The sequence below is a fragment of the Anolis carolinensis genome, chromosome 5 (assembly GCF_035594765.1).
Source record: "Anolis carolinensis isolate JA03-04 chromosome 5, rAnoCar3.1.pri, whole genome shotgun sequence".
Taxonomy (NCBI): Eukaryota; Metazoa; Chordata; class Lepidosauria; order Squamata; family Dactyloidae; genus Anolis; species Anolis carolinensis.
This window is the reverse complement of record NC_085845.1, coordinates 50,500,044-50,788,401: the sequence shown is the minus strand read 5'-3', so window position 1 is coordinate 50,788,401 and position 288,358 is coordinate 50,500,044. Positions and strand designations below refer to the sequence as shown.

The following is a 288,358-nucleotide window of genomic DNA, read 5'->3' as shown; positions in this document are numbered from 1 at the left end:
CATGGAAAAATTACAGTTCTTTCTGAATTACTAAACGGAGATTTGGGGAATTATCCAAAAATTTACTTTCCCAGTTCTGGTCATGATTTAAGGTAATTTCAGTGGAGGTAAATTCAGCTAACTTTCCACCAACCAGTAAGTTCAACTATTAATTGTGCCAGTTTTGACTTTCAAAGCCCTTCATAACTTAGCATCAAGATTTTTCAATGATCCCCATATATCTAATTATTCATTAAAGCAATAGTTCCCAACCTTTTTTGAGCAGGGACCACTGTGACCAGGGACCACTTTCCAACATTAGTACCAAAAGGGTTACAAATCAATTTTTGGTCAACTTTAGATTTGGTTTGGTTATTTGGGGTGCTGATTCAGAAAATTGCATTGGATAGACGGCATCAGCTCTAGTTTCTGATACAGAACACATGCCATCTGCTCACCATCTGCTCACCCACAGAAAACCATATTTAATAATCTAGAGGTGATGTGGTTTATCCAATGTGATTTTCTGAATTAGCACCCCAAATGACCCCAAGTACAGGCCTAAAAATGAAGACACCAAGGTGTCCCTGCATCCAGGTACCACATGGAATAGCTCCACTCAGGGAGAGGGAGGAGAAGAAGCAACAGTCAGGAGGCTCGCTGTCACACCTTTTGTGGGTAGTCAGCCTCTCCCCTCCCAACATCATCATTGCCTCAGCACTATAAGAGGATTTTGTAAGACCAGTCACTCTAGTTGCAACTGTGTAGTAATTGTGAGACTGTGGACCACAGTTTAGTTCTTGAGGACCACTGGTGGTCCATGAACCGTAGGTTGGGAACCACTGCCTTAAAGTATATAGTGGAGGATTTTCTGTGTGCTTTTGCAATCTGCAGTATGGCAGGCATATTACTTAGGTAAGCTAAGAAAATGTCTTCTCATTGGGTATAACTGGACTTGTGAATGTGCTAAAGATTCACCTGATACAGGTGCCAGGTACAGGTTTTGCTTTTCTGTGCTGTTTCACTTGCTTATTGCTTTGTGCTGCTTTTGGGATCTTGCACCCTTTTAGTCTGTTATGCGTGTTTGTTTTATTCCTATTTTAACTGTTACTGCCATTTGTTTCATAAGCAGGTGGAATGAAATTTAGGACAGCAATATATTAACCATGTAGATGTGTTCCTGAACTTTACTTTACAGAAACTTTGGTACAGAGGTCGAAGTAACAAGGAAAGAAGAGAGATAGGTTTCCACATACATACACCCAAAGAAACACAGCAGTGCAATGTTTTTCATCAACTTTTTATTCAAAACTAACATTTTATACATAGGAGTTGAAACAATCAGATCAGGTAAACCATGCATAGGTTAAAAAAAATTAATATTCTAGATTCAACTTCATCTAGAGGTTGCTTGAAAACTTCTTGCATCTCATTTTTCTTTCAGTAACCTCTGCTTTTCTTATGACTTCCATATCAGTACCAAGACCTACAGAGCTGTTTTTCAACATGCCAGGGTAGAGTAGAATCCCATTCTTTCCCAGATTTTTTTTTTGCATTGTTTACTACATTCCCATTGCTGGAATCAACACTGAGAGTCTGTCTTTCTCATCACCATTCTCTCAGCACCAATGCAGCAAAACAAGTTCCAATTAGATTAAAAACAAGAAAAGTAAGATTGGGCTCCTGTAGAAAGGCTTTGTTAAAAAACAATTCTCTGCCAGAAGCTTTGTTAATTGAGGTATATACCTGTGTGCGTGTACACATACGTATAATAAAGAATTTAACCCAATGTGTTTTTAATTATCTCAGAGTTGTTCCACTGTTTCCCCTCGTCAGATGTGTGTGTATTTATACTTATTCAAGGTCCCTTTGGTGTACTTTTAGCTTCATAAAGAGAAACTCTCCCACAAAAGTCCATATGTTTGCACAAGTACATTCCTGAATTGGAACTCTCCTAATCATGTTATGTCTATATAATCGGCCAAACACTTCTATAACGTTCTGGAATGTTCATAAAAATGAAATGTAGTGGAGCACTCTGCTAAAGAATGTGAAGAAATACTATATATAATGTGGCCAAATTGAAAGGTCAGGTTGTATTGAGCAGCCTTAAAAAGAATCCAGAAACAGGAGGTGCTAAACATTGATGGAGCAATGAGATTGAAGGGGTCCAAGTGTAAAGCAGGAGAGAGTAGCTGGAGGAAGTCCTCTTGAGTTGTTAGTGGACTTCAGGAAATATATGTAGAAAGGGAGAAGCTCGAAGAAAGTAAGACAGAGGAGGCATGGGCTGGAGGGCGTTTGGTAATGATGTCTTTTGAAAAGAAGGAAAAGAAAGTAATAGAGAACAGAACCATCAGCAGGAGTAAAGAAGTGGAAAAGCACATGGAGGCTGCATCTGTATTGTAGAATTAATGCAGTTTGATACCACTACAACTCCCATGGTTCAATATGATGGAAGCCTGGGACTTGCAGCTTGATAAGGCACCAGGTCTCTTTGACAGAGAAAGCTAAAATCTTTTAAAACGATAACTCTTATGATTCCATATCACTGAGCCATGGGAGTTATGAGGAGCGTCTTAAAAAACTGGGTATGTTTAGCCTGCAGAAGGGAAGGTTGGGATCAGACATGATAGCCATGTATAAATGTGTGAAAGGATGTCATAAGGAAGAGGGAGCAGGCTTGGTTTATGCTGCCCTAGAAACTACCCTGTTTCCCCAAAAATAAGACAGTGTCTTATATTAATTTTTGCTCCCAAAGATGCGCTAGGTCTTATTTTCAGGGGATGTCTTATTTTTCCATTAAGAAGAATTCACATTTATTGTTGAACCAAAAAAAATAATGAAAATTTATTATATAGTGTACAGTAGTTGTCATCACAAACCAGCATAACCAAACTGTGAATTCTTTCAAGAATTTCTAGATTATATTTTATTGCTATACTGTTTTAAATTTCTGTTCGTATGTAAATGTATGTTGTTGGGCTTGTCCCTGTGTAAGCTGCCCTGAGTGCCTTCTGGGAGATGGAGGTGGGATACAAGAATAAAGCTATTATATTATTATTATTATTATTATTATTATTAATTTCTTGTTACTACCTTTATTTCCATGTACAACAAACAATTTACTGATCCTGCATGCTTCCAAACAAAAACTTTGCTAGGTCTTACTTTCAGGGGAGGCCTTATATTTAGCAATTCAGCAAAACCTCTACTAGGTCTTATTTTCTGGGGATGTCTTATTTTCAGGGTAACAGGCTAGGACTCGGAGTAATGGGTTCAAATTACAGGAAAGGAGATTCCACCTGAACATTAGAAAGAACTTCCTGACTGCAAGAGCTGTTCAGCAGTGGAACTCTCTGTTTCAAAGTGTAGTGGAAGCTCCTTCCCTGGAAGCTTTTAAACAAAGGCTGGATGGCCATCTGTCAAGGGTATTTTGATTGTGCCTTTCCTTCATGGCAGGGGGTTGGACTAGATGTCCCACATGGTCCCTTCCAGCTCTATTATTCTATGATTCTGTGATCCTATGAAGTTGTGTCAAACTGCAGTAATCTCTACAGTGTAGATGCCCCTGCATTTAGCCTGTTGATTTACATTACCAATAAGCAGCTAGTACATGTTAACTACTATAGGGATTGGGCTCACATTCAAGAAAAATTACCATAAATGTGTTAAATTGCATAGAGCATTTTTTTTTACATTTGAAGATTATAGCTTTAGTTTGAATATTCCATTCAACGTGAGAATGTGTTCAGATGAATACATTCTCAAATGTGATGTAGCTTTCCAGCCAAATGAAAAAGTCAACATGAGTTATTGGGATTATAGAAATCAAAGTACTTTTTTAACAGTAGAGATATGTATCACTGTTCATTAATTAAAGTTTAAGGCAGTCTCAGTTCTGCCTTTTTCATTGCAAAAAGAAATATATTTTTTTCATTTCATGACCACTTCAAAAATTAAACAATATCTTTTGTATTATATATAGGAGTATCCTTAGAAAAATTGTTGGCTCACTTCTTCAGGGTTCCTTTGATGGGAAAAGTCATTGTTTTTCCATCTCCATAAAGTATTTGTTAAAAAAAAAAACGCTTTATGTGCTTAGATAAAAGGTCTACTGAATTCTATCAAAAAGAATGAAAAAGACTTATTCCAGGAACTACAGGCTAAGCTGAATTCCCAAAAGCCAAATGATTTTAAAGGCCCTAAAACTCAGTGCTGGTACAGCTTAAATCGTAAAGGTATGTGTAATATCTCTCTTTTTAAAAAATGAGATTTACCACTGGGAATACCCAATTCAGAAATTGTGAGTGGAACCGTTACAAATGTGTAGTCTACAGTTACAGTAGGTTGTCCACTTTTGTGCAGCTTAGGGGTGGAAGTCAACCCTAGAGTTTCCTGTAGAGAACATATTAATCAAATTTGCCAGTAATAAATTCACAAAGGCAAAAACCCACAAATATGTAGGGCCAATGTTACAATTGGTATGTATTAAACTGCCTAGTTTAGGGTTTAAGTAGGGACTATGAAAATCTACCAAACTCCATTTGCTCGTAAACAAACAGCCTCTGAGGCCCCATTTATACTGCCATATAATGCAGTTTCAGGCCCCTTCTACACTGCCATATAATCCAGAATACCAAAGCAGATAATCCATGAACTGCATTATCTGAGGGTACTTCCAGACTGCCCTCAAATCCAAACCAAAATGGGTTTTTAAAACCCACTTCGATGTGGATTTGAGTACACCCGCCCCCCCCCCCCCAAAAAAACCAGGCTTATCCGGGAAGGTGTCTACATGCCATCCCAGTAACAATAGAGATGGCATGCAGCTCCCCCCCCCCCACAAAGCCCCCAAAACAATCCCCCAAAAAGAAAAAAAAACCTTACCTGGCTACCATTATCTTCCTCCTCGCACCCTCCTGACACAAGGAAATGGCACACCACAAGACCGGTTTTTTTTTTGGGGGGGGGGGGGAGGGAACTGACATTTATATGGCAGTGTAGACTCAGAAAATCCAATTCAAAGCAGATAATGTGGATGATCTACTTTGATAATATGGATTATATGGCAATGTAGAAGGGGTCTGAGAAGCCTATGCCTAATATTCCCACTCCCCTTGTATAAGTGATCTCCAGAATAAAGCAGATTTGCAACAAGGGTCTTTTTTCTGCCTCTTGTACTAGCAATTACTCACAAGAGGTGATGGAAATGTCAGATAGCCCATCAACATGGGAATGGACTCTTATGATTCCCATCACCTGTTTACTGGTAAGTGAGGAATCCACTGCCTAATATAATGGTCATACAGGAGTCTGCTGCTAATTTGCAACAAAATATTGTAACATTTTATAACCCATCACAGATCTTCTCCCGATTGGGGTTCTAAAATCAAGTCCCTCACAAGGATATGCAATATCTGTGCTGACCAGTTATCTTGAAGGAAGGACAAATCAGCCTATGCTAGCTGCACAATGCATGGAGCTTATTCGGGTTAATGCGGGTCAAGGCAAAAAGCCACAGGTTGTGCTGAATTCCCCATGAGAAGCTGGAACAAACTGAGACTTTGGACTGCAACTGTTTGCAGGCCATCCCATTTTCCCCAATCTCAGGCACTCACTGTCTCCTTCTGTTCTTGCTGTAGTGCCTGCCAGCTGGAATGCAAAGTCAATTGGAGAAGGAGAGGGAAAGAAAGATGCAATTCCTCCTCTTTCCCCTCTTGTGTCAATCTGGGTGAGCTCCCGCTGCTATCCCCGGCTTCTGCCAAACTAGCAGATTAAAAACATGCAAATGTGAGTAGATAGATAGGTACCGCTCCAGTGGGAAGGTAATGGCACTCCATACGGTCATATCTCCCACATGATCTTGGAGGTGTCTATGGACAACACCAACTTTTTGCCTTAGAAATGGAGATGAACACCAATTCCCAGAGTAGGGTACAACTAGACTTAATGTCAGGGGAAAACCTTTACCTTTCCCTTTTCTATCTATCTGTCTGTCTGTCTATCTATCTATCTATCTATCTATCTATCTATCTATCTATCTATCTATCTAACTATCTATTCATCCATCCATACATACATATATATAGAGAGAGAGACACCCACCTACCCCCCTCCTCCCATGTCTGTGGGACTGTTATCTGCAGTGCCATTTAGCCATATCCAACAAAATATATACTCTCTGCTTTTGCTAGAACTTCACCATAACTCGGTGGCATTCGTAGACCAGAAGTACTTAATTTTATTCACTATTGACCTAAGTTTCACATATCCACGTGAAGTCCAATAATGTATCCCCCATGGATATGGGAATCAAACTGTAATCTCCAAACTATGCAAATTAGGCATAGCTTTAAAGCTCATTGCATGTTTCCAATGCATCCCATGCAATCTGTCTGGCCTTAGTTAAGAAGTACCTCATTTACAGTAAGTCAGATTTATATTTTGGCAAGGAAAGAGCGAGTCTGAATATATAAATAGAAAGCTGCACTGTAAAATGGGATCTTAAGACCAGCAAGAACAAGGAACACAGGTTTGCTCAAATGAACTCTTCAAGATCAAAGCTGCTTAGCATTACTTCTGAACTCTCCCAAGGTATATAATTGGGGCCGAGATGCTTATCAAGCATGGTCTCCAAATTATTTTAAAGCTTTATCTTCTGCTGAAGGTCCTTAATGATATGAGCAAGTTGCACAGTTACATTTGCACAGCATGAATTGGAAGCTCTATAGCAGAACAAAAAACAAACAAACATGGGATCTGTCAACACACAGCCTACCAGTTATTACATTCCAGAAATTATTTGGAAAGGAACGATTGCATTATGCAAACTAATGCCAGTTACTCTTGGCCTTGACCCATATCATTTTTTAAAATAAAATATTATCTTAGTTGTGTTTAGTTTAGATTCATTTGAACATCTTCAGACTTGGGGGGTAGGATGGGCTACAATTGTTGAATGGAGAATAGTTCCAATGGTTTTCTTTGTGGCTGCTCTGAGCCATTATTTCCATTCCAGCTTGACAGAAGTTCTGGATGCTTTTCCTAACTCAGGCAATGAAGTATTTCTGACAGGTAGAAAAGCAGAAGTTGCATTAAAAAGAATGAGTTTTAAAAGTTTGGCAGCTGACCCAGTAATCAAGACTTGTTAAGTCTGGCATGTGTCCATGCAGGTGTTTATGATCCAAGCTGCACAAAGGCATATTCATAGGAGTAACTGCTTGAGCCTGATAAAGTTACTTTTTGGGTTTATGTGGGATTGTGAGAAGAAAGGTCTGAAAAAGTAACTTTCCAAAACTCTGATAATCAATGGCAGCTGCTGGCTCCTATGTCTGTAGAGCAGCAATTCCAGGCTAGTTTTTAGCCTGAACTTTAAACTGGCTGTTGAATGTGCTCAACCTATTTCAGAATAAAATTCTACAATTAGATAGATCTTTTAAAAATGGACGAAAACCCAGAATGGATTTATCACCCCTCTGACATGAGATTTACTTTCCACTCTGCTGGTAACCAGCAGAGTAGAAGGTAACTCCTGTAGTTTTTTTAATCAGAAAGTACTTAATGATGCATTTTAGTGTTTGAATTGTTTTTAACAAGTTTTAAAAACATTTGTTCTTATGGGAGCTCCTGGTGGTGCAGTGGATTAAACCGCTGAGCTGCTGAACTTGCTGACCCAAAGATCGGTGGTTTGAAACCAGGGAGTGGGGTGAGCTCCTGCCTTTAGTCCCAGCTTCTGCCAACCTAGCAGTTTGAAAACATGCAAATGTGAGTAGATCAATAGGTACCGCTCAGGCAGGAAGGTAACGGCGTTCCATGTAGTCATGCCGGCCACATGACCTTGGAGGTGTCTACAGACAACACTGGCTCTTCAGCTTAGAAATGGATATGTGCACCAACCCCAGAGTTGGACACGACTAAACTTAATGTCAGGAGAGAAACGTTACCTTTACCTGTTCTAATGAGATTTTAAGTAAATTGTTTTTATAACTTTAATATTTAATTCTATTTGAATATTTATATTTTGTCCTTTTTTTAAATTGTATCGTTGCTAAGGTTATGCTCCGTTTTGTGTCTTAGGGCCTTTCTACACAGTAGAAAATGCAGAGGGAACCAGAGTTTAAACCTCTGATTCCCTGCACATTTGTTGCTCACACAGGGGGTCAAAACCTCACTTTTTTGGCACAAAGCTGTCCAGACAAGCACCCATGCTGAACCAGCATCAACATGAATGGGCATGGTCACCCAGTCCTGTGCTCTCCCTCGCTCCTTTTTAGGCTTTAAAGTGTTTTTAAAGGCTCCTTACCAAGCCTGAAAGTTTCTAAGGGCAGCAAATTGTGTTCGACAGAGTTCTGGAGAAGGGAGGAGGGAGTTCCCCTGCTAGAGCTCTGCACATCATTTAGATGCAAAACTGAGCCCCTAAAAGCCTCCAGGGTTGATAAGGAGCATTTTTTCCAGGTCTATTTTGGTTTAATGTGCATTACCACCAGGCATTGTTTGGATGCCTCATTGTAATGTGCCCACTACATCTCATTTGAGTGAATAGAATAGAATAGAATAGAATAGAATAGCTTTATTGCCATTGTGCTATTGCACAATGAAATTAATGACCTTGTCACATGGTCACCGGAATCGCCTTGCATCATCAAGGGACGTGGGAAACCCAGCAACCCACGCCTTGCATCACCTGGCTTCAGATATGACTGATCCAATGGGGGGAAGCATGGACCTTGCAGCTTCCCTCCATTGCTTCTAATGGCAACAGGGGAAGTTTCTCGTGTTGCCGCAGTGGCGGCATGTGGCGGCTTCACCCTACATTACCCACGGAGCCATGCCAGCATCATTTGATGGTGTAAACCCTGCTTTGTCCCAAATTAATTAAATACCCCATTAGATGTGGGCCTTCCATGGATGTGAGGACACATTTACAGGTAGTCCTGGGACTACGTGGAACTACCCGGGGGTGTGTCCCCACTTGCCATTTCACTTCTTTGGGCTTCCAAAGCCCAGAGGAGCGAGATGGTGCCCACCCCCTCCCCAACCTCCTTTCCAAAAAGCCTTAAAAACTTAAATAATATTACCAGGCCATCATTACAGTGGTCCTTCCATCTTCCTCACATGTAAAAATGATGCACCAGGAGACGGGGGAGGGGGGTGACAATTAAAATTGCTCCTGTCTACCCCTGGGTCTCCTGGTGTGTCATTTTTACGCACCAGGAAGACAGAAGGAAAACGTAATGGTGGCTTGGTAAGTTTTTAGGGCTTTTTGGGGGTGGCATGGGGATTTAAAACCATGCCAAAGTGGGTTTCTTTAACCCACTTCGGCATGGGTTTGAGCCCTGTCTGGAAATGCCCATACAAGCTGCAAAACTGGTTTGCACTCAATACTTCAATAAGAGAGAGAAGAGGAGGAAGAAAAATGCTGCACTTCCTACTAAACTCAGGGCCCTTCTACACATGCATTATAATCCAAGTAAAACTGGGTTGAAAGGATGTTTAACCAAAATGTGAGAGAAATCAGGAGGAATCGGGTTAAAGGTGGGAAAAATGTTTTTAAAAGCTGTCATTTAAATCCAATTTCTGTGTAAACCTGCAGGCATGGGAAACATGTATAATTCCCCCCCCCCCGGTCTGGACTCATTCCTGCCCCCCATTTCCCTCTCAGTTTACCGAGGAAGCCTTCCATGCACACCTGAAGCCTTTGCCTCTCTTCCTCCTCCATGGAAGAACCAACAGGAGCCTTGAAGGAAAAATCCCCCCTTCCCTACCCAAAGCCATCCTTTTGCTCTTACAAGGGAATGGGGGAGGGAGGAAGGTAGGTTTCGGACCTTGTCAGAGTCTTCTCCCAGAAAGTATAGGGCAGGGAGGGGGAGGCTGGCAGTGCCAATGCCCACCCCTGCTAATCTTGGATGAATAGGGGTGATTGTCTAGACACCACATCTGCAAAATAATGGGGTTTAGGCCAGCGTTGTGTCCTCCATCCCAAGACTAATTGGGATTTAAAAATCCCAACACCTCTTGGATTTTCGGCCTGTCTGGAAGGACCCTCAGGCAAAAGCATGCTGCTGCATCCTCTCCTACTTTGGTCATTAATAGCTTTCTCCCACTTGTACACACTGATATAGTCTGGCTACACATATCCAGGTTTTAATTTGTGAAATGTTGGCAAGTATTAAACTAGGACTGCCAAACTGGATATGAGACAGGACTTCTGTAGCTTTAATCTTTACCAGATCTTAGAGCAGAGGAAGGCAATATCCATATATATGTATTTATTTCATATCCAGCCTTTCTCTTAAGAACAGTGGTTTATAGCATAGTGTTCCGTCCCCCAGGACGATGGTTTGCCTTACCTATTGGTCGTTTGTTTGTTTTCCCTCCTTTACATTTTGTTTCAGCCTCTGGCTGCAAAAGCCCAGGAAAAGTGGCTTGGAGTCTGCAAGAGCTGGCTGCAGTTTTCTTTGCAATGATTGGTCAAAGAGTACAACATCTTAGGACCGCCCTTTTTTACCAGGGTCTAGTCTCCATTTTGGAGCCTCATTTTGGCTATAGTCTTCCAACGTGCTGCAGCTGTGCAAAGCTAACTGGGACAAATCATCCTCAAAACCAGGCCAATCTAAGCCTATCCAAATTAGATAAGTATTGAATTATACTGATCTGGAATAGGAAATCTAGTTAGAGGAGCAGGGTTATTCCGTCGCTTCTAGAACTAATCTTTGCTGTAAAGATAGGGAAGGAAAGAGTTTCTCCTTCTAATATAGACAGCGTGATTAGGGTATAGTGGTTTTATAATCACCTTTGCCTTCTGGAACCAGGGATAATTCTGTAACTAAAACCTATAGAAATTTGATTCATTTTCTGTAACTTTAAGATCTGTGCCAGGTTTACAACCTTGTATGAATAAACATCCTTTTTTTTTGAAGTTTTCCAGACTCAGTCGTTCAATATTTTTAGGACAGCTTATAGGGATTTGCAGTTCGCCCGGATAAAGGACGGCACGTTTCAGCTTTATAGTTTTTTTATTGTCTGGCGGACGGCACAGTTTTGAGGGCGATCAGCGGTTTTTCCGCTTGAGCTAGCCTGCACGGCCATAGAGACTTTGATTTTGTTGGTCTGTTGCAGTGAAGCTTGCTGCCAGGCCGATAGGCAAGTGAGAGAGTGGGGCTCCATTCCTTCAGCCTCTGCAGTATCCTGCTCTTCAGCTCGCGTGTGTGCGAGTAGCCCCGCGGCTGCTTCTGCAATTGCACGGCTGTGCAAAACCCAGCAATCTACCCTGAGCTCCTTCGGCGGCAGGCATCGAGCCGCGTAGCTCCAGCAGTAGTCTTTGGGCTCACACGGAGGTGGTGAGTCCAGAAGCACCAGGCCGGGACCCAGATAAGCCTGGCAACTCCGAAAGAAAGTTCTGGCTGAGTCTTCACAGTGGCTAGGATCTCGGCCGGGACAGTCGCCTGGCGGTGGTGACCTGCATCATCGTCCGGCAGTGGTGACCTGCCTCATCGTCCTGCGGTGGTGACCTGCCTCATCGTCCTGCGGTGGTGACCCGTTTCATCGACCTGCGGTGGTGACCTGTTTCATCGACCTGCGGCGGTGACCTGTCTCATCGTCCTGCGGTGGTGACCTCCCTTCACAGCGGGGAGGAGACGTCTCTTCTCTCCTCCTTTCCAAAGCCAGCCTCGGTGCTCCTTCGGCGGCAGGCCTCGAGCCGCAGAGCACGAGGTGCTTGAAAATTTGGCAAAGTCGCCATTTTGGCAGTTTACGTCACTCGGGCAAGGGAGGTATCAAGTGGCAAGTTGCTGTCAGTTGGCATTTTGCAGCTTGCCCACCAAAGTCTGGCGCCAAAGGTCACAATCTTTGTAAAGTATAGTTACTTAGTGATATATATTGCTATGGTTAAGTGCTGTGCATTGTATTATATATTGCATTTGCTTTTATTGTAAATTTACTTGCAGGTATATTGCATTTGCCTTTGTTGTAAATTTACTTGCTACTAAGAATATATAATGTCTATGCAATTTCAAGATGATACAAATGGTATATCTCCTTCTGAGGCTGAAATTAGGAATGAAAGGCCCCAAAGGATAAAGCGCCCTTCAGCCAAGATGCTAGCCCATCTAATAGATGAAAAGGAGCTCCTCCATGTGAGGTTAGGTTCGGCATGGGAGCGCATTGTAACATTAATGGGCAGAATAGAGAGCTTGGGTATTACAAGGGTGCCATCCATATTACAGACAGACCTTGAAGAGACCTTCGGTCTTTGGAGGGGTTTGGTGTCTAAGATAGTCCAGGTCCTCGAGCGCATTAACGCCAAGGATTCAGAGTTAGAAATAGTGAGTGTTTTAGCTGACACTAATGAGAAAGAAAATAGGGTGAGGGCAATCCTAGCTTCCTTATGCAGCCATGAGAACAATCTTTTAAAATCACCTGCTGTGGCACTTAGTCTTAAGTCCAACCGCTCTAGCCAGGTATCTAAACTAAGGGAGCGTGCATCGTCTAAACACAGCCACTCTAGCAAGTCTTCTGCTGCTGGGAGTGCCATCTCTTCCCTAGCTGCCTTGCACATTAAGGAGGCTGCACGTCTGGAGCTGCAGAGTAAAGTGGCGGGGGCGGAGGCTGATGCTAAGGCAGCTGATCTCACCCTTCCCTTTAAAGAAGAAGAGCAACGACTGCAAATAGAACAGGCCCATAGACAAAGCGAAATGCAAATAGAACAGGCTCGTATAGAGATGCTTAGAATAAAGATGGATGCCGCAGCCAAAAGGGTAAGGGCTGAGACTTTGGCCAAAGCCCTAATTGAGCCACTCACAGAAGAAAATGTAAGCCAGTTACCAATACAGGATCCTTCTGCCAAAGTGTTTGCGCACCTCGGCAGCATGAACAGCCAGTTTTCGAATGAGGAACAGGAAGACTTCTCTCCCTACCCAGAGCAGGGCCCCAAAGTCGCCTTTGAGTTTCCTGCAGAGCAGAGCGTCATAGCGGGGAGCTCACCCTTGCTCGAGCTACCTGTGCCTCCTGCTAAAACCCTAGGTCAGTCAATCAGGGCCTCAAGGCCGAGTGCTAATTGGCCCCTACAGACAGCTGCACAGGGAGCCATCGATTCGTCAGCGGTCGATGTCATCCCTCCAAGAGGCCAAAGGTTGACGCAAGGTGCACGGTGGGAGTCCACTCCACAACAGCAAACTCCTCACTTGTTCCCTTCGACGCCAGAGTCCCAGCTTGTCTCCATCATCAGAAGCCCCAGAAGAGATCTTAAGGACAAGGGTGTCGAAACGTTTTCGGACAAGCCTGAGGAATTTCTTCTCTGGAAGGCCACCTTCCAGAGAGCAATCAGAGACTTAAAGTTATTGCCTGAGGAAGAACTGACTCTTCTGGCTGCATGGTTGGGCCCAGCCTCATCCTCACAAGTTAAGAAGATCTACGCAGCCCACGTAGCCGATCCCGACAAAGCCCTGGAAAAGGCCTGGGCCAGGTTGCAGCAGAGGTATGGGGCCAGCACAGAGATTGAAGCATCTCTTATGGACAAGCTCCAAAGGTTCCCAGCTTTAAAACTCAAAGACTTCAAACTCTTGTGGGACCTCAGCGATCTCCTTACGGAATTAGAGTCGGCCAAGGAGAATCCAGAAATGCCCGGTTTGAGGTGCCTCGATCAGCACCTGTCCCAGAGGCAGATCTTGACCAAGCTGCCCTTCACTTTGCAAGAACGCTGGGGACAGGAGGTCTTCAACTACAAGGAGGCCCACTCCCAGGCATACCCTCCATTTTCTCATTTGGTCCAGTTCATCACCAGGGCGGCCAGAGAAAGGAATGATCCACAGACGGGCCTCCCCACCTTATACCAAGGGACCCAGCCAGAGAAGGCACCTAAAGTGGAGAAAAAACCATCCAGAGAGGCCAAAAGACCGGTTAGTGTTAAGGCCGTTGAAACTCAGCACAGGGCCAACGAATCCAAGTCAGAGGTGAAGGAGGTGCTCTGCCCCATTCACCAAAAGCCTCACAGTTTAGCCAACTGCCGGGAATTTGGCAAGAAGCCTTATAAAGAAAGACAACAGATTGTTCAGAAGCTGGGCATATGTTTTAGGTGCTGTGGAGCAACTCTTCACTTTGCATCCAACTGCAAAGAGGACGTCAAATGCGCAAGGTGTAACAGCCTTAAGCATTGCACCGCGATGCACAACTCTGACGCTGTCTCCCACGCCAAAGGGGACACGTTTTCCAAAGAAGGGTCATCTACTGAAGCCACCAACATGCAGGCCGCGTCACGGATGCAGGAGGATGCTCCATCGGTCGCCTGCACTGAACTATGCTCTGACGTGCACCAGTTCAGAGTCTGCCATCCCATCTGCCTAGCAGATGTATATCCAGCCAGAAGACCTTGGCTTAAAAAGAGACTTTACGTGGCTTTGGATTCACAAAGCGACGCCTCCCTGGCGACTCCAGAGTTCTTCCAACTGTTTGACATAAAAACCCAGACGGTTGACTACACCATGTCCACCTGTGTAGGGAAAAAGAAGTTGCAGGGTCGCATAGCATCCGGCTTTGTTGTCTCCTCTTGTGACCAGAAGAGACTGTTCGAGTTACCAGACCTCATAGAGTGTTCCTCTATTCCCCGGAACAAAAGGCAGATTGTCACCAGAGAAGTCGTGGAAGCCCATCCTCACTTGCGAAGGCTGAAGAACGCCTTACCTGCTTTCCGTCCAGATGTGGACATTGCCCTTCTACTTGGTGCGGACTGCCCGAACTTGTTCTATGTGAACGACCAAGTTAAGGGACCTCCAGGGGCGCCCATTGCTCAGCTGCTACCACTAGGCTGGACAGTTACAGGCCCGGTGTGCATAAATAGGATGCACCCTCCATCGTCGGTGGGCACTCGTCATGCGCACGTGCTTCAAGGCAGCCGCCCCACACTAATGCATAGCTGTTTGAGTCATATCTCGGTCTATTGTCAGGGGATAACACCAGAGTATTCTTCCATCTTTGAAGTCTCCGAAAGGGATGAAACTACAGCGCTTTCCAAAGATGAACAGAGGTTTTTAGAGATCATGAACTCTCAAGTTTCCCGGAGTCCAGAGGGAAATTGGATAGCCCCTCTGCCTTTTAAAGCAGAAAAACCCACTTTGCCAAACAACAGGCATGTGACAGAAAAAAGACTCTGGTCACTGAAGAAGATAGGATGGGATCAAGAGCTGACCCCATCGGTGAAAGCAGCTTGGGCAAATTGGACTTCTCAAGCTGAAGGACTGGAAACCATCACAGTTCCCAGACAATTTGTTCCCTGCAAGGCGATGATAGAACCCACCACAGAACTTCACATCTTCTGTGATGCATCGGAACGAGCCATAGCAGCTGTGGGATACATGCGGCAAAGGGACAAGAATGACTGCCACGTTGGGTTCATCATGGCAAAAGCCAAAATAGCTCCTATGGGAACTTCAATACCCCGGCTGGAATTGTGTGCAGCAGTTCTTGCTGTCCAGCTCTGGCGCATCATCCAGCAAGAGATAGGAGACTTGTTTCAAGATGTCCATTTCCACACGGACAGTACAGTTGTGCTTGGTTACATCAACAACACAACCAAAAGATTCAAAGTGTACGTAGCAAATAGAATTAACAACATTCTATCTAGCTCCACACCTAGCCAGTGGCATCATGTTGCCACAAATGACAACCCAGCCGACATCGCTTCTAGAGGAGCATCAGCTCAACGAGTTTTAAGATCCAGTTGGTTGATGGGTCCCCGATGTTTAGCGGATGTCTACTTCCCGTTGGTCTTTTCACCTTCGGAAAGCATAGAATTACCAGAGTCTGTTCCAGAAATAACAGCCTGCAAGACCACCACTGCAATCAAGACAGGCCAAAGATCTTACCTGGAACTACACTGCTTTGAGCATTTTTCAGAGTGGCGCAGTCTTCAGAGAGCAGTTGCTAGGCGCATACATCACTTAGTCTGCAAAGATAGTCAGCCTTTGCAAGTTCAGGACATGTTGAAGGCTAAGGGAGTAATACTCAGGTCAGTTCAGAGGCATGAGTTTAGTCTAGAAATAGCCAGGTTAGAACAAGGGCTTAACACCCCCAGCCGGAGTTTCTTGCGTGAGCTGAACCCATTTCTGGATAAAGAGGGCATTTTAAGAGTGGGAGGGAGGTTAGCTAAGGCTAAACTCAAAGTGTGTATAAAGAACCCTATCATTGTACCCCCCAATAGCCATATTGCTTTGTTGTTGGTTCGTCACTACCATGAGAAAATTCACCATCAAGGTAGAACTCTGACTGAGGCGACCCTTAGAAATGAAGGCCTGTGGGTGGTAAATGCTAAAAGTTTGATCAGCAGTGTTATTTTTAAGTGTGTCAAATGTCGGCGACTCAGACGTAACAGTCAGAGTCAGCTGATGGCTGAGTTACCTCAGGACAGGACTTTGACAGACCCCCCTTTTCCCACGTGGGAATTAATGTGTTTGGTCCTTGGGAAATTGTTACCAGAAAAACCAGGGGTGGTGTTGTAAATAATAAAAGATGGGCGGTTTTGTTTACTTGTTTGTCAAAACGAACTGTCTATATTGAGGATGTAGAGGGAATGGACACTTCATCATTCATAAATGCCTTGAAAAAGTTTATAGCCCTCAGAGGGCCAATTAAGTCAATTTGGTCAGACTGTGGCACCAACTTTGCATGTGCAGACCTTAGCCAACCACTTCTGGAAGAGGTGGAAGGCCGAATACTTAAGCCAGCTTCCAACCAGAAGACTCTGGCAAACCCCAAAGGACAATGTCAAGGTGGGAAACCTTGTGTTGCTAAAGGACAAAGACTTGCCCCGCTGTACCTGGCCTATGGGCATTATACTAAAGACCTTTCCTTGCCCTGACGGTAAGGTTAGAAAAGTTCAGGTAAAGACTCATAGTAAGGACAAAATGTCTGTCCTAGACAGATCAATCAGCAATCTCGTGTTGCTTGTCCAAAGTGTGTAAGTTTTATACTGTTTTATTGTTGTGTATACAAAGGTGTTTGTATGTTTTTGAGTGGTAAATTCCCACATCCTGGGAATTTAAGCGGGGAGTGTTCCGTCCCCCAGGACGATGGTTTGCCTTACCTATTGGTCGTTTGTTTGTTTTCCCTCCTTTACATTTTGTTTCAGCCTCTGGCTGCAAAAGCCCAGGAAAAGTGGCTTGGAGTCTGCAAGAGCTGGCTGCAGTTTTCTTTGCAATGATTGGTCAAAGAGTACAACATCTTAGGACCGCCCTTTTTTACCAGGGTCTAGTCTCCATTTTGGAGCCTCATTTTGGCTATAGTCTTCCAACGTGCTGCAGCTGTGCAAAGCTAACTGGGACAAATCATCCTCAAAACCAGGCCAATCTAAGCCTATCCAAATTAGATAAGTATTGAATTATACTGATCTGGAATAGGAAATCTAGTTAGAGGAGCAGGGTTATTCCGTCACTTCTAGAACTAATCTTTGCTGTAAAGATAGGGAAGGAAAGAGTTTCTCCTTCTAATATAGACAGCGTGATTAGGGTATAGTGGTTTTATAATCACCTTTGCCTTCTGGAACCAGGGATAATTCTGTAACTAAAACCTATAGAAATTTGATTCATTTTCTGTAACTTTAAGATCTGTGCCAGGTTTACAACCTTGTATGAATAAACATCCTTTTTTTTGAAGTTTTCCAGACTCAGTCGTTCAATATTTTTAGGACAGCTTATAGGGATTTGCAGTTCGCCCGGATAAAGGACGGCACGTTTCAGCTTTATAGTTTTTTTATTGTCTGGCGGACGGCACACATAGATTAAAACAGAATACAACAGAAATCAATCTTATTATTAGAAACAATTGTAAACAAACTTTGTCAGTTTTAAAAAAACACTAAACACATTTAGAATGTAACAAATGAGTTGGCAAAGTGCAGCATCCTCCATTTTTAAAATAATGTGATGAAGGGGCCAATAGAGCACTTCATCACATTCATTTGCAGCGTCCTAGGACGCTTTCACCCCAGTTGAGCCATGGAACCCTCAACTGGGGCACAATCATTCCACGATGCTGCGCCGGGAACATGGGAGACTTCCATTGCAAACCACTGTGCCAACATGGGGGTGAGGGGAGTCGCATGGCAATGCTTCCCCATGTGTGATTGAAAAGTGGTTCTGTGTGCGAGGCAGAGTACCAGGATTGCCTGGCTGCCCCACCAATTCATCACAGAGGCTAGTGAATTGCCCCACGGGACTACATCCATGTGATGAGGTCCAAAGTCTAATGTGAAAAGGAGTTACACAGCTAGGGAGCAGCCACTAAATACACCCTTTCTCGTATCCCCATCCAAACAGTCTAATCATTCATGAGTATGTATGGCTCACTGTAGGTTGGGCTGACCATTCAATGTGAAGCATGTTTAAAGTAGTTTGTTAATGGCAGACGTCTGAATTCAAATCTTGAATAAACTACATTGGGGTGCACTTTTTCCAAGGGGCTATGGCTCTCATTATCCCCTGTATGAGCATGCTTGGGCTTTGAGATCTTCCAGAGTACTCTTTTTCCCTATGCCACCCTTAGAGATAAATGTGGCAAAGATTCAGAAAAAGTATTCTCTGTGGAAGATCCCAAACATAGAAATGTTCTATCAAGATAGGATCAGTTGTCCCTCAATCTGTTGACCTTCTGTCAGCAAGCAAATGTTTTCTAATTCAAGTAAATTCTGGAAAGTTAATGGTTTCTCTAGAGGTGGCTAATTTAAATACAACTCAGGATAGCCATTTCTAGGCCACTGCAGTGACTGCCCAGGTTCTCATGTTTTTTTCCCCCCTTTCCATTCTTGCCTATTTTATTTACTAGCTAACCTATAGAATACCCAGATAACAAACACAAATGACCTCAGTAACCACAGTGGCAAAATTTATTTAGGGAGTCCTTAGTACTATGGCTGAAGAGAAAGAAGGAGAAAGAGAAAGGAGGTAAATAATTGTTTCACTTGGTCTCTCTGTGTTTATTTATTTTGGACTTATTGCACTACACTTCAAATGAAAAGTTTATGAGGCTAATAAAATTCCCGACATTCTCAGACATGGGTTGTGGTGTTTATATATTAGGCAGAATACAACGGTGTGTTTATGAGAAGAATCCAAGCACTTTACAGTGATTCAAGTGATTTAGCACATGTTTTTTAAAAGTTTAAATGCTGACTATAGGTATGGTAGATTTGCTGTTCTCATCAATTTAAGCCACTATAGCCAACAGAGAGAGATGATAGGAGTAGAATTTTTATAAAGTATTTATTTAGACTTCTATTTCCTTGATTCCAAACATAATTACCACAATAGTTACATTTTACAGAAATAACCCTTTGCTCTCCTATTTCTTGAAATAATAATTATAATTTACTTTTTAAAAAATCACTTAAATCTTAAAGGCTTGTGTTACACACAGTACTCTTTTCCCATTCAGACCCCATCATTTCAATACTCACAACAGAGCCCAAGACAGACAGAAAATCCCACACTTAGTCCTCCTTCACCATTTTTGTCCTTGTAGCCCCCTCCCATTACAAATGAAACTGAAATGTGGGAAGTCAGTTCTAGGTTTAAACATATGATGCAATTAATTTAAAGTATCTTACTACTTGTAACAATTAAACATCTGAATTGTCTTCCAGCTATGTAAAAAGCATCTTCTCCTCCAAAATGAGACTGGTCCCACCTACACTGCCATATCATAGCATTATATGGTCAGCATAGACTTAACTGCCCAGACAGTACCTTTATCCCAGGAGCTTCCACAGCAAAATGGAGGATGGCCAATGCCGTTCCCTCAAAACACGAGAGGAAGTGCTACAAACAGCAAAAAGAAAAAAGAAAGAAAAGAAAAAAAACACGAGATTTTCAGGTGTGTGAATATCCCGATTCTAGGCTGAAAATCCACATTTTCAAATGTCTGTATGTTCCAGCAATCTGAAAATATGGGATTTTTATCTGGGGTTGTTCCCATGTTTTAGATGTTTGTTCCTGACTCGTCGGTTCATAAAAAGAAGGTGACAATTGAGTAGAAGGCAAAAACTTTGTTCTGGCAAGAGGATCTTTTGTCCTTCACCTGTTTAATGAAGTTTGTGGCAGAAAAACAAAGTTTTTATTTGGAACAAGTACTTTCACAGCAAGTAGCACACAGTGAAACATGAATAGACACTTTTAACCTAGAAACATCACCCTGCTGTTCCATGTCAAAAGTACATGACAAAACCCATCTAGACAGATGGCCAGGTAGCCTCTAAAAAGTGTTAATAATGACAAAGTTCTGTTCCTGGCTTGAGAATGTGTGTTCCTGATTGGATTGTGTAGTGCTGGCTTGGACAGAAGTGGTCCTACCCCATTAACTTTGTTTGTGTGGCGGAAACTTCATTAAAAATGTCAAGGGCAAAGTTTCTCTGGCCAGTACAAAGAACAGAACTTTTGCAGCGATTCATATATCCGCATATATGCATCATGAGGTTGTTTTTTTTTAAAAAAAATGCTAAAATTTCCGGTGGATGTCCTGTGGCAGCCATCTTGGGAGCCTCTAAATCCCGTAACAAAGCATCAAGTGTGGATGACAGAGACAGACATCCCAGGACCAACAGGTCTGTTTGTGGACCCAGGAGTTTTTGCCCCTCACTAAAACCTGTGATTTGGTGCTGTCTGAAAGCACCCTCATAATGCAGTTGAACTGCATTGAACTATATTATATGAGTGTACTACACTGACCATATCAGTGTAGTATGAGACTGCATTAAATGACAATTTAGATGGGGCTGGTGATTCAGCACTAGCATTTCTGTATTTCCTCTCAACCCACAAAGGCTGCTAGCGTAATGAACAAATAAAAGCCAATTAGAACAATGTGAAGATTAAAACATCTTAAAAACACATTAAAATACAGGCAGTCCTCAACTAACAAACATCTGACTTACAAATCACTCACATTTAAGAATGGGGGTGGTGGTGAGATAACAGGAAGTGAGAGAAATCTACTCCTAGGAGCATTTCCCCCCGGTTGGCAAAACAGCATCAGAGGGTGTGTAAGGCCCTCTAACATTACAGAACATTTGTCTTAGAACATTTGTCTTAGAAAGTACATGGATAGGAAGATTAGCATTGAATCTGAGGAATTCCTTTTATTTATTCATTTAAAAATTGGGAAAGGTTTGATATTTTTACTAATAGGCGATATGAAAATGTAGGAAATACAGGGCACAGTCTCCTGAGATATCTTTCTATAAAAGCCGATTGATGTAACCCAGTTTTCTTTCATTTTGGGAAACTACCAGGAGAACATCTTGATGGGCCATGCCCACACACATTTCTGTCCTATGAGGTTCTCACGAAGATTCGGTGCATTTGGTTCCAAGACAAAATTCCATGGTAAACTAAGTATGTGTACTTTTATTTGAAGTTAGATTTATTACCAGAGATGGATGGCTTTTCACAATATGACACTTAAATCCTGGAGGGTCTGAACCACTTCTCTGTTTCCTAGAAGCAAATATTAGAATATGACCCTTCCAAGTGGTCTGGAGGGCAACCAAAAATGTTGGTTTATCAAAAACTGAAATGTTGCATTTGTTCAGGTTTATATTGTGTGCTGCTAGCTACATGAAGCACATATTAGTAAGTAGATCTAGATATCTGAGTTGTAGATTTTCAAGGTTCAACATGTTAGTAAACAATTCTCTGGGTGTCTTGGCAGAGAGATAAAATTCAGGATGGGCAGCAGTAAAGAGGGAGAAAGTTAGATTTCAACTATGATTTGGCTTAAAATTCTGGTTACCCATTTCCATCCACTTTTAGTTTAGAGCTAAACTGGCACAAAGATTCAAGATACCTTGCACTTATCAAGACGGAAAGGGGATTGGGAAGAGAGTTGTTAGGTGCATTCGATTAGACTGTGCATGCCATTTAGAGCAAAACAAGGAGGTGATCACCAACCCAATGTAATTGTGGATAAAACATTATGTTTAGAAGATTAGGCAGTACAGTGTTCCCTCCCTACTTTGCGGTTCGCTTTTCATTCCCTCACTACTTTGTGGGTTTTTTGTGAGAGGTGTGCATGTGCAAAAGGTGCCAGTTTCCCTTTTGTGCATGTGCCCTCCCTCTCATCAGTGTCCAGCCGGGCCACTCTGGATGCCAACGAGAGGAAGGTGCATGCAGAAAAGGGAAACTAGCAGGCGCCAGAGAGAAAGAAGCACAGGAAGAAGGCTTGCAAAGGGGAGAAAAGTCACTTAACTACTAATATAATGTGTAAATATTGAAATAAATATAGTGCCCCTACTTCACAGAATTTCACATATTGCGGGTGGTCCTGGAACGTAACCCTCACGATAAGTGAGAGAACACTATAATGTTCAGCTTGATACAATTTTACAATAACTTTGACCAGATCCCCATTTTTTTCAGGATTATAACTTCAGGAACCCTGTCCTATAACCCATGGCATTTCCAACTATAGATGACAAGAAATGTGTTACAGATCTTTGTAATTAAGGACTCAAACAAGTTATTTATAAACAAAATATTTTCTCCCCAATTCAACTCCCCATCCTCATATTAGATGGTGGAAAACACAACTCAAACTAAATTAAAAGAAATGATGCATGTTATTAATTTGAATCACAATACAATGTCTTACAGTGCATCCTATACATGTCTACTCCAAAGTACCCTCTGAGTTCAGTGTAAACCTGTGCTGACATTCTGTGCACACTTTCCCAGAAATTAGACCCAGTGAACTAAGCACATTTTTAGTAGGTACAGAGCCGGTCCAACAATGAGGCGAATTAAGCGGTTGCTTCAGGTGCAAAACATACGGGGGCGCAGTCAAGACTGCTTTTTGTGTTGATTTGTTGTAAAACATGATGTTTTGGTGCTTAATTTGTAAAATCTTATTGTAATTTGATGTTTAATAGGCTTTTCCTTAATCCCTCCTTATTATCCAACATTTTCGCTTATCCAACGCTTTTATTTTTCAGTGATTGGTTTGTGGGGGGGGGGGAGGCACCAAAATTCTGTTCGCCTACACTTGAAAAATACCTAGGGCCGGCTCTGAGTAGGCATGTATAGATTTTCAGTATTTCAGATATCCATGCAACTGTCCTGTAAAGCTGCCCTCTATTTTTTAATATAGAAGGGTGGGAAAGTGATGTTCTTTATAGTACCTAGAGCTCAGTTAATATTGGAATCCAGATTCTCAAAGTCTCAAAGAGCAACACATTTATTTTGTTAACGTGAAAAAAGCCCCGGGAAATTGAAGCCTAGCAACCCTGATTTTATCCCAAAACAAATAAGGGGGGAAATAATACACAGTGGTGTTATTTCGCTTTCTAAATATCTACCTTGTAAACAAAACATGACATAAATCTTGCAAAAAAAAAAAAAAGGAAGCACTAAAGTTTAAAATCTAAGAAGAATCAAACAAAGTGCTCGGTTTTTCCTTAGAGCATTTAAGCTTTCAAAATCTGGTTAGAAGAGTAGTACTTTTCTATGACAGAAATCATAGCAACCTTTCCTACTGCTGCCTTGACCTCACAAATCCTCTTTGCCAACTGTTGTAGCTATAGTAACTAACTAATCTCATTGATTACAATCAAAGCAGTTGTAATTGGAATCTGCAAGGAATTAATTTCATTGCATCATTTTGTCATTCTTTTTACTATTTGGTCAGGACTGGGAAAACAATGAAGTTATTACTCAGCATCAATGACACAGTGTTGCTTAAAATAACCTATCTGAAAAACAACCTTGAGGACACTGAGACACTTGAGTACAATGAGACCCCCCCCCCCCAGTGATTGCTCCTAGGATATGACATTTCTTCCTGTGGAAAGGTTCATTTGACCCCTCTCTCCTTTCTTTCACTGAGAGTTTTGGTTTATACTTAGAGGGCCCTTCTACAAGCATCTAAAGTGTGGAAGTTATTTATTTATTTACAGCATTTATATTCCGCCCTTCTCACCCCGAAGGGAACTCGGAGCAGATCACATTACACATATAGGCAAACATTCAATGCCTTTTAACATAGAACAAAGACAAGACAAACATAGGCTCCGAGCGGGCCTCAAACTCATGACCTCCTGGTCATAGTGATTCATTGCAGTGATTCATTGCATCTGCTCTCCAGCCTGCGCCACAGCCCGAGCCTAAGTTATGGGGCCAAAATGGGGTGGTGGCTAAATGACACTTGCGGTACACTTCTATCTTGATTCTGACCGGAAAATGTGCATATTTGTATCATTGTACTTGTGAAAAACACATGATTTCCTTCCCTCCCCCTGTGGAGATTTCTCCAGCTCGTGTAAAAGCCCAAAAAACAGATTAGTTGATTGGACTGTCAAACAATCGCACAGGTGGCTCAAGGGAAGCACAAGTTGAAAGCAATTACAATTCTCTGAAACTCTTTATTTTTAACTTTATAATATTAAACAGAGTTTAAATTAACAATTGGGGTAAGAGAGATCTGGCAGAAGTTTTTTTAAAAAATCATTATGCTCTGGACCTCATATGTGCACATGCAAATCTGCTTATATTTATATTTAGATATTCGCATGTGTGCATATACAGTCAAGTGCATAACTGAGTGATTTTTTTTAAAAAAAAAATCTGCTGGATGTCCCTCATCCACTCTCCATCTTGTTCCAATATACAGGAAGCCTGTGAGGATGGTGAGGGACCCAATCCGAGTACTAACAGGTCTCTGTGAGGACCTGCAGTCAGGTCCAGGGATTTTACCACCTCCCACTTAAAAACCGGATTTTGGCTCTGTCTGGATGCACCCTAAGTAGAAAATAGAGCTTTTAATGGAGGTTCTGTTTGCACTGTAATCTAATGTAGTTTGAAACTGCATTATATGAGCCCGCCCTTGGTTTTATTGTTCTTTTGATCTTGTTTAATGTAGTATATATTTTCTTTTATTGTGTTGTTTAATGTGCTATGATTTGTTGTTCTACTATATTTTGTTATATTGTATTGTTCTGGGCATGGCCCCATGTAAACCGCCCCGAGTCCCAATTGGGGAGATGGTGGCGGGGTATAAATAAAGTTTATTATTATTATTATTACACTAACCATATAATCCAGTTTCAATCTGCTTTACATTTCAGTTGTAGATGGGATAGAAATGGTGTTTTATCAGTTTTTATCTTCTTTTTATTGTGCTTTAATTGTTTGTTATATTGTTTTAACCTTTTGCTTTTTAATTGAATTGTCATTTAATTATTTTAAAACCTTATTTGAATATTTTTAAAACTATTTTAAATGCTTACAAGCCACCTTGGATCCTGTTTTAAGGTGAAAGACAGGATATCAAAGAAAGAACTATGTGCATAAATACATTTGTATATAAATGTTTTGAAAATATGAATTCTTAAAAGAGAAGATCAACAGAAAGACCACAACTGAATTCAGAGATGTGCTACAATCCTGTACTGACAGTAAGTTCCTTTTAACTACGGAAAATATACTTATGAGTAGATATATAGAGGACTGCAGTGCAAAGCATGTTCCAAACCCTGTAATTTTGACAGGGCGCACGCATGTCTAATTCCATCCTGCTTCGAGACCAAAAGTGAACATATGTCCTTTACTTAATAGTGGAGCAATTTAAGAAGACACTGTGATTACAAGGCTAGGAAATTGCAAATCAATCTGCTTCTCATCTTGCTTTTGTGACTCCATAAATCTGTTCATTGGCACTCTCTTTAGCTTTCATTGGTTTCAATAAAAATGTTTAGCTTCCTCTTGGCCTGATGTGATGCCACTTCATTATAAATTTGGCCATCTGATGATATTCCAGAAATTCCTTGGGCTAACGGAGTTTCTCAAAATTGTAATCCAAGCACATTTAATCATTTCAAACAATTGTGCTGTACCTTTTCTTGTTAATTTATTACACAACAATACTTTGCCAGAAACATTGCTTCCATTTATTTCTCTTTCTCAGCCAGTCACTCTATATAAAATTACACACCTACTCACTCCCCAGATAAATAGCAACATTACTTTTTCTGACTAGCACCACTAGTCATGCTGGCCGGAGGGTTCTGGGAATTGTAGTTTCAAAAAAGACTTTTCCAAGGTCTTACTTTTACACATGTGGATTGCCTCAAAAAAATTTCCCTACTGCACACATTTTTTTAAAAATTCAATCAGGATTTAAGCAAGCAAGCCACACACACACACACACACACACATCACCTTAATACACTGAGAAATTTCCCAGTCGCAGGACACTTCCGCCTCTTTTCAAGCATGGAGAGGCACTGAGTTCATCACATGAGTGAAACTACTTCTGGCCATCATGCATAGCCCTCCTTGGTTGAAAAGCGCAGAAGTGTCCCGAAAAGAGGGAACTCTGGCAATCGATCTCATCACATTCATAGGATACTTCAGCCTCTTTTCGAGCATGGAGAGGCATGGAGCTCATCACATGTTCCAGGGTTGAAAAGAGGCAGAAATGTCCTGAAAGGAGGGAACTCTGAACGTCTTGTCGCACTTTATTTCCATGGTTCCAACTGAAAAACAGGTGGGATGGGACCATCAGTTTCCTGTCCTGTTTCATTACCCAACCATCAGCAGTCTCTTGTATCATATGGGGTTTGGTGCAGGAAAATATGATCCCATGGAAAAATTGTTTAACCTGGATCACTGTCTCTTGTATCATATGGGGTCTGATACAAAACAACATGATCCCATGGAAAGAAGTGGTTTTAATCTGGATCACTGTCTCTTGTATCCTATGGGGTTTGGGGTAGAACAATTTTATCCCATGGAAAGAAGTGGTATTAAACTGGTGTCAGTCTCCTTTAATGTAAGGGGCTCTAGGCAGGGCAAGAGATCTCTTAGTTTTTGGATATTGTTGTTTCTCCTGATTAAAAAAGTGATACTGACCTTGCGATGAATATAAGATTAATGTATTGCCAGCTCTTAAGTTTCCACGTATGAGTGTGATGGGGAGGCAGAACTCGAAACAAAACTGCTGACAACATAGGAGGGGCAAACCTCTATGCTAAAAGGGTGGTTTAAAAAAAATGCTGAAACTATGCAATTCTGTGAAAAATAATAATTCAGAGAAGTAGAATAATGCAGGAAGCCAGGGTTACAAGGCTTGGTGAAAGTTTGATCACAGATTGATGAATCACTATAATTGCATTATTGAAGAAAAGTGCAGTGTCAGTATGTATTCATTACCTACACTAATGCAACTGTAGCAGAATAGCGAGTTGGTGTGATAAAGTCCTTAGAAGCAATTTTCACACCTGAAAGTTATTTTTAAAGTTTTGTGTCTTTCACAGAAATACCAACAGGCAGGAGGCTTGTTTCTGCTCCTGTGTTATAGTGTTATAGTTTCCCCCTGTGTATAGATAGGGGATCTCACTCCATCCCATTCTTCTTTATTATAATTAGGCTTGGGTCCGAATCAGATTGAACAAAAATGATTTTTAATATTTAGCAGTCCATTTCGTATAATTTCTGAAAACAGAACGGGGAGGAGGGAACCGAAAAATTGAGCAAAACAGATTATATTGGTTGCTAAAGATGATGGAGTTAAGTCTGCAATATACAGGGGTCTTCTGCGGGTCTCCTGGAGAACATGGGATTATTGAAGCGTATTTTTCTCCCTCCCCTGGCAGCAGCAGCATCCGTCCATTTCTTTTTGGAACATTTCCTAGACTCCTCCTCAAAAGAGATCCCACCTAGGAACTCGCTTCCCAGCAACAGCTGAATGGGGTGGGCATTGAAAAGTCTCTGAGTTCCTCTCAGAGCATGATGGGAGTTGAAGTTTTTTTTCTCTGTGTTTATTTATCAGCCAATAAAAAGTCTGGTTGTGTCCATGCTCTGATTGGCTAAGAATGGACACAACCAGAACTGGCGATTACAATTCCCAGAATCATCTCTTGCAGTTTGTCTTATCTTTAGAAATGTTATGGTAAAATTTTAAAATATTTCTAAAAAATCAGTAGATTGGTGAATTGTTTTAAACTTGGCAGGCCTGCAGTTGTAAATGGGGTCTAGAACTGACATAGGTTTCATGCAGATAGGCCTTACAATGACTGAAGATTGAACCTTTAAAATTTCCCATTGTAGCCAATGGGCTGAATCTTTGCCGAATGAACACCCCTCCCGATTTGAGTAACTCCTAGTAAATAAAATGAGGGGATAGCTGAAAATGGACCCCAAAATGGCATGCTTCCAGGTAAAAGTGTATGTGTTTTAAACTTCCTTTAAAAGCCAATAACTGCTATCACTTTATTTTTATTGTTGTCACACAAAGGGGGTTTGGATTGTGCATATAGATACACACAATTGCTGCATGAGCACTTCTGTGTGTATTATATGCAACTCCAAGCTCTACTGAGCTTGGATAGCAGTCCTCTTTCATGTTGATAGGGATGCAGTTCATCTCCTCCAACATTTCACAATCTTCAGATTGTGGTCAAAGGTATTAATGAGAAAAGCCACCCAATTTTTTAAAAGACTACAGCAATTTGCTTTTGCTTGTGGCTACTGGGAAAGATAAGATTCCTCCCTCTCCTCTCCTCTCTGTATCAAACTAACTTTACATTTTGAATTCAATTTACACCAATGCAAGAGAGTGGAGAATGGAGTTAGAAACCTTGTTGGATCAAGGATTATCTCAAATGTTGGAGGAATAATATATAAGATAATTGGGAGAACATTTGCACTATTGGAAGAAGTGTTACAAAATCTATTACTTGGGAATCATGACACTTCCTTCCAAAAGGCTTTCACTATTAACTTGCCAAGTTATCTCAAGAATGGCAAAAAGGTTATCCTGAGAAGATGATGTCTCTTCTTGTACAGAGCATTTGAATTAACAACTAAAACAGTTCCATGTTTCCAGCATAGTTTTAAATTAAAATAAACCTTTCAACCATACAGACAAAGATCTAGCCGAAAGTACAAATCACTCAAGAATTTATTCTGTATGCGTTTGCACATTTAAATAAAAATGAAAATGTCCATATTTGGCCAGTTTCGTACCATCTGCAGATGCCTAACCCCTTCCCCTCTCCTTTTCAGAACAATGAGGGCTTTGTTCGGGGCAGTCTAAAGAAAATAAACATTGAAAACTTGCTAAAATCAGTAAAATCATGTTTCCAAATGTTCTTCTGTCTAATAAACCAGACCTCCATTGTTTTAATGGTTGAATGTACATCACTATGGAATCATATAGGAAATGGTTAGTGAAAAATAATCTGTATAAGTTATTAAGAATACCAATATTTTCTGCCTGTGATTTAATTATATTTTTTGTTTTAACACTTTTCTTTATGTAAATTTCTTTGAACCACTGGTCTGAAAAATGGGGTATAATCAGATATATTCTGAGCATATATTTAGTGCCATGGCAGAGAAAGTAACAGGAAACAAATGTTCAGTGACACTTTTAATTTTAATCCTTCCCTCCTTCCCTCTCTTTTTCAGATGGGTTGTTTCCAAAGACACAAAACAGAATTGTTTTGGATGTGTTTTCATATATTGGCTTGCTGCATTGCTTAAACTTGTCTTTAATTAGACTCTGATTTAATTGGTTCAAAAACCTGTTGACAAAATGTAAGTTCACAGTAGCAACATAACATAATGTGCTTTTAGCTCCAGTTGAAATTATGCTTTTGTGACCTTTATGATGCCAATTTTTTCTGGTTGGCTCTGCGATTATTACAGAATACGCTATTATGAAACTTGTCAGTTCTGAATTCTCATGCATTTAAGCACTTACCAGTATAACTCTATTTTATCCTGTATCTCTAAGCACGAATTTACATCTAACTTACATCCAGGAAGTATTAATGTACATCTCAAATATTACATTTCTATTTATTATGTCTACAAACAGGGTCTGAAACAGATAACTATTATTGTTTTTTATTTATTCCCTGCTTTTTTCCAGCAAATGGAACTCAAGACAGAAGAACTCAGAAAAATATATTGAATATATTAAAATTGTGTGCGTGTTTATCCAATAAAGGCTACAACATGGCTTGATGGATCTGGCCCAAATCTGTCACACATGCCCTTCATTCTCCTTTTGGACCGAGAACAGAGGGAAAGGAAAAGAACAAAGTGGGTTTGCTGTGGCTAGGTGAAGTGGCCCTCTGTCATGTGACAGGGAAAAGAGGGAGTGCAGTTGATTGGCTATTGCTAGGTGACATGTATGTGAGGGGAGGGAGGGAAAGAAGGGAGAAGAAAGAAAATGGAAGAAAAAGAAGAAAAAGGAAAGGGAAATGGTATGGAAGAAGGAAGGAAAAGAAAGAGAAAGGAAGAAAAAGAAGAGAGAAGGAAAAGAGGGAGGGGAAGAAAGAAAAAGGTGGGAAGGAAGAGAAAGGAAAGGGGAAAGGGTATGAGGGGAGGGGAGGAAAAAAGAGAAAGAAGGGAAAGGAAAGGAAGGGAAGAAAGAAGGAATGAAGGAAGAGAGAGGCAGAATAGAGAAGTGTATGAGTGAAAGCAAGAGAAGAAGGAAAGGAGATGAGGGAGAGAGAGAGAGAGGAGGAGGAGGAGGAGGAGGAGGAGGATTGTGAGGGAAATGGAGAAAGAAAAGAGCCAGAAAGAGAACCTATCTCCAATTGCCAGAGCATTGCCATGGGGACTATGGACTTCTTCACACGAGGCAAAATAGTGCCATTTTACCACTTTTATCTGTAGTAGTGGAGGAGGAAAGTGTAATTTGCACTTTACTTCCCTTTTCTCCATATGATGGGAGAAAGGGTGGCGGGGCATCATTCGTCACCACTGGTCTTGCTGTGTCAAAGATCTCCAGAAATTCTTTTACAGATTCTATGCGTATCTCCCTGGCTTCTTCTAAGAGACTGTTGATACGTTGCAGACTACAGAAAATGTCTATATCTAATCCTTGTAATGTTCTGCTAAGCTGAAGGGATGGTGACAGAAGCTTTCTTAGAATGAGTATGGTTACTACATATTCAGCACTTAGAACAGCTAAAAGAAGGTGTCCATCTTGGGAAGAAGTCTCACTGTTGTATAGAGGACACTCTTGTAGTTCTTCAAGTGTTCTCACCACCACACTGTACAGTTCAACAAAACCCAACGGGTTTCACAAAGCAGTAACAGGTTTGTTGTTTTTGATTCAGGGAAACAGTATTTTATATTTTTCTTCAACAGTTCCAGTTTGATGATGATGCTCTGAAGAAATTGTACAAAGATAATATTGTTCCTTGGTGGTTTCTGACAGGTGGAATGCTGCAAGTCTTTGCTAAGGCTAGATTTAGTGAATGAGTACTACAGTGGATGTGAACTGCCATTGGATACTTCTGTGATATAGTTGCCTGTGCACCACTAATATGACCACTAATATTAGTAGCTCCATCATCACTTGGCCACACAAGTATTAAAAGTTCAACCCAATTTTTCCAGTATTTTCAAAATAATGTCTGCAAGTCCTCCACCTTCATATCACTTATGTTCACAAAGCCTATAAAGTCTTCTCATATTCCTGCAGCTTCAACATCAACGTACCTTATCAAGAGAGAGACATCCAAAGTTTCATCGGCCAAAACAGAGAAACACTGTCATGCATTGCATCTTTTAACAATTTTTGGACTATCCTGTTCTGGAGGAACTCTAATTTTTTGCTTCTCATAGACATAGCATGAGGATTTGGTTAACCAGTTAAAATGTATTAGTAAACCAGGTTTTTTAAATCTGAAAAATGTTGAGGCGGGGGGGGGGCATGAATATGTAATCCTCTCCCCTGGCTGAAGGCTTGGGTGGGGGTGTTGAATTCACCCACCTGTCTGTAAGATTGGTGGCATTTGACTTGAAAGCAATACATGTAAAAAGGTCTCTCAGGGTCTCAGGAGATGCCTTGCATCACTAGGCTGCATCAATAGGAGTGTAACATCCAGATCATAGAATCATAGAATAGTAGAGTTGGAAGAGACCTCATGGGCCATCTAGTCCAACCCCCCGCTAAGAAGCAGGAAATCGCATTCAAAGCACCCCCGACAGATGGCCATCCAGCCTCTGCTTAAAAGCTTCCAAAGAAGGAGCCTCCACCACAATCTGGGGGAGAGAGTTCCACTGCCGAACAGCCCTCACAGTGAGGAAGTTCTTCCTGATGTTCAGGTGGAATCTCCTTTCCTGTAGTTTGAAGCCATTGTTCCGTGTCCTAGTCTGCAGGGTAGCAGAAAACAAGCTTGCTCCCTCCTCCCTATGACTTCCCCTCACGTATTTGTACATGGCTATCATGTCTCCTCTCAGCCTTCTCTTCTGCAGGCTAAACATGCTCAGCTCTTTAAGCCTCTCTTCACAGGGCTTGTTCTCCAGACCCTTAATCATTTTAGTCACCCTCCTCTGGACGATTTCCAGCTTGTCAACATCTCCCTTCAACTGCGGTGCCCAAAATTGGACACAGTATTCCAGGTGTGGTCTGACCAAGGCAGAATAGAGGGGGAGCATGACTTCCCTGGATCTAGACGCTATTCCCCTATTGATGCAGGCCAAAATCCCATTGGTTTTTTTAGCTGCCGCATCACATTGTAGGCTCATGTTTAACTTGTTGTCCACGAGGACTCCAAGGTCTTTTTCGCACACACTGCTGTCAAGCCAGGTGTCCCCCATTCTGTATCTTTGATTTCCATTTTTTCTGCCGAAGTGAAGTATCTTGCATTTGTCCCTGTTGAACTTCATTTTGTTAGTTTCGGCCCATCTCTCTAGTCTGTCAAGATCGTTTTGAATTCTGCTCCTGTCTTCTGGAGTGTTAGCTATCCCTCCCAGTTTGGTGTCATCTGCAAACTTGATGATCGTGCCTTCTAACCCTTCGTCTAAGTCATTAATAAAGATGTTGAACAGAACCGGGCCCAGGACAGAACCCTGCGGCACTCCACTTGTCACTTCTTTCCATGATGAAGACGATGCATTGGTGAGCACCCTTTGGGTTCGTTCGCTTAGCCAATTACAGATCCACCTAACCGTAGTTTTGTCTAGCCCACATTTAACTAGTTTGTTTGCCAGAAGGTCGTGGGGGACTTTGTCGAAGGCCTTACTGAAATCCAGGTAGGCTACATCCACAGCATTCCCTGTATCGACCCAACTCGTAACTCTATCGAAAAAGATCAAGGGAAATAATAACGTTGCACCTCAGAGTGTGGTGGAATCTCCTTCTACTGAGACTTTTAAACAGAGACTGGATGGCCATCTGTCAGGAGTACTTTGTGCTTTTCCTGCATAGCAGGGGGTTGGACTAGATGGCCTATGTGGTCTCTTCCAACTCTATGATTCTATTATTCTAATATTTTCTACTCTAGAAGTAGACCTACTGGTCATGTTGGTCTTGGTGATGATGCACTGGCTACTAAAACTATGGTGCTCCTAGAAGAAGGAGGTTTATCTACTGCTGATCCCAAATGTAGGATGCCAATATAACCTGAGGCACAGAAGCTTGACGTTCAAAAGTACCAAGTTGTGCCAACTAATGGGTGGGAGACCCTGAACATCACCCCACCACTGCCTGGTTACAGATAGCTTTAGAATGACATTATAGTCCTTTCTCCAAAAAAGTCAGTTTCTAACTTCTGTTTCTAACTTTCTAGTCTCCATTCCAATCACCACTCTTTTCTAAATAAAGCACGAGTAACTCGATTTTGTCACATGTGTAATACCATTTCAAAGAAAAAGCAAAACAGAACATTGACTCTAAATGTGTTGGGCTGGTGTCCAGCACTGAGTTTGAACAAAGCTATATTTCTATATATTTTTTTGAATTTATGAAATGGTGCCCATTTTCTAAATACTTAAGCTACCATAAAATCTTCTGTGGTGCTTTATCATTTTTCCATGATTAAGATTGTTATTTCTTGATTATAAAGGCAGGATAATCAAGTGCAGAATTTGGCTATATAACCACACTGAATAGAAAACTGGGCACATGCCCATGGTCTTGGGTAACTCTGAACCTAGTTTGCCTATAAAAAGAAGTCTGATGTTTACCATGGGAAATGATTTCAATTAGTTAGGAGGAACACAAAGACTACAGAATTGAAGCATTACCAAATGTTCTGAGAGCAGTAATTGTACTAACAAGTAACATGGCATTACAAAACTAATAATAAAGTCACAAGTACTGAAGGCATGTCTGTACTTATTTTATTTTATTTTCTCTTTGTATCTTTCTTTCTTTCTGTTTTTCATTGGATAAATAAATAATCTGATAAATGAGCAAGCATGCCTTATTCATTTTATGCCAAAAACTGGATAACGTACAGCTTAAGAAATTAGATAAAGATGTTTGACATTTCTTATATATAATAATCATGAAATACCAAGTGCTACATCCTATACGTACTACAATTTGCAAAGGGATATCATTTCACTGTTAATATCATTTTAATTAATAACTTTTAGATTAACATGATTTTGAAGGTTTTTTTCTCCCATAATAGTTCTCTTTTTCTGTCATTTTAATCATGACACAACTGAATGTTGTTTTAGAAAAAATATAAAGATTATTTAGGGGCCCTGGCCTTTATGCACTATGGATCAAAAGGGGGGAAAAAACCCCTACTGGGATCTGCGTGCATCATCCGAAAATACATCACACAGTCCTAAACACTTGGGAAGTGTTGGACTTGTGATTTTGTGATACGAAATCCAGCATATCTATCTTATTTGTTATGTCATACTTTGTTGTTGTGTCAATAATAATAATAATAATAATAATAATAATAATAATAATAATAAACTTTATTTATATACCGCCCTATCTCCTCAAGGGACTCAGAGTGGTTTCCAACATTCCAACATAGTTAGTTAAAAATACAGCAATTAAAACATTAGACACAAAACAGATGTGCATAAACAGATAATCATAAAAACACATAACCCACAATTTAAAACCTAATAACAGAACTCCATCAATGCATCCGAATACAGTGGCCAGGATTTAGTGTTAAAGTGGCCAACTATACAGTGCCAGGTATTCCAGGTATTCCAATACAGGGTAGGCAAGGGTGGATAAAAAGCTAAACAAGGGCATAGCTGAAGGGTCTAAAGGGCTTTATTGAAAAATCTGCTTAAACCACCAGGTTTTCAACTCTTTACGGAACTGGAGTAGAGTAGAGTCTTGCCCAATCTCTCTAGGAAGGGCTTTCCAGAGCCGGGGGGGCACCATTGAGAAGGCCTCTCACTTGTCCCCACCAATCGTGCCTGAGATAGTGGAGGGAGCGAGAGGAGGGCCTCTCCAGAGGATCTGAAGGCTCGCGCCAGTTCATAGGGGAAGATTTGATCACGAAGAGGATTTCTGGGAGTTGAAGGCCAAAACATCTGGGGACCCATAGGTTGAGAACCACTGGTGTAGATGCATCCAAAAATCTTGCAATGTGTTGAACAGCAGAACATAATTTACCTATATGAGCTGAGGCTATCCAAAAGACATTCTGTGACCCACTACATATTATCTGATAGTAGATCATGTTTTTTAAAAATGTGTATCGAGAACTACTTCTTCTCACTGTTCATAATATGGAGAAAGATTGAAAAGGATCCCCCACAAAAAAAAACCTGGCACAAAATCATTTTTTTCCTAGAACTGGCCTTTAAGGGAAAGAGAAAAATGCTGAAACCTTATTCATTCTTTATTTCAGCCTAATCTTTCAGAAACAATAACTTTGAAATGGAATAGCTGGAAATGGAAAATATGAAACTCACTACCCTCCCTTTTCATTCAATGGATGATTAATTGCTCTGTGTGAAAAGTAAGACCGGGTAAGTGGGAGGAAAAAACCACTTCTGGAAACTGCAGAAAGACTGGGACATTGGGGAAAAATCTTTATTCATTTTACATTCTGTCATTATATTTGCCAAACCACAACTAATGGGATTTTTTTTAAAAACTCACATAGAATCTGTCATTTGAATCTTGACCCATATCAGCTGATTATCCAAATTTGCTAAGATAAATGTAATTGTACGTATATTATATGTAAATGTAATATAATATATAGATACTATAAACATAATCATTTAGCAAAAACATTCATCTTTAAAAATGAAGCATTTAGGAATAACCTTCTTGAGCTTTTATGTCACCTTTTGCTTTAGACTTTACAAATTTATTTACATATTGTGGAAGTAGCAGTACAGCTGATGTCTGAGGCATTCTGTTAAAACCACAAAAATTCAATGACTTATAAATCCAAGATGATTTGTCCTATCAGTATGAAATTGAGTATGAACGCTCTCTTGGGTGAAGGAAGCTGTTGATGTTTCTGAGAAATCAGATGAGAACCATCTGAGTTCTAGAAGTTTAAAAGTGCATGCAGAAATATGGCTGCCTTCCATGAGCACGCCACTTTTATATTTTACTAGTTTGGGTACCCGTTGATTCCTGGGTTATTTGAAAAGACCCTTGTTTGTGTTTGGATGTGAGGTAAAATTAGTTTGGTCATATGTTACACTATGTCTTAGAAAAACACCCAGTCTTTGCTTTTGTTTTTTTAAAGAATGCTCCCATTAGGAAACGCATAAGGATGTGGGTGAACTATAGTTACCAAAAACCTTGGGTCGACCCTCCCAAAACTCTGCCAGTATTCACAATTGGTCATGTTGGGTCTGTGTGCCAAGTTTGGTCCAAATCTGTCACTTGCTAGGTTCAGTGTTCTCAATACAGGTGAACTTTAACTCTCTGGTCTACAGTCATGGCCAATCACCCGCAAAGCCTGCTAGTATTCACAGTTGGCCATGTTGGGTCTGTGTGCCTAGTTTGGTCCAGATCTGTCACTTGCTGGGTTCAGTGTTCTCTGAATACAGGTGAACAGGCCTGTAGCGAGGGGGTGGTTTTAGGGGTTCAACCCCCCCCCCCAATTTTTCAGATTATAAAAAAAATCTGGTTTACTCATGAATTTTAACTGGTTAACCAAATCCCCATGCTAAGTCTATGAGATGCAAAACATTAAGAGTCCCTCCAGGCACTATCTCAAGCAGATATTGACAGGTTTGTAGCGTGGAGGGGTGCGTGCTAGGGGTTCAAACCCCCCCCCCCCGAAATTTTCAAAACCCCTCCCGAAATTTTTTTCTGGCTACGGCCCTGCAGGTGAACTATAACTCCTGAATGCCAAGATCAATCACCCCCAATCCCTGCCAGTATGCACACTTGGTCATGTTGGGTCTGTGTGTCAAATTAGTTCTACGTCCATCGTTGGTGGGGTTCAGAGTGCTCTTAGATTTCAGGTGGACTATAAATCCCAGTCCCTACAACCCTTATAAATCATGGTGAATTTGCATGGGTCATGCAAATGGCAAGAAAAAGGAACACTGGGATGTGCTCACTGTAACCTGCAATGTCCTGGGAGGGAGGGACTTGATGGCTCCTCAGCAGTGGGAACTATAGCCTGTTTGTAGAGGCCAGAGGCTGTTTGTGTGAGTGGACACCTATGCCACATACACAGATACACATTTTCACTTTTATTATGTGTATAGATTTATGGTAGAATGGGAATTTGAAGCTATAAGATACATATTTAGAACCTCTTGCTTTCATGTGCCTTTCCTTTCATTTCTGAAAATCTACTGTGTCATTTTAGTATGATAATATTTTATTATTGGTGGTAGAAGATCTTATGCTCACTTTTTTACTTTTATATAAGCATTAACAATTGTTGCTATTAACTGCCACCAAGTTGACTTTGACTTACTGTGTTCTTATGAATGAGCAATTTCCAAGTCCCTCTATCATCAACCATCCTGTTCAGGTCTTGCAGACTCAGAGCTATGAGTATCTTAATGGAATATATCCATATGGGATGTGATCTTTCCTACTACATTACCAGGCATTATTATCTGCTCTAGTGAGTCATGGCTTCTCATGATATGACCAAAGTTCAACAGCCTCCATTTAGTCAATACAGGAAGGGCTGATGCAGCCCTTCCGGTGGGCCGGGCGGGCATTCTGGAGCCCACGCTGGGCCTTTTGGAGACTGCGCCGGGCACTCCGGAGCCCGCATCGGGCCTTCCAGTGGGCTGGGCAGCCCGAAGAAGGCCCGCAAGGCCCGAAGAAGGGGGTGGGGGTGGCACCATCCTCCTGGGGGCCTCACTGTGCCCCAGGATGATTGCACAACAGGTGACCGCCTAAATGGCCTCACCGGTGGACCGCCTCTGCCCACAAGCCAGCAGAGACTTAGGGTTCTTCCAGAAATGCCCTATGTCCCAGGATTTGATCTCAGGTTTTCTGTTTATTCCAGATTATCTGACAGTGCAAATTTATATAATCCAGTTTAAAGCAGAAAATCTGGGATCAGATTTTGGGATATAGGACCTGTCTGGAAGGTCCCTAAGACATGTCACTTTGTTGCCACTAATACAATTGGATGGTTAGGTGCCATTAGGTAATAGGTCTGAACTCCATGAAGTCTGTAAAATTTACTTCCTAGTAGATTGGGCAAGTACATAAACTTTAGGTTCTTCAGAACTCCTCTGAGATTTAGTAGTATAAAATGGAAGGGGTCAAAGAAGAAATAGCAAAGTCAAAAATCTTGTCTTCAGTGTTATGGTCAAGAAATCTATAATGTAGACTCAGTCCCAATTAAATTTTCAGAATCAATTAATCACTGATAGATATTTCACATATCAATTAACACCTGATAATTATACCCTTAAATTTAAAGCATGACATAATGAACTACTTTTGAGTAAATATAAATTGCAGGCACAGAAGGGCTCTAGAGTCCTGATCCAGATAGCTCACTTTCATTTACTTTAGAGCAAAAAGCAAAATGACATAGCTACTAATTATGCCTTTAGATAAAGCAATGTATATTTTGACCCTGTGCAAGCTGAGCACTTGTGAAATAAGCTTGTAAATCTTACTTTTAGGACTGTCACTCCCAGAATTCTCCAGGCAGCATGACCAGTCCTGTTGTGAGAATAGTATACCAGTGTGTAAAATCTTGCACCCCAGAAAAATTTGCAGGACCCTTTTGGGCACTGAAAATAAACTCCGACTTTGAAGGGAAATATTTCTGATGATTTGCCATGTTCCAAATGAAATAAGCAAGGCAGCAGCAGAAAAGAGCAAACAAAAAAGCAAAAAGAATGTTCAGTGTTTTTGTAAAAAGTGTCTTGGCACAGAGAATAGCTAGCTGTGATTAAGCCAAACCACCAAATGCATTTCTCATACGTCCCAAAGTGGCCATCAGTCTGAAGAGACATGGTCCCATTACACTATTGCTATTGTTTTAAATCAGCATGCATACTGTGGATTAAGTAGCATTCTAGCCAAGAATTCTAGTTTACTAGCTTTGCCTTGTTGAAACACAGCTGCAATGAATGTAAATGTATATATACACACACATATTATTTGTAATAAAATTGCTCTGGATTTCACCTTGAGAACACCTTATTGTGGCATTTCCAGCAACATCTTACTTTCACTCAAGCTGATGGAAAATTGAAATCAAAGATACAGTAGAGTCTCACTTATCCAACATAAATGGGCCAGCAGGACCTTGGATAAGCAAAAATGTTGGATAATAAGAAGAGATTAAGGAAAAGCCTATTAAACATCGAATTACGTTATGATTTTACAAATTAAGGACCAAAACATCATGTTTTACAACAAATCAACAGAAAAAGCAGTTCAATACACAGTAACGTTATGTAGCAATTACTGTATTTACTAATTTTGCACCAAAACATCACAATGTATTGAAAAATTAGCTACAAAAACACTGACTACTAAAAGGCAGACTGCATTGGATAATCCAGAATGTTGAATAAGTGAATGTTGGATAAGTGAGACTCTACTGTAAATCCAAAAATATCAGGGAAACAAACAAAAGTAATACTTAAATTAAACTATAGCATTAAAACCACTTTAAAAATCATTAAGATGAAAAATAAAAGCATGGAGTCAGGGAGTTCTAAAGCCTTGGCACAGCAACTGAGAAAGTCCTCACCTTATTCAATTACATTTCACTATATTGCCACAATATATACCAGAATTCATGCGGTTCACAAAGTCCATTACAGAAACAGATTCCCATTGTCTATTATGAGAAAGGGAAATATATGTGAATGTGTGAATGTGTATGTAGTAAGCATAATTCCAATTAGATGCAGTATCACTTTCCTACTCACGGAGTCAACATGTTCTCTTAGCATAATTAGATGACATTCCCACCAAATGGGACTTACATATGAATAGACATGACAAGATAGGGTTGACCTGTTGCCATGTTTTGATTTATTGGTAAATTATTAGCAGAATCAGTATCACTATCATTATTTGGTGATTATAAGTACCGGTTGAGTATCCGTTATTCAAAATATGTGAGACAAAAAATGTTTGGAATTTTGGGGGGTAGGATTTTGGAATATTTGCATATACAAAATGAAATATCTTGGATATCCATGCCTCCTGCCATTCCACAGATCCTCCTATCTCTCTCCAAACTCACCTCTGTCTGCAGCCTCACATCTCATTTATTCACTGCATGTGTTATGTATGAGACATGAGCTGGGAGAAAGAGATCATTGCATCTCTTGCCAGCATTTCAACTTTTATGTTTCTCTTCACTTTCTCTGGTAAACAAGCTTCTACCTTGTGAATGAACAAGTAGGAGTGCTGCTGCAGCCACCTAGGACATGGAAGAGGGCAACGAAAAGCAAAAAGTTTCAGATTTTGGAATATTTCAGATTTCCAAATAAGGAATGCTCAACCTGTACCATGATTTTGATTATGGCGGTTACTGTGTGTGTGGGTCAAAGATGAGTAAGGATTCTAAAACCTGACCATAAAAAGGAGAAGAAAATGTGGCCTGATCAATGAGTGGCACAAACCCATTAAAAACAGAGTTCAGAAAACCTCCCTTTTCCCCAGTTTATTTGGAAGGGCCGGGCTAGCATAGTGGGTTATAGAAGATCCTGTCAACTCGAAAGTTGGCAGTTCAAGCCCGGGTCAAGGTGAGTTCCCGCCATCAGCCCAGCTTCTGCTCACCTAGCAGTTTGAAAACAACAATGTAAATAGATAAACAGGTACTGCTTTGGTGAGGAGGTAAAAGACACCCTGAAAAACATGGCAGCAAAAATCTGACCAGGAAAAATGTCCATGGACAATAGGCTCCTCAATATGGAAAATGAAACAGCACCTCCCCATGGCTGAATTGAGCACAGCCGGATGCCAGAGATGAAAAGAGGGAAGTCTTGCCTCTCTTTGTGTAATGTCTATCTCTGTCAATTGTATAACGGCATTGAATATTTACCATATATGTACTTGTAATCCACTCTGAGTGCCCATGGGGAGATGGAGCAGAGTATATTATTATTATTATTATTATTATTATTATTATTATTATTATTATTATTATTATTATTATTACTACTACTACTACTATTATTTGTTTGAACTAGAACTCTATGTGTTTAAATCAGTATTTTGGAAAGGGTTAAAATCAGAGGTATGAAAGATTTGGGTGGCTTTCCTCTTCAAAGCAGAGCTTGGAATATTTTCTTTAGCTGGATTTGTATTCTTAAAACTGGTGTTTGCAGTAGTGTCAAAAATTCAACTTTTTCTACTCAATGTAATGCTGGGAAGATTTGATTTCTTACCAGAGAAATATTGATTAGGCTTTATTTTATGTGAATTGTGTACTATGAGTAACATTGTGGATGCTTAATGTAAAATAATTGATGCTTACTGGTACTACATTAAGCATCACCGGGGCTGTCCCTGTGACTTTACTTTGCCTTTGAAATCCCAAGATCTGAATTGTTTCTGGTGTGATGCCTAGGGCACTTTTGGCCCGGGACCCTGTGCCCTTTCCTGACCAGGATGAAGAAGATTTTGGTTTTTTCCCAAGTCAGCAAGATTCAACACCATTCCAGATGCCTCATGCTGACATCTCCAAGCCAGAGCCAATTAAGAATGCCCTTGAGACGATGCCGACTCTCCCAGATTCTCCGGAAAGTTTAGTGTTTGATCGTAGGTCATTTGTAAACACAGTCAGATCAAACAGACAAAGCCTCCGGAGAAGCGCCAGATTAGCGGAGCGTGGTGACTATGGCTAAGCCCAGTTCTCTTGGGAAGAATTGGAGAGTTAGACACCTGGTGCAGTAGCTGTAACAAGCTCAGTTCTCTTGGGAAGTTTTAGGAAGTCAGGCACCTGGTCTGAGGGAGCTTATGAACTTCAATAAAAGTGTTGTGTTGAGAACTTTACTTCTCACGGAGAAACATCATCGTCTCCAGCTCCTGGATTCCAAGCGGCCTGACGGTGCGCTTACTTTTGAGTAGACCGGGTGCCGATCTACTTTCTTGCCAAGTTTGGACTGCGTTTTCAGCTCCTGAATGTCTAATTCATGCCTTGCCCTGAAATCCTTTTTTGGACATTAATTCTAGGGAACTCTTCTTGCTACTTGCTCTTTTCCCCACTTAAGACTCAAGCAGAGTTTGAGTGTGTTTCGGTTTCTGGATTTTGAACTCTAATACTGGACATAAGACTTATACTTATTGGACTAAATTTGATCTTTCCTGGGAGGTCAATTGTTTCTTCAACTTTGCTGCTTATTTCTTTTGAGAACTTCATTTGCTTTAATAAAGATATTATATTGTTATTGGTCTTTGTGTTGGTTTTCAGTGCTCCAGCTGCCTAGGGCGTAACATCTGGCCTTTTTTTCCTTTAGTTCTTTCATTATTGAAATGTCTCCACTGAGGGCACATCCAGACAGCCCCTAAAGTGCATACTGTTAGATCCCAGCCAGCCATGGCACCAGGGCCTGCAGTGATTCAGGACATGAACTTTGACACAGATGATTTTGAGGACTGTACGAACATTTTCCCCTCTACAGAGAGGCCTCTGCAGCTGTAGGTGCCTGAAGAGATTGACTTTAGAGACTCACTAATTGTGATGTCTCATGGGTCTCAGAGTTCTGATCCTAGCGCCATCATGGATAATGATGACGAAAACATGGGTTTTCTGCCGTCTCAGCAGGAGACGGATTTCTTCCAGATGCCTGTTGTTGACAATTCTAACCAGGACCTCATTAAAATGGACCTTGAACAAGTTTTTCCCAGTGCCTCTCCTCCCTTTGCGAGAAGAGAATCCTATGTCGGGGCCAGAAAGAACTATCAAGGAGAAGCCTCAGATTAGCAGCCAAACAAGACGTTAATTAGCTAAGTTTCTCCTGGGAATTTGCAGGGAGGAACACAGCTGCAGGAAGATGTGTTTCGCTTCTCTTTCCCTTGGGAAAGGAAGCTCTGGACACCTGCTTTGCAGGAAGATTGAAGCTCTTAAAAGTTACCCACACAGGGGAATCCGTGCGGAGTCAACAGATCAGCTTCAGGAATAACTTCGGTTCCAGCCTAGTGTGGACTGCGTTTTAAGTCTGCAACTTCAGTTCCCCTGCCTTGCCTTGCCTTGCCTTGCCTTGCCTTCCCTTGTCAAGTTTTCATGGACTATCTCGTCTTGTTTCCAGCCTTGGATTTTGTCTCAAGTATCTAGCCTTGTCTCCAGTTCTTGCTTTGGACTTACTTTGAACCTTAGAAACATTTTGGACGTTTCCCCACTCTACGGCTTGAAAGTAGAGTGTGTTTCGGTTTTGGGATTACAACTTTGAACTCTAATATAATATATTGGACAAAATATTTCTGGACTATATTTGACCTTCTTTGGAAGGTCTATTGCTGGACTACATTTCATACTTGTTTTTATTCTACTATAATATTTCCTTAATAAAGATATTAGATTATAATTGGTCTCCGTGTTTGGTTCTTAGTGCTCCGCTGCCTGGGCGTGACACTAATTGGGGAGGATTCTTCTACTCCTTCCTCACTGATAGAGCCAGATGTTGTTGAGACACCTGAGAATGTGAGTTTTAACCGTAGAGATTTTGTGACCAGAGAGCGAAGTGCAAATCAGGGGGTCCGCCGGAGCCAGAGATTAGCGAACAGATGGGATAATGGTTAGTGTTCCCATGAGAAAATTCTGGGAGTTCATACTCCCTAATTGTGGACATTCTGAAATCTGTTAAAAGTGTTTCTCCCAGTAGTTTTCTTGCGGTGTCAACCTTGCTTTTCCTTGAGAGAGGATTCCAGTCTCCAGTTCCTGTTTGTTTCCATGCCAAGTTTTCAGTTCCAGTCAGGCTGTTGCCATGCCGCGACTCTCGAGTAGACCTGGACTTCAATCTAGTTGTTTCCTTGTTCCTGATTCAAGATTCATTTCAGCCTTGTTACCTTGCTACCTTGGATTACTACAAAGCATTTCTAGTAGACCTGAACTTTCTTATTGCAAGTCTGTTATGCTGACTCAATCTTTGTACAATCTATCTTCCTTAGAGAGAGCTACTGAGTTCTCATTGTGGATTATAATATTGGACCTTTTCCTTTACCCATTTGGAACTGTCATTGACTTTCTTAAAAGAACTATTCCTTACTCAAACTCTATACCTAATTTCCTTTGGATATATAATTGCATTAATAAAGATATTGTGTGTTATATTGACTCCTGTCTGGTTTCCGAGTGCTCATGCTGCCTTGGGGTGCAACACGTACCCTCCCGCGTTTCTCCTTGGGGTATCCAGATGACATATCAGGGGAAAATGAATGCTTCAGCACAAAGCAGGAAATCTGTTTTGTGCCAAGGTCATATGTCTGCTGGAAAGCCCCAGGTCTTTCAGAAGACCCATGCCTTTCCAAGTGCGGGCAGCTGTGTAGATGGGACTGGGGATTGGTGCCCATCTACACATCTGTCTCAAGTTTCTTGGCCTCTTGGAGCCCAAGAAACTCGAGACAGCCTCCATCCCTCTCAAAACCCCCCATAAAACCCTTTAAAAATAAAAGAACTTACATGGCCGCCATTAAAGTGCTACCAGAGCTCTCCTGGCGTATAGGAATGACATGGCAGGAGAAGGGGTGAGGAGAAAAATCACTCCTGGAGGGGTGGACTAGAACCCAGGAACAATTGCATTTTTAAAACGCAATTGCTCCCAAATTAAAGGGCTGTGTAGAACTGCCCTGAGAAACACTAAAATACATTCAGCCTTTGAACTGGATAAATAAATAAATGTCCAGCCTTTAGTCTCAACAACATATTTTCTTGCCTCAGTCAGCCTTTGGCTTATCACTGCTATATGTATCAGTCTTTGAAGACCATTACTATAGTTGATTTAATCATTTAAATCTAACTCTCCATTAACATGCTTTTTATTTAAAATTATATCTTTTGTTTAATATGGAAAGCAAGCAACACAAAAATGATACATTCTTATGTTTATCCAGACACTATCCAGCAATGTCCCTCCTTCTGATGGAAAGAACTCCTTCTGACAAAATAAAGTAGCTCCTTCAAGCAGCCAGTTTGAGTACAATGAAAGAGCAATACATTATCAGTCATTTGATATATTACTATTATTAGTATATTTTTACTGTCAGAGAGGGAGAGAAATGACTCTGGAATTTTCTACCTCAGATGCCAAAATAACTTGGCCAATGTGGTCATTCAACTTTTGAGAAAGGGTTTAAAATTTTCTGCACATGTCAGAAACTTATTGAAAATTTTATCTATCCTAGAAATGTATTGTTTTGTTCTTTGTTCTGACCTCCTTCTCCCTCTAACTCAGGTCTAAGCTGAAGCAAGCAAGGTATAGAATTATATTTCACGGTCTTGCCTAGACGCACAATTAGAAAAGATTTTTCATGATATGACTACACAATCTTTTTTAAAAAATCTCAGTTATTGGAAGGTTGACAACAATTACACATTCCAAATTAGTGCACAGACCTTAATGCATGCCAGGACAATTAGCAGACATTTTAAATGCCCATTGGGCCTATTTTGACTTTAATGTTCAATCTTTCAGACACAATATTGCCAAGTGTAGTGATTGTTTTTCTGGTGCCTTTTACTGCTGTTGCTCCAGCTTTCTTATAAAAGCTAAAGATTTAGATATATTTTAGTGCATGTACATGATGCCTTTTTTCCATCATGCAATTCATGGAAGCAATATGATGAGAAATTTCTTAGGGAGTCCAATGAGAAAGATTTCCGATCTACAAATGCATATCCCGGAGTCAGCTTCTTCTTGATAACAACAACAACAACTTTATTTCTTACCCACCTCTCCTTGAGGTGGGTTACAACATTGCTAAAAGCACATAATCATCATTGAAAAACATTCTATAAAATACACATATTAAAACATATTTCTAAAAATACATATTAAAATACACAGAACAAGGATTAAACATAAGACACAAGTTTAACATTTGTGATAAAAACTGGCTAGATAAAATGGCTCAATCCACAAGACAAGAGACTCCTGTAAATTGCAGCAGCAGTTTCTTCATAAGTGGGAGGTTCGGCTTGCAGTTTTCACGATCCCTACATAACCCCTAATATAGGGGACTCAGAGAGACCATGAACTTCACTCAATCCCCACTTACCAATGAAGCAGTTGTTTGATGTTCCTAACCTCCTTCACATGAGAAATGCCTTGCATGAGAGAAAATTATGACAAAGAACTTGATTCTACTTCTCACAATGAAGATGACTCTTGGGAGGCTGAAAGAACTTAAGTCAGCTGCTTCTCAATCCACAGGGAAAGAGGCTTTTGTCAAATGCAGGAGCTGCTTCCTAGTAAATTGGGACTGGAAAGTTGGGCTGGCAGTTACTACATAGCTGCATAACTACAGTAGTTATGCATTCATACCTGATCAGTGTTTTTTTCTCCTTTCAGCCATATCACTTGTTCCCTTAGAACACAGAGTCCATTTTGTAGGACTACTTTTTGACAAGGCATAATTATACTCACCGGTTCCACTGTTCTGTGTCTTTATTCCTCCCAACTATTTCTAGTTCATTTTTCTGGAAATCTTGGGATCCAATTTACAGATGTCAGAAACTGTAAAAATAAAAAATAAAATAAAGCATGTACCATGAGGTAAAGCTACTCCTTGTGTCCAGATCCTATAGTAGCCAGGACCATAAATATGTAAAACTGCAATAATCTTACACTGTTTCCCTGCTAAGGCCTACCCCAGTTTCTTTCTATTGTGATCTTTGGTGTCCTGTCAGTTACCTGGATATAGATCATAATGATGATAACTCTACCCATTATTTAATATACACAATTATACAATAGGATGGCGGGGAAAGAGGAAGAGAAATTAGATCAAAAAGAAGACGGAAGAAGAGGAATCAGTAAAAAGAGGATTAAAATCTCCATGACTTTAATCCTGTTTTTAGTCCCAGCTCTAGTAGGCCCATTGAATTTAGCAAATGTTCATTAGTGTTGACTTCTCATTCAACAATTGATTAAATAGGCCAAAACTGTATGGAACTAACAAGTAAAATTCAGGTAGTTGTGTTCAAACATGGTCTGAATTTCTAAAAAAGCTTATCTTGGATGTGCCACCTTACCTGTATTTCTTTGTTTCTATTCATTGCCTGATTTATAAGAACCATCATTCCTACAACTTCCAGGAAGCAATCATTGGTGACTGAAGAGATCATGAGATATGATTTATGCAGACACGCTTAACTATTGTTAATATCCAGGAGAAGCAGCTTTCTGCCTGGGAGAATAAACAGCTGAGATATTCTTTGTTGACCCTTAAATGCATTCCAACATATTTTTAAAGGTATGATACAAGGGTATTTAATTGTATCTATGCAATTATCCTAATATGATAAACATATGTATTTAATTTTATAGCAATAGTGGGGGTGGGAGAAAAAAGAATTATATTAGCTTTAAATATAAAACAGTGCCACTTTACTGTCCAGAAACAAGCAACTAAATTTAATGTTGCCTGAAATTATGTTTCAAAACATATTTTGAAGAAATGCTTGAAAATGTACAAAATACATCTGGTTTAACCAATGGGGCCAGAAGTATAACATCGTCTCTCTATATTTTATATGCATATGGGACCTATAAGGAAAAAAGTATAACAATATGGAGGACTGACTTCTGAACTTTCCATGGTGGAGAAATGTGGGGCTCCACAAGTGCAAGAGGACACTTCACTTCTCTTTTTTCAGCCATATTAGCTGCAAGACAAAAAAAGTAATTTTTTCAGCCTCAGGAGCTTCTCATACTATACCATGCATTGATACCCAATGTATAAGCAGCAGAAACTGGAGTTTTATCAATATGAGTGTGTTCTGCTACATTGGGCATATTTATTCAAGATAGAATGTCTGCCTTCAGAATTGTGCTAAAGGATCTAGAAATTCCTAGAGGAGTTCACTATGTTAACAAAAAGACATTTTAAAACATTATACTTACTTAAATTTATATAGTAGTAATAGACAAGAAGCACAATAAAAATAGTTGGGTTGTTTTTTTTTGCAGTGTTTCACTTTCGCAGGGGTCCTGTGCCTCTAAACCTGGTGAATGACTGTACCTTCTTTGCCCACTCTGTCTGCTGGCTGTTAAAGAAGATATCATTTTACCATAAGACTACATGGTCTTATTGTATGCAGAGCAGTTATGGTTCCGTAACCTTCTTCTTTCTAAGCTATTTTCCCAATTGAGGGGTTAGCATCGTGACTGTATCCTTAGCTTGGCAGCACACATGTTTTTTCTTGATGGTGTCTATCTTTTCTTAGGGGCCATGGCTAGCACAGCAGGTTAAACCGCAAGTTACAAAAGAATTTGCCGACCAGAAGGTTAACAGTTCAAGCCGCGGGCAGGGTGAGCTCCTACCATCAGCCTAACTTCTGCCTACCTAGCAGTTCGAAAACAGCAATGTGAGTAGATGAATGGGTACCTCTTTAGCGGGGAGGTAAAAGGCGCCCCTGAAGAATATGCCAACATTTCGATTGACAGGCTCCTCGGCATGGAAGAATGGAACAAGAGCACTTCCCCATGGCCAAGTCGAGCACAACCAGATGCCAGAAATGAAAGAGGGAAACCTGCTTCTGTTTATGTACTGTCCGTCTCTGTCAATTGTATAATGGCACTGAATGTTTACTATATATATATATATATATATATATATATATATATATATATATAATCTGTAATCTGCTCTGAGTCTCCTCAGAGAGACAGAGCAGAATATAAATAAAGTATTATTATTATTATTATTATTATTATTATTATTATTATTATTATTATTAGGTCATTCACATGATCATCATCCTGCAATCTCCAAATGTAGTGCTGTTTGTGCTACTTATGTTGGTTCTTTTCTCATGACATGGCCGTACCACCATAGTCTTGCTTCCTGCATTTTCTTGCTTATCGCTTTTATGGATCTTTATATGGATCCGTAACTCCAGGTTACAAATTTGTAACTACAATACTGAATGCCAGCATTCATCTCTAGGTTATTAAATGACACCAATGTGTGGGTATGTTTCCAAAAACATATGTGCTGGCACTACTTCCTCTCAGAGCTTTGGACTACCATTTCCAAAATTGTACAGCCAGCACAAACAGATCCATAACTGGGAGCTATAATCCCAATTTCCCCCCAAAGTATTGGCAACTGGGTCCTTGACAAATAAATGTAAATAGTAGTGAGGATCACAGCAGCAGGATTTGTAAGAAGGCTTTTTTCTGGTTTAGCAGGTGTCTTTTGTGAAAATTAAAGGTGTGCAGAAAAGCAGGAGAGGGGAAGGAATAAATGCTCGCTTTGAAATCCTTTTTGGGAAGACAATGGAAGAAAGAATTAAAAGAATGTTTGTCCTAAGTGGAAATGATTTGGAAATTCCATCTGTGAAATATATGGGCATTATTTCCGTCTGCAATTTTCTCATGTAATTTTCTCATGAGCCAGACCTCCTCTTCCCTTTGAGATCAATATCTAAAGAAAAAATCTGAAGCCATAGCACAGCTCAATACCCAAAATACTTAAAGCACAGAAGAACATCTACTATCAAAAGTGTCTATGATTCTGTTCTCTAACTTTGCTGAATTTAGATTTATGTTTATGATGCATTAAAATCTCTTGCATGCACAAAAATTCAGTGCCTTATAGTAACAGATGTTTTAATAGTATGACATTCGTTAAATGAAATATATTCTTACCCAAATCCACTACACATCATGACAATAACTCAGCTCAGCACCAGAGCTAGACAGCAGGGAAATTAAGAAAGAAGGAGAACTAAATTCACTCTGCATGGAAAGATCAATGTTAAAACTCAAAATAGATTTAGAGTTTACTGAACTGTAAGAATTTCACATCCTTACCTAACAGTTATCCAACGGCTATTGTCAGCAGCCAGCTATCCTGTCTCTGAGCCAAGTAGGTCTTTATAGTAACACAGGACTTTAGGGAGTTTACATCTGCCTAGAACAATGGTTTTCAGCCTTTGTCCTTCCAGATGTTGTGAACTCTAGCTCCCAGAAGATTCAGCCAACTTGGAAAATGATTAAGATTGAGAACCACAGACCTAGAAACTGGCAACACTGAAGGCTCAGCTAAAGATGAAGTGCAAATATGTGTGATGGAATATAGATATAAAGAAAAATGCTTTATACTAAGGTAAAACCTTGATTTCTATCAACCAGTATTGTCAGTTCTGACTAGCACTGACTCTCCAGGACTGCTTTCTAGTCCTAGCTGGAGAGGTCTTGTAGTTCCTGGTGGGTCACACATGTAAGTATTTTCAAGTTTTTGAAATCAGATATAATCAAATGTATTTTAGGTGAGATGTAAAATCATAGAGTTGGAAGAGACTTCATGGGCCATCCAATCCAACTTCCTGCCAAGAAGCAGAAAATCGCATTCAAAGCACCACCTAGCTTCTGTTTAAAAGCCTCCAAAGGAGACTCCACAACATTAAACTCTGATCTGCCTTTTTCCATTCTCTTCTGTTTGCACCTTTTTAAAGAAAAAAAGAGTGCAGCAGGAGGGAATTCCTAGGAGCAAAGTAACAAAAATGTATTTGACACTTAATTTGTTGTTGGACTGATCTATCTGCCCATTTTATAATAGCCCCATTCTTGAGGTGTTGCCAATGTTATATTGCACTTTTGTCCATTTCAACTGTGAAATTACCTTCCCCATTTCGGCCCATTTCGGCACATTCTGCACTTTGCCTGGGTTCTATGAATTAGTCTCCTGTGTTAATATCGTATGTTTTATGTCGATTTTTATTATTGTTTTTACTGTAATTGATGTTTTTATTGGACAATTGTTTTATTGCTGTGTTTTGATATTTGATTGTTTTATCGGGCAAGGCCCCAGGTAAGCCGCCCCGAGTCCCTTCGGGGAGATGGGGCAGGGTATAAAAATAAAGTTATTATTATTATTATTATTATTATTATTATTATTATTATTATTATTATCTCTATTTCATATTTCTTTTGCCCCAATTGTTTCCCTCTGCTTCTAGAGCAGCATTTTTCAATCTAGGGGTCAGGACCCCTGAGAGGGTTGCAAGGGAGTGTCAGAGGGGTTGCCAAAGACCACCAGAAAACACATATTTCCAATGGTCTTAGGAACCCCTTTGGCAGAGAAGGCTGGAGATCTCTCCGCCTGTCGATCTCTTCCTTTTTGGAAACAGATGGCAAATCCTCCCACCAAAAGTATTCAGATTTGGGTGTATCAGGTACTTATGCTTATGCTATACTTATCAGGTGAATGAAAATACATCCTGCATATCAGATATTTACATTATGATCCATAACAGTAGCAAAAATTACAGTTATGAAGTAGCAACGAAAATAATTTTATGGTTGGGGGTCACCACAATATGAGGAACTGAATCAAGGGGGTCACAGCATTAGGAGGATTGAGAACCACTGTTCTAGAGTATCAGATCAAAACATATATTTGGAGTTTTCTGGGAGAAAAATGAGGTGCCCTTTGATGGTGTTTTAGAGTACCACAAAAGTCTGCGCATTACATGATCATAGCACTTCATTTCCACTTTAAATATCATGGCTCCTTGTTATATATTCCTGGGATTTGTAGGTTGTGGAAGCTCTAGAACTCTCTGGTAGAGGATTCTAAATACCTCAAAAAAGATACTCCAGAATTTTATAAGATATTGCCATGCCAGTTAATGCAGGATCATAACACTGTAATTGTATAATGGGTAAAAGACCTAATGAATGAGGAAAACATTAAATATCACATCGCCCCAGATCCATCCTATATTAACATTTGAAACACAGGGCTTATGGCACGTTCCCAAGATGATAAAAGGTAAAGGTAAAGGTTTCCCCTGACGTTAAGTCCAGTCATGTCTGACTCTGGGGGTTGGTGCTCATCTCCATTTCTAGGCCGAAGAGCCGGCATTGTCCGTAGACACCTCGAAGGTCATGTGGCCGGCATGACTGCATGGAGCGCCGTTACCTTTCCACTGGAGCGGTACCTATTGATCTACTCACATTGGCATGTTTTCGAACTGCTAGGTTGGCAGAAGCTGGAGCAACAGCAGGTGATTTGAACCTGATACCTTTTGGTCTGCAAGTTCAGCAACTCAGTGCTTTAACACACTTCGCCACTGGAGTTCCACACAGGGAACTTGTCTTCTCTGGAAAAGAGCAGGGCTTCTGCATAAGAAAACGCATGTGCAACACTGGGATTGTGAAACATGGGAAGAATCCTGCAGAAGAGTCTTCATTTTCTCTTGTAGCAGAGAGAAAACTACTCTATAATTAATCGTCTCACCATTAAATTAATGAATGGTTCAATAAAATAAGGATTTCAATTCCTTGTACAAATATTCCTACACTCTATTAGGTCACAATATTGAATTGAACTTCAGATACTGGATAGGTAACTGTTTTAGTCCAGGAGCCACTTTTCTGCTTTTTTAAAGTGCTGCCAGGTTGCCAAAATCCACCCCGCAAAATCAGTTGAGGCTGGATGATTGTTTCTGGATTTGAAGAAAAGGTTCTTATGTTAAATGGTGGAGCAGCTGTACAATCAATTTGAAAGATGAATTGTTACTCATTGGAATTCCAAGAGTGGCAATTCATAATTTTTTTGCTAAAAGGGAGTGTTTGAGAGAGAAGCTGGTTGGGAGTATTCTGAAGAACTGTGAGCCTCCCTGAAGAGCTTCGTTGTTTCTCAGTGCTGCCCTTTGCCCAACTTTGCCTTAGAAACTGGCAAGAGCTAACTGGATGATACAGATAGTGTGGTTGAGGTGATTATGGAAGGCTCATTTCACTCCATCAAGAACCTTTAGAATGAAAAGGAAAGGGTCAGTTTACTTTCCAGGAACCTCTTAGTTTATGAAAGAAACACACATCTCACTGATTTTTCCATTATGTTTCCAACTAGACTTTCTTTCCTTTCACTCCATATAGCTGAATGCTGACTCAGTGGAGAGAATCTGGGAGGTTATAGAAACAAGGATTTAGTCTGACAATCTGTAACAATGTGGCTAATATTCTTCTGCTGCCAATAATCAAGTCTCTGGTAACATTTAAATCTCCCCTCCTCTTTCATTTGCTAAACAGATTTTATTCTTCTCAGGGGGTTTTAAGGAGGTTTTTTTTTCTAAAGCTCTAACTTGCAACCTCTTATTCTCTAGCATTATTGAGATGAGGATGATGATGATGATGATGATGATGATGATGATGATGATTTTCCTGAGGGGGAGTTAAAGAGAAATCTCTTCTTTCACATCTGTCTGCCCTAAGTCTTCTACGAGCCTACCTGACTTTTAAGGTCTTCAGGGGTGGTCTTTCCCTTCTTCCTTACACCACTCCAGATAAGTATAGCGAGAAAGACTTCTTAGGGCCCTTCCACACTTTACTAAATGCTGGGAGGAACTGGGATATTAAATCCCACTTCCTCCTAGGATTTAGTCCCCACCCTCAACCCAAACCCCAGGCTTTCCCTACCAGAAGGAATTTGGCCCAGGAGGGCATCCAGCCCACCATTCCCCCCCCCCAAAAAAATTATATGAGGGGCATGACCCCAGTGCAGGCCCCTCTGGAGAGCTCTCCTTAAGCACAAAATTGATGCATCAGATGGTAGGGGAGAGGAGGGATTTCTCCGGCAGGCCCCTTGGGTAAGCTTTGTAGGGTAAATTGGGGACTGTGAGGAGAGAGGGTGGGTGCTATCCCATTCCTTCAGGCACTTTTAGCTCAAAGAACTAGGATCACTGTGGGGATTGACCCCCAGGATTTTGAAAGCACCCTAACAGATCAAGACCTTTCAGTAAGGTCCAGATCTGTCGAAGTGTCAAATTAGTCCACAGTAAACTGGAAAATCCCAGTTTACTCTTGATTAATCTGGATTTACTTAAGGCATCATTTGGACACCTCAGGTAAACGCGTTAGCCATCATGGTCTTTAGGGCCTGTGTAGAAGGGCTCCTAGTGGCTGCTCCCAAACTGTGGGATTTCTTCCTCCTAATTTTGCCAAGAAAATACTGTGATAGTTTCACCTTAGATTGCCAAAACTTGAAAATGACTTGAAAGCACACAAGCAGTGGCAACAACACCTGTTATGTCTTTTCAACTCCAGGGATGTATTGTATGTGTTTTTAAGAACTGCTTTTAATTTCCATTTTATCTAGTGTTCTGTTTTGCAGAAATTGCATTATATTTTAATAACAGAAACACTGCAATAATAAGGAAAAAAGAATACAAACAAAAAAGAAAAATCTGTCCTATTTTGTCTTTCAAGAACAACCTTAAGACACTGTGGTAAGTAAATGAAAACTGCTTTATTGCAACAAAACATAAAATACAGTACACTCAGTGAAATAATGCAAAAGAAAGCCAGGAAGTCTTACTTCAGACAAAGAAACAGGCATAAATCTAAATGCAGACTTGGAGCAGGCACACAGAGAGTGAAGGCATTAGAGTCATTTTGTTACCAGCAAGAGCTGGCTGCACCTGCATCTGCTTTTATAGCCCTGGGTCCCCACACAGTTGGTAAGGCAGTTCCTAATTACTCAGCTGCATTTGTGGCAGCTAATTTGGCTGAATGACGTCTCTGCTCTGTTTCCTTTTGCCTCTCCTGGAATGAGGGTACTAGCAAAGTCTCCTCCTCAGACTCCAACTCACCCTCAAATTCATGAACACTTTCCTGCTCCCCTTCCTCTTCTGAAGAAGAGGAATCCCTGACAAAATCCAAATGCCAAAGAAGACAACCACTACTCTATTCCAACCCCCCCCCACCACACACACACCCCATACACATCTAAAACAAATTTCAAAATGACTTCCTGCCCCCAAATACATCAAATACATTTATATATAATTAATATGCATGGGTGAATTCATCGGAATTGTCGTTAATCAGAATAAAGTCATATATATTTTGGGTTCCGAATGGAGTTCTGACGTGGTTTGGTCCTTCAGAATTAACCTTACAATTTGAAGCATTGGAGCCCGTTTATTTAATGGCCTTGGATAACCTTCGGATCTACAAGATAGCATTTTTAATTCAACCAAACTTTGTTTTAGGGAGGAGCAGCCTAGCCAGGGCTTGCTGATTATTATAATACAGTAGAGTCTTGGCAGAAAGAGAAGAGCATTTTCTCTCCAGTGGCTGGTGGCTAGCATTGGGCTTAATATCAGCCCTATAGGAAGAAACCTACTCTTGAACATTTTCCCTCCTGGTTAGAAGTGGGCTAAGCCTCATAGGAAGAAACCCACTCCTGAGCATTTTCCCTCCTGGTTAGAAGTGGGCTAAGCCTCATAGGAAGAAACCCACTCCTGAGTATTTTCCCTGCTCGCTAGCAGTGGCTCATTTTAAGACAGCATGGTGTAGTGTAGTGGTTTGCGAGTTAGACTATGATTGTGGCTTTTTTTTTTTTTTTTTTTAATTTTTTTTTATTGTTGTTTTGTCATCTTATCCCACTCCCACCCCCCCACCCTCCCCTCCTTGTACATACACTTTATACAACAAACTACAGAAGTTACATTTGAAATATCAATCTCAATCTTAATTTTTCCACTCCACATCTTAGTACATTCTCTAAATAGTTCTTAACTGGTTCCCACATCCCCTTGATTATTGCAATATTTTCAATTTTATCTATATTATTCCATTTGCAATTTGTGATTTCTACATTTAACATATCAATTATATACTTATACCAATTCGTCAGAGTCCATTTTGTTTTATCTTTCCAACCGCTCACTAAAACAATTTGTGCACATGCTATTAATTTGTCAATCATTTTTTCTTTTTGTATATTCTTCACTTCTGTTATCCTTGCATGTAGTACATTTCTATTAACTATTACTATTTGTAGATTTAGCATTCTATTGATTTCTCCTTCAATCATTCTCCAGTATTCTTGCACCCGATCGCACTCCCATATCATATGATTGAACACCCCTCTTTGTTCACAACCGTGCCAACACCTATCTTTCATCCCTGGTAAAAACCGTGAAAGTTGTGCAGGAGTTCTGTACCATTTTTGTAACATTTTCCTTCTTGCTTCCCTTAATACATTGTACTTTTCTTTTGCTATATTACTTATTTCCCTTTGTATATCTTCCCTCTCAATTTCCATGTCCATTCTCCATGTTTGGAAAATTTCCTCTACTATTTCTTCTTTTACCGTTATAATTTGTTCATACAGATCTCCTGCCACCTTCTTTTCCTCTCTCAAACATTTCCTAATCGCCTTCTCAAATGGACTGTCCTGTTCTCTAATTTTTTCTCTCAATCTAAAAATTTCCTGTCTTATAGCCCAGCTTTGAATCCAATTGGATTCAAAGCTGGACTATGATTGTGGCTTGATTCCCACTCAGCCATGGAAACCCACTGGGTGATCTTGAGCAAGTCACACACTCTCAGCCCCAGAAAACCCAATGAAACAAGAAATAACACTTTCAAACCAGGGACAGATTTCCTTATTCAGGGGCTGATAGCCATCTGCCAGGAGTGATTTGATGGTGTGCTATGATTTCTGTTACTGGGTGATAAATGTCATTTCCTAATTGGTTCTCCCATACAAACATGGCAAAACTTTATTACACTGCCAAAACATTTTCTCTAAATAGCACATTACGGTTGTTGAGTCTCTCTCCACAAATTTAACAAAGTTTCAGCCACAAAAAATAAAGTTTCTGAAGTAGAACAATGACTTTCAAAGTAAAGACAACCCAATGAAACAGGAAACAACACTTTCAAACAAGGAACAGATTTTTGTTATTATTTTAAAAAATTAATAAAAACTTTGAAAATTCACCAAAAATCCGAGGATAAGTCAAACGTTCTTAGATTTGGTGAGCTAACAGTGGTCAATGTGTTCTACCACTGTAGCAAGTTTCATTAGGATAGCTCAAAAATGAGAGAGAGAGAAGCCCCTCAAGTTTCCTCATTGACAATAATGTTTTTCTTCATGCACATGCACATCCATTAACAAGGTACTTATGAAGATTCGGAAGTTTTGGAAAGTTTTGAACTTTTTGCCCTCAAAATTCGGAAATGACTGTAGAAACAAAGCGCCAGAGCCCCCTACTTTCGAAGAGAGTTTAGAACCATTTTTTTCTTGGATCGCACATGCCCAATAACTAAACTTCTCATTGATATTTAACTACTAATTAAATGTCTGCTTAATAATCAAACAATAACAAACTATCAAATCCCAGTAGTGTGATTATCCTTTCTTTCTCCTTTATGTAAGATAAAAAAATTCCCTACATTAAAAATGTTTTAATATGCTTTTTATTTGTTTTAATTAATAGAATTCTTTATTTAACAGCTTTTAAAAAACTTTTCAATTGAATACATTTTAGCAGTATTTTGCTTCAATTTGTATTAACCGCTTAGGTCCCATACCAGAAGAAAGGCAAGATAAACTAGCAGGTCATATGTCAGCGCCCGGAATCCTGGGGCAATTGTTGGGGTCTCACTGCTCAAAGCTTAGGGAAACTACTTTTTAAAGAACTTCTTGTTATTCACCCAAATCAACTTTGACTTGTGGCAATCCTATGAATGAGAGAGACCTCCAGGAGTCCCAGTTATCTGCTGTTCTGCTTGCAAACTCAGGGCTGTGGCTTCCTTGAACCAATCCACTTGTGTTGCAGTCATCCTCTTTTCCTATTGCTTTCCATTATCATTTTTTGCAGTGATTGATGTTGCCTCATGATATTTCCAAAGTACAACAATCTCTGTTTAGTCATCTTAGCTTTTAATGAGAGCTCAGGCCTCATTTTTTTCTGGAACTCGTTCATTTGTCTGACTGCCCATAGACCTCTCATCCAGTCTTACATTTCAATGGCAGTGATTCTCTATCAGTTTTCTTCACTGTCCAACTTCTACACTCATACAAAGAAATCAGAAATATAATGGCCTAGAATTCTGAGGTTGCAATCCAAAAGGGAAAAAAATCCACACACATACCTTTCTCAAACTAGATTGAGAAATTAAATTAAAAAAATAAAGTTATATGGTGCAACAGTGGAAAATCTGCAAACCCACACACTACTCAGGAAAGTGCTGCCATAGCGAAATCAACCATTGCAAGGTGAAGTGAATATATTGTTTGGGTCCTAATCCACAGCAGGGAGATAATTAATACATATACAGATTTTTAAGTTTGTCCACAGTTAAATTTGATCTACACTCCTAAACAGAGATTTGATCCAAGCCGAACAGTGCCAAAATCTCGAGTCTTCCACATTTGGAGCCGTGGAAAATATCCAAATAAAACAGCTCTGCTAATTTGAACTTCCTTATAAACCCCTACATAGGGGCCTGAAATTACACTATAAATATTCGAGCATTCCCTTCACCTTGATAGGAAAGTATAGGCATAAAAATATTGCCTACATCGCACCCACAATCCAAGTCAACAACTTCTTAAGGTGATGGGGAGCTTTGGAAGGGTAATTTTGAAAACCAAACACTATGTTGCCTGAAGCTTTTTTGTATCACACCACTTTCTTGTATCTACTTATTGGTATGCTGTATTAAATCAACAGAGAACAACTTCTGAGTCTCCAGATGTTGATGAGCTACAATTCCTATTTGCTGTAGTCACCAAAGCAAGGGAACATCTGAACAGACCACTTAATATGGACTGAAGGTATCAAATAATGTGGAGTTAATGATGCATTTTATGAAACTGTAATTAACGCTGAAAGATTGGCGGTTCGAATCCAGGGAGCGGAGTGAGCTCCCACTGTTAGCCCCAGCTTCTGCCAACCTAGCAGTTCAAAAACAGGCAAATGTGAGTAAATCAATAGGTACTGCTCCGGCAGGAAGGTAACGGTGCTCCATGCAGTCACGCCAGCCATATGACCTACAAGGTGTCTATGGACAATGCCGGCTCTTCGGATTAGAAATTGAGTTGAGACTTAATGTCAGGGGAAAACCTTTACCTTTACTAGTTAATGCTTAGTGTTTCATTATTGATGGCATCATCCGAGCCTGCCTCTCAATGCATCAGAAGGAATTATCACTAGGTCTCAGCTTTTGACCCTAAAACCTCAGGCCCTAGGGTAGTCCTGACCTGGCTATCCTATCAATGATGTATACATTTGGAATATGAAGACTGTATGCTCTACATGTGGTTTGCAGCTTATTCTTACCCACAGCTATAAGCATCCTGTCTAATTGACTAAATCTGATGGTTGTAAAACAAAATTTAAATATTCCCATTGGATCCAGATTCTTTTTAAAATTAGACAAAAACAAAATTAGAAGCGCATGATTTTGTAATGTATAAAACATAAACCAGTCAATGCTTGCCAAATAATCAGCTTCATATTCTAGATTTCCTTTGCTTGCTTCCAACATTCTCAACCCCCATTAATTCCCTTCTTCTAGGTAACAAGAAAGCATTTAATACTATAAATCATAGAATACAACATTCAGCAACGCTAGATTCTCTGTGTGTTTTCTTTATCAGAAAGACCCCAGATTAGTCACATTTAAATTAACTTTGGAGTTAGAGCAACACAAAATGCTGTGTATAAAAACAAGCTTGATATTTATTGGCAAAATAAGTTACATTTTCATTGTGTTTATTGTTTTCAATGATTTTATACTCTTTTTATATTCAACGGCACTTCTGTTTGGTATAGTTCTCATCACATAATTGTGTAATCACTATAATTATAATTGCACTACTAATATAATGTAATGTACTGGCAATGCAGACTTATAATAGTTCACTCACCAGTTACTTTTTTGGAGCATAGGTTGGGATTGAAAGGATTTTTTTTGGTGAAAGAATTGCTTTTGTCAGTGGAACTTTTTTTGTGTGTCAGGAGAGACTTGAAAAACTGCAAGTCATTTCTGGTGTGGGAGAATTGGCCGTCTGCAAGGACGTTGCCCAGGGGATGCCCAGATGTTTGATGTTTTATCATCCTTGTGGGAGGCTTCTCTCATGTCCCCACATGGGAAGCTGGAGCTGACAAAAGGATCTCATCCTCACTCTCCCTGGGTTGGATTTGAACCGGCAACTTTCAGGTCAGCAACCCAACCTTCAAATCAGCAGTCTGTCAGCAGAAAGGTTTAACCCATTGTGCCACCGGGGCTCCACGTCAGTGGAACTGGGAAGGAACAATTCCCCCTGCACTCTATTGCCTCACTCCTGTACCTTCCAAACTTTTCTGGTAGGTTGGGAAGAAAGGGAAAGAAAGTTATGCCATGCTCCTAGCGTGACACTGGATTTCGGATTTAGGTTGAAATGTTGTATAAACTTACATGGCAGTAAGAGTGAGTCTACACTGGCCCACTTAAGTTGGGGGCAGCCCAGAGTTAATATGATGGAATCCAGATGCACCAGACTAAACTTTCTGCAGTGTTGCATTGACATCCAGCCTAGCTAGATTCCAGACCTTGGCCCCTGTAGATTCCAGACCTTGTTATCCCTGTTGCCACCATTGCTCCTTGCCAGCCACGGAGCTCTACACAAGTGCCTGGCCATCGGCTATTGCATCTGTGATGTTATAACAAGGTGCCCACACAGCCAGCAAGGAGTGGGAATATCGACCCCCTCCTTTTTGCTGTTCATGCAGGTACCCCATTCTTACACAATGGATAGGTGATGACATGGAGCTCCATGGCCAGCAAGAGTGGTAGCAACACAGGGACAAGCCTTTCCCCTACGCTGTTCTTCATAGAGAAAGGGTGATGGCACAGTATCCATCTGGACAGAGGATCAAATCAAACTAGATCTGATCCAGTTGTCCAACCAGGATACTCTGGAGTTTCCAGAAAAATCTGGAGGATCTGCCAACTTTGCCCTTAATAAGACAAAATCATGTTAAGGCAAGAAAATCTGGAATACTCACCAGACGTCATTGTGCATCCTGAAATAGCCAGTGCAGTCCACTTTTTCTTGTTCATGTAGACTTGTCCTAAATCTCATGAAATGACATTTGAATTATATTTTAAGAAACATGCATAGGAGTATGTTTTGAAAGTCCTTTAGAAAAAGAAATTTTATTGTACAAAAAGCAGATCAATGTTTAACTTTCCACTAAAATCACACCCAACTTTTCAATATGTAGCTTTGGCCCAGTCTTTTCAGCATCACTCTCAAGGCATATTATTGGGTTAAGTTGGAGATTTACCATTATACTCTCCATTTCCATTTTTTTTTTCATGAGAGTGAGTCAATGTCCTGGTGTTATTTGAACTACATATATTTTAGATTTAATGCACAGCATTTCTTCACCTCACCTAGGCCTTTTAATTTCTTCTCATAAATTATGCATTATTATCTAATTAGTTTGGTTATTTTAGCCAAGTTTATGAGCAGGTGATGTGGCCAATTTGTTACATAGCCATAAAGCTATTCCCTTTTTATTGTTGTAAAAGTTTTTCCAATGCATGCCTTAATTCCATGGGCTTGAGACATACTTTCCCAGGTTAATGCAGTATTATTAAGAAATTGATTAGTATAATAAAAGCTGGAGACATACATACAGTAAATTATCTAATTTTATATTCTTTCCTACATTTTGGCAGCATTATCCTAATTTTCATTCCCATCCGACACTATAACTGTACTAATTTAAAAAAATCACGTGAGGCACCTAAATCAAGTCCGGATATAAGGAAACAAGTTAAATGAGGTCTTAATGTTGCCCAGGGACCTGCCAAAACAATTTTTAGACTCCATTATTCCTCAGCACACTATAAAAATAACTTCACAAAGTACAGCTACAGCATACTATTTCATTACGCTACCTTATTTCTCAATTTGTGCCAATGACAGCTGAGAAAGAGCTCATTTTGCTGGCCATAACTAAGAACATTCATGTCCCTAGTCTAGCAATGTGATTCATGAGCGAGACCCCTGGATCACTTCCAAGATTTGCCAAGCAGTTAAGCAAAAACAACAGTGTCAATCATGGGGGGGGGGGGGCTTTGGTTTTGTCTTAAAGCACATGTTTTGCATGCAAATGATCTCAGGTAGATCTGGGAAAGACTCCAGCGGGAAATATATAGCAGCAACCAGTCAGTCAATATGGAACATGGGTATGCTTGTGGCTCTCCAAATGTTGTTTGATTAGAAGTCCCATAATCCATCACCATTGGTTTTACTAGAGAGGGCTGATGGGAATAGCTGCCCAACAATATCTGGAGGGCCATAATTTCCAACCCTTGGGTTAAATAATGCTCATCTAGATAAACCTGTGGTCTCACCACCCAAGGCAATTTCTGCACTCCTACCTATTCAGTTGCTTCATGCAAGTAGCTCTAAATGCAGTTCTTAAATAATAACAAAAAATTATAAAGCATGTGACAAGGAGCTCTAATAAGTTTAGAAATGACTGTTGTCTAAGCAATCCATCTTCAACCTTAGCTGAGAGAAAATATTGAGAATGAACAGTGGGAGATTATTGGAGTTATATATACTCACAAAGCTTCAGCTGAACCCAGATGGGTGCTGGCTCCCTTTCCAAATTCCAGAAGCAGGAGTTCCTTCATATGTTGCCAGATAAGAAGCCATGATATAATGTCAATGGAGACAGAAATGGCAATATCGGCTCATCCCACACTTGTTTCACTGGCAAGTTTATACATGATAAGCAGTTATATACATATAAGCAGTTATTAAATTATAGTTGGCCAACTGCATGTTGTAAGGTGTCTACAATATTTCTGTGGGTTTATTGTATTTTCGTAGGCTGGAGCGCAATGAGCAATGATATGGAAAACTATTATGTCATTTTAGCTCAAAAGCAGTACTATTCATTTTTCATGATTTCATGCTGTATAACTCCTACTATCTTAGCCTGGAGAATGCATTCATTTTTTTTCTTTAGTTAGGTAGAAAAATGTTGCCTGTGACAACATGAGACCATGAAGCCTTCAAAGAACAGCCCTCACATTAAAAAATCTGGTCTAGTTTTCTAGTGATTATTCATGCAAAACTACCCAAAACATGGCAGTTTCATACATCAAATGCAGAGGCCTCAGTACCTCCAAAATGATTTTTAAAAATCTCAAATCAGGTATAAATAAAAAAAATCTGAAAAATTACATAAGGGAATTTCTGGTACAGTCAGAAGGCAGGGGTGGTGTGTGAAGAAGTCCAAAAATAGGACCTTCACTCTCTGCACAGTTGGCCACCCCAAGCCCTGCAGTTATGAAGTCAATGATATAAAATTTATATTGATCTATCAATGAAAGACATGAGCCCCCTTACCTCAATGGGGAAACCTGAAGAATATGTGTAACGCCTTCCCACAGGTCAATTGTATTAGTTTCCTGCATCAAAACCAACAAAGAATCTTGTGGTATTTTAAAAATTGATACATTTTTATTTGGCACACATTTTTTATGAGTAAACAGTCTCCTTCATCAGATGTGGTATGGTGCCTCTATGAAACCATGCCAAATAAAATGTAAAACTTGGTTGTCTTTTACCAATTCATCACATGGGACTTTTTTCGCATTCTGGGATGCTTCCCCACCAGTTCAGCAATGAATGAGCATGCTGCCAATCACACGATGTAATTGGACTTCCAACAGAGGCCCAGCCCACAATCAGAGTGGAAGCATCATTGAAAGCTTCCCTCCAAACACAGGAGCTGGCCCATGATATGCTGGCTTCCCCGTGTAATGGAGGAAGTGGTACCATGTCAAAGTGGTGTGTGGGGTGACAGAGTTGGCCCCCATTACCTGCCGTTTCGCCATGGAGGCTGGCGAAACGACATGGGTGTCTGTTCATGTCCCATGCAGTGAAGTCCTTGGAGTCCATGAGATTCTTTTGTTGTATATTCTAAGGACACATTTATCCCATTTTTTTTGCATCTAGTCACAACTTTCTTATCTAGCTTCAAATCTAACTGTTAAGTTTGTTGTCACCAAACAACAACTTGAAGAAAACCTATTTCTATTTCTATTCTGGCTGTTGATTAAAGATCTTTTAACCAATAGTTGCAATATTTCTGGGTATTTAATTGAATTTGTGTTTTAGCATTATAACATTTTTGCTGGTTTGTATAAGTACCATTTCAAAATCTATGGCTTCTCTGTCATAACCGACATCCATTAATGGAAGCAGACTTCACCTAATTCTTCAGAGAAGTATCTTAATAGTAAAAACTGTTCAATAGTGGAACTCCTTTCTCTAGGAGTTGAAGGTCTCCTCTAACTAGAGGTTAGATGGCCCTATGTCAGGGATGTTTTGGTTTTATTCTATTCTGGAGTGTGCACCAAACAGGGCTTTCAGCTTCCACAGGAGTCGCAGTGGCACAATGGGTTAAACCCTTGTGCCAGCTGAACTGCTGACCTGGTTGTGTTGCTGACCTGAAGCTTGCCAGTTTGAATCCACAAGATGGGATGAGCTCCCTTCTTTCAGCTCTGGCTTGCAGGAACCTGAGAGAAGCCTCCCAGCTAACACATCTAAGCGTTTCCTGGGCAACGTCTCTGTAGACGGCCAATTCTCTCACACCAGAAGTGACTTGCAGTATGTTCTCAAGTCACTTCTGACACACTAAAAAAAGTCCATGATTCCTCTGATTCTATGATTCTCTAACCTTTGTTCCTGAGGAAGGACTTAACATCTCCTATTATTGTACAGTAGGGAAATCTATTTCTAATTTTACTTCATCTTAAGTCTAGAAATTCAACACACATTGATATTCTACATTTCCTTTTGTTCCTCCATTACTTCACTAAAGAACTCTCTGGAATAGGGATAGAAACAGATGTCTCCTAAAGATACAGTATCATCCTAATGTAAAGTACAGGCCTAGTTCTTATAATACTGAAACCCTGAAACGTACAGTATAGTGGCCTGGTTTACTTTAGTTCTTCATCATTGTTTCAGAGCATTTTGGAATAATTGTTTCAAGCAGCTTGTATATACACCAGCCTTCTTTTTGATTATGTATGTTGTTTTAGCAATGTTTACATTAAATAATGAAGCAATCTAGAAACCACTCACTCATTAGAAATGGGACTACTTGTAAGTGCTTTTTAGACCACAGCCAAGTCTGCAGAAGACATATTTCTCTGTTCAAATCTAAACTACACTTAATCCTGGTAAATTAATAGACAGGGAAAGAAATGGTTTCTAAGGCAATGGAAATATTTAATGGTAATCATAACATGCACTTGCATTCTTGAAGATGAGAAACAAAGCACTGGCAAAAATGAATGGATTATATTAATGGCAGTAATAGTGGAATGGAAATATGGAATGGTGTATAGATGGATACCACTCACAAGAAGGTATACCCCTAGCTGAGATCACCCAGTCTGTGATACCATAAAATTAAACAAAATATGCCAATGAAATCATACAGATTAAAAACAGATGAGTATTGCAAGATGCTAAAAAAAAACAACAACAACTCATACAATGCATAAAATGGAAGGCCAGGCTCAATTCTCACAAAACAAAAGCTATCCTAATAAGGGTAAATTAGATACATACATAATATTAGATGGAGACTGAGTTTTGATTAGAACTTCTTTAAAAAGCAGAGGTACTGTAGTACAAAAATAGACAAAGACCTATCCCACATTGATTGATTTGAAAATAGAACTGTCAAAATCATACTGGTGACTTTTTCAGTCAATCATCCAGTGAAGGTAAGTGACAGAAGATAAAGAATAAAAGGCAGCACTTCTCTACACTGTGCTCCTTTAAACTATAGAATTCATTTCCAGAAGCTTCCCATCTGAATGGCTTTAAAGTGGGGTAAGGCTAATTCATGCAGGATGCTTCTCTCTGTTGTTATTAGCCCTTAAACTTGCATGTTACTTCTAGTGTCAGAGGAAAAGGCTTTTCTACACAGCAGTTGATGAAGAAAGTTGCTATTGGGATCATTTGCATTGCCAGATTAAAAACTGGAGAGGGATCTTTTAACAGTTGGGTAAAAGAGCGAGTTTCAGCAGGCATTGTTTGTTGCATGTCAAGCAAGGCTTCCTGAAATTCTCTCTTCTACACAAATATTAGAAGTTCAAGTGCCTTTTCCAGTATTCAGCCTGGCAAGCCTATGGTCATGTGCTGTACAACTCACTTCACATAGGCATTGTTTGTGTTTTATCAGATTCAACTTTATCAGATTCAATCAGGTTCACTTTTCGCTCCCTCACTGTTTTGCGGATTTTCAATAAAAATTAATGTAACCATTTATTGCTGTATTTTCACTGTTTTGCAGGTTTTTGTGGTATTCAAAGGGTTTTGGAAGGGGGGAAAGGGAGAAATAAAAGGGAGAGGGGGAGAGTAGGGAAGGGTGGAAATAAAAAAGGGTTATTTAGCTTCCATTTTTCTTCTGGTGTATTGTATATTGTAACTGCTAAAATAAAGTACAGACTGAATTGTAGTAAGTGGTCTGTGGTTTGTTCTCCTCCACACATAGAATAAATATAGTGTCCCTACTTCACAGATTTTCACTTATTGCGGGTGGTCCTGGAATGTAAGCCCCGTGATAAGTGAGGGAACACTGTATCACAACTCTGAATAACTATTAGTACAATGTAAATGTTTATAATCATGCTATAGATAGGCAAAGGATAGGTTTAAAATATACATGAATCAGGACAAATGAAAACTGCTGTGCACAATAAAAACGAATTAAGTAGTGTATGCCCCAAATTAAGGGCATACGCCATGGCAATAGACGCCGCAAAGAAGTTTTTCTTTGTGGCTAATATTGGGTCCGCAAGGAACCGTCCGGCAAAGCTGTTTTGAGTAGTCAGAGGGTCATTAAATCCCGTCTACCAAGACAGGATCCCTGACCACTTGGTAGCTCACTGTGAAGCATTTGCTCAGTTCTTTGCGGACAAGGTCACTCTGATCTGCTCCGGTTTGGACACCATGTTAACTGCAATCTCTGAGGATGTAATACGAGCACCTGCTTGTCCGGTTTTAATTGATTCATTTCAGTTAGTGCAGCTTGCGGATGTGGACAAGATCCTTGGATAGGCAAGAGCAACCACATGCATCCTAAACCCCTCCCCATCCTGGCTAATAAAGCAGGCCAGAGGAGGTTTGGCAGAGTGGGTGAAGGTGGTGGTTAATGGCTCTTTACAGGAAGGCAAGATTCCAGCCAGCTTAAAACAAGCTGTAATAAAATAGCTGTTGAAAAAAAAACATCACTGGATCCCACTTAATTCATCAACTTTCAACCGGTTTCCAATCTCCCCTTTTTGGGCAAAGTCCTGAAACGTGTGGTGGCCCTGCAACTCCAGGTGTTCTTGGAAGACACTGATTATCTAGACCCAGCACAGTCTGGCTTTAGGCTGGGACAAGGAACTGAAACACCACAATCACCTTAGTGGATGATCTACACCAACAGCCTTCGATACCGTAGACCACGGTATCCTTCTGGCATACCTTGTAGGAATGGGTCTTGGAGGTACTGTGGCTCCAGTCCTTCTTGGAGGGCAGTTTCCAGAATTTGTTGTTGGGGGACACCTGCTTGGCCGTTGTCCTGTGGGGTTCTGCAGGGTTCAATACTGTTTCCCATGTTGTTTAACATCTACATGAAGTCTTTGGGAGAGATCATCCTGAATTTTGGAGTTTGATTCATCTGTATGCAGATGACGTTCAACTCTATCACTCCTTTCCACTTGCTACTAAGGAGGTTGTTCAGGTCCTGAACCAGTGCTTGGCAGCTGTAATGGTCTGGATGAAAGTGAACAAATTGAAATTGAATCCAGACAAGACAGAGTCAGTCACAAGGCTGAGTAGGGCATAGGGTACAGTCTGTGTTTCACAGGGTTACACTCCCCCTGAAGACACAGGTTCACAGCTTGGGAGTTCTCCTGGACTCATTGCTGAGCCTGGAACCCCAGATTTCGGTGGTGCCGGTTGCGCCCGTACATTGGGAAGTTAGACTTGGCCATGGTAGACCACACTCTGGTTACATTCTGAATAGACTACCACTCCAGTGAGCAATCTGGCTGCAGCCCATTGGACCATTTGAAGTTTCTGAACAGTCTTCAAAGGCAACCCTACGCAGAGCGCATACGTGGGGTTGCCTTTGAAGACTGTTCAGAAGCTTCCAATGGTGCAATGGGCTGCAGCCAGATTGCTCACTGGAGTGGTATACAGGGAGCATACAACCCCCTGTTACATCAGCTCCACTGGCTGCCAGTCTGCTACCAGGCACAATTCAAAGTGTTGGCTTTAGCCTATAAAGCCCTAAATGATTCTGACTCAGTCAAAGAATTGGTCCAAATCATATCCTGCTATTTTTGAAAAAAAATGTTCTGTTACTTGAGAGCAGAGAAGTGATAAGCTTCAAAGCTCCAATGGGTTGGTCCACACAATCAGAGTAGATTTACTAAAGTCAATGGGATTTAAAATACTTAATCTCAGTGTATAGTATTAACTTCATATTATCCCATTTTGGCTGGAATAGTTTTGATTGCCTCTAATTAGAAATCTGTTCTCCAAAATGAAATTTTCCTTCATCCAGTTTAAAGCACTAAAGAATGAAGCACTAAAAATTTCTGCAACCTTGAACTCTTCCATTTGCCATGTTCACATTCTCTGGATGTCTAAACTCTACTTTAAAATTCTTGGCTGAAGTTTTAGAAGTTACTGCAATAGCAGAAATTTGGGAATGGAAGGAATATTTCATTAGGCACAGAATTTGTATATGGGACAATTCCCAAATAGCAATCCCCACTCTTTACATTTTGGTAAAGCTGTCTTTCATCAACAAAGGATAGATTATTGGAATACACATTAGATAATCAAGAATGGCATAAATATCTCTGAAAGAAAATCTGCCCAGATGATGGACAAAGAGGAAAGCCTTGTCATATATAGATGGTGCTTGGTGCTGAGTGATTAATGTGAAACTGGGGATCAAATAGATGTATGTATCTGGGTAATGTTGAGTTGAAAGATCCCCTAATAACTTTTCACCAAGTTACCGTATCTAGTTAAGTGAAAAATATTATAATCTTCAGCAGCAGATACACTTCCACCATCTTTAATCTCCCAGAAAAGTCAAGCAAATGTGAAGCAAACTGAAGGCAAACAAGAGATGTATCCTTTGTACCAAGCCCTGCACAACTCTTTCCAAATATGAAGGGAAAAAAACTTAATAAACTAGGTAAACCAAAGCACCAACAGCTATGTGTATTTATTCCCAATGAAACCGAGGAGGCTAAATGGATTCCAGTTCAATCTTATCTGGCTTGTGAGCTTGCAATCAGAGGCAGACAGAGAAAGTGATTTTCACTGAGATCACTCTGCCATCAGGCCTCAGAAATTCAATCCCGAAGACTGATAGAGTGTCCCGGCCAATTTTTACTGCTATAACTTTGGCTATAATGTCTCTTATTACCATGACTTTGCCAAGAGTGCTAACAAGAGGCTAAAGAAAGCTAGTGTGCTGGGTATTGAAATAACAGGCCTGCTCAGGAGTGTTACTTGAAACGCTGCTCCCAGCAAACCTGGGCTGGAAAAATCTTGGTTGTCTCAGGGGAGATGCTGAGGTCTGCTCTTTTACTGAGCTTGTCATCACTACATCTCAGTGGCGTCACTGAGTTTTCCATCATTAAGTCCGGATTCATGAGCACCTGGTCACCTGTTGGGGAGCATTAATGGCAGCTGTGGTGCAAATGTTGTTTCTTTTAGATGATAGAAATGAAAAGATTTTTTTCTTGTAAATATTAGTTTTTCTTTTGCACCTAGTAGCTCTCAAAAGATACAGTTGTTGACCAGGGGCTTTAAACAAGTCTTATCATTACTATATGACGCAGCAAATTCTTGATCCAATTGAGATTGCTTTGGCATCAACTGCTGGGACAGATTTAGACTTTTGCAAAAACAGCCCAGCAATATTCCTTTTTTCAATGTCTGAACACTGTGGTCCTTTGGAAAATCTATCTGCTTGTTTCATTTCAGCTACTTCCATTCCTGCTGCCATTTCTTCAACAGCATTGAGATTAAATTCACTTGAAATCCCTAGCTATATGTGTTGATGAGTGTTATTCTCAACATTATACAGCTGCTTGAGTTTTTTAGTCTGCATTAAAGAAAGCAAATGCGACTCAATGTTTTTCAAGGTGGGCAGCTTTCATTACAATAGTAATTAGGTTGGTTTGTTGTTGTGTGCCTTCGGGTGCATCTACACTTTGGAATTAATGCAGTTTTGAAATCGAGCAAGGGGTTGAGCATAGTAAGATCTGGACCATGGATAGCGAGACCCAATGCGCGGATGCCGAGATCCATTAAGCAGATAACGGTACCAGCAGCATGCTTCCTGTGGAGCTGTGTCCAGCGAAACTTAAAGCTAAAACCCAATGTTCCCCAATCAAAGAAATCTCACCAGTTGAAATAGAAGCCACCGAGGTATTTTGTTCAATCTGGCCAAAAAGGATGCCAGCCAGCAGTATGCTGCTCAAACAAGCTAACATGTTTTATACAAAACAGACATTTTTATATGGTACAGTCTTTTGTTTTTCGCATGCATACCCAGCTGGGGCTGGTTTTGCACTGATTGGCAGTTTTGATGTCATGGCCAGCTGGTAGGATTCCTCTGTGTGGCGGGACTGAGGCACCTGCCATCCAATCAGGGAGTGTTCCCCACTTCCAATGCAGATTACTGCTCTCCAATGGCTGACAGGGGGCAGGTTGACCTGGGAGACAAAATACTACATAGTTTCATGAGTAGATTACCATGTCCCATCCTTGGGATGAACAAAGAGAGATAATTTGGTCCCATGGGTTTTTATGGTCAGTATAATTGTGTCATGAGTCCTCAGCAAATGAATCTAACGCCTTCGGTGCTAGTGTCCATTATGTCCCATACCAGTATATTGTATAAGATAAGAGGATTATGGAGTCCATTCCTGGGAAAGGGGAAATGGCATTGTGAATAAACGGTGCAGGGCCTCCTGGCGTGCTGGAGAAGTGCCAGGTGGTTAGTGTTCTTCTTTATATCCATATGGCTGTACAATGGGTGGTCAGCCCGGCTTATAGATCCTGTTGTCCCATGCACATTAGGGTTTATGGTGTGATCGAGGTGACCCCCCCCCCCCAGGACTTTGTAAAAGATAGTTCAAAAATCAAGACTTTATGTTCTATATTCCATATATTTATAGTAGAAGGTGATTGAGATTTTTTACTGGAGTTTACTGTGACTCTCTGCACAAAAGGTGTTTGACCTTTTAGCCTGAGGCAAGAGATAACAACTTCATGAATTGTAAAATCATGCTGCTAAAACTCCACTTTTATGAATTTCCATGCTGGGTTCTCCAGATGTTATGAACTTCGTTCTTATCAAATATTTTCAATTGTTTATATCATTCATGATTCCCCTTTATGAAATGTAACTCACTTTTATGAATTCTCCCTTATTTCCATGAAATCTATCTATCTGCCTATATGTATTTGTACTCTTTGGAATCCCCGGAAAATATGTATTTTTCCCAGCATGGTTTATATTCCAACTTTATTTTATTTTTCATTTTATTTCATATAATTGTCAAATCATGAAATCAAATAGGAAATATTTTGAACTCAACCTGAACCCCAGAACTTATCCCATTTCCTATGACCCAGGCTTCCCTTCCCAAAAACAAAAGGATAATCTGCCACCGCTAAACCCAATCAAATTCAAATTGCATGGACAACATAGGGCTTGAGTCGCCGAATTCGGAGTGTTGACCTAAAGGTGATTCGCCCCAAGGCAAACATTGTCATATCTCACCCAAAGGAAAATCCAGGACACCTCAGGAAGGCGCCCTGCAGAGCCTGTCAATATGGCTCATCACCACCCATCTTTGCTTCCACCTCTGACACCCCAAGGCATATCTAAAATCTGTATACGTGACAGAAACCCGGACACCCTTGATTGCTGCCATTAATAAATTAATCACCCTTTAGAAATCGGTCTAGCAGGACTTAATCCGATAGTTCCTGCCCTGTCACCTCATTGTTTCAACAACTCCCGCCTTCTCTTTCCTGATTGGCCCGAGTAGAGACAAAAGGCAGCTTCCTATTGGGCCAACGGAGCAAGGCGGGAAACGAAAGCCCGCCTCGTTCAACCTTCTAGCCTATCAACGATCAGATGGGCGGGGGAGCAGGGTGGGAAATTCAAAGGGCTGTCAGACTGAAATTTTGTATAAATATGGCTTTATTTTGATTGTATGGTACCCTAGTAGACCGAATGATCGCTACTAGAGTCCTCTTCAGCTGAATTGCTCAATAAAGACTCCTTGGCGGATTTTCCTTCAACTTTGGCGGACCTTCTTCATTTCGGCTTCAGGTTGTATTGCGGCTCATATTTTCCTATTGGCTCCGCCAAGGTCCGTTCTCTCAGGACCGGATCGGGTCTCTCCTTAAGAGCCCCGATCCCCTAAAACGCGGTCGACAACAATGGGAATCAATAGGGATCGATTGATTCCAGAGATGATGGGTGATTGAGTCCATTGCTGTTAGGTGATAACCAGGAAAACCGCTGGAGAGAATTCCAGGTTCAAGAAGTGTCAGTGAAAGGTTACCTGAGTCTTGATTCTGTGGCTTGATCTCCAAAAGTTTTATATGAAACTCAAAATATTACATTATACACATATAGTGGGTCCGCAGATACCAGGGACTCCTAAACGTGGGAACCAGGGTACCCACGGGGGCGAGGGGTGACTTGGGGGTGGTTGGAGAGGGGAAAGAAGGAAAGGAGCCTCGCTCTGAGTGCTGTGGGGACTATGGGGCCAAGCAATTACCGGGGCTGGCTACCAGGGATGGGAAGGAGAGAAAAAAACACAGGAGGCAAAGAGTCAGAAAATAAGGATAACACACCAAAGTGTATATTTTTGAAAGAGGCTGCTACTTTGTAATAGAGGGGGGAGATAGAATGTATCCAGAGCTCTTGGTAGCTGCTGCTCAGCTCCTGGATTCCTTTGTCCACATTCCTGATCAGCTGGGCTCCGGGCTCCCGCTCTGCGCACATCTCTCCACCACGGTTCCAATTATATATTACTAGCTCTGCCCGGCTATGTGTTGCTGTGGCATAGTCCTAAGTGGGGTATTTTCCATGGCATTCAAGGTAGCCTAGAGAGGATTCCCCTAGGTATGAAGCAGCCAGGCTTTGAAGATGCATGGTCACTCCTTGGAAAGTAATGAGTAATGTGGCCAAATTTGCTGTGATTTGGCCCAGTGGTTTTGTTGTTAACTCGGTCCTAATGTAAATTACATTTATATATATATATAGGTAAAGGTACAGGTTTTCCCCTGATGTTAAGTCCAGTCGTGACCTACGCTGGGGGTTGGTGCTCATCTCCATTTCTAAGCCAAAGAGCCGGTGTTGTCCATAGACACCTCCAAGGTCATGTGGCCGGCATGACTGCATGGAGCATCGTTACCTTCCCGCCAGAGTGGGATCTACTGATCTACTCACATTTGCATGTTTTCGAACTGCTAGGTTGGCAGGAGCTGGGGCCAACAGCGGGCGCTCATTCCGCTCCCGGGATTTGAACCTGGGACCTTTTGGTCTGCAAATTCAGCAGCTCAGCGTTTTAATGCACTGTGCCAGCAGGGGCCCCTCAGATAGATAGATAGATAGATAGATAGATAGATAGATAGATAGATAGATAGATAGATAGACAGACCGGGGGGGGGGGGGGGTCACGCTCAACCTAAGTTTGACATCACTTTAATTGCCATAGCTTAATGCCAGAGAATCATGTAAGTTGTAGTTTGGTGAGTCACCATCACTCTTTGGCAGAAAAGGCTAAAGATCTTGTAAAACTACAACGCCCAGGATCCTTCAACATTGAGCCATAGCAATTAAAGTGGTGTCAAATTGCATTAATTCTACAGTGTACATCCCTCGAGTCACTTCTGATTTATAGTGACCCTAAGAAGACCCTATTATGAGGTTTTCTTGGCAATATTTGCTCTTTTTTGCCTTCTTCTGAGGCTGAGAACTGCCCAATGGGTTCCCTTGGCTGACTGTGGATTCGCACCCCAGCCACTATATACACTGTCATATAAAATCCAGATTACCTGCTTTGAACTCGATTATATGACTTTACACTGCCATATAATCCAGTTCAAGGTAGATAATCGGGATTTTATATGGCAGTGTACATTGGGCCCAAGTTTCCAGTCATAGTCCAGCACTCAAAACACTATATCACAGTGGCTTCCTTCAGCTTGTTAGGCACTATCAAATATAAGTTTAGCAAACATGCCTGATCTTTCATCATCTAATAGAGGAAAGCAGTTTGTCTTCTAGTCAGTTTGATGGCAAAAACTTGTTTGTAAATGCCTCTGAGCAAAGGAAGAGTTAAACTGAGGGAGAAGAAGAAGAGAGAGAAAATGATTGGGAACTAGATTTCATTTTTTCCTCGATTTTAATCCTGCATCCTTCCCCCCTCCCCTTCCTTTTCCTTCCTTTAGACACATTGTGTTTTTTATTTACTACAGGAATCCACAGCCAGAGTTTTGCAGATGGAATGCATAATTGAACATTACATTTGGTTCTTGGGAAATATACCATAAAATTAATATTTAAACCATATTCCCATATAGCCACTGAGAAAGCAATCAGAATAATGCTTTTCCCTCAAGCAATTTGTGTACAATCTGTAGAAAATTTTCCAGGCACTAAAGCGGAAAGACTTCATATTAGCCCCAAAGATGGGGGGAAGTGTCTCATGCACCAACAATATTACCTTACACTTATTTTGCATTGGCAACCACATGGGCCAGAAACCAACTTGAACAGAACATAAAAGGAAAAATGAGAACAAAGCTTCCAGACCAATGGTGTAATGGTTAATGTTGAACTACAGGTCCTCAATCACAATGTTTCCCTTAACCATTCCCTGCCCAACACACACAAAACAAATACATTGTTTCAGTGACTATTGATAGTTTACTTATATTTTCTCATCTGTGGAAGTGAGCACTCATCAAAAGTGGAGGTATTGTTGAAGGCTTTCTTGGCCAGAATCACTGGGTTGCTGTGAGTTTTCCGGGATGTATGGCCATATTCCAGAAGCATTCACTCATGACATTTCACCCACATCTATGGCAGGCACCCTCAGATGTTGCGAGGTCTGTTGGAAACTAGGCAAGTGGGGTTTATAAATCTGTAGAATGTCCAGAGTGGGAAAAAGAACTCTTATCTGTTTGAGGCAAGTGTGGATGTTGCAATTGGCCACCTTGATTAGCACTGAATGGCCTTTCAGCTTCAAAGCCTGGCTGCTTCCTGCCTGGGGGAATCCTTTGTTGGGAGGGGTTAGCTGGCCCTGACTGTTTCCTGCTGGAATTCTCCTGTTTTCTGAGTGTTGCTCAGCAACACTCTATGGTCCACATGTTCCAGAAGTGGACCACAGAATTGTAGTGGAGGAACTAGAGATTTCTAGAAAGAATATTTCAATCAAATCTTCAAATAATCAAAACTGCAAAAGTTAAACACTTAAATGTGGATGGCCAAACACACATGCAATAAATAGTTGTGTTAAAGGTAGACTTATAAGAAGTTTGTGCCAAGCACCTTAAAATGTCTAGATTCTGTTAGGGTTTAGTGCAGTCCTAACTAACTTAGATTCAGAACTCCATTAAAAAAATAACACCATAGGAGCTGTCATAGTAGATGACAGAAATTCAAATGTTATCATTATCCCACTGCATTCCTACAGAGCTGATGAGCCACAGCCACAGCTGTCTCTGTATGATTTTATATTTCTTGAAGATTTCTTTTTTTAAAAAAAAAAAACGTTTTCACAAGTCTAAGCTCCGTGCACAGAGCTAGTAATAACACTCGGGTGAGTCATTCATATAATTTATGGCAGGTCACTGTGACTGCTTCTAAAACTTTGCAGCCATGACCAATAATTAAAACAGAAGCTTATGAGATGACCTTCTAGACAAAGACTTTACAGCATTCTTCAGCCTGAATCATTAGCATGGTTTTCTAAGGAAATATGAAATATTCTGGGAGGGAAATATGAATAATGAAATAATTTAGAAGCTAGGGAAAATTTAACAAACTTTGGCATGTTTTTTGAAATTAAAAAATATACACATGGAGACTGATTGTGCTGTTTACAATGGCATTTTCTGTAATATGCAAGCCAAAAGTTTTGGTCAAGATTATCACTGCTGTTAGTTTCTAAAAGTTTGAATTTTCCTCAAAGGCATTTAGAACTAGCACAGTATCTCTGCACAGAAGAGCTGCACTTACTAGTACAGCCTTTTTTTTATCATGGCTGTACATACTAAATTTTCAGCATTTAAATAAAACATATACCTAGGACCATAGTAGAAAAAGAAATGGCTGCATCAGAGAACAGTGGGAAAGGCCTTTGCACAGTTAAAGCTTGTGCGCCAGCTGCGATCGTACCTCAAAAAGCCTGATTTGGCCAAAGTGGTCCATGCCTTACATCTTGACTGGATTACTACAATGCACTCTATGTGGAGCTACCTTTGAAGATGGCTCAGAAACTGCAACTGGTGCAAAAATCAGCAGCCAGGCTACTAACTGGAGCTAGCTATAGGAAGCACATGATGCCCCTACTAAAGCAGCTCCATTGGCTCCCAATAAGTTTCTGGACCTAATTCAAAGTGCAGGTTATTACCTTCAAAGCCCTAAATGTTTCTGGTCCTGCCTATCTTCGTGACCCTACCCCCCCCCCCCCAATGAACCGGTGTGGGCTCTAAGTTCTGCCAGGGAGGCCCTCCTCTCGGTCCCACCACCGTCTCAAGCACAGTTAGTGGGGATGAGGAAGAGGGCCTTCTCGGTGGTGCCCCCCCCCCCCAACTTTGGAATGCCCTTCCTAGGGAGATTAGGCAAGCCCCTACACAGTCCTCTTTCCATAGGGACCTGAAGACCTGGCTATTCTAGCAAGCTTTTGAGAACACCTAGTCCCTAGCTGATCTATGAATTTATTATGCAGCCTTGCACTTTATCCCATACCCTCATCCCATGGTTACAGCTTTGCACTTATTCCTATTCACTTGCCCTATTGTTTACAGCCTGGCCAAGTTTACATTGCCACTGACGGATGAGTGCTGTTTTATTCTGAGTTTTATGTTGTTGTTTACATGTGTATAAACCTCAGTAAAATGGCACTCATCCGTCAGTAGCGATAACTAATGTAAACATGGCATAGTGGGTTAAACCGCTGAGCTGCTGAACTTGCTGACCAAAAGGTCAGTGGTTCCAATCTGGGGAGCGGGGGTGAGCTCCTGCTGTTAGCCCTGGCTTATGCCAACCTAGCAGTTCGAAAACATGCAAATGTGAATAGATCAATAGGTACAGCTCCGGCGGGAAGGTAACAGTGCTCTATGCAGTCATGCCAACCACATGACCTTGGAGGTGTCTATGGACAACACCGGCTCTTCGGCTTAGAAATGGAAATGAGCACCAACCTCCCAGAGTCGGACATGACTAGAATCAATGTCAGGGGAAAACCTTCACCTTTACCTTGCATGTTTATATGTTTTATTCAACTGTATCTTATATTGTATTTTATTTCCTATACTACTTTTTAGGCACCTTGTGCCTTGTGTAAGTCACCCGAGTCCCTTCTGGTAGATGGTGGCAGGATGTAAAATACAATAATATTATATTATTATAAGGGGAGCAAAAGATAGAGGCTTCGATCTTGGTGGGAAGGGTGAATTCATTCTGGATATTGGTCCAATTTTAACAGAGCTATCTAAGGTGTTGGAACTAGAGTAAAATGCCTCCACTCTCCACTAGGTAAAGGATTGTGGAATCCTTGACAACTGTGTGGAGAATCCATTACAAGCCCATTTTGTAACATTTACATTAAAATCAAAATGCTAAAGTGCATGCAATTAGATCAGCAATTTTTCTTCAGATTCATTCTTCCTCTTTCTCTGAGCAAAAGGGGAGCAGACAAACTGCATCCCTGTCCCCCACTGTTCTCTAGAGAAACAGAGATTCCTATTTAGGTCTTTGAAATGGTCTGATCTGTCATTTTGCTTCTGTTATATACATTTCACAGCTTATAAATCAAAATGAAATTATCCCTAGCCCACAGTTTACCCTTTTTGAACTGAATGGAAAATGTTGCATTTGTTTTAGCAAATACATGTCTGAAGTACATGTGTCAAGGGCTTTACAATCTTCAGATTGTGTATTGCTGGGAAAGTTTAAAGCAACTTCTTATCATTTCACAGGGGCAGTTTTTTTTAAGGACCTCTTTGTATTCTGTATTTCAGGCTACATGGGACCTTGTCACCTTGAAAGATCTAGTTGACAAGCTCCCTTGGCCTGATTTCTGTTTCATGCCCTTTAAGATTCCAGAAATGAAAACAAGGACATATAAGGTCAAACAATATCGGAGTATCAAGATGACAGAAGTTATTAATGAGGAATAATACACAAGCTATGAGGAGCTGCAGCAGTTTGTTTTTTTCCTGAGCCTACTGGGAAGGGTAATATTCCAACCTCTCTTCTCCTCTCCTCCCGGCTGAGTACAAATTACTTTTTTACTTTGAATGCAATTTGGGAGTTCATTGAGGACAATGCAGGAAAGAAACTGAAAAAGTGGGATGAAGAGCATTATTTGATAAATTGGAACAGTTTAATAATAATGATAACTTTATTTTTGTATCTCTCTGAAGGGACTCTGGGCGGCTTTCGTGGGGATGAGCCCAATCAATATAGTTAAAATATGAACATACTGTGATCGAGGTGAACACCCTCCCCCCCAGGACTTTGTAAAAGATAGTTCAAAAATCAAGACTTTATGTTCTATATTCCATATTTATAGTAGAAGGTGATTGAGACTTTTTACTGGAGTTTACTGTGGATTATCCCTGCACTCTGAGGCAAGAGATAACAACTTCATGAATTGTAAAATCATGCTGCTAAAACTCCACTTTTATGAATTTCCATGCTGGGTTCTCCAGATGTTATGAACTTCGTTCTTATCAAATATTTTCAATTGTTTATATCATTCATGATTCCCCTTTAGGCAATGTAACTCACTTTTATGGATTCTCCCTTATTTCCATGAAATCTATCTGTCTGCCTATATGTATTTGTACTCTTTGGGATCCCCGGAAAATATGTATTTTTCCCAGCAGGGTTTATATTCCAACTTTATTTTATTTTTCATTTTATTTCATATAATTGCCAAGTCATGAAATCAAATAGGAAATATTTTGAACTCAACCTGAACCCCAGAACCTATCCCATTTCCTATGACCCAGGCTTCCCTTCCCAAAAACAAAAGGATAATCTGCCACCGCTAAACCCAATCAAATTCAGATTGCATGGACAATATAGGGCTTGAGTCGCCGAATTCGGAGTGTTGACCTAAAGGTGATTCGCCCCAAGGCAAACATTGTCATATCTCACCCAAAGGAAAAACCAGGACACCTCAGGAAGGCGCCCTGCAGAGCCTGTCAATATGACTCATCACCACCCATCTTTGCTTCCACCTCTGACACCCCAAGGCATATCTAAAATCTGTATACGTGACAGAAACCCGGACATCCTTGATTGCTGCCATTAATCCCTTTAGAAATTGGTCTAGCAGGAATTAATCCGATAGTTCCTGCCCTGTCACTTCATTGTTTCAATAACTCCCGCCTTCTCCTTCCTGATTGGCCCGAGTAGAGACAAAAGGCAGCTTCCTATTGGGCCAACGGAGCAAGGCGGGAAACGAAAGCCCGCCTCGTTCAACCTTCTAGCCTATCAACGATCAGGTGGGCGGGGGAGCAGGGCGGGAAATTCAAAGGGCTGTCAGACTGAAATTTTTGTATAAATATGGCTTTATTTTGATTATGTGGTACCCTAGTAGACTGAATGATCGCTACTAGAGTCCTCTTCAGCTGAATTGCTCAATAAAGACTCCTTGGCGGATTTTCCTTCAACTTTGGCGGACCTTCTTCATTTCGGCTTCAGGTTGTATTGCGGCTCATATTTTCCTATTGGCTCCGCCAAGGTCCGTTCTCTCAGGACCGGATCGGGTCTCTCCTTAAGAGCCCCGATCCCCTAAAATGCGGTCGACAACAATACTAAGTACATAGACAATAGCAGTTAGGGGCAGAAACAGATCAGAAATATGGCACCATACTCTCTTTGTCCAAACCAGTACTGCACCTGCAGTTGCAAAAATTGTCAGTTTGATACATTGGTAAATGCCCTTATCCATGTTCTTTTCCCTTGCGTACACTAACCCTCTCTAATCAACTCCAAGATGTATCACCAGTTGTGAAGAGAGCTAAGAATAGTACCTTCTTGCTGTGCCAAAGGTCTCCAGGCAGGTGATACGGAGATAGTTTTGGCCTGCAATTCTCTACCTGCCTCCTGATCTTGGCGGTTTTCACTTGTATTTCTCCCCAGGCTCAAGGCAACCTGAAACAGTCAAACAACGGCTCTATTTAAAGCACTGCAGCCATTGTTGCAGCGCTCTCAAAGAATCAGAATACAATCTTATTTTCCAGATCTGCTTTATGTCTACAGATAGATTAACAAAGCAAATGTGGTTTCATAATTCTTTGTAAGACTAAAGTTTTGGGTCATTTAAAAAAACTCATGGACGTGCTTTAACGGTGACTGACATGCTGATTAAAGAAAAGGAGGGTATTGTTCAGTATTGTGGAATTTAAACCATCACCTGGCACATACATTTGAAATGCACATCTAGGAAGAATTAAAGATTAGTTATCATTTCAGTCCGATGAAAGAAGATCTATATTTCTATTTTAGACTCGTAACTATCAGGGGAATTGCTCTTGCCAGCCCTCTGAAAAAATAATCTTTCAGAATTCTTGCAAACCCACTGTGTTATGATTTCATCTCATGAAATACAACACCTTTGCATTAAACCACATAAAATCAAATCCTACTGGATCTCATCCAGGTTCAGAGAATAAACAGCTATAGTGGTGATGCCTTGAACAGTAAAAGCTGGCCCATTGTCATATGGCAGGCACCCATTAAGAGAGGGAGGTCTGCTTGCAGGCAATTCACTGCGCTCTGACAAAAGTTATATTGTAGAAGTAATGAACTCCTCACATAATAGATCTAGCAAATGCTTCAACAAAGAAGAAACTTTCCCAACACGTCAGTACATATTTCTTGCTAGCGATTCCTCATATGCGTGAGCATGCATGTGCGTACACACACAGCATAGACATTTCAAGATGTTACTTTTTGGCCTGCAACTACTAGTGGGTATGTTAGCTGGAAGGTTGTAGTTCAAAAGATAACTTTGCCATACACAAACACAATGTTCCATATACCTAAAATCATAGATTCATAGTCGGAAGAGACCACAAGGGCCATCCATCAAATAGCTGGTGTTCTTGGTTAAAGGGTATAGCCAATGAATGTAGAAAAATTATCATTTATAAATTATGGGACCTATTGTATCAAAAGCATACTTTAATGTTACAGTTAGCAACTGAAGAAGCTGCAATCTTCCCCTTAATTATTCCAAACTAGGAGCAGAAGGTTAAGCCCTTGTGCAAGCTAGACTGATGACCTGAAGGTTGGGTTGCTGACCTGAAGGTTGCCGGTTTGAATTCAACCCAGGGAGAGTGTGGATGAGCTCCCTCTATCAGTTCCAGCTCCATGCAGGGATGTGAGAGAAGCCTCTCACAAGGATGGTAAAAACATCAAAACATCAGGGCGTCCCCTGGACAATGTCTTTGCAGACGGCCAGTTCTCTCACACCAGAATTGACTTGCAGTTTCTCAAGTCACTCCTGACACACACAAAAAGTTGAGATATGACGCAGCATCCAGTGCATCCTCTGCTTTCAGACAATATTTCTCAGGTGCAACTATATTAATGGCTAACATGGGGTGGGGGAGAGGCCAAAACTGAATACAATACAAGAGCTTGTGAATTAGATTTTCCATGGATTTTCCCCTAAGTGCCTTCCTGGAGAGATGATGATGATGATGATGATGATGATGATGATGATGATGATGATGATGATGATGATGATGATGATGATGATATAACATCAACAATAACATCAACAACATTTTATTTGTATTCCCCAAGGGAGCTCAGATTACAGAATGTAAACACAGGCAAACATTCAATGCCTTGTTAGAATGAAATACAATGAAACACAAATGCACAGACAAAGGCAAAGGCTTCTCCTTTCATTTCCGGCTCTGGAGGCGATGCTCTTCTCCAACTCTAGGGGAGGTGCTCATCTTCGTTTCCAAGCCAAGGAGCCTGCATTGCTCATAGACACCTCCTGGTCATGTGTCTGGCATGACTGTATGGAGCGTCTTTTTGCCTTCCCACTGAAGTAGTACCTATTGATCTACTCACATATGCATGTTTTTGAACTGCTAGGTTGGTAGGAGCTAGGGCTAAAAGCAGGAGCTTACCCAGTCCCGCAGATTCAAACTGCCAACCTTCAGGTCAACAGTTCAACAGCACACGGGTTTAACCCATTGCACCACCATGGCCCCATGCAGTAATTCCATCTTAAGCAAAGAATAATGTATTCATAGAGTTGGAAGAGATTACTTACTTACAAGAATATACAACTGAATAAATGGACAACCTTGAAAATCATTGAAGAAACCTTCAAAGCCTATTCAAAAACTGCCCATAACATGTGAGGAGTTTTGAGCAGTGCATTCCAAAAATGTTACATGTGGCAAGCAGCTGGTTTAGAGGATTGAGGGGTAAGAAAAGTGAATTACACTGTCTCCAAATGTGGAGGAGTATCTTTCTATGGATGTTTTTAAGCAGAAACTAGATAGCCATAAGTCAGAAATGCTTTGATTGTGTGTTCCTACATGGCAGAGGGTTGAATTGGATGGTCCCTGTGGTCTCTTAAAACTTTTGTGTTCTATTATTCTATGATTCTATGAGATTATTAATGGATTACTAGTCTTTTCACATTACATATAGACAAAATCTGGCAGAAGACCAGATTTAGTTAAATTTAGTTCTCATAAAGTCATAGTCTCAGAAGGTGATATTTGGTCACGTAAGTGGAAAGTATTGAACTTGAAGTCATCCATGAAGGTGTTCATTGATCACAAATCTTCATGGACAAACTGTTGCCTGGCCTAGAAGACAGATGGTGGCAATGAAAACTCTCAAAAACATCCCTCACAGCAAATTGGGAGTAAGGGAGCATTCAAACAATACACAAAGGGAAGAGTAAGATGGCAGATGGACATGCCAATTTAATCACATTGCCACTCCTCAACTTTATTTATTTATTTACAGTATTTAGATTCCGCCCTTCTCACCCCTAAGGGGACTCAGGGCGGATCACATTGCACATATAAGGCAAACATTCAATGCCATAACATAGAACAGAGACAGAGACAGACGCAGGTACAGGCGGTCCTCGAACTCATGACCTCTTGGTCAGAGTGATTTGTTGCAGCTGGCTGCTAACCAGCCTGTGCCACAGCCTGGCCTATAAGCATCTCCATGGTGTTGTAAGAGATCATCTAACTGTAACCCCACATAGAATTTTCCAAGGGTTAATACACAATCATCATGTCTTAAGAACAGAATCAATGTATCACTTTCTTGTTATGTATACTGTACACAGCAGATTTGCTTATTACAAGAATTCATTTAGCACATTTTCATTTACATGTGAAGATCTTGAAATACTATAAAATCATTCTGGAGGACCTGGAAAATGTCTAGAGCAGTGTTTTCTCTAGGACTTGAGTGTTATTCTGTGGTCAGTTTCAGATGCGTGTTCCACTCAAAGTTGGTCACAGGATTGAACTGGAGGCCTAGAAAAAACACTAGGTCCTCCAAAGAAATTCTGTGGCATGTTTTAGCCAGAAGTCTAAGACATTGTTCATTTCAAGTAAGAAAAACAGGGCTCCAGACTATTTTATGCTAAGAGTCCTGGGTTTTCAAGTTTAGGCATAGAAGTTTTTTCTCTTCATAAATAACAACAGAGAAAGGGAAAATAGAAAAATACCAGACTCATGCATATTTGTATGGGTTGTGCATGAAAATTACATATGTTGCATAAGAAAATCTTTACAGTTTTAATCTCTTGCCTAGGAATGTATTCCCCTCACACCAAAATAACGTTCTTGCTTTTTGGAATGTGTATAAACCAGCTGGACACAGCAAAAGGAAAGGACAGCAATTCAGATAAACTTAACTACAACCCGAGAGGAAGCAGGTTTCAGTCTCCATTCCCTAACACAAACCTGGCTTTCCCCGGGGGATGGCATCCAGCCACCTCCCAGCTCCCCCCCTAGCCCCCCCCCCTCAAAACTTACTCAAGGTGTCTCTAGGAGCCCAAAGAACCGGGACAGCTGTGGGGATTGTGGAACCAGTCCCAGGAGTCAATTCCCACAAGCCCAGAACCTGCAAAGATTCCTTAAAGATAGCTTAAGGTCCAGATATTTTCAGGTGTCAAATTAATGCAGAGTAAACTTGGGAAACCCAGTTTACTCGTCATTAATCCGGTTTTACCTGAGGTGTTGTTTGGATGCCTGAGGTAAACACATTACCTATCATGGACTTTAGGGCATGTGTATTAGAGTCCTTAGAGATAAATCAACTGTATTCAACTTAGAATGTTAATTTTCAGTACCATCATACTTCTTATGCCTTAAATGTTGCTAAGAATGAGTGATTTTATTTAGACTTGAGCCCAAATCAATTTGAACTAAAATGATTTGTAGTATTTCTCAGCCAATAAAAAGCGTGGTGGTGTCCATGCTCTAATTGTCTGAGAATTGACACAACCAGTGGCTACAATTCCCAAAATCCTCTCTTGCAATTTGTTTTATTTTTAAAAATGTTATGGTTAAATCTTAAAATAATTCTAAAAAATTAGTAGATTGATGAATTGTTTTGAAACTTGGCAGGCCAGCAGTTGTAAATGGGGTCTAAAACTATGATGGGTTTCATGCAGATAGGCCTTAAAATGGCTGAGGATTGAGCCTTAAAGTCAATGGGCCGTATCTTGGCCAAATGAAAATGGCAAAATCCCTCCCCTTTCAAGTAACTTCCTGGTAAACAAAATGAGGGGTCAACCAACAATGGACCCCAAAATGGCATGCCTTTTGACCAAATTGCACACTTCTAAAACAATCGCTTTCCTATTAGGTCACAGAAGGCATGATAAAATTGATGTAAAGTGGCTATTTGATGGTGGTGGTACCATAATCCCTTCTGTCTGGCTGCTTTTATAGGCATAGGCAATATTACAGTAATCTAGAACCATCAACTGAGGCATAATAAGATATACAGTATGACTCCCATATTTGTGGGAAGGTTGTACTGTAGGTAAGATTTTCGAGAACTTTACGATGTTGGGAGGGTTGTACTGTAGTTAAGATTTTTACGACGTTCACCAAGACTCTTTCTGAATATTTCGTTATTCTCCGTGGTCTTGCTAATGGCTAGTTGCTTTCTCAGTTTTTTAAATGAGATTTTGGTATTTCTTGGAGGTTCCAAAACTCACAAGAACTACCCAAACTCAAATGTGGCTTCTTTTTCACAAACACAAAGCCAACATTTCCACAAATGCATAGGAATGCAAGATAGTTGCATCTTTTCTTTTGAAATAAACGGGGCAGCTAATTACATAGAGCTCTGGATAAAAGATCTAATGTATATAAACCTTTATCATAGATACCTATTAGAGATTTAATTCCCTAATCCTTGCATTGTATTCAGTTTTGTAAGGATTTGTGGGAGAAACAGGTTAAAATCATCTCTCCATGTGAACCACAGTCCCAAACTTCATTCAAGGGCATCCTCCAGTTACTCTTTAGGGAAACAAATGAAATATTTTCTACACTTTTACACACTCGATGTTATATCTAGTTTGGTCCTTGTGTTTTTAGTAAACTTTTTTTCTTTCTGGGAAAAGGAATAACTCCCACCTCATCATTTCAATTATTTCTTTGAGTAATCTAAAGACCCTGTTCTATCGAAAAGTGACTGAGGAGTTCCCACATCAATGTCTTTAGATAGTCTGGAGAGCAACACACCCATATAGAAAATAAAGAGTGAATTAAAAAACCAAGCAAAAATTATATTTGTACACAAGCGCCACCAAGAGGTCATTCTCTCCTCTCTCTTTATTAATCTTTCTTTTCTTTCTCTAAAGACAATGGCAGAAAGAACTGACACAATTTATATATCTATATCTATGCTGTTATACCCCCGCCACACACACACACACACTGAAAAAATGCATGATTGTTTATGAGTAGCAGTTTATCAGAAATATATTCCTTTGTAGTCAAAGGAGGAGGGCAAAATTATGTCCCCCTTGGGTTGCTGTGAGTTTTCCGGGCTGTATAGCCATGTTCCAGAAGCATTCTCTTCTGATGTTTCACCCTCATCTATGGCAGGCATCCTCAGACGTTGTGAGGTCTGTTAGAAACTAGGCAAGTGGGGTTTATATATCTGGAATGTTCAGGGTATTTTCTTTCACCAAATTTCTCACATTGCAAACAATGAGACACTAAAAACTTTTCACAACTCGATCGCTTATAGTTTCAGTTTTTGTTTTCCTTTGATAAATTTGTTTGTCCCTTTCCTCTGAATGCCCGTTTATTTATAAATGTTCAACAGAAGCATTAATGTACTGCAATATGTGACATTTCTGACTGAAGGAAAATGTCAGGAGGGCAAAAATTTTATTTAGAGGTCAATTTCCCCTCCCAACTCTACCTTAGTTTGTGTAGGTATTTGCCGAAAATACTTGCTACTTTTAGCCATTTTTATTTACAGCCTTTACATTCAATTTAAATCCTACCTTTCACCCATGAATGAGATTTAAAGTGGCTGAACAAGGGTACATATTATTAGCTATGCTGGATAGTGCTTCTGAGAAGTGTATTTCAACAACATTTAGAAGATCTTATAAGTCCCATCATTGAGCTAAAAGCAACTGTTACTATCAATTAATGGGACTTGTTAGGATAAGACTTGTAGAAGTCCCATTGATTCAGTGAACCAACTGTAGTTGCATTTGGATATACAGTAGAGTCTCACTTATACAGTACATAAATAGGCCGGCAAAATGTTGGATAAGCGAAAATGTTGGATAATAAAGAGAGATAAATGAAAAATTTATTAAATGTCAAATTACATTATGATTTTACAAACTGAGCACCAAAACATCATGTTTTACAACAAATCGACAGAAAAAGCAGTTCAATACATGGTAACATTATACAGTAATTACTGTATTTATGAATTTAGCACCAAAACATCTCAAATAATTGAAAACATTGACTACAAAAACATCGAATCCTAATAATTTGATTACAAATAAAAGTAGAATTCCATAAAATAAACTTACAGTAACGACATTGTTGGAAGTTAAATCCGTAAAAAGTTCAGTCCTGTGAAAATTTGTTTAAAATCTGTGTTCCTTGCCTGCCTAGAGAAACAGCTGTGGATCCATGCGGGAAGCAGACTGTTTTGGATAATACAGAACATTGGATGAGCGAAAGTTGGATAAGCAAGACTCTATTGTAACTACAAATAAAGCACTACAAATATAAAGCACAATTTAAAAGCACACTTCTCGATCTGTGTTCGTTTCTACAAGCTCAGTTATTTACAGGGTGATACAACTAGGTTCATGCATAATACAACGCAACATTATCTCTTTTAAATTTTCCCTCTGCTAAATCAAGGGCCTATTCCTGACTAACAAATCCCAATTGTCCAATGAGACTTTGCTTTCTCTTCTCCCTGCCCTGATTTTATCATGGCGGAAGAGACTTGTCAAATCCTTTGCTACTATCTAGATCACCTAGTCAAAACAATCTAGGTCTTGAAATTTCAGGGGCGAAGCCTGAGGTCTTGTGATGCCACAAGAGGCAGACCCCAGTGATGTTAGAAGAGTATGATGTTAGAAGGGCAGCCCTGATAAACATGATATATTAAGAGTCAATGGAAGTTTCACAGAATATGCCCTTCAATCAAAAATACCAAGTCTAAGTTCACATCTACACTGACCATTTAATTGAGGTTTTGATGCACCAGAGAGGTTGACTCCAACCAGCTCCAGGATCCACAGGATTTACAGATTCATGGCCATGGATGATCACCAGAGCATCTGTCCCTTAACTGGTTTATCCTATACAGTATATAAAATTCTATGTTAGTATTCCAAGGTATCTTCTACTGCCTTTCTTTTCTCATGAGGTTACTTAATAGATCTATGATGGTGTAAATACTGGTAACACTACACTGGCTTCCATAGTTATGCAACCAATTGTGCAAAGGGTGTAAGCAACAGTTGACTAGCTTCCCAGCCACAAAGTAAAAACTATGAGGGAAAGCTATTTGTGTATGTTTTTTAATGATTGGCTGCATCAGGACTGCACATACAAAAACTATGAGAAAATGCAATTGTGTCTGAACCATTTTTATGCTGGTATATTGACCCAACAGGACTCTGGCATACAGACACATATATGTACGCATTTATGCATACAAGTCTCATAATCATAACTAAGTAGCAATCACAAATACACAGTGCGTACTGATTAGTTAATGTAAGAATTTTTATTATACTAACCCATTATCCCACTGAGTCTCATTAGCATAGATGGTGGATACATTCCAGGCTGAGCACCTTTGATATCACACCTCTCTTCATAAAGCCCAGTTGCACTGACTTGTCATTCAGTGGTCCCACAATCGTACTTCTGCACACCCTTGTAACTTCCAACTTCCTGCACTACTGCAGTTCTTTTTGTATACTACTACTAGTAGTAGTAGTACTAATTGTATTGCCAGAATGCTGGCACAGAAACAGGAGGATCCAATTACACCAAGTCTTTGAGCAGTCAAAGGGAGCTCAAAATACTTGAGCAATACCTGTATTAGGAACATCCTAACCAGTGTGCACAGCAGTCATTCAAAGATGTGCATTTTTTTTCTGATAAGCACTGAAGCACATTATTTAACTGATCTGGAGTGAAATGAATGTGGTATTCCTCAGGATATTTTACATCCAGATATGCACGCTGGTATGAAACGCCCGTGATAGTCCCGCCTTAGAGTTGCCATAAGTCGGAAATGAATAGAAGGCACACCACCACCACCACCATCATCATCATTAACATCACTGCCCTGCACAAATTTGAGAAAATACCAGTTGTGAAGAAGATTTCATCAGAGGGAGAAATAAATAAAAACATCTTGTACCTGCTAGAGAGAGAGGACAAGAAGGAAAAGAGGGCTAAGCTGGCATAAAGAGACTTTGTGAAAATTGCCCCTTTTGCTTTGTTAATATTTATTTATCATGTCAGAAGTGAATTGAGAATACAGTTATAATGTCTAGAAAAATCACAAACCAAATTTTAAAAACTTGGCATTATACTAAATTTCTTTGACCAGAAGCTGGCCACTTTGAGTGCCTCTGGTGTCACTGTAAGAAGGTCCTCCCTTGTGCATGTGGTAGGGCTCAGACTGCATTGTAGTAAGTGGTCTGTGGTTTGCTCTTCTCCACATTCACATGTCATGAATGCCACTTTGTAGCCCCATTTCTTAAGGTTAGCTCATGGTGCCAGAAGTGACTTGCAACATGCTTTGTTAATGGAGATATGGAAGTACGTCTGGGAGGGGAAAAAAGCAATGTGAATGTCACTCCATCCTGCCAGATACAGCCAAGCACAGCTGGAATATGCCAAAGGCTTTCCAATGTTGTAGGTAGGATTCTCCTGCTAACATTTTTGATTATGGAAATGGTGCAAAGAACTTGTAATTTCTTTTGCATTCAGTGGTCATTATAGCTCAGGAACTAGTGGTCTTTTGTGCATTCAAAAGAGTTGTATTTAACATGCCAAACATATAAGCAATTGGAAAAGTGCTGCACAAAAATCTAAAACAAAAACAGACATTTTTCAATTATTCTGAAAGTGGTGAGTGTGGGGGAAAAACAGCATTTTACCAATTGTTTTAATAGCCCTAAAATACAGGCTATAGTGTTTTAATTGCTTTCATACACTGATCTATATTTTAAAGGGACAATAAAGCTAACATTCCAGAGATTAGGGCCGCAAAGTTTAACTAAGAGGCACTTTGCATGCATATAATTCTCTTCCCACTACACACAGAATGGGTGAGTAGCTGCAATCAACTTTTTCTGTTCCAAACAAAGGGGGCTTATGTTTCTTTAAACTCTAAAATCTATTTTCCTCTGGTTCCCACAGAAAATTTAAACAAACAAATCTGATTGTTCTTTCCTTTGAATTGTTTCAGTCCAAGGACTTTCACATAAGAGCTAGTGGGTGATCTCCCAGGTATCTGCAAGACCCATTGAGACTTTTGTCCTTATCTACTTGCTACTCTCAGATCCCTGTCACAGAGTGACAGATTACAAAAGGCACAAGAAGAACGAAACCACAATTATTTGACCCGTAATTGGTGTATATGTTCATTCTGCGCTGATGCTCGCCATATGAGTTTCTGCTGCATTAACACAAGCTAAAGCTTGTGGCTGGTTTGAGGAAACTGTAAAACCTTCAGGAAATGCCTTTCATTTTATTCATGTGCAATACCTTTAATTTGATTAAAGTAATAAAATAACCTTAGCTAGCTTTTCCATATGTAAAGAGTGGCCAATTACTTTGCCAGAAGCGGTTTTTTTAAAAGATGCAGGAGGGGGAACACCAGAAAAGAGGTAACACTCAGAGTATGGGATTCTGGATTTATCATAACATCCATAATATATCCTATGATTAGGCTGTATTATGAAATATAGCCAATTGGAGCCAGTTAACTTATTTGAATGCTTGATTCTGCCACACGATCTTTGCTGAGGTTGCAAATATTGAGGATTTTGTGAAAAAAATGTCTTGAACTGTTCTGAGGTGAGAAAAGTTAAGGGTTAGGGCTCATGTTAAGGGTTAAGGGTTAGGGTTAGAGCCTCTCATTGAACATTGAGAAAACCAAAGTGCTTTTTCAGCAGTCACCAGCCAATCCCTCTGCAATGCCAGAAACACAGCTTAATGGTGTAATGTTAGAAAATGTTGACCATTTCCGCTACCTTGGCAGCCACCTCTCCACAAAAATCAACATTGACTTTGAAATACAACACAGCCTGAGCTCTGCGAGTGCAGCATTTTTCCGAATGAAGCAGAGAGTGTTTGAAGATCAGGACATCTGTAGGGATACTAAGGTGCTTTTTTATAAAAAAAAATTTATTTACAGTATTTATATTCCGCCCTTCTCACCCCGAAGGGGACTCAGGGCGGATCACATTATGTACATATAGGGCTAAACATTCAATGCCCATAAACACATCTAACCAAGACAGAGACAACAGACAGACAGACGCAGAGGCAATTTAACCTTCTCCTGAGGGGATGTTCGATTTTGGCCACAGGGGAGAGCAGCTGCTTCATCATCCACTCTGATGGCACTTCCTCACTTCCTCATTCCAACATTGTAACTTAGTTAAACTTGCCTCCCCACTTTTATAAGTGGTACCTTATTTCCTACTTGATAAATGCAACTATCTTTTGGGTTGCTAGGTCAGCAACGAGCAGGGGCTATATTTTATTTTTAATTGATGGGTGCTCACCCCGCCACGGGCTGGCCTCGAACTCATGACCTCATGGTCAGAGTGATTTATTGCAGCAGCTGTTTACCAGCCTGCGCCACAGCCCGACAATATAAAGCTATTGTCCTCCTAAACCTGTTATATGCCTGTGAAACATGCACTGTCTACAGTCATTGCACTGGAATGATTCGATCAGCGCCTCCGAAAAAATCTTTGAAATCTCTTGGGAAGACAAGCAGACAAATGTCAGCATGCTGGAAGAAGCAAAGACCAACAGCATTGCAGCAATGCTCCTATGCGATCAACTCGGCTGGATTGGCCACATTGTCCAAATGCCTGACCACCATCTCCCAAAGCACTTACTATACTCCCAACTCAAGAATGGAAAACAGAATGTTGGTGGACAGGAAAAGAGATTTAAAGACTGGCTTAAAGCTAACCTTAAAAACTGTGGCATAGACACCGAGAACTGTGAAACCCTGGCCCTTGAGCATTCTAGCTCGAGGTCAGCTGTGACCAGCAGTGCTGTGGAATTTGAAAAGGCATGAATGGCGAGCAAAAGAAAGAAACATGCCAAGAGGAAGGCACGTCAAACCAATCCTGACCAGGACCGCCTTCCATCTGGAAATGGATGCCCTCATTGTGGAAGAACATGCAGGTCAAGAATAGGGCTCTACAGTCACTTACGTATCCACCACCAAGACACTACACTTAGAAGGCCATCATACTCGGACAACAAGGGATCGCCCAAGTAAGTAAGAACTCATGAAAAAAATGAAAACGAAAAAGTCTGTGGAACCCTTAAATAAGAGTGAGGACACCAAGAAACTGAGGGTTGTTGGGAGTTACCATCTGAATTCCCGAAAAGCTACACATTTCCTAACCCTATACTATATTATTGGGAGACATGGGCTATATTGCATATTTGGAGTGGCATTTCTTATTGTCCCAGTGCACAGCTACAATAATAGAAGAATTTAGCAGAAATACCCAGTTCCAGGATCTGCAGTATCCATGGTTTCATGGCCATGGAGGAACTGGGTTTTCTTTTCAACTTCCCTTGCCCTAATGCATGTGTGTGGATCACTGGAACACCCACTCATAAATAAGTTTTGGATTAAGTATGTTGATGCACATTACAGTCTCTATTTAGGAGTACCTCCAACTTTGCTTATCCCAGTTTAAAGCTCTTAATGTGTGTTGCTGCACATGTTCATGGTATCTATCATCTAAACACTACATTCTCAAGATGCCTTCAAATTGCATTAAGTGGACAGTGTAGATGTGCCCAATGTATCCTTACTGATGCTATTTATATTCCACCATATCCCACCTTAAGAGCAAACAGCCAGATTGGGAAAGGGAGGTCCATTCAGCTTCTGATCAGAGCACAAGAAAGAAAATGTTTCCCACCCCTCTCACCAGCAAGGAAGGCTGTGTGACCATCAGAAGCAGGGCCTTTTGTCCTTATCACAGCCTTGCTAGAAACATCCTCTTGTGCCCTGATTAGATGCTGAACAAAGCTTCTTCACCGGGATATATGCTATCGTTTTGGGAGGTCTAACTAGGAAGTTTCAGAATGGGTATTAACTGCATTGATCTGGTAGGATCAGTTGACAATGCAGTTGACAATGTAGGCTGATATAATCCAGTTCAATGCAGTTAATCCACATTCTTAAATTGGATTATAGGGCAGTGAAGATCCATCCTTAAAATGTTATGTATCTATAGCTGGTCTACTATTGGCACAAATCTCTAACTGTTCAAATAAAGTTTTTAATTAACTGCAGCATTCGAAACATAGGGACTGAAGTAAAAATTCATCTGAGAGGACATAATTCTTATGGAGGGATATTACTCTCATCAACACTCCTTTCATAGCTACAACCTTCTCAATTGTTACTCCATGAAAATAAGTTTCCAGTGCTTTTTTCACCCCTTAATGTTGGATATATGTCCACCACGGGGAAAAAGCAAAAACACTTCCTGTGAAAAACCAAAAAAGACAAAAATCTGTTTGACATCATAAACACTTTCTTCTTGTGAAGAACAAGAAGTCTGTTGTACTCCAGGCCTGGAAACACCTATGACCACTGCAGCACACAAGAGTCCAGGAATATAAGCAAACAGTTTATTGTAAAACACATAAAAAACATATAAAAAAACAGGAATAAGAAAGGAAGATATATAATCCAAAAAGGTTTAGCAACAGGTGATAACCAAACAATAATCCAAATGTCTCATAAAGTTCCAGAGGTGACAAGGTCCATGAACAGCCAGAAATTACAGGTACAACATAAGTCCACACGCAAAAAGGTATAATTAGTAAAACTTGAATAGGAGTACATGAACAGGAACATGAAAACTTTGAGGATTAAAATCCAAAACCAAGGCTTGACTTGAACCAAAAACAAGAGAACTCAGGCTTAGCTTCTCACTCTAATGCAGTGTTGCCTGAACTGACTTTAAGGTAAACAACTACAGTAGTTGTTTAATAGCCACCTACAAAAGCATTACATCTCCCATGAACTTTCCCCCCAATTTTCTCATGTAATCCCTCAGCCTAGCATAATCTATTTTGGGCTTTTTACGAAATTACAAGTGTAATTACAGGTGGTTTCTCCTGGGAACCCTCCTTATGACTCAGCTCTTCACTCAATTCCTTATCTGCTGTTACTACTTGCACTTTCCGAGCCAGTTTTCTCACAGAGAGAAACATCATTTCCCAGATCTAAATTTCCCAGACTTGTGCCCTCTTCACTTTGTGCCACAGGAAATCCCACAATCATCTCTAAATCATCAGTGAAACCATCAGCCTCTGGCTGATCTACAACAAAATCTGTGCAAACAATTGTGAAAGTGAGTTGCATCCGCTGTATCAGACAAAAATACTTGGAGTTCCATTGATTGCTAGGTAGCAGTGTTAAAGTTTTGAAAGAGAAAGCAACATGTGCAGTGTATCCTGTTCTATGTTCCTCAAACTAGCCTGATGCCCACAAGTCAGTAAATCAATGCTCACATCTGATGAAGGAACAGCAATTCTTTTCTGAATATGTCAGGGGCTGATACTTTTGTGTCCACTGGTTATTCACCCCCCCCCTCCCTCTCTCTCTCATTAGAAATTCACAGCAGACTATCTTTATTTTCTGAAGGATGCAACCAGCTGCCATATGTAAATTATGTTCGTGTAATATGTTAATTCAACTGTAGAGTCTCTGATTTCTATTTGACTTTGAAGAGATTTTAATGGATTTCAAGTATCATAGGCTGCAATCCCACATACTTCTACCAGTGAGTAATTCCGGCTGACCCCGGACATGTATAGATCTGCACTATTAATGGCTTGAGCTGCCCTAAAGACCTAAACATGTCTTAATGCTTATGCTGCTTTAAGGGTTTAAGGTGGCTTAACCACATATGTCACCTTTATGAATTTATAGCAGCTTAAGAGATTACGGGCCCTTGTAAAGTAATAATAGGGTAGCTTTAAAATTATTATGTTGTGAGGCTTTCTTCTGTTCTCTGTCTGACTTAAAATTATCCTAGTAAATTAAATTTGAAATCACAGGTCAATATAGCAAAGGGCTTATGGTCTCATATAGTATGCATACCATTCTTTTAATATTCAAGAAATTGAAAATGAAAGGAACAAAAGGAAAGGGGAAAGAGGAAAGGCATTTCCATGAACATATATTTTATTCAAGAACTCCAAACAGAAAACTTGTGTGACTGTTGTGGCTGTTGTTCTCATTTTGTTGTGCATGTGTTTTGGGCTCCTCTCCAAGATTTTCATTGAAAAAAAAATGCAAATTCCACAGCTTGCCTCTGCCACCACTGGCGTTTTTCTATTGACTTTACTCGCTTATCTGATGGCAATAAATTTCCACTAGAGTGGAACACCAACTAAGCCAATGACCCCTGTTACCCAAGCCCAGCAGACAATGGTGAGGGGTCCTTGCAGACACTCCAGCAAATTCCAAGCCTCATTTGTGCACATTTTCATTCCGCAGTTTGGACTGTGTGCAATTAGAGAGAGTCTCTGTTTAAAGGGACCTCATGGGGTCGCAACAGATCACTGGAGCAATAAATTACTGGCTCTTCAGAAGCAGAGGGAGCGTGGAAATTTTGGGAGGGGGAAGGAAGAAGGGAAGAGTGAGGTGAAAGGCTAAATGCAGTTGAACCAAACATAAGTATTTGACTCTTGGATAAAGGGCTTGCCTATGGATGGCTATTCCAGAGGTGGCAAAGCATGATTGCTTACATGGCTTACATTTAGGAACTGAGCAGTAGCCATCTCAGTAAAACTCTACCTAAGAAATGATCTGTAATGTTTTGTCCTTAAACCAAAGTAAAGAATACTGTTACCCAAGTGTGTTTAAAAGTGAACGTAGAGAGATCTTCATCGCCTGTGGAAGGAAAGGACATTCACGGGTTAAAAGTTAACTTGTACACACCTTAAGCCACACTATCTTCCCTTTTGTTCCAAATCATTTAATTCATTTCTCTACCCACAAGCTAGTTCACGTAAGACTTTTTTTGGTCTAAATGTGTGTAGCAGAGCTTAGAGAAGAACTGTAACTGCCACAATCCACCAGGCTATTGTCCGTAACAGTAGTGGCTGGGTGAGTCTAAGAATTGTCTAAAAAAATAAATAGAACTTTAGCCAAAAACGTTCACCAGACTCTGTGAGTATGTGCAACCAGCTTCCAACCTAGAGGCCATTTTCATAGATCAGTGGTTCCCAACCTGTGGGACCGCCATTGGTTCCCAAGAACTAAAATATAGTCTGTGGCCTACACCGTTGCAACGAGAGCGGTTGGTCTCTCGAAACCCTCTTATAGTGCCAAGGCAATGGGGATGTCAGGAGGGAAGAGGTTGACTACCCACAAAAGGCACAACAACAAGCCTCCTGACTGCTGCTTTTTTCTCCCCCTGAGAGGAGCTGTTTCATGTGGTGCCTGGAAGTGGGGACACCTTGGTGTCTTTGTTTTTAGGCCTGTTCCCGGAGTTATTTGGGGTGCTGATTCAGAAAATTGTATTGGATAGACCACACCAGTTCTATGTTATTAAGTATAGTTTTCTGTGAGCAAGCAGATAGCGACTACTGGATGGCATGTGTTCTGTATCAGAAACTAGAGCTAATGTGGTCTATCCAATGCAATTTTCAGAATCTGAACACCAAATAACCAAACCAAATCTAAAGTTGACCAAAAACTGATTCATAACCCTTTTGGTACTAATGTTGGAGAGTGATCCCTGGTTAAAAAAAACAACACCATTGTCATAAATGGAGCCCTGAGCCCTGAAGAGACTGACCCAGATCTTCCAAATTCAACTCAAGATTGTTTTGATGGCTCTTAATACTGGAAGCATATGCCTGAAAAACAACCCTAATGTTTTGTTTTGGGAGGCAGTGGAGAGATAAAGGACAAGGCATATTGCTGAATTTCATATTTCATGGGATGTACATACAAATTCTGATGGCATATTAGTTACCACTTTCAGGATAGTATTAGGCTTCTCAACAGAATCTTTTGTTTGACACACAGCACATTAAAAGCCAAAAATCCAAATAATAAACCATATAAATGCCATATATATACTGAATACTCCTGATTAGTCTAAACCCATTAAACACATTATTTAGCATTGAAACATTGTGTATGTAATTTCCATTGATCTGATAGAATCTATTTGGGACCAGTTACAGGATTTAGAATAATAAAAACCAAACTAAAACCACCAGTAAAGAATTAAAACCTGTGAAATTTTCAACAAAAGAGATGTAGAAATCTTTCTTTAAAAAGTCTTCATCCCCCAACGTACCATAAGATTGTATTTTAGTGGGGAGCATCCTAAAGAATGGATGCCAGCATAGACTAACACTTGCCTTGTCATTTTGTGGAGACACCTGAAGAAGAGACTTTGGTTATGAAGTTTGTGTTTGTGGGAAAGACGAGGAACACATTCAGATAAGGACTGGCATTCTGTCAACAGCATAGACAGGCATAACTCATGCTGTACATGCAACATGAATTATCCCAACATGACACAAGAGTTAAATTATGCTGACAGCAGCTAAAGTAGAATTGCACATACAGTAAAATTGTGCATGGCATTTGCACATTGCAATTGTGAATAGATCTGTGTAGCTGTTTATTGTGAAATGTAGTTGTGCATTATGGTTACTCATTGCAAAATATCACCCAGCCATTGATGTGTTGCGCTTTGTTGCCATTCTGCATAGGTAATGTGTAATGTTCCTAAAGCGCATCTCTGTATGTGGATAGTTATGATATGTTGGATGAGGGATTGTATCCTGTGAATGTCAGCTCTATTCTCAAATTGGAATATCTTGCATTTTCACTTTTTAAAAAGACAATACAAACTTGTAAAACCAAGAACCATGATAGAACAATTGATTTCCAATGGCTAATGGGGATCAAAGTCCACAGTGGACAATACCTATAATAGAGAACCAATCCAAATGCCCTTGAATAGTGAGCACTTTGTCAACTTTCTGTCTCTATTACAAGCATCTCCTTTTATGTTTAACATGTAACTTGATAAAGAAATTTGGAAACATGAAAGTTTACTCACTGTTTTGCAACATTTTGATTGGTCCAGTTGAAAGTATTGCTCTACTGTTTCCGGTAACTACAATCCTAGTGGTGCTCTTTTGAGCGGGCCCAGAATTTCATGAGCAGGAATGAGACCACTTTTTAGGAATTATGTGAAAAAAGGTTTTCCTAATTGAAAAAGAAAGTAAGGAAAATATCATCCACACGTTTTCCCTTCTAAAAAGGGAGTACTATGCAAACCTGAAGAGAAATTCCTTTCCTGTTCACAAAGGGGTTAAATGAATCCCAGAGCCTCTTTGGACAAGGAAAGAAGTGCTCTTGAAGATGAAGTGGCATCTAGTGTGTTAAATGCATGGGAAAATGCAGCCGAGGGCCATAAATATCTCATTAGTTTCATTCCCAATTAAGCGTGAAACAGTGGCTGTTTATTGGAGTGAACGTGTGCAGCAAAAGGGGACTGGGACAGGTCAGGCCATGGAGAAGACTGAAAGCAGGAAGGACTTGTTTGGGAAGGGATCCTTTGGCAAAGACCTTCTTTCCATTCACAATAACTCCCCTCCCCTTTGTTTACCTCTTCTGTGTGGTATCCATATTTCCCTGTGGGCTTATATCTTTTCCTACATAATGGCAACCTCTACCACATCCCAGCTCTCCTCTTTCTTTCATATGCTCCATAAATTGTTTAGTTCTTTATTTATCGTGTCAAAAATGAATTGAGAATACAGCTATAATGTACAGAAAAACCACACACAAGTTAAAGACTTGGAATTATGCTAAATTTCCTTTGACCAGAAGCTGGCCACTTGGAGTGCCTCTGGTGTTGCTGTAAGAAGGTCCTCCCTTGTGCATGTGCCAGGGCTCAGATTGCATTGTAGTAGGTGGTCGTTGGTTTGCTCTTCTCTACACTCGCTTATCGTGGACTCCACTTTGTAGCCCCATTTCTTAAGGTTAGCTTGGCATCTCGTGGTGCCAAGTCGCCCAGTCTTCTGTGTGCCCATAATGTCTTACATGATTTTCTCTTCCCTCCCTATACACACACACACATACCATATAACCACTACATTCACATGGAAAGAAGAACAAGACAACAGTCTTAACATGAGAGCCAGTGCAATTGAGCATTTAATATGAGATCTCTGACTGCCTTGGCACTAGTCACTACTGTGTCTTTGTAAAAATGTCTTGAGATATACAAATTGAAATTGATGTGGCAGAGAGGGAGTTGCTGATAGATATTTAAAACTGATTTGTATGTATAACTGTAAAAATGTTCAATGGAAATGATCAACATAAGCTATTGCTGTTATGAATCTCTTTTCCCCATGAGGATAGTGAAGTAAGGAAAGGGGGATGAACGGACATACAGATTGTCTATTTTGTCAGCCACTACAATTATGGATTACTTGCTAATATGGAAAATGGTAATACCTAAATTCCACTGGCCAAAATCCTATGTATTTTTCAGTGTAGCAGAAAAAGTATAGGTTTTTATTGTCTTCTCTCAGCCATGACCAACCCTACCCTAGAAGTCATTGTGTTGCTACTATAGTCCTCACATAGCCATTCAATGGCCAGTGAAGCTCAGAAGGGAACTGAAGAAATATCATCTGCTGAGACCTCAGCAAGACACCAACAACTTTTTGGTGGATAATGTCAGCAGTTAACAGTTGACTTTTGGAACATAGCCCAAAACATTTCTAAATCTTAACCCCACTCTTCACCAACTGCTGAGTGGTTGTGGAAACTATAGTAATGAAACACTGAGGAGACGGGAAGAGGAATCATTGTGCTACTCAGTAGTCTAGCATATCAACTAGCACTCTATTTGTATAAACAGAAAATAAGCAACATTAATGGTCTCCCCCTGCAGTTGCTAAACTTCTTTTCAGTTGCTGTCTAGCCAGGTGGCATATATCTATATTGCTCCTATGCTTTAAAAACCTCAGTGCAGAAACCCCATTCAAAGTGAAATTAGACCCTCATCCAAAAAGTTATCCCATTCTTAACCTTATTTCATAGGGTGGGGAGAGAAAATCTTGAAACCATCCTAAGAAAGCAGGGGTTGTGAAATCCTTTACAAGCAGTTGTAATTTGATATTGAGTTTTCTCTGTACCTCTATAAATGGGCAGACCTGTTAGAGGGCAGATGCCCTAAACTTGACCCTTAGCTTGGTCTGCTGCTAAACAAGGAATGTCTCATCTCCCTAACCTCTCCTAAATTATGGGGCAACAGGGTTGAAGGAGAAAAACAGAGGGTGATTGAGATGTAAAACCGAACCAGTATCCTGCTTGACTCTAAGACAGAATATTGAATAAAGAGTTTGACAAGAAGTCAGGGCAACTTGAAATTTGCTGATTCTGTCATGTAATCAAATCAACCTTATACATGGCATGCCCATTTATATATTTAGATACACACATCAAAATATGTTTTTCATTATGTGAGTATACAGGAAAATATATCATCTGATGCACATGTTATATACATTCATATTAATTGCTTGTACTGATAAACAGAAGGTTCAACTCTGTTTAACTTCATCATTCTCAATATAATTCTTACTTATTAACTTACTTACTTAGGTGATCCCTCATTGTCCGAGTATGATGGCCTTCCAAGTGTAGTGTTTTGGTGGTGGGTACGTAGGTGATGAGCCCTATTCTTAACCCACATGTTCTTCCACAGTGAAGACATCGGTTTCCAGGTGGAAGGCGGTCCTGATCAGGGTTGGCTTGATGCGCCTTCCTCGTGTCTGTGATGCCTCATGGGTTTTGTAGTCCCGCTCCTAGTGTCCCTGTGGCAGATGAGGATGAAAACATGGGGTTTTCTCTGGATCAACAACAGCCGGAATCCTTCCAGATGCCTGATGTTGATGTTCTTGCCCAAAAACCAATTAACACAGACCTTGAGCAGCTTTCACCTCCCTTCGCTAGGAGACAGTCCTTTGCTGCAGACAGGGGAGTGAAAGAGCGGGTTCGCAGGAGCTTAAGAATTGCAGCCAATCAAGACACTGATTAGCCATGTTTCCCCTGGGAAAATCCAGGGAGTCTCACATCTGGACAGTTGGGTTTCATTTCTTGTTCTCTAGGGAAAGAGAACGCTGGACACCTGTTTGGCGGGAGAACGAGATCCAGTTAAAGGTGCCTGGCACGGTTGATTCCGTGCGGAGACAACAGAGCAGCTTCAGGAGTGAAATCGTGTTCCAGCCTTGTGTGGACTTCGCAAAGTCCGCAAATCCAGTTTCCTTGCCTTGCTTATTCAAGTATTTCAAGAATTGCCTTGCCTTGTTCTTAGTCACGGACCTTGTTCCTAGAATCAAGTTTTTGTTCCAGCCTTGTTGTGGATTTTACCTTGGACCTTGAAAGACCCTGGACAATTCCCCACACTATTGCTTGGCAATAGTGTGTGTTTTGGTTATTTGGATTTTATCTTTGGACTCTAATATCATTTATTGGACAAACTGTTTCTGGACTATATTTGACCTTATTTGAAAGGTCTGCTTCTGGACTATATTTTTTACTTGCTTTTATCATTCTTATATATTTCCTTAATAAAGATATTAGATAGTTTATTGGCCTCCGTGTATGGTTCTTGGTGCTCTGCTGCCTTGAGTGTGACAGTGTCACGTTTCTCCCTTTCACCCTCCATTCATGCCTCTTCAAATTTCACAGCACTGTTGGTCACAGCTGACCTCCAGCTAGAGTGCACAAGGGCCAGGGCTTCCCAGTACTATGCCACAGTTTTTAAAGTTGGCTTTAAGCCCTTTCTTGTCCATCTCCTTTCTTGTCCATCAACATTCTATTTTCCATTCTTGAATTGGGAGTATAGTAACTGCTTTGGGAGACATGATTGGGCATTTGGACAACATGGACATTCCAGCAGAGTTGATGGCATAGGAGCATTGCTTCATTGCTAGTGGTCTTTGCTTCTTCCAGCACACTGACATTTGTCTGCCTGTCTTCCCAAGAGATTTGCAGGATTCTTTTGGAGGAATTGCTGATTGCATCATTCCATGAGTTGAGTGTGACGTCTGTAGACAGTCCACGTTTTGCAGCCATATAACCGGTTTGGGAGGACAATAGCTTGATAAACAAGCACTTTGGTATCCATACAAATGTCCCAATCATCAAACACTCTCTGCTTCATCTGGACAAATGTTGTACTCATAGAGCTCAGGTGGTGTTGCATTTCAGTGTCAATGTCAACTTTTGTGGAGAGGTGGCTGCCAAGGTAGTGGAAATGGTCAACATTTTCTAAGATTACACCATTAAGCTGTATTTCTGGCATTGCAGAGGAATTGCCTGGTGCCTGCTGGAAGATCACTGGTTTTCTTGATGTTCAGTGAGAAGCCAAACTTCCTGAATGCTTCTGCAAAGGTGTTTAGAGTGGCTGGTAGGTCTTCTTCTGAATGCGTTATCATCAGCATAGTTCGGTTACCCTTTAACATCACCACACTGCCACACCATATTCACAAGTGCTGTGATTAATGATGAATAAATCATGGTATGTGAAGGTGGAAATATATAATAATAATATTATAGCAAAAAAAATTAGGAATCAATACTATGAATCTTCCATAAGTAATAATTCCATATGAATCTGAATCCTGTTATTAATCCTAGCTACAGTAGATCTATTGGATCAGCTGAATTTATCTACACATTGACCCACCATTGATTCAAAGTGTCAACTCCAGTTGAAACAAATCAACTAGATTCAAGCCATGCTTCTCTGGATGGTGCATTAACTATTTGTCTGTCACTTCAGTTTACTATTTTATGCACTATGATGCAGAACCAGGCACCCATGCATTTCTCATTGCACAATGGGGCAATGCAGGGAGATCCACAGTTTGCAAGTGCACAATGTTGATATCTCGAAAAAAGGTAGTGTAGTGTAGCCCAAACATTATGAAATTATATAAGGACAGATTTCCATTCTAATATGGCACAAATATGGTAGTGGTCCCGACTCCCTAGCATTTATGGGGGGGGGGGGACCCATGGTCCTTGAGATTATATATCTCATGAGGCCCTATTTTATCTACTGTAAAAGACAATCAAGTTCCTCATCATACTGAATTCCAAAAGTCATAGGTATAAAGGATGGAATCCTTTGAGGACTTAACATATGAATAAACAACCAGCTGTGCAAATAGTTGGGACTTTTACTGGTTTATACAAGGGGATCTACCTATCAATCTGCAGAAATCTTGGGAAGATGTTCAACCTACTCACTCTGCCTCCCCCATTCCCACCCCACATTCCTGCAGGGATGAGTGAAAAAGCAACTGGAAGGGATGGGCTCTTAGCTGCTTTTTCATAGAAGTAACCATCTCTGTTTGCTCATTCAGGGCTAGCCCTAAGACAGGCCTGGCCAGTGCCGGATTTACCATTGTGAAGCACAGGGCCCCATTGGCTAGAGGGGAGCATCTTTCTGCCAAAAAGTTATTCTTATGATGGATTTTGCTTATGTGGTGCAATTTTAAATTTGAAGGCGTTCTGTTTCTGAGTGATTTTAAACATAGCAATAGAGTTGATAGTCTATGGTGGTGTGCCACAAAGCAGACACTCTAGGCTAATGATGGGCAACCTTTTGCGCTTGGTGGGTCAAAATTCACCAAAAAAAAACCTAGCATGACTTGGGTGGTGTGTCACTTCGAGTGCTAATCAAGGTGATTAATTACAACATTCACACTTGCCTCCAGCAGAAAAGAGTTCTTTCTCCCACTCTGGACCTTCCGAAGATATATAAACCTCACTAGCCTAGTTTCCAATATACCTCACAACCTCCGAGGATGCCTGTTATAGATGTGGGCGAAACGTCAGGAGAGAATGCTTCTGGAACATGGCCCATACAGCCCGGAAAACTCAAAGCAGCAATCAACCCATTGAGGAGACTTCCTCTGAAAAACTTTGCTGAACAAGACGAACAAAAAGAATCCCAAACTCCCTCTCTTTGCCCCCTCCCACCCCACGGGAGAGGGGTGGCCAATCCCAGCCGCTTGGTTGCCAAGAGTCCCCGCCCCCTCCCCCGCCCCGATTTGCATTGGAAGAGCGAGAGAGAGAGAAAAGTGGGCAGAGAAGAGGGAGGCTGCGGCGAGGTGCGCAACGCGGGAGGGCTGCGGAGTTGGCTTGGCTTGGTTGGGCTTCGTTTTGGAGGAGCCGTAGCCACTAGCCACGTTTCCCTCTTCCCTCCCAAGCAAGCAAGCAAGAGCCTGACCGCCGGCGTGCGGCTGTGCTTCCTTCCAGGATGGAGCGGGGCATCCTCTGGCTGCTCTGCCTTTTGGGGCTGCTGTGCGCGCCTTGCATCGGCTCCGCGCGCGGGCTCTTCCTCTTCGGCCAGCCCGAGTTCGCCGCCGCCTCCTCCTCCTCCTCGTCCTCCTCGTCGTCGTCCTACAAGCGCTCCAACTGCAAGCCCATCCCGGCCTCGCTGCTGCTCTGCCGGGGGATCGAGTACCCCAACATGCGGCTGCCCAACCTGCTGGGCCACGAGACGCTGCAGGAGGTGCTGGAGCAGGCGGGCGCCTGGATCCCGCTGGTGCAGAAGCAGTGCCACCGCGACACGCGCAAGTTCCTCTGCTCGCTCTTCGCGCCCGTCTGCATCGACGACCTGGACGAGACCATCCAGCCCTGCCACTCCCTCTGCCAGCAGGTCAAGGAGAGCTGCGCGCCCGTCATGTCCGCCTTCGGCTTCCCCTGGCCCGACATGCTGGACTGCGGGCGCTTCCCCCAGGACAACGACCTCTGCATCCCGCCCGCCAGCGGGGACCACGTCCTGCCCACGCCCCGCGAAGGTAAGCCCGTCCGCTCGCTCCCTCGCCGCCTTGGGATGCGTCGACACCAGGCAGGGGCACACTTTGCCCTCCAGGTAAGAATTGTGGGAGTTGAAGCTCAAAACACCTGGAGGGCCGAAGTTTAGACACTGTGGGAGTGAGACAGTTGGACCGCTCCTGAACTGCTTTGGCTCCATGTCATGGCATCGAGGTGCCTAGAGTCTGTTCTCCTTTAGCCTTTTCTGACAAAGATATCTGTACACCATCCAAAAGGCTGTTAGGAATTGTGAGAGTTGAAGTCCAAACACCTGGAGGTCCGAAATTTGCCCATGACTGGTCTACATTGTGGGAGTGAGATAGTTAGACCTCTCCTGGACTGCTCTGGCTCCATATCGTGGTGCCTGGGGTCTGTTCGCCTTTAGCCTTTTCTGACAAAGGATATGTGTACACCCTCCGGTAGGCTGTTAGGAATTGTAGGAGTTGAAATCCAAACACCTGGAGGGCCAAAGTTTGCCCATACCTGGTCTACACTGTAGGAGTGAGACAGTTGGACTGCTCCTGAACCGCTCTGGCTCCATGCCACTGCATCGTGGTGCCTAGAGTCTGTTCTCCTTTAGCCTTTTCTGACAAAGCAGGTATGTACACCATCTGGTAGGCTGTTAGGAATTGTAGGAGTTGAAATCCAAACACCTGGAGGGCCAAAGTTTGCCCATACCTGGTCTACACTGTGGGAGTGAGACAATTGGACCACTCCTGAACTTCTCTGGCTCCATGCCACTGCATCGTGGTGCCTAGAGTCTGTTCTCCTTTAGCCTTTTCTGACAAAGCAGGTATGTACACCATCCGGTAGGCTGTTAGGAATTGTGCAAGTTTAAGTCCAAAACACCTGGAGGGCCAAAGTTTGCACATGCCAGGTCTACACTGAATGCAGTAGGACACAACTTGGACTTTGCCAAAGGAAAGCTCCCGCCATTCCTTAGCATTGATCCATGCCAGTTAAAGTAGTGCTCAACTGCATGCATCCTGCAATACTGATGCCAGATTACTAACTGAAGCTCCATACAGGGAGAGAACCACTCCCATGATACGCAGCTCCACTGGCTGCTGGTCCATTTCCAAACTAAGTGCTGGCCATTACGTATAAAGCCCTAAACCAGTGGTTCTCAACCTGGGGTCCCCAGATGTTTTGGGCCTACAACTCCCAGAAATCCTAGCCTAAGCGGTTCAAGTCCAGGCTATTTGTCAAATCACATCTCCCTATATGGGGACATGAGAGAAGCCTCTCAGCAGGATGGTAACACATCTAGGAGTCCCCAGGGCAATGTCTCAGTACACAGCCAATACTCTCACACCAGAAGCGACTTTCAGTATGTTCTCAATTCGCTTTTGACACTGTTAAAAAATCTCCCTATATAGACCATCTCGTGTGCTTCAGTCAGTGGAGGAGGCCCTGCTCTCAATCCCACCCCCGTCACAAGCGTGGTTGGTGGGAACGAGAGGGGGGGTCTCAGTGATCACCCCCACCTTTGGAACTCCCTCTTTAAAGATATCCCCCACTGTCCTCTCCTTCAAAAAATAGTTGAAAACATATATGTGTACCTTAGTGTACAGAGAGGAGGAGGATTAATATAACTATCACCTTATAGCTACTAAAGTCCATGTTGAATTAATACCGCACACCCTCTGCAGCTTGGTCATTTTAAATGGTCCAGGGATATGCAGTATGCAATAATGTTCCTATTGGTTTAACTGTTATCTCGAAATTTATTGTTACTATGTTATCTGAAATTTTATTGTATTAAGTATGTTGTTATTATGTTTTGTTTTTTTATATTAAGTGATGTAGTTTTGTGCCATGTGTAAGTCGCCTTGAGTCCCCTTTGGGGTGGGAAAGGCAGGGTAGAAATGGGGCAAATAAATAAATAAAAGTTGTGGCATTGAATATTTGCCATTTTATATGTATGTAAATTGCCCTGAGTCCCTCTGCGGGGAGAGGGGGTCTAGAAATAAAGTTTGTTATTGTTGTTATTGTTGATGCAGTCAGTGAGGACTTGTGTGGCTAAGCCAGAGCTTTCCAAACATTTCATGTTAATGACATCCTTTGTTAGACATGCATCATCACGCAACACAGTAATTCAGTTTTATTAGCAAACCAGCCCCTTATAAGAAATAATGGACATTTACATATACAGGCAGTCCCCAAGTTGCGAACAAGATAGGTTCTGTAGGTCTGGTCTTAAGTTCAATTTGCATGTAAGTTGGAACAGGTACATTTTATGGTAACTCCAGCTATATGTGTGTGTGTGTGTGTGTGTGTGTGTATGTACACACACACACACACTCATGTATGCTTTGGGTAGCATAGGGAAAGGTTTCCATCCCTGTGGTGTTTGTTTTGCTGTCTGCCCCTGGTTTTTTTGTTTGTTTTTTATCGTGTCATAAGCAACTCGAGAACATATTGCAAGTCGCTTCTGGTGTGAGAAAATTGGCCATCTACAGACATGTTGCCCAGGGGACGCCCAGATAAATTACTATCCTGCTGGGAAGCTTCTCTCATATTCCCACAAGCTAGAGCTGACACACGGGAGCTCACCCCATCTCATGGATTTTAATCAGCAACCTTCAGGTCAGCAACCCTACATTTAGGTCAACAGTCCAGCTGGCACAAGAGTTTAACGCACTGCGTCACCATGGCTCCTTTCAGAAGATTTCACCTCACTTTCTATCCCTGTGAAAATTGGGTTTTGAAAAATGTGGCTTATTGTGGAAAGAAGGATCGGTGATAAAGCTTCAGTAGAGACACCTTTTCCCCAGGAGTGTATTTTCCTTCCTAGGGGTAGATTTTTCTCACTTCCTATTGTCTCGCCTCATTCTTGAAGCCCCCGGTGGCGCAATGGGTTAAACCCTTGTGCCGGAAAGACTGCTGATGGAAAGGTTGGCAGTTTGAATCTGGGGAGTGGGGTAAGCTCCCATCTGTTAGCTCTAGCTCCCCATGTGGGGACATGAGAGAAGCTTCCCACAGATGGTAAAACATCAAACATCTGGGCATCCCCTGGGCAACATCCTTGCAGACGGCCAATTCTCTCACATCAGAAGGGACTTACAGTTTCTCAAGTCACTTCTGACACGAAAAAACCCATTCTTAACTACAGGTCATTTGTAAATCGGACATTTGTAACTTGGGAGCTGCCTGTATTGTAATAAGAAAATGTCGGAGAACACACAGATGGTTGGACTAGGTGGCCCATGATGTCTCTTCCTATCTCATTGAAACTTTTCATTTATATATTTTTTAAATATATGATGTATTGCTTGTTTTGTATAGACTCTGAAGTGTTTCATTCCATTCTCGCGACACACCTACGCATGGCAGCTGACACACTAATGTGCTCCGACACATATTTTGGAAATCTCTGCCATTCACTGTGGAATGAATATGGTTTGACATCGCTTGAAGTGCTGTGACTCTGTGCAATGGCATCGTGGTCGTTGTTGTCTTGCAAGTTGTTTAGCCTTCTCTGACCAAGGGTGCATCTATACTGAATGCAGTTGGACACCATTTGGACTGCCGTAGCATCAAACCCCTAGTTGCACTAGTTCTCATGGAGTGCATCTCTACTCTCAAATTTATGCTCCTTGACTATATTTGAACTCAGTATGAATTGTAGTCATGCAGGTTTTTAGACTTGCATAACTGCCAAAGAGTGCTGGTAAGGACCAAACTACAACAGCCCCAATTCCGTAGCAGTTCAAGTGGTGTCTAAGTGCATCCATTCTACTGTGTAGATGCACCCTTTGTCAGAAAAGGCTAAAGAACTTGCAAGGCTGCAACTTTCATGATTCAATAGCATTGACTTCTGGCAGCTCTAGGAGTGTTAAACTACATTCATACAGTGCCAGTGCTCCCCAGGTTCTTCTAGACTTCTGTGACCACATCTATACTATAGAATTAATGCAGTTTGACCCTACTTGAACTTGAACATGCTACGGAGTCCTGGGAATTCTACCTTTACAAGTTCTTGAGCCTTCTCTGACAAAGGTGCATCTACACTTTGGAATGAATGCAGTTGGATACCACTTGAACCAACATAACATTGAGCCCCAGGTTCTACTAGTTCTTAGGGATTGCATCTATAGACCATAGAATGAATGCAGTTTGACTATACTTGAACTGTTATGGCTCCGTCCTATGGAATCATGGAAGTCTGGAAATGACAAAGTCTTTAGTCTTCTTGACAAAGAGTCTTGGTACCTCACCAAATGACAGCGCCCACAGTTGCACAGCATTGAACCATGTAAGTTAAAGTAGTGTCAGACGGCATGAATTCTACTACAGAGATGCACTTGCCGAGGACTAGAGCAACCTGCGGTGCTTCTACAGTGTGGAATTAATGCATTTTGATACCATAACTGCCATGTCTCAATGATACAAATTCTTTGGTAGAGAAGGTGAAAAAACTTGTGAAACTTCAACGCCCATGATGCCTAGGCATTGAGCAGTTCAAGGGGTGTCACACTGCATGAATTGTAAACTGACAATGTACTACAGGTTTCACTAGTCCTCCATGAGTGCAGCTATATTATAGAATTAATGCAGTTTGACTATACTTGAACAGACATGGCTCAATGCAATGGAATCCTGGGAGTTGTAGTTTTACAAGCCTATTTTCCCAAAGAATAATGGTGCCTCATCAAATAACAGCTAACAGGATTCCAGAGCAAAGGTTGTGGAAGTTCCAAGTGGTGTGAAACTGGAGTATATCTACATAGTAGAATGCATGCAGTTTGATACCACTTGAACTGCCCTATCTCATTGCTATGGAATCTGGGAGTTGAGGTTTGGTGAAGCACCAGCATTCTTAGGCAGAAAAGACTAAAGACCTTGTAAAATGACAATGCTCCTGATTCCATAACATTGTGCTTTGGAAGTTAAAGTGTTAAACTGCATGGATTCTATAGAATAGATGTACTCTGTAATGACTTGTACATCTACACTGTGGAATTAATGCAATTTTATGCTATGGCTCAGTGCTAAGGAATCCTGGGAGTTGTAGTTTACTAGGTCTTTAGCCTTCTCTGCCAACTACTGCTGGTACCTCATCAAACTACAATTCCCAGGATTCCATAGCATTGAGCCATGGCAGTTAGTCATGTCCAACTGCATTAATTCTGAAGTGTAGGTGTACTCCTGGTCATTTGGATTCAAATCCTCATGAAGTCCTGGTTCTGGTCCCATTGAAGCCCCACCCCACAGGTAGTTTTAAGGAAGAGCTACACAATAGCAAATACTGGAATGGATGTCTTATTTGGCATATTAGCACCCCTGTGTGTACCTGTGCCTTCAAGTTGCTGATTGGTTTATGCCAGGCATGGGCAAACTTTGGCCCTCCAGGTGTTTTGGACTTCAACTCCCATAATTCCAAACAGTTAGGAATTGTGGGAGTTGAAGTCCAAAACACCTGAAGGGCCAAAGATTGCCCATGCCTGGTTTATGCCATGGATACCTTCAAGTGGGTACTTACGCTGATATGTCACAACAAAACAAAACATCCAGTGGCACCTTTAATAGATTTATAACAAAGCCATTCATGGCATTTGGTTATTTTACAACCTTCTTCCCTCCACCAAAAAAGTAGTTTGAACATGTGACACACTGAGTTTTCATAAATTTTGAAAAACAATGCAAACCTAAATGTAGGGAGTTGAAATGAATTCAATAAGTCTTGGCAATGCAACAGTGCATGAAAGAGAGAGAGTTGCATATTGACTTATGGTCATGTCCTACACCATGCTGGATCTAATTTTATGTAGATTCAAGAAATCCAAATGGGATGCAATAAAAGTATGTGTATTGTTGAAGACTTTCATGGCCAGAATCACTGGGTTGCTGTGAGTTTTCCTGGCTGTATGGCCATGATCCATAAGCATTTCTCTCCTGACATTTCGCCCACATCTATGGCAGACACCCTCAGAGGTTGTGAGGTATAATATATATAGATATACCTCACAAGCTCTGAGGATGCCTCCCATAGATGTGGGCGAAACATCAGGAGAGAATGCTTCTGGAACATGGCCATACAGCCTGGAAAACTCACAGCAACCCAGGATCTAATGACTTTATCACACACAAAAGAGAGTCCCAGTTAGCTGATTATGGTTGATTTCTGGGGGTAAGTGGGTTTATGCAACATTTCTATGCATTTAGGATTGCATCTATGTAGACCGCTGCTAGGCAAGTCTCATGAATTTATTTTAAAGACTTCAACCTTACATCTGATGAGCCTAAGTGTATCCTACCGATGCAACAAGTGTACGTGGAACTGATCTCAGAAGTATTCATGCAGGACTTAATTACATATTTATAGGTGAACTTCCTGGGAGAAAGTGGTATTGAACTTAATTCCAGCAGAAATATCTAGGAGAAACTATTCTCTTAGCTTTCTCATTCTTGGATCACGCATTGCAGTTGTGCAGCCCTTTCACTTACAACTGCTTTGCCAGTAGAACAAGAGCTGAACTTTTAGAGTTGCTTGTCCTTGATTTAAACTGATTTTCACTGTTTCAATCCCAGTGAAAGTATTGTTTTTTAAAGGCTGGAATAGGAATTGATGGGAGATTCTCCCCCTTGGAAAGAACTGGGAGGAAGAAGTGTGCTGTTGACATCTAAATACCTTCATTAACAAGAGAAACAAACAAAGAGTGCCAACTGCATGGCTTCCCATTACACTAAACTGCTATCAATTTAATAGTTGGAGAGGAAATTTTAATTAGCTCTGAGTTAGAGAGGAGAGATGACATTTTCCCAAGATTTTATATAAAGGACTAAAGAAATGGGGAGTGGGAAGAGGAGATTTCCCGAAGCAAAATTCTGTATTGCATTGTCAGCCTCTTTTCTTGCACTCTTAACTGCTCCCATTGATTTCTGTTTCTCCTGGGAGAGCCTGGCATCTGTGGGGGTCGGAGTGGGGTGAGAGAGAATACTTTAATCCCCTTCAGGGACTTCACAGACATCTCCTTTTCCACCATCCCATTGAGAGTTTCCACTGAATTTCTTTAGATACATATTAGCGTGACTTTTGTTTCCATGCATACATACATATCATATATTTATCTACCTTCTTCCTCATCATGATGCCTCACTAGTTGCCATTAAAATGCCAAAGGAAGAAATAAAACATTTGGGGTTGGCGCATGAATAAGGCAGAATTTGGTGGCCTGAGATAAATGCAGATGTAGATAAAAATATAGATGTGTAAAAAGGCACATACTTTGTGTCCCAACGCCACCTGCTGTTCTCTTTTGAGCGTCTCTTTTAGAAGCTTTCTTTAAAATACATTTTTTTCCAGCACCAAAAGTCTGTGAAGCCTGCAAAAGCAAGAATGAGGACGACAATGAAATTGTGGAAAACCTGTGCAGAAATGACTTTGGTAAGTTTTCGGGTGTCACTGCAATTAAATGGTTTGGTTTAACCCTTTGTGATCTAATGTGCTCAAGAAATAGATTTCATAAGAGGCAATGCAACTGACAGGATGTCTCTCCATTCCATCCCCAAATGAAATGGATTCAAGTTGTTATGTCAGCAAAGTATGCAGATTCACACCACCCTAGGCCCCTTCCACACAGCTGAATAAAATTCCACATTATCTGCTTTGAACTGGGTTATACAGCAGTATGTACTCAGATAACCCAATACAGTGCAGATATTGTGGGATTTTCTGCCTTTATATTCTGGGCTATATTGCTGTATGGAAGGGACCCTAGTGAATTAGGGTGAAAAATGAATCCTAGGGCCCTTCCATACAGCCACTTAACCCAGAATATGAAGGAAGATAATCCACAGTATCTGCTTTGAACTGAATTATCTGAATGCACTGCCATATAATCCAGTTCAAAGTGGATTTTATACTGCTGTGTGGAATGGGCCCTAGGCACCTTCTACACTGCCAGATAATAGAGGCTATCAAAGCAGAAAATCCACACTGTCTGATTTGAACTGGATTATCAGTCTACATTGCCATATAATCCAGTTCAAAGCAGAAAGTGTGGCTTATATAAAGCTGTGTAGAAAGGGCAAAAGTCTAGTGAGGTAACACATTTAAGATGCTCAAGGTTATGACCCCTTCTGCACTGCCATATCAAATTCAGATTATCTATGTTGAACTGGATATTATATGGCAGTGTAAACCCATATAGAAGCTCCCAGTGGTGCAGTGGATTAAACCACTGAGTTGCTGAACTTTCTGACCAAAAGGTTGGTGGTTTGAATCCAGGAAGCAGGGTGAGCTCCCATTGTTAGTTCCAGCTTCTGCCAACCTAGCAGTTCGAAAACATGGAAATGTGAGTAGATCAATAGGTACTGCTCTGGTGGGAAGGTAACAGCGCTCCATGCAGTCATGCTGACCACATGACCTTGGAGGCATCTATTGACAACGCCAGCTCTTCATCTTAGAAATGAAGATGAGCACCAACCCCCAGAGTTGGACACGACTAGACTTAATGTCAAGGGGCAACCTTTACCTAGACTTGTATAAACCAGTTCAAAGCAAAGAATGTGGATTATCTGCTTTGATCATCTGGATTATATGGCAATGGAGTGAACATTTCAATCATGTTCAGTATAAAATTAACAAAATGTTTGTCACCATGACTGGTGGTGCATGGACAGTGCCATTTCTCCATACAGTCCTCATTGGTCATGATTATCCCCCAGGACACAGGAACAGCAGATAAACGCACAGCAATATTCTTCTGTAAAACATTGGATTCTCCTGTAGGATTGAATAGCTGCCATTCTCTGATATAGACAAGGAAGGAGGTAACCTCTAGAATCCTTTTAACCTAACAGCCAAAACTGCCCTCAAGATTGGAGTGGGTCAAATGGATAACAAGTTTTTGCCCAACTAAGTGTGTGTCCCAACAAAGAATGACTAAGCTGTGAGGCTCCTTCCACACAGCTCAATAAAATCCCACATTATCTGCTTTGAACTGGAATATATGGCAGTGTGGACTCAGATAACCCAGTTCAAAACAAATATTGTGGGATTTTCTGCCTTGATATTCTGGGATATGGGGCTATGTGGCAGGGCCCTGAGTGTCTTCAGTCTGTAAGTTTCTGCCACTTTATTTCCCTGCCCTGCTTTTCCCTGTCAGGCTCATCTTATAATATGGCTGAACTCAAAAACTGGCTAACCATGTGTGGTCTTTAAAAAAATATTTATAACAACAAAAACGACACCAGAGTTGTCTGTCATTAAAAGTTAAAACTTGTACAAGATGCAAAAGTAGAAGATTGCTTTCTTTATGGGCTCAATGAAACTGTGCACCAGAACTGGAACACACTATGGTACAGGTTGTCACGACTTGTGCTTGTAACTTTCTGGTTGCCGATTTTGGGCCATATATGGAGAGATCTGGAAGCATGCAAAGTAGAGCCAGACAGTCAGACTTTGCTGAGGACTTTGGCTTTATTCAGTTCCATCCTTCAGTGGGGGAGGCATAATGAGTGAGGGCTGACCTCCTATCCTGCTGTGAATCGGAGAGTGGAGGGATTTATTCTCTCCAGTTCCCAACTTCTCATCAGGAGAGGGGGAGTGCTGAGCACCCATCTTGCTGGGAACCGAGAGCGAGGCTGGGATTTCTCTTGACTTCTTGAGTTAGCGAGACAGCTGAGCAGTTAGAAAGAGAGGGAAGAGGCTAAGATATATATATATATTCTGGTTTGTTCTAGCACTTTTGCATTTCTGACATGCAAGTGATTTAGGGCCCTTCCACACAGCCATGTAACTCAGAATACCCAGTTTTCCCCAAAATAAGACAGGATCGTATATAATTGTTTGCTCCAAAAGATGAGTTAGGGCTTGTTTTCACGGGCAGTCTTATTTTTCCAAGTTGACTTTTTAACTGAACTATATCTAGGGCTTATTTTTGAAATAGGGCTTATATTTTGAGCATCCTCAGAGATGCTGAAAAATCATGATAGGTCTTATTTTCAAGGTAGGCCTTATTTTGGGGGATACAGGGTATTAAGGCTGAAAATCCCACAATGTCTGCTTTGAACTGGGTTATCTGAGTCCATACTGCCATATATTCCAGTTCAAGGCAGATAATGTGGGGTTTTATTCAGCTGTGTGGAGGGGGCCTTAGAGATCTTAACATTAATTCACAACTAAGCACAATGAAGTCCACCATAATCATGGCAAAGCCTTTGTATTCCAGGGGAAGGGGTGAAGAAAACACACTTTTTCAAAAGTCACCCTTGAAAATTGCACATTCTAGGAACTATTGTTCAAGTGCTTTGGAGAAAGCAGGCTGAGGGTTACTTTGCAAAGGTGAGATGACTGGAGTTAAGTTTGAAAAAAGATGAACATATACAGGTCACAAGTAATTGGAAAACCCTCTTGAATAGGGAAGAAAATGAGAAAAATAGCTGGCTTCGAAAGAAAGCTTTTTATTAAAAGCACATGTTATAATTTTATCAGATTATAACTGTAGAAGTATTTGCAGTTGAATTTGCAGGGATTCGTTTTGTTATCAGTAAAGAACTACAAAGACAATGAGTTACTGCTCACATAGCTAGTCATACATTTTCATCTGGCACATCTAGCATGAAGTATTTAAATTTTTTTATGGCTAGGTTTCTTAACAAGATTTGTGTTTTTCCCCCTCTTCCAGTTATTGTACCAAATCAAATACAGCTGTTAAACCAATTCCCCACCTCCTTTTTTAAACCCGTTTCTAAAACTATAATGCATGAGCCATATTGAATCCTTAGAGGTTCACCTAAGAATCTGTCTATCCTCATAAATTAAGTGTAACGTTTTCAGCAGCCACTGAGATCAGATTTCCGAGGGAAAAGTAGACCTTTCCCCCTCCCTCTCTTCTGCAGCTTGGGTGAGAATACATCATGCCAGGTTTAAACCCTAGTGCATGATTAATGCATGAAACAGCCCCTGTCTCTGTTTGCAAATGGCTGAAAATCGCCAAGGAAAAGGTCCATTTAGAAAAAATGCTTTCTTTATTTCCTAAAGAAAGAAGCACACCCAAAGGTTGATTCAAACCGAAATGACTTGCGTGCCCTTGGTGGCTTTAGAAATGGAGCCACCTGCTGTCCGTTCTGTCAGTCCCTGACAGTTTAATTAGCAATAGAAGACTTCTCTCCCCAGGTTCTCTTTATTAGCACTAATGGGAAAAAAACCCTCTCTTTCTGTCCATGTGCTCCCCTTCCCCTCCTCCCTGTTATCCCTATTAGCCCTGAAGATAAAAGTGAAGGAGATTGCCTACATCAATGGGGACACCAAGATCACGCCTGAAACAAAGAGCAAAACCATCTACAAGCTGAACGGGGTGACAGAGAGGGATCTGAAGAAGACGGTGCTGTGGCTCAAAGGTGGCCTGCAATGTACCTGTGACGAAATGAATGATATCAATGCCCCCTATCTAGTGATGGGACAGAGGCTGGCCGGGGAGCTGGTGATCACCTCCGTCAAGCGATGGCAGAAAGGTCAGAGGGCGTTCAAGAGGTTTTCGCGCAGCATCCGGAAGCTCCAGTGTTAGTCCCTTGCCGCACCGGGTCCTGTCTGTTCGCCAGCCACGAGCTCTTCCTGCACCTTCTTGCTTGAGCCTCAGAAGCACAGGAGGCATGGGAGAGGCAGAGCCATTTGTTGCTTTCTTTTTTCAAATAATAATAATAATAAAGGGAGAAGAGGGAGCCATTCCCAATTCTGTACATGTAGCAAAACTATAATTTACAAACATCATGCATTTTCTTTACATGACTGTATCAAAGTATCTTGCTTAGAGCTAGTTATTTGCAGTGGTTCAAAGTGTGACTTTTGGGGGCGGGAAAGTATAATAACTTTTTGGGTTTCCATTTTGAACAGGCCTTTTGTAAGTTCTGTGTGGCCTACATTTCTGTACTGGGCATCAGTTCATCAAGCGTCAGCCCCAGTTTGCCAGGTTTGGCACTGACATGGTAAGAAAGCCTCCATGACATACTGTTGCCCCATCTTTTCTGTAAGTTTGTTACAAGATTTCCAAAAAATATTAAATCCCAGATATCACTGCTTGGTGGATATCCTAAAGAAGTTGCTAGCTGAAAATGATGAGCCAAGTCACCTTTTAATGGATTTATTGCCACTAGAAAACATGAATCTGAAAGAAACAAGAGCTAGAGACTTCCTATTACAGTAGAGCCTCGCTTATCCTACATAAATGGGCCAACAGAACATTGGATAAGTGAAAATGTTGGATAATAAGGAGGGATTAAGGAAACGCCTATTAAACGTCAGATTACATTATGATTTTACAAATTAAGCACCAAAACATCATGTTTTACAACAAATTGACAGAAAAAGCAGTTCAATGCACAGTAATGTTATATAGTAATTATTGTATTTACGAATTTAGCACCAAATCATTGCAATATATTGAAAACATTGACTACAAAAACATTTACTACTAAAAGGCAGACTGTGTTGTATAATTGAATGAGCAAAGGTTGGATAAGCGAGATTCTACTGTATTACTGGCCACAAGTCAAAGTTATTCCGGGCATACTTGATCCTGTCAGTTTCAGTGGACCTGAGCACAAAATCCTTTGCACACTTACTTGGGAATTAGCACTATTTCATTTAATGGGACTTAATCCTGTGAATGTGTTTAGGATTGGGTTGTTGTGAGTTTTCTGGGCTGTATGGCAGTGCCCAAACACAAATCAAGGAACATGAAAAGCACTGCAGACTGACTCAACCAGAGAAGTCAGCCATAGTACAGCACTTGATGAACCAACCTGGACACATCATATTATTTGAGAACACAGAAATGCTGGACCACCTTGACAACCACCATGTCAAGCTACACAGAAGCTGCTGAAATCCACAAGCATGTGGACAGTTTCAACAGAAAGGAGGAAACCATGAAAATGAGCACAATCTGGCTACCAGAATTTTAAAAAACCTCTAAAAATAGGACAGTAAATAAAGAGCAACACTCAAAAGATAGGAGAATAGCAGACAGGAAACAATCAGGGCCAGTTAACACCTTCCAACAAAGGATTCCCCCAGGCAAGAAGCAGTGAGACTTTGAAGTTGCAAGGCTTTTTAATGCTAATCAAGGTGGCCAATTGCAAGTTTCACACTTGCCTCCAACAGACATGAGTTCTTTCTCCCACCCTGGACCTTACACAGATATATAAACCCCACTTGCCTAGTTTCCAACAGACATCACAACTCTGAGGATGCCTGCCATAGATGTGGATGAAATGTCAGGAGAGAATGTTTCTGGAACATGGCCATACAGCCCGGAAAATTCACAACAACCCTGTGATTCCGGCCATGAAAGCCTTTGACAGCACAGTGTTTAGGGCTGTGCAACAAGTCTCTTTTAGATAGTGACCAGGGAGAGGGAGAAGGGTTTTTGGCCACGATTGGGTGGAATTTGTTTTGGTATGAAAACTGCAGTCTATTTTTATTCATATACAGAAAAATACCATTGTTGCATGTGATGCTTTTGCAGAAACTGCATCAATAAAGGCATATTAACCATTTGCACACAATATTTTTTTACACATTTGCCAGTAATACTAGTTTTACATTGAGCGAATGCATATTTGAGGAGGTTTTCTGTTTTGTATTATTGTGATACTTCTGCCTTCACAAATTAAACCTTTTTTTAAGCCTAAGTGTAATATAACTAGTGGTTATTCTGAAAAGAGTTGTAAAATATTACTTTAACAAAACCTGTAAATATTCCAGATAAACCTTATATTCTTGTACATAAACTTTACATTGTAGTTTGCTCTTTGTCTTTTTTGGTGGGATTGATGTCATCTCTGAAAAAGCAATAGTATTTGTGGGAAAAGGTCTCCCCTCCATAACATTTAGCAACTTTTATTTTATCCATATGACCAGAAATTTTATGATGCCAAGGTTGGCCAAAGGCTATTTACTATACTTTCAACATGTTTATCCTTGAATATAACCTTCATGTACATCCCATTTAGGTATACCACAGTATGCTTCATAGCAGTATAAAACAGGATAATGTGGCAACAATAGAAAATGACTTCATATTCTGTGCCTCCTATAATGAAATCTGCCCACCTCCAATAAAATATTGTTTTTAAACAATAAAAAATGTATTGCATTGCTTGAGCTAATACATGAATCTGTCACTCAGAATGTTAATAGATGAACAAATAGCCCATATGGGGAGACTGAATGAGAAGGATGATGCTGACAATGTTTTTTCTCCCTCATTCGACCACCTTAGAAGAAAAAGGTCGGTCTTTTTTCGGTCTAACCCAACAATGAACAAAGCAAAACCATGATTATTTCATTACATTTCATAAATGTTTATATCCTTCTACAAATATACAAGTCTGACATTCTGTTGAAACAGAAATTCTAGTTGGAAGTTAGTTGAAGAAATCTCATTCAACAAGACAAGTGCAAGAAAAAGGCTCCTTCCACACAGCTGAATAAAATGCCACATCTGCTTTGAACTGGGATATATGGCCATGTGGACTCAGATATTCCAGTTCATAGCAGATATTGTGCGTCATTCTACCTTGATATTCTTGCTTATATGGCTGTGTGGAAGGACCCAAAGTCTGCTTGAACTAGTGTTCAAAGAAAAAACATACATAATAATATGTATCATATACGTGGCTTTTCTCCAGGTTGGAATTCTCTCATCCCAACCTTCATCATGTTCTTTATAAGGACCAATTTTCATGAAAAGTGACACAATTTAGAATCTTGCACAATCAGCACTTCTTAGTTTTATGAAGAGGCTGTGTGAGTAGACAGTTCACTCCACTATTATGCATAGATGCTAGAACATAAGATCATAGCATTGGAAGATACCTCAGTTCCTGCCATACAGGAATTCAATTGAAGCAACCCAACAGGTAACCATCCAGCCTCGTTAAAAAACTTCCAGAGAATAAGACTCTGTGTACTTCCAGACAGCATTAAAATTCACATTAGATAAATGGATTAAAAAATTGTGGGACCTGACAGCAAGTCCTGTTAATCCCAGGAAACGGTCTCCTGCCATCCTGATAACCTTTCTTTGTAATGGATTTTACAAGTCTGCAAGGTGGACAGGAGACATCTGGCAGAAGTTTTCTTTTTGTTCTCTCTGAGATGCACTGGATCATATATGTCCTCATGCTGATATCTCAATACATACACAAACAGATTTCTTACCTCTTTTCTCACCCAACTGTAAATTCAAGCTCTGTTTAGTATAATAAAAATAAGAACAAAGGAATGATTGCAGAGCATTCTAATTATAATTGCTTTCCAATTGTGCTTCCATTTACCCACCTGTGTGTCAGTGGATCCATTTTTGACAGCCCTGATCAGCTGTTTTGGGCTTTTTAAATGTGTACACGCTCAGGGATAAATGGTCATGAGAATATGCAAATTTCGTAGCTGGAATCGCGTTTTAAGCTTCCAAGATCAAGTGGGATCTGCTACACTCCGTATATGGCTCCACTAAGCCTTTCACCACAGATGCCCAGAACTTGAAAAAAAAACTTGTTTTAAATATTACAACTCTCAGAATCCCCCAGTCTGGCAATGTTAACAGAGATTCCAAAAACACACACACACACCCAAGCTCCCAGCATATGTCATTTGTGTGAAATGTATAAGCTTGGCAGGTAATAGTTTGGTTGATTTCTTCCTTTGATAAAATGCTTTAGTAATTTGGTACTGCAAATACAGAAGTATTGATGCAGTTACACAGCGTACCTTATGTCTCTGTAAACTGAGCATGGGAACATCCTGCACAGATTTATGTTCCCTCTTCCTATCAGCAATTCCTCCATAAAGAATATCTATCTGGACCAGAGGAAGGGAAAGTGCATTCTATGGATAGCATATGGCCTTCTAGTCTGACTTTCATAGTCTATGGCATTTACCCAACATCCTTTTTTATTTAAAAAAATTCATTTGAAAGCAATAAACATATGCAAAAGTAAAGCCTGAACACCCTACCTAAACTTATACTTTAAATTGAAAATGTGCTGTGTGGGAATAAGATGTCAAAAACTAGCCCCAGCCCCAGCCCAGTTACCTATGTTTGATCTAGAGCAGTGGTTCTCAACCTGTGGACCCTCAGGTGTTTTGGCCTATATATCCCAGAAATCCCAGTTTACCAGCTTTTAGGATTTCTGGGAGTTGAAGGCCAAAACATCTGGGGACCCACAGGTTGAGAACACCTGTTCTAGAGGATGGATACCAACTTGAGTTGCATGAAATCCAGTACTCTGGTGAAAATGTAATGGATGCTTGCTTTGGCTACATAATATATTTTGAAAATCCAATAGTTAAACAATTATATCAGAAACAGAGAAGGAAAGATGCACTTAAGAGACAGTAGCATGCACCAGTGTCCATGTGAAGGACCAACCCAGTTTCCCTCACTGGGTGTTAGGCCAGAATATAATACTGAATTTGTACTGCAGAGAAGGGAAACCAGCAGATAATATTAGAGTCCATCTCCCACTGGCACCAATCTGTGGCCAGAATGATGAGAACTGTATCTGACAGTATCGGGAAGGTCACAGTTCCTCAACCCTTATTGCCTTTTAAAATGTTCCTAAATACAGATGCCATTATCATTACATTTATTTGTCCATGGCACAACATCCGCTACAAAAAAAACCCTGATAACATGGCTTACTACTAAAAAAATTGAAAGAAATGAGAGCTAGAGACTTCCTATTATTATCGACCACAAGCCAAAGTTGTGCTGGGCATATTTGAGCCTGTCGGTTTCATCGGACCTGAGCACAAAATCCTTTGCACACTTACTTGGGAATTAGCAGCATTTAATTTTATGGGACTTAATCCTGTGAAAATGTTTAGGATTGTGCAACAAGTCTCTATTAGATAGCGGCCAGGAAGAGGGAGGAGAGTTTTGGCCACTCTTGAGCTAAACTTGTTTTGGTATGAGACCTGCAGTCTATTTTTGTTCATATACAGAAAATACCATTATCTGATATTTTAACTGATATATACTGATACTGGTATTTTAACAAAATAATCACAAAACTAATTTTTAAAAAAGCAGGAACAAAAAATACTGATTGTTGCAACCCACTATTGATGCATACAGATGTACAGAGAAAGGAAGAGGAGGGAAAGAAAGGGAGATGTGGGGCTATTGATTTCCTAAGCTCTTGCTCAAAGTCAGGATATTATTTCCATAATAGTAACCTCTATAAATGTCTCTCCTATCTTTTCTTTCTTCAAGAAAAGGGATCTGAAGCGAATAAGTAACAAAGGATGTACAGGTCATGGAAGGTTTGCAGTTGGGTCACTAGTCTGTCAGAAGTGAGTCTCCAGAAACAAAGTTACATGAGGCGTTAATCAGTAGGTGATTTCCAGGTCACGAAGTGGCAAAAATAGGTTGTGAGCAAGGCTCAAATATTCTGAGAGATCTCCTTTTTAAAGTTTAGGAAAGCCCATTTTAAGCAGTTACAGAATGCTCCCAGCTAAAAGCAAGGAAACTGTTCTAAGCCTAGACATGATGCCTTCTTGCCAAGAAAACCAATCTTGCAAAAAGCTGACAAATTTCAAACCTATAATATCAATATATAAATAACCTTCCAATGTGGTTAATCTGCATGAAAGAATAAATGTATTGTGTTCACAAACAGTACGTGAAATCTGAGCCTTAGATCTACTATTTAACTATTAAGCTTTTGAAGTAGAGTAGCAGCCAGATGTGTATGGAGTCTTTTCAAGTTTCCATTTAGTTATGGGTAAAGAGTTAAACAATGTCTTCTCATTTGTCCCTCTACTCAGCATATGCACCCTGCTGGTTGCAACCGTCCCAATGGCAAGTCATTTATTTCCCTGCTGTGGCCTGCTTAGGGGCTGCTCCATTCACTCTCCAGACAGCTTCCTTTCATGTGAGCATTACAACCACGACAGACCTTATTGTTGAATCCTTTTTTATTATTTGTACCACCTTTTTCTTCTTCTTCTGAGGTTATGAAAGGAAACAATAACAGATGGAAAATAGATGGATTGCTATCTCACTCTCTCACTCAGAAGTCATCAGCTTTCTCCTGTATCTCCTATATTAAACAGAAAATGCATAAAAAATATACTAACAAATTAAATTATTTCTCTGTATGTGCATTCTGTTTTGGTGTATGTGTGGTTTTTAACACAGCTTGAGTTCGAGGCAACCTCTTGAATATGTTCTGCAAAATATCTTCAACCTTCTCATGAATATCTTCTGCTGAAATGATTGGCATGAGGCAAATGATATTATATGTGCATGAAACAAAAATAATGTCATTCAAAGTGTCAGCGGTATAATCCTTCATCTGGATTGATATCCTTTTAAAGCATTGCTTTACTTCTAGCGAAGTCTGTATTCATGCAGTGAAATTGGCATTTTCTCCACCTGAGAACAGGTTGCATGTCAGCCTGGGAAAAACCTAAGCTTTCAAGAAACACAAAAATCTCCTTTGGAACACATGATGAGGGGGAAAATCCAGAACAGCCCAATGAGTGGGGCTTGAGCAGGTTCAGTGGCCACTAAAAGCAAGCTGGCTGCTGGAGGATGACCAAAAAAAAAAAAAACCACTACATATCAGAAAAGATATGGAAGCTTCTCAGCCCCAAGGATTCAGAGCTGATGGGACTTGCAGTACCTTCACTCACTTCAACAGGCCACTGCGACCCCCACAAATGATGGATCAGGACCAAACTCAGAGCCCTATGATCCATTTTACATTCTGATGCGGTTTGGGGGAAGATGGACTGTGGATGATGGGACTTGCAGTACCTTCACTCACTTCCTGAGCCCACTGCAACCTCCACCAATGATGGATAAGGACCACACTTGGCACACAAAGTAAGTAAGTAACTTTATTTTTCTATCCCATCACTATCTCCCAGCTGGGACTCAGGGTGGCTAACACGGGACAAAAGCCAGAAAATACAAACAGGTAAAACAGTTAAAACATGTTACGATAAAATACAGTAAAATCGACAATTATGCAAACAGTTACCTTAAGCAAACAATGCAATAGACCATCAAAACTCAATTAACAATTAAAATCAAATTAAAATAAAAGAATGGCTCAACCAGGTTGGTGGAGGGGATAGCCCCCATGACCCTCGGGCATCACCGGGTTCCCTAGCTAGTGAATATATAAAACCTCTGCTCTTACTGAAAGGATGCTTGAGTGCATTTCTCATCCACTGTTCAGCCATAACTACTATATACTGCTATGTTGTATTTGTTCATTCTGCAGTAATGTATTCTACATTCACTCCTTATAAACATGTTAGTTAATTATTTCCTTTTGAAAACATTTATGAGTGGTGAAGAGAAGGAAAACTAAGACACCGTAATGTCTTAGCCTGAACACTGGGTTACATCCCATTTGAGTTACTGTAAATGTGTTCTAATGTGTTTTGAAAAGTGCTTAGAAATATCCACTGTTGTCAAATTGCTATTTGGTGATGATTACACAGCTTCCTTGTTGCAACAGCCCGACCAACTGCTAGTACGCTCCTGGTCACAATTCAAAGTGTTTGCTGTTGTTATCGTTGTATGGGGTCTTAAAGTGGCTCCTAATTTAGAAGTGACTTATACTGCTCAGGTCTTGGCTATTTGAAGGAACTTTTCCCTATGTGAGCCTGTTGAAGATCAGTGAAGATCAATGAAGATCAGAAGAGGCCCTTCTTTCTGTCCCATTACCTTTTCAAACTTATTTAACAGAAACAAGATAGAGTGAGATTTCACAGTGGTTGCTCCCAAACTTTGGAATTTGCTCTCTTACCAGCAAATAATAACTTTCTCACTCTACCAGAATTTTAGAAATTGTTTGTGTTAGGCTCTTGATGTTTTTATGTAACCTAAAAAGTACATACAGTAGAGTCTTGGTTATCTGACTTCCACTCATCGGACACTCTGTATTATCCAATGGGTCTTAGCGAAGAGGAGGGAGAGGGAAAAAGAGAGTGAGTGAGTGAGTGAGTGAGTGAGTGAGTGAGTGAAAGAGGGAGGGAGGCTCCAAAAGCAACAGCAGCTTTGGGAGCAGGAGCCTGGCTGCCTCTTCCAGGCTCTTCTTTTTGCTGCTGCTGTTGCCTTTGCAGCTTGCCCTCCCTCCCTCTCTCACTCACTCACTCACCTGCCTTCTCTCTCCATCCCTTCTCCTCACTAAGACCCGTCCGGTGAGTGAGAGAGGGAGGGAGGACAGGCTGCAAAAATGACAGTGGCGGCAGAAGCAGGAGCCTGGAAGAGGTGGCCAGGCTCTTGCTTGTACTGCCACTGCCGCCTTTGCCACCTTTGTCACTTTCCCTCGCTCACTCGCTCGCTCACTCATCACCGGGCTGGGTCTTAGCTGTAAAGGTGATGGCGGCAGCGGCAGCAGAACCAGGACCCAGCCCGGTAAGTGAGCAAGCAAGTGAGGGAGGGCGGGTGAGCAAGGGGAGGCCTATCCTTCCCTATTAATCAAAAGTTTTGCTTATCTGACATTCTGCTGGCCCGTTTATGTCAGATAACCGTGACTCTATTGTATTGTTGACTTTGTATCCACAATCTCTATGTAGTTTAAGGTTCAAAAAAGACCATCATTTACAGGGGACTGTAGATTTTCCATGATCAGTACTGTCTTTTCCCCTGTCATTTGGTAAGGAGCTCACTGACGTGCTCAGCCCATTCCCTCCTATGCAACCAATTGCCATCATGAAAGGAGAATTCATTTTAAGCATTTAAACAAAGCATAATTGGCATATAATCCAGAAAAGATGTAATGTTTGGTGGTCACAACAAAACAAAAACAGTTAAAGAAGTGTATTATGTCATAATCTATAGTGGACATGAATCTAAAGAAAGTGTATGCCCTAAAACATGTCTGCAAGTACAGTAGAGTCTCACTTATCTAACACTCGCTTATCCAACGTTCTGGATTATCCAACACATTTTTGTAGTCAATGTTTTCAATACATCGTGATATTTTGGTGCTAAATTCGTAAATACAGTAATTACTACATAGCATTACTGCATATTGAACTACTTTTTCTGTCAAATTTGTTGTATAACATGATGTTTTGGTGCTTAATTTGTAAAATCATAACCTAATTTGATGTTTACTAGGCTTTTCCTTAGTCTCTCCTTATTATCCAACATATTCACTTATCCAACGTTCTGCCGGCCCGTTTACGTTGGATAAGTGAGACTCTACTGTATTGGTTTTTATCACTTTTTAGCATGTCACCTATATATTATCCAGCAGGGGGCAGTTTAAGAGCTGACACCCTGCTTTCTGGTGAGTAAATGCAATGTCTCAATATGACAAAACCAGGATAGAAGAACTAAGGCAAATGAGGCATGAAATAAGGGGAAAATAGTTTTATTTTATCCAAACAGAATCCTGATCAAACTTTTTTGAAAATGCCAATCACAGCTTGAGAGAAAGAGATTCGACGTGGGATTGTTATTTATAATACTGTATGTAACTTTTTGGAGTGACTGGCAGACATTATTTTCACAAATCAGTGTAGCAATTGAGAACTGTCATTGTGTCGTTAGTAATATTGGAGCCCCCGGTGGCACAACCAAAAGACTGGCGGTTCGAATCTGGGAAGTGGGGTGAGCTCCCATCTGTCAGCTCCAGCTTTCTATGTGGGGACATGAGAGAAGCCTCCTACAGCATGGTAAAACATTTGGGCTTCCCTGGACAATGTTCTTGCAGACCTACAATTCTCTCACAACAGAAGTGACTTGCAGTTTCTCAAGTTGCTCCTGACATGAAAAAAATAGTAATATTTATTTATTACTTCATTTGGTGAGATATTGGCTTATTTTGGTATTCTTAAGTTTGAAAGAACAATTTTGAAAGTCATTTCAAAAGTAGTAGGCCAATGGTTTAGTGATATAGTGTTGGATGAAGACTCTGGAAGAGCAAGTTATGAATTCCTGTTCAGCCATGGCGACTCAGAGGGTGATCTTAAACAAGCCTCACTCTCTCACCCTCAGAGTTAGGCAATGAATGACAAACTTCCTTTGAATACATCTTGCCATGAAAACTGTGATTGGTTTGCCGCTTGTTTCTGACTTACAGCAAGTCTATCACAGGATTATCTGAGGATGAGAGAGTGTGACTTGCCAAGGGTTTCAAGACTGAGCAAGGATTTGGATTGTGGAAAAAAGAAAGAGATTTTATATATCTCTTCTTCTCCAGTTCTGCAGCTCAAAGAACTGTCTTCGTGTACAGTGCACTCTTTATTACATATTCAGTGAATTGCAAAGAGTAACATTTCCTTTTCAAAAATAATAACCCAACTTCTAATCAAAATTATGCCAAAAGTTGGATATTTCTATTTAGTAAGTGAATTGCTAGTGGTCATATCTTGATTTACTTGCATCCATAGATATTATGGATGTTAGGTATGGAGCCACAGAGGCACAATGAGTTAAATCCTTGTGAACTGCTGACCTGAAGATTGAGTTGCTGACCTGAAGGTTCCTGGTTTGAATCCGTGAGACGGGGTGAGCTTCAATCTGTCAGTTCTAGCTTGCAGGGACACGAAAGAAACCTCCCAGTAACACATCCCGGCATCCCCTGGGTAACGTCTCTGTAGACAGCCAATTCTCTCACCCCAGAAGCGACTTGCAGTATGTTCTCAAGTTGCTTCTCACACGGTTAAAAAATGGGTGTTAGGTAATTTAGTGTGGTGCAGGAAATCAAGTTATACTGAACTGCATCTGAAATTGTTGGGCTGAATGGGATTTTCAGGGAATCCAGTTGTGCCTGTTTACCGGTAACACTACTTTTCCTCCCTTCCAATAATAAATAATGGTCTCTGATTGACATTTTTCATTTTAAGAGAAAAATGAAAAGCCAATAACTCCATGCAGTGCCTTCACAAATTCTGCCTCAATAAGGAAAGCTCAGCACGGTTTCCTTCTGCATTACCAAAAATGCAAAACAAGGATGGTTTTGCAACTATTTATACACATCCTGCTTTCTGCTAGGTTTCACCAAGGAAGGAAGCCCTGTGTTCCACATCTGTGCTCATGCATGTTGACAAGAAGATTGGTTTTCAGTTTTAAACAAATATGCAGATCTCAAAGAAGCTTCGCCGGCACATACAAACCTGACATTCAGCTGGTGTTGAAAATTGTCTTTTTAAAAAGTTAGCCAATACAGAGCTTCAAAAACACTTTTGATTCGTTTTTATTTTCGCTCACAACCTGAATTAAAAAGAAACATTCCTAAAACTATTACCGCGTTTTAGAAAAGGAGCCCCCAGTGGCGCAATGGGTTAAAGCTTTGTGCCAGCAGGACTGCTGACTGAAATTCCAGTGGTTCGAATCCTGGGAGCGGGATGAGCTCCCATCTGTCAGCTCCGGCTTCCCATGCGGGGACATGAGAGAATCCTCTCACAGGATGGTAAAACATCTGGGTGTCCCCTGGGCAACATCCTTGCAGACAGCCAATTCTCTCACACCAGAAGTGACTTGCAGTTTCTCAAGTCATTCCTGACATGAAAAAAAAACTCTTTAGAAAAACTGAAAATAACTAATCTGGGATTGAGAGTCAGTGTCATTTGAGTCACACTCTCTCAGCTTCAGAGGAAGGTAATGGCAAACTGAGGAAATCTGGCCAAGAAATCCCTGTGATGCGATCACTTTTAGGACCCCATAAATCAGAGTTGACTTGAAGGCAAGGCACACATTAACAACAATCATCTATATCTATCATATGTTCAGTTTTTTCCACAATATACATCTCAGTATTTTGTTCTTCTTTAGATAATTAAGAACAAGTACAATAAAATACGGTTTTCAATATTTCTGGGCCTGCCTACCTGCATGTCCCACCACACATACATTCTCTTTCCAAGGCAAGGAGCAGATGCACAAAAAAAAAAAACAGGCTTTTGGGTCGAGCAGATTTTTGTATGGGTAGGGGGCTTCCCATTTTGTGTTTCCGAAGAAACGGAAGACACGAAAGAAACGGTAGAAATGGTAGGAACGAATTTTGCATACATGTATAATATCCACAGCCCTAATCAAAGAAAAGTGATATGTGATTAATTACAATATATATGTCTATGGAGTGAGGAAAATGTGACAATTATGTTAAAATGCATTCTGGAAGCTTGACAAGGGGGGAGTGTATTCTTCTAGATTCTTTTGAACATTTCAGTAATATTTGATACAGTGAACCATGGTATCCTTTTGTAGAGAAAAATACTTATTTACTTAGTTATTCAATACACTATGTAACATGATTTTTGTTCCTGGGTTATAAATGTCATTTCTTAATTGGTTCTATCATTAAAACACGGGGAAAATTTATTAAACTGCAAACACTTTGTTTTTGTGAGACATCGTGTAGCCCATTTTGCTAGTTTTTCAATGAATATCTCATTGGGTCTCAACCAATTCAACATAGTTTGTGGCCACAAAAGCGAAGTTTCTGGAGTATACCAACTACTTTCAAAGTAGCTACCACACAATTAAACAGGAAATAACACTTTCAAACCAGGAACAGAAATGTTTTCAAATTACAGTAGAGTCTCACTTATCCAACACTCACTTATCCAACATTCTGGATTATCCAACACATTTTTGTAGTCAATGTTTTCAATACATCATGATATTTTGGTGCTAAATTTGTAAATACAGTAATTACTACATAGCATTAATGTGTAATGAATTACTTTTTCTGTCAAATTTGTTGTATAACATGATGTTTTGGTGCTTAATTTGTAAAATCATAACCTTTTTTGATGTTTAATAGACTTTTTCTTAATCTCTCCTCATTATCCAACATATTAGCTTATCCAACGTTCTGCCGGCCCGTTTATGTTGGATAAGTGAGACTCTACTGTATGTTACATAGTGTTATCAAATAAACACATTTCTAAATCTACCTGTCTGATGGTTTTTGGTGATCCCTCCTTTTTTCATTGCAATTTTGCAGATAACTACACTTAAACAGATAGGTACATCTCAGTGAATATCTTCCTCAGCGTTCATAATAATAATAATAATAATAATAATAATAATAATAATAATAATAATAATAATAATAATAATAACAACAACAACAACAACTTTATTTATATCCCTCCACCATCTCCCAAAGGAACTTGAAGTGGCTTACAAACAACACATATTAGTGCTATGACACATAAAATACAAGTAAAATATATCACCATTAGTAACAATATCAAAAACATAACACTTACAAATGTAAAACCCAACTCAATTTAAATAAGATATTCAATAAAAATGCAGCAACAGCCATTTAAAATGGACAATACTAAATTCCAAGTAATCATAAAAGGCAGCAATAGCAATTAGTAAGGACATACTAAATTCCAAGTGTTATAAAGTGCCTAAAACATTCTATTTGTGGAATTGAGGTTTAGTGACTCAGAATGTTTGGATATTAGTTGTCTTCAAGACAAAGCAATGTTTCATAAAGCGGAATAGCGTTGTTTTTAATTATGTTAAAGTAATTTGGTACTTATTTGGCTTTTGGCTTTATTTCACTTGTATTTGAAGTGTTTCTACAGCTTTCTGAAATCCTCCAGGTTTCATAACTGTTTTTTATAAATATGCCCTTCCTTCCTCTTTTCCATGCAACTTCCTCACTTTGGCAAGAACCAGATGATGTCACCATCTGTTGACTTTTGTAGTGATGGAACTGAGGATCACAATAGCCTAAAATTTAGTGGGTTGACTGGCTTGTCTGGAGGTACTCCAAGCTAGTGTTAGGAAGCAAAACTTAATTTCAAAGCAGTATATTTCACAATGGCAACATGTTTCAATGACACAATTGCAGAAATATAGAGAGAGATCAGATCTAACTTTTTGAAGCAGCCTTCAATCTTTTTGAAGTATAAAGACTCTGCAAGAGATAAATTGCACTCTTTTGAAAATATATTGTGTTTCTAACTCTGCTTGTTCTTCTGCTATGATAGAATGTTAGTCTTTTAATGTCTATATTGAATATTATTGCATATTACAAAGCACTTAGAGCTAAAGGAACTAGATAACTGGTTGAGTTGTATATCATACTTCTTAAATTGGTGTGTCTATACTGTTAGGTCATAGCATTTGTTCAGCACTAGCACATGGTCGAAAGAAAATACTGTATATTTAGCCAAGGGATGGGAAAGCACAGACAGCATGCCCTCAGGAGAACTTCATGCTAAGGCATAAAGTGAAACAAGCACCCATATCATCAAGAATTCAACATCAATTCCTAGGATTTCATGGCAATGTTCAAATTAAACCAAAAGATTATCTTCTGATCTTCATCACTTGGCCATTCAAGGTAGGTTTTAGTATTCATCAGTTTCCTCAGTTTGCAAAATCTTCTGGGAACTGTTTCTTCTGGAATGGGCTCCAGCAGGATCAAAATTGCAGAATCGTTATTCTCGTCAAAAAGGCGAAAGTGAGAGAAATCAAGTTCGTATTTGCACCACTCGCTCTGGACAAAGTGCTGCGACAACACAAACAGAGTTTTAGAACTCCTCTCAATGGAATCAATAATGTTGTCTACAATCCATTTGCCAGGCAGAAAATCCCTTTTATGGAGGCAGAGTTTGAACGGTGGATCGGCTTGCTCCAGCTCCCTCACCATAATGTTTTCCACCCACTCAGAGTCCTGTTCGCTGTAAGAAACAAAGGCATCGTAGTCAGTTTCTTTAACAAGAGGTTTGGGGGGGTTGCGTTTTGCTTGAAGCCAGGCCCAGATCATGTTCATATACCAGATGGCATGAAGCTTGTAGCAAAGAATTGCTGTCACCAAGATGATCAGGAGTATCAAGATACAAATTAAAGAAACCACTAAAGTCTGGTGACAATCTGTCACGTGTAGTTGGGCAATTGCCACTTGCTCTCCTCCTATATAATCTGGAGCATCACAAGTATAGTTATTTGGCCAGTCCACAAAGATGTGAGATTTTAATGCTTGAGATTGAATGAAAGAGAGAAATTCACATGTACACTGAAAACTGTTGTAACGTGCATCCAACATCTCCAAGTTTGCAAAAGTTTCCAATTCCTTCTTAGAGAATCCAAATACTTTGTTTCCTCTAATATTCACGACTTTAATGCTTGGAGAAAGGACAGGAGGTGGAAGGGTTGTCAATTTGTTGTTTTGGATGTAAAGCTCTTGGAGCTGAGGAAGGGTGAGTCTAAAGTCTTGGAGGTTATTATTGCTAACGTCCAGCACTTCCAGACTCTGAGGGATGCAACTTGTGACTATGTTTACTTTAGAATGTGAAATGTTTAAATATTTCAGATTTTTTGGCCACTTACAAAAGTCTGGCATGTTTCCAAAGCTATTTTGACTTATATCCAAGTTGGAAAGATTTATCACCCGTGTAGCACTATGCGCTACTACCTCAATTTGTTTCAGAAAATTTTGACTCAAATTTAAAGTCTGTAACTTTGGCCAGGCTCCTGTGCACAATGTCTGTAGTAAAGCTTCATCTCGGAACAGGTTTACACTGAGATCAAGATATTGCACTGAGTTGAAACTTTTTGCAACTGGGCAGATCATCAGAAAAGCTTTTGAATTTTCAACTGTAAGACTGGTAATACTCTGAACCAGAGGCATTATATCAGTAAGCCCTGTAAATGTATAAAACAATTCAATAGACATATTCCTGATCGCTACTACTTGTAAGGTACGTGGATACTGCTGAATACCACTGAAGTCACCAATGCCCTGCAATCTACAATCTGTGAACTCTAGGTCATGTAGCTGACTCATAGAAGCCAGGATGGCTGACAAATGTACAGCAGTCCTATCTGAAATCTCAACATTTCTAAATACAAGCTTTTGTGCAGTGACTCCGTCAAGTGAGTGATAGTATGGAGGGCTCAGCTTTTTAATATTTTGCAGTTCAAGACATATCACAGAATTTCTAATGTCATTTATAAGCAAAGGCAAAGTGGTAGCAGAGGGAGCATTCAAAATTAGGTGATTTATGGGATCTATTGATAGTAGACTTCCTGGCTCATATTGATTGAGGTATGGTCCTTCTATCTCCAGCTCTTCCAGAACAGAAATCCCTTCCAAGTCTTGTCTCTGTAAAGTAGAGAAGCGATCACCATTTCCCAAGTAGAGAAATCTCAAACTTTTTAGGCCAGAAAACAAGGGTGTTTGTCCAAGTTCTGAATAGTTGTTCCCCTTAATGTTCAACTTCTTCAAGGAAGAAAGGGATGCAAACCAAGAGGGTAACAAATGAATCAGCTTGTTCCTTGATAAATCCAAATGCTCCAGCTTGATAAGAGTGTGAAAAGCGTCCTCCTCTATTGTTTGGATTAGATTGGACTGCAGCAAAAGCATTTGGAGATTGACTGCAGACATCAGGTCTGCTTTTCTCACTTGGTCAATCCTGTTGAAGGACAGATCTAACCTCAAGACGTTGTCTGTTAAATCAGGTGGAACCACATTGAAAGCCTTTGAAGAACAGTTCCAAAAATGAGAGGCTGCCTCAAACAGACAGTTATCTTGGGCAGAAAGGCTTACAGCTGCAGCAACAGAGATGAACCAAAGCTTCCAGATGAAAATCATGATTATCTAAAAGATATTTTAAAAAACAAAAAGAAAGCAAAAGAAGGATAATTAAATTAGTTTCATGATCTAACCATTTGTCATAGAGGCCATCTGTGGGTGAGATGTCATTCTTTTGGCATCCACATGTTTCATTGAGTTTCTTGCTCCCAATCTGAGGTAAAGCTAGTTAATCTTGTTTTGTCCCACATTAAGAACAGTTGAGGACTGCTCCAGAACTTTCCTAAAGTTCCCGATCATCACAGTGAGATGGAGATGGGCAGTGTAGCCATCCTTGGAACAACTCTGTAGTATTGCCATTCTTGACCAACCCTTGACCAACCCTGAATTAAATGACTTGTACGATGACCCCATATTCAGTACTTTGTTATGTTCTCTACGAAGTATTATTTGATGTTTCACTGATTTCGGGTACACCTACACTGTCAAAGTAATGCAGCTTGATGCCACCTTAACAGCCATGCCCAATGCTATAGTTTGGTGAAACAACAGCATTCCTTGGCTGAGAAAGCCAAAGACCTGGTAAAACTATAACTCCCACAATTCCTTTGCATTGAGCCATGGCAGTTACAACCGACTTCATTAATTCAACAGTCTAGATGCACATAAAATTTTGACTATGAAGTTAGGCTATTATTCTGGAGTTTGGGCCCATTTCACACAACAAATCACAAAGTTTACTTGTTTTGTGGAATCCTGGTGAATTTTTTATGACAGTGTCACTTTGAATTTTATCCTGAATATGGGCAAAATCTTTCAGATAGTCATACATATTCTGGAACAAAAACACTTAACACAATTACCCTGACATTTTTTTAAACCATTAATCAGGTTGATTCTAACATTACGTCTTCTTTGAAACTATGCAGTTGGAGCACATTTATACCACTTTAACTATCATGCTTACATCCTAGGAATTTTGAGATTTGTAGTTTTATGAGCCACTTAGAACTCTCTGCCAGAGGATCTACTACTTCACCGAACTGCCAGATTTCATAGGATGCACCTGTTGTGAGAAATGTGAAAGTTCTGGAAATGTTGAAGTCACAGGAAAAACAAAAGAAAATTACCCGTGGTTTGGGGAAACAAATGATTTTTTTTCCCAAAAATTGAAGACATGCAATGTTTGTATACATCAAAGATTGAAAATAAAATGGTTACTTTGGAGCAGGGTGTTCAGAGTATGATCTGTGATCCACATGCAGCCTCCCAGTGACTTTTTGTTGTTTCCAGGAGACCCAAAAGTTGTTCTCATACTCCCCAAACAGTCCTCTAAAATGTTCTGGAGAACATATTTGGAACCCCGTAGAACACCGCCTAAGTCAAAATTAAATTCTGCAAATATTTCAAAAATATGTTTTTTTCTTTAAATATTCCAGGATACCTTCTGGATAGCATGGCCCCCATAAACATGTCCCCATAGCCACTAGATCAATTGGGGCAAAATTGATCAACTGGGCTTCCAAAATCCCCTGAAGATTTAATGAAGCCTCCTAATCTTCTACATTTTCCCACCTCTTGAAGGTCATAAATGGCTTGGCATGCACCATTGACATATTGAAGATATAAGCCAGGATCCTGGTCATCATATATGCTATGACTACATATAACACTCCATCTAAAGGTTTTACAAGGCAGTTTGGGGTGATGAGAAATTTTACCTTCTAGTCCCAAGGTCTCTTTAGAACAAATAGTTGGAAAGCTCCCTTAAGATCCTGTGCTTCAATCAAGCCACCTTGCAATTGTGAAATCATAGCAGTACCACCATTTGAAGTACAGGCAGCCCTCCATGTGCATGCATTTTGCATCCACAGATTGAACCCAACAGGGCTCAAAAATATTGCCCCACCAAAGGGAAAAAAAACCCAAAACAAACACAGCTTTTTCCTCCTTGAGTAAGGGTTACTATTTTATTATGCCATTGTATATAATGGGACTTGAACATCCACTGATTTTGATATTCACAGGGGGTCCTGAAACCAAACCCCAGCAGATATCAAGTGCTTGCTTGAGAAACCCTTTGTCTGGGAGTCTTCCTGGTTGGAAATGTTCACTGCAGTCATTGGCAACCATAAATATGAATCATCAAAGTTACAAATCCACCTAATAATAATAATAATAATACTTTATTTATACCCCGCCACCATCTCCCCAATGGGGACTCGGGGCGGCTTACATGGGGCCACGCCCAAAACAATACAATGTAAACAGCATATAAAAGAACAGCACAACACAATACAATAAACAATACAGTAAATAATATCCATTACAAAATAAAACAAGGAGACAATAAAAACAAGGGCAGACCACATGAACATTAAGTTAAAACTCGGGGTGAGAAAGACATAAAAATAAAAACCACAGCGAACAGGGTCATAAGGGAGTGGGGTATTCTGGAGGATAGATATTAGGGGGAGCAACGGAAAAGAAATATAAAATGGTTACTCTCCAAAAGCGCAGCGAAAGAGCCATGTTTTCAAGTCTTTCTTGAAGGCTGCTAGTGTGGGGGCTTGCCTAATCTCCGCGGGCAGAGAATTCCACAATCGGGGGGCCACATCTCCTAACTACTAGAAATCATGATAAATTATTCAGAATGTCTGGAATCCTCTTAGGACTTTATCGAATAAGTCAGGAGAAAGTGGGGAAAGCAGAAGGAACTGTCTTACCCTGTTCCTTCCCATCCTTTCCCATTTTCTGGGATGACCAGTCATCCCACATCCTTACCACGTTGATGCCAGACTTTTCCCAATCTTTCCACTGCTTTTCAGCATTTGGAATTGGGTAACACCAGATTCCTAAAGACAGGTTTAGGGTTCCGTTTCCATGCACTGCAGAAACAGAGCCCCACAGATTCCTACCCCAAGTGCCCATATGTTATGTGATGACCTCTATGGGACTTCCATAAGGCTCTGTTTCTGCAGCACATAGAAACAGAGCCCTAAACCTATGGGATGAAGTTCTTATTGACTTTCACTTTCCAATGTGGATTTACATCTGCAAAGATTAGAATTGGGCAGTTTCACAACATCCATATCCTGTCAAGGGCAGGTGTTTCAGTACTATGTAGGCCAGCCAGCAAAGAGACCTATCTATATATAAAAAAAGAGAATGGCATCGCTCCCCCGGGCAAAACAACAAAACTAAAGGCCCCCCCAACCGCAAAATTTGACAACAGAACCCATCATCCACGTCTCTCGGTTCATACAACAAAACTAGACATCCCCAACCTCCATGGGGCCTAAAAAACCCCAAAAACTGGAACGCTCCATCTGCGCCTGCGACGAAGGCCAGCACGAGTGCAGGAAGCACAACCCCCACCCCTCCCTTCAACGGTGCAATCCGTTTCCCGCCACAGACACTGCTACCATCTTCCAAAAACTGCCGCTTCTGAGGAGGACCAAGGTGGGGAAAAGGCACTAAAATGGAAGGCCAGATCCCCTCACAAACTACCTATTGGCAACAAACTTTTCCACCCCCCCTCCCCACCAGCGGAGCCACCAGCACTCCCCTTACCTTCTCGCTTTTCAACTCCAAACCTCCCCCCCCCCCCCCCCGCCGCGAAACTACCAGCACTCCTCTTCCCTTCGTGCTTTTCGGCTCCAAACCTTTCCCCCCCCCCCCTTCCCGCAGGCGGAGCCACCAGCACTCCCCACTCCTCTTTCCTTCATTGCTTTAGCCACCAAGACAGACCAGCCAGCCAGCACCCAAAAAACTGCCGCTTCTCAGGAGGACCAAGCTGGGTTGGAAATAGCGGCCCACGTCGCCCCGTAAAACAGGCACACCAACTCCACAGAGGTACAGGGGGGAGGGGGAAATGAGAAGGAGGAGGAAGGGGAGGGAGGAAGAATTCTCCCTCAATTACTTACACTTTCTCCTTCTCTTCCCCTCAATTTACCCCTCAATCATAATAAAAACCAAAACAACAATAACAATAAACAGCTTCACAAGCAAGAAGCAGCCAGGCACTGAACCTGCGAGGCCATTCAGTGCTAATCAAGCACACCAATGCCAACATTGGCACTTGCCCTCCAAACAGACAATACAATACAGTCTCACTTATCCAAGCTTCACTTATCTAATATTTATTAATACATAACATTACTGTATCTCATATGTAATAATTAACTCTGATCAAATAAGAAAACAGAACAATAGAATCTCTAAAATCAGGACACTAAATACAAAACAACACTCAGAAGACAGGGCAATTCCAGACAGGAAACAATCACACCCACATAACACCTCCCAAAAAAGGATTCCCTCAACCAGGAAACACCCAGGCCTCGAACCTGCAAGGCCATTCAATGCTAATCAAGGCAACTAATTGCAACATTTATACTTGCTACACTCAGGCTATTCATTACTATTCGACCTCCCAACCAACAATTCCACAAAGTAGAAAGCGGCCAGGCTTCCAACCAGCAACACTATTCACTCCTCTTCAACCTGCCCAACCAAGATTTCCCCTACATCAAAAACCCTCACTTTTGGAAGCCATCAGGGCACTCCATCCCATTCAACCAGTCCAACCAAGGAGGCCCATATATAGAAAGCGCCCAGGCTTATAAGCAGCGAGTCTACTCACTGCAATTCCAATTGGCCACAACAACGCGTGGCAGGGCACAGCTAGTATACAATAAGATCGATGCTCAATGTGATTGATGCACACTGGAACATTGTTGCCAGTGTCCCAATATACATCTTCACAATTCACTAACAGGGTTTCTTAGAGCTTGTCTACATGGACCAAAAAACAGATTCACTTTGTAGGGGTTCTGATACTGAAATACAACATCTGTAATTAGTGGTTTGCCATGGATTTCTTTGAGTCTTAATCTGTTTCAAAATGCCTTTCTTTTTCCTTGAAAGGTTTTACTGAAAATTCAGACTTTTAGGTTTGTGGTTGACCATCCAGATAGCATCACTTTGCTAGATCATTGTGGGCAGAGTTAGTGATGGTCAGAACTGGTTAGTGGGAGATGAGCACTCCCACCAGAGAATGGCTCTTTGCCAGGTTGAATTTTTAAAGGTTTATATATGGAAATATTTGCATATTAGTATATTAGTTTTTGTATATGCCTGCTCAACAGAAAGTATATTGAGCAGAGATACACTAATACTTTCCCCATTTGTATGCATGACTGTGCAGCTAAAAATAATGTGAAAATTTGGTAATGCCAACCATCCCTAACAGCAAGGTGAGTTCACCAGAAGGAAATGCATGGTCAGTTATGGCAATTTCACAAAATTGTGTGTGATATGTGTGTAGCATGTAACAGGGTCACTACATGGCTAACGTGGACTGGGAAAATGTGTTGCCAAATATATTTTTTCCATCAGTGTAGACAAACCCTGTATCTTTAAAATGATATAATTTCCATTGTGACACGATATTCCAAGTCAACGTGGATTTATTATTTTAAATTATTTGGTCAGAAATAGTTTTTCCGGGTCCAAAAACCTTTGCTTTTTTTTAAAAATTATTTTGTCTCCTCTGATCCTTCCCAGAGGCAAGGACACATGGCATTCTCATTCCCATGAAAAGAACCAAGAAATGATAATCCAATAAGAGGAACTGAAATCATGGGAGATACTGTACACTGTCTTATATGAAAGTCTGCAGGCTACATTGATGTGGCAGAGCAAATATATTAACACTTTGTCTTAAATAATTGATTTATTATACTAACTGAACAGTCTCCAAAATTAACTTTCCAGCAGGGAAAATGTTTTGAAGGTAGTTGGGGGGGGGGGGGGGGGAGAGAGAGAGAATCCTACAATCTTTCTACTTTTTCCCCTCTAGTCTTTCTGTTGCTACCTGACAGTTTAAATGGTATCAAAGTGGACAGTATGAAAGAAATAAGTTTATGAGTTCTGACATCATAGAGCCACTTCCCACATTGACCATATTTGCAACCTGCAGGTTTGTATCTCCCCCAAACAGTCAAGAATAGATAATGGAACACTACTGATTCTCCCATTTTGCACGATAATGACACACTACACAGTTATAGCAAAATGATTCCACTTTAACTGCTGTGGCATCCTATAGATTCTGGATTGAGAGTGTGAAGGGAGACATTAACTATTCTCAACCAAAGAGCTCCAATGCCCCAGGATTCCAGTGGATGCAAACGTGCCTGTTAAGTAAGAGTACCAAACTATCAGGAAGGTTTGGATAGACCAGTTCTTTACTGGCAATGATTGCCTAACTGATTTAAATTGTATGAATTCAGACAAAAGAGGGATTATGGAGTGGACAAGATAAAAGGAGAAATGCAACCCAAAATGAGTAAAGATTTAGTCCAGGAATACCTGGCTCCTCTAAATGAATTCAAGTCTCCAGGGCCAGATGAACTACATCCAAGAGTATTGAAGGAACTAGCAGAAGTAACTTCAGAACCATGGCAATAATCTTTGAGAATTCTTGGAGAACAGGAGAAGTCCCAGCAGACTGGAGGAGGGCTATCTTCAAGAAGGCGAAAAAAGAAGACACAAACAATTACCATGCAGTCAGATTTACATCAATACCAGGAAAGATTCTGGAGCAGATCTTTAAAGAGGCAGTCTGTAATAATCGCTTTTTTCAATAGAGTTACAAGCTTGATAGATACAGGGAATGCTTTGGATGTAGCATATCTTGATTTCAGTAAGGCCCCTTTGACAAGGTTCCCCATGACCTTCTTACAAACAAAATAGTCTAATGTGGGTTAGGCAAAACTACTGTTAAGTGGATCTGTAACTGGTTAAGCAACCAAACCCAAAGGATGCTCATGATGGTTCCTCTTCATCCTGGAAAGAAGTGACTAGTGAAGTGCTGCAGGGTTCGGTCCTGTGCCCAGTACTGTTCAACATCTTTATTAATCACTTTGATGAAAGTTTAGGGCAGGGGTCCCCAAACTAAGGCCCGGGGGCCAGATGCGGCCCTCCAAGGTCATTTACCTGGCCCCCGCCATCAGTTTTATAATAGAATATTTTTATATCAGTTTCAATAATATAATATATTGTATATACATATAATATTGATAATAATCTTATGTTATACAATATAATACTAATAGTAATACCATATAATAATATTAATTATATGTTATATATTAGATATTATATAATAGTATAGTGGTATAGTTCAATATAGTAATATATAATGCTAACTAGCTGTGCCCGGCCACGCGTTGCTGTGGCGAAGAATGGTGGTATGGGAAATAAAGTATTGAGGAATTGGTGGTAGTTAAGGTAAAGGGTAAACGTTTTCCCCTGACGTTAAGTCCAGTCATGTCTGATTCTGGGGGTTGGTGCTCATCTTCATTTCTAAGCCGAAGAGCCGTCGTTGTCTGTAGACTCCTCCAAGGTCATGTGGGATGACTGCATGGAGCAGCGTTACCTTCCCACCGGAGCACTACCTATTGATGCACTCACATTTACATGTTTTTGAACTTCTGGGTTGGCAGTAGCTGGGGCTAACAGTGGGGGCTCTGTCAGTTCCCCCAATTCAAACCTGCGGCCTTTCGGTCCAGAAGTTCAGCAGCTCAGCGCTTTAACATGCTGTGCCATCAGGGGACATTATTTCCTAAAGGTTGTGAATATACAATATTTCTGATTGTTGTTTTTTTTTTGTCTGTTGGAGGCAAGTATGAATGCTGCAATTAGGAAAAATGATTAGGATGTAATGGCCTTGCAGATTTAAAGCCTAGCTGTTTCCTCCCTGAGTGATTTTTTTTTGTTGGGAGGTGTTAGCTGGCCCTGATTGTTTCCTGTCTGGAATTACCTTGTTTTCAGAGTGGTGTTGTTTGCGATATTTTATATGCTTCTACTGTCTGTGGCCCTGAGAAAACAGAGGATTGGCCAGACTTTGATGATGGGAATCCTTTGTTGGGAGGTGTTAGCTGGCCCTGATTGTTTTCTGTGTGGAATTCCCCTATTTTCAGAGTGTTGTTCTTTATTTAGTGTTCTGATTTTAGAGATTGTATTGTTCTGTTTTATTATACCACATTAATTTTTATATATTCTGATTTTAGTGTTTTTGAATACTTGGAGCCAGATTGTATTCATTTTCACGGTTGACCGCAACACAATAATAATAATAATAATAATAATAATAATAATAATAATAATAATAATAGTAAGGATAGTAATGATAGTAATAATAATGACTTTGGTAATACATAGTGCTTCACTGCCTTCTCAGCTTCCTTTCTGGAAGAATCCTTTCTTGGGAGGTGTTAGCTGGCCCTGATTGTTTCCTTTGTGGAATTTCCAATTTCCTTGCTTTATTTACTTTCTTTATTTCTTTATTACTGTCCTGGTTTTAGAGATTATATTGTTCTGCATTATTCTATCCTAGAAATTATTTCATATCAAAGTAGAATCTCACTTATCCAACATTCGATTATACAATGTTCTGGATTATCCAACACAGTCTGCCTTTTCATAATCAATGTTTTTGTAGTCAGTGTTTCAAATTCATTGTGATATTTTACTGGTAAATTTGTAAATACAGTACAGTAGAGTCTCACTTATCCAACATAAGTGGGCTGGCAAAATGTTGGATAACCGAATATGTTGTATAATAAGGAGGCATTAAGGAAAAGCCTATTAAATATCAAAATAGGTTATGATTTTACAAATGAAACACCAAAACATCATGTTAGACAACAAATTTGGCAGAAAAAGTAGTTCAATACGCAGTAATGCTATGTAGTAATTACTGTATTTATGAATTTAGCAATATATCATGATATATTGAAAACATTGACTACAAAAATGCGTTGGAGAACGTTGGATAAGCGAGTGTTGGATAAGTGAGACTCTACTGTAATTACTACATAGCATTACTGCGCATGGAACTACCTTTTCTGTCAAATTTGTTGTATAATATGATGTTTTGATGCTTAATTTGTATAACGATTACCTAATTTGATGTTTAATCAGCTTTTCCTGAATCCCTTCTTATTATCCAATATATTTACTTATCCTGCCGGCCTGTTTATGTTGGATAAGTGAGAGTCTACTGTATATTGATCATCTTATATTATCTGCTTAGAACTGGATTATATGAGGCCCCTTCTTCACAGTTGTATAAAATGCACACTGAAGTGGATTATATGGAAGTGTGGAGTCAAGATAATCCAGTGCAAAGCAGATAATATAAGATTATAAATGGGTTATATAGCTGTGTGGAAGGGCCTTGAGTCTACACTGCCATATAATCCAGTGCAAATTAGATAATCTGTGGAAGAAGCCTAAGTGAGGCCTAAATTTGCCTGTCCCCTAACTGAAACCTGGCTGTCCCTTGGTTGCTAGGCAACGAAGTGGGCAGAGATTAGCCCTCTAAACTGGCAGCAATTGGATAAAAACAATTATTGCTCTCGCTCTAATTAGGACTTTATTTTTCTTTTCTTTTTGTTGTATCAACCTAGAGGCGTGGATGATGGGTTGTGTTGTCAAATTTCGAGGTTGGGGGGCCTGTAGTTTTGTTGTTTTGTCCACTGCCCTGATGCCATCACTCTTTTATATATATAGATATTGTGTTATGCTAATAATATATTGTATGTACATACAGCTGCTCTGAGTCCCTTCGAGGTGAGAAGGGTGGGATATAAATGTAGTAAATAAATGCAGTAAATAATTAATTAATTTTAGACTTAGGCTCGGCCAAGGTCTGACATGACTTGAAGGCACACAACAACAACAACAACAATCCTAATTAACTTGACTATCTCATTGGCTAGTAGCAGGGCCACACTTTCCATTGAACTCCTAATACAGGGGTCCCCAAACTAAGGCCCGGGGGCCGGATGCGGCCCTCCAAGGTCATTTACCTGGCCCCCGCCCTCAGTTTTGAGATATAATATTTTTATATCAGTTTTAATAATATAATATATTGTATATACATATAATATTGATAATAATCTTATGTTATACAATATAATACTAATAGTAATACCATATAATAATATTAATTGTATGTTATATATTACATATTATATAATAGTATAGTGGTATAGTTCAATATAGTAATATATAATGCTAATATTGTGTTATGCTAATCATATAATATATTGTATGTACATACAGCTGCTCTGAGTCCCCTTCGGGGTGAGAAGGGTGGGATATAAATGTAGTAAATAAATGCAGTAAATAAATTATTAATTTTAGACTTAGGCTCAGCCAAAGTCTGACATGACTTGAAGGCACACAACAACAACAACAACAACAACAACAACAACAACAACAATCCTAATTAACCTGACTATTTCATTGGCCAGTAGCCGGCCCACACTTTCCATTGAAATCCTAATAGGTTTATGTTGGTTAAAATTGTTTTCATTTTTAAATATTGTATTGTTTTTTTGTTGTTGTTGTTGTTGCACTACAAATAAGACATGTGCAGTGTGCATAGGAATTTGTATTTTTTTTTTCAAATGATAATTTGGCCCCTCAACAGTCTGCAGGATTGTGGACCGGCCCTCTGCTTAAAAAGTTTGGGGACCCCTGTCCTAATAGGTTTATGTTGGTTAAATTTGTTTTCATTTTTAAATATTGTATTTGTATTGTTCTTTCATTGTTGTTGTTGTTGCACTACAAATAAGACATGTGCAGTATGCATAGGAATTTGTTTGTATTTTTTTTCAAATAATAATTCGGCTCCTCACCAGTCTGAAGGATTGCGGACCAGCCCTCTGCTTAAAAAGTTTGGGGACCCCTGGTTTAGGGGGTGTTCTTATTGAGTTTGCGGGTGACACCAAATTAGGAAGGATAACTTATACTCCAGAGGACAGGATCAGAATTCAAAATGGCCTTAACAGATTAGAGAGCTGGGTCCAAACTAACTACTTTCAACAAGGACAAATGTGAGATACTAAACAGGCAGAAAAAATGAAATGCAAAGATAAAGAATGGGTGATGCCTGGCTCGACAACAGTCAATGTGCGAAAGATCTTGAAATCTACGTGGAAAGTTGAACATGAGCCAACAGTGGGAGGCAGGATCTTTTCTCTTTTTTAAAAGGGATTTTGGGCTGCATTAAAAGAAGTATAGAGTCATGGTACCTCTCTATTCTGCATTAGTTAGACCTCACATAAAATACTAAGTCCAAGTCTGGGCACCACAACTCAAGAGAGATATTGACAAACTGGAATGTATCCAGAGGAGGGCAACTAAAATTATCAAAGGTCTGGAGACTGTGCCCTATGAGGTGCATCTTAAAGAGCTGGGTATGTTTAGCCTGCAAAAGAGAAAGTTGAGAGGAGACATGATAGCCATGTATAAATATGTGAAAGAATGTCATAAGGAAGAGGGAGTAAGCTTGTTTTCTGCTGCCCTGGAGACTAGAACTCGGAGAAATGGGTTTAAATTACAGGAGAGGAGATTACACTTGAACATTAGGAAGAATGATGACTGTTAGAGGTGTTCAGCAGTGGAACTCTGTGCCTCAGAGTGTGGCGGAAGTTCCTTCCCTGGAAGCTTTTACACAGAGGCTGGATGGCCATCTGTTGGGGTACTATGATTGTGCTTTTCCTTCATGGCAGGTGGTTGGGCTAGATGGCCCATGTGGTCTTTTCCAACTCTATTATATATATATATATATATATATATATATATATATATATATATATGTCTCAGTTTTCATTAATGCAATTGATACTTGATGTTGTGAATTTTAGACTTTCCATCTTTTGAGGTCTTTAAACAGTGATTGGATACACATGCTTCAGAAGTGGTTTAGTTGTGCATTCCTGCACGGCAGGGTGTTTGACTAGGTTCCAGCTCTAGGATTTTAAAATTTTGTAATTCTATGACCAAAGTGTCCATAACCAGAAGTGTGACCACTATAGCTTGCTTTAAGACATTCCATAATTGATGAAAGACAACCATTGTTCCTCTTTCTGCAGCAGCTGCTTGTGTAGAGCATTCACACACTGAACTCCGCCACATGACACTTTTCAACATATAGGTATATTCCAGGTAACAAAGTTAATGTGTTTCAGGGTACTATTTGTTTATCGGACAATTTGGTGCCAGAGGTACGTGAAGGTAAGTGAAAAGTATAGAGACAGACACCACAAAAAAAGAACAGGTCAACATGTTTCAGCAAACTTTTTATTCAAAGTTAACACTATGCAGATATAAAAGGGGGGAAATCAGGTGAAGTAATTCTCACATAAGTAAAAAAGACATTTCAAACTTCTACACACAACTTGAAAGCCTCTTAAAAATGCATTTTGGAATCATTCTCTTTTTTCTTTCTTTCACCAGTCTCATTTTTTATTATTTCCATTTTGGTGGCAAAATCTATAGAACTTTAAGATTTTTAACCTACTGGGGACACCTATTGAAGCAGACGTATTTGTTTTGCTCATTCCTCTCTGCATTGCTCTTCATGTGGGTGTTGTATGCTCCTCTTCTGAGGAGGAGGAGGTAGAACAGAAGGCTGAAGATGTAGGAGTTGGGGATTTGGAGCCAAATGTTGAGAAAGAAGAAGAGGGCAAAGAAAACATACTGATGGTTCCTAAATTTCAGGAATGCCGAAGGGCGAAAGAAGAAAGGAGAAGGTCAGCTAGAATTGCTGCAAGGATGCTGAGCAATCAAACTTTGCCCTAGGAATACCTGTGCCCGGAGCTGGGGGCTATAAATCAGCAGTAAACAAGTGGTCAGTGCTGGCAGCAACAATTCCACTTCATTCTTCTGTGCTCCGGTTTCCTTGCTTACAACCCCAGCATCTGCAAAGTGCCTCGGAAATACTTTTTGTCAAAGACTCTTATCTCATGTCTGATGTAAGACTTTTTGCTTTGCTTTTGGGATTTACCTTCTGTTCCCTTGCTGATGTTTGTTACATTATCATTTTGCTAAAGTAAAGCTTTCTTTAGTTTAATCCTTGTTGTAAGGCTGTTTCTGGGGCAAAACAGTGTGCTCAGTAAGGAATTATATAGGTACTGATATCTGTAGGCTGTAGGCATTGTAGGCAGGTGTACAAAGCCACAAGAAGACTGGCTAGAGAAGAATCCTATAGTGTTACACCTCAAGCTCTACTGCATTGCTCTCTGAAGCACCAAAAGAATGTGGACCTCAAGCACTCTTTTCTCATTCGACCTGAATGATGCTAGGAAACAATTTTCAAACAGATTAAGGCAATGGAGGAAAAGGGCGACTGGGCAGGCATAAAAAGACTTAATGAAAAAGAGCTTCTTTGTCAGAGGCTTTGTTAATTGAAGTATACCTGCATTTAATTTCACAAAGACAATTCTGTTAATCTGGATTTAATTTGAATCCAGCCTGCTATCTAGTTTGATTACAAATGTTTTAGCTTAACAACGGCAACAATCTTTTAAAAAATTATTATGCCAAGGAGGACATTTTTGTGCCCAGGGACTGTATTCCTATAAGGGTAATATCTTGGGGATCACATGTCAGTGATAGCTGGGCTGAAGTCAGTAGGAGATGTGGCCATAGTGAACCAAGGTGTCAGTTTATTCTTTCTCTTCTAGGCTCTGGGAGAAGGGAAAGAGTCTGTTAAAGAGATCTTTATTGATGTCCCAAAGGCCCCATAAGATCTGGCTGAAGGCTTTATGTGGCCCTAGGTCCACAGTTGCTCACAGTCACATTATATCATGTTACATTAATAATTACTCTGTATTACAATTGTATGCAGTGACTCAATAGACTAAATAAATACAAATATAAAAAAATACTTGTTGGCTTGTGTTACATGAATATGATGTGAAATGTGCAGACTTGACAATAGTGCACTATAATGGAACATTCATCATATTTTAAAAAGTTGACCTGATGGAAAAAATACATACAGTAGAGTCTCACTTATCCAACATTCTGGATTATCCAATGCATTTTTGTAGTCAATGTTTTCAATGCATTGTGATATTTTGGTGATAAATTCATAAATGCAGTAATAACTACATAGTATTAATGTGTAATGAACTACTTTTTCTGTCAAATTTGTTGTAAAACATGATATTTTGGTGCTTAATTTGTAAAATCATAACCTATTTTTGATGTTTAATAGGCTTTTTCTTAATCTCTCCTTATTATCCAACATATTTGCTTATCCAACGTTCTGCCGGCCCGTTTATGTTGGATAAGTGAGACTCTACTGTATTTAAAATAAGCATAAAATTGATTTAAACTGTGTTACTCACATTTCTGATGATTACAAAATGTTCGATTTTGTTGGTTTGTGTAATTGAAGGTTTTTAAAAGGAGGGAAAGCTGGATATTTAGAGAGAGATTCATGTGTGAATAGCTACAACTCAGAAAGAGAAAACGCTCACTCTTGATCTTTTCAAAGAAGTGTGTATTGTCCAGTATCCTTTTAAAGACTTAAGTACAGATAAGTGTAGTTTACATCTGTATCAATCCTTTTTTGGATGGAGCACAGAGGACTTTCCTTCTGTTCTTGTGATGTGTCCAAAAACCACCTGGGCATTGTCAGGTCCAAGGCAAACCCCTACTGTTGTCTCTTGCCAGTCAGGAGAGGATGGAGGGAGGACACAATTCAAACTAAGAAGATCGGGCTGCTCTAGATGCCTGAAGGAAGGAAAAGGCTGAACTCCATTTCATAGTGTATCCTCATTCCTCCCTTCTCCAGTCTGAAAATACGTGCTTTTCCATAAGTTGAAACATGACTCCCACAGTAAGGAAGGACATCTTCGAAACTTTGATGGGTCCCAGGATGTGAGAAGAACAACACACAGAACAACACACAGATGTAGGATCCTCATGTCTTGGTAGACCAGGACTCTTCAAAACTGGATCGGTCCAGACTGACATGCATATTTTCCATATCCTCATCTAGGATTTTATGGCAGTTTTTAAATTAAACCAAAAGATTGACTTCTGATCTTCATCGCTTGGCCATTCAAGGTAGGTTTTGGTATTCATCAGTTTCCTCAGTTTGCAAAACCTTCTGGGAACCGTTTCTGCTGGAATGGGCTCCAACAGGATCAAAATCGCAGAGTCGTTATTTTCGTCAAAGAGGCGAAAGTGAGAGAAATCAAGTTCGTATTTGCACCACTCGCTCTGGACAAAGTGCTGTGACAACACAAACAGAGTTTTAGAACTCCTCTCAATGGAGTCAATAATGTTGTCCACAATCCATTTGCCAGGCAGAAAATCCCTTTTATGGAGACAGAGTTTGAATGGCGGATGGGCTTGCTCCAACTCCCTCACCATGACATTCTCTACCCACTCAGAATTCTGCACGCTGTAGGAAACAAAGGCATCATAGTCAATTTTTCTAACACGGGCCCTTCTGGGCTTGCGTTTTGCTTGAAGCCAGGCCCAGATCATGTTCATATACCAGATGGCATGAAGCTTGTAGCAAAGAATTGCTACCATCAGAATGATCAGAAGTAACAAGATGCATATTAAAGAAACTACTGAAGTTGAATGACAATCTATGAGGTATAGATGAGCAATTCCTACTTCTTTCCCTCTTACATATTCAGGAGCATCACAAATGTAGTTATTTGGCCAATCTATAAAGATATGAGGTATTTCTGATTGAGACTGCATGAAAGAAAGAAATTCACATGTACATTGAAAACTGTTGTAACGTGCATCTAACATCTCCAAGTTTGCAAAGGTTTCCAGTTCCTGCTCAGAGAATCCAAATATTTTGTTTCCTCTAATATTCATGACTCTAATGCTAGGAGAAAAGGCAGGAGGTGGAAGGGCTGTCAATTTGTTGTTTTGGATGTAAAGCTCTTGGAGATGAGGAAGGCTCAGTCTGAAGTCTTGGAGATTATTATTGCTAACGTCCAGCACCTCCAGGCTTTGAGGGATACAATTTGTGACTTTGCTTACTTTAGAGCTGGAAATGTTTAAATATTTCAATTTTTTGGGCCACTCACAAAAGTCTGGCATTGCTTCATAGGTATTTCTACTTATATCTAAGTTAGAAAGATTTATGATAGAAGCTGTGCTTCGTGATACAATCTCAATCTGTTTCAGAGCATTCTGGCTCACATTTAATGTTTGCAGTTTAGGCCAGGCATCCTGGCAGAATGAATTTATTAATGTTGTATCTAACAGCAAATTGTTGGTGAGATCAAGATACTGCATTGAACGGCAATGTCTTCCCAAAATGCAGTTCACCATGTAAACTTTAACATTTTCAATCGTAAGACTAGTAACATTCTCCAAGAAATGCAGTACACTAGACATATCAGAAAACATATAAAACTCTTTGATTAATACATTTCTTATCACTATTACATCTAAGGTATTTGAAATATCTTGTATGCCACTAAAAATGCCATGACCCTGTAAGTGGCTGTCTAAAACCTCTAAGTGATGTAGTCGACTCACAGTGGCAAGAAATCTTATAAAAAGAACAACATCATGATCAGATACTGTAATATTTCTGAACACTAATTTCTGGGCAGGAATGTCATCAAGTGAAAGATGGTGCAGCTGCCCTACATTTTGAATATTCCTCAGTTCAAGAGATATCACATTGTCTCTAACATCACGCATAAGCATTAGCAAAGTGATTCTGGAAGGGTCATTTAAAATAAGGTTGTTTATGAGCACAGTTGATGGAAGACTTCTTGGTTCATATTGTTTTAGCTTTGGCCCTACTAGCTCCAGCTCTTCCAGAACAGAAATCCCTTCTAAGTCGTGTGTCCGCAAAGCCGAGAAGTGATCATCATTTCCCAAGTAGAGAGATCTCAAACTTTTTAGGCCAGAAAACAGGGGGTTTTCTCCAAGCTCGGAGTAGCAGTTCCCTTTGATGTTCAAAGTCAGTAAGGAAGAAAGAGATCCAAACCAAGAGGATGACAAGTGAGTCAGCTTGTTTCTTGATAAATCCAAATGCTCCAGCCTGGTAAGAGTGTGAAAAGCATCCTCCTCTATTGTTTGGATTAGGTTAGACTGGAGCAAAAGCATACGGAGGTTGACTGCAGACTTCAGGTCTGCTTCTCTCACTTGTTCAATCCTGTTGAAGGACAGATCTAATCTCAAGACATTGCCTGTTAGATCAGGTGGAACCATACTGAAAGCCTTTGAATGACAGTTCCAAAAACGAGAAGCAGCCTCAAGCAGACACTTCTCTTGGGCAGCAAAACTCACAGCTCCAGCAATAGAGATGAACCAAAGCCTCCAGATGGGAATCATGTTTATCTAAATAATTTAAAAGAAAAAGAAAGCAAGAGCAGCATAATATAATTTAATTGGTTTCACTGGTTAAAAACTTATCACATAGTAAGTATTTTGATATCTGTTGCGCCAATTATTAGATGTTTCTCTAAGGCTGAGCTTGCCAAACATTTCATGTTGGTGACACACTTTTTAGACATGGATCTTTTGCTATTATTTTTATTATTTGCCATATTTATATCCCACCCTTCTCACCCCGAAGGGGACTCAGAGCGGCATACATACAGGCACAATTCAATGACTGCTACACAGTCATTCAATTTTACTAGCAAATCAATGCTTAAACCAACTCGTTATAAGTATTGACACAATTCATTCTTTTTGTTTTGATTTTACTGAATATATTCATGATTCCTAATTTAAATTCTTTCTTGAAATATCTTAGCTTGTTGCAACATAACACAAACAGGAAGCCACAAAGAGGCACAATCTCATTGCAGGCAATAGTGGGTTGTTTTAAACTGACCTGGAGAGTGATAATGACAATGCCAGGAACTTCCTGGGAATGCTTCAAATGGAAAAATGCAATTTGTACAGGAGCAAATTTTCAGGGAGTTTTTTTTTTGTCTGTAGAGGTTCTAACAGAGGTTCCTGAGTAAAACACGGTGTAGTTAACCTAGAACCAGTTTATATCAACCAAATAAGCAATGAAAGCTACCCACTCACTATCGGAAGAATAAAATCAAAGTTGGGTGCTTTCTTATTCTGCAGCCAAAGTATCAGAAATTCATTTTCCCTAGTTGTAACTGTTGCACCAAAGAATTTCAGAAGAAAACAATCCTATGTGTTATAGGTTACAGCAAAGCCTTTGACTGTAAACCAGTGGTTCTCAACCTATGGATCCCCAGATGTTTTGGCCTTTAGCTCCCAGAAATCTTAACAGCTGGTAAACTGGCTGAGATTTCTGGAAGTTGTAGGCCAAAACACCTGGGGACCCACAGGTTGAGAACCACTGGTGTAGACCATGATAAACTGTGGTTCACTGTAAAATAAATAGGTGGTGTCACAACATCTGACTGCCAATCTATACTTTGGAGAAGAGACCACTGTTAAAACACAATATAGAGAAACAGAATAGTTTCCCATTGGCAAAGGGCTCTGACAAGGCTGCAATATAAAATATATGTTTTATTTATATACAGAAATATCATATCACATGTAAAGCAGGATTAGATTCAGGGGAAGCAGCCTTGAAAATCTGACAAAGATTGACAGGCGACATCATACTGCTAGCAGAAAAAAGTGAAGACTTAGAAGACGACCAAAGAGGGTTATGGAAGAAAATACAAAACTATCATTACAGTTTAATATTAAAAATACAAAAAATAATGACCACAGATGGTTTACATCGATTTAAAGTGGATAACAAAGACATTCAAGTAAAGATTTTCTGTACGTTGGTTCCAGTCATAAATCAAAATGGAGACAGTGGTCCAGAAATTAGTGAAAGACATAACACTTGGAAGGTCAGCTATGAACAAACTAAATAAGATCCCCATGTTTAAAGATATATAATTAAATATGACAGTTGGAATTAATGAGGCAATAAGAGTTCTGATTTCTATATATGTGCATGACAAATAGATGGTGAAGATAAGTGACAGGAAGAAAATCAAATCATTTAAAATATAATGCTGGAAGAGAGTTTTAGGGATTTCACGGACAATTACAGAGCAAATGAATGGATATTAAAACAAATATTTCACTAGAAACTAAACATGACTAAACATAGCTGTCATGCTGTGAACATACTGTGAGATAATGTGACTCACTGGAAATATTATAATGCTCAGTAAAGTAGAAAGCAGAAGGGAAAGGGAGACTAGACCACGGGTAGGTCAAAGAAGCCATTGCTCTGAGTTTATAAGATCTGGCAGGACAGTTGGTGACTGGAGTTGTTGGAAACCTTTCATTCATAGGATTGCTATTCAGTGGTTCTCAATTTGTGGACTCCATATGTTTTTGGCCTACAACTTCCAGAAATCCCAACCAGTTTACCAGCTGTTAGGATTTCTGGGAGCTGAAGGCCAAAAACATCTTAGGACCCTAGGTTGAGAACCACTGCTATAGTTTGAAGTTTGGCAAGTAACAATAACAACTATATTGAAACAAGAATAAAAATGATAAATAGAAGTAATGGGTGAGCTATTCTTGCCAAAAGGATAATGTAAGACTGACCTCTGGAAAGAATAGACAAGACATAACTGTTCTATGTTTTGGCTGAAGTTTTCAAAAATCATCTGTTTCATTCAACAGTCCACAAATAATTCATCAAAAGGTCTGATTATTGTTCTGTCCTCTTTTGACAATCAAGAGAGTTTTGTATCAATTCTTTAAGTGACAATTTAGGAGAGACTTTGTATTACCAGTATTGTAGGTTCAAGTTGACATTATGCAAACTCAGTATCAAATTATTTCTTGTATCTAGATTTTTTAAAATCATCCTTTCATTCCAGATCTCAATGTTAATACCTTGGTAAACTGCATTGACAAGTTCATATAGATAAAATAAGGTTTAATGTCTTTCAAGAGTATTCAAGATCTATGTTGGTCTGATTTAGCATAAAGGGACATTTTAAAAATCCACCAGCACTTGGAAAAAGCTTGAATTTCCTTTTCTCAGTTAGTCTTGGGTTCTTTTAATCTTTTAATCCCTATCAGAGAAGCTGTAGATTTCATCACAAAAATGCTGAGATCCATATAGCCTCCTGTCAACATCAACAGTAATGCAGCAATGCTGATTTAAAAAAGAATATGTCAGTTGACTGTAGTATCTGTATGTTCGTTGATAGTATAACATTTAACCAAATGAGATTTCAGTTCTGCTACCTATATGTAAGGGGCTGTGGTAGCGCAGCTAGCTAAACCACTACGTTGTAGAATTTGCTGATTGGAAGATTAGTGGTTCGAATCTGAGGTTGGGGTGAGCTCCCTATGTTAGCCCCAGTTTCTGCCAACCTAGCAGTTCGAGAACATGCAAATGTGATCAATCACTTTAGCAGGAAGGTCACGGCACTTCATGCAGTCATGCTGGCCACATGACCTAGGAGAAGTCTACGGACAATATCGGGTCTTTAGCTTAGAAATGCAGGTGAGCACCACCTCCCAGAGTCGGACACAAGACTTAATGTCAAGGGGGAACCTTTACCTATGTGTAGCTGATTGCTCTGCCTCAATGGGGAAGAAAGAAAAAGTAAATTCTTTCACGAAGGACATTCACATTAAGAAAAGATTTAGAAAAGTAGATCAATCTAACTCCAAAATCAGAGCCTTGGTAACTTAGGAAACTTCGTGTTAGTTGCAACATTTAAAATTAAATTGTGTAATAAGTATCAACGATTTTATGCCAATGCATATTTTCATATACAGTATATCCTGATAAGGACTTTCCCAAATATTTTTAATTTCATGTATAAGGCAACCAGTTAAAATCTCCAAAATGCAGTCAAGAATGGCACTAAAACCTCTCCAGATTCAGAAGTATAATCACGAAAGTCATGCAGTGAACTAGGGTATGTGTTAGACTTAGCGTAACGAAGAGGCTGGCTGTGGTATTAACTTATTATTGCCTTAACAATAAATCACCTCCACACATACCCTACTAGCCTATACAGCAGTGGTTAACAATCTGTGGGTCCCCAGATGTTTTGGCCTTCAACTCCCAGAAATCCTAACAGCTAGTAAACTGGCTGGGATTTCTGGGAGTTGTAGGCCAAAACACCTGGGGACCCACAGGTTGAGAACCACTGCTATACAGCTGCTGATGCTAATTCAAACACATCTTTGCTAGAAAGAAAGAAAAATGCATTAATTCTCTTTTTATTAGTGAAACAGTCAGTGCAGAGATTTGTCAGTAGATACTTTATTCAAAAAGTCAAATATGACTACATCAATCGATATGCAATTAACATTCATTCAACTAGGATGTCATTCTCATCAAAGCCGAATGCCTCTAGGCCTTCAAATGCATTATTGGATATGAGAAATACACTGAAAGTCACTCTATGCGTTCTCTGAAGAAAACAAGATAGTTTTTTCTTCGTGGTCCATCTTCAACATATTCAGTGAATAAGCACACAACAGCTGCCAAACACAGTCAGATACCTGCAGCTTTGCTTCTCCCCTTTCCCCAAATTTTGATATCATTTTGCCCAACATTTCAGTCCAAACTACTTTTGTGATCCTAACAAAGGTATTCTTCAACCTGATGGTTTACTTACAAATCAAACAGATCCTTCTGTCTCTGATAACTGGAAGGCATAAGGAAAGCATAGATACCCTAAAGACATTAAATCCTCTCTATTCTTGGAACGTTGTGTAGTGTTAGCCCCGGGAGGTACTTGGATGGGATACTGACAACAAACTCCAGGTGCTATGAGATATATTTTAGAGGAGGAAAGTGGCAAAGCCCCTAAATCAATAAGGCCATGACAGGTGATGTAAAAGGAAGATGCACACACAACTGCATTGAGCCTGGACTATAAAAAGTCCACATTTTCTACTAGGATTTTATGGCAGTTTTCAAATTAAACCAAAAAACTGAATTCTGATCTTCATCGCTTGGCCATTCAAGGTAAGTTTTAGTATTCATCAGTTTCCTCAGTTTGCAAAACCTTCTGGGAACTGTTTCTTCTGGAATGGGCTCCAGCAGGATCAAAATCGCAGAGTCGTTATTCTCATCAAAAAGGCGGAAGTGAGAGAAATCAAGTTCATATTTGCACCACTCGCTCTGGACAAAGTGCTGCGACAACACAAACAGAGTTTTAGAACTCCTCTCAATGGAGTCAATAATGTTGTCCACAATCCATTTGCCAGGCAGAAAATCCCTTTTATGGAGACAGAGTTTGAATGGCGGATGGGTTTGCTCCAGCTCTGTCACCATGATGTTCTCCACCCACTCAGAGTCCTGTTCGCTGTAGGAAACGAAGGCATCATAGTCAGTTTCTTTAATATGGGCTTTTCTGGGCTTGCGTTTTGCCTGAAGCCAGGCCCAGGTCATTTTCATATACCAGATGGCATGAAGCTTATAGCAAAGAATTGCTATCACCAGGATGGTCAGTAGCATCAAGCTACAGAGCAAAGAAACTATTAATTTCAAATGACAATCTATGAAGTATAAATGGGCAACTTCTACTTCTTTCCCTCTTACATACTCAGGAGCATCGCAAATATAGTTACTTGGCCAGGTCTGAAAGATATGCGATATTTCTGATCGAGACTGCATGAAAGAGATAAATTCACATGTGCATTGGAAACTGTTGTAACTTGCATCCAATATCTTCAGGTTTGCGAAGGTTTCCAGTTCCTGCTCAGAGAATCCAAATACTTTGTTTCTTCTAATGTCCATGCTTATAAGGTTAGGGATTGAGGCTGCAAGTGGAAGGGCAGTTAATTTGTTGTTTTGGATGTGAAGCTCCCGGAGATGAAGAAGGGTCAGTCTAAAGTCTTGGAGGTTATTATTGCTAATGTCCAGCACCTCCAGACTTTGAGGGATACAATTTGTGACTTTGCTTAGTTTAGAGCTTGATATGTTTAAATATTTCAGATGTTTTGGCCACTCACAAAAATCTGGCATTGTGCCAAAGCCATTTTGACTTATATCTAGGTTCCAAAGATTTACCATACGAGCTGTGCTTCGTGATACAATCTCAATTTGTGACAGAGAATTCTGACTCACATTTAAAGTTTGCAGTTTAGGCCAGGCGCCTTGGCACAACGAATTATCTAATGCTGGATCTATAAACAAATTATCACTGAGATCAAGATACTGTAGTGAATAACTGAATCTTCCTAAAGGGCAAGGCACCAGGTAAGCTTTTGCATTTTCAACTGTGATACTAGTAAGATTCTCCAACAAATGTATCACACTAGACAAATCAGAAAATGCATAAAATGCATCATTAGTGATATTTTTAATTGTTATTACATGTAAGCTGCTTGAATAATGCTGAATGTTCCCAAAAAAAACCATTACCTCGCAGTATACAGTCCAAAAGCTGGACCTCATGGAGTTGATTCATACTGGCCCAAAAGTGTATCATATGAGCAACACTGCTATCAAGAAAAACAACACTTCTGAACACCATTTTTTGAGCACCCAAATTAATCTTTTGATCAAGTGAGAGGAAAGATGAAATGTTTTGAACATTTTGCAATTCAAGGCATGTCACAGAATTACTAACATCATGCATAAGCAAAAGTAAAATGGTCATGGAGGGATCATTCAAAATGAGATTATTTATAAGCTCCAATGATTGAAGGCTTCCTGGCTCATACTGCTTCAGAAGTGGTCCTTCTACCTCCAGCTCTTCCAGAACAGAAATCCCTTCGAAATCCTGTCTCCGTAAAGTTGAGAAGTGATTGTTATTTCCCAAGTACAGAAATTGCAAACTTTTTAGGCCAGAAAAGAGTGGGGTTTCCCCAAGTTTTGAATAGTAGTTCCCTTTGATATTCAACTTCTGCAAGAAAGAAAGGGATGCAAACCAAGAGGGTGACAGGTAAGTCAGCTTGTTCCTCGATAAATCCAAATGCTCCAGTCTGACAAGAGTATGAAAGGCATCCTCCTCTATTGTTTGGATTAAATTGGACTGGAGCAAAAGCATACGGAGCTTGACTGCAGATTTCAGGTCTGCTTCTCTCACTTGCTCAATCCTGTTGAAGGACAGGTCTAAACCCAAGACATTGTCTGTTAAATCAGATGGAACCACTTTGAAAGCCTTTGAAGAACAGTTCCAAAAACGAGAGGCTACCTCAAATAGACAGTTATCATGGGCAGAAAGATTCACAGCTCCAACCACAGCGATGAACCAAATCTTCCAGACTGGAGTCATGCTTGCCTAAAAGGTTTTTAAAAAACAAAAAGAAAGCAAGAGCAGCATGATAGAATTTATTTATTTATTTATTTATTTGGTTTCACTGGTAAAAACACTTATTATACAGAAGACTTTTTGATACATTTTGTAACAATATGGCATGATGTTTCACTAAGGATGCACTTTGGCATCACTTTAACTGCCATGATTCAGTGCTATCGAATGGATATAATCATCAATTTAACCATAATCCAAGTTTAAACTCTATGTACAAAGGTGAAAGTATATGAAATTAAAGGTGCCAAGGTCAGAAGGTACCCAGTGTGCTACTAGGGAAGAGCAAGGGACAAGCACATGTAGAATTGTGGCTAATGTCACAATGGACTTTAGGCAAACTGGACTTAGCTGTTGATGTCCTCAGAGTTAAAAGAAAGTCCAAAGCTTCCAGATTAGAATTGTAGTTACTAAAATTGGTTGTTTTAAATGGAAAGATTCATATTAACCTTTCCCCCAGGTTTCGCAAGGAAAGCAATTTATAAATGTATCTTCATTCATATGCTAATAATATAATATATTGTATGTACATACTGTGTTGATCATAATATTGTAATACAATATAATACTAATAATAATACAATATAATGAATATATATATATTATATTACATATAATATTACTAATAATATTGGTATAGTACAATATAGTAAAATATGATACTAATATTTTGCTATGCTAATAATATAATATATTTTATGGAACTTGTAAACCGCTCTGAGTCACCTTCGGGGTGAGAAGAGCAGGATATAAATGTCATAAATAATAAATAAATAAATTCATTACACTGTCAATATTTTGATAATTACTTCATCAATGAGTACCAGGAAATCTACAGATAAAGACTTAAGTAGAGATGGCAATGTGACTTAAGTAGAGACGGCAAGAGACCTTGGAGGTGTCTACGGACAACGCTGGCTCTTTGGTTTAGAAATGGAGATGAGACCAACCCCCAGAGTCGGACACGACTAGGCTTAATATCAGGGGAAGACCTTTATCTTTACCTATGAGACCAACAAAAGGCACAAAATAATGTTATGAAAGTTTTAAAAACTCACAAGCATTTTCATTAAACATGAACGGTAGAGTTATTTTTAGGGGAAAATTATTTTCCCTTCCTTACATTTTCACTGATTCATTGTCATAAGTACTGACTTTTCAACCAACATGGGGGAACCAAATATTTGGCTGCTCAGCATTTTCATGGGTACACAGAAATTCAAATTTTGGCTTCTTGAAGCAAGGTTAGCCTTTAGCTTAATTTTTTCCCCTAAATCCTCAGAAACAACATTTTTTTCCATGTGCAGTTTCAATTTATCAGGCTGCTAACTACCAACTGGATAGTAGATGGGAAAATCCCTTTCTTTGTTTTTTTTTTTTTTTGCCACTTTCATATTCAGGCAACACAGGCCAAAGATCTGATTCATTCCAGATGTTTTTGTAGGGCATTTCCCAGACACATTTATAAAGAACCACAAGGCAATTGGAGTAGGTCTCTCTTTTTCTAGTTTGGTGTTATTGAACAGAAATCTGGAAACAAGCACTAGTTTACTCTGAAAACCTATAGGAATTCTACATCAGCATCTTGGTTTTCAGCAAGGATGGGAATCATGAGGCCCTTTAGACAGAAGTCAAGTGATAGATGGCAAAATAAGGGCACTGCCCTCCATAAGAGGGCTGCTCTCCATGATTTTCCCCCTAGTTTAATTATTCATTAATGAATATTTTTCTTTCAGTCTCTAAACACCCAGTATTGCATGCAAGCATTTAGAAATATAATTAAGATATCCTAGGAAGAGGATTATGGCAGAATCCTACAAAGTGAAATTATTGAAAAACATTGCACAATTGAGGATTTTTCCTCATGCCTCTTCAACTGTGTATGAAAATCCATTCTTAACTTTGCCACATGACACAGAGAAAAGCAAATTTAGTAATCCTGTCTTTTGAAAGTAAAGTATTGGAAGGACTTTCAAGTGGCAATGTTGGCAAAGATATAGTTGATTCGCTTATTATCAGTTAAAAGTATTTAACTGCGATGATATATACTTTCCTCCAGGTTGCTGTTCTTTAGACCAGGGGTTTTCAAACTGTGCTCCGCAGAGCCCTTTGGGCTCTGCGAGTTATAGTGAAGGGCTGCGCAGCACCATGCTACTTCCCACCTCCTCCACTTTCCTTCTCCTTAAAAATTCAGGTGGATTAAAGTTTTGGGCCGCTGGAAACAGGAGAAGCAGCAGCATCCTGGGGCACAAACCCTTTCTCCCTGCCTCTCTTGCTGCCCAGACTCCTTTGTTCACAGCTCAGACTCTTTCCCCACCCCCACTTTCTTTGCTTCCAAAACCCTATTTCCCTCCAATTGCTCAGGGGGTGCATGGCAGAAGGGGACTGGACAGAATGGCCTCTGGGGTTTCTGCTATTACTACTACTATTACTACTACTACTACTACTACTACTACTACTACTACAGAGGCTGAGTAGCCTCTTTAGTATTTCTTCCACTGAAATACTGTGAGGTTTATGTTGGTTGAAATTGTTCTTCATTTTAAATATTGTATTGTTCTTTCTTTCCTTTTTTTTGCACTGTGTATATTAGTTCACACAAACCCCTCCATCCATCTGCCCCTGACCCGGCCCATGCCTGATATATATACATTATATAATATATACAGTAGAGTCTCACTTATCCAACATAAACGGGCCGGCAGAATGTTGGATAAGCGAATATGTTGGATAATAAGGAGGCATTAAGGAAAAGCCTATTAAACATCAAATTAGGTTATGATTTTACAAATTAAGCACCAAAACATCATGTTATACAACAAATTTGACAGAAAAAGTTGTTCAATGCGCAGTAATGCTATGTAGTAATTACCGTATTTACGAATTTAGCACCAAAATATTGAAAAATTGACTACAAAAATGCGTTGGATAATCCAGAATGTTGGATAAGCGAGTGTTGGATAAGCGAGACTCTACTGTATTATATAAGAGTCCCCAGGTTAAACTGCTGAGCTGCTGAATTTGCTGACCAAAAGGTCGGCAGTTCATATCCAGGAGGCGGGGTGAGCTCCTGCTGTTAGTCAGCTTCTGTCAACCTAGCAATTTGAAAACATGCAAATGTGAGTAGATCAATAGGTACCACTCTTGTGGGAAGGTAACGGCTCTCTATGCAGTCATGCCAACCACATGAACTTGGTGGGGTCTACGGACAACGTCTGCTCTTCAGTTGAGGAATGGAGATGAGCACAAACCCTCAGAGTCGGACATGACTAGGCTTAATGTCAGATGAAACCCTTTACCTTTACCTTACCTATATAATATATATAAACATTTCTTGGGGCTCCATGAAAAACCTTTGCTTCAAAAAGGGCTCCACGGCTGTGTGTGGTATTATGTTATGTTTATTTTTCTTTTTTATCATTTTAATTGAGTTTGTTTACCTACTGTTTATTTTGTTATATGTTGATTTTGGCATTGAATGTTTGCCACTATGTTATTTCCACTGGAAACTGTCCTGAGTCCCCTCAGGGAGATAGGATGGGTTATAAATAAAGTTGTTGTTGTTGTTGTTGTTGTTGTTGTTGTTGTTGTTGTTGTTGTTATTGAATCAATGATATCTTGAGGGTTTCTCAACTCTGTCCTCTAGAATACATTCCCTAATGAGTTCAAAGAAGTTAGAAGGTAGTAGAAAAGGAAGAGGACCACATTCCAGCCAATCCATGTACTACTAAAGAAAAGCAGAGAGCATGTACGAGTAGCATTGTAGCTAATGTCATAAATTTACTCAAGCCATTAAGGAAGATGCAATCAAGGAAGCAACAGTCCTGAGTCTGGAAGACCCAGGCAGGGCTGACAATGATAGTGTGACTTGGCAGTCTTTCATTCAAAGGCTTGCCGTAAATCAAAGTTGACCTAAGAACAGTCCAGAAAGGACAATTTTGACAAATTTTGAGCAAACATAGTGGCAAAAACAATAACTAAGTGTATGACAAGATATATACTGGACTCTTTGTGGCCAGTTATCATGTTATCCTTTCTGAAAATATTATTTACATGAACAACAAACAAAGAAGCTTGCTTAGAGATGTGAATCCCCATGGGAAAAAAACAAGTAAAAGGGAGAAAGTGCTTTTAAAAAAAACCTGGACAAATGTGGGAAATTATTTATTAGAGAAATTTCAAAATCTTCTGTTTCCTTTCTGGTCCTCACGTCTCTAAGTGGTCTCTTCCCACAGCAGTACAAAGGAGGCATAAGAACTCACTTTGGGGATAATCAAAGTCCAGCACCAGACTATGCCTTCCCATGCTTCCCATGCTTCTCCCATGCTTCCAAATGCCCCATCCTTTGAAGCATGTGGAACAAACCAGTCTACATTTGGAAATCCTCATGCCAATGTAAGGAAAACGAATACATGAAATGATACCCCCAAATTGTCTCCATGCTGGAAAACTGTCAGTTTTTTAAAGCCCATTAGAAGTATATTTTTATTTAAAGGATCACTAATATTTGCCATTATATGCTGCCATATTTCCGATGTGTGTACGATTCAGAAAGCTTAACTTTCAGAAGAAAGGTTAATGTGAAGAAAGCTGGGAAAAAAGAAAAAGGAACTCATTTGAAATGTGGTGCTGGAGGAGAGTTCTGTGGAGACCATGAGCTGCTAAAAAAGACAAATAATGGGTTCCACCACAAATCAAGTCTGAACTCTCCCAGAAGCCTAGATGACTACTACACTGAGATTGTCATACTTTCAACAATATCATGAGAAGACATGATTCAGTAGAGTCCCTGAGCAGCCTTAGAAGCGGAGTGGCCAGATCAGAAGACAACCTGGCAAAATGGCACTACCTACCCTGCTTCCCCTAAAATAAGACATCCCCAGAAAATAAGACCTAATAGAAGTTTTGCTGAATTGCTAAATATAAGGCCTCCCCCAAAAGTGAGACCTAGCAAAGGTTTTGTTTGGAAGCATGCCCATCAAACAGAACACCAGAGCATGCAGGATCGGTAAATGTACGTACCATAGAGTGTTGTACATGGAAATAATGGTAGTAACAAAAAATTATTGATAGGATTCACAGTTTGTCTGGTTATGCTGGTTTGTGATGACAACTACTGTACAGTATATAATAAATGTTCATTTTTTTTGGTTCAACAATAAATGTGAATTCTTCTTTATGGAAAAATAAAACATACCCTGAAAATAAGACCTAGAGCATCTTTGGGAGCAAAAATTAATATAAGACACTGTCTTATTTTCGGGGAAACATGGTAGAAGAATCCTCCATCTTGTGTGACTGTGGAACAGAACAAATAACTCCACAACAGTGCCCTGCCTCATGTACAGAGGAAGAACTGTTGAAAGCTACAGGCAATGTGATCGCTGTTGCCTGTTTTGGGTCAAAAAATATTTAACCACTTGTGTTCCGTCTATTTTTATCAGTTTTATACTTATTTATGCAATGCTTTTGACACGAAATAATAATAATTCACTAGAGAAGACAGCAACTCTTAGGAACTCCTGTTTGACTCCCTGGCCAGTGGCTTGTGGGTTCAATTCTGTCCCTCATGCTGTTTAACATTTACATAAAACCGCTGGGAGAGATCATCTGGAGTTTTGGAGTTTGGCGTCAAATTCATGCTGATGGCACCCAACTCTATTACTCCTTTCCACCAAAAACCAAGGATGCCATCCTGGTCTTGAATCGGTGCCTGTCATCAGTAATGGACTGGATTAGGGCCAACAAATTGAAATTAAATCTAGACAAGACAGAGATACTCCTGGTCCATTGTAAGGCAGACCAGGGTGCGGGATTACAGCCTGTGTTGGATGGAGTTACACTCCCCTTGAAAACACAGGCGCGCAGTCTGGGGGTGCTCCTGGACTCGGCTCTGACACTTGAACCACAGGTGTTGGCAATGGACAACAGCACCTTCGCACAATTAAATCCTGTGAGTCAGCTGCACCTGTACCTTGGGACACCAGATCTGGCCATCGTTGTCCACGTTTTAGTCCAATGGTTCTTAACTTGTGGGCTGTGGCCCAACAGTGGGCCGCCAGAAGAAAAATCTGGGCCGTGAACCTCCTTCCTCTTTATTTATGTTATTTATTATGTTATTTATTTTATTTCCGCTTCTTTCCATAGAGCTGACCAGCTCTAGATTATTAAATACGGTTTTCTGTGGGGAAGCAGATGGCGACTACTGGATGGCATATGTTCTGTATCAGAAACTAGAGCAGATATGGTCTATCCAATGAAATTTTCTGAATCTGCACCCCAAATAACCAAACCAAATCTAAAGTTGAACAAAAAATTATTCATAACCCTTTGTTGTCCCTGGTCAAAGTGGTCCCTGGTCAAAGTAGTTCCTGGTCAAAGAGGGTCCTGGTCAAAGCAGGCCCTGGTCAAAAAAAGTTGGGAACCACTGCTTTAGTCACATCCCGCTTGGACTACTGCGGCACTCTCTATGTGGGGCTGCCTTTGAAGATAGTTCAGAAGCTGCAACTAGTTAAGAGATTGGCAGCCAGGTTACTAACCAGAGCGCCTTTTCATGACAGGTCTACTCCCATGTTGAGGCAGCTCCACTGGCTACCGGTCTGCTTCCAGGCTAAATGCAAAGTGCTGGTCATTACCTTTAAAGCCCTAAATGGTTTGGGCCCAGGCTATTTGACATCCTGCATCCCTGCTTATAAACCTGTTCAAACTTTGTGATTATCGGAGGGGCCCCTCCTCTTGGTCCCACCCCCATGTCAAGCACGGCTGGAGGGAAGGCTCTTCTCCCTGGTTACCCCTTCCTTCTGGAACTCCGTCCCTAAAGACATTAGAACAGCCCGCACACTCCTCTCCTTTAAGAAAGAGCTAAAACCACACGTTTTCTCGTTTGCCTATGGAGAGGAGGATGAGTAACACCACTGACTCTTGAGGACTGAAGCTGATAATAACGATTTTATTGTAATTGATTGAAGAGATATATTTTTATACTTCAGACAACTTAATTACTCGATTGTATGTTCCATGATGCTGACTGCCTGATTATCAGTCATTGTTTTTATTCTACTATTTGTATAAATGTGTTAGGTTGTTATAATGGCATTGAATGTTTGCAAGTTTTTATGTTTTATGACCGGAAGCCGCCCTGAGTCCCTCCAGGGAGATAGGGCGGGTTAAAAATAAACTACTACTACTACTACTACTACTACTACTACTTATTATTATTATTATTATTATTATTATTATTATTATTATTATTATTATATAGAAGGCAAGAGGAAAAGAGGGAGACTGGTGGATAAGTTCAATCAAGTAAGCCATGACTTAGAGTTTGCAACACCTCAGTAAAACTATTACTCATAATCGACGTTGACTTGACTGTAACTAACAACAAATATTTGCACGAATTGACTGGCATCCTGCCAATGATATATGCTGGCAAATGTTACTCTACATGTGCAGCATAATTCTTTTGAATAAAGTTCAATAGTTGTATTGATGCTGACAGTGCCATTAAAAAACAACATTAAAGTGCAAAGAGTTATGCTTCTATAAGGTGAACCTATCATGCGCTTGCTGCATTTTTTCCTCCTAAAGCACAGAACATGTATGTTTGTATTCCATATTTTCATAAAATCATAGAGTTGGAAGAGACCATGTGGGACATCTAGTTCAAACCCCTGCCAAGAAGCAGGAAATCGCATTCAAAGCACCCCCGACAGATGGCCATCCAGCCTCTGCTTAAAAGCCTCCAAAGAAGGAGCCTCCACCACAGTCCGGGGCAGAGAGTTCCACTGCCGAACAGCCCTCACAGCTGAACTCACTGTAGAAATAATGTAATTTGACATTACTTTAAGTGCCATGGCTCAGTACTATGAAACCCTGGGATTTGTAGTTTAGCGAGGCACCGGCATCCATGATAGAAAAGGCTAAAGACCTTGTAATACTACAACTCCCAGGTCCCCATTGTATAGAGCGATTGCAGGTAGTGGTGTCACACTGCATTGCTGCCAGAGATGCAAGGCTCTGTGCCTCTCTGGAATAATTCCTGAGCTAGAATTCCATCTACATTGTAGAAATAATGCAGTTTGACACCCCTTGAGCCTCCATGTCTCGATACTATGAGATCTTGAGAGATAGCTTTACTAAGTCTTTAGCCTCCTCTGCCAAAAAGTGCAGGCCCTTCCCTAAAATACAACTAAAAATTGTGTTGTTGAAGGCTTTCATGGCCGGAATCACTGGGTTGCTATGAGTTTCCCGGGCTGTGTGGCCATTTTCTCCTGACATTTCGTCTGTATATATGGCCGACATTCTCAGAGGTTGTGAGGTCTGTTGGAAACTATGCAAGTGGGGTTTATATAACTCTGGAATGTTCAGGGTGAGATAAAGAACTCTTGTCTGTTTGAGGCAGGTGTGAATGTTTCAATTGGCCATCTTGGTTAGCATTGAATAGCATTTTAGTTTCAAGGTCTGACTGTTTACTGCCTGGGGGAATCCTTTGTTGGGAGGTGTTAGCTGTCCTTGACTGATTCCACCATGTCAGACTATACAGAGAAGCCACTGAAATCGACAAGCATGTGGACAATTTCAACAGAAAGGAGGAAAGCATGAAAATGAACAAAATCTGGCTACCAGTATTAAAAAAAACTCTAAAATAGAACAGTAAATAAAGAACAACATTCAGAAAACAGAGGAATTCCAGATATGACTCAATCAGGGCCAGCTAACACCTCCCAACAAAGGATTCTCCCAAGCAGTAAACCAAGCCTGCAGTGGTGCAGTGGGTTAAACCGCTGAGCTGCTGAACTTGATGACAGAATCCGGGAAGCGGGGTGAGCTCCCCAATAGCCCCTGCTTCTGCTAACCTAGTAGTTCGAAAACATGCAAATGTGAGTAGATCAATAGGTACCACTCCAGCAGGAAGGTGCAGTCATGCCGGCCACATTACCTTGGAGGTATCTACGGACAACGCAGGCTCTTCGGCTTAGAAATAGAAATGAGCACCAACCATAGAATCATAGAATCATAGAGTTGGACACAGCTAGACTTAATGTCAGGGGAAAACCTTTACCTTTACCTAAGCAGTAAACAGCCAGACCTTGAAACTTGAAATGCTAATCAAGGAGGCCAACTGAAACATTCACACCTGCCTCAAACAGTCAAGAGTTCTTTCTCCCACCCTGATCATTTCACAGATATATAAACCCCACTTGCCTAGTTTCCAACAGACCTCACAACCTCTGAGGATGCTGGTGAAACGTCTGGAGAAAATGCTTCTGGGACATGGCCATACAGCCCGGAAAACACACAGCAATCCAACTCAAAATGGAGCTACGACAGCTGTTGTCAAACTGTATTCATTTGACAGCGTCAATGCGCCCAAGAGCACAAAAGACAAGAGAGAGTGCAAAGAGAGATGACACTCTTCAGCAAAGGCTGTTTGGAATCCAATACCTACCCGTCTGGCTCCAGATTTCCTCTGGGGAGCTTCCAGGGAAAAGGGGCTGGATCTTGGACACCCTCGCTTCCCAACGGCGCTTTAAAGAAGCACGTCCTGCGCTTGCCTTAAGCTGTCCTTCAGGGTTGCAGCCCAGAGGGAACCTCCTTCGACACAGCAAAGGCTGGTTTCACTTGAAAACAAACCTCAGATGCCGGAATTGCCCGGGCAAGAGCCGCCCCTCGGGCGAAGAGGCTCGCAGGCCTGCCCTTTCCAGCAACTGGGCGGAGAGAGAGGCGAAGCCAGGCGGTGAACAAAAAGCTGGGGGTCCAAAACAAGTGGGAAGGGAAGGGAAAGAAAAGCTGAAATATGATGATCCACACTTTAATTGCCAGCACTCAATCCTGCCAGTTGTGCTTTGGCTTGGCATCAGCCCTCTTTGGGAGGGAAGGCTAAAGACTTGGTCAAACTACAGCCCCCAAGATTTCATAGCAATGAGCCATCACAGTGAAAGTGATGTGAAATGACATTCTACTGTGCAGATGTACCCTCTGCCAAACTGGCTCTAACTCTTGGAAATAGCAACCATAGAATCATAGAATAGTAGAGTTGGAAGAGACCTCATGGGCCATCCAGTCCAACCCCCCGCCAAGAAGCAGGAAATCACATTCAAAGCACCCCCGACAGATGGCCATCCAAAGCCGACAGATGGCCATCCAAAGCTTAAAAGCCTCCAAAGAAGGAGCCTCCACCACAGTCTGGGGAAGAGAGTTCCACTGCTGAACAGCTCTCACAGTGAGGAAGTTCTTCCTGATGTTCAGGTGGAATCTCCTTTCCTGTAGTTTGAAGCCATTGTTCCGCGTCCTAGTCTCCAGGCCAGCAGAAAACAAGCTTGCTCCCTCCTCCCTATGACTTCCCCTCACATATTTATACATGGCCCTCATCATGTCTCCTCTCAGCCTTCTCTTCTGCAAGCTAAACATGCCTAGTTCTTTAGGCCGCTCCTCATAGGGCTTGTTCTTCAGACCTTTGATCATTTTAGTCGCCCTCCTCTGGACACATTCCAGCTTGTCAACATCTCCCTTCAACTGTGGTGCCCAGAATTGGACGCAGTATTCCAGGTGTGGTCTGACCAAGGCAGAATAGAAGGGGAGCATGACTTCCCTGGGTCTAGACGCTATACCCCTATTGGTGCAGGCCAGAATCCCATTGGCTTTCTTAGCAGCCGCATCACATTGCTGGCTCATGTTTAACGTTGTCCACAAGGACTCCAAGATCTTTTTCACATGTACTGCTGTCGAGCCAGGCATCCCCCATTCTGTTTTTTTGCATTCCATTTTTTCTGCTGAAGTGGAGTATCTTGCATTTGTCCCTGTTGAACTTCATTTTGTTAGTTTCGGCCCATCTCTCTAGTCTGTCAAAACCTAAACCTTCTACAAGCCTCCTATACTAGTTACAGTGTTCCCTCACTTATTGCGAGAGGGTTACATTCTAGGACCACCCGCAATAAGTGAAAATCTGTGAAGTAGGGACACTTAGGCTTCTCCTTAGGAAGTAAGTAGAAAGAGGGAGGAAGGGAGGAAGGGAAGAAGAAAGAGGCAGGGGAACATCCCGCTGCCATTTGGGCTCCTCCACCCCGCCGCCCACACCTGACTGAGACCACCGCCACTGTAAATCATAAGTTTTTATGATTTATAATATTATTTTAGTGTTTATTTTTTTTAAAAAAAAACCTGCAAAACAGCGAGGGTGCAAAAGGCGAACCGCGAAGTAGTGAGGGAACACTGTATTTCTTATGTATATAATTAAGATTGATTACTTTATTCTATATGTGTGTTGGTATGCAGCATTACCTTAACTCTATGTTGTAGGAGGGACTACAGACCATTTGACCCAGATCTAGGACTATTCAGATTACCTAGGACTATTCAGACCTGAGCCTCCATTTTAGAGTTGAGATGCCATCAGATGCTATTAGACTTTAGGAAATAGTAACCTCCCAAGCCTTTCACTGTTCATTTGTTAATGTATATATTTGCTAACCTGTATTTTATGTGTATGTTGATTTGCCAGTTGGACTCTACCTCTTTGGTGTGGGAGAGGTTATAGACATATGATTGTATTGAGCATGTTCAGACTCAGGACTCCATTTTGTATAGTAGTTTGCTTAACACCTCAGTAGAGGCGGATGCCTGTCTGCTTAACACCTCAGTGGAAGTGGATGTATGTTTGCATCAGACCTTAGTGGAGGATGCATGTTGCTGTTTGGACTTCAGTAGAGAAGTATGACTTATGGACTTCAGTGAGTACAACTAACCTAAAGACTATGGACTATTGATTTAGAATGATACCCTATATACTCAACACAGAGAGAAAACAACATCCTATCTACAACTGAACTTAAGTAAGAAATGTGCCTGTGTGATGAATTAATACAAGATGTTTGTGAGTAAACAAGATATGTTATTTTCAAATAAGATTTTGTTTTTATCTCTGGGTGCATATTTTAACTAAGAGGTTTCAAGGGAATGTATATCTTTTGGACAATTACAATTACAACTGCAATTTCAATTCCAAAGAAACAACCATCCTCTGCTAACTAAAAATATTTTTAGTGACATGTCTTTATCCTTGGCAGTTCAAAGACATGTTTCTTCAGTTTAACAGCTGAGTTACTTATGTGTCAGTACATTAATGCTTATGAATATATTTTGTCTCTTGAGAGCATGATTTAAACCAAGTTGTTCTAAGGGAGAGTAGATGTTTTGGGCAACTGAAAGAACACTTCTCAAACTCTGTTGTATTTTTGTACATTGACATATCTCTGTTCCTAACAGATCAGAGGCAATAGGTTCAGTCTAATAACTAAAGCTGCATTGCCTTGCATAAATATTTGTTTTTATCTCATTTTTGGAAGTCATTTCTTTCAGAAGGTTACGTATCCAAAAGGCTATGAATGCCTTTTCCCAAAAGGTTATAATTCTTAACAGGCCATGTTTCCCAAAACTAATCCATGGAGAGCAAACAAAAGTGATCAAAATAGGATGTAAGGCAGGTATATGTCATTGTCTAGGAATGTATGCAACTGTGGCTGTGCCAACCCACTCCTGGCCATCACCAGGAGAGGGTTTATTCTCATGAGTAAGATTTCTGTTGAGAGAAAAGCTGGTAGTCTGTTAGGAATTGTGGAAGTTGAAATCCGAAACACCTGGAGGGCCAAAGTTTGCCCATGCCTGATCTACATTGTAGAAATAATGCACTTTGACACCATTTGGGCTGCCATAGCTCAATGCTCCAGACTCATGGGAGTTGCAGTTTGGTTTGGCATCAACACTCTTTTGACAGAGTACCGTAGGTTAAAGAACTTATATAACCCCAACTCCCTTGATTCCATACCATTGGGCTATGGCAATTAAAAGTGGTGTCAAACTGCATTCATTCTACCCTATAACACGATGTAACAACATTTGAAACATTTTCTGTTCCTGGTTTGAAAGTGTTATTTCCTGTTTAACTGTACAGAACTTACTTTGAAAGGAATTGTTCTACTCCAGAAACTTCATCATCCTCGCTGCTACATACGATGTTAAATCGGTTGAGACTCTGTGAGATCTTCATTGAAAAACAAAATGTGCTGCAGGATGTCCCGCAAAAACAATGTTTTTGCAGTTTAATAAACGTTTTCCATGTTATTATGATAGAACCAATTCGGAAATGAGTTATAACCCAGGAATAAAAAGAGTGTAATAAATGCACCATCTGCAATTGATCTTTGCATAGAGCACAGCAGATGGCAACGAAATATTCACAATTGGAAAATTATACATTATGAGATCAGCTAGACCAAGGGTGTCAAACTCATTTTCACATCAGCCTTATGATTGCCTTCAAAGGGCCATTGTATCCATGGACAAAAAAATATGTGGATACAGAGGGACAACTATATGCTCTTTAGTTTCTATCTAGTTTGGGTCCCCCGAATGTTATTAAATGACAAATCTCATCACTTTTGATTATCCAGCATGTGCACTGGGGATAATGGGAATTACAACACAATAGGACGTGTGGCTCTGAGGTTGAGGAAAGGGCAAAGGGCTGTTTAAAGTTAGATATCATATCACAAAGCCTTGTATCTAAATTCAAATCCCACTATCCTGACTGAACAGAACAGCTTTACAGATGTTATGTATCACAACTCCCATCAGCTATAGTCGTGATGTCTAATGACGAGGAATGCATCTGGAGGGCCACATTGATCCGGCCTACAGGCCTTGAGTTTGACACATAAGCTAGATGTTTGCCAGTGAGACTGTAGCAATCTCAAGAATGAAACATTTGAGTAGATGAACACAATGATGGTGGAGAAATGACTATGAATGAATAAAGTTCAACATGCATTGGGTCACTTTTGAGAGTTTACTCTGAGGAAGTTAAGGCAGCAAAGAAGTTATGCTTTGTAGCCTTTATTGAATTAGTCCACACCTGGAAGGCACTGGGTTGGAAAGGCTGCAGCATGCACTAAGTGCACTGACTCTCAGATATGCTTTTCTGCACACCATCAACATAGGATGTAACTCAAAGAACTTTAAAGTAGTTTCTCTAAGGATATCACACCCTCCCGTAATTCAGAACTCATGCTTGACATGTGTCAAGAAAAACTCTACATGTAGGAAAAAACTTCCCTTTTCTTTGTGTTTTATCATCAGTTGTTTATTAATTTATGGTAGTATTTGCTTGTTTCACTTCCTTCCTTGATTTCCATTCCAAGCAATGACATAAAGCATGCCTAGATGAAAACCACAGGAAGGGAACAGAATACTCTACTTCACTATAGCTAACTAGGACCATTCAAAACAAAAACTTTATTTTAAATCCTTTAAAACAGGATAATCCACCTTTACTAATAACTTTTGTAAACTTACCATCTTACCTAATTGTATAGCAACATTCTTGTTAGGCGTGCCTTAAGAAGCCCTAAAATTGCTAATTCACTTTGGTACTAAGAACAGAAGTTTTTCCAGGAAGTGTTATGCAAGAAAATGTAAATACGCATTTGTGTACTTTAGCATTTACAACAAGGAAGACCTAGATGCCAAAACCCAATGTGTTTTATCATATAAAATACCATCAGTTACTTTTTACATAAGAGGCTGTAAGCAAATGAAAAGTTAATTTTTGAGTTCTGTTATTCATTGCATCATTACATTGGTCTAATGAAATATTACAAGCTTTACTGGAAACAAGATACATTTTTGTTGGGGCTCAGCAAGATGCTGAGGATTTCTTAGGGGATGAGAGGAGTGATGGGTTTCCTACTGAAGAGTCTGTATGTGATCAGGGTGAATTGCAGACCTTAGATTAGAGAGAAGTACCAGCTGTTGGTGAGGGTGTTTAGGATTCCAATGTTAGTTTCTTAGCAACAGGGGAAAAATCCATTTTAGACTTCAACTGATGGGGAGTTTTCCTGGGATATCAAATTAGGTATCCCCACAGAAGGGTAGATTAATTAGGAAGTCCTTGAAAACCAGGTGTATGAGGCATGATCTCATGGCTTCTTGGTTGGGCTTGAGCTTAAATTAAGTGATGTCTCTTGGTGTCTCTTAGAGCAGAAAACAATGCCAAAAGATTCAGGTCCCTGTTCAGCACTCAAGTTCATGATTCAAGTTTACTGTGTTTTCCTATGTTCCTGCGTTTTTCCTTGAGAAAGGTTTCCACTTTCATGTTTACGGATTTATGCCTGTGATCTTGACCTCCTAGATTTTGTGTTTTGTATATGTACTACTGCTATTTTATAGCTTCATTCCTACTGCTTTATTTTCCCTCCATTTGTACCGGCTTTTCTTAATAAACTGTTGTACTTAGTACTACTGGACTCTGGTGTGGTGCTGGATGAAAAGATGTCTCAAGGCTGAAGTGCAACAATTATACTCAGGAGAACTTACTCCTGACAGGCAAATGACTGTGTTGTAATTATGCATACTTTCCTCAAACTCTGAGCACATTAAAAATGATTATCTGCATTATCAAGCACTTCCTCAAAGATGTGCAAATGACAATGTATCTTAACATAAGAGTGAATTATGGAGTGCCTGCCAATACAGGCAGTCCCCAAGTTACAAACAAGATAGGTTCTGTAGGTCTGTTCTTAAGCTGAATTTGTACTGTATGTAATTCAGAACAGTGGCAATTCTGGTTATTATTTCACTGTGTCACTTCGCACCTGGTTTAAATATTTCTATCTCCTGATTTTGCATTTTGGGTTTGTTCGTTTCAAGTACAATGTTTCATGTGGGTTTAAAAACTACTTACTTATTTTTCTTATTCTTGTTGTCTGTTTGTATATGTGTGTGTGTGTGTGTGTGTGTGCATCCACGGTGGCTCTGCCATAAATAAAGGCAGTGGGTTTGATGTTTTTAGCTATCACCTCAGATGATTACTAAAGAGCCTTCATTTCCCAAAATCAGAACATGTAAATACTTCAGTAAAAAAAGGTTTATTTTTCATACAAAAGTGCCAAAATATCCACCAACATTGAATTCTAGTTCAACAACCAGCTTATTCTAGTAATCAAAACTGAAAGAATCTTTATTTCACATTTTTCTTTTTCTTTTCTTTTTTAAAAAAAATCATTTTCACACATTTCCACAGTAACCAGAGTCCCTAGAAAGAGGGAAATTTGCATTCCGGTTCGCAGCTGATGTCCATATGTCTAAATTCATATAGGCACGGAAAGGGTTAAATCTCGGGTAATATTCCTGCTTACAAATAACTGCCTGGTTTTCCACCTGAGATGAATGCTGACTGGTGGCACTGACGGGGCAGCAGTTTTCATAGACATCGCTCTGCGGGGCCCAGATAGAACCAAACAGTGAAGACATCGGTGACAAACTCCTGGTGCTTGAGAGGTAGGACTGAAAGACAAGAGAAAACAAGGAAGACGTGATGCATAGACACACCTTTACCAGAATCTGCACTGCAGTAATACTCAAATTAAGCCAACCAAGCGAACAAAATTGTGGCAAGATTTCAAAAGCATACGCTGCTTCACTAGTCATTTTTAAAAAACCATGCAGGGGAAGTTACATAATTAGACTCATGTATTTTGCACATTGCTTTAATGCCCTGAGAGGAAGAAACACAGAAATACAGGAACTGAAACAAAGAAATTAGAGACAAGGGAAGGAAATTCTTGTATTCTGAGTCTGCAATACAGAGGGAGGAAATCAGAAACTCATGGGACTTATGCAGAGGGGATTCTATGATTGGGTTGTTCATATTTGTCAATATTTATTTATTTACAGGATTTATATCCCGCCCTTCTCACCTGAGGGGACTCAGGGCAGCTTACAGAGATTGGCAAAATTTAATGCCCAAAAACACAATCATTAAAATCAAAACAATACATACAAATCAGTTAATAATACTATTAAAATACATTATAAAACCTTATATATATTCATATGCTTTCAAATAATAGGTTGCTTTTAAAGTAAGGATCTTAAAATACTAAAGGCAGAAGATCCTGTCTGATCTAAGAAACTAAGCAGGATCAGTGCCTGGTTGTTCTTGGATGAGAGGCCATCAACAATTACAAGTTGCTGTATACTATATTTAAAAGGAAGGAACTAGCAAAGCAACCTGAGTATTCCCTTCCTAAGAAAACTGTACGGAAAATCTATGGGATCAAGGTAGGTTGAGAGGTGACTTGAAGGCACATACCCCTCGAATTTTTTACAGCATGGCCCATATGTGACTATGGATGAAAAATGCACAGGGTGCAGAAAATGAACTGTAGGCACTGACACAAACAGTAGGGCCCCGGGAAGCAAAAATGATGACATGTCTTCTATTCTTTCCTTAAGGGAATGATGACTATTCCTTTCCAAATCCTTGAAAAAGTATAGAATCTTGCCTTTAGCACTAATACTGCTGGACCTGAGCCTGCAGTGCCATATGGAGCGGCAAGAGAGCAGAAAGGCCAAGGTGAAATAGTAACCCTGCTGCTGTCAAAGCTGGAGGGCTAAAAGTCTGCAATGCAATCAACCATGATGCAAACTGCTTAACCAGCAATTTCAGCTCCTTGCCTCTCCAATCTGTAGGCAAAACCTGCTGCACTGAAATAACAATGAGAGAAAATATATATTTAAAATAATAAAGCACAGAAAGTATCCTGTGCTGCTCAAAAAATAAATTAATTGGTTCTGCTTTTTAAAAACATTTTCCAAGCAAAGTATAACTACACTTTTGTGTCTTTGTCCAAATATAACTAGCACCAAGGCATATTCTTTTGCTTTACTGATCAGACTAAAAGCACAAACTCTGAGGTGGAAGAAGCATTAAATTGATAGTTTTACAAGAATTTCCCTCCATACATGCTTCTGCATATAACAAAATAAGGATTTCATTCTTGCAGCTGAACAAACAAAATGAATGCTCTATGAAGCCTAATGTGACTCCAACTGAAAGTAACGTTCCTAACCACACTTCTGTTTCCTATTTCAGGAGGTTCCTCTTTTTTAAATGTCTGAAAATCACCTCAAGTAAAGGTAAAGGTTTTCCTCTGACATTAAATCTAGTTGTGTCCGACTCTGAGGATTGGTGCTCATCTCCATTTCTAAGCGAAAGAGCATGTGTTGTCTGTAGACACGTCCAAGATTATGCATCTGGCCTGACTGCATAGAGTGGCATTACCTTCCCGCCAGACCTATTGATCTACTCACATTTGCATGTTTTTGAACTGCTAGGTTGGCAGAAGCTGGGGCTAACATGGGGCGCTCACTCCGCTCCCCGGATTCAAACTGCTGGCCTTTCAGAAAGGCCAGCAGCTCAATGGTTTAACCTGCTATGCCACCAGGGGACAGTTGTTAATTGCTTGAATATCAATTGCACGATATATTGTTGAAAGGCAACTTAAATTTTTATTTACAAAATAAATTTCCACATAGTATTTTTCTAACATTAGTTTCATAGATAATGCACTCATGTGCAAACTGAATTTTGTCACCAGCACTCAGAGGATTTCTATAGACTGCCACAAAAATTAGAGCCAAACTAAGTGAAATAAAAACTGTAAATAATTGTGTTGAACCTTAAAATACATCTATTTTAAACAATCCCAGAAAAAGAATTAGTAGCAAAATGTATGCAAAAGAGAGTCATAAATTACTGGACAATTGCAGCCATAATAGATTGCATCAAGATAATACACGTGATACTTACTGTTGGATTGATGTAAGGGGTGGGTTCCCAAGTTGGAGGAAGACTGGATGGGGTGTTCCAGGTAGACTGACAATTGTGATCAATGAAGGCTGTATTCTGAACTTCTGCATGGCAGGGAAAACCATTGTGGTAGTTCATATTTTCTATAATTCAAAAGAAAGCATTGCTTTTGATACTGGTCAACCAAGGGCACACTTCACATTGTTACTTGTCTCCATATTTAAAAAAAAGATTTTTGAAACGTAATTTGATTATCTCTTATAGCAGAACTTTCCAAATTGTTTGTTGCAACACATTAGTGCATCAGCTGCAGTGTATAGGTGTGTTGTGCAAATGTAACAAGAAACCTCTGAGACTATGTGAAACAAGCATTTAAAAATATAAATGAGAGGTATTCAGGAGATACATTGTGTCCCCATACATTTTGTTATGAACATTTATATATGTGTGTGTGTGTGTGTGTGTTTCTTTTAAGGGGTTGTTTTAACTTCCAGTTTTCTAGTGATGCTGAATTATTGTGTTGCAAAATGACGCATGACTAAAAAGTGTGTCACCAACATGAAATGTTTGGAAAGCTCTGTATCACAGAAAAAATGTAGGGCCAACTATATAACAACATCAGATGGGAAATGACAAATCCTAGATTAAGTGTGCTTCCTCCTCTCATACAAAACTACTTATGGATCAATGGAGACTCACCTTCTGGAAAACCATTGTATTCATTAATTTCTACTGGACAGTACATGCTTGCAAACTGCCCATCACAAGATGCATTCCAGTCAATGAAGCTGAAACAAGATAAAGTACAGAAACACTTTAATAAATTAAAAACTGGCCTAAATTGTACAAAAACCTTACAATATCACAGAATGGCGGTATCCTTTTATCAGGGTATATAGTAAAGCGAAAAGGGTCACTTACCCACTGTGTAATGAAGGGTTCTCCTGTATCATGCATGGTATGTTGTTTTCAAGGTTGTAGTTGACACTATTTGCCAGGCAGACAGATTGAGGTGGCCACAGATCACCCGTTGGATAGACACCTAGAAAGGCAAGTAAAATTGTTATCTGCTTAGCTTGCAATTCAAGCATAAGCATTATGTTGTAATTCCATGTTGTTTTCTGCAACCCATCTTACATGCAAGGAGAATACACAGTATGATCACATTCCTGCTCTTCAATTTGGCACATTCTGTTGTAATTTATTGTAAATACATATTCAGTGAACAGATCCTGCCATTTTGATACAAATACTCAAAAGAATAAGAAGACTAAAATGTGTGATCTCAAACTTGTATGAAAAATGGATAGATGGGGGGAAAGCCTTCTGAGTAACCCAATGAAAAGCAGCAATATCAGATGACACAATTTAATTCAACTGACCTTTATTTTTATCAGGATCCACAGTTATGTCAGTGAAGTTGGGGCACAAATTCTCTGGATACTGAGTGACACTATTCACATCTCTGCTGAAAATAAATGAAAACAACTTATAATATTTGGAATAGTCAACTACAGTTGCAACAGTATATAAATAATAAAGCTAAAGGTATGTATATCGAGAGATGGGGAGGGGGAGGAAGGGAGAGAGAGAAGGGGTATCACCTAATCATTCATTCATATGTATGAATGATCAGGTGATTCACTGCACATACGGTAGTCCAATACATCCCCATATCTATAGGAAATAGCAAACCTCAACTTGGGCAACAGGTGGAGGGAATCAGCACTACCTCTACCACTACCAATCTCCTCCTGCTGTCTTTTTAATTTCCGTCCTGATGGGGCTTGTCAAGCTTTTCATGCACCTCTTTCTATTCTCACCAGTTGCAGGATAATGAGAATGTGGACCTGCCCCCATTGCTGCTTTTGCCACACTCCTACTTTAAGCAGCAGCCAGCTGGCCATCAACTCTGGCTCCCTGTTGCATTCTTCATTCCCTTTGGTTCACGTTTTCTGACTATCTTGGTGAGCTCCCCGGATGCCCTTCTCCATCCTCATCAGTTGTGGGAGAATGAGGATGGGAGTCTTCCCCCTCACTTAACACAGCAGTCAGCCAACCATTTGTGTCTACCTCAGCTGTACATGGCTCACCATCCCCTCCAGTTTGTACTTCTCAGCTGAAGGTGGAGATACTCAGTTGAGAGAAATGGAAAGGGCCTGCCTCACAAACAATGCATTTCTCTTGATTGTGGTGGGAAAGAATGAGGAAAGGCAGACGCTGTTGTGAAAAGCAGGGAGCTGAGGTGGCAGTGAGATGTCTGACCTCTCCACCCCTGAATCCTGTGACTAGCAAAGTTGGAGAATGGTATGTGAGCTCATCATGCTCTGCAAACAAAAAGAGGGGGAGAGAGGAGACAAAAGGTGGCACTGTCTCCATCCCTGCTTCACCAGAGGAAAAAGTGAGAAAAGACACTAGTTATCAGTGGCAGCTATGCATTACCAGTAAGTGAAACTGTGTGTACCAATCCCACAGATATGGGGGTCATATTACAATGAGAAATCCACATTCATTTCAGAATGGAAAATACACTTCAACGACAGGAAAGATGAGTCAGATAGATATATGAAGCATAAACTGGGGGAGGGGGGAATCCATAACATTTTATTTTAAATTAGACAATACTAAATAATACAAATGAATTATAATAATTATTGGTACTCCTTCTCCCATTCAGTTTCATGTGATAAGTGGGTGTGAGGTTGAAGGTGGTAAAACTGTTTTATGAGGGGGGAGGGAAATTATTAAAACCTTTACCTGGTGTTGCAGATGTTGTGAGACAAGTTTAATGTGATGGGTGTTTCAGTTGGAAAATCACCGCATGAAATTGTTTCCCCTACACAAAACAATGACAAGTATTTCATATTAAAGCCAAATTTAATAATTCATTAACCACTAAGGCTATATGCAGTCTGGACTATCACATTTTTGTTGGGAAAACTTTTTCAAAGGGGCATAACCACTGCCATCCTCTACAGGCAAGAAAGTGTGACTTGTCCAAGATCACCTAGTGAGAATTTGAACCCTTATTTTCCAAAGTCTTAATCTAACACTCAGACCCCTTCAGTACATTGGCTATCAAACACATGTTTGTGTTATAATGACGTCTATAACCAATTATAGACAGGGTTCAACCAATGAAATTTAAAATTAATTTGTGGGACCCACGTCAACTTTGCAGTATACATACATATTTTCCATGAAATATTTAGGTAATTGAAATATGACAACACAATTAATATGAAAGACTAGGAGAATTCTTGCTACTCAATTAATATATGTTAAAATCTGGAAATTATTATATATACTTAGTATTTCTTGTGCTGAATTTCTAGAATTCCAGGTTTTCATGACCTCCTCGAAATATATTTGGCATGGGCATGCAATGGTTCTTTAAAGAAAGCAAACAAACAGAATGAACACACAGAGTCACACTTACTAGAAGGAAGGAAGTGTCTGCTAGGGATCATTGGCTTTTTATCTCCGTCAGAACTGCTGGTGCTGCTCCAGCTGCCCCAGCTCCCACGACTCGCCCGCACACCGCCAGAAGAGCTCCCACAGTCTGAGCTTGAATCTGAGCAAAACCTTTCCAGGCACTTCTTTTGAGGCCACTGGTAGAAACCTTCTAGTGGAGAAATTGAGGGAAAACAGAGAGGAAACAGTTAGCAAAACCAAATCATACAATTCTTGTCAACTTACACTGGGCTCTTAGTATCTGCCGGGGTTTGTTCCCAGGACCCCTCATAGATACCAAAATTTGTGGATGCTCAAGTCCCATTATATACAATAGTGTAGTAAAATTGTTCCCCTTATATAAAATGGCAAAGTCAAGGTCTGAATGCAGAATGCATAGATATGGAGGGTCGACTGCAGTTTGATCTGCGCAAAAGTGCAGTCAATCCTCCATTATGTTTCATATTGTTGAGCTTCAGTAATCTTTTTGGTTAACAAGCTAAGTGCATATTCATAGTGGTTAACTGCATGGCATAAGACAGGACCCATTCCTAAATTGCATGGAAACCCAAAAAGTAACTATTTTAATCTCTTAGCAGTACTTAAATCTCACGAGCTTGACTGATTGTGTGCTTTAGTTTCCATTCTGCAAGTGCTTCTTATTGGATTGTTATGTTAATTCCCAAAAAAGGACATATAAGTTAGTACAAATTACTTGTTTTTAATTCACGTTTAGCTTTGTACCTGCTTCTCTCTGTGTGGACAAACCAGTTTTCTCATCTCCTTTACAAGTTTCTCCATTGTTCTGAGCACACCAATTTCTTATGTTGATATTTGTTCTAAGTTCTGGTCTTTCAAATTCGTTGCACGCATGTTTCAGCTCTGTCTGTTCTGGAACCCTACAGCAAACCAACACATAAAAGATGTTATGTTCTTTCAGTTGTTAAATATTGAAATACCAAAAATTGAAATAACTGATTTTGTTTACCATTAAAAGAAGTAAGGCTTTGACAAATTATCTAGTGTATTTCATTCTGCGTCAGAAGGGGATACATACCGTGCAGATATATTAATATGTTTCTTTTTATTTTTTCTGTTTGTCCTATGTCTAATCCAACTTGTATTTGTTAAGTGCCCTTCTCTTTTCTCCTGAGATCCATTTTTCTGGTGAACATCTCTCTGCTGAATGCAAAAGCATAACTTGTTAATGTAAAACATGTATTTCATATTTTAAAAAATATGTTAGAAATGAGGCTGTCTAGCAATGAAAATTGTACAATTTCTCCCATTCCAAAACTTCCGGTAATGGTTTATATCTAAGTTCAGCCATAATATCATGTGTTGTTTATCCCTTTTCCTAGGATTATTTCTTTGCCCTGTCTTTCCCATGACAGGACAACAAAATAATCCTAGGAAAGGGATAAAAATGCATGGCACTGTTTAGATGTGGTTAGGACTGAAACTCCAATTACACTAAGCCAACATGTCCAGTAGTGAGGGGAAATGAAAATTGCAGCACAGCAACATAAAAAGGGACAATTCATCAACCATTTCACTGTGGGCCAGTTTAACAAATTCAGACACTGCGCCAAATAATGACTTAGTAGGTACATGGTTTAATTCAGCTGCTCCTGATCATATTAGAATCAACAGGGTATTATGTCTACCAGAATGCTACTATCAAGAGGAAGAAACTCTTGAGTTCTAGTTTGTCATTGTAAGCAACTAAAACTATGGTCTGTATCTCACAATCAATTCAATCAACCATTCTATGTCCTGCGTTTCTCGCAAGAATGGTCTGAAGGAGGAATTAACAGTCTAGTAGAGAATAGTGTTACAGTTAGCTAAAAATAATAGTGCAAAAAGTGTAATTTGTGCCACTCTTTAAGTGATGGAAAGTAGCCTTCTGATGCTGGAATGCAAAAATGTTTCATTCCCCTTGCCATTCATATTTCTTAATTCGTTTTCTCGACTATATGCTATGGAGTCATACAGAGCCTAAATCCAAGGAACAATGGTCTACACAGTTTTTTGTTGGATTAAAACCAGAACCACCTGTCAGATTTATGACCAGCTCGGTTATAAGCTCACCCACTATAAATCTTGCCTTTCTTCACGTTTTTCTGGCCTTACCTATTCTGTTCACCCGAATTGCTATTTTCATAAGGGACTAAGTTCCCTAGAAAATAATTTCAGTTTAGATTATACTGAAATTAGAACGACTGCCATGAAACAATTAGAATAACTACCATATTTGGCGCAAGTAAACACTATTGCCAATCATCTGCCTCAAAATAAACCCATCGAGCTTAATAGATTTTTCTCCTAGCGAAGGATGTAAGACTGCAAACAAAGAACATTTCTGACTGCCCTTAGGAAGTCATCTGAGCCGTAAATCCACACAAGCTGAAGTGAATAGATATAAGTGGCTTCATACTGGATAGCAATTCTACAAATGCTGGCATGTACTTATCAGAAATCAAAATTCGCATTCTAGTTTTGAGATTGAAAATATAGTGTAGTCTTATTTAGGGCAAAAAATATGGGATAATTCCCCAAATTCACATATATACTTAAAACCTGGCATTTCTTTGTTGAGAAATCCTGATAAAGTCGCATTTTAAGAACTCAAGGAAGGTAACTGCAGCCATCATCATAGGAACCAGTCACCCACATGCTTGCATCAGCTTGATACAGAAACTTCCTTAAATTGGTACTGAGAAATGCAAACTTCTCATTATGTTATTTCACATCATATTTTGTGTGTTCCTGCAATTATTGGTATAAACTTGCATGCAAGCATTAAAAGGAGAAGTGACAATTCTAACCTCAACAGAAGAAAGTTCCTGTTTTCCACAACACAGTGATTCATCTTTACGCCCTTTGCTTAACATCTTCTCTGTGGAAGACTTTGTGTTAATCTGTTTCTTCAAAGTCTCACAGTTTTCTGTTTCATTCCTGAGAGGCACTTGTTGGCTATTTCCTTAAAAAAAGATAATGCTACACTCAGATTATTTCAGCCTGGAAGATATGAAGTAAGTGCATACACTGAAATCAACGAAATGTTTTCATTAATTTTAAAGGGTCTAACTTATAGTAAAGTATAGTTAAATTTGGATCCAACCCAGGGCTACTTCCCATATAACACTTCACGTTGATGTTCTATGCCCCTTCTGTCACAAAAAAATAATATAGCAAATCTACAAAATAACACAATGTACATTTTGGAGCCATTTTTGTTTTTATGCATAATGTCCGTAATATCAAGGATTAAAACCTCTTGTTTTTCAGTTAGTCCACACCGTGATTCTATACTGTTCCTTAGTAGTACATTCCTGAAAATTATAGAATTATCTTAAGAAATTGTATAAGGTAAAGGTTTTCCCCTGACATTAAGTCTAGCCGTGTCCGACTCTGGGGGTTGGTGCTCATCTCCATTTCTAAGCCAAATAGCAGGCGTTGTCCGTAGACACCTTTTGATCAGCAAGTTCAGCAACTCAGCGGTTTAACCCGCTGTGCCACTGGGGCTCCTTAAGAAATTGAATACCACTTAATTTTTAAAACTAGGGTTTTCTCAAATAGTGAATTAGATCCAGAACACATAACAAACTTTTAAAGTCATGACTGCATTTACACTGCAATAACTAATGCAGTTTTTATGTCACTATCAATGGCTCAATGCTATGGAATAATGGGAGCTGCATTTTTACAAGGTTTTTAGCTTTCTCTGTCAAATGATGTAGTTCCTCGCCCAGTTAATTCAAGAGCATAAACGCATTCATCGTCTAAAAATAAAATTGTCTGTGTTCTGGGTTTAATTCACCATCTGATAAAACTCTGTTTAACATTTTTTCTTTATTTTTCCCAACTGGAAAAAAATTATAAAGAAATAAAGAAATGCCATTATTTTGGAATGTACCAGTTCTGCAATTCTGACTATAATATTGGATTGGATAATATTGGACAGCACTCTGACTTTTAGAAACATACATATTAAAACAGGAATACATTAAAAAGTCATTTTAAGTTGGGTATGAACTTTATTCTTCCCAGAATTTGTTTCCTCCCATCACACCTTAAAAGGTTCCATAAATGCTTTTTATCTACTAGAAATAATCCTGAATATCCACTTTCATTAATACTCTAGGCATCATCTTGCAGGACCAGGCACAGTGCAGCATGCATTCATTTCCTTTTCCTTTTGCAAGTATCTGAACCGCACATGATTTACTAGAGGTTTGTCAATGATCAAGGAAAGAAAAATCATGCTTTTATTGGCAAACATCCAAAATAATCCCTTTCACTATTAAAAAGATTACCATTATTCTTCCTGGAAGCATCTTGAAATTCTGATTGTTGCTGAGGTGAATGTCTTGGAAAGCGACTTTCAGACAGCTTTTTTGATGACTTCAAAGAACACAGATCAGGCTCTTTGAGTTCTGCTATATTTTCTGAAGTCTTAAGATTCGTTTCCTTAGGAAACATACTTGTTCGAAGACTCTCCTTCAAATGGCACTCTGAAGAAGTATTTTTCATAAGTGTTGCATTTTTCAATGCAATCTCTTCCTTATCTAGAAAGTTCCCTGGGTGTGTTAAGTTCTTTTGCATGTTTACATTTATGCTGTTTGCATATTTCAGGCTCAGCCAGCTTTCATTGACAGTGCAAATGTCTTCCTTTGGTGCTGAGGTTTGGTTTTCAGTTGTCTGGCTTTGTTTGTCGTCAGTAGTGAGAATGGTGCTGCCAGCTGCCGAGTTTGATTTCTGTTTACCATAATATACAGAGCACTTGTGTTTCTTCTGAGAGTGACTATATGTCGCCGGACTCCTCTTGGCAGCATTCTGGCTACGACTGCTTGATGTGCCCACAGAGAGGGATCCCTTTCCTTTTCCTTTATCCGAAGAGCTGTAAGAATCTGTAAAGCTTTTGCAGCTGCTCCTGGATTAGAAATACATTTGAAATAATTATTGTACAAATATTTAATGTTTATTAATAATTGTAATGAAAAATACTCCCAGACCCCCGTATAAGACCGGCCAAAATATATTTTGATGCCTTAAATGTTCAGACCTGCTGATTCCAAAAATGGCACAATTTTCCCCTATCAGCTCTAGTTTTTGAGATACAAAACATATGCCAAACACAAGTCTTCATCTGCTCACCCATAGAAAATCGTAATAACCATATCTAAGAAAATAGAGCTGATGCAATCTATCCAATGCAGTTTTTTGAATCAGTGCCCTAAATATCCCCAGGAACCAACCTAAAATTCATGACATCAAGAAAAAAAGCTGGGCTGTGTAATGTTTCAGCTCTCTTCTGCAAAAAGTGTATTTTCTTAAAAGACTTGATAATATTAGTCAATACTTGCAAAAATTGGGGTTATCAGAAAAGAACAGGAAGAAAAAGTGCTCTAAGCTCCCTGTCCTTCTAAACAGTATAAAGCTTTCATATTTTATCAATTTATCCATATAACATTCAACTCTCTGTTGTGGAGACAGTTTACACATCTCTATAAAGTGTGTAATGAGCTGTTTTTTCATTATCATGTTAACAGAGACATCAATGTCCCTTAAATCTAAAGAACTGCCATCCAACTTGAGATATTACGACTCACACCTATCAATTCCCAGACTCAGATGCAAAACCAACCCATTTTCATAGAAAGGAAGAGTTTAATTACTTGTAAGATTCAGAGCTGATGGTATCCACAGAACTATTTTGTAATGGAGAAGAATTAGGATTGGGCCTCTGTCTTGACTTCATAAATTCTGATAGAATGTATTGTGCTTGTTGGAAAGCTATCAAAATCACACCAAATAGAGACAAACTGCAAAAGACAGAAAATATCACATTGTTTACAATGTTTTTAAAATGTGCAACAAAGAACATTCAATTAAATGAGTGATTGCAAATATAGTTCAAACTGTTGTAGTTAATATTTATCAGTCATACAGATCAATAAACTCATAGAAAATCCTTCATTAAATACTCTGTTATAAGCTTCCATAGAGTCTCTGGGGAGTTCAGAGAGTTTACTAAATCTCATATATTACAATGGACCAATTAGAAGCTGGGGCACAATGCTTCCTGATAGCATACACTCTTTATCAGATACTGGGGCTTGGAGCAGCCCTCTCAAAAATCTGTACTTCTTATACCAAATGAGGACACAATATTCATCAAGAGAGTAGTCCACCTCCATTTAGAAATCTACCCTACCTGTGTCTTGCTCTTTATGCCACCTTTACTGCAAGCCTATGTGCCCAGTAATGGATATTTGAGAAAATGCTTATCTCTGATGGTTACTCCGAGCACAGTTATTTATATAGCTAACACCGGGCTGTGGTGCAGGCTGTTGAGCAGGCAGCTGCAACAAATCACTGTGACCAAGAGGTCATGAGTTCGAGGCTAGCTCAGAGCCTGCGTTTGTCTTCTGTCTTTGTTTTATGTTAAGGTATTGAATGTTTGCCTATATGTGTAATGTGATCCGCCCTGAGTCCCCTTCGGGGTGAGAAGGGCGGAATATAAATACTGTAAATAAATAAATAAATAAATACGTTAGTTGCTAAGATTCTTTGACAGACTCACACCCAGTCCCCTGTCAAAACTGAGTGCTTTCTCCACTGATGAGTGCTTTCTGCATTGGTGTTTATGAATACCAACCAACTAAACCAATTTATTTATTTATACGAACTACACTGATGTTAACAACAGAGCTTGGGAAAATTAATTTCTTATTACTACTACCATAAGTGTGCCCATTCTGGATTTGAAATTTGGAGACTTGTAGTCCAAAATGTTTTCTTTCCAACTAAATATTCTTATTATTTACAAAACCACAATGCAGTAATACATCACAGCCTATTTTTTGTATTATCCCCTTCATCTTCCCCCCCCTTCTCTATTAGTCATCTTACTGATAAATTATCCTTTATTCTATTGTCAAGTTTTCTTAACAATAAACATATTTTCTCTAGTCACTTAACCAAATTTTCACTTGATCTGAAGGTGGTTTAAATTTCCTATTACTACAGCACTTTATCTATATATATAAAAGAGTGATGGCATCACGGCAATTCACAAAACAACAAAAGTACAGGCCCCCCAACCTCAAAATTTGACAACACAACCCATCATCCACGCCTCAAGGTTGATACAACAAAAAGAAAAGAAAAATAAAGTCCTAATTAGAGGGAGAGCAATATTTTTTTTTTATCGAATTGCTGCCAGTTTAGAGGGCTAATCTCTGCCCACTTGGTTGCCTAGCAACCAAGGGACAGCCAGGTTTCAGTTAGGGGACAGGCAGATTTAGGCCTCACTTAGACTTCTTCCACAGATTATCTAATTTGCACTGGATTATATGGCAGTGTAGACTCAAGGCCCTTCAACACAGCTATATAACGCATTTATAATCTTATATTATCTGCTTTGCACTGGATTATCTTGACTCCACACTACCATATAATCCACTGCAGTGTGCATTTTACAGTGAGCAGATAATATAAGATTAGAAATATACAGTAGAGTCTCACTTATCCAACGTAAACAGGCCGGCAGGATAAGTGAATATGTTGGATAATAAGAAGGGATTCAGGAAAAGCCAATTAAACATCAAATTAGGTAATCGTTATACAAATTAAGCACCAAAACATCATATTATACAACAAATTTGACAGAAAAAGTAGTTCCATGCGCAGTAATGCTATGTAGTATTTACAGTAGAGTCTCACTTATCCAACACTCGCTTATCCAACGTTCTGGATTATCCAACACATTTTTGTAGTCAATGCTTTCAATATATCGTGATATTTTGGTGCTAAATTCATAAATACAGTAATTACTATATAGCATTACTGTGTACTGAACTACTTTTTCTGACAAATTTGTTGTCTAACATGATGTTTTGGTGCTTAATTTGTAAAATCATACCTTAATTTGATGTTTAATAGGGTTATCCTTAATCCCTCATTATCCAACATATTCGCTTATCCAACGTTCTGCCGGCCCGTTTATGTTGGATAAGTGAGACTCTACTGTACTGTATTTACAAATTTACCACACAATGAATTTAAAACACTGACTACAAAAACATTGATTATGAAAAGGCAGACTGCGTTGGATAATCCAGAACATTGTATAAGCGAATGTTGGATAAGTGAGATTCTACTTTAATATGAAATAATTACTGGGATAGAATAATGCAGAACAATATAATCTCTAAAACCAGGACAGTAAATAAACAGGGGAATTCCACACAGGAAACAATCAGGGCCAGCTAACACCTCCCAACAAAGTATTCCCATCATCAAAGTCTGGCAAATCCTGTTTTCTCAGGGCCACAGACAGTAGAAGCACATAAAATATCACAAACAACACCACTCTGAAAACAAGGGAATTCCACACAGGAAACAATCAGGGCCAGCTAACACCTCCCAACAAAGTATTCCCATCATCAAAGTCTGGAAAATTCTCTGTTTTCTCAGGGCCACAGACAGTAGAAGCACATAAAATATCGCAAACAACACCACTCCGAAAACAAGGGAATTCCAGACAGGAAACAATCAGGGCCAGCTAACACCTCCCAACAAAAAATTCACTCAGGGAGGAAACAGCCAGGCTTTAAAGCTGCAAGGCCATTACATCCTAATCATTTTTCCTAATTGCAGCATTCATACTTGCCTCCAACAAACAAAAAAAACCAATCAGAAATATTGTATATTCACAACCTTTAGGAAATAATATCCCCTGATGGCGCAGCGTGTTAAAGCGCTGAGCTGCTGAACTTCTGGACTGAAAGGCCGCAGGTTTGAATTGGGGGAGCGGAGAGAGCCCCCACTGTTAGCCCCAGCTTCTGCCAACCCAGAAGTTCGAAAACATGCAAATGTGAGTGCATCAATAGGTACTGCTCCAGCGGGAAGGTAACGCCGCTCCATGTAGTCATCCCACATGACCTTGGAGGAGTCTACGGACAACGCCGGCTCTTCGGCTTAGAAATGGAGATGAGCACCAACCTCCAGAGTAAGACACGACTGGACTTAATGTCTGGGGAAAACCTTTACCCTTGACCTTAACTACCACCAATTCCTCAATACTTTATTTCCCATACCACCATACTTCGCCACAGCAACGCGTGGCCGGGCACAGCTAGTACCTTATAAAATGGTTTCCATGTACCCTCAAACAAATTCTTTTATTTCTCCTCTCTCTCATTTTACTTAGTACATTAATTTTTCAGCTAAAGCTATAGTACATATTCTGTTTGTCCAATTCAGAATCTACCAAAGAAAAACCTTATAGTATTTCTGATATGCACAGCAAGAAGACAATCAAAGTATGGGAATAAATGACAGAAATTTTCGATGCAGAACTGGATGAACAAAAAGTTAACTTTTCAAAGCTCTAAGTCATGTATATAGAATGTTTTTCAAACAACAAAAGATGGGTGACAAAAATAATTGCTGCAGTAGCACTTTACAATTAGCAGCTGCTATCAAAAGAACTTAACTGAGCAGTTATTCTAGCTCTGGTTAAGTACTTGATCAGACAAATATTTTATCTCGTATGAAATCACAGTTAAATGCTTTACCTAACAAAGAGCACTGTAAGCCTCCAAAAGGATTCCTCCCAGCTGGGTCCTGGCACCACATCTGCACACAGGGGCAAAAGATGGTGAGGAAGCGTCACGTTGAGCGTGAAGTGGAACTCAACACCAGCAGCAGTTACCAAGGTGAGCTCACGAATCACCCAAGAAGACGTGAAATCAGGGGTGAATCTGCATCAGAGAGGAGTGGGACAATGATAGCATCAACATTTTAATGTAAGCTCTAACTTGTTTTATGCTTATATGCATGGAGGTTTAGGTCCTATAGAAGCCTATTTTTCTACAAAGATCAAAACACCTGTTCCGCGCCGATGTCTTATTTTGATTCCCAGGTGTTCCTTCTAACACAGGGAAGACTCTCATAAATCACACTCTTCATACAGTTACAGCTATCCAATTTTTCATATCTCCTGTGAATACTTCTCTCTTCTGTTGGGGAGTGATTTATGTAGAAGCCTTAAAGCAGTGGTTCTCAACCTGTGAGTCCCCAGATGTTTTGGCCTTCAACTCCCAGAAATCCTAACAGCTGATAAACTGGCTGGGATTTCTGGGAGTTGTAGGTCAAAACACCTGGGGACCCACAGGTTGATAATCACTGCCTTAAAGCACGGGAAGAAACACTGAACACCTTTAAAAAGGCAATTGATTGACTTCCACATTTTCTATGTGGCTTCAACCAGTTCAACCAGTCAATAGTTGCTGCCACAGCACTTGTATCTTTATCTCAGCAGCTGGATTACTCTATCATCCTGAAATCAATTTTTTTTTCATTTTTTCATTCCTTGTGTCTAAGCAAAAGTTCCCGTGACTCATCTTTAAATAATATGAAAACATTGATTGAACTAAGCTTGAAAGAGGAGTGGAAATCTTTAGTTTCCTGATGAGGAGGATCAATGATGAGAGACAGTAGGTGACAAATAAGAGGTTCAGCTGCCAGTCACCATGTGAAGTGTGGGATAGCTCATATTACTTTTGTGGAAATCACAAAGATTTGACTTTGTATGTCATATACTTGTATTGATGCATTAGGATTTATTCTTTTTCACACTTGAATTCACAACTGTTGTATTATATCAATTCATAGATTCCTCAAAATTGTAATATATATTTGCTTGCTATATGTTTAACTATAGTCTTTATTGTACCTTTCAAACTGTTGAATTTATTATTGTTCTTCTGATTTGCTTTGACATAAAAATGATGATGCCAACAATAAGACTACTAAAAACTTAATCTGGAATAATCATTCTTAATCTGAATGATGAGATTCTAACTAAAGTAAGAACTTTATTATTTTGCAGTCCAGCACACAAACCATGTTGGCTCTCGTGCGTCTTATAGACTTAAGAACACTTGCAATACTATGTAGAAGCCCTAGATAATACTATTACATTATACTTACTAAGATTTAGGGGGGGAAAAAGATACAGCAGCTGCATTGTCTACTGCACCATCTACTCTTGATAGAAAAAGAATTTTGCTTCATGTAGAATGATATTCAGTGAAATATAGTTACAATTTCTAGCATAAAGCTAGAAATAAAGCATAAAGATGCTGTTAGTGATGTTAAATATGAAAGGTGTTCCCAAGTAAAGTTTGCAGCAAGGACTTTGCTGCAAACTTTTTCAACTTCCCCCCACCACAGAACACATTACCCAATGAATAAAAATATTTTTTCCTCTTATTTTATAACTGCACACTCTGAAGTTGACCCTCAGTAGAGGACTACAGTATATCTTTCACTGAGAAACACATTGGCAAAAAACCTCCAAGATTTTGAACACTGCTGCCCATGAGGCAAATAATTCCTTGACAGTAGCACCTCTCCGAATGAATAAAGAATAAAGACAGTTTAAAACAATCCATAAAAGTAGCATCTTAGAATTCTTGACTGGAAGAATATTATGTGATGAAAGTGGAAATCACAAATTGGAACTAGCGTCCTGCTTGTTAGGAAGATTAATACAATTCTAAAATGAGTTATTTTGATTGTGTTTTTAAAAAGAGGCTAATACTTACACAATGCTAATTTCCCGGGAAGCATTTTGTGCCAGAAAGAAGTCACGGCAGTCAAGTACTTCGAACCCATATCCTTGACAACTATATCCATTAATCTTCATAGAGGTTATGGTAACAGGAAGATAACCAATATTTTCAACCTTAAAGGTCTTTGTGATAGATAAAATTTGCTTTCCATCTTTCAGTTCTGAAAAAAGCAAACAAACCAGAACCAACATTTATTTGTTTTGAATCATTTCTTCATTTGAAGCTATCTTGAAATACAGTTTGATAGTGATTTCTCCACAACTATATTAACATACATTTTATATGTATGGATGTTTGGATGTTTCGGCAGGCCTTCGGAGATAGTCATTAATTAATCAGCCCCAGTGGGTTTTTAATAAATTATCCTGTTTTTATTACGGTCTTACCATTTATGTGTTTTAAATGAAATTTTTATCTTGTATTGTTGTTTATATTGATATATTGTATTATTGTTTTATCTTTTTATATTGTGATTGTATTGTGTTGCTTATATTTTGTTCTTATGTTGTTTGGGCCACTGCCTCATGTAAGCCGCCCCGAGTCCCCGTGGGGAGATGGTGGCGGGATATAAATAAAGGTTTATTATTATTATTATTATATATCAAGGTAGAGGGGTGACGAACAGTATGATGGTATGCAATATTTCTTCTCATGCAAAATTTCCCCTATATGTTGGAACTAAATACAGGGTGTTTGAAAAAGAACTCCCTATTCACCATTTAATTTACCTTTAATTTAATTTAATTTAATTTAACTTTAGGGAGTTCTTTTTAAAACACCCTGTACTTAAGTTCCCCTATATACAATGGTATAGTAAAACAGTGTCCCTTATACAAAGTGGCAAAATAAAGGATTTCTTTTTGAAATGTCTTTTATGGGAAGAGAAATATTTTCAGGTCATGGATATTGAATCTGTACATGCAAAATCTGTGGATACAGAGGGCTGGCTATATCCACACTGGCATATCTTATTAATGTGATCACAGAACAATTCCATTAGTTCAAGTATTAACAGCAGGAAATATGGTTGTATACTAGCATACACAACACTATATTGGGAAGTCATTTTCTATGAGAATCCTGGCTGTATTTTGAGGACAACTAGAAATGCCCATTAGCATGCACATATTTTCGATCATGTACACCTCCTTCCATCCCTTCCTGCGAAACAAGTTATCACTCACGTTGCCTGCAGTCCATGAGGGTTGACTCTGGCACCTTAAACCGAAGAGATCCTCCTGCCCCTGGCAACCTTCCCCCTACTTTCAATAGTTCTCTGGCTCCAATGCCTTCAACATAAACCACATCCAGAACAGTCAAATTATTCCTGCAACAAAGTAAGGAGGCCTTTACAACTAAATTTAAGAAAAGGAAAGTCAGCTGCCAGCCATCTCACACCACTAATCAAGATGAACACATCTACGGGAAAATCAATACAGCTTTATGCATTGCTAAAGCAACCCAAACTCCTATGTGGGTTATTTCTCCCCTACATGGGAATTATACAGCCTCCCATATGTTGGACACTGCGTTACCCATCATTGGCAATTTGGTGCATGGTCCCCACACCTATTAAACAGCATGGATGGAAGTCCCGAAGACCAGTTATTGGAACAATTAAGGCAGCCAATTTTATAGGAGACCTTTTATTCATCTCTACTGAGAAAATCAAATTACAGAAAGTCCTACTGCTATTCTTTCTCAGGCCTTGATTTAAAAGATCTTTTGGGTTCTGCTGCCATGTAGGGAAGGGGAAGGTAGGAGGCATTCCTGATCTATACAGATCTCTTATATCTAGGTTGGCAACACAGTGGCAAATCTCCTATTATTTAGAAGATTAGATTTAGTCCAAGAGTATCCAGTAGCCAATTCTTAGACTGAGGTAGTCACATGTTGTAGAAAAAAACCCTCTTGCCCTATTTTCCCTGCTTTGGTACAATTTAACACCTAGCTCTGGAAGTGTGCTTTGATTTTTGAGAATCTGACTTTCATGATAGATATCTAAGTACTATCATTCTTAGTAGTTTTGGTTTTGAGTGACAGCGTGTATATTTACAAATTGCTAGCATATGAACTGAATCTGCACTGGGACCCCAGTCTGAGGGTACAGGGTTCTTCCTTTGTTCTGATCTACATAAGGTATTTACATCTGCAAACTGCACCTTCGGAAATTATTCATTAATTTTGACAAATCCTTTTCGATAATGGAAACCACAGATACAGAAAGGGGAAACCAGATCATGATTGCAGCAGGGTGGCAAAGGGGTAAAACTTCTGATTCAAAGAGTAAAAACTTCTTTCCTTCTTAAAGGTAAAAACTATGTAGAAATCTTTAAAAGGTAGTTTTATCTTAAATGTGTACCTAACATGACATTAAATATATGGGTTTCTTGCTATGTCAATGTTTTCGAGAGGGACTACTGGAGCAGTCGAAAACAAAACCTTATATTACTGTTGACACTGCCATTTGGATAACCAAAAATGATTAACTCTAGTTAATAAAAGTTAAACTGAAATTATAACTAAAGTGTCAAACCTTTCACTATACCTTATGTCCCCCTGCTGGAAATATGAAATTTTGGGATTTTGACAAATTTGAGGAGACATGCTGTATTTTGTGGGTTCAGAGAACCTTACAACTGAATGGTAGTAAAAGCAGATTGCAACTGAAGTGAAGGAACCAAATTCTGAAATGTATTGTTCCATGTACTTAATGTAGTTAGAGGAGCCTCAACATTCTCCCTCACAAAGGATTTTCTGTCACTCAAATGTTGCCCTACTTCAATAATTTTAATGCTTTCCCACTTAGTTTCATGTTTTTAGTAACCCACATGGACAAATATAGAGGAAAAAAGTTCTTTACATGCAAAGTGTAGATCACATTTGTAAGAAAAAAGGAAGGGAGGAAGAAAACAGAGATAATCTAGCAGTTCCTTTAAGACTAACAGATGTTTATTTTACCATGAGCTTTTCATACATATGAGTTTGTTTCTTTAGATACAATACATTGTAAATTAATAAGCCATTTTCAGAAGCGAACACCCTTATGTATCAGAAGAAATATAAAATGAGCCTTAGAATATAATGACCCACCGCCTCCAAAAAAATTTAGTAAACCTACCTCACCAATATAATGGAAGTTACTCTTTTGTAATCAAGAGGTGTAAAAACTACACCCACTCGCTTGGTTTCCAAAGGCTGCAATTTCAAATGAAGCATTTCAGAACTAGATTTGATATAACCATGATCGTCTTGCAGTTCACCCTGTAAAAAAATAAAAAATAACAACTTTTTTGGACATTTTAAAAATTTAAGACAGAAGTGATTAATGTGTGTTGGTGATCAAAATTATTTCAGAAAAATATCATCAATGTAGTTCTAAATAAGTCAGTTCTAAATAAGTCAAATCTGCATTTGATTTAATAACTATTAAATGAAAGTAAAATAAACTAAATGTTACAAGTTCTGCAAAAATTGCCAACTCCTTTAATGCACAAAAATATTTGCCACAAGCTGCTGGAAATGCAGATATACTTATTAACACCCTTTTTCAGAGACAAAAATATTGTCAAAGCTAATGCAAGACATGGCTTACCCTATGAGCTGCTGCTTCTTCTGTCAATCTAAATTCAGTGGTTGTAAAATTAATAGATGGTACACTTCCATCAAACCTGTATAAACCAGGATAAAAAATGTAATATTTATTCAATACATCAGGTTGAGAGACAGTTTTGTAAAAATTAAAGTTGAATGATTCTTCAGGATGTATTATTATAAGGTTTGAATCTGTTTGCCATATACTTCTTGCACATAATTCACCAGGATGTCATATTTCTTGATTAAAAACAAAGATGCTGAGAGGCAGTCAAATTACTTAATGGAGGTTCTGTTATATTTAAATACATTTTAGGAACAAATTAAGTAAGCAGCAAATGGAATATCCAGTTTTCTCCTAACCAAAAGGATGGTGATGAAGATGATGATGCATAATCAACTAAAGACAGCAAGGGAAACATGGTTTTCCCAATATTCTTGAACTTCAGTTCGTATCATTCATCAGTGAGCATGCTAAAGCTGGTAGGTGTTACTGCCTAATTATACTTGGACGAACATATTTATACTATCATTATAAAGGAAAAGTGTCAATTTTGAATGGTCATTACCATTTGCTGAGAAGAATCAGTGGGGCTCGAGGATCAGGATAGAAAGACAGAGGCAGGAGTTGCAACATCACTGGGAAAGGTGAAGGATTTCTTAGCGTAAAGTATTTCACCTAAACAGTCCAAACACAACAGAATCAATGTTCCGTGTTTTAGAACTACACCTACCTTACAGAAACTCCAAATTCTGCATGTGTTACAGTGAAAGAACATTACAATTCAATTCTTAAAATGAATTCTTTCAAAATTCACAAGAATATAAACATGGATTTTTCTTTTTCAACACAAGAATGAAGCTGAGAACCACTGAGCAAGTCAGGGAAGGAGATTTCATCTAAACACCCAGTCTATACATAGCCTCACCATGCTATTCATAGGAGCAGCTGCACTGAAGTTCAACGTAAGACCAAACTCTGTAACCAAGTGGGGAAAGGATAACCCAAATGACTCTTCTCCAGGATTCTGTTTATCAGCAGCTTGGATGACTTCACCAAGATTTCTCCTGTTAAGGAGAGATGGCATTGTTAAAACTTGTAGCAATTGATGATCCACTAGGAAAAAAACTTCAGGAGGCTTAATAATTATATTTTTGTGGGTTTTTTTATCATGTCAGAAGCAACTTGAAAACATACTACAAGTCACTTCTGGTGTGAGAGAATTGGCTGTCTACAGAGAAATTACCCAGGGGATGCCCGGATGTGTTACCATCCTGCTGGGAGGCTTTTTTCATGACCCCACAAGCTAAGCTGACAGACGGGGGCCCACCTCATCTCGCAGATTTGAACCAGCAATCTTCAGGTCAGCAACCTAACCTTTACGCCAGCAGCCCAGCCGGCACAAGGGTTTAACCCATTGCGCCACTGCGGCTCCTTTAAACTATTCTTGTGTTAGAATAGTTTAAATAACTTTAGACTGTTCCTTTGCTTTTTAATATCCAAATTACATCTTAATCTTAAAATATACATGTTCTACAATTATAGTTGAAATTCTGCACTAAATTATCAGAGTTTCTAAAGGCTGGTGAAAATTTAGTAATTCAGGTGCCTTTCTTGCAGTTAAGGTCTTAGACTCCCTTCCACTGTCTAAAAGTCCTACGGCACATATCCATTTGCCTCTATTGGCTTTAGCAAATGATTCACTGTTACTCAGAAGGTAAGGAACGACCACATGTCCAATTCTAGACTATAGAGTTTAAGACAAGTGCTTTAACTATCTCAAAAATGATTTAAAGTTAGAAGTGGACAGCAGCAAGATCAAATTTGCTGACCATGACAAGATGTTTTAATTCTGAGACCAAAAAGGAATTATTCGATGAAAAAGACACATCCCGTGTTGAACATAAATAAAAAAAGGGAACCAATTACTATCAACTGCCCTTATATAAATCTATATTTCAACCACACTTGAAATACTTAACATTTCTGGTCACCACACTACACACTAGAAAAGGTGCAGAAAAGGCCAACCAAAATGAAAGACATGATGAAGCTCCTCCGTTAAGAAGAAAAGTTGAAATGTTTGGGATTATTTGATTTAGTGGTGAAAGGAAAGTAAAGAACGCAAGATAAAAGGTATACAAATATTCACATTATAGAAAAAATAGGCTTTTTTTTAGGCTCTTTTTGCACAACAGCAAAATACAAAGTCTGTTCACTGAAGATTCCCAAAGATCTTACTACAGATAAAACATGATCACTGTCAAAATTCTAAACACAAATGGTTTCATACAAACCTGCAAATTTCACTTTGCTTAATTTTTTGCCATTTTTGATGGAGCTCATGTGCAAGATCAGAATCCACATTCCACGTAGAACTGTCCAGAGAAAGGCTCTTTTCCCAAAGATGATTTGCTAAAATAACAACATTCAATTTTATTGAAACCCATAATATTTGCTGCAATTAATTTTATTTGGTTTCTATTTCTTTCGATTCAAAAATTAAAATTTAAGATGGCAGCCTAAAAACAAAGCCCGAAAAGGTTGACCAATTCATAAAAACAGCAGCTGGAACTAACAAAGAACTATGTTATTAATGCACAGAACCACATCCTTCTAAGGCCCCTTCCACACAGCTGTATAAAATCCCCATTGAACTGGATGATATGGCAGTGTGGCCTCAGATAATCCAGTTCAAAGCAGATATTGTGGATTATCTGCCTTGATATTCTGGGTTATAGGGCTATGTGGAAATCTGTTAAAATAGTGCCCTTTTGCTCTAGTATTCTCTCTATTCTTGTATTCTATTTATTAGTATTACAAGTGGATTAGCAATACACATTTTCTCCATTTACCTGCCCTCAGACATTGTTTTAATTGTCTGTTTTAATTTTTGAAAATCCTGGCTAGAAAAAAGGTAGAGCATAAATTACATAAAATTGCAGTACTATGCAATAAAGTATAATAAAATTAATACTACAGTAGTACTAATAGAGATTAAACATACACACCCTGCTCTCTGTATTATAAAAGGTTAAGTATATGGACAGAAAATTGCTGAATAGGCTGCTGTTCAGAAAAAAATGAAAGTTTTTTATTTAGTATTCTCTCAGGGCCCTTTCACACAGCCCTATATCCCAAAATATCAAGGCAGAAAATCCCACCATATCTGCTTTGAACTGGGTTATCTGAGTCTGCACTCAGATAATGTGGGATTTTCTCCCTTGATATTATGGGATATAGGGCTGTGTGGAAGGGGCCTTAGTATTTTATTCATTAGCACTATAAATTGGTGAACAATTTTCTCCATTTACCTGCGTCAGACATTCTCAAGGAACGGTATATATCATGATGTGCTATGGCTTCGAAATGAACAACTCCCTTCTAAAAAACATTAATCAAAACCATGTTATAGCAGTATAATAATAACAATTACAATAGCAGCAGTAGTGGATCAAAACAACCCTCCAAACTTCAGGAATCTTCCTTTCCCTAGTCCATGGATAATTTAAGAAAATTTAACTGTAGGCTACTGTAGGTGATGAGAAAAGGCCTGCACGTATAGCTATTTCTTACAAACTACACAATTTTTATTACAGAGAAATGCATATAGATGACAGATTTTTGCACACCAATACTTTTATATTCTGCTACTTAAGCTTATCTTTGTAGTATATTCATACTGAAAAACAATGCAACATAACTTTGAAAGTAAGGTTCAGTGCTTCAGTTTTTTTATCATGTCAGAAGCGACTTGAGAACATACTGCAAGTCAATTCTGGTGTGAGGGCATTGGCTGTCCACAGAGACATTGTCCAGGGGACACCTGGATGTGTTAGCTGGGAGGCTTCTCTCATGTCCCAGCAAGCTAGAGTTGACAGATGGGAGCTCACTCCATCTCATGGATTTGAACCAGCAACCTTCAGGTCAGCAACCCAACCTTCAGGTCAGAAGTTCAGCCGGCACAAGAGTTTAACCCACTGAGCTACTGCGACTCCTAGTGCTTCAGTGAGTCTGCACCAATTAATAGATCTGATAACTGGAAGCAATTTTCCTACCATTTAATATCATGGACAAACCTTTCCTGAAAGCACGACTAGTATAAAAGATAACACTCCTGTAGAAAGAGTATTATTGAACTAACCATACATTTATGCAGCAATGTAGATAGACATAGTACCTGGGACAAAACAGAATTAATCTGTAAGGGTATCTCAAATATCACTCCAATATTTGTGGTCACAAAAACTTTGGAAAATACGTTTGTAACAGTTTCTTGGTTGTGAAGTTTCAAGGAAAACACATTCCAACAGCCTGGAGGTAGAGTCAAAGGATCAGTGAAGTTCAGGACCTAGTGGGGGGAAATATCACGTCAAATTGGACAGCACATAAAGCACACCTATACAGAAACATTGTTTTGCTTCATATTTTTTAACAACACATTACAAGCTAAAAAATTAAGTATCCAGTATTACAAAAAGAATAATAAGGAAAACCCATTGAATCACAACTTTTCCTGGGATTCTGCATATAACAGTATGCTATGCTGCAGATATTCCCTCTACCATCAGTAGCCCCTCATAGACAGGGGCCAAGATCCTACATGAATTTAGTGGAGCAGAAAGGTCCACAAGTATACCTACATGGACTTTTAAAAATCTGAATGAGAGATAGAAAAAACCAGCATGGTAGTGTCATGAAATAGCAGTTCAGGAACACCTCTGTGGCCAACTGGTAATGATCACAGTCAAGGGTTAGAGTTGTGCCTGGACACTGTTTAGCAACTGTTATGGTTGCAAATATCTTGAATATGAAAGTACTAAACACCTTCTTACAAGACCCCCAATAGGATTATGTCCATAAATACAAATACAGTCATGAATGCTGATGATACTTAATGGAGTCACTGGGAGCTGCCCAGATTAGATTCTGAGTAAAAAAACCTTTCTATTCATGTGTAAGGGCAAATTCCTATATTCTTCAATGCCGTCACTATGCTTAGAACAAAAATGTCATTTAGATTAAAGTTAAAACTGGGATTAAGTGTAGAAATCAGCATCCTGATAAAAAGCCGCAAGGAACAATGCCTAGCAACATTTCTGAAGGAGGAAAAGCAAAGCAAAACCTTTCCATTACCAGTGTCAGATTCTAGCATTCTGAATAGAAATCCCCATTTCAAAAAACTAGCACAAACCAAAGTAAATATGCAACGCATGCAGATTTGTGAAAATACTCACAGCTCATGCTAGATAGAGAATTAAATTTTTATTAATAGATGCATCACTTGTTTTTCAGCACAGAATATACAAATCCCAAGATATAAAAGGCTACTGCTCTTGTAATAAACAGTACACAATAAAACCTACCTTTAGAATATCCTCAGTTTCTTTTGAAACATAAACATCATTTAGGATGAGGCTAAAATCAAAGCTGTTTGTAAACCATATAGACCAAGATGCTGAAATACTGCGATGTGGTTCTATGTGGAATACAGTCGCAAATGGATTGATACCAAGATACCTGCAGATAGAGAAAGGAACCTTATCAGGCAATGACAAGTTTGTTTTGATTCAGTGTGACTGTGTTCTCCCAACAATGTTTAAACTCCCCTTGATGAGAAAGCAAAACAAGAATAGTGCAATCGAATTTTTCCACTGGATTTGATGCTTTGAGATTTTATTGCAGTTTGGTCCCACATCCAAGCATGAGACAGCATATAATGTTATGGTTGAGCCTTCTGGCTCCGATACTAGGAGACGGGGTCGTAAGACTCCTCGAGAGTCAGACTCTTTTGAGGAGCGCGAAAGGAAACGGCTCCGGGACTTATTTGCAGAACCAACAGATGAAGACTCATTTGAGGGTTTTACCGAGCGAATGGAGGAAGAGATGGTTAGCTCAGAGGAGGATGACATGGAGTGGACTCGTGTGAGGGAGGATTTGGGTGTCACCGGCAATGATAGCATGGGAGGCGATTGGCGGGTTGCAGGATCAGACCCATGGACGGGCTGGAGGGATGGAGCGGGATCCACAGCTGGGGATGCTGTGGGGCATAGTCAAAGGTGTTTTAGCTCTGATGAGGATGATGATGATGAGGCACCTGGAATTAGGATAGCAGCTGACAGCGATGAGGAGTTATGAACTGGGATAAAATGGGGTTTAGGATCAATGGCTAATTGCGTTGGGCAAGGTAATCTGGACGAACGCTTGGGCTCTTGTTGGGGAACTTCCTGAAGACGGGTGTGACTCGTTGCTGGATACGTAAGTTACCAAGGACACTGGGCATAGACGGCGGGAGGAACTGTGTGGGGTTTTTCTGTGCAACTTGTGTTTAATCTTGATAGCTTGGACCTCCGTCGTCTTTTTGACGGACATTAATTACCTACTCTGGATTGACGCTGGACTGACTGACTGACTACGACCTTGGACTGTCCCTTCTGTGGCTATCGGTGGAACTTGTGGAACTTTAGACGTCTGCGCTTGGCTTTCGACCTTGGACCGGATTGGGACCCTGCTGACCGCCGTTACCCTGATTGATGTGCCTGGACCTGGATTTCGCTCGTTGCACAGAGGAGTAAACAGCCTGAGTTACTCATCTGTAGCTTTTGAGTAGCAGAGAGGAATCTGCTGCCAGTTTTTTGTGTTCATTTTGACCTCTGTTTACCAACTTTTGTTTGTTTAAATTGCCAGGCTGAAGTAAGCACTTTTGATTTAATCCGGATTAAACTCCTGTTTAATCCGGTTTATTCTTTCGAACCGTTTTAATTCAAACGGAGCTGTTTCTGTTACTTTTCACACTGAAGACAAGTGTTTGCCTAGTCCTTTGTTTCCTACGGGCATTTTTTAGTTCTGTAACCTCAATAAACTGTGTTGTACTCTATTTGGTGGCGTTCTGTCTTTGACATATAAACTATTTCCTCTATGGCTATGCACTATTTATCTATTTGAGGATGAGTTATGAGTGATCTGTGGCTAGAAATATGAGGGGTGTAGGGCAAAAAAACGAAAACTCCATAGGTAAAGGTTTTCCCCTGACATTAAGTCCGGTCGTGTCCGACTCTGGGGGTTGGTGCTCATCTCCATTTCTTAGCCGAAGAGCTTACGTTGTCTGTAAATACCTCCAAGGTCATGTGGCCAGCATGACTGCATGGAGCGCTGTCACCTTCCCGTTGGAACAATACCTATTGATATACTCACATTTGCATGTTTTCAAACTGCTAGGTTGGCAGAAGCTGGGGCTAACAGTGGGCGCTCACTTCTCTCCCCGGATTCTAACCTGTGACCTTTTGGTCTGCAAGTTCAGCAGCTCAGTGCTTTAACATGCAATCCATTGTTATTATTATTAGCGCTTTGAGTCTCCTTTAGGAGAGAAACAGTGCACTACTACTACTATGATTACCTTAGAAAGTGAAGACCTGGCTTTGCAATCAGGCATTTGGCTAGTGCAATATATGAATCCGCACAATATAGCACAGAAATGATGACCTTAGGACTGGGTATTATGTTTTAATTATGTTTTTAATAGTTTGTGAAATTTATATATTATTGTTAATTGTATTGCTTTTATGTTGTGAAATATGTGACATTGAATATTGCCATTGAATTCTGTACGCCGCTCTGAGTCTCCTGCAAGGATGAGAAGAGCGAGACAGAAACAGAGTCAATAAATAATATTAATGTGTTATTGAAGGTTTTCATGGCCAGAATCGCTGGGTTGCTGTGAGTTTTCCGGGCTGTATGGCCATGTTCCAGAAGCATTCTCTCCTGACCCACATCTATGGCAGGCATCCTCAGAGATTGTGAGGTATCTTGGAAACTTTTGTTGTTCTGTGCCTTTAAATAATTTGCAATCTATGGTGAGCCTAAGACGAACCTATTATTGGATTCTCTTAGCAAGATTTGTTCAGAAGGAGCTTCCTCTTGTCTTCCTGAGAGTGAACTTGCCCAAGGTTACCCAGTTGGCTTCATGGCTGAACAGCGTTATAGTCCAATGCTTAAACCACTACCCCATACTAGTTCCTTAGAGAAGATTAGAAGAGCTCTTTCTCCTACTCCATCTCTTCAGTTTCTACACCCTTACCTGCGCAACAATGCAAACAGAATATTTTGGGAGTTTTTTTAAAATGTTTTCCATTCATGGTTGGTTGAACCTGCAGATCCAGAACCCTTTTAAAGGGAGGCTCACTGTACTATATGTTTAAGGTTTCACTCAACACTTTTAAGCATTACCATTGAAAACTCACCCTTCCACCACTGGATGAGAAAGACATGCCTTCGGTAAGGGTGTACTATCCAATAGATTTGCCTTCTGATTAATGTCATGGCTATTCCCATGGCCACACAACGTACCTGATTCAAGGAAAAAGTCATCTTACTTCAATATGAATTAAACATTTTGCTTGAAAATTCTAACAGTTGCTAAAGAAAATCTATGCCATACTTCAATTTAAGCTAAATTAAACTTGATATTTTGCAACAAAATACTTGGAATTAGGGATACAAAAGTCCAGAAGTGAAAAGAAAATCCTGGAAAATGAGAATTGATGAGACCTTCCATTTCTTTATCCCTAAACTTCAAGGAACAGAAACCACGTATGGAGGGCAAACTTTTCAAAAATATTACTCTTCCAAGACAGTGAGTGGAATATATATTAATATCGGTTATAGTACCACAAAATTTAAATTAGCACAAATCTCTTAAGGTCAAGATTAAAGAATGCAAAGATTTTAACAATGAATCCCATTTAATGGGTTTTGAACTATAAAACTAGATTTCAAGACATGTACTCTATACACCAATGCCTACGAAATTGTTTTGGAAATGCAACTACTTATGAGTTTTGGCTAGATATCAACTCTGTAATGGTTGCAGGGATTACAAAAACTATGGATTTCAAGATAGAAAGCAATGAACAATGAGATACTAGGTACTTGAAAGACTACCCACACCTATATTAATTTGTTCTTGCTCTTCCTTTTCTCTGGCCTTCTCTTGAAATTGGTTAGATTGATGGGACACTGATGGATCAGGGCCTTCTCAGATGTGACTTCTACTATTGTGGTCATCATTATTAGGTGGCCCCTTGAGAAGACTTTCCCTAGGAAAATGGCCTAAAATTGCTTAAATAAATAGTAATACTGTTTATTTAAATAAGTAGTAAATCAAAAAAGTCTTTTGCAATAGAATTTTTGTTCTCATCTTGCAGCTCACATTTTCAAAAGGATTACTGAAACTGAGCAGTTAATTTTTTTCTATTTCACAGAATGTTCATTTTATATCAGCTCATTTTGTAAGTAGGTAAAGGTAAAGGTTTCCCCCTGACATTAATTCTAATTCTAAGCACACTTAGAATTGTAATTACACTTTTAAATTCTATACCTTTACAAAAAATAGAAGCAACTTTTGTGAAGTTCATGGTCAGTGACGGCAACAATATTGGCTCAAATAGCACAGAAAATTTTCCCTCCTGTGACAAGTGTTTTACGTCCTGCAAAAAAAGCACATTACATTACTATAACACTACAGTTTTAACTGCTATGCATCTTAATGACACATTTATTTTTTGATTTATTTTATCCACAATTCATCTTCATGACAAATTTAAATTGTTAAGTAACTACATATTGTCCCTGCAAGCTATATTTACTTAAAATTAATAATAAATCCTTTTCCTATAACAAGAAAAACACTGAGTTGTTATTCAGTGGCCCATTCCATTTTTAAATAACAGCACAAGTAAAGACTAGTTTGCATTTTTAATGTATCATCATTTAATCTATAGGTTTTTGTCACAAACACTCACCCTTTGGGGAGAATAATAATAATAATAATAATAATAATAATAATAATAATAATAATAATAATAATAATAATATCTGGAGGAACCTGATCACAGAATCATACTAAAGGAGCTAGAGATTCCTAGAAATAACATGTTTAATCAAATCCATAAATAATCAAATCCGCAAAAGTCAAAAATGATTATTCTGTACTTTACCTGAAACACTGAAAAAACTCAGCACAGAAAAAGTTTGTAAATAAAATCCTTTCCTCATTACCATTTCTCCTTAACTGGAATTTCCTGGGACCATCTCCCCCCCCCCCCACGCCCCAGTCCCCATTTTGAATGACTTAACTGTTTTTCTCCTGGCAAGTTGCAAATACTTTGACATCCTACTGAAAAAACAATGAACTGTCATATGCATATACAAACTAAAAAAAATTACCTGTAGATACAGAAGGTTGCTCCCTGAATGCAATACATACAAGATTACTGGGGAATCATCTGTAACAAAAAAGAAAAAATGAAAAGCCAATGTTTATGTGTTAATGCATAACAATAGCCACAGCAGCAACAACATAATCGCAAACATACCTGAGGTCTGTGTTTTGTCCACTGCTACATAAACTATGAAAAGATTTTCCAGTAAGTATTGCCTAAGATCCACGAACTCATGCTGAATATTTTCAATTCTGACCATCAAGCTTATTTCTAGTAGCAGCATCCCATCAGAAGCAAAGCAGCAATTCTAAAGTAAAATAAAAAGAAAATCCACAAATTATATCAGAAGAACAATCTGAATGTGATATTCAGAATTGTCACTCATTGCCAGTAACGGAAATTGTCCCCACTATAAAGGTCCAAGCTAGTGAAGGAGTTGAGTTTTTCAATGAACTTTCAACAGTTCAGGAAATATTTCCCCAAAAGTGTTATCAGCATTCTGCACTGAAAAAACTCCATTTATACGGAGTGAAACAAAAAGTAACTGTAGTGTGCAGAAAGCTATTGAAATGAAGGCTGGCATGGACTGCATTTGAAACCTGGCAAAAATTTGGAAATATATTATATGTCTTTGGACTACAATTCCTAGAAACCCCCAGCCAGCATCCGGAACTATAGCCCATTTAAGTAACTGGTCCAAGTACCCACTTGAAAAATAGTCAACACCATCTTACTGGTCTAATTTCTCATGCACAAGTGCCTACATAAAATAAGGGGAAGTGTATTAATGGTTTGTCATTCAAAACACGAATAAAAGCAGTCAGTTGTCAAGATCTATAGAACCCCATCCTGCAGAGAACACACTATTATTGTTGCTGTGTGTCTTCAAATTATTTCCTACTCATTGTGACCCTAAGGCAATCATATCAGAGGCTTTTCTTGGAAATATTTATTCAGAGGGGTGTTTGCCTTGTCATCCTGAGGCTGAAATAGTGTGATTTTCTCAAGGACCCAATGGGCTTCCATGGCTGAGTGGGGATTCAAACCCTGTTCTTCAGAGTCCTAGTCCTGCACTCAAACTACTACATCATGTTAGTGCTCACTCAATACAGAATGTACCATTCAAACTTCTCCATCATGGCAGCAAAGCCACAGGAAGGAAAAATAATATTTTAAAGATATAATGATCTGGCAGTGGCAGAGTTATTTCAGCATGTCATTGGGGTTGGCATGTATGTTGGTAAATAAAACAGTGATGAAGTGTCTTTAAATACAGGATAAAAGCTAAATTGAACACTATACCTTAAAATGTTGATACAAATTGTTGTGTAAACTGCATTCAAGACGAACTTTTAAATGACTGATGTTCCTAGCTTCTGCCTAAGAGGAGAAAAAAGATAACAAAAAATTTAAAAAGGAAAAATTATTTTTAAAAAAATACCAATAGCTAAAAACTATCAAAACAAAGGTTTAAAAAACAAAAAAAGGATTCTGCTTTAAATGGCAGTCTATACTAAAATAAAGGTAGCTGGATACATTTTAATTTGTGCAGTAAAATAAGCCAAGGAACACTAAGGTCAATGAGAAATGTCTCTTGATTTGGCTAGAATCCCTGATATTCCTCTCCACATAGAAATTAGGAATCTTTTTCCAGCGGATGGATTCTGACTCCTAACTAGTACCTTCCAGACAACACTTTAATATATGCCACTTTTTTCAATATTGGAATCTTGGAAATATTTTACATCAAAAAATAATAAATTATCCCCCGTATATTTTCAACATGAATATCAGAGTTCATATAATTTTGAGAATATTTTCTAAGAAGTTATATTCTCGTGTTTTAGGTTTTTCATTGTATTTAAAGACTCTAATATTTTAATTCAAAACAACTACATGCCAGGCACAGAAGATTTTGTGTGTGCACGTGTACGCGTATATCTCACATACACATATGTGTTCTTATAATTTTACTTTCAAATGTATACTATATCTTATAACCCAAACCAAGTTTTAATGATACTTACATAAGAGTATCAATATACAACAAAAATAAACAATATTTTATAAAACAAGTTTGAATTGCTGTCCTTTTTTAAAATTAATGAAACCTTTTTAGATTGCCACAAGGGGGAACTAAGGCACCTCAAATCCTGCCACAATTCTATTATGGCTCCTTTTATTAAAAAGATCTGTTTTAAGAAATGCTGCCTCCTTTTTCGGACATATGTCAATAATTGCATTTGCTATTGTTGTTAATTTCTATCAGGTTAGCTTAGAACAAGAAAACTCCAAAACACTGTGTCACCAACATCTTGGCTCAGGTCCTACAAATGTAGAGCTGTGGCTTTCTGGATTGAGTCAATTGATCTGTAATGCAAACTTCCTCTACTCCGACTTCCTTCAGCATGACCAAGCATTATCTCAAATAAGTTACGTCATTTCACCATATGGGCAAGGATGATAGCCTCAGTTTGGCCAGTTTGGATACTTGGGAGAGTTGGTTTTGTTGCAGTTTGAACAGTTTGTTTATTGCAAGATTTTGAATAATAAAAGACACAAGCACTTGCAGCTCATGCAATTTGCACAAGAATAAAATGTTTGGCAGAATCTTTAGCTTCTGGAACAGTAAAGATTGGGGGAAATCTTTCTATCCTCTGCACCAACTATTTCAGTGCACAACTTTTTCAAATAAAACCTTTCTATTTCTGTTCATATTCTTATAATCACAAAACAGGCAAACAAGCATAATCTTTATGAAAACACCCCACTGAAATCAGAGGATATGGCGGCATAGGATAATGGAAGCCACACTTCCATGGACACCAAAATCCATGAATGCTCAATGCTGCAGTTATGATATCCTTTATATCAATGGTTCTCAACCTGTGGATCCCCAGGTGTTTCGGCCTACAATTCCCAGAAATCCCAGTCAGTTTTCTAGTTGTTAGGATTTCTGGGAGTTGAAGACCAAAATATTTGGGGACCCACGGGTTGAGAATCATTGCTTTATATAAAATGGCAAAATCAAGGCTTGCTTTTTGAAGTATTTTCAAGCTTTAAGTGGCAGAATATGTAGATGCAGAATCCATGGATACAGAGGCCCAACTGGATGTGTGTGATACTTTTTAATAGTTGATGATCTGTGCAACACATAACAATGACAATCTGTATGCAATGATTAGTTCTTCATTTGGTTGCAGGTCCAATTTCTTAATGCTGCCTGATAACATCCTGACTCTGTAAACGTTTCCTGACTTCCGTTCTCCAAACAATCAACACTTAGTATCTCTTATCATACTTTTTGTCTACAATACAAAAACCTTATTGATGGGGGACCCAGCATATAACTTGATATTTACTTGAAAGGGATACCATACCAGTGTTTGTGAGATCTGGATACTGTTGATATGAGGAAAGAGTAAATAAGTATTTGCTAACTGTTTTCTAAAGTCTTCTGAAACGACCCTTGAAATTCCTGTTCCAAAGACCTGTTGTAAAATGAAATATTATAGTAATGATTTTTAAATAATTTCAGAAATTTTAAATACCATTATCATGGCACTAAAATAGCTACTAAATATAAAGACAAACAGGATATGTTACAATTATTCAGTACCAGGGGCACATGAAAAATTCATATGTAAACATTTTAAATCTGAAAAGCTCCATCCACAAAATGCTTTTGTGTTAAGAAACACCCTAGAGATTCCTGACTTGTGATCCCAGCCAATTTGGGATGACAGTCAATCTAATGATGTTACAATGTCTCACAGTCAATCAGATATAGCTATGTAATGACATGGGAAATAATGCTTTCACAAGAATTCAATAAAGAAGATGGCTATGAGATAATGCTTTCTGTCTGATCTCTGTACAGAAGAAAACAAAAAACATAAAGTAAAAACAAACTAGAAAGCACTGTTGAAGGCTTTCATGGCCAGACACACTGGGTTGCTATAAGCCCCAGGCAGGAACCAGCCAGACCTTGAAGCTGCAAGGCTTTTCAATGCAATCCGAAGTGGCCAATTGCAACAATCACACTCGCCTCCAAAAGACATGAGTTCTTTCTCCCACCCTGAACCTTCCACAGATAAACATCCCTTGCCTAGTTTCTAATATATATCACAACCTCTGAGGATGCCTGCCATAGATGTGAGCCAATCGTCAGGAGAGAATGCTTCTGGAACAGGGCCATACAGCCTGGAAAACTCACAACAACCCAAACTAGAAAGCATTGAGTGAGATCCACAGAAGATTAAAAAAAACTCTGCTAAAAATATGTATTTTTATTTCCTAAAACGCTTGATGGTTTTTCTTCAAATATTCTTAGAATCTTTGTCAGGGGGCTTATAAACAAAAAGAAAAAGCAACACCTTGATAATGTTCCTGAGAACATCTTTAGGCTCCCCCCCCCCCCCCCACACACACACACCAAAAAAAAAAAACCAAATGAAAGACCATCTATTTAGGTCTCTTTTTCTGAATAAGCACAGGCATCTTGCTCTTGTTCTTGGATTCCTCGCAATATTCAAAGTGGGTTGAAAATGGTGGAATAATACACAAAAAGTTATTTTTACTGAACGTATTCTGAATGGTCAACAAAAAAGAGAAAAGAGCTCTTTTATCAGCAAGGTTTACCTAGGTCAGACAGTTCTACGTATAATCATTATACAGGAAATTCCCAGAGCAAAGCAGATTAGTTAAATCCATTCATCATCTAAAGCTGTCTAGTATACTGTCTGGAAAAAAAATAAGAATATATGCCTTTTACACAAACAAAGCACTTATTAAAATGGGCTGAATGTAAATGTGCTTCTGAACTCTCCTGAATGAAAGTATATAAAATTGAAACAGTAGCTTTCTAAATGACATCTCCAAGAAAAGGAGTTTGATGATATCCAACTGGAGTTCCTGACAAGATAGTTCCCGAGTGATACATAAAAATGATTTTTATCTGAAGAAAGAAGAGCAAAGACAGAACAAAATGGTATTGACCCAAAAGCTCAAAATTCTACAGGTGCATTTGCGTGCTTTTTTCATGTTAGGAGAGACTTGAGAAACTGGAAGTCGCTTCTGGTGTGAGAGAATTGGCCGTCTGCAAGGACGCTGCCCAGGTGATGCCCAGATGTTTTGATGTTTTCCCATCCTTGTGGGAGGCTTTTCTCATGTGCCTGTATGGGGAGCTGGAGCTGACAGAGAGAGCTCACCCGCACTTTCCCCGGATTTGAACCGGCAACCTTCAGATCAACAACCCAACCTTCAGGCCAGCAGTCCTGCTGGCACAAGGGCTTAACCCACTGCGCCACCGGGGGCTCCTCACTTGCCTGCTGGTTCCCTCCTTCCTTGGCAAGTGGCTACACTTCATGTGAACCTCACAAAAATCCCCTCTCCTAACTACCTAAGAACTGCAGAACATGTGGGTAGAAAGCCACATAAAAGAAAAGCATCACCTCAGCCTATTCATCTGTGAAGTTTTAACTGAAGCCAAATGACACGTTTCACTTATCCCACAGAATCTGAACTACAATCTGTTCAGTTCCCCCAACAAAAATAAACCCATTGGTAATGCTTTTGTATTATCTATGCAGTTGATACCCACTGACTTTGAAAATGGACATGATGCAATAATTAAATTATTTATTTATCCATTTATGTATTTATTAAATAATCCATTTAATTTTGTAATATGTAAGGGCTTCTGCTTGTTTGTAAGTGTGCATGTATATAATATAATGTGGCTGGAACACAATCCACTCCAATGAGAAATCTTCCACTGAAAACTGGTATACCTCAAAGTGGTATACTGGTGGTACCAAAACATACAAGACATTCTGCATGATTGTGAAAAGAAATGATACACTGCAGTCCAAGCTATGATTTAGTCTCACAGGATGGAAGTTTGTGCATTTGTACAGGGGACACACAATGTCATGCTCCAGGACTGGAAGGAAAGCAAAGGGTTTCTGTATAATAGTGCAACCACTCTGACTCCAGCAAATAATACATGCTACAGATAGCAAGCCTGGATTTTCAAAATGTGTCACATGAAGCACTGTTAGCTATAACTTTTTGCTTTTAGATAAATGAAGGAACAATACTTAACACAATGTGTTTACATTCTCTAAATGATGAATTAGAAAAACTGGGTATTCAAATTCTGGTCTCACTACAGAAATTCAACATTGGGGCCTATGCAAACAAATACTTTCTAAGTTTTCTTTCTCCTATATTGCAACTATACATCTTGCAGGAACAAATGATGGTTAAACAATACTATGTCTCCTTTTATAACCAATATATGTTCACATTGAAAACACCTGGAGCGATTTTTTTTATGTAGGATGTCACCAAAGGGACAGACACCTTCAAGCTTCAGGCCCCTATATACCAGAAAGCACTGTGTAAACTTTATTTATTCATGATCAAGAAGTTGATCATGAAGTTGTTTCTTTTTGCCAATTGTGACATTATTCAAAAACAGTTATCTTGTGTATCTCAAGCTAGTGAATAATAAATTACCTGATATGAAAATACTCCATGAGATGAGGTATTTATAAATAATGAACTTTCAAAACTGCCTTCTTCTATTGGAAGAAATAGAATTCTGAAATAAATTTTTCCCATTGCTGGAATCACCTATAAATAAAATAAAAGTGTCTGATGTTCAGAATATTTAAATTGAAATAATTTCATATGTGACTTAAAAAATGAAGCTCCTTTACCAATTACCCTACACCTAGAGACCACATACCCGTTTGTGCCTCCCTCCACAGAACTTGAAGGCCAATCTGGAGAGGCATCAAATAGCACTGCATTGAGTTTCTATAGCCTGTAGTTTCTATAGGTTACGTTTTCTTTCTCTTTTTTAAATCTATTTTTATTGAAAGATTTTTAAAGTTACGTTAAAAATTAAAGAACAGCATTAAGATAAGAAGTATAGAATAGGAACACAAAAAGTGCCAAGAATAAGAAAGAAAACAGAAGGGAGTCATAGCGGAGTCAGGGATAGTGGCTGACTTGAAATGCAACACTAAACTGTAACTTGGCATTTCATACAGAAGTAGCTCATGCTTGCATGCTCTCTGATCCCCTTGTAAATCATAATTACAAATTTCCAATCATGCTTAGTAGCAAACCATGGTTTGAATCCAACCACCGTTTACCGTAAACCTGGAGTGTAAAATATATGCCTATCTGGGTACAATGGCACAAAACTGCAGATCTAACCAGTGTAGTCAGAGATTTGACTCTTAGTTGAGTCAAAGTAGTTGGATGCACCAATAAATCATGGTTTAATATTGCATGAACAGTAAATCTCATGTTCATGCACTTAACCTTAGCCTCTTCTTATCCAGCACAACCTTAATGATGAATCTGGGAGACATTCATTTCTTGGTTTAAATTAACTGGAACTTTTCATTATATTTGAACTGGAAACTCCAGTCAGTTTAAGCTATGGTGTTTTTTTTAATATTCCGAGAACAGAAACCACCATCTCACAATCATTTATTTATCTTTTTCTATAATTTTAGTTACCTACATTTTACTCTTTTCAGACAAAAAGCAAAGCCAATCAGCTGAAAACATGAAGAGATACTTCTACTCCTCACCTTGTTCCCACACCAGAAGAGAGTAGAAAGAGCATGCAAACATGAAGTTCATTTAGATGTTGTTACATCTGAAATGAGCCATTCTTTTTCTCAGGTTGAAAGAAAAAGAACAGGTAAAGAATGGTGTTGCGCATGATTGCAAGATTCTTGTTTTATCAAGTATAAGCAGAGACATGAAATGAAGCTTATTTGTATTTTATTTTATATTTGAAACTTAACAGCAAGACCAGGATGCAAAAAGTTTTGATGTGAATACTTTCATATACTCCACTTGTTTCCAAACAGCAACTGCTATGCCACACAATAAATTGCTTTTGAAGCACAAGGCAGTTTTTAAGTAGTTGGCAATTTATCCTAGGGAAGAGGGAAATAATCTGCTATACAGATAAAACTATCCCCTAGGATATCTTGGGCACTGGAATAATAATTCTGGAAGTACCTAAAAACGTAATCCCTGCACATTTACATAGAAGTAAATTCCACTTAATGTATGATCCTATTTAATGCATATTCAGTTGTTAACACAGTTTGAAAATCCCTTTAATTTCTAAAATGTTGGATATGAAAACAATGCTACTAATCTTTTCTGACAATACCTTACAGACAGTTTATGAATTAATCCATTCAATAGGTACAGGTGTTTCTCAGATACAACCTCCATGCACCTGCTGTTTTTGTCCCCATGCACTGAGTGGGCATTCAAAATCTAGTTCAAATCCACGTAAGTGCCATAACTGTACCCCATTCAATATACAGGGGTCGACAATAGGGCTGTATGCTGGTCAGGAGGTACAATTAGCAACCATGACTCTATTTATTTTTATATGTTTAGAAGTCAAGATTTACCAAAACATCAATAATACAGATAAAACTTTTTCAAATGATGATGTTAATAAGAGCTTTCTTCGGTACCCTTGGGGAGAAGCATGACTGAGATAATGACAATGATGGTGATGAAGAAAGCATTTCTATAGTATTATTAATGTTGCCACTTTTCATTCCATGTCATTTTTTAAAAGATGGGGGTTTTTTACCTCCCAAGGCCCCTTGGGAGGTGGCCCCTGCGTGTTGCTAGGTAGATAGTAAGCAACCTAGCAACACGCAGCAGACACCTCCCAAGGGGCGAGCGCCCCGTGCGTGTTGCTAGGTAGCTTGCTATCTACCTAGCAACACGCATGTCCGACTCCTTCGCCTCGCCGTGCACCGGTGTTGCCGCCCTGGCGTGACGAAGGAGCCGAGGCACGGGCAGGCGGGTGAGTGGGTGAACGGGGAGGGCTTTTGCTGCCCTCCCCGTTCACCCACCCGCCGAACAAAGGGGCTTTCTTCCTTTGGCAAAGGCTTGGAGGCAGGGAAGCGGGAGTCACTTCCCTGGCTCCAGGCCTCCGCCAAAGGGAGGGAGAGCCCCTTCGCTGCGGGGGTGCTCCCAACCGTGGGGAGGACTCTCCGTGGGGACGAGGGCTGGATCGGGAGGCACTGCCAACGCCTCCCGGTTCAGTCCTCGTACCCATGGAGAGGCTTCTCCATGGAGAGGAAGGCTGGAACGGGAGGCACTGCCATCGCCTCCCGGTTCAGTCCTCGTCCCCATGGAGAGGCTTCTCCATGGGGAGAAAGGCTGGAATGGGAGGCGCTGCCAACGCCTCCCGGTTCAGTCCTCGTCCCCATGGAGAGGCTTCTCCATGGGGAGGAAGGCTGGAACGGGAGGCGCTGCCAACGCCTCCCGGTTCAGTCCTCGTCCCCATGGAGAGCTTTACATTGGTAATAGAAGTTAATAACTTCTGACTAAAGTGTTGGATAGATGGGGACCAGGGGAAGGGGAGCATAAAAGCTTTCTTCTTGCACAACCTATATTTCAAAAGCAGTTTACTGTGTGGCTCAGTAACTGATGACAAAAACTATACTGACATCTTTTTTGGAAGGTAACTGTTTGCATCCAAACCTTATATATCTTTTTTTTAATGCTGGCTTCTACAGAATGGACTAAAGTTGGATTTTGTGGTCCACTACAATACTGTGATACACTACAACCTTTAAAAATAATTCAGATGCAAGATTATCATCCAAAATGATGAAATAGGTATCATTTTAACAAGAAATCTACCAAAGTTCATATTGACGACAAATATACAAAAATAGTAAGGATTTTACAAGCTTCTACAATATGTACAACACATCTTAATATTGTATTTTTTCATGTGTTTACTTCAGAAAAACAAAAAAAGAGAGACGTTTGATAAAAGATGGGGGTTTTTTACCTCCCAAGGCTCCAATCTGCTTATGTATTTTCCTTTTGCAGGCAATACTAGTTTACTCCTTGTCTGTTTTAATAGATGGACTGAAGCTAACAGCAGAAGCTATAACTGAACCACAATGCTATGAGCATTTCAGTTTTTGATTTTAACACAAAAGCCCCTTTCTTTCCTAGTATACTGGGGTGATGTAAAGAGATTTTTGTTACCTTTTCCAGAAGATTTTCTTAAGATAAGAAAAGCATAATTCCTAACATATGTTCCTTTCACCCAACCCGCAGAAACTGGCAGATACTGATATTTTATCCTTATCACTTCTTCAAACTTGTCTAAAAAATAAGCATTCAAGTTGCAAGCAAAAGTATTCTTTTTCCAAGTAACAGCAAACAACCGTTTAGACAGATGTGATGCACAATATCACTATTAAATAGGAAGACACAAAATGCTTTTCCTAGAAAGAGAAAAATAACTGGAGCTGCAGACAACTCAGGTTGTAAACAGCAACCAACCAGTGTAAAAGGGGGGAGTTTCTGTACGTCTTTGGTGCAGCCATGAAAGGCCATGTTTTTGTAGGAGAATAATCAACTCAAGTCCTATTAGAAATGTGGAAAACCTTGGAAAATTAAGAACAAACTGACGGGTGGGAAAGTAGAGAAGAGACAGCCAACAATTAAAGCTTCAGTCCAAGAAAAGCATGAAACTCTTGGCCTTTTGCCACAGCATAGTTTCCAAAATTACATCGACACTCACCCTGGTATGAACAGGAGACACATGAAAATGTCTAGTAGTTGTAAACACTGAATTCACTATAATGTCTTTATCCCTACTAGGATTGTAAGCATATAGCATTTTAGCTTTAGGCAGTCCCAGTAACCTAGAGGAAACAAGAAAAGGAACGTAAGTATTGTTGCAATATAAACCAAAATAGAGTCATTAAAAAAACACTTTGTCATCCATATGCAGTTTCAAGACCCTACAAAATTATATTACCTTTTTTCTATTTTTTATTTACTTTTTTGAAAATCATACAGCTAACAATGCATTACAGTACAAACCTTGACATTCTATAAATCAATGTAGGTGACTATTTACAGTTTTTGTAACTAAGTTACAGATTCAGTTTGCACTTTCCTTTTCAGTAGAGATCATGAATTTCCCCTTGAATCCCCCCAACCCCATCCCCTCTTCCCATCCCTCAACTGGGTCAGCTTATATCAATACATTGATTTAATTGTCTGGATGGCTTGGTTCTGTACCTATCATTTCCTTCCATTTTGTCAATTAAACAATAGGAAATGGTTTTATTTAATCAAAAATTATATTACCAAACACGTATATTAATTCTTTTTTAAAATTTTTTTTATTTATTTATACTTAAAACTTATACATTCTTAAACAAATTTGCAATACAGAGTTATGTATATCAAGCTCATATAGTATTTTCACTCTCTATATTACATACATACTCATATTATTTACCTTTTATCACCCCACACCAGCCAATTACAATATTTATTTCCAAAATTCCATTGTTTCTTTTACAGGTTTTTTCCCCTTACCTTCTACATATACAAACTCTATAAATTTTCCCCATATCTTCCCAAAATCATCCTTTTTTAATATCCCTCTTTTAATTTTAATCTTACATGTCAATTTATCATTTATCGCAATATGCAAAATCTCCTTATACCATTCTTCCAATTGGCACTCCTCACTACCTTTCCATTTTTTGGCTATTAACAATCTTGCTGCTGTTAGCAAGTTAGCGATTAGTTCCTTTAACTCTTTTGATACTTGAATATTATCCATAAATGACAACAGTGCTATATCAGGCGTTCCTATTATTTCTGTTTTGGTGATTCCCTTTATTTCTTTAAAAACGTTCTCCCAAAATTTTTGAACATATTTACAGGACCACTCCATATGTATATATGTACCATTTTCCTGGCAGTCCCTCCAGCACTGCTTAGAGTATTTCTTATCCATTTGATTTAATCTAATTGGTGTGAGGTACCATCTCCAAACCACTTTATAATAATTCTCTTTTATTCTTATAGACATGTTTTTTAATATACGCACATTCCACATTTCTTTCCAGATTTGAGGGTGTATTTCCTTATTGCAATCTAACTCCCACATTTCTTTAATGTGATCCTGCTCCTGCTCTTTATCTATTAGCAATTTGTAAATATCACTTGTTATACCTTTAGTTCTTTCTTTTCCTTCCAACACGTATATTAGTTCAACTCTGTGATAGTTCAGTGGAAATTTCAAATGTATGGTCTGGAAGGGCATGAGCAATTTATCTTGCAACTCTCCCTCCTGTTCCCTCACACCACTATCGTCCCCAACAGCTCTTTGCAGTTTCTCATAACAAATAAGTGGCCAGTTTGGATTTGCTGCCTAACTACATTTTGCACTTACCCTCCAACCGAGAAGTGTAAGACTGAGTTTCATTTTACTATTCTGGTTTAGAGAGTGAGCGTGAACTGTTATTGGGTTATAATGCCAATAGTTTATGGTAGAGAAAGAGGTGAAGGAGGGGAAGCATGTGGCTCTCCAAAACATAGGCTGCAACTTCCCTCCCTTAAAGTGAATGACTTCTGTGGTCCAATGGCATGTGGAGAAGCATACATTCCACATTTGTAACACCAGAAGCGGGTTTTTAGAACATATTCAGCCAGTCAACAACCCAGATTTTTTTTTATTTATGAAGCATCTGTTTTAATTTTACTTCTTTTCCCTAAGGTTACTACTAATTTGGAAACAAGCAAAACTTCAAGCATTGTTTCATCATTTTTTTAAAAAAAAAATCTGTTCTTCCTTTTACTTTACATATCATAAGTTCTTATTAACAAGCACCATGAATATGTACCATTCTTACTGGATATTTAATGGCAATACTACCATGGAAGGGTAACTTTATAAAAATCATAATTAAATACAAAGAGAAATAACAAAGAAATAAACAAGAGCAAGTTAGGTGCTCATTCATACCAACTCCTTTTAGTAAATGTTATTGGCTACAGTGGTGCTTCAGTTTAAATCAGGGGGAGGAATTATGTGGCCTTCCAGATCTTATCAAATTGCAACTTCAAGCACTCTTTGCTTTGGACTATGCTAGCAACGGCAACTAGGAATTCGAATCCAACATCCACCCTTGTACAAACAATGTAAACCATACTTCTTCAGGACCAAACACACAACAGTCCCATTTGCCTCTTTTAACATAACCAAGAGAAGATTGAAAGCATCAGTTGCCTCGTTTAATCCAGTCAGCATTTGTCTTTATAACTAAAAAGTTCCAAACGACTGTTCGTCTCAATTGAATGTTTTTCCAGCCCCATTAAGATCTGGAAGCATACTAACCCTCCATTTATAAACTGGTAGGTCATTTCTGTTTTGGGAGGGAGAATTTTGCTGAAATAAGGGGGGAATGACATTTTTGGAGCAGACTGGAGGCTTGACTCCATTTTTGGGAGAAAATTAGTCTGGAAAACAATTATTGTAACCATAAGCTGGAAAATGGACTTGGAACCACATGATCTTCACATATGGTTTAGTGAACAAGTAAAAAAAAAACTAAGCCTGGCTTATTTCAGTAGACGATAAGTGATATGCTGATTGGGAGGCTATGGGATCTATAATCCAGAAAGGCATCTCTTCCAACATCTCATGTAAATAAACTATAGTTTTGGCTTGAACTGGACCAGTAAGAAGTTATGCCTTCCAAACTCCTCATGCTTGAGACAGTATGGTATAGCACTGTGTGTAATGACCACAATGAATAAACAATGGGAAATCGTCTTTCTAATGTAAACTTGTGGTCACAGTTTCCCCCTTATCATTAAAGTGCAAAACATACTCACTGCCTTCCAAAATGGAGAATTGAGGGATGAAAATGGAGGAGCCTCCCATTAGGCATTTTTGCAGAGAAGCTGAAAAACAAGAAAAAAATAGAAATGCATCTGTTAAAAAAGGTGAAAACACAGGTATAAATTCAATTGCTAGCTCTAACAATTTATATAATTTACATATGTAATGTTTCAGAGCAATCAATTAAAATTGTCCAGTATAAAAGAGAAAAATATTTTAACACTTGACTGGCAATAACTAGAAAATAACTGTCTCAAAAGTAAGTAGTTAACAGAACTAACACAAAAGTAACTGAGATGTATGCATGACCAACTTGAAGGACGCTTCATAGGTTGCGAGCTGATACAATAAGTCTGTCAGAAGACCTTATAATTTTTGTGCTGAGAAGGAATGTAAAGGGAAAGAAAATACAGGCAGTCCGCGAGTAACAAACATTTGACTTACATATAACTCCTAGTTTCAAATGGGGATGAGGAAAAGGAAGCGAGAGGAAATCTACCCCTAGGAAGGGAAATTCACTCCTATAAGAGTTATCATGAGAAAAAAATGTATCTTCACTGAACCTTTATCACCAATCCTTCTTTCAAAGACAACCTAAAATTTTCAAAATGCAATTATCAGAGACAGAAAGTGAGGTGAAATCTTCTGAACAGAGGCATAGAGAACAAAACAAACATGGCAAGAGTATCAACGTTTCCATATGCTATCCAAAACTACAAATCAATTAGCTTGAATTATACTTTTAAAAAGTACCTGTTCTGACTTATATACAAATTCAACAAGAACAAACATGTTTCGTAAGACAGGGACTGCCTGAACTCTAAACCACAATTCAAAGCTAGCCCTATTAAAAATTGATGTTGCTTCTATCAACCCTGTTCATATTTATATCATAAAAACATCTGTCAACTTCACTCCTTGAAATCTGAGCATAAATCCTTAAAACAGTACTGACAAGCTATTTAAGTGAAAAGATACAACAACAATTGAGATGTAACGATATAAAAATCACACAAGTAACTAACTGGTAAGAAAACCTCACAGGTTATCAACAAGTTGTTTGATCTGACAAATTTTATACAAATAATTATTTTATTTTATACAAATAATTATTTGTATCTGATTTTAGTATCTGGTTCTTTGCCACAAGAAACTGAGCAACTTTGTATAATGTTTATAATGTGTTTATGTTTGTTTAATGCAATCAAGTATTAAATAGTAAATATTTGATACTTGATTGCAATAGACAACCTAAACACACAACAAATGATCTGCATTCTTCTGTGTGTCAGAAAACACATGCATCTAAACACACCCAATATAGTCTTTACTATACTTCACTATTTTTAAATCATGTTTTATAATTGATGTTTTAATTATCTGTTTTAATTGTAATTTGTTTCTATAATTGTTGTTCTGGCATCTAATGATTACTGGTTGTGAAGCCACCCTGACACCCCCCCCCCGAGGGGTGATAAATATTAATAAATACTTAATACTTAATAAATACTATTAAGACTATTGACAACCATTCTGCAATTGCTCTAAAGCTCAGCTGGCATTATCAGTGTTTCTCAGACTACAAATATTTCAGGTAACATATTGTGAATGCACTGTTGCGCATACAAAAAAATGGTAAAACTTTCAATTTCTCAATAAGCTACTAAACACACATCAATGGAGTGAACAGGTGAGTCAACTGGTCCCATTTTTTCCCAAATAATTCTGATAAAACATAAATGCATTTCCTGACCTAACCCACACTGTCCTCAAATAAACTAATGGTGTGGTGGTGAAGATGTAGGTTCCTCCATTATAGCTGTCCTAAACCTATCTGCCGTACATGTTATCTCTATGATTTTTTTTCCACAAGGAAAACAGCAGCCAGGCATCTCTTCTAGTTCTTAATGAGAGGACTTTAACAAGAGATTAAGGCATGTTTAACTGGCATTACAGTGGGCTTGTACTATTTTGCTTTAAGAATGAAGTCTCATATACATACACACATACGTGCACGTATACAAATACAAGTCTATATATGCATTTCCCTGAAATAACTATTCTAATGGTGCCAGAAGATAAATGATGCAAAAGTTGCCCACTTTCCAAATAGTCAGTAAATGAAAACCTTTAAAAGCAGAAAACAACAACAGCAAACATATTTGCTCCCTTCCTTGCTCCACCAGATAAATCGCTCTTGGAAGAACTCCGAGTGTTTAGATTTTCAGTAAAGATGGTACTTTCTAGAATTATAAAATGCACACATTCCTGGATCTAGTTTTCATCAGCACAAACATAATGCCGAAGGCAAAACACATCTCTGGGTGCCTGGGTTGACAGTTTTCTTTCTCTCTCCCATGCACTAATTTATACGAAGCAATGTGTACATGTACTCGAATGTATACACACATGCCTCCGAAGACAGTAACCAATTATCAAAGCAATTTTAATGACTGCAAACAGAAATACGAAACTTCAGCTTATTTCTGTTATTACAGGTAATTAACTATTAGCACTTTACTAACATCACTTTTACAAGGTGACCTTTCTTTCCTGACAGCTCCAAACTCAGCGTGACCCTCAACAGATCCACAGGTGAAAAGTGGTCCTTTGTGATGACTCATGGGCCATGTAGTCCCGTTCCTAGCGCTGTGGTGACAGATGAAGAGGAAAACTTGGGTTTTCCACCGTTTCAGCCAGAATTGGAATTTTCCCAGCCAGAATTGGAGCCCTTGCACCTGCAGGAGGTTTGTCTTCCAGAAAGCTGCCAAACAAGCCCTGAGTCAAAATCTCCCCCATTTTCTCGCCGTAACTATTATCAACAACAGAAAGGAGTTCAGCAGGCTAATCGCAGAAGCCTGAGAATCGCAGCCAGGCATTCAGCTGATTAAGACTGCTTTCATGAGAAATTTTAGGGAGTCATGCATCTGCACACAGAGATTGACTTTCGGTTCTGGTTCCCCAGAGAAGTGTTCTTTGGTGGGAAAACGAGACCCTATTTAGGTTCTTTGCCCTGAAGGGATTTTGCGGAGTCAATTCGTCAGCAACTGGAGTAGGTTGTGTGTGGACAGCGCTACTCCGCTTCCAAGCCTTCGTTCCTGTTTCCAAGCCTTCGTTCCCGTTCCCAGCCTTGTTTACCTCCATGGACCTTGCCTTGCTTCCTAGGACTCAGCCTTGTCTTCCAGGACCTTGTCAAGTATTTTACCACGGATTTTGTCCCTGTTCCTCGTTCCTTGCTGCCTTGTATCAAGCCTTGTGTTCCAAGAATCAAGTTTACTTCCTAGCCTTTGCCTCAAGTTCCTTGGACTAAGAACCTTGTTATCTCCCCTCACTTTGCTTGGCAAAGTGAGAGTTTCGGTTATTGGATTACAACTTTGGACCTTAATATTTTATATTGGACATTGTTTTTCTGGACTATAATTGACCTTTCCTGAAAGGTCTTCTTCTGAACTACATTCTACACTTATTTTTATTGACTTTATATATTTCCTTAATAAAGATATTAGATAGATTCTGGCCTCTGTGTATGGTTATTGGTGCTCTGCAGCCTGGGTCGTGACATCCTTGGACAACTCTGTCCCATCTTTACATTAGAGCAGTGGTTCCCAACCTCTTTTTGACCAGGGACTACTTTGACCAGGGACCACTCTCCAACATTAGTACCAAAAGGGTTATGAATCAGTTTTTGGTCAACTTTAGATTTGGTTTGGTTATTTGGGGTGCTGATTCAGAAAACTGCATTGGATAGACCACATCAGGTCTAGTTTCTGATACAGAACATATGCCATCCAGTAGTTGCCATCTGCTCACCCACAGAAAATCATATTTAATCATCTAGAGCTGATGTGGTCTATACAATGCAATTTTGTGAATCAACCCCCAAATAACTGAAGGAACAGGCCTGCAAATGAAGGCACCAAGGTCGTCTCTCTGCCTTTTCTTATAGTTCCCCCATTATTTGAGAGAAGGCCCCTCATCTTGCCAGATAACATTTTGATTGGAACAAAGGACTTTTCTTGAAAGACACCTCCTGCCTCAGTAGCAGAAAAACAAAGATCCTGCCCACAGTCTCAAGATATGCTGTGTTTTGTATAAACTAGGGTTTCCAAGGACTGACCTTAAGGGTCATTTTGGTTGTCTTTTCATTAGTTTAAATTTAGGAAGCCCTTTCTGCAAGGTCAAAAATAGCTTTAATGTTTCACTTTCAGCTGCATGCGCTCTGAAGAGCAATCAACAACCACACGGAAACTACCGGTACCTTATCTCTTGACAGAAATTGAGAGACTAAAAGGAAGAACAATGAAGTTGCAAAAGTCAAAGTAATAGGAAGTTAACACACTTGTTAAATACAATTACCTTTCATTCTTTGTGTAACTACTGAAGTAACCACATTTCATCTGTCTCTGTGTGTGTGTTGTATGCATCATTATATTTAATACAAACAAACCATACAGCAATACACACATATCTTGTGATAATGATACAAAATCATTTGGATTCAAAGGAAGTCCTGCTGGAAATGATTAAGATCTTTGAGGCCTTTGTCGGAAGTAAAGTGAATTCTGATAAAACGAAATTGACTTTAAAAGAATCATAGAATCATAGAATCATAGAATAGTAGAGTTGGAAGAGACCTCAAGGGCCATCTAGTCCAACCCCCCGCTAAGAAGCAGGAAATCGCATTCAAAGCACCCCCGACAGATGGCCATCCAGCCTCTGCTTAAAAGCCTCCAAAGAAGGAGCCTCCACCACGGCCCGGGGGAGAGAGTTCCACTGCCGAACAGCCCTCACAGTGAGGAAGTTCTTCCTGATGTTCAAGTGGAATCTCCTTTCCTGTAGTTTGAAGCCATTGTTCCGTGTCCTAGTCTGCAGGGCAGCAGAAAATAAGCTTGCTCCCTCCTCCCTATGACTTCCCCTCACATATTTGTACATGGCTATCATGTCTCCTCTCAGCCTTCTCTTCTGCAGGCTAAACATGCCCAGCTCTTTAAGCCTCTCCTCATAGGGCTTGTTCTCCAGACCCTTAATCATTTTAGTTGCCCTCCTCTGGACGCTTTCCAGCTTGTCAGCATCTCCCTTCATCTGCGGTGCCCAAAACTGGACACAGTATTCCAGGTGTGGTCTGACCAAGGCAGAATAGAGGGGGAGCATGACTTCCCTGGATCTAGACGTTATTCCCCTATTGATGCAGGCCAAAATCCCATTGGCTTTTTTAGCTGCCGCATCACATTGTAGGCTCATGTTTAACTTGTTGTCCACGAGGACTCCAAGATCTTTTTCGCACACACTGCTGTCAAGCCAGGCGTCCCCCATTCTGTATCTTTGATTTCCATTTTTTCTGCCGAAGTGAAGTATCTTGCATTTGTCCCTGTTGAACTTCATTTTGTTAGTTTCGGCCCATCTCTCTAGTCTGTCAAGATCGTTTTGAATTCTGCTCCTGTCTTCTGGAGTGTTAGCTATCCCTCCGAGTTTGGTGTCATCTGCAAACTTGATGATCGTGCCTTCTAACCCTTCGTCTAAGTCGTTAATAAAGATGTTGAACAGAACCGGGCCCAGGACGGAGCCCTGCGGCACTCCACTTGTCACTTCTTTCCATGATGAAGACGACGCATTGGTGAGCACCCTTTGGGTTCGTTCGCTTAGCCAATTACAGATCCACCTAACCGTAGTTTTGTCTAGCCCACATTTTACTAGTTTGTTTGCCAGAAGGTCGTGGGGGACTTTGTCGAAGGCCTTACTGAAATCTAGATATGCTACATCCACGGCATTCCCTGTATCGACCCAACTCGTAACTCTATCGAAAAAAGAGATCAGATTAGTCTGGCATGACTTGTTTTTGGTAAATCCGTGTTGACTATTAGCAATGACCGCATTTGTTTCTAAGTGTTTGCAGACCACTTCCTTAATGATCTTTTCCAGAATCTTGCCTGGTATTGATGTGAGGCTGACCGGACGGTAATTGTTTGGGTCGTTCTTTTTTCCCTTCTTGAAGATAGGGACCACATTCGCCCTCCTCCAATCTGCTGGGACTTCTCCTGTTCTCCAAGAACTCTCGAAGATGATTGCCAGTGGTTCTGAAATAACTTCCGCTAGTTCCTTCAATACTCTTGGATGTAGCTGATCTGGCCCTGGGGACTTGAATTCGTTTAGAGTGGCCAGGTGTTCCTGGACAACTTGTTTCCCTATTTGGGGTTGGATTTCCCCCAATCCTTCGTCCATTCCATGTTGCTGAGGTTGAAGATGGCTTTCTTTTTGTGAGAAGACCGAGGCAAAGAAGGCATTAAGCAGTTCTGCCTTTTCCCTATCCCCTGTCACCATCACCCCATCTACTCCTTGCAGAGGAAATGTATTGTTTGTCCTCTTCAGTATTATAACAGAAAAAAGGTAGAAGGGGGTGTTCAATATCTGGGAGGTTATAATTACAAATAACATTAATTTGTTGTTTCAAACCTATAATAAAAATTGGAAGAAAACCGAGAGGAACTTTTAAAAAAAGGAAAAATAAACTTATCCTTGATGAGGAGAATTGCAGCAATGAGGAAAATGTTTTGTCCTAGACATTATTTTCTCCAAACAATCCTTATTATAAGAAATAACACTGGCAGGAGAGAATTTCCAGATTTATCTGGCAGGCAAGGAAATCTAAAATAAAATCCAAAACACTGTATGCTACAGTTAGAATGTACACAGGAACTTGAAGTTTCATGTGGTTGAAGGAATGAATATTGTTAGGACATAAGAAACTGTTGGAACATGAATGTCATTATCTAAGATTTAGGTGATACACATATTTGTTAGTTAGAGCATATCAGCTACAGCATTGCCAAAGGCTTTCTCCAGAAAAGAATGGTCTAAAAGTCAAAGCTGGTTATTTTGTAATGACCTTTATATTCGGAACAATAGTTGGGGGCTTAAATCAAGAGAGATATTACTCTTAACTGGTTTGCTTATAAACAACCCATGGAGAGGTTTCATCAAGACAAGTGAGATCCAACTATTGAGGTTAGAGAAAAAATCAATTCCTTTTGGAATTGTGCAAAGATTATGACCATGTGATCAAATGCATATAAATGTCTTTTGAAATTGAGATAAAAGATGAATTGGTAAAAATTATATGATAAAGTGGTGACAACATTTGGGGAAGAATGTCCAAAGGAAAATATAGGATAATGTAGGTGACAGATATAAAATTCACTATAAGCAGTAATTTAAAAGAAAATATAGGGTGTTTAACATGTGATATTTAACTCTAAATGAGCTGTCAAAAATGACTAAGACTGTTTCAAATGTTGTGGCTATCCAGACAAGGAAGGTACCCTTTTTCATATGTGGTCAACATGTAAGAAAGCAAAATACTACTGAAATAGCACACATATATATGTGTTAATTCAAAGGATTCTAAAGATACAATGTGTCACCAGAAATGTTTTTGTTGGCTATTAACAGGATGGGGGTCAATAAATATGGACTATGTCTCAGATATCGGTTAACAGTGACAAGAATACTGTTCATTCAAAAACAGAAAACAGGTGGAAGCACCACCAACAGAAGAATTAAGACTGCAATGTTATTGCTAAATTAATGTGGGTGTTAAAGGGAAAACCAATCAATTACTTTTTGGATGTTTGGAAACTGTTAATGGATTTTTGAGCAATAAGAATACTACCACGTAACAATTTGCAGGTTTGGTTTTTAGTAACCTTAGTAAATTCATTTATATAGATATCTAATGGTGCTCCATGCAGTCATACCGGCCACATGACCTTGGAGGTGTCTATGGACAATGCCGTCTCTTCGGCTTAGAAATGGAGATGAGCACCAACCCCCAGAGTCGGTCACAACTGGACTTAACGTCAGGGGAAACCTTTACCTTTACTTTAATGGTAGATTAGTACATCTTCTCTTGCATTTTTGCTTTTCACTGCAGTTTGGAATGGGGATCAGATTCCTTTGTATTGTGGTTTTAAGTACAGTACTTAGTTAGAGCATCTGTGCTAGTATCAGTTAGTGTTTATTTAGTTTAATGTTTAGTTTAGTATTATTGTTTATAGTGTTAATCAGATTAGTCGTTATTTTATGTTTACTGTTCAAGAAAAGTAACTACATTCTATTCTAAGAACGTTAAACCAGGCCATTCGCCAATAAATGACTGAAGAAGGGGCAGCGAGCCTGGTGTCCTTCAGATATTTTGGGAATGTCACCACCACAACCAATGGGGGTGATGGATTGTTTTCTCCTGTTTCTGCATGGTTGCCCAGCATAATATCATTTGCATTACCAAAAATTCTCTCGTGTACTGCTCTTGCTACATGAGACTGACAGACCTATCTGCTTCTCCTTAAATGAAGTAATACAGACTCAGGATATACCAAGATATGGCTTTGTACTGAAGGACTGTAAAGGCTCGTATGAAACCTTCTAATGTAGTCACAACGATATAGCTCTTTTCAATTTTTCTGAAGCCCATCCAAAAAAAGAATAGCTAGGAAAAAGAAAGGTAAACAAAGGTCAAAGAATACAGAATCAAGGTTTCAGCTCTACCATGGCTCATTCACAAATTATCTTGTCATTTTGTGATACAGTTCAACTCTGATAAGCCACTTTAAATGTCATATGTGATGCAAGACTGCTCTTTGCAGAAATCTATAAAAAGTAGATCTGTTTATGTGCAAGAGCAGTGTGGGGTTCAGTCTAAAGGTTTCAGTATGAATTTTAAACAGGGAACTGAAATTATGAAGAGCGAAAGTATGTTGGTGGGGCATAGTTGATGAGGACATGAACTCACTTCTGAGAAATTCATGCTATAGCAAATCAGCAATGAGCACTTTGGGTGGCCTTGGGAACCTCTCTCTCTGCCTTTCTCTTAGGAAGTCCCAGACACCTTTATTAAGTTATTTTAAGAACTATCAAGATAACTAATGTGTGAAAACTAATGTATAAAACTAAGTATCATTGGTAGAAAATATGAACATGGATTTCTATCCTGTTTGCATGTCTCAGCTATTCACAGATTTTTTTTTTATTTTTGTTTCCCAAAACTGGCTAAACAAGGCATGGATTAAATATGAATATTTGAAAATTAATGTAACAGAGCAAGTTACATAGAATAATAATTACCAGAAATAGCCATCTGTCAATTCATCATTTACCCAAGTTTAGTGGGTTACAGTCCTTTTTTACCACTACAGAATCGTACCTTAACAGTAATTATGTCTATGTGTGTGTGTGTGTGTGTGTGTGTGTGTATGTATATATGTGTGTGTGTGTGTGTGTATATATATGTGTGTGTGTGTGTGTGTGTGTATGTGTGTGTGTGTGCATACATATATATATATATATATATATATATATATATATATATATATATATATATATATAAAAACATTCTGTGTTTCCTAGAAAGAGGAAAGCCTACTTATTTCCATCATTTTGGAAAAAGTTAACTAATTTCATGCCAGAAGTGGTGATTAAAGGGATTCTTCCCTCCACTGAAAACAGAAATATTTATTTTTCCATTGAAATAAATAACTTGCAATATTGCCATAACTCAGCACTTGCTTTTAGGCTATGGTGAAAAGAAAAACAGAAACACTAAAGAGCAAAATAGCACAATCTATTGACAATCAAACATTTTAGTACTATCAAAGTACTAAAATTGAAGTAGAGATAAAGTGCTTCATGTGAACATTTTATTGCTAATTTTAATGTATTACAATAAATACAAAATTTGTTCACTGAGCAAGTACATAGCAGTCCAGAAATATAAACAACATTATTATTAGCATAGAACCATTATTAGTGTAGCTCAAATGTTAAGCTCAAATATTCAAATGTACATCGATAGATTAATGTATGAAGCCAAGAGTTAACTTTTCAAATGTGACCAACAACAGACAGAGTGAGTAGTCTCCACGAACCAGTTCTATTAGATGTTATGGTATTCTTAGATTTAAGGAAGTTAACTGCATTTCAAACTGAATGTAGCACAGTGGATTGTGGTAGCATTGTAACACAATAGGAAACAGAGATGCAAAAGAAATCTAACTCTCATGATACCAAAGCCCAAAAAGTGATAGAAGACACTTCTGTGCCCAGTGTGGAAAAGCAAAATGATGTCCATATGTTTCTTTCGCAACAAGCACACATAGTAATATTACTGATTTACAATGCATGTCATTTCCTCCATGCCATACACACAACAATAAATTACACATCACCCATGAAGTTCTCTTGTACCACGTTAATATTGTTAAATTAAATTAATCTAATTATGGATGTGAATAACAAAGCTTCTCCATTAAGTAAATGTAACACTTGTGTAACTAGCTTGCAAGTAGACAACTGAATTGTTTCTGTTTTTCCCCCTCCTCTTCCTCCCTCTTCTTGATAGTGTCAATGTTACACTTCAGATCAACGTAAACAAAGAACCATAATGAAGGGGGAAGTAGCAATGGCCATATAGGAAATAATTCTCTGAGCTAGTGTGCCAGTTTCTGATAAATGCCAATGTAAACATTTACAATGGCACTACAGACGGAGTGACATAGAAAAACAACAAAACAGGGGGGCTCATGATTAGTACAAGCTCCTGTATTATAAGACTCAACACTGACATTCTGAAGCAAAATTACAAGTGTTTGTCCTGTATACCTTTACAAGACTGCACTAGTAACTGAACATTCCTCAGCATGTACAGTACATGTTGTAACTGCTGGTGTCTCTTCTCTCCAGCTTCTCCTAATCTATTTTCATTAGATTTGTACCATAGTATTCACTATTCAGTTCTTTCTCAGAAGAGCTCAGGGCACATGTAGCGTTACTTCTCCACTTTATTTCAACACACATCACTTAAGGTCTAGGTCAGGGCTTCTTAAACTGCGGTTCCTGACCCCAAATGGGGTCCCTTTAGTTACCAAAAAATTGGCAACAGTAAAAAGTTTGTGAACACCACCCATTGACACAAATCTGTTAGCAACAATGTGCAGTGTTTGCAATGTATTCTGCAAAAAATGCTGAAGTTACACTTCACAAAAAGGAAATTCAGCCTGTTCAGTAAGCCTCGCAAATGCTGGTTTATTATCAGTAAATGTTTTATTTTTATATCTATTTTATATACTTATATACGCAAAGTCACATAAAATTTCTCAGGTGGAAAGGGGCGAGTAGAAACAGTTTAAGAAGGCTTGGTCTATGGCAATTTGTTTAATGACATCTCAAGAGTCTCATACCTGTGCTGCAATTTGAATCAAGAACTCTTCATTTTAGAGACTTTTCTATACTAGAGATTTCACTGCCTGTTTCTTACACACACAATAGTAATAAATATACCCTCACAATTCCATTTCAGGAACATGTCAACTATCAAAGATGCCTGTACATCTTTCCTTTGTCCTTTGTCCTCTGCTTTTTTAGCAGCATCAATATTGGGAGGATGGTGAAGTGCTGAGCTGTACCAGTCTGTCTGCAGTAAACCGTGCAATAAAATTTGAATTGGGAAAGAGCAGAAGTATAGTGTTCCCTCACTTATTACGGGTGTTACGTTCCAGGACCACCCGCGGAAAGTGAAAATTCGTGAAGTAGGGACGCTATATTTGTGTTGTTTACAATATCACTGGCAAGTCGCGTCTCTGTCCCCTCCTCTCCTCTCAAGCACACGCATATGTGCTCCCACCGCTGCCGCTGGTGCAGCTGCCTTGTGAGATGAAGACAAAGCTGCTTCAGCCTCCTTTTCTCTCCCTTCAGCTCCTCCTTCCTTCCTTCCTTCCTTCCTTCCTTCCTTCCTTCCTTCCTTCCGTCCGTCCGTCCGTCCGTAGGCTTCTCCTTAGGAAGGAAGGAGAAAGGGAGAGGGAGGGAGGGAAGGAGGGAAGAAGGAAGAGAAGAAAGAGGGAGGGGAACATGGTGCCGCCTCCTTCTCCTCCCACTGCCACTTGGACTCCTTTTCCGCCCCACCGCCCGCACCCGACCGAGACCACCGCCACTGTAAATCGTAATTTTTATGATTTATAATATTATTTTAATGTTTATTGAAAAACCACAAAATAGCGAGTCTGCAAAAAGCAAACCGCAAAGTAGTGAGGGAACACTGTATCAATCCAACTGTATATGTGTGTGCTGGCAACAACGTGCAAGATAAACAGTAGCTGCCCCCAGAATCCCTTATTGAACATGTATGGAAAACAAGGCATAAAGAAAAGAGGAGAGCAGATAAGATACCTTACCATCTCTCATTCTCAAACATGTATATTCTTTAGTGTTAAAACAATGCAGGGAGGTCTTGCAAGCTATTTAAAAGGCGATTCTTGCACTTGGGAGGCTTCCTGGGGCAGCAATTTCCCCTGTTTTTAGCCAAAAAAGGATTCATCTGGAGAATGTATGGATATCATGACCATAAAACTTTACACACCCTGGTTTGGATTCTGAACCTGGAAGACCTGGTGTTGTAGTATTAATGAAATGAAGCAGATGTGTACTTGATCAGTACCTGAGTGGAAAACACTAGAAGTACTATAAAAGTAACTGGCAAGGAAATGCAGTTGTAATGAACAATAATCTTTGTAGCCAATGAGCTTTATAGAACAAGAGAAAAGCAAGAGACAAAGTGGGAACTCTGCAAAAAAGATCAAATTGGCACTGAAGACAAGCAGCTAACAGAAAGAAAGCATGTAAGCCATGGGTCAAGGAGCTGGTCAAGTACAAGCACTTCAAATCTATTCTGCAACTAGATGCCAGGAGTATGGCTTTGAAAAATAATCAACAATAACGTATTGTGGAATGGCTTTTTTAGTCCCTCTTAAGGCAGCATGTATTTTAAAACAGATTTTTAAAAACCAGGTCTATGCATTAAACCATTTTTTTCTTTCTTTATTAAACTAGATGAGATCTACAGCCAGAGTGAGAAATTCTAAGGAAATAGAAACCACTTTATGGTACTTTTTCAATTTACAGTCTCTGCAAATACCAAAAGGCTTACGCCAACTGGGTATCTAATTTTAAATATCAGACTTCCTCTTCTCACTCTGTTTTCTTTAATTTCACTTTTACTAATTCATTCTGTTGTACCTTCTCTTCCCTTATATTATCTTGATCTGTTTAGACTATGGATCATGTTTTAAGCAGGGATGCACCTTATTTTCACTGGAACATCAACATCCATCAATGCAAAAAAAAAACAAAACCCCGAATTCAAGATTAGCAATTATTTTTGCACTTCCAGAACTGAATAGAAATTACAGTGCTGTTTACACATACATACATCTAGCCTTTCCTAACCACTTTAATCTGCAATTCTGCAGTATAATGTAGGACAAGTCAGAAGAATCACTTTGTTGCTTCTACTATAGTAATAATAATGTTAAGGTTAATAATTGATAGACTATTTCATACAGAAAAATGAGATGTGTGGCACAATAACAGTTCAGGACATAAGTGGGGAATTATTCTGTCACTTGACTGCAATTGTCATTCTCAATAATCTTAAAGACTAGGTTCTCTCTTTTGCCTAGAAATTCTATTATCCCAACTGTCCTTCAGACAATCTTTAAAAAATAAAGCAAATAGTTATCTAAAGCAATTGCAGCTTCCTGATTCCCTAGAAAATATTTCATTTCCTGCACAACTGACACTTACTTTTAATTGGATATTGTTGAGTTTTTTGAGAAAAACAGAAATAACCCTAGCTGTTATACCAAAAGGAGAAGAAATAGAAGCACGAATATACATAGGAATGAGAAGAATTATGTACAGGTTATATCCATACAGGAACAGAGTGAATCAATTTCTCTTCTAGTATTTGAGAGAAATGGGGAGCTGCCTGAGATCCCCTTTTTGGTTGCCGATTTTGTTCTGTAGTCCATAGTTTAAATACAATAAAACTTACAGAGAAGCAAACAGGCAAATATGAATAACGACCAAAAAAGACACTACAGCCCAGCTCAGTGCAGTAGCTTGTGCGTTGCCTGTCTTTGAATAATTTCTAACTCATAGTGACTCTTAAGCCAACCTACTATGGGAGGATTTTTTTTCAAAGGGTGGTTGTCGTTGCTTTTTGCCAAGGCTGAGAATAAGTGACTTACCCAACATTACCCAGTGGGTTTCCAGTCAAGACAGCATTGCACCCTGCCTCCCAGATTCCTAGTTCAGAACTTAAACAACTATACCACACTCGCTTATACCTGATCTAGGGCACCGATACGGGTTTCATATAAACATTGCCTTAGGGGTTCTTCCACAGTGTGAGTAACATATGTCAGGTAGCATTTAAATAGAATGTAGGTGAGAATTAGCATGGTATAATGGTTTAAGCATTGGACTATGCCTCAGCTTGACCATGGAAACCCACTGGATGGCCTTAGACAAGTGACACTCTCTAAGCTTCAGAAGAAGACCATAGCAAAACCCTTCTGAACAAATCTTGTCAAGAAAAACCCTTAATATGTCCACCTTAGGGTCACCATAAGTTGTAAGTGACTTGAAAGAAACAAAAAGCTATTTGGAGAAAAGTATCCATTTATTTATATTTGCTTTGAACCATGTTAACAAAAGTCATGAGTTGCTCCAGAGCTTTCCCTAGTATCTGGATCAAACTGTGACTTCAGTCCCATGGAAACTGTTGGCCAGTTATAAGATTTTCAAAGCCATCCTGTGTTCCTGAGCTCAAGTGACCCAGAGATGTGGGATAGTGCCTACCTTCCCTGGCCAACCTGCTGCTGTAAATTCCCACCTGGTAGTCTTTCCTTTTGTGGCAGGCATTACATCAGGTGATGTGATGAAAGGGCAGGGCAGGCTATCCAGGGGCACTGAGGTTCGGCACAATTGGATGGTCGGGTCTCCCTCCCACCTCTATGTAGAGCCACCTTTCTTCTAAGGCTTCTAAGATCTAATATATGAAGCTGCTTCTATTGAATGCAGGTTAAGAGAGAATGACAAACTATTTTCTGCATTCATTTCCTTCTAAGCAAATTCCATTTAATAAAAGAACTTGTGACTCATATAGATCTAAGAATAACAAGAACTGTGCAAATGAAGCAGCAGGTCAAGCACAACCCCATTTCTGGTTCACCTACTGTGGATTTCATGTAATTCTGTAATGCCCTATTGATATATAGATTATGACATGTCATATATACTCACTGAGTATATATGACAAAATGGCATTTACAGATATAGCTGATTTAACACTTACACATCTGTACCTGCCCTGAAAACTGAAATGTAACTGAGGTAATAATGGTAAATCCCCTAATTCTATACAAGAATATTCAAATGGCTTAAAACAAAAAGAACAAAATGGGCAACATCACTAAAAGCTATAGATTTGCAGTAATATAGTAAAATTCACCAAAAATCCAGAATCAATAATCAACCAAATTCTGGATAAAAACTGAACAAGGACAGAACCACTGACCCAAACCATCATTCCAGGCAATGCAAGGCACAGTGTGAAGCTATCCTAACAAACTCTTAATTCATTCCAATGTTTTGCACTACAGAAGGCCTTTATTAACACAATGTGTTCATGTCCAGATTGCACCAGTTCCATTATGACTGCTTTTTAAAATGTGTTTCATTTGGCAACCATATAGCTCACTAAAAAGGCAACGTATTCCAATTGCCTTTCTGGGAAACAGACCTAACTATTGATTTAGAAACTGGCTTGAATCCCAGGATTGTATACATATACATCTGAGTGTAAACAGGAACATATATATGCACAGAATTAACTACATCATATTTAATATATTTTGCTTCCATACTAGTATACAAGAACACAAACAGATTAGTAATGGGTATATCACATTTCTATATGGATTTATATAACCACTTCTGTCCAGGGCAATCAACAGTATTTCCTTGCTGACAGTCTACAGAAATACTAAGAACCAGAATGGAATCTGTCCACATGGAAGTACATATAGTGATACATAAATCCTTCATTCACGAGGCATTTCCCCAGAGTGTCTGTCTGGAACTCCCAGCTGCTTCCCTTTTGTGGTTGTAAAGGCAAAATTTCCAAGGATGACGACCTGTTTTGACATAAACCCCAAACCTTATGCCAAGCTGTGATCAAATGGGCTTGATTTATTAATAAATCCTGTTTCAAAAGCCACTGAAGCCAATGGCACATACTGTACTCAACTTTATGTAATCTTTTCTCTCCTAAGCAAACAGAGATCTATGTTGTGTTTTAAGAAAGAAGAAATCAAAACAGGATTATAAGTAGACTGCATGACACCTTTAATTAGAAAAGCACAACAATGCTATCTGATTAAACGCAGTAGTCCCCAAACTGGAATCCATATATGCATTTATCTGTGGAGAAGTCCTTTCTCATATGTCACAGCATCTCCAGCTGTTAACTTGGTATCTGAGCAATGCTCCAGGCATCAGTTCAGATGGGTTACCAGTGTTGCAAACAAAAGAGATCATCATCACTATACAGCCAATTTGTCTTGTGATGCAGAAGAAGGCGTTCCAATATGGCAGGAGTAGCAGTCATGTGGATCCTGCAATTTCCAGCATTTTGTACCACCAATATCTTAGTTTGGCCTGATGACAGTTGCAATTCTTTATTTTTCAGTATGTTTTATTGTAAACACATGTAGAATACTAGCAAAATCCATCACCATTTCAATATACATATCAAATGTTATTTTCTTAGTAATCTTAACCTTGCTGATTCCACCTTTAGCTCCCACTTGTGTCTATCGGTATTTCACCCCTCCTCTGTCCCCCCACCCTCTGGAAACAGTACTTTCCTTAATTCAGATATTATTTTAATTGATCAATTGTAAAAAGATAATGGTTCAGGGTTTTTTTTCCTTTTCCTCTGACTTTATCAATCTTCCCCATTTCAGATTTCAGTTCTTGGACCATTTCAACAGAAAGAAGGAAACCATGAAAATGAACAAAATCTGGCTACCAGTATTTAAAAAAAACTCTAAAATCAGGACCATAAATAAAGAACAACACTTTGAAAACAGGGGAATTCTAGACATGAATCAATCAGGGGCAGCTAACACCTCCCAACAAAGGATTCCCCCAGGCAGGAATGAAGCTTGCAAGGTCATTAATGCTAATCAAGGTGATTAATTACAACATTCACACTGGCCTCCAACAGAGAAGAGTCCTTTCTCCCATCCTGGACCTTCCTCCCTTGCTTAGTTTTCCAATATACCTCACAACCTCTGAGGATGTCTGCCACAGATGTGGGCGAAACATCAGGAGAGAATGCTTCTGGAACATGGCCATGCAGCCTGGAAAATGCACAACAACCCAGTGATTCCGGCCATGAAAGCCTTCAACAACATATAATAGTCACGTTACAGTGGTTCTGACAACTATGTAAAGTTCTTCCCACGTTGTCCTCTCAACAGCAAGACTGAATGGTCCAACTCACCATCACTTAATACACTGTTTTAAGCAATATATGAGGTAACAACATGACTGAATTAATTATCAGCTAAACAGTTCAAATCCAAAATGCTTATTTGGTTCATATATCACATTGTATGAGGTTGTGATACAGAGAACATTATTTATGTGTGGTATGGCTTCAGCCTTCTCCAAAGTTGCATAAGAACCACGTAGAAACAAAGCTGAATTAATGTGTTGTCGAAGGCGTTCATGGCCGGAATCACAGGTTTGGTGTGTGTTTTCCGAACTGTAGGGCCATGTTCCAGAAGTATTCTCTCCTGACGTTTCGCCCACATCTATGGCAGGCATCCTCAGAGGTTCTGAGGTATACTGCAATATACCTTCTGGAACATGGCCATACAGCCCGAAAACACACAACATCCCAAAGCTGAATTACCTTGAGAAAAACCCGTTGTATCTGCAGCTGCAGAACACCCACAGCAAAGATCTGAGCAATCACCAAAAGGTCAAAGCTTTGCCTGGTCCAATTGAAAAACTGTACTAGCCACATTTTACTTATCTTTTGTAAACCTTCTTTAGAGCAAACCATGTAAATGTTAAAAGAGATAACATGTACTACAGCTGAGTATTCACGCATAAATAAGTCACTCAGAGGGGCAACATCATGTATAAATTACTAAAGTACTAAAATATTTACTGAATAAGTCAACAAACCATATCTGACCATAAAAATATCAAATACATATGAAGAGTCAAAAAGGAAAGGCATAAATTAAATGGGCTGATTCAACTCTTCTTACATCATGTGAAACCCTGTCAGCTGTAATATATTCACTTTTAAATATTTCTATCTTGTTCCTCTCATTGAACTGTATTTTTATAATGTCTTTGTTAAAAACACATTTCTAACAAAAGAAAAATGTATAAAATTTAGTGTTTTCAACAGGTTGATTTAGCAACACTCCGTTAAATAAAAACAAAACCATATGATTTGCCAGAGTCACATCCTTTAACTGTGCTGCAATAATGATGTTATCTAATCTTGTCTTTAAAACTATAAGAATGTTTTGCCAATTTGAGATGACACTAATCTCTGACAAGCTGTTTCTTTTTCTTTATTGTGTCTCTACTAAACCATTTAACAATTGCTCCAAGCGATTCAACATTATAATACCTTCATTTCAAAACACAGATGAATGTGTTTACCAAATCTAATAACTTGTTTCCAATTCAAAATGCCAGCTAACTAAAGTCTAAGTACCGAGACCCATGAACAAAATTTTATTTTTGGTCCTTATCATTTCTCTCCATAACACTATGTAACAAAACTATGTTCCTGGTTTGAAAGTGTTATTCCTGTTTAATTGTGTGGTACTTACTTTGAAAATAGTTGTTATACTCCAGAAACTTTGTTTTTGTTGCTGCCACAAACTCAATAAGATATTCATTGAAAAACTATAGCAAAATGTGCTGCAGTTTAATAAACTTTTTCTGTACTTTTATAATAGAACCAATTAGGAAATGGCATTTATAATCATATTACATGTTACATCATGTTACATAGTGTAATTGGTCCATAATATTGAGAAGAATCCTGGGAAATACTTCTTCCAAAGCTCTACCATGTCTTCATCCGAGACTTATTTATACTTGTGCATATTTATTTCTAGCCCAAGATAGTAATTCGGTATTAAGAAAGATGTTTGGTATAAAGACTTTCAGTTCCTTATTTGTGCCTCATTTTAAAATACCTAAAATAGAAATTTTGAGGTAACACAAACACACACACAGAGTAAATCAATGATGTATGTGTTATAAATTGTTTTTAAAATTAGTCAGGAATCTATAAAATAAATAAATAAATAAAATAAATGACAGCATCAGAAATTGTTATCTTATGTGCTGAGAAGTATTAATCTATGTTTTTGCTTACAGGATTTTTAGCAATGCAACTATCATGCATGCAACTTTTGCTATTAATTCATAAGCCATGTATACAAACATACAACACATTTGAATTTATTTGTCATTAATTCAGACAGGCTTAAAATACACTGCATGCACTTAAAATTTGGCAAATTTGTCAGACCTGTTATGCTGCAAGCATATACACAAATACCAAAAAAAAATAAGACACCAGATTCAAGGCTTCCTACTGAGGCGTACAAAACCCTGTTCCTAAAGATTACATTCTCGGCTCTCCACATTTGCAGGTTTAACTTTAGCAGATTTGCTTGATATCGCTTATTTAGGAATCTAGTGCCCCAGTCCAATACTATGGTCTTCTGGAGGTGCATACTTTTTAGATTTTGAAAAGTCTTGAAAGAAGGACGCACAGTGAGATCAGTAACACTGCAAGTACTTTAAAAACAGATTATTTTTGGTTCACTGAATTTACAGTAATGTTTTTAATTTAACTATGCTTTATACTGGGTCCAATGTATTTGACAACCACCTTTAGTTTATAACAGTGGTTCCCAACCTTTGGGCCCCCAGGTGTTTTGGACTTCAACTCCCAGAAATCCCAGCCAGCTTACCAGGTGTTAGGAACTGTGGGAGCTGAAGTCCAAAACACTTGGAAGCCCAAAGGCTGGAAATCACTGGTTTATAATGAGAAGGGAAAAAATGTTTCTTCTCACAGTTATGTTTCAGTTTCAATACCCGCAGATGTATTTTATGTTTTATTTTATTGCTCAATTTGTTTTATTTTATTGGTCAACTGTTTTAATTATATTGTTATTGTGTTTAAACTGTATTTGTTTGACTTCTGGGCTTGGTCCCCATGTAAGCTGCTCCGAGTCCCTTCAGGGAGATGGAAGCAGATTGTAAAAATAAAATTGTTGTTGTTGTTGTTGTTGTTGTTGTTGTTGTTGTTAGTTCCATATCACTTTACTACAAAGAAATCTGTCTGAAACATTATACTGAATTCAAAAAAAAGATGAATTTGTATATTAATCAAAAAGTAACATATGCCTAAAATGAAAGGCTGGTCATAGAAGCCATGGAAATAAAGGTATATTAAATTACAACTTCTTTTAGCTGCTCCAGTCTTCCATAAGTAACAATAATTGTATCAGTGCCTTCCCAAAACTCTGAGAATTGATAAATTGTATCAGATAAAGCCTTTAACCCAGTGGACCTAACTTTTGAGGCTGAGTTGTGAAATTACAGAAATTTTTATCTCAGTAGTATGTGAACTTACAGCATGAAATTCTGTGATAATGAGATAGATGTTGTTTTTCTGAAAGTATATACATGTAAATGCCCTGTTATTGGGTGCCATACTGAAAATATTTACTGGCCTATGGGCAGCTAATGCCAGAGATCACAGTTATTCCATGATGTAGATAACATGGCTTCATATGCTATCAATGTGTGTGATCATTCAAACTAGAGGAATGCAAATATACACAAAGATGTATACATAGTCAAAGGCAGATTTGGATACTGTGATACCTGCCTTAACTTTCTTCCAGACAACTGTAATTCAATTATCCAACAGGTAGCCACTTGACAGGTTTTTGGAAACAGCAGCTTGCATAAAATGCACCAGCCAGATTGCTGTGTATGCTACCTATCACTGGGTTTCTACAAAACACACTGGCTTCTCATCTGCTTCCAAGATAAATTAAAGGTGCTGGTTTTGACCTACAGAACCATAAATAGTTTGTGCTCAGGGTAGCTGAAAATATCATATTTACTTGAATTTAATGTTCACTTATTTGACTAAATTACATAGCCAAAAGTGAGGTGTACATTAGATTCGATAGCGCATTAGAATCATCCACAGAAACCCATTGTGCTCCTCCTTCAGGCCAAGGCTGGTGAAATCGCCAACCTCAACCTGATAGTGGGGCATGGCTTCCCAAATGCCATCAGTCATGAGGTCTTCTAAACCTCCCCCTCAATTCTGAAGGCTGCATTACATTCAACAACTTTTTTTTTGCAATGTACACCTTCAAAATTGAGGTGTGCATTACAATTGATGGTACTCAAGTAAATACAGGTATGTCTCAACACATAGAAGTCCTTAATACAGGGATTGTTGTGTGTTGCAGACCGCTACATGAAGATGGCATTAGAAAATTAGAAAGTAAGCCTGCAGAAGCATGACAGTTTAAGAACATACTTAATTTGTAACTGAGAGGGAACACATTATCAGAATTATGAAAGAAGCACCTTTTGTAAAGTGAAGCACAGCCAGGGTAATACAGCATACAGCAAACCAATCTGTATTCACAAAGGAAAGTGGCTCTTGCTTTGATTTAAACAAATTATTTACTACTGTTTTTCACAATTCAGAGTAAAATGCCAAATCACAGTTGCTTTTCCTTATAAAGAACTGATTGGTGATCATCAATAAAGAACCTACTCTGATGCTTGCCTCCATCCGTGGGCCACTCCAATAAAGGGATCAGAATAAAAAATACAGTAATATTTTATTAAATAAGTAAAATTTGAGCACAAAGATTACAAAGGTAATCCATAAAGTGTGATATGTTAACAAAAAACCATAATAATTATAATAATAACAATACTAAGCCTGCTGAAATAATTATTTCATGATTTAAGTTTCTTTTTACCTTTGCTCCTGTGGATGTTCCTCCACATCCTCCTCTGTTTCAGCCTAGAGAAGAATATAAAATGAAAGGTTTTCAGTACAATGCATTAAAAACCCTCTTCCAGAGTTTAATTCAATGGGACTCTAGTACTACAAGATGTTTCAAGCAGCTCATGCATCCAGTGAGCATTGCCAAACCATTATATATAAAATATAAGAACAGCTAAGGACATTTCTCCTTGGCCAGTTGCCGAATGGGTTTACTACCTTAACAATATACCACTCTAAGACATTATTTGATGAAAAGCTGAAGTAGGACACTTATTTAAAAAGCAAAACTGTCCAAGCAAGCATACAACACTTTTTATGAGAATCCATTCCTGATTGAGAGATGTGCTTTATGACTTCGACATATCGTTCCAAACATGGTCTTAGAGAACCCATAAGCAAGTTACTATTAAATAAATAGTGCTCTTTTGAATGCCTTTGATACAACCTTCCATCAAATCCCTTTGCAAAGCAGAGGTATGCTTGTACTCTCAAACGTTTAAGAATGAACACATGAAATAACAATATCTGGGGGGGGGGGTGTACCTTCAAGGTACCTATCAATTTATGGATTTGCATAGGCAACGAAACTTATGATCAAAGCTTTTGGTCAGTTGGCTTCTTTTAATTGGCAAATTATAGGTGAGGAAGCAGGATTACTTTCAGATGTATTCAAAGTCTGAAAATGTGTTGTGTCATAGGATGAAGTTCTATTTTTTTGTAGCCCAGAAGTCTTGAAGCTAATTTCCTTATATGTGTTGCACTATAAATACATATATTGTCAAGTACAGTTTATATCTGCCATATCCAAAATGCTTGGGGCCAGAGGTTGTTTTTTTAAATTCACAAACTTTTTGGATTTTGGAATACCTGTACATTATACATAGTGAATGAGGGATGGGGGAATGGGGCTAGTCATATGTTCAACACCTGGTGAGTTTTTTCTCTAGGAGCCTGGATATGGGAAATAATAGAGGGGGACTCCGGTTACACAAGGCCCCTGTAAAAAGCAGATGTCTTGCATGCTTCCTTGACTGTCAGCACATTTTCTGCAGTTTTAACAAAATAGCCAAAAAAGAAGGGGAAAATGCGAGCAACGATTAACAGGGTTGCCGCATCTTCATCCTTGTGGCCATTTTCAGAGTTTCCGAACCACCACACACTGCCATTTGCTAGAAGTAAGATGAGCATAGAAGCAGCTGGAGTTTTTCTTTTAAAAAGATCCTTGTGTAGGCAGAGTATCCACTAGTTCTCTTTTTACAGCCAGGGTTCCCTGACGAAAAAGCCACAGTGAGCACTGGACATGTAACTAGCTCCCTTTCCCCAAAAGCAGAAAGGATGGCTGACATTTCTTGGAGTATTTGAGATCTCCAGTTAATAAAGACTCAGCCTGTATATGTTTATTAGGTTTACCGAAGCTTCTTTTTTCTTTGTTTATTTGTGATGTCTCATGGGCCATGTAGTCCCGTCCCTAACACTGTTGTGACAGATGAGGAGGAAAACTTAGGTTTTCCTCCGTTTCAGTCAGAACTGGAACTTTCTCAGCCAGAACTGGAACCCTTGCACCTGCAGGAGATTTGCCTTCCAGAAGTTTGCCAAACAAGCCCTGAGCCAAAATCTCCCCCTTTTTCTCGCCGTGATTATTGTCAACAACAGAGAGGAGCTCAACAGGCTAATCGCAGAAGCCTGAGAATCGCGGCCAAACAAATGGTTGATTAGCCTGCTTCCCATGAGAACTTTAGGGAGTCATGCATCTGGACCCAGAGAATGGCTTTCGCTTCTGGTTCCCCAGAGAATCTGCTCTTGGCGGGAAACCGAGACCCTACTTAGGTGTTTTGCCCACGAAGGAGTCTTGCGGAGTCAATTCGTCAGCTACGGGAGTAGGTTGTGTGTGGATTACGCTACTCCCGCGGTCGAGTTCTTGTTCCTGTTTCCAGCCCTGCCTTGTTTCCCAGGACCTTGCCTTGCTCCACGGACCTTGCCTTGTTTTGGACCTCGCCACGAATTTACCATGGATCCTGTCCTTGCTCCATGTTCCTTGTTGCCTTGAATCAAGCTTTGTGTACCAAGAATCAAGTTATTTCCTTGCCTTGCCTAAGTTTCATGGACTAAAGGACCTTGTCATCTCCCCTCACTTTGCTTGGCAAAGTGAGTGTTTCGGTTACTGGATTACAACTTTGGACCTTACTATTTCATATTGGACATTGTTTTCCTGGACTATATTTGACCTTTCCTGAAAGGTCTTCTTCTGGACTATATTCTACATTTACTTTTATTGACTTTACATATTTCCTTAATAAAGATATTAGATAGATTCTGGCCTCTGTGTATGGTTATTGGTGCTCTGCAGCCTGGGTCGTGACAGTTTGACTCCGCCACCTTAAGCACCAATTAAACCAGGCCAGAATGTCTACCGGAGCCGGGCCGGGCGACCAGCCACTCAGCTACACCATCTCCAAGGATGAAGTGGACCGAATCCGGGATATGCTCAATACACAGGCGGGAGAGATACGGGGCTTGAAAGACCGCGGAGCCCGTCTCCCTGCCCTGGCGTTGCCAACCAAGTTTTCTGGGGAGGCTTCCAAGGTTCATGTTTTCCGTCGCCAATGCCAGGCGTACCTAGAGGCCCGTAATGCCGAGTTTCCCCAAGAAGACATCAAGGTGGCGTGGATTTATAGTCTCCTAGATGGGCCAGCGGCCAACTGGGCGACGGCGCTGTTCGATCAAGCCTCCCCACACCTAAGTTCCGCGCAAAACTTCTTGGATCACCTTAAGGCAACTTGGGGGATCGAGGACAATTTAGAGGCGGCCGGCCACAAACTCCGACGCCTTTCCCAAGGGGACAGGCCTTTGTCCCAGTACATAGCCGAGTTCCGAGTGCTGGCCCATAACACCGGCTGGAATGACATAGCCCTCAGAGGACAGTTTCGGGAGGGTCTCAGCATCGAGATGTTGGAGGAAATCTCCAAGGTGGATCCTCCAAACTCTCTTGAAAGACTCATTGATCAATGTTTACGGGCCGAAGTCATGATTGCCAACAGAAAACAGTGGATCCGAAGCCAGAGTGGAAGAGCTGGAGCAAAACCCCCCGCTCCCACCGGCATCCAGCCGCGTCCAGTGTGGAGACCCCCGCCACCAGCCCCATACCCCAGAGGAAGTGAGGAGGTGCCGATGCAGTTGGGCAATGTGCGTCCCAGATTAGATGCTGCCGAGAAGGCCCGCCGCCAACGTCTAAACCTCTGTTGGTACTGCGGAAACGGGGGCCACTTTGCCAGAGAGTGTCCAGCCAAGGGGAAGCCCGCCGCTCGGCTGGCGTCGGCGTCCTCCGTGGAGGCGAAAACGTCCGAGGCGGCGGGCGCAAAGCCGGCGGGGAAGCCAGCGACCGGGCGTAGAGAGGCTCGCCAACCCGGTCAAAAACCCCACTCAAGAGCCGCCAACCGGGGTCCTATTTCTCCTAGTGGTCACCTTGTGGTCAGCCAAGAAAGGACCCGTCATGATCCATGCCATGATAGACTCTGGAGCCACAAACAATTTCATTGATAGAGAGTATGCCGACTCTCTGGGACTACAATATCACGATTTCAAGAACGCCCGTGTGGTACAAGCCATAGATGGCCGCCCCCTCAAGACAGGTCCAGTAAGCCAATGGTCTGAACCCACTAAAATGTGGATAAGGGAGCACATGGAAGAGATTTCCTTCTTTGTTACCGAGGTTCCCCACTTCCCTGTGATTTTGGGAATCCCATGGCTGACACTCCACGACCCTAGCATCTCTTGGACCAACAGAGAACTGCAGTTTGCGTCCAAATATTGCCAAAACCATTGTCTTGTAGCCAAGGTATGCCACGCTACAGACGCTGAATCCATTATCACCTTGCCCAAGAAATACTCAGACTTTTGGGATGTTTTCAATGAGAAAGAAGCCGAGAGACTACCCCCGCATAGACCTTATGACTGTGCCATTGACTTAGTGGAGGGGGCCCCGATTCCGCGAGGACACCTCTACTCCTTGACTGAACCAGAGCAAGAAGCTCTCAGGGAGTTCATAGAGTCAAACCTCCGCAAGGGGTTCATCAGACCCTCTCAATCCCCAGCCGCTTCTCCAGTGATGTTTGTGAAAAAGAAGTCAGGGGACCTACGCTTGGTGGTAGACTATAGGGCATTGAACAATATCACTAAGCGGAACCGCTATCGCCTGCCTTTGATCTCGGACCTATTAGACCGGCTTCGAGGGGCCAAGGTTTACACCAAGCTGGATCTTCGAGGGGCTTATAATCTAGTTCGCATTAGGGAAGGAGACGAATGGAAGACCTCCTTCCAGACTAAATTCGGATTATTCGAGTCCCTGGTCATGAATTTCGGTTTATGTGGAGCTCCCGCAACGTTCCAGCATTTTGTCAATGATATCTTTCAGGATTATCTAGATCGGTTCTTGATCATCTACTTGGACGATTTTTTGGTGTTTTCTAGATCACAATCAGAACATGAGAACCACGTCAGAATGGTGTTACAACGATTGCGGGATCATGGACTTTATGCCAAGCTGGAAAAATGCGCTTTTGATCTACAAGAGGTAGATTTTCTGGGATACCGTGTCTCGCCACAAGGGCTCTCCATGGACCCGGCAAAGGTTTCAGCAGTATTGGAATGGCGGGCGCCAACCAACAAAAAAGAGGTGCAGCGTTTCTTGGGGTTCGTGAACTATTACCGTAAGTTCATTCCAGACTTTGCCCGCTGGTCTGATCCAATCACCAGCTGCATCCGTGGGAAACAGCCTTTCCGCTGGACGGAGCAAGCAGAAAAAGGATTCCAGCAACTAAAGAAATTATTCACGTCCCAGCCAATCCTTCAGCACCCGGATTCTCAAACCCCTTTTGTTGTACAGGCTGACGCCTCCGATGTGGCAATTGGGGCTGTACTTTTGCAACCAGTGGGAGATCATCTTCACCCTTGTGCTTTTTACTCCCGTCAACTAACCGCCCCAGAGAGAAATTATACTATTTGGGAAAAAGAACTCTTGGCCATAAAGGCAGCCTTTGAAACTTGGAGACATTGGTTAGAAGGGGCCAAATTTCCCATTGAGGTCCATACTGATCATCGGAATCTAGAACATCTAAGAACTGCTCGCAAATTAAATCAGAGGCAACAACGCTGGGCTCTATTCTTTGAGCGTTTTGACTTCCAGATCCATTATGTAACCCCAGCTCAGACCAAGCAAGCAGATGCTCTATCAAGGAAACCAGAATATGCTGCAGGGCGCAAAGAGTCCTTTGAATCCCAATTGCTGCAGCCCGAGAACTTTGCCACACTCACAGTGGGAAATACCAAATCCACTCCAATTGAATCAACTCCCTCTACCCCAGGACCCCTTTGTGCTCAAGAAATCAGAGCCAGCCAACAGGCGGATGCCTGGGCTCAAGATCAACTTCGCCAAGGACTACATTTTCCCTTCTCGCTTAAGGATGGGCTACTTTGCAATAGAAACCACGTCTACATCCCTCCAGGACCGGGCAGAGAAAAGGCACTTCGTCTATGTCATGACTGCAAGCCAGCAGGGCATTTCGGACTATTTAAAGCCATGCATTTGATCCTAAGAGATTTCTGGTGGCCCAAGATCCGTAAGGATGTGGAGAATTATGTCAATACCTGCCCGGTATGTCAGCGTTCCAAGACAAGAAGGGAGAAGCCCTCGGGGTTACTGCATCCCCTTCCTACTCCATCCCGTCCATGGGAGATAATTTCTGCGGATTTTATCACTGACCTACCACCTTCCCTTGGATTCACCACGATCCTAGTGGTGGTGGACCTTTTTACCAAGTTAGCCCATTTCATTCCCTGCGATGGCCTCCCCACGGCCAAAGAGACTGCAGATCTATTCCTTCAACATGTTTTCAGATTACATGGTTTGCCCAAGAGTTTGGTCACAGACCGTGGGTCTCGTTTCTGGAAAGCACTACAAAAACTATTGGGCATAGACTCTCGTTTATCTTCGGCTCACCATCCCCAAACGGATGGGCAAACTGAGCGCACCAATGCCACTTTGGAACAGTACCTTCGCTGTTATGTAAACTATCAGCAGGACAATTGGGCTTCCCTGTTGCCGCTATCGGAGTTTGCCTACAACAATGGTGTCCAGGCTTCAACTAAAGAAACCCCGTTCTTTGCAAACTATGGCTTCCATCCACGTTTCTTTCCCTCTGTCATTGAAACCTCAGAAGTCCCCGCAGCAGAGGACTGGCTGCAAGAACTCACAGCGGTGCAACAACTTTTGCTCCAACAACTGGATCAAGCCAAGGAGGACTATAAACGCCACGCTGACAGTCATCGCCAGCCGGGCCCCGAAATCAAGGTAGGAGATCGGGTTCTGCTGTCCACTCGCTTTTTGCCCTCCCACCGTCCCTGCCGGAAGCTAGATGCCCGTTTCATTGGTCCCTATCCAGTGGTGGCGCAACTAAACCCCGTGACTTTCAAACTCCAACTTCCGTGCTCTATGCGCATTCATCCAGTGTTTCATCGCTCCTTGCTCCTTCCGGCGGATGGTGTGCGCCCTGATGCAGACCGGCCGGCCCCCACTCCTGTTTTAGTGGATGGGGAGGAGGAATTCGAGGTTCAGGACATTTTGGATTCGCGCTTTCATCGCCGCCGCCTTCAGTATCTCATTGACTGGGTGGGTTTTGGCCCCGAAGAACGCTCTTGGGAAGACGCTTCCACAGTCCATGCCCCCGACTTAACCCACCGCTTCCATCAGTCCTACCCCGCCAAGCCGCGGCCCCGCACCTCAGGGAGAGAGCCCATTTTTGAGAGGGGGCTTGAGGAGGGGGATAGTGTGATGTCTCATGGGCCATGTAGTCCCGTCCCTAACACTGTTGTGACAGATGAGGAGGAAAACTTAGGTTTTCCTCCGTTTCAGTCAGAATTGGAACTTTCTCAGCCAGAACTGGAACCCTTGCACCTGCAGGAGATTTGCCTTCCAGAAGTTTGCCAAACAAGCCCTGAGCCAAAATCTCCCCCTTTTTCTCGCCGTGATTATTGTCAACAACAGAGAGGAGCTCAACAGGCTAATCGCAGAAGCCTGAGAATCGCGGCCAAACAAATGGTTGATTAGCCTGCTTCCCATGAGAACTTTAGGGCGTCATGCATCTGGACCCAGAGAATGGCTTTCGCTTCTGGTTCCCCAGAGAATCTGCTCTTGGCGGGAAACCGAGACCCTACTTAGGTGTTTTGCCCACGAAGGAGTCTTGCGGAGTCAATTCGTCAGCTACGGGAGTAGGTTGTGTGTGGACTACGCTACTCCCGCGGTCGAGTTCTTGTTCCTGTTTCCAGCCCTGCCTTGTTTCCCAGGACCTTGCCTTGCTCCACGGACCTTGCCTTGTTTTGGACCTCGCCACGAATTTACCACGGATCCTGTCCTTGCTCCACGTTCCTTGTTGCCTTGAATCAAGCTTTGTGTACCAAGAATCAAGTTATTTCCTTGCCTTGCCTAAGTTTCATGGACTAAAGGACCTTGTCATCTCCCCTCACTTTGCTTGGCAAAGTGAGTGTTTCGGTTACTGGATTACAACTTTGGACCTTACTATTTCATATTGGACATTGTTTTCCTGGACTATATTTGACCTTTCCTGAAAGGTCTTCTTCTGGACTATATTCTACATTTACTTTTATTGACTTTACATATTTCCTTAATAAAGATATTAGATAGATTCTGGCCTCTGTGTATGGTTATTGGTGCTCTGCAGCCTGGGTCGTGACATTATTAAAGATGGATATTAGAAGTCTGAGTTGGCTATGTAAAGTCAGACAAAGCAGAATACATAAGGTTGCATTTATGTTATTTTATCAGTTTTATACTTATTTATTTGTGCAATGCTTTTGACATGAAATATAATTTATCTTACTAATTTAAATTCCAAATATGGCTTCATTTTTTGTTAAAGGAAACTTCTTGTTTTGGCAGAAGTCTTAGTTAACAATGGGTGACAATCAGCTAGCTGTGTGCCGTCCTAGTTAATACTGATTATTAACTCCCACTGAATGATATTATTAGGAGGAACTACCTAGATACTATACAGCTTAAAAGAAGTTCCTAGATATTGATAGTATGATCTTGAAAGCTAAGTAAGCTCAGGTTTTGTGTGTTATATTTCAGAGGAAGTAACTGGCAAAACCACTTCCAAGAAGGGTTACTATGCCTATAACATCTGTTTTGCTGTCTGTACTGCTGTTCAGAAGATTTCACCTCACTTTCTATCCCTGTGACAATTGTATTTTGTGTATTTTGAGTTGTTGTGGAAACAGGGATTTGTGATAAAGCTTCATTGGAGATAACTTTTCCTCATGATAACTCCTACAAGAGTGAATTTCCCTTCCTAGGGGGTAAGTTTCCTCTCATGTCTTGTTGTAACTACGAGTCAATATGTATGTCAGATGTTTGCAACTCTGGAACTTCTTGAATCCTTCCACCTTTGCCTACATTTCAATATGAATGAGACATCCTACATAAAAATCAAGAGAAAACCACTTTTCATTTTCTCCCATAAAATTCAATTTATGTGCAACCCCAGGAGTTTGCAACAGTGCAGTCATGGCTTGGAAGTACAGGCATGTACTCATTTGAAAGAATATGCTTAGATTAGTGCATTCTAGCAAGAATGTTCTTCTTATAGCCGACTATATTAGTGCTCTCTGAACAGTGATCAATACCATCAAGGGCTGGTTTTTTTACTACCCTGAAAAATGCTTCCTCTATATTCAACTATCCAAAGAACAAAACTCCTAATCTCTGCTTAGGAGATTCAAATTAGCACATGAAAATTAAAAAGTCCAGGTCCTTCCATGGAATCGTATTATTGTAATCAAAACTCTTTTGTATGTCTTTCAATATTTGGACTTATTCAGCTGTGAAAAAATGTCACCAACAGAGTTGTTCTTTCATATATATTTAGCAAACTATATCACAAGTACTCAAAGTAATCTGCCCACACACACATGTAGCAGAAAATTGCAAAATGAAGAGAAGTTGCATCAGCAGTACTATTTGGCTTAGTCTTATCTTATCAAACCATATCCATTCATGAACTAGGGAAAAAACAAAGATAAGACTCTTAACAAATGGCATCCTCTTCACAACTTCCTTCATGTATCTGGGGAAGCATTCCCATTTGGATAGGCAGTAGATACTTTGGATTCTCCATTCTGACCTCCTTAGTTTCTTATGTATTCTTTAATTAACATCAACTTTTTGTAATACTGCATAATGTCATCCATGTCAGACTCGATGAAAATACATTTGAAATCATGCATGGCAATTTCAGTAAAATATCTACGGAAATTTTATTATGATTGAGGTAAGATTGTGTTTTAACACCCTTTACAGCAACTCAATTTTGTCCAAGCTGTGCCCACAAGCAACACACAATTAAGAGAGGAAATGCAATCCTTTTTCAGTCAAATTAGCCAGGACTTCCACAAAAGAACGTTCAAATCAAACTAGCAATTGTGGTTATATTTTATATACATGTTGATGGCTTACATTTACATGCAGCAATTACTGCTGTAGTGTAAGAAGCACTAAAAAATGGCTGCTTAAAACACACCAAATAATCTAGATTTTTTTCTGACCCAGAAAGACTCCTGAAACTGTGGCTACCATGGGAAAGGGCATTAGATATAGAACCATAGGAAGAATTGTTATGTGGGCATGTCTCACTTAACAAAGCATCTAGCAAAGAAGGACCTTTTTATAAACTCTTTTTATGCCGCTCCAGTCCCTCCTTTCTTCCTTATCCTCTGTTTAGCTGAAGGTTATATTTCTTTAGCAAGAATGTGGGTTGGGAGGATGGTGCAGGAGACTGGAAAAACACAAGATATTCAGTGCTAGATTGCAGCAGCATATCTGCAGTAAGTACTGAAGCAAAGCCTGAGCTGGGAAGAATTCAATTGTAGTTGATCCTACTGTAACTATGTGTGTCTGCCTACAACAGGCAAGGTAAACAGAATAAATAGAAGAGAAAAGAATGGAAGGCAGATAAACCTGCCTCACTAGGTACTGCCATGTCAATGAAACACAGATCTATATGTTTGGTGTCCCAACTGCAAAACATAAGAAAAGTGAAAGTTACTGAAAGCCACAAAAAATATCCGCAGATGCATTTACGAAGATGTAAATACATGTTTTTATTTACTTCTGCAAGGCTTATCTGATCTGGGTTTTTTCCATTTCATATATGCAAATACAGTAGAGTCTCACTTATCCAACATTCGCTTATCCAACGTTCTGGATTATCCAATGCATTTTTGTAGTCAATGTTTTCAATACATCATGATACTATGGTGCTAAATTCGTAAATACAGTAATTACTATGTAGCATTACTGCATATTGAACTACTTTTTCTGTCAAATTTTTTGAATAACATGATGTTTTGGTGCTTAATTTGTAAAATTATAACCTAATTTGATGTTTAATAGGCTTCTCCTTAATCTCTCCTTATTATCCAACATATTTGCTTATCCAACGTTCTGCCGGCCTGTTTATGTTGGATAAGTAAGACTCTACTGTAGTTAGTTCTCCAACATGACAACACTTTTTAAAGCTGGTCCCTGAGGCAGCACTGGTGCTTTCCCTCTCTGTAGAATGGTCCTCAACTTATCCAGAGAACATACTAAAATCCATAATTTTGGCTTCAAAACCTACCCTTAACGGATAGATACGGTTGACTTATCCAATAGTATATATATGGTACCTATATGGCAAATTCCATACTGGTTAATTTTGAATGGCAAAAGGTTTTGAGGATTCAGCCAAGATGATTTCCTTGCCCCCATCTGGAGATCCGTGATAGTCTCTCAAATATTAAGCAGAGCAAACTTTGCTTAGTTGGCAAAATCTGGTGCAACCAAGTATGTTCTGGGTTGTAAAGGAGGTAACAACATTTTAGGCTGGATCTACATTGCCCTATAATCCAGATTATCAAAGCAAATAATCTATATTATCTGCTTTGAACTAGATTATATGAGTCTGCACTGTCATGTAATTCAGTTCAAAGCAGATAATCTGGATTTTATATGGCAGTATAGATCCAGCCCAAATCTCACAAGGACATTCTTGTTCTTAAATAACCATGTGCACAGAAATTCAGATGATCACTAGCATGTGTGGGAACAGACAGGATTTTGGTACAAATTCATAATTAATGTGAATGGGTTTTTTTGCCAATAGTCTGATTTTTGTCCTTAAAAGGGCTTATTCATACAACTGCCTGTGTCTATCTTCAAGTGACCAGCCAAGCAAGCTGCAATGAAGTTCAGCCTTTTGGGATACCGATTTTTAAAATAGGCATAGCATGAGTAAGCAGAATAACAATTCTTCATCAAAATCAAAGACTTAGTCATGTCACTCTGGAATATTATTATACAAAGAGACCTTATAACACCTTAGAGATCGATACCAAGGAGATGGTAGCATAAGCTATTGTAGACTACAGTTGCGTCTACACTGTAGAATTAATGTAGTTTCGTACCACTTTAACTTCAATGGCTCAATGCTATGGAACCCTGGAAGTTGTAGTTTTACAAAGTCTTTCACCTTCTCTGCTAATTAGTGCTAGTGACTTACCAAACTGCAAACCCCATAAATCCGCAGCAATGAGGCATGGCAATTAAAGTGGAGTCAAACTGCATTTATTTATTTGCAATATATTTCTATCCCACTCTCTCTCACCCCGAAGGGGACTCAGAGTGACTTACAGTTTGGCAAAATTCAATGCTGCACATTCAAACAGACATACAATACAAAGCATTATACAAAGCATTAATTCTACAGTATCGATGTGCCCCACATCTACTTCCTCAGATACATTCTTTCAGCAGAACAGTTGTTTAACTGTTCCATTCAGTGTAAACATAATAGTCTTTACTTCTTATAATTCTTGTTTGTTTGGGTTTTTTTTTTGGGGGGGGGGGGGTTGTCATTCCAAATTTATCCAAAGATGCTGTCCGGTTCCACACATACTTAAAGTAAGAACTGATTAGTTTACCAAATGAAGAAGAGAAACTCTCAAATTTTGTTTAGCCAAATGAAACAATTTTGTGAATATCTTGGCATAAGAATTATACACAAGCTAAGTCTATGTGCGAGATCAAACAATATGAACAAAAAACATTACTCTTTCCTTAAAAGGGCTTTTAAGAACTATCCAAATATGGATGAAAACACTCCGTCTGTCTGGAATCCACTTCTCCTAGTTCCAGAAAGGAGCTATAAAGGTCAATCTTCAATCCACTCCTCCTTTTAGGACAGTCAGTGATGGAAATGCTGGAACCAGACTAATTCCAGATACTAGTAGGTCTACATATATATACCCTGAAATAATTACAGGCAGTCCCTGAGTTGCAAGCATGTGACTTACAAATGACTCTTAGTTAAGAGCAGGGGTGAGACAACAGGAAAAGAGAGAAATCTACCCCTAAGAAGGGAAAATAACTCCTGAGAGTGTTATTCATGAGGTGTCTCAATTGATGTTCTCACCAATCCTTGTTTCCACAACAAGCCAAATTTTTCAAAATCCAATTTTCACAGGGACAGAAAGTGAGGTGAGATCTTCTGAACCGGTTCACAGACAGAAAAACGAACACCACACGGGTGTTAACCCTTCTCTATACTATCCAGAGCTTATAGATAGATAGATAGATAGTCTGGAGTAACACTTGAAAAATGTACCTGTTCCGACTTACCATACATACAAATTCAACTTAAAAACAAACCTACAGAACCTATCTTGTTCCTAACTTGGGGGCTGTTTGTATTTCATAATTGAATGATAGGGGGAAAAAACTGAGGGAAAGGGATCAAAAGAGGGGTTTTTCCAGTTTTAGAAACCCTAAATAGAAAAAGGGAAGCATTTTATGTTATGTTCTCTCACAACAGTAAAAAAAGATTACTATAAAGAACTTCAAAAGTGATTCAGATTCCAAATACGTGATTTTGCTTTTTATCAAGATTAATTTACCCCAATAGAGGCATTCGTCATAGGACTTTGTTGTTTATGATTTTTTACAGGGTTTTTATCAGTGAATACTTCAGAATACGGGCCCTGACCAGGCCTCTGACTGGCCATCATGTTAACAGAATGTTAGACTAGATAAGTATTTTGTCTTATCCATCCAGCATTCTCATGTTTGACAGAGATGCAACTCTGTGTATTATACACATGGTTGCTTCACAAACAAGAAGGCAAGGAACAGGATAAAAAAAGACATGAAGCAACTTCCAAAGTATATGTTGTGAAGTGCTTCATCCACAGCTCCCATGACAACAATATTCTGCACTATTTTTGTGCCATTATGGAATTTCAGCAAGCCCAACTTGAAGTAAACTAGCTGATGCCTCCCAAAGCATTGGCTCTGCTACCCGAAATCAGACAGAAGACACCAGGTTATCTCTTAAATCAGTGTGGTCCAACCTACAGGCTGTTGCCCATTGCCCTTCTTACTGGAAAAATATTTTAATTTAACATTTGGGAAAAAATCGTTTACCCTTCTTACTGCTTAAGTTTTTAAGAATTTGTTTTCTTTCTGGAATGTCTGGAAATTTTGATTGGCCCTCGGGTAACTAAAGGTTGGATCACACTGTCTTAAATGAACTGCATCTAGCTTTATGTGAATACCAATTTTCTTTGTTCCTTCCTTCTCTGCAGGTGTGGATTCTTCAGTTTTCATCCAAGAACAACAGTTCTGCATTACACGTAGTCTTTGGGGAATTGTTGTTGACTTTAATCAAAATTAGTTAACAGCAGTCCTCAACTTTTGGTCCTCCAGGTTGAACTTTAACAATCAGAACCTCATATCACTGGACATGTTGAAGCTCTAGCATCTGAAAAATGAAGTCTGAAACTTCTGGAGAACCAAAGTTTATAACCCACTGAGCATTCAAATAATGTATTCCATGACCATGCTGGGAGATAAGCAGAGGGAAAAAGGAATGGCAGACAGACAAATTGTGGACTAACATCATTTGGTCTTAGACTAATCTATTACCCCCAAAAGGTTGCCTGATCCAACTAGCAATGTAAAATGTAAAAAAAAATTATACAAATCTCAAATGCAGCATTAATGCTAAATATTTATGGTAGGTTGGATTTCAGAGGAAATCAATAATAAACCACCTCTTGGCTAGATCTACAATGCCATGTAATCCAGATTATCAAAGCAGATAGCCCAGATTATATTATTTAAACTGGATTATATGAGTCGACACTGCCATACAATACAGTTCAAAGCCTATAATCTGGATTTTATGTGGCAGTGTAGATGGATTCCTTGCCTAAGAAAACCCTATACCTCAAACAACAGTGACTTGAAGGCACTTAGACACATATGATTACTTGCATGAAACCTAGATTAAAGGGTAGCCACTGAACAATTAATGGAAACTAAACAGTAAATAAACATACAGTAAATAAATGTTGAAAGTTAAGTAGAATTCTGCTCAGAAAATACAAATAGCAACATATTCCATTCACATGGTACAAACAAAACTCCAAAAGAGCTAAACACAGTGGGACCTTAGCTATCCTGAAACCTCCTGCATACGTGGAAAACAATTCTCAATCTATGGTTCCACAAGTACTTTTCAACAACTCCCCATGTCCCTGGCCCCTTGCCGTGCTGCCTGGGACTTCTTGTAACTTAAATCCAAAAATATCTGGTGCTCAGCAGCTGCAGACCACTATTCTAGAATAACCTGTGTGGATTGCCTCCAGGAAGTTCATCATGAAAGGAAAACCAACTCCACAAGACAACTACTGAAGCAACTTTGAAAGACACAAAGAGTTTTAACCGCACCCATTTAGAATCTACCCATTGACCACAGTGGCCTCAGGTCATGATCTCCATAAGTCACTGGTCATCTGCAGAAAATGTTCTCTCCTCTCACTTTTCCTGGGCTGAAAAGATGCCACATGCAGTCCCAATGTGAGTCCAGTGATAATGACAGTGAGAATTAGTAGAAAAGGTTTTACCAAAGACTATTCCTCCTATCATCTTTATCCAACATGGTGAAATGCTCCTTCCCTTGAGTTGCTGCAGATCAGTTCAGAACACCCTTTGGTATCTGTTGATCTAGTTCCAGGAACCCACCATCAATACCAAACTCTATGGACACTCAAGTGCCATTATATATAATGGCAAAGGATAAGTTCATTTTTTGGAATATATCTATATATATAAAAGGATAAAGTTGCGGGCGCAGTGACTATAACAACAAAACTAAACATCCCAGAAATACGAAACTTGGCAACACAATGCAAAAGCCTTGCCTCCCAGTTACAACAACACAACCACACCACAAAACCACAATCCGGACCCACAAAACTCACAACAACACATCATGACTATAACAACACAACTAAACGCCCTAGAAATACAAAACTTGGCAACACAATGCAAAAGCCTTGCCTCCCAGTTGTAACAACACAATCACACCACAAAACCACAATCCGGACCCATAAAACTCACAACAATGCATCGTGACTATAACAACACAACTAAACGCCCCAGAAATACGAAACTTGGCGACACAACTAAATGCCCCAGAAATAAAAAACTTGACAACACAATGCAAAAGCCTTGCCTCCTGGTTGTAACAACACAACCACACTACAAAACCACAATCCGGATGCACAAAACTCACAACAAAGCATCGTGACTATAACAACAGAACTAAACGCCCCAGAAATATGAAACTTGGCACACAACTAAATGCCCCAGAAATACAAAACTTGACAACACAACACAAAAGCCTTTCCTCCCGGTTGTAACAACACAACCACACCAAAAAACCACAATCCGGACCCACAAAACTCACAACAACGCATCGTGACTATAACAACACAACTAAACGCCCCAGAAATACAAAATTTGACAAAACAATGAAAAAGCCTTGCCTCCCAGTTGTAACAACACAATCACAGCACAAAACCACAATCCAGACCCACAAAATTCACAACAACGCATCATGACTATAACAACACAACTAAACGCCCCAGAAATATGAAACTTGGCAAAACAATGCAAAAGCCTTGCCTCCCGGTTGTAACAACACAATCACACCACAAAACACAATCTGGATCCACAAAACTCATAACAATGCATTGTGACTATAACACCACAACTAAACGCCCCAGAAATACGAAACTTGGCACACAACTAAATGCCCCAGAAATACAAAACTTGACAACACAATGCAAAAGCCTTGCCTCCCGGTTGTAACAACACAACCAAACCACAAAACCACAATCTGGACCCACAAAACTCACAACAACGCATCGTGACTATAACAACACAACTAAACGCTCCAGAAATATAAAATTTGACAACACTCATCTATCCACCCACTCACCCACTAATAATAAACACCTACACAGGCAAGAATCAGACATGCACTGAGTCTACAAGGCCATTCAGTGCTCATCCACCTCCCCAATCCCTACATTCACACTTGGCCTCCAAAAAAACAATTACAATAATAACAATGACAATAACAACAACAATAAGAATCAACACCATCACAGGCAAGAAACAGCCAGGCACTGAGGCTGAGAGGCCAGTCAGTGCTACACTGGGCCTCCAAAAAACAATACAGTAGCATCTAACTTATCCAACCTTCATGACCACAACAACAACAATAATAATAAACACCTACACAGGCAAAAAAGACGATTGTACCACAATAAAAATATAAACCGCACTCAGCAGAATCAGACATTACAACTAACAACAAACCAAAGACAACAGGGATCTCAAGCAATTATCGATCAACACAAAAATTGAACAAGGTAACACACTTCAAATACTACTACTAATGTGAGTATAAAGAAGGTGGAGGTCACAGCATAAATACAACCTAATGTAGACTGACCAACACCACCAGACTAAGCCACAGCAACGCGTGGCCGGGCACAGCTAGTGTGTGTGTATGTATGTATGTATGTATGTATGTATGTGTGTGTATATATATATATGTATGTATATATATATATATATATATATATATATATATATATATATATATATATATTCACATTCTCAAGCCATAGATGGTTGATTGTGTGGACACACAGGTTCACAACTGCATAACCTATGCACATTTACCCCGAAATCAACCCTCTTTTGAGTTCAACTGAAACTATGTCATAACACTACAAGGCTCTACTGGACCTTGATGCTTCTTGGTACTCAGAAAAATCTCAATTCGCCAGTTATACCTTTCCCACCCCAACATTAAGCACTGTTTCCAAATCATTTTGAATAACAGCAGACAGACCACAAAAATGTACATGTTGCTAGCTATATGAAAAATATTTATATCTGTAACTAGTGTTTTAAAACTATAGTGTTTAAGCATACATTATTTTTTGAAATAAATAATATATAAATATGTTATATATTGATAAAATAAGATAGTGTGTTATTTGAATAAAATATTTCTAAGAAATCAGTTTCTTTTGCATATGTATACAAATCCCAGAAAATTCTATTTTAAGTATCTATATGGCTTGTTACTATGGGAAACGCAATATAATACACTAGGAGGAACAGAATAAAACATACAATGGTCCTTGGTATCCACTGGGATTTGTCTCCAGCATCCTGCAGAGATCCCAAAGTCTGTGGATGCTTAAGTCCCATTATATACAATGGCATAGTAAAAGGGTTTCACTTATATAAAATCATAAAGCCAAGGTCTGCTTATTTGAATTTCTTTTTCTAATCTTTCTAAACTGTGATTGGTTATGTCAATGGTTCTCAACCTGTGGGTCCCCAGGTATTTTGGCCTACAACTCCCAGAAATCCCAGCCAGTTTACCAGCTGTAAGGATTTCTGGGAGTTGAAGGCCAAAACATCTGGGGACCCACAGGTTCAGAACCACTGGGTTATATCCTGGGGTAATGCATCTTTTAAAAATACAAAGAAGCTTGGTTTTTAAATAGGCAAATTTACCCTGTAATGTACACCAATAAATTTAAGGATGCTTGCACTCAAGAAGGAACAGTGTTGTGATGTTATGTTAGATACCGTATTTACTTGAGTATAATGCGACATTGATTGTAATGTGCATTGCAAGTCTGAAGATGTGTGTTGCAAAAAAAAAAAAGATTTATTGTCAAATGTAATGTGTGGTTTCCCTTTGTCTGCTGGCTGCTCTGCTGCCAACCTCAGAACAGCTGACAGGGGAGGGGGAGTCGTGCCCCTCCATCAGGCCAAGGCTGAGGAACTTGCCACCCTCAGTCTGATGGTTAGGCTATGGTGGCTCCCCAGTTAAGGTCTCATTCATGAAGCCTTCAAAATTGAGGGGGATGTTCTGAAGGCCACAAGAATGAGGCCAGTTCACCAGCCTCAGCTTGATGGAGAGGCGCAGGCAGGTTTATGTGCGCAGTTTTAGTGCGGCATCAAACCTAATGCATATCTCACTATTGGCTATGTAATTTAGCCAAAATGATGACCATTACATTTGAATAGATATATTTTTCCTTAAGGCAATGCATCTCTTAAAAATACAAAGAAGCATGGGTTTTGTATGCTGCTGAATTCAAGTATGTTAACTTTCAAGCAGAAACAGTGCTGCAGTGATATGTTAAGACAGTACTCTCAGTTGACCAGAACTCAAGAAACTTGAATTCTCAAGCAAGTGGCAAAAAAATCAAAGAAAAAATACATTTTTAAAAAGCTGTTTTTTTTAAATACAGTGAAGCAGTAAAACTGTGTTACATTAAGTGAGTTTTAATTTGCTCTTAATTACTGTATTTCAATCTAGGTAACAGAGTTTATGGCAGTGGTTCTCAACTTGGGGTCCCCAGATGTTTTTGGCCTACAACTCCCAGAAATCCCAGTCAGTCTACTAGCTGTCAGGATTTCTGGGAGTTGAAGGCCAAAACATCTGGGGACCCCAGTTGAGAACCACTGGTTTATAGTATGGTTTTAGCTAGGCCTATTTTAATAGCAACTCTCAAGCAACCAGAAACTATACTTATCTAGCACCTACCAATCCACATGAGTTCTGGTTAATTGCAAGCCTATTGTATAAAATGGTAAAATCAAAGTCTGCTCAGTTGGATTTTTTTCCCCAAAATATTTTTGAGCTATGGTTGGTTGAATCCATGAATGGAGGGTGAAATGTATAACTTTAGTTCCTGAGGCAATGCATTTTTAAAAAATACAAAGACGTCTGTTGTTGCTTTTTTAAATGACAAATTTGCCCTATATAAATGTACGACACTGAATTTAAGGATGTGTGATCTGAAACAGGAAAAACACAGCAGTAGATACAGCAGTCTCTCAGTTAATAGCACCAATGGGAACTGGTAGATGCTGGGCCAATGTTGTTTCTGGTTGCTTATAAGTTACTTTTTAAAATAGGCCAAAATAATTTTTAAAATAGGCCTAATACTATACCCCACACTTTACCAAACTCTGCATTGACTTGGTATCAGTATCAAAATACAGGGGGTTTTTTTTGGTTTTTTTTGTGTCAGGAGCAACCGGAGTTGCTTCTGGAGTGAGAGAATTGGCCGTCTGCAAGGACGTTGCCCAGGGGACACCCGGATGTTTTTTGATGTTTCACCATCCTTGTGGGAGGCTTCTCTCATGTCCCCGCATGGAGCTGGAGCTGATAGAGGGAGCTCATCCACGCTCTCCCCAGGTGGGATTCGAACCTGGCAGCTTTCAGGTCAGCAACCCAACCTTCAAGTCACTTAGTCCACTACGCCATCTGGGGGCTATCAAAATACAGTAAATAAAAGCAAATAAAGACAAACTCAATGTAATATTGCTGCTAAAACCTGATTTCCTTTTAATCTTGATTTAAAATATTGCTGTATTTCTTCAGTTCTAAGACACAGACCCTCATATAAGCATCTTAGAATCAGGGGTGCTTATATACAGGCAGTCCCCAAGTTACGAACAAGATAGGTTGTTTGTTCTTAAGTTGAATTTATGTGTAAATCGGAACAGATAAATTTTTCAAATGTAAGCGCCGTTACCTTCCCGCTGGAGCGGTACCTATTGATCTACTCACATTTGCATATTTTCAAACTGCTAGGTTTGCAGAAGCTGGAGCTAATAGCAGGAGCTCACCCTGCTCCCCAGATTCGAACTGTCAACGTTTCGGTCAGCAAGTTCAGCGGTTTCCTTTTCAAGTATAACTCTTCCATATATGAATATGTATAACATCTGGCAGACAACAGTAAGTGTGTCTTCATAACACAAACAAGAAAGGAATTTTATAGTAGACTGTTTCATCCTACTTCCACAATAATGTAAATATATGCCATACTGGGTATTTTTCAGACATGTGTCCTTGATGCTGTGTGGCACAGACAGTATAAAAAACCAACTCTGCAGTGATTCTTGTACTACCTTTCATAAAATCTTTTTCTAACAAAGGGGATTCCACAATGGAAAAAATATTTATATTCTGTTACTGAACTCTTGTTGTGAACACTCAAGGTGAACTTGTTCATTATAAAGAGAACTGATACGCCCATTGTCATCTAGGGCACGGACTATGAGCTAGATGTCCTAGGCTCAAAACTTTCTTCTGTCATGATCTCAGTCATTGGTTAGCTGCCATCTTATACAAATTTGCATGTGGATAATCTGTCATATCCATACATTTTTTCTTTGTATATGGTGCACATTCGTGACATAGCAAACACTCCCTGAGAACTGTAATTGTAAACAATCATAAACAATTGGAATGGCCTTGGTTTACGATTTTGCATCATGTGATTTTAATGTTTATATTAGGTGTTTTAATTCTATGTCTCATTGTCTAAGTGCTTCTCATGTCTTATGTTTTAATGGTCCTAATGATTTAACTCATATGTGTTTATTTGTTTAGATATGATTATTTGGTTTTTACATGCATGTTTGGCATTGAATTTTGCCATTATTATGTTGCAAACCACTTTGAGTCCCCCCCCCCCCAAGGAATGAGAAAAGTGGTATATAAATACAGTAAATAAATAAATAATCTCCCTTTCAGAATCATAATGAAATGCAGAAACCAAGTCTTCTCCAGGGACCCTCTGCATGCAGCATTTCTCAACCTGTTTGTCAGGATCTCTAGGGGTGTTGTGAGGGGGATGTCAGAGGGGTCCCCAAAGACTAGAAGTCTTTATGTTGGTCATGGAGGTTCTGTGTGGGAGGACTGGCCCAATTCTATCATTGGCGGGGTTCAAGGGGCTCTTTGATTGCAGGTCAGTGGTTCTCAACCTGTGGGTCCCCAGGTGTTTTGGCCTACAACTCCCAGAAATCCCAGCCAGTTTACCAATTGAGGACCCACAAGTTGGGGACCCACAAGTTGAGAACCACTGTAGTAGATGAACTATAAATCCCAGCAACTACAACTCCCAAATGTCAAGGTCTATTTTCCACAAACTCCAGTTTTCAAATTTGGGCATATTGAATATTTGTACCAAGTTTGATCCAGATCCAAAACTCAAAGTGAATGTTCACCAAACCCTTCCAGTATTTTCTGTGGGCATGGGAGTTCTGTGTGCCAAGTTTGGTTCCATTCCATCATTGGTGGAGTTCAGAATGCTTTTACTGTAGGTGAATTATAAATCCCAGCAACTAAAACTCGCAAATGTCAAGGTCTATTTCCCACAAATTTCACCAGTTTTCAAATTTGGGCATATTAAGTATTTATGCCAAGTTTGATCCAGATTCATGATTGTTTCAGTCCACAGTGCTTTCTGGATATAGGTGAACTACAACTCCAAAACTCAGGGTAAATGCCCACCAAACCCTTTATTTCCTAGAAATATGCAAATGTGAGTAGATCAATAGGTACAGCAATATTGATTTAAAATATTGCTGTATTTCTTCAATTCTAAGACATCCCCCCCAATATAGAATGAGGGGTGCTGCTTAAATACTGGCAGTCCCCAAGTTACGAACAAGTTAGGTTCTGTAAGTTCTTAAGTTGAATTTGTGTGTAAGTCGGAAAAGGTACATTTTTCAAATGTAAGGTAAAGGTAAAGGTTTCCCCCGACATTAAGTCCAATTGTGTCCGTTTCTGGGGGTTGGTACTCATCTCCATTTCTAAGCCAAAGAGCCAGCGTTGTCCATAGACACCACCAAGGTCATAGGACTGGGATTACTGCATGGAGTGCCGTCACCTTCCTGCTGGAGCGGTACCTATTGATCTATTCACATTTGCATATTTTCGAATTGGGGGTTGATCATGGGAGTTCTATGTGTCAAGCTTGGTTCATTTCCATTGTTGGTGGAGTTCCAAATGCTCTTTGATTGTAGGTGAACTATAAATCCCAGCAACTACAGCTTCCAAATGACAAAATCATTATTCCACCCGGCGAACCCCATCAGTATTCAAATCTGGGTGTATCGGGTATTTGTGCCAAATTTGGTCCAATGAATGAAAACGCATCCTGCATATCAGATATTTACATGACGATTCATAACAGTAGCACAATTACAGTTATGAAGTAGCAATGAAAATAATCTTATGGTTTGGGGTCACCACAACATGAGGAACTGTTACCATCTGGCAGATAGCATAGGATAATAACAAAAAGGAAAAATAATCTCAGGCCCCTTCCATGCAGCTGTATAAAATCTATATTGAACTGGATTATATAGCAGTGTGGACTCAGGCAATCCAGATCAAAGCAGATATTGTGGATTATCTGCCTTGATGTTCTGGGTTACATGGCTGTGCGGAAGGACCCTGAGCCCCCTTCTACACTGATATACCCAGATTATCAAAGCAGATAAACCATATTATTTGATTTGAACTGGATTGCCTGAAGGCCCTTCCAGGCATTAGGAAGGTTGAGAACCACTGCAGTAAATGAATAAATACTAGAGATGTGCGTGAAAAAATTTCCTTCGTTTCCTTCATGCTATCATTTTGTTTTAACTGTTCCTACGAATGACATTTTCGTAGGAAACGAGAGGTGACATGAAAATAAAAGCTTCAAACTCATTGTGCTTGCTTCGTTTTCCTTTTGTTTGGGCCCCATAACAATAAGCAGGCACTAACAGAGGGCTGCTTTCCCATTACAGCTGACGTGTAGCAATGGGTGTTAATAATAATATAAATATAAATAACGATAGTTACTCCGGTACCCTAAACTGAGTCTGGGAGAGGAGTGCCTCCCAATTACATCTGATGTGTATCAATGGGTCTTGATGATAATATTTATATTAATATTAAGAACAGCAGTTATTCTGACAGCCTAAGCTGAGTCTGGGAGAGGAGTGCCTCCCAATTATATCCGATGTGTATCCATGGGTCTTGATAATAATATTTATATTAATATTAAGAACAGCAGTTATTCTGGAAGCCTAAGCTGAGTCTAGGAGAGCAGTTCCTCCCAATTACAGCCTGATATGTATGGGTATTGATAATGATAATAATAATAATACAGTAGAGTCTTGCTTATCCAACCTTTGCTTATCCAACGTTCTGTATTATCCAACGCAGTATGCCTCCCATCCGGATCCACAGCTGTTTCTCTAGGCAACAACATGCAGCAGGCCAACATGCCCAGCAACAACACAAGTGCAGCCATGCTCCCAAACAAGTGGCAGACTTGTTGTAAAACATGATGTTAATTTGTAAAATCATAACATTTGATGTTTAATAGGCTTTTACTTAATCCCTCCTTATTATCCAACATATCCCTTATCCAACATTCTGCCAGCCCATTTATGTTAGATATGCAAGACTCTATTGTATTAATAACAATAGTACTCTGGGGAATACCCAAACATTGTGGGCTAAAAGGGTTAGGGTTTGGCGATTTTCACCCCTCAAGCCCAAAAACCGAGTGGGGAGAGAGGGGAGTGAGCCTCGGAAGCCCCCACCCCCCCATTGCAGCCAATGGTCTGAAATTTTTTTGTAAGCCAGATGAAAATTTGTGTCGTATAGGCAGCCCATTTTCATTAGCAGGACACAAATACGAAAATGAGACGACACGAATGCAACTACACAAAACGAACAGCAATTCTATACGAATGCACACCACTAATAAATACATAAATAAAGAATCTCCCTTTTGGAATCAGAATGAAATGCAGAAGGCACCTATTGCCCAAGTCTTGCCAAGGTGATGGAGAGAGAGAGAGCAGCCCTTTCTCCAGGGACCCTCTGTGCGGGAAGCCAGCATGACTGGCAAAAAAGGAGAATGGGAGAGAGCCTGCAAGCAGGGCCTGTCAAAGGCCAGGCAGATGGAGAAGGAGGGTGTTTGGGGGCGGGGAGGGGAGGGCTGGGCTGCCTCCCTTGAGGGGCGGGGCCTGCTTTCTCCCTTCCCCAGCCTGGCCTGCCTTGGCTTCCTCTCTCCCAGCCATTTCCTTACCTGGGCGGGCATCAGCAGCTCCCCTTCCTCGGCTTGCCACAACTCCACCACGTTGGGGATCGGGTCGATGGCTGGAAAGGGAGGGAGACAAGACAAAACAAAACATAGCACACGAGGCCCTCGATCCATGCCCAAGGAAAGGGAGTGGGGAGAAGGCAAGCTCGCTGGCTTTTGTGTCCTTCCGCCTCCATATTCGCAATGTGTCCAAAGGGCGCGCTTGGCAACATTGTTCTCCACGAGGGGAAGCGTCCAAGGGGCGGGGGGGGGCTTCCCTTCCTCCGCCCTATACTCTCATGCAGAAAGAAAGCTTCTTTGGGAAAGTGTGGGGCGGAGGAGCGGGCAGCATGTATGCCTTTTGTGTATTCCACTGCAGCACAAAGGCTGAGCGAGGCGGGCTTTCCGCAGCCCCGGCCCCTTCGGAGAGAGAGAGAGGCTTCGCCCGCAAATACAGCGCCCGCATTGCTAACACCCTCTTTCCCCCGCCACGTTGGCCAGGAGTCCCTTGGAAGGAGAACGCGTCCCAATCGCCTCCCTGCCCGCCTCGCCTCACCTTGGCCCTGCGCCTCTCCCGGCCGAAAGCCTGGCAAAAGGACCTGGAAGACGCCGAGGAGGAGGTTGACGGCCGTGGCTGCACGGCAGTAGCCGCCTTGCCCCGCCATGCTGCTCCCGCTGCTGCTGCTCTTGCTCCTCCTGTCTCCGCAGCTCCGGCAGCTGGGGCTCGCTCGGGCGGCGGCAAAGGAGGAGGAGGCGGAGGAGGAGAGGGCCTCCGCCTCCCTGCGCTCTGTGTGCGGCAGAGATAGCGAGGAGGGAGGGAGGAGGAAGGAGGCCGCAGCCCTCCCTGCAAACGCCCCTCCGCCGCCTCTCCTCCTGCCTTGCCCCGCGTGGGCTCCACCCGAGGGAGGCGGAGGGCCCTCCAGGGCTTGTTTCTGCCGCTCAAGAGCACATGGGCCAAAGGGGCTGAGGAGAAGGCCCTTCCACGCAGCCACATCGCCCAGAATATCTAGGCAGAACATCCCATATTACTGGAATGTAAAGCAATGTGGACTCAGGGCTCTTATACAGTCATGTCACCTAAAATATCAAGGCAGGCAACCCCACATGACTGGAATACATGGCAATATGGACTCAGGGCCCTTCCACACAGCCATATCGCCCAGAATATTGAGGCAGGAAATCCCACAGTATCTGCTTTGAACTGGAATATATTTCATTGTGGACTCAGGGCCCTTCTACACAGCCATATCACCCAGAATATTGACGCATGAAATCCCACATTACTGCAGTATATGGCAGTGTGGACTCAGGGTCCTTCCACACAGCCATATCACCTAAAATATCAAGGCACAAAATCCCACATGACTGGAATACATGGCAATATGGACTCGGGGCCCTTCCACACAGCCATATCGCCCAGAATATTGAGGCAGGAAATCCCACAGTATCTGCTTTGAACTGGAATATATTTCAGTGTGGACTCAGGGCCCTTCTACACAGCCATATCACCCAGAATATTGACGCATGAAATCCCACATTACTGGAATATATGGCAGTGTGGACTCAGGGTCCTTCCACACAGCCATACCACCCAGAATATCAAGGCAGAATATCTCACATTATTGGAATATATATCAGTGTGGACTTAGGGCCCTTCCACACAGCCATATCACCCAGGATATTGAGAGAGAAACTCACACAGTATCTGCTTTGAATGCAGTTATATAGCAGTGTGGATTCAAGGCCCTTCTCCACAGCCATACCACCCAGAATATCAAGGGAGAAAATCTCACAGTATCTTCTTTGAACTGGAATATTCATCAGTGTGGACTCAGGGCCCTTCCACGCAGCCGTATCACACATAATATCGGGGCACAAAATCCCACATTACTGGGATGTATTTCAGTGTGGATTTAGGGCCCTTCCACATACCATATCACCCAGAATATTGAGGCACAAAATCCCACATTACTAGAATATATGGCAGTGCGGACTTGTCTTGAAGTGCCTTGAGTCTATGCAGCCATATAATCCAATTCAAATAAAATAATCTGGATTTTACATGGCAGTGTAGGGGCCCTTCCACACTGCCCCTATATCCCAGGATCTGGTCCCAAGTTATCAGTTTATCCCAGGTTATCTGGCAGTGGGAACTCATATATTCTAGTTTAAAGCATATTATTTATTTATTTATTTATAATATTTCTATCCCGCCCTTCTCACCCGAAGGGACTCAGGGCGGCGTACAATTGGCAACAATTCAATGCTGACACAAACAGCATATAAAATCTATTACAAATAGTTAAATACAGTATAAAATATAAAACATATGGTTAAAATCCGTTCATCCAATATCCTCGTGCTTTATCCATACATCAGTCTGGGCCGTCTTTGTCGTTTTTTCGTTAAAAGCCTGAGCACATAGCCATGTTTTTAAGGCTTTTCTAAAACTCAAAAGGGTTGGGGCTTGCCGTATATCTTTGGGGAGGGATCTGGGATCCGATCCTGAGATAAAGGCTCTAGACAGCCTGAGAGATAGCTTTTATCCTAGAGCTGTGACTATATTGAACTCTGAGGTTTCACACTGATGTGACATTAGGGGTCGTCCAGTAGCGATTAGAATGTGGAAGGATGGGCACTCTGTTTTGTAATTTGTACATGTATAATGTGATTGGGGGTGGCATTTAATTTAGTTGTACAATGTACAATGACAAGGTTATTCTTCTTAACTGAAGTATGAGAGTCTCCTCAACACATTGGCCCCATCTTCACCAAACCCTATAATGCTGTTTTAAACCTGTATTGAAGACATGATGGCACAGGAAATCCTGGAACCACTTTAGGCCCACAGCAATATAACCCAGAATATCCAGGCAGATAATCCACACTATCTGCTTTGAACTGGACTATCTGAGTCCACACTACCAGATAATCCAGTTCAATGTGGATTTTATGCAGCTGTGTGGAAAGAGAATTTGAGGCCCCAGTGGCACAACCACACAGCACCGAAGCGTATTAGGGGCTTTCTTTTGTATGCTTTTGTGGGAGTTTTGTCATCCGGCCACTGCCATAGTATGAAGCTAGCTTCGAAATGTGTTGAATGCTCGATGTAGATGGGGCCAAAATGAGCTGGTGACTTACCAATCTACAGCTCTTAGGATTCCAGAACCATGGCAGTTAAAAGTGGTGCATTCATTCTATAGTGTAGATCTACTCTGGACAAGGTGCTTGGAGAGGCGAGGGCTACCACATGCATCCTAGACCCCTGCCCATTCTGGCTGGTGAGAGAAGCCAGAGGGGGATTGGCCGAGTGGGTGAAGGTGGTGATGAATGCCTCCCTTCGGGAAGGCATTGTTCCAGCGAGTTTGGCGGTTTGGCGGTTTGGCTGTGATCAAACCGCTGTTGAAGAAGCCATCACTAAATCCCACTCAATTGGACAGCTATCGGCCTATTTCCAATCTCCCCTTTTTGGGCAAGGTCCTGGGATGTGTGGTGGCTGCACAACTCCAGGCATTCTTGGATGACACTGATTTTCTAGATCCGGCACAGTCTGGCTTCAGGCCGGAGCATGGTACCGAGACAGTCTTGGTCGCCTTGGTAGATGGTCTACGCCGGGAACTGGACTGGGGGAGTGTGTTCCTGCTGGTTCTGCTGGACATCACAGCGGCCTTCGATACCGTTGACCATGGTATCCTTCTGGGACGTCTTGCTGGGATGAGTCTCAGAGGTACTGTTTTGCAGTGGCTCCAGTTCTTCCTGGAGGCTCATTCCCAGATGGTGTCACTGGGGGACATCTGCTCGGCCCTTCAACCTTTGATTTGTGGGGTCTCGCAGGGTTCAGTATTATCCCCCATGTTGTTTAACATCTACATGAAGCTGCTGGGAGAGATCATTTGGAGTTTCAGGGTGCAGTGTCATCTGCACGCAGATGATGTCCAACTCTGTCACTCCTTCCCACCTGTCACTAAGGAGACTGTCCTGGTCCTGAACCGGTGTCTGGCCGCTGTGTTGGACTGGATGAGGGCGAACAAATTGAAACTGAATCCAGACAAGACAGAGGTCCTCCTGGTCAGTCGTAAGGCTGAACAGGGAATAGGGTTACAGCCTGTGTTGGATGGGGTCGTACTCCCCCTGAAGACGCAGGTTCGCAGTCTGGGTGTTCTCCTGGACTCATCGCTGAACCTGAAGCCCAGGTATCGGCGGTGGCCAGGGGAGCATTTGCACAACTGAGACTTGTGCACCAGCTGCACCCGTTCCTTGGGAGGTCTGACTTGGCCACGGTGGTCCATGCTCTGGTTACATCCCGTTTGGACTACTGCAACGCGCTCTACTTGAGGCTGCCTTTGAAGACAGCCCGGAAGCTCCAATTACAGCCCGGAAGCTCCAATTAACGGGCAGCAGCCAGATTAATAACTGGGGCAGCTTACAGGGAGCGTACTACCCCCCTGCTAAGCCAGCTCACTGGCTGCCGATATGTTACCGGGCCCAATTTAAAGTTCTGGTTTTGACCTACAAAGCCCTAAACGTTTCTGGTCCAACTTACCTGTCCGAACGCATCTCCTCCTATGAGCCTATAAAAACCTTAAGATCATCCGGGGAGGCCCTGCTCTCGATCCCACCTGCCTCACAAGCGCGGCTGGTGGGGACGAGAGACAGGGCCTTCTCGGTGGTGGCTCCTCAGCTGTGGAACTCCCTCCCCAGTGACATCCGGCAGGCTCCATCCCTTCTGAGATTTAGAAAGAAGTTGAAGACCTGGCTATGTGCGCAAGCATTTAATGAATGAACTCAGTTAGCATTGATATGGATTGGATTAAGGCTTTTGCACAAGGTTTGATGGATGATTGGCATATATATTCGGTGTTGCACTGTGTTAAATCTTTTATATATTGTATTTTACTATGTTATTTAATTATTTTAACTGTTTTATTCTTATTTTATTGTATTGTGATGTACTGGTAGTAATCCTGCCAGTTGTGTAAGCCGCCCTGAGTCCCCTCGGGGAGAAGGGCGGGGTAGAAATATCGGAAATAAATAAATAAATGCACCCAGGGTCTTTCTTTTACATGTGTCTCCCCATTGTTTAGACTCTGGCGCTTTTAAGTCCGTTCCTTTAGTCCAGGGGTCCTCAAACCTTTTAAGCCAGCTCACAGACCCTCAGACTGTTGAGGGGCCGAAATACAGTTTGAAAAAAATATATGAGCAAACTCATATGCACATTGCACACATCTTATTTATTGTGCAAAAAACCATGAAAGTGCAATACAGTTTTTAAAATGAAAAACAATTTTAACCAACAATTTTACTTCTGTTTCCTTAGGAAGTGTGGCCCTGTTTTGACTGATAACATAGTCAAGAAAATTAGAATTGTTGTTATTGTGTGCCTTCAAGCCACTTCAGACTTAGGGTGACCCTAAGTCTAAATTTAGGGTCGGCTGGGGAAATGTACTTGGAGAGCCTCATCTGGTCTGTGGGCCTTAGTTTGGGGACTCCTGTTTTAGCCTTTCAGCACTGATGCATAAGAAGAATTTCTCCCCTTTAAGCCATTTTCTCAAGGTGTTTATTCGTTCAGTTGCTTCCGACTCTTTGTGACCTCATGGACCAGCCCACGCTAGAGTTCCCTGTTGGCCGTGGCCACCACCAGCTCCTTTAAGGTCAAGCCAGTCACTTCAAGGATAACATCCATCCATCTTGCCCTTGGTCAGCCCCTCTTCCTTTTTCCTCCCCCCCCCCCCCCCCATATCATTCTCTTCTCCATGCTTTTCTGTCTTCTCATGATGTGGCCAAAGTACTTCATCTTTGTCTAATATCCTTCCCTCCAGTGAGTATTCTGGCATTATTTCCTGGAGTATAGACTGTTTGATCTTCTTGCGGTCCAAGGCACTCTCAGAATTTTCCTCCAACACCAGAGTTCAAAAGCAGCACCTCTCAGTCTTCGTTATGGTCCAGCTCTGGCATCCATAGGTTACTATGGGGAATACCATTGCTTTAAATATGCGGACCTTCATTGCCAGTGTGATGGCTCTACTCTTCACTAATTTCTCAAGTAAGAATGGATTTTTTTTAAGCTAGCCATTGTATGCTCCAAAATAGCCACTTCTTCTAAGCTAACTTTCCCCCCTTCTTTGGTGTAGTTCTTACATTTTGATTCTGGCTTTCTCCAGAAAATCCAACTTGGCAATTTAGATTCTCAGCCCTGCTCTTTTCCTTATTCTCACAGCCACCTTCTATGCAGAGAATTGGATCCTTGAGTTCACCTGACCCCCAATTGCCTTGTTCAGAGCTTTATGGCTAAGGGAGGATTTTCACTATATGTCTCACATGTCTTTTTCCAGCACTATGACCTCAAAACCACAATGATTTCCATTCATTGTTGCAGTGTTATTTTAGCAGAAGAAAGTTGGGGGGGGGGGGGGGCAGGAGAAATAACCAGATGTTTGATGTTAACTATTACTCTTTTCGCAGTAGTAGTGAGGGATGATGGGAGCTGTGGAGCAACAACATGTGGAGGGTGACAGTTTGCCACTTCTGTTATGTGAGCTGAGAAATTGAATTTTGGATATGCTCTTATTTTCTTAGGAAAACAAAACAGAGTGGGGTGACAGTGTAAAGATTGTCCTAGCTTTCCTGAACTACAACACTTTGGGCCTTTAAAGGCCTTCAAATGACCTAGCAATGTATGGTAACCCCAATAAATTCATAGGGTTTTCAAGAAGATTCTTTTTTCTTGTTACTCTGTTGCAGGAAAAACAACAGAGTATCCAGATTATAACTCTATCCAGTTAATGCATTGATTTTATCTTTCCACACAGGGCATTTATATACTTGAGGAGAAAGGAGAGAAAAGTGTATGGAAAGTCTATGACGTACCACTAAGGAAGCCCCTTTCCTAGTTTATGAATAATCCATCCACGTGCAGACCAAAACTGTACAAATTTACAAGACGTAAGCCCTGCTGAGTTAAGAGCGACTTATTAGTCATTTGGTATCTTAGACCTGGAATGCAAACACCATGGGCAAACAACATGAGAGTGGCAGGGCTGGGTGACAGCTCAAAGGTAAACACCACCTTGCCTGCCTGTGTGTTATTGCTGGTTTCACAACTTTCAAATGAAGGACACTCAAGAACCTGTGTGGGTTTTCACACAATTAAGCTTCAGTATTCAAAAATGGCAAGAGGTTTCATTGTTATCTTTTGTTAAGTTCTGTAGCAAAGCATAGTCAATCTTTAAAAATGAGTTGGTATTGTGCAGCCCTGCAGAAGTTGTTAGACTTCAGTTTCCAGCATTGCTTGCCAACATAGTCAATTGTGATGAATGCAGGGAGCAGGTCCTGCCTTGCCCCCTCCCGGCCGTGCCCTCTCCCAGACCCTCCCCCTCCTAGGCCTGTCCCACCCAGCATGTGTCCAGCAGCCCTCCCTCCTGGCCCGGCCCTTTCAGCTGGGCCCACAATGTGGCCCCATGGCAAAAAAGTTTGCCCATGCCTGCTATAGGTTATATGGCTCTCAGTAGTTGTCTATGCAATCTTCCTCCACCACCAGATTCACAACACTCAAGATTACTGCTTCCACCTATACAACTAAAGTCAACATGAAACCAGCAATATCAGGGCTGCTTATAGGGGGAGTAATTGCAGCCTGCCTATCTCTTGAGTGAAGTCATAGCCATTGACAGAGCTGTTTCCTCCTGTTAAAGGCAGAGATAAAGCAGGAGAGAAAAAATGATAACCTCCCTCTCCCTCAATGTAGGATTGCTGAGAGGAATCTATTCCAAGTTGTTTGTGCACGGTTGTACACTCGTACATTATGTGCATGGTCATAGCTAAACGTGACCCACACATGACTGGAAAGTCTGTGCTTCTTGTCCAAATGGTCATAAATATGACATTAGAAATGGGTATTAACAGCCAGGAAACCCACCAGCCTCTCTGGCCCTAAAGTTGTCACACTTGCACAAAGGAACTTCAAAGGAGAAGATAGGACATGTAATAGTTATAGAGTTAATCAAGAATCTCAGCCTTCTCTTCTGGGGCTTGAATAGGAGCAAAAAAGGTTTTTTTTCCTGTTATACAAGGTATGTGTTAATCAGCTTACTAATGAAGTAATGGCAGTGTTATCATTGCTATCAACAACTGCTGTCAAGGGCCACTGTTGATAATGTCATCACTGTCTGCATTTTCTGATTTCCTTTTTCTCTGACCTTGTGTTTACTCCTTCGCCACTCAACCCATATATGTGTATAATGGCTACAACCACAAATACATTGTTTTTCATTGGGTGGACCAAAATTATTGTGGTTAGTGTAAAGGAATTATGAGAGCTGCATTGTGAACTATCAAGAGGGCCAAATATTTTCAATCCCAACTTCATATTATAGTCCTGCATGTGTTCATTCTCAAATCAATACTGCTAACATAGTGGATCCACTCTGTTTATTATAAATTAAACTAACTCTTCCCAGTTTACCAGAGAGGTTGGCAATGATTTCTTCGAAATCAATCAGGACAAAGAGTGTAATGAAACATATATCTGATGAAGGAAGCTGTCTCATGTGGAGACACAATATTGGTCCATCTCCCTTTATACAATACAAAACCTGAGTTCACATTCCTGTACATTCCTGTACTGTGTATGGATATGTACAACCATTGATGAATACTCTTGAATGAAGAACTTCAATGGGATTAAAATATCATTTGTTGTTGTTTATTAGTTCAGTTGCTTCCGACTCTTTGTGAACTCATGGACCAGCCCACGGCAGAGGTCCCTGTCGGCCATCATCACTCCCAGCTCCTTCAAGGTCAAGCCAGTCACTTCAAGGATACCATCCATCCAGCTTGCCCTTGGTCTGTCCTTCTTCCTTTTTCCTTCCATTTTCCCCAGCATCATTATCTTCCCCAAGCTTTCCTGCCTTCTCATTATGTGGCCAAAGTACTTCTTCTTTGCCTCTAATATCCTTCCTTCCAGTGATCAGCCGGGCATTATTTCCTGGAGTATGGACTGGTTGGATCTTCTTGCAGTCCAAAAATACCTACTGCCCAAGAATACCATAGATTTGTGCACAGAGATGACATATTTTGATGGACATGGATAAACAAAATTATGGATAGCAGTTCAAAGGCTACAGGGCCCATACTATATTGTTGTTGATTTATATGGTGTCATCAAATATATATGGTGCTTTACAACAAAGCAAGCAAAAACAGGTCCTGTCAAAGGTATACACATACAGAGTAATAACAAATCACAAAACTGTACAAGAGAATTGCAAAACTATACTGCTAATTCTGATTGGCAGTGAATTTTGAGGGTTTCAGACAAGTTTATCTCCCTATCTTACCTGGAGGATTCATTCACTCTGCACAAATACAGTGCTACAGCCATCATGCCAATACCTCATGTAATCCCATGGTTTGTAGTTTGGCATGGAATTAGTGGTTTCTGGCTGAGAAATGCAAATATCCCTCACAAAATTATCAGTGTCAGGCAGGGCCGTAGCCAGAAAAAAATTTCGGGAAGGGTTTTGAAAATTGGGGGGGGGGGTTTGAACTCCTGACCCACCCGCCCTCCGGGTTCAGATCTGTCAATATCTGCTTGAGATAGTGCCTGGAGGGACTCTTAATGTTTTACGTCTCATAGACTTAGCATGGGGATTTGGTTAACCAGTTAAAATTCATGAGTAAACCTTTTTTTTTTTAACCTGAAAAATTTCAGGGAGGGGGGGTTGAACCCCTAAAAAAGCCCCCTCGCTACAGGCCTGGTGTCAGGGCTCTTCCAGACAGGCCCTATATCCCAGTTTTTCTGTTTATCCCAGATTATCCGGCAGTTCGGGCTCATATAATCCAGTTTAAAGTAGAAAAACTGCGATCATTTTCTGGAATATAGAACCTGTCTGGAAGGGCACTCAGTCTTTGATGGAATGTCATTGTGGAAGTTAATGTGGAATATAACAAGTATGTTTCTGTAGTGCAATTCGACCCCTGGTTGTTTCCTATGTTAAATAGATCTGACCCTGTATAGTTGCCCAAATCCAACAAAATGAGAATGGGATAATGTGATGAAGCAGGCTCCTGTCCATGAATGTCTGTGAAAGATAAAGCTTTGTAGCCCTTAAGGCATTCGTAGATTATTTATCATTTGCAGTAAAACACGCTGGGCTTCCTATACTACTGCTGCTCCTCACCACCAGGTAGGAAAGAGTTTATATCAACACTCAAGGCTTTTCTCTTATTTCATTCTTGATTGGTTGGAGTGGGGACTGTTCATTCTTTTCACTCTCTCTGCCTCACATGCCCTTTTATTTTTCTAGGGTTCTCCTCAGTATTAAAGCCAGATGTGTGCTCTCTGACACACTGCAGCTACAACATATAGGGCTCAGAGTAGCTATATGCCACTTGAAGGTACACAACATCAAGAAGCTCCCAAACAAACCACTTCTCTTTGTCCCTTTGCACAAGCAGTGGGCCTCAAACCCTCTCTGCTAGGGCAGCTGCAGGCTGTGTAAGTTAAGTTATTGCGATTTAAATTTAGCATCTGAAGATTTTAACTGCTAGTGCTCAATTAAAACAAACAATAACATGGAGAAATAGTATTGGGAAAGGCAGGCTTTCATTTTTCTTTTGGGTTTTTAAAAGGGGGAATTAGAAACAGCTAAGGAAATGCAAAGTGAAAAAGCAAGAGTGAAAGAGAGATTCTGAAAAAGGAAATATTCTTGGTTTCATGGTCCCTGAGATGTTAGAAATGCAGTGTGATTCAGAGCATTTTGGTCATTTTAAAATATATATCTTACAGCAGACTGCAACCAAAACAGATTAAATAAAAATAATAAAACAGGAAAACCAAAACCCTTTCATTAGACAATATATATATATAAGAGAAAATGTTAATAATCTGGGTTTTCTTTGTGCCAGGAACAACTCACTTCTGGTGTGAGAGAATTGGCCGTCTGCAAGGGTGTTGCCCAGGGGACACTCAGATGTTTTACCATGCTGTGGGAAGTTTCTCTCATGTTCCTGCATGAGAAGCTGGAGCTGACAGATGGGAGCTCACCCTGCTCCCTTGATTCGAACCACCAACCTTTTGGTCAGCAGTCCTGCTGGCACAAGGGTTTAACCCATTGTGCCACCGGGGGCTCCAATAACCTGGTAATCAAGAAGGAAACACTTGTGCAAACTAATAGAGTTCTGAAATACCCAATAGCAAAACCATATGGTGGGTGCCATAAGCATTTTTACCCACTGTGTGTTTACATAGTATTATTTTGTATTTCATAGTTATTGTTTTATCACTGTGTTTGAGTATCCAACATATTTTAACTATGTGTATGCAATTGGTATTTTGAAATGCTAGATGACAGGAAGATTGGTCTTATGGTGTTTACAAATGTTTAAGACTTAATTCCTCTGAAATAAATAGGATTTACACCACTGTATTTGAGTTAAATCAATCAGGCATAATTTATCCTCTATAGAGTGAACATTAAACTTAGACCTCACAACCTTTGAGGATGCCTGTCATAGATGTGGGTGAAACTTCAGGAGAGAATGCTTCTGGAACATGGCCATACAGTCCGGAAAACTCACAGCATCCCAGTGATTCCAGCCATGAAAGTTTTCGACAAAACATTAAACTTTGTTTTAACATAGAAATGCATGTGTAAAAGTGTAATTCCCTTTTTAAATGGAACCATTCTTTTCCAAGAAAAATGGAATACAGCCACAATATTACTATTGTATACTATACCCTGAAGAAACGAGATCCCATCTAACCTTGGAATCTGAGCAGAATGACACTGGTTAGTACTTGATGGGAAACCACAAAGGGATACCAGAGGTTGTAGATTGTATCTCAGAGGAGGGCAATGGTAAACCACTACTGAGTATTCCTTGCCTAAGAAAACCTTATGAAAATACGTGGGATTACCAACAGGCCACTTGAAGCCACATACAATAATTCTGTGACATATGTGAGGTCAAGAGGTAAGACTGGGCCAAAGGTGTGAACGATATGTCTGAATTCCCTTTTCCCTCAACTAATACTTGATCTACTATATTGAACAAGCTCTTGAAAAAAGTGGGATTTTCTTATTTGTGTCACTTATGTCTTTAATGACCCATACAACATCAGTCTGCACTAGAACTATGGGACCTCTCACCTGGATTAGCACCAGATCTATCTTTTATTAAAATGTACAAGGGGAACACTTAACCCTGTGCAGTTTCCAAATCGAGCAATTTCCAATGTTTGTCATCATAACTGAGAACTAGACCTGTGTTCATGACACATCTCTCCTGTAGATTCATCCTCCTCTCTTGGCAAATGTTTTAAAAGATTGTTTCAAACTATAGCTCCAATTGCCATAATGCTCCAGCCATAAGCCTCTGAGAGCTGTGGTCCAAAAAAAGAAATGCCCACCAAAAATAATGTTTTCAAGCTCTGGTGAAGCATTAACACTGGCCTCCTCTTGTACATATTCTACTGTGTCTGAACCCTTTCCCATATTTGTATGGCTATATTATATGAGAAAACCAACATTTATTCACATATATTTTGGAAAACTGGGAAAACATTGACTCCAGTATAAGCCGAGGGTGGTAAATTTCAGAAATAAAAATAGATACCAATAAAATTACATTAATTGAGGCATCAGTAGGTTAAATGTTTTTGAATATTTACATAAAGCTCCAATTTACGATAAGACTGTCCAACTCTGATCAAATCATTATTCTCATCTTTTTCAATGTCAATGTGCTTGTGTATCCTTTTAATAATAATAGAGTAAAATAATACATGTAATAATAATAACAATAATAATAATAATAAATACTGGAAAATAATACAAGTAATAATAAATAGAGTAAAATAATAAATGGAATAATAATAATAATAAGATCAGAGTGAAATAATAAATGTATTAATAATAATAAAAAATAGAGTAAAATAAATGTAATAGTAGCAACAATAATAGAGAAAAATAATAAACGTAATAATACCAATAATAATAATAGAAAAATAATAAATGTATCATATATTCTCGAGTATAAGCTGACCCAAATATTAGCCAACCAGGACCCTCAGCCGAGTATAAGCCAAGGGGGGCTTTTTCAGTCTTAAAAAGAGGGCTGAAAAACTAGGCTTATACTCGAGTATGTACAGTAACTTTATTGCTATGTTCTCTGTCCTTTTGCCAGCTCTCCCTCCTCACCTTTCAAAGTACAAAGGTTTTAGAAACTGATAGCTCTTAGAAGGTTTTGCTACTCAAATCAGCACAAATCTTTCTGTCGCACATCCAAAAAGTCTCAGTTTTAACTGCACAAGCACATATGTTCTCTTCTAGTGAAAGGCCTGGACTAGTAACTCAATTTTCAGTATGTTGTTTGTTTTCTGTTGATGCCAACACATTTCACAAGATCAAGATAATATGCACACAGAAAACAGAGAAACATGTTTCTATAAATAACCTTATGTATGATCTACAATTAGCCTCATGTCCACTCTCATAGCAATGGAGTTGCAGTCTTGGTTAGCCTAGTGTCATATCTCTGTGTCCACAAAAGGTACCCTCCCATGCTTGTGCCTTGTGTTGGAGAAGATGGACTCCTAAATACTCTGGATTACCTTCTTTTAGGCCTTAAGGTAATACACACAATATCTCACCACTGCTGATCAAAGAGTCCCTGTTTGTTTCCTGGCATAATTCAGTGCAACGTATGTTATTTAGCATCAGGCTGCCATATTCAGAGCCAGATATTTTTCACAGCAAATCCTACAATAATTTGGACATTATTAAATCAAAGATGACTGTGACAAGATCCCATGGAAGAAGAATATGCAGCTGATTTCCAGTCAAAGAGAAAGCATAGCCAAAAAACAATCAAGACCAAAAGAAACTCAGACAAGCACCAGCATCCACATTGAGCAATTAAGATCATCAGCAATAAAGTGCCAACAAATCCTTTGGGGAGAAATACTTCGTCTCACCTAGCACCTAAATGATGTTAAGGAAGGTAATGAGCAGTCGTAAGCATTCTGCGGACAATATGTTTGGAGTGAATCTGTTCCTGATTTCAGTCTGATGTTTAAAACAGCTACCTGCAAAATAGATACAGAATCTGGATCTTTATGTTTAAGTTAAAACCTGGAATAGAATCCCTGCTTGGCAAACATAAAGTCTCTGGGCTGTCACTGCTTAAACAGAATCGTGGTCCCATCCAGAAAAGGGGGGAGGGAGGAATCAATGTTCCAAGTCATTACTACATTCTCACTTTCCTGGAAAAACAACAAATCACACCGGAAAAGCAACATCAATACAAGACTTGAATTATTTATTGCTAATAGACGCACACACAAACACCATTTCAGAAGCAGTAAGCTTTTTTATACGGATTTTTTTCAAAGGAATTTCACAACAGTTTTTAAGCTTCATCTGGAGAGTATGGTTTGTCTAGTAAAATTTAACATTGATCAGGAAGACTAATAGCAGATAACATCCTTTAATTTCACAGTGATGTCTGGAATGCACTTTTGTTGCCCACCAATAGTGCCCACACACTTGACATCTTGATGACCTCAGTATTGATGAAGTAGACAATTTCTTCAATATCCCCTGTATCTGATGTCAATATATTATTTTTGTTGCCGCAGTCCAAAGAGCAGTTGGCTATAGCACATTTTGTTCCCCTTCTCTGTTATTCAACTGGCAGATGGGATTAAAGAACCCTTCCTCTACAGCCAAGCATGGAAAGGAGTAGGTCCTCCTAACTCCATAGCTCAGCTATGTAGCTCCAAAAACTGAGGCACTGTGGCTTATTCCTGGGTAGATATATATAGAATTGAAGTTTGGTTTGTATGCTTCATATGCTTACCAATAAGATTTACACCTGGTCCCACCTATTTTGCTTTTGCTCCACCGTGTGTTCCCACTTTTATTGTGGCTTAGATTTGGTGGTTAGCTTCCCACTTACACTTCTGCTCTTGCTGTTTTTTCTTTCCTATTGTTCTTTTTTGTCCTCCCTGGTCTGGAGATTGGGGAAGACCCACAAGGGTGGAAGGAAGGAAGGAAGGAAGGAAGGAGTATAATGCTCTTAAGAGGGTGCTTTATGGTTTTCAGTCTATTGTTTTTAGTTGCCTTCTTTTATTTTCAACCTAACAGTCATACAATACAATATCTTTACCCATAGATCCAATACCCACAGTTTCACTCATGTTTCAAAAAATATCTCCACATTGATCACCTTGCTAAATCCTCCAGTGTGATTGCATGATATTTTTCCAGTCCACGCAAACTCTACAATAGCATTGGAGGGTAAAGATATGCCCACAAACCATTCCATTTGTGGATGTCTCTAGGTTTTCTACCACTATTTATTTATTTATTTATTTACAGCATTTATATTCCGCCCTTCTCACCGCGAAGGGAACTCAGGGAGGATTACAATGAACACATATATGGCAAACATTCAATGCCAACAGACAAAAACATATATAGACAGACACAGAGGCATTTAACATTTTTTTCCAGCTTCACGATTCCGGCCACAGGGGGAGCTGTTGCCTCACTGTCCAGTAGTGGCTGTACTTCCTCATTCCATTCCTCGTGTTTTGCTAGCAGTTTTATGATGTTGTAAATTAGTTAAATTAGCCTCCCGCATAAAGCGTACCTAAATTTCCCTAATTGACAGATGCAACTGTCTTTCGGGGCTGCATAGGTCAACAGCAAGCCGGGCTATTTAATGGTCGGGGGCTTAACCCAACCCGCACTTTGAACTCATGACCTCTCGGTCAGTAGTGATTTATTGCAGCTGGTTACTAGCCCGGCACAGCCCGGCACTATGCTATGGTAGCCATCTAATTCAAATATGCTAGAAATCTTTCATTATTATCTGCAGCTTCATGTACCCACTGGGAGTCTTGAAAATTATTCCCCATGGATATGAAGGTCATATGCATATCTTAAATTGTTTTTTTTTACCTTATCAGAAAGCTTTCCGCTAGGAAAGAGGGTGCAGCGGGGTGAATCTGTTGCCCCACATACAGCTCCCTCTTCACAATGCTTTCCCCATCACATGGAGGCCCCGTACTGGCTCCATTGGAGCCAGCACAACACAGGAAGCCTCCGTGTTGGAGTGAAAGTGCCCAGCAATGCTTTCACCCCTGTTGAGGGTCGTGCCTACACACACGACGTTGTGTGATGTCCAGCGTGGGCCTCCATCCTCCAGACAGAGTGAAAGTGTCCTAGGACACTGATTTCACTCCGACTGATGAGATTGTTAATGTGGCAATGGTTTGATTCTCTTTTAATGTTTGTATTCTGTATGTTTATACTTATTTTGCACTCATTTTTCTTTGTTAGTTGCCTTGCATCCCAGGAAATAAAATTTAATAATGAACTTTTTGAAGCCTTTGTTGAACTACAGGAACCCAGGAAAAAAAACTGAACAGCAAAACAAGAACTGCCCATAACCCACAGAGACTATTTTATCTTCTTTCTTGCCTTCTTACTTTATGACTAAGAATTGGCCACAGGCAGTTTAAGCTCACAGCCAAATGGAGTACTTCATCAGAGCCGATGCTTTAAATAATGTCATTTATAATATAGAAAGCTTTCAAAATAGGAAACTACAATTAGCAACAAACGCTGAATTATTCAGGAGGAATTGCAAATATCTAATAGGTTTTATCAAGACATTCTCCTCCCCACTTGCAGTCACAAACAATAATCAACCAGACACAGTCTTTAGGTTCCCAAACTGAGCCTTTCTCAGCACATTTGCCATATTTTGATACACTATAGTGATCCAAGGACTGAATATACATTGCAGTGACCCAAGGACAGAAAACAAGGACTTCATTATTGTAGAGCAGTAGTTCTCAACCTGTGGGTCCCCGAGTGTTTTAGCCTACAACGCCCAGAAATACCAGCCAGTTTACCAGCTGTTAGGATTTCTGGGAGTTGAAGGCCAAAATATCTGGGGACCCACAAGTTAAGAACCACCGTTGTACAGCATCCAGGAACAGTATGGCAACATTGCTACAGATGAATTCAGTGATGAAGTGTTAATCAATGATTAGTGATTTTATTATGACATTTTTTATGTTTGGGGGGAAAGTCCTCCATGTTCGGTTACACAAATGTTTAACTTGACATTGAAAAATGTAAACACCCTGGATTCTTCAGCTTCAGTAGATTAGCTTCCGATTCTTCAAATGTGTAACTCAAGAGGCAGCCTTCACAACCTATAACATTGGTACTCTTGGAAGCTGCGAGTCAAAGCCATAATTAACAATGACTGGTTTACCATGTCGTACTGTTGGTATTTGTATTAATACAAATATTCATACACATCTATATATATAAAAGGGTAATGAAATTTCAGCCTAGGACAAAACAACAAAACTACACCTCCCAGAAACACTAAACTTGGCAACACAACCCCTCATCCATGCCTCTACGTTCATACAACAAAAAGAAAAGAAAAATAAAGTCCTAATTAGAGGGAGAGGAATAATTGTTTTCATCCAATTGCTGCCAGTTAGAAGGCTAAGCTCCACCCACTTGGTCTCCTAGCAACCCACTTAGCCCAGGGGACAGGCAGAGTTAGGCCTCACTTAGGCCTCTTCCCCACTGCCTATAAAATACAGATTATCTTTTAACTGGATTATATGGCAATGTAGACTCAAGGCCCTTCCACGCAGCTATATAACCCATTTATAATGGACTTAATGTCAGGGGAAAACCTTTACCCTTTACCTTAACTCCCACCAATTCCTCTATACTTTATTTCCCATACCACCATACTTTGCCACAGCAACGCGTGGCCGGGCACAGCTAGTAATATATATTTAATTCATAGCAAACATGATGTACTTTAGAAACAAACAAAAATACTGTCTTGATAAGATGTATGCATTTACATGCACGTGCACAATGGGAGTAGTTTACTCACTGAAAGGAACTGGAAAAAGTACACTATCTCCTGGTCTATGGCCTCCCTTAAAAATACAGTAATGGGTGAACCTTTAGGTGTGGTTGACTAGCCAGATGAACCTGTCACCTCTTAAATAGCCCCCTATTGACTAAATATTGAGTCATACTTAGTACATAATGGTTGCACTGCATCAACGTTGCCGGGAGAGTTGACCAGTCCAATGAAAATGTTTTAATTGGTCATGCTCTGAAAAAACCTGATGAGATTTCTTAAAATCTTTCTTTGCTGCTCTCCCAATAACCACATCAAATATATGGTAGAAGAAAACAATGGAGTATTTTGCTGGCAACATTGGTAGATATCAACACGACTGCTACTAAAGTCTGTGGTATTGATGCCAATACTAACCACAACAGATTATAAAGCCATACTCTAGTGATCCTGAGTCAAATTCCATTTGATAATTCATAGTGTCAATGATTTGTCTCTCTGTGTGTCTTCAAGTGTCCTGTCAGCTTATGGCAACACCATTAATTTCATAGGATTATCTTGGGGAAGAAATACCCAAAGGTGGTTTTGCCAGTTCCTTATACTGGAATACAGCATACAGCACCTCATATTAATTAGTGGTCTCCCATCCATATATTAACCAGGGCTGGCCTTGCTTAGCTTCCAAGATCAAATGGGGTCTGTAGCCTTTTTCAAGGTAAAACCTTGATAAATTTAAATTTTGTGTAATCTCATTTTTTTTCCAGTAAGAAACAGCCACTGCTGGTGAAGCGAACCTTTCCGCCCCCACCTCAAGTGTAATGATTTAATAGTATTTTATATAATGTTCAAATTGATAATGCAGTGGTTCTCAACCTTTGGGCCTCCAAGTGTTTTGGACTTCAACTCCCACAAAACCCAGCCAGCTTACCAGCTATTAGGAACTGTGGAAGCTGAAGTCCAAAACACCTGGAGGCCCAAACGTTGGGAACCACTGTGATAGAGGGAACCTATGGAAGCAACAGCAAGGTAGCACCAAGGATAGCTCCACACAATCACTGTCTTCTGATGTGATCTAGAACTCAACTGAAGCCTTTTATACTTCTGCTTCCTTTTGCCATGGTGGAAAAATACAAAAGGATAATTCTCTGACCTGACAATCTTTTTTCTGTCCAGGAACTTCTGACATGCTTGCTCTTAGCACTGGTGCATTAGTCCTTGGGACTGCAGAAGTAACAGGACAGAGCAAGCTTTCCTAGAATCAAAAGTCTCTGGATCAAAGTCCAAGCTTTGTTGGCTCATGGACAGATCCAAGTGTCTCCTTCCCAGTACTGCTGACTTCTCACCTTCTCAGGTCATATCTACATTGACTATTTAATGCAGTTTCAAACCAGTATAGAAGAAAGTGGTTTTGCTGTGCAGATGATTACATAGGAAATCCTCGAACCAGTTTGAGGCCCAGATGATGATTATTTCACATATAAAGGGCTTTCTTTCTAGCATATAAAGGGCTTTCTTTCTAGCGCTTTTGTGGAAGTTTGTTTTTTGGCTGTCACCACAGTTGAAGGGAGCTTCATACTGCATTAAATGGTCAGTGTAGATGGGGATTTAGTCTGCTAGACTTCTGGATCATGAGATCTTTGTTATTGCACAGAAATTAGATCCTGGAAGGAACAGGAGAAAATGCTAATGCACGTGTTATTTAGCATAGTCAGCAATAGCAGTCCTGTATGTAAATGTGCTAGATACTTATCTGAAACTTTTTTTTAGTTTCCTGGCAGGTCTACTCTGCTATAATACCATTTCAAGCTTCATAAGCTTCATTTAGTTTTGAAAATCCTGTTTGAGCATTGTTCATGCTTAAGGAGTCATTTAAAATGAACACAAAGCTTTGCAGTCTTCTAAAACAATGATGCTGGATTCAGCAAAGTTATGATCTCACTGCATCTTTATGGGCAGCATTATTAATTTTAAAAAAACGCTACCACATGGTTCTGAACATGAAACTTGTAATTGATAGATAATGCTGGATAATATTTCTGCCTTAAATGAATAACAGTTATGCTTCTTTGAATTGATGCTAATTCAACTTTACATTTCCCCACACTTTTTGTTATTTTCTATAGTGTGCTGTCTTCTCACTGAATCATTTGCCAGCTTAAATAAAGATACATTTATTGTGGAATTGCTGTGAAACTTAAATGTAGTTTCATTTGTTTGTTTTTATGTCATGACTGCCACTTTTGGTGGAAAGGAAGAGTATAAACTAAAGAAACGTTAAAGAAAATATAAGAAAATACACTTTTATAATGTGCAATTTGCATCTTGAATGAAGAACATCTTAGGTTCAATTCATGTTTTCTGTTGTAGCAACTCAGACAGTAGAATTGGGGAATATATCAAGGAGATTTAGGGAACCATAGACCAAGGTAGTAACTTTTCAATCCTGGGTTGATTTGCCTTGGCATAATACTAGTTCTGTCTGAGGTCATCTATCTGTCTTTGGGTAAAACAGGATGTCAAGAGGAATGAAAATTCCCTGTCAATATTTTCTTTTTCCAATGGCATTTTTCTTCAAGACATTTATGTCTCAGTAGGTTTTTTTATTATGTCAAAAGTGACTTGAGAACATACTGCAAGTCGCTTCTAGTGTGAGAGAATTGGCCATCTACAGAGATGTTGCCCAGGGGACGCTGGGATGTGTTAGCTTGGAGGCTTCTCTCATGTCCCCGCAAGCTAGAACTGACAAACGGCAGCTCTCCCTGTCTCACGGATTCGAACCAGCAACCTTCAGGTCAGCAACTCAACCTTCAGGTCAGCAGTTCAGGGTTTAACACATTGCGCCGCCATGGCTTTAAGTCTCGCTAGGTGACTTGAATGCACATACAAACAAAACTGGACTTGCAAAGTAACCTTGTGTTAACATTCCAATGATAAAAACATGGCTAAATACAAGTTACAGTGGTGAAGAAAAGCATGTACAGTAACAACAGATGTATTTTCCTTTTTTGAAGGACTCCCACCCTAGATGCATGCTAAGTGCATTGTATAGTCTGACCATTGGATATACCTGAAAATTCTATTAAAACCAAGTTGGGTGTGATTACATTTAAATCTACATGACAAACTGCTTGCACTAACAAGCATATACAAAGAACAATGTCCCATATAGTCAAATGTTCCATTAGCTATATTAAAATAGCATTATGGGCTCGTTAGACTAGGGCCCCTTCCACACAGCTGTATAAAATCCTACATTATCTTCTTTGAACTAGGTTATATGGCAATGTGGACTCAGATAACCCAGTTCAAAAATATTATCTGCCTTGATATTCTGGGTTATATGGCTGTGTGAAAGGGCGCTTGAGCTCTTCCACGGCCCAATTATAATTCCTATGATTCCACTTTAACTGCCATGGCTATATCCTGCAGAGTTTTAGCATTTGTAGGTCAGGGGATGTATTCAGAATTCTGTTTACAAATGTATGTGATATATGTATACTGTACATATAGTACGACTGTGCTGTATCCCGCCTCAAGCCGTTAGAAGATTCAGGTAACAAATAAAATGTATTATTATTTTTATATAATATATATTGTTCAGACAAATGTAGCATCTTTCTCCTGCTTATTAAAATGCATATGGGGATCTATTTCTAGTAATAATCATGCCTCTTTTTGCATACAATTCACACTTTCCATATTCAGGTATTTACATTTCAAACAGTTCACCATTGTCATTGCCACAGTTCACCATTTCGCTGTGGTGCGCCATTCTTACACTGAAACATTTGCTTCCTTTTTTCTTATTTTCTGGTGGGCTTGTTAGCACAAACAATTCAGCTCTTCCCTCATTTCATTTACATGTTCTGGTGAATCCTCCTGTGTATTGCTCATTAAAATGCACATTTGAAATCTGACTTTCACTTCAGCAAATTTTTATAAATACTAGTTTTCTTTCTCTGCTTTATTAGATGCAATCGGCAAGAAATGCATTCCCAACATAAATACGTATTCCATGTTAATGTTTATAGGTTTTCCCAGACTAACATTGTAGCCATGTCTGTTATTGATTCCATACATAGCAATTCATTTTTAATTAGATACATTTATACCTTCACCCTGAGGCTAGAATTTCTTATGAACTGATTGTTAGAGGAGGGAGGCATTGAGAGAAAGCTTAATGCAGCTGCAAGCATTCCCTTGCTGCTGATCCAAGACATGTGTTCTCATCTCACACAGCAAACAAATTAAAAATTCCTACTACCAGGGCACAGCAACTGTTCCAGTCATTGCATGAAAATAATCAAATTTTAAATAAATTACATATTTATATTTTTATTATTTTCTCATCACTAGAGAGTCCAAAATCTAGATTATAACACTGTCAGATTTTCTCACTGTATTATTTCAAATGTTAACATTTCTGCTTTTCAATTAATTTTCAAAACACTCTCTTTTATAAGCCACTCATGATACCTATGCAAATATCTGAAACCTTACTGTTCAGGTCTGGCATGACAAGGACTAGATCTGGAAACTTCACCAAAAACTATGCTTAATAATATGTCTAGAGGAATCACACACGGCTTTCATCAAGTTTTAAGATGATCATAAATATCAGCCCCTATGAAGTATAAAGCAGATCTGAGAAAGAACTCCCCTTCCTTTTGAAAAATCAAAACTATGCCTCCAGAAGCCAGAACATGCATGAACACCTACAGGTTTTGGCCTAAATCCAATGTGATAACAACAGCATCAGGGATCTAGGACCTCCTGCAACCTGCTTCAGCGCAGAAAGCTTGCCAGATTCCAAGCCTGTTTGAGTGTGTGTGTAGATATAGATAGATATAGATATTAGCACAAGTGGAAAACTGCAGAGGGGAGAAGAAATGGCATGCTGTCTATTTAAATAAGCTTAGTGCAAATCTTCCTTCTAGGTGTTACTGTAGCAGTATTCACTACAGGCTCACTTGTATATTCATACTTGTTCAGATCACCACCCACAGACAACTGTAGATTCATGAGAAAACCTTGGGATGGAATTCACA

At 39.9% G+C, this 288,358-nt stretch overlaps 4 protein-coding genes across 12 annotated transcripts; 1 reads left to right on the top strand and 3 right to left on the bottom strand.

Moving 5' to 3' along the window:
- The first annotated feature begins 104,402 nt into the window (after nt 1-104,402).
- sfrp2 (secreted frizzled related protein 2) lies at nt 104,403-118,903 on the top strand. Its single transcript, XM_003221710.3, has 3 exons — nt 104,403-105,135; nt 112,461-112,541; nt 116,363-118,903. The coding sequence occupies exons 1-3, from the start codon at nt 104,592-104,594 to the stop codon at nt 116,665-116,667; spliced, it is 930 nt and encodes a 309-aa protein (XP_003221758.1). The 5' UTR covers nt 104,403-104,591; the 3' UTR covers nt 116,668-118,903.
- An 11,303-nt stretch (nt 118,904-130,206) lies between these two features.
- Nucleotides 130,207-167,322, bottom strand: tlr2 (toll like receptor 2). 3 transcript variants are annotated; one of them, XM_062981094.1, is made up of 2 exons: nt 167,195-167,322; nt 130,207-133,708 (listed from the first exon to the last, which is right to left on the bottom strand). In XM_062981094.1, the coding sequence occupies exon 2, from the start codon at nt 133,700-133,702 to the stop codon at nt 131,378-131,380; it is 2,325 nt and encodes a 774-aa protein (XP_062837164.1). In that variant the 5' UTR covers nt 133,703-133,708; nt 167,195-167,322; the 3' UTR covers nt 130,207-131,377. The 3 variants fall into 3 exon arrangements, with proteins under 3 accessions (XP_062837164.1, XP_003221759.1, XP_062837163.1); XM_003221711.4 differs by lacking the exon at nt 167,195-167,322 and adding an exon at nt 137,216-137,307; XM_062981093.1 differs by lacking the exon at nt 167,195-167,322 and adding an exon at nt 134,610-137,183.
- LOC100564196 (toll-like receptor 2 type-2) lies at nt 145,791-167,334 on the bottom strand. Of its 2 annotated transcripts, XM_008111950.3 has the most exons (3): nt 167,195-167,334; nt 157,627-157,713; nt 145,791-150,841 (listed from the first exon to the last, which is right to left on the bottom strand). In XM_008111950.3, the coding sequence occupies exons 2-3, from the start codon at nt 157,705-157,707 to the stop codon at nt 148,511-148,513; spliced, it is 2,412 nt and encodes an 803-aa protein (XP_008110157.1). In that variant the 5' UTR covers nt 157,708-157,713; nt 167,195-167,334; the 3' UTR covers nt 145,791-148,510. The 2 variants fall into 2 exon arrangements, with proteins under 2 accessions (XP_008110157.1, XP_003221760.1); XM_003221712.4 differs by lacking the exon at nt 157,627-157,713 and having other exon boundaries at nt 167,195-167,327.
- A 6,316-nt stretch (nt 167,335-173,650) lies between these two features.
- tmem131l (transmembrane 131 like) lies at nt 173,651-266,376 on the bottom strand. Of its 6 annotated transcripts, none has more exons than XM_008111951.3 (35): nt 265,954-266,200; nt 265,404-265,474; nt 241,000-241,043; nt 219,037-219,105; nt 215,918-216,041; nt 211,831-211,947; nt 208,689-208,799; nt 206,611-206,688; nt 205,462-205,615; nt 205,313-205,371; nt 204,465-204,573; nt 203,329-203,434; nt 200,455-200,608; nt 199,269-199,439; nt 198,403-198,472; nt 197,386-197,503; nt 196,017-196,155; nt 195,657-195,766; nt 195,089-195,164; nt 194,615-194,757; nt 192,678-192,820; nt 191,467-191,653; nt 189,433-189,618; nt 185,527-185,673; nt 184,165-184,781; nt 182,674-182,828; nt 180,903-181,027; nt 180,590-180,744; nt 179,832-180,017; nt 179,150-179,228; nt 177,775-177,860; nt 177,314-177,434; nt 177,092-177,180; nt 176,393-176,535; nt 173,651-174,084 (listed from the first exon to the last, which is right to left on the bottom strand). In XM_008111951.3, the coding sequence occupies exons 1-35, from the start codon at nt 266,060-266,062 to the stop codon at nt 173,806-173,808; spliced, it is 4,830 nt and encodes a 1,609-aa protein (XP_008110158.1). In that variant the 5' UTR covers nt 266,063-266,200; the 3' UTR covers nt 173,651-173,805. The 6 variants fall into 6 exon arrangements, with proteins under 6 accessions (XP_008110158.1, XP_008110159.1, XP_008110160.1 ...); XM_008111952.3 differs by having other exon boundaries at nt 177,775-177,857; XM_008111953.3 differs by having other exon boundaries at nt 179,832-180,014.
- Nucleotides 266,377-288,358: the final 21,982 nt, after the last annotated feature.

Excerpts from the sequence above, each read along its gene's own strand:
- tlr2 (XM_062981094.1), bottom strand. The coding sequence starts at position 133,702 with ATGATTTTCATCTGGAAGCTTTGGTTCATCTCTGTTGCTGCAGCTGTA.
- sfrp2 (XM_003221710.3), top strand. The coding sequence starts at position 104,592 with ATGGAGCGGGGCATCCTCTGGCTGCTCTGCCTTTTGGGGCTGCTGTGC. Across the intron at positions 105,136-112,460 it reads CCTGCCCACGCCCCGCGAAG|CACCAAAAGTCTGTGAAGCC; the intron begins GTAAGCCCGTCC and ends ATTTTTTTCCAG. Across the intron at positions 112,542-116,362 it reads CCTGTGCAGAAATGACTTTG|CCCTGAAGATAAAAGTGAAG; the intron begins GTAAGTTTTCGG and ends TATCCCTATTAG.
- tmem131l (XM_008111951.3), bottom strand. The coding sequence starts at position 266,062 with ATGGCGGGGCAAGGCGGCTACTGCCGTGCAGCCACGGCCGTCAACCTC. Across the intron at positions 198,473-199,268 it reads TTAATTCTGTTTTGTCCCAG|AAGGGAGTTGTTCATTTCGA; the intron begins GTACTATGTCTA and ends AATGTTTTTTAG. Across the intron at positions 184,782-185,526 it reads ATCAGCTCTGAATCTTACAA|GAGCAGCTGCAAAAGCTTTA; the intron begins GTAATTAAACTC and ends TTTCTAATCCAG.
- LOC100564196 (XM_008111950.3), bottom strand. The coding sequence starts at position 157,707 with ATGACTCCAGTCTGGAAGATTTGGTTCATCGCTGTGGTTGGAGCTGTG. Across the intron at positions 150,842-157,626 it reads ATGATAACTGTCTATTTGAG|ATAAACATGATTCCCATCTG; the intron begins GTAGCCTCTCGT and ends TAAATTATTTAG.